Genomic DNA, 263,815 nt, shown 5'->3' with positions numbered 1-263,815 from the left:
GGGGGGGGGGGGAGGGAGGGGTGGTACTCAGTCTCCAGGGGGATGGGAAGGTCTGGAGGGGGCAGGGCACAGCATGTGGAAGGTTCACCATCACTGCTATATAATGAACATGGCCACTCTTCTCAACCCTACTATCTTAAGAGACTTGTTTATAGATAAATAAAAGGCTTTGTCTATATTCTTATTCAACAGAGGGGGTGGGGGTGGGGGCAGAGTAGGATATTTAATTTTAAGATTAATCCTTTCTCCTCTTAAAATCCAAAGGTTGTCTAGGAGTGCCAAGATAAGGAGTACAGGCTAATGTTAAATTTTCCACATGGGAAGCACCTATCTCTTGGGATCAAACCATAGTCCCACCGGAATTTATGAAAAGTCCCCACTTGGGAGATCACTGATCTAGACAACTTTTTAGGTCCTTTGAGGTTACAGTGTTTGTTAACAATGTTGGCATCCTGAATATTTTCTTCTCCTTGGGATTTCTAACTGTATTCTTATTCTTCTCCTTGTCTAACCAACTTTTCTCTATCTCCTTTGCTGGATCACCATTTATGTCCAACTCCTTAACAGTGAGTATTCTCCATTGCTTTGTCCTATACTTTTCTGAGTTTGTGATCTTATCAGCTGCAATAAGTTGAATTTTCATCTCTATGAAGAAGATTCTATAATTTAAAAATCCAATCTTAATCTCTCCTGAGCTCTAGTTCTATATCACTAACATCTCTACCTGGATATCTCATACTTAAGGAAAATTCATTATGTCCAAATTAGAATTTATTATCCAACCCTTTTCCCAATTCTCCTGTTTCTGTACCACTATCCAAAGTTTTACATCCTCAGTATCATCCTCAATTCATTATTCTTAGACATCTACCTTCCAGAGAATAATTCTGTCTAGTCAATTTTATCTCTACAATGTCTCAAACAATTGGCCCTTTTTTCCATTTGCACAGCTACTTCCCCTATTCAATCCCATTGCAATAGTTTCTTGTTTTCCCTTCAAAACTTGACCTGTTTCAATATATCCTTCATATAACTCCCAAACTGATATTCCTCAAGACATAAATCCAACCATATCGCCCTCCTCTCTAGAAGCTTTTACAACTCTCTTTGGCCTCTAGAATCAAATATAAACACTTATTTAAATATTTTTTTCAATTTGGATCCAACTTTTCTTCGACTTGATTTTTTAATTCTGAACTAACGACGACAAAAAAGAAAGAGCATTTTCATACGTACAGCAAAATTCAAAAAATAAAATTCTATATGAATAATGTCTTTTTTAACTACATAATACATTTTCTTTCAAAACTGTCCCATTTATCTGTGTTTTCCTTCCATTCTCTTTAATGCACTTAAAAATGATACAATGGTTTTCTTTTTCTGGAATCACTATTTTTAACTTTCTTCCACTTGACTTCCCCATTCCCCCATTAAAAAAAAAACAACAACTGAAAGAGAAATAAGCAAATCTTGTAACTAAGCTAAGAATAGTTAAGGAAAAAAAAATTCACATAGTGGCCATGTCCAAAAAGATGTTTCTGTCTCTGGAATCACTAGTTCTCTATCACCAGGTTATGTACCGTGCATCATCATAGTTCCCCTGAAACTGTGCTAACTTCTCTCTCTTGACTTATATCACATTAATCCCTCTTATGGTTTCTATGTTCCAGCCAGTTTGTCCTATTTTTTATTTCCTGAATTCAGTTCTCTATCTCCTGCCTGTATACCTTTGTATATACTGTCCCTTATACCTGAAAAGTATTCCTACCTCACCTCTGCCTCTTAAACTCCTAAATTTTCTTCAAGAGTCAACCCACAGGGCAGCTGGGTAGCTCAGTGGAGTGAGAGTCAGGCCTAGAGACAGGAGGTCCTAGGTTCAAACCCGGCCTCAGCCATTTCCCAGCTGTGTGACCCTGGGCAAGTCACTTGACCCCCATTGCCCACCCTTACCAATCTTCCACCTATGAGACAATACACCGAAGTACAAGGGTTTAAAAAAAAAAAAAGAGTCAACCCACAACAAGCCTTTTTTCATCCTTCTAAGTGCTAGGCTTTCTTCCTCTTTATATAATCCTCTATGTCCGTGTTGGCAAACCTATGGCACATGTGCCACATGGGGCAGCTCTTTTCTCCCTGTCCACTGCACCTGAGACCAGGAGCACTTTCTCCCCTCCCCCTGTCTGGGTAAGGGGGAAGCTCGCATGCTGTGTGAGAGTACAGTTTGGGCATTCAGTCTCTAAAAGGTTCATCATCACAGCTCTATGTATTTCTATGTTTGCATGCTATATTCCCCCAGTAAAATGTAAACTATGAAGTGAGAGTGTTTGTTATTTTGCCTTTAGGTCCCCAGGATCTAGCATAGTGCTTGGCAAGATAGGTAAGTGCAGTAGATAGAATGCTGGCCTTAGAATCAGATAGACCTAAGTTCAACTACTGCAGAAGCAGGACCTTACTGGCTTTGTGAACCTAGGCAAATCATTTAACCTTTCTGTGTCAAATTCCTCATCTATAAAATGGAAGGAATGGATTTGATCATGCGAAAGGTACCTCTCACCTTTGAATGCACGATCTTTGTCAATATTAGTAGAGGCTTAGTAAATGCCTGTTGGGTTGAATTGTTTCACTATTTTGTTCTGAAAATTCATGCTTCCTTCAATCTCAGAAATGTTATATTTAAATCTAAACAGTCAGTCAGTCAAAAAACATTTATTAAGCATGGGCTACATGCTAGGAACTGTGCTCAGTGCTGGGTATACAAAAGAAAGACAAAAAGATAAAACTTTCCGACTGCAATATAGATGAGTTTTGAATTTACAATCCTTTTGAATTAATTATCAAAGCTGTTGCTCTGTTCCCTTGGCACAAATAAGTTAAGAACTGACTTTTTTTCTATAATTGAAAAGGAACAATTAAATATAACAAACATTTTATAAGGGACTACTATGTATGAAACATACCATTCAAGAACCTGGGAGTACAAAGACAAAGAAAAGGTCTTTTCCCTTAAAGAGCAGGGAGGGATTCAACATGTACACAGTAAAGTAAATACAAAGTAAGTTGGTGAGGGAATGGTACATCAACAAGGAGGAGGAACAGGGGAAGCTTTCAGAGAAGCTTTGGCCCCTGAATGAAGATTCTGAGAGACTAGACTCAACAAACTAAGTGTTACTAAGTGCCTGCTTTTTGCTAAGCATGGAAGATACAAATACAAAATAAGAATCAATTCCCATCTTCCTGAGCTTATGTTCTACTTGGGGCTATAATACAAATAGATAAGTAAACATAAGCTAATAATTACTGTTTTAATTCATTATTAGGATGCAACTGATGTCATCAGGAATAAAATTTCATTTCTTACAAGGCTCCATTCTGCTATACTGTTTCTCAATCTCAGACCAAGATAGTTGTATGGTATAACAGTGTGGTTTGCTGTAGCCAGAGATCTCGAGTCCAAATCCTAGTTCTGGTACTTAGAACTTCTGTAAACTCAAGCAAGTGCCTTTACTTCTATAGCCCTCAGTTTTCTCATCTGTCAAATAAGGGATTTAAATCTCTAAGGTCCCCCATCTCTTAATTTAGCAGCCTATACAAAGAATTAGCTATAAATAAAACTGAACATATCATACTGATATAGTATATGAATATCTATTTTCCCCTTGTGAAATCCCAGGTAATTTACAATTTCTACAATTCCAACTACATCCAAAGTAATCTATAATCCATAAAGGAGAAATTATAAAGTCAATTTTTCTCTACAGTCTGAAGTTTTCAATTCCTTTATATCATCCCATTTCCCCCTTACCACAAACCCTTTGCAACCCTGTGTATCACACTAAATAATTCTTCCTTCTTGGTATTTATTCCCTCAAATATTTGTAGACTGGGGTTAAAGAAAAGATTCTCTGTTCTTCCTAGAGTAGAGAAATGATTCAACTACAGTTCATACATGGGAAAGTTTGCTTCCCTTAGATTCTGCCAAGATCAAGAAGACCTTGAGTAATCACTTGATGAAGAGCTTTCATAGCATAAGGTAGAATGATGAAGAAAGCTAAACCCAATGGACAAACCAGTAGAAAACCTCTGGCAAAACCCCACTGAGTGTGCTCTGTAAATCTGTATTAAATATTAGCACACTGTAGATGCTTTTGCATACTTTGTTTCTGTTTCTGAGATAAAGCAAACTGCGATTAAATGATTCTCTTGAATCTGAGATTCACCCCTATCTGCATAAATTCATATTCAACCTATAATCCTTAAACACAAATAAGATCTTCCTTTCCAGTTACATTCTAGCTATGATGCCAATTTCTGAACAGTTGTCCAGTATATCTACATAATAGTAGCACAACTGATTAGAAAAGAAAAATTCAGATCAAACTTGCAGTCCTGTCTACATGACAATAAACATTATTATTAAGAGCTATTTTGCCCAATTATATGGCTGAATTTTTCATTGAATGTATGTATTGAAAGTGAAGAATAAATCACGTTGTCAATTATATACCAGACAGTCCTAGAATAAGCATTGACCAAAAGAAATGTAATGCCAATCCAATCCTCAGGAGTTTTTTTTGAGTTAGGAGTAGAATTTAAAGATTTTGTGGACTAAATTAAAGAGACCAGTTCTTTCCATTTTGGAACATCCTAATTTTTTTTCTAACAACCTGTAAAGTTTAAGTTTCATGAAATAATTCTCCAAAATGGGAAACATTAAATGGTCCTGGGCATCAGAGGTAGCTAGGTGGTGCCGTACATAGGATATCTGTCTTGGAGACAGAAAGACCTGAATTCAAATATAGCCTCGTTTTGGAGCTGTATGATCTTGGGAAAGTCACTTAACCTCTATATCGCTCAGTTTCCTCAACTGTAAAATAAGGATAATAACAGAATTACCCACCAGGGTTATTATGAGGACCAAATGAGATAATATTTGAAAAGCACTTAAAATGCCATAGAAATGCCAACTATAAGCAATGTCTAATATGAAGACAAAGACTAGGAAGATCAAGACACAGGGAAAGTGGGGGCAGTTAGGTGGCTCAGTGGATAGAGAGCCAGATGAGAGGTCCTGGGTTCAAGTCTGGCCTCAGACACTTCCTTGCTGTGTAACCCTGGGCAAGTCACTTAACCCCCATTGCCTAGCTCTTACCATTCTGCCTTGGAACCAATACATGGTATTGATTCTAAGGTGGAAGATAAAGGTTTAAAAAAATAATAAGTTAAGTTATGGAAGTTATGGAAGATCACACAGGTAGTGACTGAGGTCAAATTTGAACTCAAGTCTTCCTGACTCCGAACCCAATGTCCTATCCACTGTACCAACTAGTTGCTGTCAAAAAAAAAAAAAAAGTTTAATATATATAGCTCAGAAATTTGGCCTTTACATAACAAATTGGGATCAAGCCTCCTCAGTTTGGCATTGGACCCTGAATACAGGGGGAATCAGGTTTTTAATGCATTAAAAAAAAACAGGCTATAAACTAAGATACAAGATTAGGTAATCTGATTTCTAATTGGAAAAGAGATTAGGGATTTTCCAAATTAGGAGAGGGAAAGTGAACAGGTGTAATTCCCTTAAATCAGAAAAGGAGGTGTCCCACTCTACCCAGAGTATCTGTGTTCAATCAAAGGGACAAAAAAACTGACTGACCAATACGGGACCAGTTTTCAGCTAAGACCCATGGGTTGTTTGAGACATAAAATTGTGAGAAAATTCTTTGTATCAATCTTTGGATCTGACTAGATTTCTCATCATTATAACCTAAGTCCTTAGTTAAGGGTCTCCAAGTAACAGGTAGAGGTGGTCCAGCTCCCCAGTCATGAAGGGCTAGCTTCAAACAATACAATAAAGTTTTCTCACAATTCTTATAACTGAATGAAGCTTTCCCACAAGACAGAAATTTGACTAGACCAGTGATGGCGAACCTTTTAGAGATGGAGTGCTGGGTCCCGCCTCCACCCTACTCACCAGATTGAGTGCCATGCCTCACCCCAAGATAGGGTGCCATGCCCCTCCCTCATCAAGTGCCAGGCATGTCCTGGCCCCCATTACCCCACACAGGGCAGGGAGGGAGCGCTCCCATTGGGCTTCTGGGCAGAGGGGCAGGTGAAGTGAGGAATGTCCCCAGTGAATGTAGAGAGGGGGAGGGGAATGGCTGAGCTCTCTGCTCTCCTCCAGCTCTGCCACCTGTGAGCCACCCGCCTTCCCCACTGTGTGCTCCTATTGGACTGCTGGACAGAGGGGCAAGGGATGTGAAAAAAATGTCATCAGGCATGATGGAGAGAGGGGAGCAGCTCCGTCAGATTCCCTCTGCCTTTCTAGGAACAAACTGGGGAGGGGGGGGGCAAAAGGGGGAGCAGCCACATGCCCACAGAGAGCACTCTGAATACCATCTTTCGCACCCATGCCATAGGTTCACCATCACTTGACCAGACCCATATTGAATAAAGAGAGAACTGAGCTAGATCCAGAATTGAGTCACAAGATGGAGTCAGTGTGATTCACTCAATTTTCACAATTCTCTGTTTGACTATAACTTGGTAAAGTAGATCCCCAGTCCTAGCATGGGACCTTTTTATTAAAAGGACCTCAAAATTTAGCTAATTTGAAAACAGAGGACAGTTAAGGATATGGAAAGTTCTTGCACTAGAATTTCTGGGTCCCTTTTCTATTATAGTCTAAGGTTCAGTCTTGGGCCTGTGACATAAAGGGTAGCTTCTTGAAACTATAATCCTAACAGCAGGTCCCCTATCCCTCTACCCTTTAGTTAGGGACACTGGAGAAAATGAGATGAACTAAATCCACCTGACCCTTGATCCCTCCCACTAGTCCAGTCCAGCCTGACCCTCTACTATCAAAATCTAAGCTGGGAAGTTTGAAAGACAACCAATCTATGCTGAGTGCCAAAAACTCTGGGCCCTGGTTCTATGAAGAGCCAGGCTTGGCAAACTATTTTGTAGGTATAAACTCCCACTGTATCATTTCATTACCTAAAAACAATTATCTCTTCTGGCACATTACATAGTAACTAAAAAGTTTGACTCCACCACCTCACAAAGGTCCTCAGAATAGTTTTATTGTTGAAGAATTATTATAATAATTCAGAGACGCAGTCTTGATATGATAAGAGAGAGAATCAGTCTCACAGTCACAAAGAGAGTCACAGTCTTCAAGTCTCTTCTCTAATATACATTAGCAATGTGACTGCAAAGAAGTCATTACCTTCTCTGTGCCTAAAAGGGAAAATAAGATAAAGAGATTTCTAAAAGAATTAAAGTTCAGTTGATTGATTCCAGGGTTCTGATTAAGTGCAATGGGATCCTCAAATAAAGAAAATAATTTGTTGTTGCAGTACATATAAGTGTGTTTACACACACAATACACACAAACACCTGTTTGTTTTTCCTCATTCTCCATCTAGAACTTCTTTTTCTATTAAGGATGAAACTATAATTATCGTGAATATTACAGCATTTTTTTAAGCTTGGAAATCAGGTTCCCATTGACTGAAAGAATGTTTTCATGCATTTCACCTTGGAATCTTTCAATGAGGTTATTGTGCTGTGTCTGGTCTGGTCCTCAGCAATAGGTAACTCAGGGGCAAATTTTCTGAAACTCCTTCTCTTCCCAGCATCGAAAGGGATTGCTTTAGAAACAATTAATAATGTCATTGAAGAGAACGACAATAATGAGACATCATATAAAAATCTATGGGATGCAGCCAAAGCAGTACTCAGGGGAAAATTTATATCCCTGAGAGCATATATCAACAAATCAGAGAGGGGAGAGGTCAATGAATTGGACCTGTATACTAAAAAACTAGAAAGAGAACAAATTAAAAATCCCCAGATAAAAACTAAATTGGAAATCCTAAAAATCAAAGGAGAAATTAATAAAATTGAAAGTAAAATAAATATTGAATTAATAAATAAGACTATGAGCTGGTACTTTGAAAAAACAAATAAAATAAAGTACTAGTTAATCTATTTTTTAAAAAAGGAAAGAAGAAAATCAAATTAACAGTATCAAAGATGAAAAGGGTGACTCCACCTCCAATGAAAAGGAAATTAAGGTAATTATTAAGAACTATTTTGCCCAATTATATGGCAATAAATATGGCAATCTAGGGGATATGGAGGAAAATTTACAAAAATATAAATTATCTAGATTAACAGAAGAGGAAATAGAATACTTAAATAATCACATATCAGAAAAAGAAATTGAACAAGCCATCAAAGAACTCCCTAAGAAAAATTTCCCCAGAGCCAGATGGATTCATAAGTGAATTCTATCAAACATTTAAAGAAACTAATCCCAATACTATACAAACTATTTGACAAAAAATATGCAAAGAGGAAGTTTTACCAAATTTATTTTATGACACAAATATGGTACTGATTCCAAAGTCAGGCAGACCAAAAACAGAGAAAAAAATTATTTAATGAATATAGATGCAAAAATCTTAAAATGAATACTAGCGGGGGCAGCTAGGTAGCTCAGTGGAGTGAGAGTCAGGCCTAGAGACAGGAGGTCCTAGGTTCAAGTCTGGCCTCAGACACTTCCCAGCTGTGTGACCCTGGGCAAGTCACTTGACCCCCACTGCCCACCCTTACCAATCTTCCACCTATGAGACAATACACCGAAGTACAAGGGTTAAAAAAAAAGAAGATACATTTAAAAAAAATGAATACTAGCAAAAAGTCTCCAGAAAGTGATCACAAGGATTATCCACTATGATCAGGTGGATTTATACCAGGAATGCAAGGATGGTTTAATATTAGGAAAACCATCCACATAATTGACCATGTCAACAACCAAACCAACAGAAATCACATGATTATCTCAATAGATCAGAAAGAGCCTTTGACAAAATACAATACCCATTCTGATTGAAGACATTAGAAAGTATAGGAATAAATGGGTCTTTCCTTAAAATAATAAACAGTATATATCTAAAACCATCAGCAAGTATCATCTGCAATGGGGACAAGTTAGAAGCCTTGCCAATGAGATCAGGAGTGAAGCCAGTTTGCCCACTATCACCTCTATTATTTAACATTGTACTAGAAACACTAGCAGTAGCAATTAGAGAAGAAAAAGAAATTAAAGGGATTAAAATAGGCAATGAGGAGACTAAACTTTCACTCTTTGCAGATGATATGATGGTCTACTTAAAGAATCCTAGAGAATCAACTAAAAAGCTAGTGGAAATAATCAACAACTTTAGCAAAGTTGCAGAATACAAAATAAACCCACATAAATCATCAGCATTTCTATGTTTCCAACACAACTCAGCAGCAAGAGGTTAGAAAGAGAAACTGCATTTAAAATCACTCTAGACAATATAAAATATTTAGGAATCTATTTGCCAAGACAATGTATTAATTAGAAATTTTGTACTTTTAGACTCCATTTCCCAAAATTCTTTCCTTGTCCAAAAATTCCTTTCCCCTTTTCCTTTACCTGCATCTTTACATTATTATTTACCTAGTTTTGTAAACTCCTCCCTCTCTCTCTCTCTTCTTCTCCCACATGTGTGGTCAGGGAAGTGGCTTTTTTCTTTACTGACCTTTGCTATTTTGTCCTTTTGCTTCAAGTTATTATAAATAAACTTTATAAAATTAAAATACTTGGAGTATTTGGACATCAGCGAAAAAAGGAATTATATGAACACAACTACAAAATTAAAATTAGATCTAAATAATTGGAAAAACATTAATGGCTCATGCATAGGACGAGCTAACATAATAAAAATGACAATCCAACAAAACTAATTTACTTATGCAATGCCATACCTATCAAACTACCAAGAAACTTTTTTACTGAATTAGAAAAAATTATAACAAAGTTCATTTGGAAGAACAAAAGATCAAGAATATCAAGGGAAATCATGAAAAAAAAAATGTGAAGGATAGGGGCCTAGCAGTACCAGATCTTAAACTGTAGTATAAAGCAGTGGTCATCAAAACAATATGATACTGCCTAAGAGACAGAAAGGGGGATCAATGGAATAGACTTGGGGTAAATGCCCTCAGCAAGATAGTATACCATAAACCCAAACATCCCACTGTTTGACAAAAACTGCTAGGAAAACTGGAAAATAGTATGGGAGAAATTCGGTATAGTTCAACATCTCATACCCTATACCAAGATAAATTCTGAATGGGTAAATGACTTAAATATAAAGAAGGAAACTATAAGCAAATTAGATGAACATAAAATAGTATACCTGTCAGATCTATGGGAAAGAAAAGAATTTAAGACCAAGCTAGAAATAGAAAATGTCACAAATATAATATGAATAATTTTGATTAAATTAAATTAAAAAGCTTTTGTACAAACAAAACCAATGCAACCAAACTTAGAAAGGAAGCAACAAATTGGGGAAAAATCTTTATAACAAAAACCTCTGACAAAAGTCTAATTTCTCAAATACATGAGGAACTAAATCAATTGTACAAAAAATAAAGGCATTCCCCAATTGATAAATGGGAAAGGGACATGAATAGGTGGTTTTCAGATAAAGAAATCAAAATTATCAATAAGCACATGAAAAAAGTGTTCTAAATCTCTTATAATTAGAGAAATGCAAATCAAAACAATTCTGAAGGTACCACCTTACCAGCAGATTGGCTAACATAACAGCTAAGGAAGTAATTCATGTTGGAGGGGATGTAGCAAAATTGGGACACTAATACACTGCTGGTGGAGTTGTGAATTGGTCCAACCATTCTGGAAGGCAATTTGGAACTATGCCCAAAAGGCTTTAAATGACTGCCTGCCCTTTGACCCATCCATACCACTGCTTGGTTTGTACCCCCAAAGAGATAATAAGAAAAAAGACTTGTAGAAAAATATTTATAGATGCGCTTTTTGTGGTGGCAAAAAATTGGAAAGTGAGGGGATGTCCTTCGATTAGGGAATGGCTGAACAAATTGTGGTATCTGTTGGTGATGGAATACTGTTGTGCTAAACGGAATAATGAAATGGAGGAATTCCATGTGAACTGGAATGACCTCCAGGAATTGATGCAGAGCAGAAGGAGCAGAATCAGGAGAATGTTGTACACAGAGAATGACACACTGTGGCACAATCGAACGTAATGGAATTTTTGTACTAGCAACAATGCAATGATCCAGGTCAATTCTAAGGGACTTATGAGAAAGAATGCTATCCACATCCAGAGAAAGAACTATAGGAGTAGAAACACAGGAGAAAAAAACATTTCCTTGATCACATGGTTTGATGAGGATATGATTGAGGATGTAGACACTAAATGATCACTCTTTTGCAAATATTAATAATATGGAAATGGGTCTTGATCAATGATAAATGTAAAACCAAGTTGAATTGTTCATTGGCTACGGAAGTGGGGAGAGAAGAGGGGAGAGAAAGAATATGAATCATGTAACCATGGAAAAATAGTCTAAATTAATTAAATTAATAAATGAATTTTTAAAATAAACAAAATAAAAAGAAAGGGATTGCTTTGAGAAACTCCTGATCTGACCAAGCTACCCTCAAAAAAAAAAAAAAAAAAGATTTTTCTATAAGGTCATTTTTAAAGCCCCACAGTAGCTAGGAGGGAAGAGTTTACAAACACATTGCAATCTGAACCATTGCCATCACACTGCCTTTGTAAGGAGTCTGAAAGAACCACCAGCCTTTAAAGGGTTCAAAATCGACAAGCCAAGATTCTAGTATAGATTTCTCTATGACCTGTCCCTATAATGAATATGGAGACACAGGTCTACTATTTGGGCACACAGTAAATGAAGCTGAAAAAAGCCATTGGCACCAGTTGTGTTCTATAACCAGTTCTTGGTTCAATGTCAGTAATAACAACTTACATTTTTTCAAACCTTTACCTTGATGAAATCACAAGTTTAGGTCCTATCTCCTTCCTGGCTGCCCCACCAAATTAAAATGACTTATGAACAAGGGTAGAATGGCAGTGAATGTTAACAATGGGCAATGGTAAATGAGAACATTCCCTTCTTAAGAAATCACAATCTAATATACACCCAAAACGCACCTAAGTTGGCTATGGACATAACCTGTGATGTCATTGGTATAGGAAATTTGCAGGTGTGAAAACTGCTCTCAAAGCAGATCAGCACATTCTTTGCAACATAAGTCTTAGAGAACTGACAAATGGCTAGAGCAACTTTATCAAGGGTCACATATCCTGTATGTCAAAGACATGATTTGATTCCAGGTCTTCTTGGCTTCAGGCCAAATCAGTATCTATCATGCCAAAATACTTCTCAAAGATAATAAGATGCAGAACCATGGGGGAGATGGGAAGGAATCATGGGAATTTTTATTGAAGAGTACTTTAGCAGCCAAAGTTTTATAACTACTACCACCAAAAAGCAATATTATATTTCTTTCTTCCCCTGCTTACCTAATATTGGATAAGCAAATATGCTGGAAATTAGGAAAGGACACTGAAGGGGAAAAACTGGTCCATAATTTTTCAAAAAACAATACCCTGATCATTGTGAGTTATTTATAGCTAGTTATATATTTCGGGGAAGAGTATAAGAAAAATAGATTTTTTTTAAGTGAAAATCAAGAAAGAAGAAATCAAATGGGTGCCTTTAGAAATGAAAACAGTTCATCTGAAATGTGAGGGAAAAGTTTTTTTAAAAGGCTCTAAAGCATCATGTCTACTTTTTAAACTGATGATGGATAAAATTAGAATTCTGGGCTACATGGTAGGAGAGAGGAGTTTATCTGGATTCAACAGATCACAGTGAATTTGTTTCATTAGGATATTAGGTCTTCTAGAGAGCACAATTGGAATGAAAAATAATAGGCAAACTGTGATTGGTTCCATTCTGTTTAGAACCACAATGAAGTTTTATGGGCAAGTGTGGACAAGGCAATATAGAAGCAAATAGAGAGTTAAAGGGATTAGGCTGCCTGGAGAGAAAGGGTAAAATGAAAGTATAAAAGGTCAGGCTGCTTGGACAGTGGAGGCAAATGTTGAATGAGGAAGGAATGGTAAGAGTACTAGATAAAGAGAAAGAAGAGTAAGATTAAGAATAGGGTTATTCTTAGTAAGGGCATAAAAGATTTTTAAAAGTTCTTTGCAAATTTTAAAGTGTAAAGTAAAATATCAGTTGTTAATATTACCCAAAAACTTTTCCAAATGACTTTAAAGCATGCATTTTAAAGTTTAGTAATAAGATAGGAGAAAAGTAGAAATTCATTAGTGTTACACAGTAGTTTTTTATAACTATTTCCAGCATGAACTGAAGAACTATTTATCTCAGTGAAGCTAGAGGGGGAATTTAAGGTAAAGACAGATGCCCAAATTAGAATTTGGCCAGTACACTGCAGTTACAATCTATGCATTGTAGCAAGGTTACATAAAAAATGACTGCAAGAGAAAGAGCCCAAAAGTTAAAAAGTGGGTACTTTCTCTCAAAGTGAACTGGCACATTCTTAATAGCTGGGTGCTTGGGAAGTTGCTTGAGGCACACAGAGACGTCCCAACACTACACAGCCAATAAGTATCATGGGTAGATTGGAACCAAGGACCTCCTAACTCCAAACCCATAATGCTATCTAGAAAGCAATGCTACCTAAAGAGGCAGAAAGTGAAAAAGCAAAGTCACCCAGAACACTGGGAAGAAAAAAACTTGTGGAGGGTTAACTTAAGAATGGTTGAGGAAATGTTAAGAGAAAAGCAGCCTAGTCAAAGGAGAAGCTTGTGTTGGTATAGGCAAAGTTAGTTCCTTTGAGTTCATGAGAGGCAGAAAGAGAAGGATTACTTAAATTGTCCATTAGAGATCTAATATGAAAGGAATGGATGGAGTATTAAGGGATTTAAAGATCATATATCATCAGGCAAGGAGCATCAGTTTGGAAGGGTAGTAGTGAGTCAAGATCAGGAGAGATTCTTGCTGGGTAGAGGCATGATTAAGGGTGTGAATGTTAATACTGAAATAGGAGATTAGATCTGAAGGGGAAAGGTAAAGTGAGATGGGTTGAAGGCAAGGAACCAGGACTAGAAGTGGAATGGGATCCAAGAAGGGAAAGGGTGATTTAGGAGGGATAAGGGCAGATGTAGCACTCACCAGCTCCATCAGCGGTGACTATGGCCTCAGGAGAGATGCAGACACCCCTATCATACACAGGCAGTTCTTCACAGGCCAAACTCTCTGGCCACGAGTGGCGGTATTTGATGAGGACCGGCTCACACCCCTGCCGAGCTCTCTCACACACAGACTTGCAAGGCTTGATGGGCTCATGCTGGAAATCAATAGTACAGATAGGTGCATACATCGCACAGAGGAAGAAGAGCAGGTCTGGGCTGCAGCGGGTTCCTAGCAGGCCTTCAAACTGTTCGATGGCCAAGATGGCATTAGCCTGGGTGCTGTGGTGCAGGTGGTTGGGCATCTTAGTCATGTTCCAGGGAAGGGATTTGCACAGGGGGATGCGCACAGGTTCACAGGCTGCACTCTGGGATCCGGGCACCTGGCTGAAGAAGATGCCTGCCACAGCAAACAGGAGCAGCAGCAGCATCTCTGCAGAACTGCAGCCAACCATAATCTCGGTAGAACGGGACAGAAAGACTAGAAAGCTAAAGGAGGCGGAGAAACTCTTTCCCTCTTCTTTTCTCCTCTCTCAGCGATCAGTGAGTTTCTTCCTCGGAGCAGTCGTCCAGCCTTTCTTGGATCAGATTTCTCTACTAAGGTCCTACCGGCTTCTCACAGAAGTCACTGCTGGGATGGCTGCTGCCGCTGCTCTCAGTTCTCACCAGCATCTATTAATTTCCCTTCTCTCAGGCAGAAACATCAGACTTCCCTGATAAATCAGATGTGAGGAAAACAAGAGGGGAAAACAAACAAACACCAAAGCAGAATCCAGTTGTTTGTGGAAAGAGTTGCGGGTCCTCGGGATCCCAGAAAGCAGCTAAAAGAATCATGAAATCCTCCAAAGAGAAGAGGAGGAAAAGGGGGAAAGCAAAAGGGTGGGGGAGGGGGGAGGTTATGGTGGGGGAAGGGAGAAAAGAAAAATGGGGAGAAAATGCCTTATTTCCAGAGAGGAAAGGGGGAAAGCATTGAGTAAGAGTTGGTAAGTCTTGAAGTTTAGTGGTTGAGGGAGAGGGTGCGCAGGCACTGAATTTCTGAGTAGTGTTGTGGCTGCTAGGAGGGACAGGACCAGCTTTGAAATGAGGTCTCTGCTTCCAACCCAGCTCCTTTTCACGTTCGCACCTCATGGCCAAAGAGAGAGCTCCTCCTCCCGTTGGAGTTCCAGCCCTCCCCAGCCTTCTCCTCTGTTCAGAAAAGAGGGGGAGGGAAGAGAAGGTGATGGGGGATGTTAGTGAGTGGGGGATGCAGATGGGCATGGGGGAGGGGAGCTGAGGAGCTTGGGAGATGAGATGACCTGAGGCAGTGTTGCCTCAGTTCCTAAAAGACACCCTCAGTCCCCTTCCTCCTGCTCATTCCTTTGGAAAGCTGCAGACCCACTCTCTCACTATAATCACTGTTTCCGCAGTGTTAAACTTGTGGCCAAAAGAGCGAGCTACTGAAGAGTCATTTTAAAAGTCAAGGGTAGCAGATAACCCCAGCTAGCGATGGTGCCACTGTGTGCCATTTGGACGGAAACCTAGCACTCCAGAGCATCATTTTAAAATGAGTGATTGGGGGTAGGGAGGACAAAAAAAGGGAAGAGTACTTTTATCTAGCAAGAAAATCCTACCCACAAAGATACTAAGGATCCCACTAAATTCAATTTGCCCTATGAAATTATAACTTCTCTTTGCCTTCCAAGCATCAGTGAAAGAAATCAGTCAGTTTCACCAAAACACTTGGGGAATTTTGCTTAATTGTTACTGATTTTACTCTCTCAAATAAAATGGCTGTTTTTATCAAATGCTTCTGCCTACCTCCTTTCCCCTACCCCTTTAAAGAAATCTATGGGAAAATTGCACCATGCTGGAAAAAAAAAAAAAAAAGTCCTTCCCTCCACTACTCCCCCCCACCCCTCCACCCAGATGAATTCAATCTAGAGGAGAAAATAGAAAGCAGATCTCCTCACAGTCTGCTTCTTCCCACTAATGTAACCTCCCTCCCCTCCCCCCCCCACTCCCCTTCCCTTTTCAGGGCATATTGTAATGAAGTGACCTGCCGAGGCAGCCGCACCACCCTCTTTCAATGGGAAATCACTGAGCGAGAGAAGTTTAAATCATCAGAAAAACACAGACCTCATTGAGAAGGGAAGAAAACAAAGCCCAAAACAAAACAGGAAGTCACCTTTGCTCCCCATCATTGAAATATTTCTTTGTTTTCATCCAGCTATTTCTCACAGTTGACGCTATCCAGGGAAAATATGCCCCTCTTTTGAGCAAACAGTGGGATATCTGTTTCAGCACCCCTGGTTTGACTTAGAGACAGTAGTTATAAAAATGTAAGCGATAAATAGAGTTTGTGGAATTTGATTTCCGAAACGACCTTTGAAAAACTTTACAACCCGCATGATTTGTCCAAGGAAAGTTTGTTCAGTTTAGAACAAAGAACACTAGTTAGTACATGGGAATCCATGTAGGGAGTATACGTATTTGTCTGGTGTCTATACAATTATTTATTGCCTTTTAAAAATAAAACTCATCCTGAATTCGAAGAGAGGAAGTCATTTGTAGTAGAAAGAATAGGGATTATTCTTTTCATCTTTTGGATAATCTACAGACTATGTGACTGGGACTCTCCACAGGCTACATTTAAGAAGTATAGTAGAATATTTAATGTTTCCTGCAAATGTTAATCTTTCAATCATTATAAGAAATGAGTCAACCTTTTTTATGGTTCTACTACTGTTTATAATAAAGGTCGTCATTCTGTTTGCTTTCCCAGAGTTAAATTTGCTTCTCCCATCTTTTTGTTTGCATATTCTGCCCCCTTTGTCTGAGGAGACCTCTGTGTATCTCCTCCCCCTCCATCCATATCCTTTTTCTCCTTCAAAATCCAACTCAAAACTCACCTCTTCCAGAATGCCTTCTAAGATGACTTCATATAACACTATTTACTGTCTAGTCAAAATTCCATCCTTTCACCTTGTTGGTAATCCAGTTATTTGACCGTTTTCACATATTTCTCCGTGGAAGTGCTCTTTTGTTATTTCTTCCATATAGATCTGTCTTCCTAACTATACTTTAAAGCAAATATTTATTTGGGGGTAGTGGATAGAGTCTTGGGCCTGAAGACAGGACAGCCCTGAGTTGCAATCTGACTACTACCAAGTACCAGCTGTATGAGCCTGGGTAAATCATTCCACTTCTCCCAGGCTTGGTTTTCTCATCTGTAAAATGCAGATAACCTTTTTAGCATTTATTTGATCAGTGCTGTTATAAGGCAGCAATGAGAAAATATTGGAAATGTTCTTTATAAGCCATAAAATGCTTTGTAAATGTCAGTTATTCCTATTTTATACATCTTGAAGGAGGAAGATCTATACTATATTTCTTTTTAACCTCCCCCTCCTGCCCACCATGCAAAACAGGCACTTGTTAAATGTCTATATCTTATCGGTGACTTTTTTTAGCTTAATATTTTTAAGTTGATAAGTTAATATTTAAGTTGAAAGAATTCTCTGCACAGATCATAGAAACAAATTCCAAAAAGAAGAATAGTTCAGGTTAGAAAATATACTACAGCATCAATAACAGAACATAAATGACAAGATCCTGAATGGAAGAGATGGAGACACTGTGTGCATTTGGGTAGAAACTAAATAGTTAATCTAACTGAACTTTTGGGAAGGGAAGGGAGCAGAGACTGAGAAACCAGGCACTGGGTGAGGAAATTGGTTGTGAGTAGTTTGTTTCTTTTGAAACTGAATTCAACCTACAGAACAGTGATCTTTGTGTTACTGGAAGCACCTGTGCTGAGAGGCTAGCTAGCTGGCTGCTGTATGCATTTCTCCACCTCTGCTAAACAAGTTAAAGAGAGCCCAGCTTGCCAGCATGCACACCAGGTGCTGGAGAGTTGAATTTTTTTCAGTGACTCTATCTGATGAGAAAGAAAATAATTCAAGTCAAGACGAATAGTAACTTTTAAAGTTCTGTTTTTTTTTTTTTCTGAATAGATTTAGTATATTTCAGGAAACTGTCAAATGGATGGACTAACATTGTGTGTGTGTGTGTGTGTGTGTGTGTGTGTGTGTGTGTGTGTACCCTACTCCCCTATGGGAAAAACTCATCCAGATAAAGTATAATCTCACCAGCATTTTTTCAGTAGACTTCTGCAAGTATAGAGAAGGCATAAGAAATAACTTGTGGTCTAGATCTCAGACCCCAGAGCTCAAGACATCTCCAGCTGAATAGCACCCTCTAGCACTCAACTGAGGCAATGGTTTCACACACTAGGTGCCTTAGTTAAGTGTGAAGTAAATACTGGACCAGTTCATGCCACTTAGTATCATTTTGAGCTCATGTACAGGACAACCTATTATTTCAGTGAACAGCAAAGATTCTTCTAGCAACATCATTTTTTCAGAAATCTGATACCCCTATGAAATATCTGTTAAAAAATTCAAAGACTAACCAACTGAATAAGATTTAGCTACCCATCCTTTTTCTCAGAAGTGATAGATGAGAAATTTAAATCAATATTCTTTTTTTCTGCTTGCCTGGGTGAAATGACAACTCCTTAGATCTTTGACAATTTGTGAAACTATAGTCCTTTTATTACCAAAAATCTTCATTCTAAAGAGACTTCCATTAAATAGAAAGGAACTAGGGCATAACAGGTCTTAAACTGTATGTATGTTACTATTTGCAACTAAATAAATGACTAAACTGTTTCACCTTCCTCAAGTATAAATTGCAAAGTACAAGGGAGCCTGAAGTCAAAACTTTCACTTTCTCTAAAACTTTTCTATTTCTGACTGACATCATAGGAGAGGACGTGAAACCTAGTCTTTCATAAAGCTCTAATTTTCTAAGAATCTCTCCTCTGTGATCTCTAAGCAATCCAGCATCAGCCCAATATGCTGTTCTAGGGCTTTGGCCCAAATCCCTGGCCTTTTTAGTCTTTTTTTAGACTAGGAAAAATTCTCAGTATCACCTAGATGAATTTATTTATTAGTGACTATGTACAAATGATAGTTTTTAAATGACCATGGCTTCCCAATTTCCCTCAGGCTAGAAGTGCAGGAGCTACGCCAAGGGCCTGATTCTAATTTGACTGAGATGGCAGATGATCTGCTCCACTTCCAACCCGAGCTCATTCTCCCCTTTCTAGACAATCTGGTAGCCAATAGCCTCTGTTGAACATCATTCTGACACTTGATTAGCCTATTCCAGTGATGGGCAAAATACAGCCCATGGGCCAGATGCGGCCCCCTGAAATGTTCTGTCTGGCTGTGTGACATTATTCCTAATCTGACAAATACAAAGAGTAGGATACAATACAAACCTTAGAAACAGACTGACAAATGAGCATTTCCTTTCATTTGGCCCCCTCTTTAAAAAGTTTGCCCATCAGTGGACTAGACCACTGAGGCTTAGAATTGTTGAGCTCTGAATTTCACCAATATTGGCTTCCCTTTTAGCAGGGATTATCAACATGCATCATTGTGCCTGGCTCACTAATAATAATTTAGTATTGTTAATAATAATGAAAACTAACATTTATATAGAACTTTGTTTTCAAACACTTTATATTACTTCCTTTGATCCTCACAACAATGATGGACATATCATTGTTATCTCCTTTTTATAGGAAAAAAAAAAAAACTCAGAATGACTTGTCCAGGGTCACATAATTAGTAAATTATGTCTGAGACATTATTTCAACTGAGCCATTCCCTATTCCAAGTCCAACACTCTATCCATTACATCATGTAACCTCTATCCAGGAATCAGGCTTAATGTTATTAATTAATTAATGGGTAAATTTAATTTAATTAAAGATTGGGTAACGTCAGATACAGATGGTAAGGACTTGGACTATCAATGTATACATATTTTATCTTAGATTTGAAGTTACTCCTGAGATTTAAAAAAGGAAACTTTGAAGATTTGAGGGAACCAGCATTTGTAGTATAAAGTTCTCTGGACTAAGAGCCAGAAAAATCTGGGTTCTGATTCTAGTTCTGCCACTTCCTATATATGATATTAAAAAATGGTTCTGCCAGAACTTTGACTGCAAGAAATCTGAATTGGGAGTCATCTCTCTAAGGATGTTAAGTCAGATAAGAATGTGTTATATTGATAAATAACAGATACTATTAACAAATGTCAAAAGGTAAGTGGCATGGGCACTGTACCCCTTAGCCCAGGCAAACTGTAAACAGGGAAATTTTCCTCCTCCTTTCTGTTCTTGTGACTCCTAGCCCAAGAACATCTGATAACTTCTATAAGACCCTGAGATTATTATCCTCCCTGGATCGTCCTTTAGGTTGAGATGGATATAGAGATGCACCTCCAGGCTACACCATGATACCGTCAGGCTGTATCTCAGGCATCCATCTGTTCCCTAAACTATGAGGGTCTTCAGGCAGATCCCGGTCAGATGGCCAAACACTCCACCAAATGCCTGAGTGTTTACCACTCTAGAATCACTCCACACCATGGCACAACATCACGTCCTCACTGTTGTAAAGAATATAAAAACCCCAGGACTGAAACATTCTGGGAGCAACCCCCCAGAGTTGTTCCACTCATGCTGTCTTGCTGGCCAATAATTCTATCTTACTAATAAATCTCTTTTTTACTTTTAAGCTAAGTTTTGGAGCCTTGCATTCTTGCAAAAGATATCCTTCCCAAACCCAGAGGCTCACCATTATACCCCACAACATTGGCTGTACCCCACAACAGTAGAGATTATATATCTTGCGACCAATGGGCCCTCGATAAACATAAGGTGTGTTGTATGGATGAATGGATGTAGCACTGGGTAACTGTTTGACCCTGAGAGAAAAACATCTGCTTAAGTTCATCCCAGTATCTTTATAATGTAAAATAATGGTCTCTCTGACAAGTCTAAGGGCATTGCACATGTACTACTAACCAAGGTCCCCCTTCATTGACTTTGATCAGCCTCCATGCCATCACCACCATAGACCGAGTTGAAAATGATCATTTCCTCCTTAAATATATGTTTCTCAGTATTGTTAATGCTCACTCTGACAAGACACACAACGGGGAAAGTTTTGATTTAAAGAATAAGGAAGTCACGGAGATATGAAAATATCTCCAATTTGCTGATTAGTTCAAGGCCTACAGAACTTCATTCACACTTCCTGCCCCTTAATTATGTTAGAATATAGAATTAATAGCTCACATTTACATCATTCATTCCTTCATCTTCAGGCTGAATGGATGGACTTTGCCACCAAGACTCAACAGCCTTTTCTCACCCTGGAACTTCTGTCAGTTCTGGGGGCCTTTTCACCCTCATACACCTGTAACAACACAGCTTCCTCCCCCATTCGGGGTGTCTGTCTATCCCAGGCATATGAAGACTCCTTCCAGAAGAAGGGACCCAGGAGAACAATTTGTTTCAGTGGCCATGAAGGCAGCAGAAGCCCTCACTGCAGTGTACTGAGTCGGGTAGGTCATCAACTGTATCCTGGGCCATCGCCGGGTGTCTTGACTTTTGTCTTGCTATTGGTCTTTGATGACTCTGGAAGAGAGAGCGAGCCTGAAGACTATGCAACTCGGCCTCACCCAAATCCAGTTCAGGCATAAGACAAAAAACGTCACTCCGCCACCCCATCCTGAACATCCCTCCTCCAAGCATGATCCCTCCCCTCATGGCTAAATTTCTTCCAGGACCTAAACCTGGGGTCGGCAACTTATGGCTCTCGAGCCATATCTGGCTCTTTTGAGGGCCAGATATGGCTCTTTCTGCAGGAGCCATAAAGTCATTTTTTTTTTCAGGCGCTGTTACAGGAGCGCGCACTGTGAGCACTGTACGGCTCTCACGAAATTACATTTTTAAAAATGTGGCATTTATGTCTCTCAAGGCCAAAAAGGTTGCCAACCCCTGCCCTAAACCTTGGAGATAATAAGCCAAAGCCAGCCAGATTTCCCCTCTCCCACACTCCCCACTTAGCACAATGCCAGAACACTTAATCATCACTTGTTGCCTTACACAAGATCCATGTTGGCTAAGGCTTGGCATGGGTGCTGGGCTCCGTTCCCTCTCTACAAGCGCCCGAGGGTATTTTTCACATGCCCTGCCCTCTGCCCAGCAGCTGAATGTGAGCACTTCCTCCCTTGACTGTCTGGGGTAATGTGGGGGGAGCTTGAAAGTGCAGTTGGAGCACCCAATCTCAAAAATGTATGCCAACGTTCGGTAAGACTTTCATTGCAGCAACCCTTGAGGTAGTAGTAAGAATTTATTATCTCCCATTTTATAAAATAGAAAATGAATTCACAAAAACTAAGTGACTACATCTATGGGGGTTTGAACTAATCCTTTCTTTTGGAACCAGAGTGTGCAAGATTTTAAATGCCAAACAGATAAGTTGTTGTTTTAATCCTAGAAACAATAAGGAGTCATTGTAGGTTCTTGAGCACCAGCATAAGAATGTCAGACTTATTCTTTAGGAAAATTATTTTTGCTACTATGTGAGGGATGGATTACAAAGAAGAGACAGGAGGTTGGAAGAATATTAGAAATCTTTTAAAACAGCTCTTTTAAAAAAAACTTTTTTAGAATGGCTCAAATTTGCCAAACAAATTTCTTTCTTTTTTTGGCTTTGTTTTTATTTTATTTAATTGATTAAGAAAATTTCAAACAAATTTCTTAATATAGCCTTGGATATGGAAAACCATAGATCAGGTCTTTTAAGCACTTAACATATAACACTGATGTGGGATCAGAAATAGAAGATGTAGACATTGTGTCACCCTGGGCAAGTCACTTATCCCCCATTGCCTTGTCTTTACTTCATTTTTCCCTGGCACCAATACACAGTATTTATACTAGGGTGGAAGATAGGGGTTTAAAAAAAAGTAGAGAATATATAAAATGAAATAAAAATTTTGTAAATGTAAAAGTAGATTGCAAGGGGACAGCTAGGTAGCTCAGTGGATTGAGAGCCAGGCCTAGAGACAGGAGGTCCTGGGTTCAAATTTGACCTCAGATACTTCCCAGCTGTGTGACCCTGGGCAAGTCACTTAACTCCCATTGCCTAGCCCTTACCACTCTTCTGCCTTGGAACCAATACACAGTATTGATTCCAAAACGGAAGATAAGGGTTTTAAAAAAAAATTAGATTGCAAGTTAACATTATACACATGTCAAGGGGAAGAGATTATTTAGGATTTAGTAGCTGTGAGAGTTGGATGTCTCTCAAGGATTACAGGGTTAGTTACTCCATCCTCTGGAAGTTTTAGCAATATACTTTCCAGCACAGTTCAATGAATGATCTGCAAGCAGAGATGCACATCACAGTGTTTGGGCTGACTGGGCACTATGGTGTTTCTTAAGATTTAGCACCTGACCTAGCTTTCCCTCCCATGCTCAGTGTCATTTTATTGTGATATGCTAGTCAAACTCAAAAGAAAAGTGTCTAGTTCTGGTTTTGTGGCTGAATGCTGCTTTATTGGGGTCCTAAAAACTTGGTTCTGTCCTAAACTGCTAAACAATCTGGAAAATAGAATGTAGCATGGTAAACGATTCCTTTGAACCTGGTACTTTCAGGAATTTTCCTGTTAGTATGGTGAAGAACAGAAGGTTATTTGATGCTTTCAGTATCTTTCCAGAGTCTAGGCATCCCTTGCCCATTATATCTGCCCATCTAGGGCTTCCCATGCTTGATTCTGTGGCATTCCCTAAAGGACGTCATTGCAGTAATAATCTTGTTAAATCTCTACATGCGAGAAAAATGGGAGAGGATGGGGGAAAGGCAATGTAGAATACTAAAATAAGCATTGGAATTTAAGATCCACCATGCCACTGCCTAGCCATCCATTCTACCTGTATTTTTGCTTGCCCATCCCTATGATTCCGAGTTTCTGATTTGTGAGCATTCTCCTTATCTTTCCTGGACCTGTCCCCACCATGCCACTTAGCAGCCCTCCACATCATATTGCCACATTGGTAGTTCTCACCCCCTTTTCAAGACTAGCTTTAAACAGAGTAATCAAATTAATATTATTCCATGAAAGAATGTGAATCCTGAAATCATGAAGCACCCTGTGACTCTGATCACCACTTCCTCTGACTTCCAGGTTCAAACCCACAACTGGCCCATGTGTATTGTCTTCCCTTAGTAGAATGTAAGCTCCTTAAATGCAGGGACTTGTCTTGATTGCTTGCATTTGTATCTTCAGTACTTAACTGGCTGCTTGGCATACCATAAGCCCCTAATAAATGCTTTTTCATGGATTCAATCATTCAGAACATTCCCTTTCTCTTACAAGAATTAGGAACCTCTTCATCTCTAAGTCTAGGTCTATAGAATGAGAATAGTATTTGCATTGCCCACCTTGGAGAACTGTTATTTGGAAAGGGCTTTGTAAACCTTAAAGGACTATACAGAGTTGAGGCATCATTCCCATTTGTGTTCCTTCATCCCATAAATAAATAATAAATTCTTACCATGGTCAAAGTACACAATGGAAACCAAGGCAAGCGAGTGATGTGTTCTGAGATTCTCAAATCAAATGATATGTGTTTTCTATGCCATGTAGCCAAAAGAAGAAATCAGGCATTAAATTAAAGAGGAGGAGAAAAAGAAATATAAATAGCATGCTGATCAAATGCTCAAGATACAAAAATGTAATCACCTGATAAATATAACTTCTAATAAAATGGCTTTTTAAAAATCCCAAATACTTCATAAACAGAAACCAGAGACAAATGGCTCCTCCCTTAACCGTGCAATTAACTGTGACAGCTACATGCTTACAATGGACCTACCACATGTATTGATAGAGGTTCCATTTTTCTGTATCTAGTTGAATCCTTTTTCTAAGGAAAGTATTCCTCCAAATGTCTCAGAAAGTTTGGCATGTGCATACTTGTTAGAGTAGCTTAAGGATTCTATGGTTCTCAGTTTGGTTCTTCTCAAATATTTCAGAACAAACTTTAGGCTGTTGCTGACTTGACCACATTCTTTTGAGAAAAACACCCTCTCAAGCAAAATGTATAGCAGATGTATGGCCCCAACAAACTCCCCACCTACCCTCTCACCATAGATGAAATTTTTAACAGTAGGCATTAACCACTGCATTGTTGAGGTGGCACTGAGTGACAGAGTTGCCTAAGGCCCGCAAATGCCTGGCAATTATGGTCGTCAAGATACCTCTAGTTAAACTTTATTTTTTTTTTTTTGCCTACAAGAGAAAATGCAACTTTCTGCAAAGGTATGTCTATGAATGATGGGGGAGAAGAAACTAAAATAAAATTGAAATATAGGCCTGTAATTTAGAGATATAGAACATTAAATATGTCACCTGCAGTCAAAATAACCATTTCAAATATACTCATTTAGGCTTCAATAACATGAAAATCAACTCAATAAATATATACCTCCCTGAAACTGTTAAGTTGAGAAAATGTAAGCAATTTTTCAAAAGTAGCCAGTATGTACCAACAAAATCATGAAATGCTTATCATCATCTTTCCCACCCTGTGCCCAACCCCAACCAAAAGATATTTCAACTCATTCTTGGAAACTTTGGGATTTTAGGAACTCTTCTAGAAATTTATAGCTGCCCTAACTGTGTGGCCTTGGGTAAGTCTTTTAACCTCAATTGCCTAGCTCTTCTGCCTTTGAACCAATACTTAGTATCCTTTCTAAGACAGAAGGTAAGGGTTTATAAAGAAAAAAAAAGAGAAAGAAAAGAAACATACAGTTGGAAATGGCTGTCTGAGAGACTTTTGTTAATCTCTTTTGATAAGGATAAGTTTTACCTAAGACATTCATGACATATGAATGAAGCTCTTGACAATGCCTTCCAAAGTCTGGCAACCTGAACTGTATCACCTGGAAGTTTTTCTTTGTATTTAGCCTAAATGCCTCCTATTTCAACTGAAGCCTTTTGTGCTTTCTCCTTTCCTCAATTATGTTGTCAAAGAGCTGTCTGCCATCATCAATATTGAGAAATCATTTCTTTTCACTAGAACAGAGGTATGAAATGGCCAGTTACTTTTCTCTTCTTCAGAAGAATAGGACTAATTCTTTTTACCTTTCCTTCACAGATTCTTCTTTCAACTTTAAAAGGTTTTGTCTAAACCCTCTTTGGTTTGGTTTTCATACAGAATAGATGAGATTAAGTTGGAAAGGTAGATTAGAGTACACTCCTTTGACTACCAAGATCAGATGTATCAGAGTACAATTTACTGATGGTATTTGAGTGACATGATCAGAGCAAAGTATTCAGGGGATTACTTGACTAATACTATGGAAGATGAGTTGGAGGGTGAATAGATTAGAAACAAAAAGACCAGGAAGGAGGCTATTATAATAAGGTAGGTAAAACAGATAGCATATGTTAAAAAAATTGTTCTGTCTTTAATTAAAAAACATTGAGGCAGAACTCCAAGCCAATGACCATTTATAAAACAGTACTGGCCCCCTCTGATGAACAGAACCTCAGATCTTCCTCACAATCTAAGGAAATAGATACACATTCATAAAATACATATTCTCATTGGGGATTCCAAAATGGGGGAAGGGGGAAGCAAATCACCCAAACCCCTGCAATGGGCAGAAGTTGGGCAATCATCAAGCAGAAACGCCCAACGTTGGGCAATCAAGAGAAATGCAGAGTTGAGTGGCTCCTAAAAAATTCGGGTACTTTCCATGAGTGATCACAAGAGGGGCAATATAAGGGTCATCTCTGCTCACAGGAAGGATAGAATGTATTCCCATAGTTAACAAAGAAATCAGAAGATGGACAATGAAATACTTATCTCCCCAAGTTGGGTGAGGGAAAACTGTCAGAGGGTGAAGGTCTGGATGATCCCTTTCCTCATGCTAACATTTATTCTTCAGGCCACATGGGTAGAAGTCTTATAGCTAAGATATTTTTATAGTTAAAACAAGCTCATTCATGACTCTTAGCATACATTCTTAAACTTGCTTCTTCTAACCTAAAAAAGTCTGAAAGAATCCCTCTCACCTGATGTGAGTAAAATAAGTATCAATATCTATATGGTCAAACTTTATTGACTGCATATGAATGGGTATATTGAATAATCACTTATGTGATCACATGAAACTGAATAATACTGATTGAAAAGAAACTAGTGATCGATGATAAACTATGGATAGATCATGGATCGATCAATGAATCAATCAATTATTTTTTCACAGACAGCTATAACAGCTATATCTATTTGCTGACAACATCGTGGCTTCTGTAGGAGATCTTTAGAGGATCAGCAAAGACATTAAGACAATCTAGCAAAGTAACATGTTACAAAAGAAAGCCATACAAATGAACAGCATTTTATATAGCAATAACAAAATCCTAAAACAAATAATAGAAAAGGGAGTCTCATTTAAAGTAAATATAAAATGCATATAATATCTGGGAGATAATCTACTAAGGAACACTCAAGATGTATAGAAACATTCTTTAAAGTGTTTTTTTGGTGGAGGGATCCAGTCGTTAAGCATTTACCAGAATACCCTATATAATATTGTGCCACAAAACCCACATTAGGCTTTGCCCAGCTATATTTGCATATGAACCATCAGGAATGAATATAGAAAATATAATCAGAATCATAGAATTTGAGATTTGGAATGCAACATTACACAAAAGGAATCCCCATTATGACATGCCCAGTGGTCATCTGAATCCCTGACTCATTAAATTCTTAAAATGAGATTCATAGGAATGCCCTATCAGGTTAGCAAAATAACTATTGGGACATTATGCCATGAAATTGTCTCATAGAAGAAAAGAAGGAATTGGAAGAGGTTTTATTTATGTTATTCCAAGAGGGAAAAAAGTGACTTTCCTAAAGCATAGATCTGCCCATATGGCAGGGCAGCTAAGTGGCACAGTGGATGGAATGCCAAGCAGGGCTGAAATCAGAAAAACTCATCTTCATGATTTCAAATCTGGCCTCAGACACTTACTAGCTATATGATCCTGGGCAAGTCACTTAACCCTGTTGACTTCAGTTCCTCCTCTGTCAAATGAGCTGGAGAAGGAAATAGCAAACCACTCAAAGTCTAAATCTTTAGGTAAGGAAACAGGCTAAATTAAAAAGGTCACGGGATTTGTTCAAGATTACATGGAGCAAGTGGAAGGGTCAGGATTTGAGTATCTTTTGGATTAGATTTAATAAGTAAATACTAGAAATTTATCACATGTATAGTTATTTACAATTTCTTAGTTTTTGTTTTGCTATATTTACTTCTTTTATTTTCTCATTTCTGTATTAATATATAACAATTAATAAAGCATGGATAATAATATGTTTCATATACCTCTACATATGTAATATGTTTATAGGTATATAGATATGTATGTATACATATGATTGAGGAGAATATGTAAGTATGTGTGTGTCACACACATATATACTCACTAATACAATGGAAGTTTACTCAAATGGATCTGCGTTCTCACTGATTTGAAGTTCCTTCTGTAAAAAGAAAAAACTGGGCAAAGATCTGAGAATATTTGACTTTGCCATTATTGTGCAAATGACACAAGCCAGGAGTCTACAGTATACCCAGGATGTTCTGAGACTCGGGGATTTTCAGTTGACAAGTATTTATGCTTAATGCAAAAGAGCTAGATTATATTAATTCACTTTAGACGGGGTTGGGCAACTGCATCTTCCTTCTTCTGGGAGTTGGACAACTATCTCTTTCTTCTTTTAGAGATCAGGCAATATCTCTTCCTCCTCCAGGAAGTCAGACTTCTTGTCCTCTTTGTAGGGTAGATAACCTGTGCCATATACAATGACATAAAGACAACCAAAGTTACTCTGTGGTTTTATCAAAGCTAAATAAGATATCATGAGTCCGCAGCTTTTAAAACACCTGGTCTTAAGTAAGGATGCCCATTATCATCTCTATTGTTTAATATTGTTCTAGAAACACTAGCAATAGCAATTAGAGAAGAAAAAGAAATTGAAGGGATTGAAGTAAGTAAAGAAGAAACTAAACTATCACTCTTTGCAGATGACATGATGGTATACTTAAAGAACCCCCAAAAATCAACTAAAAAGCTAGTGGAAATAATTAACAACTTTAGCAAAGTTGCAGGGTACAAGATAAACTCACACAAATCATCAGCATTTCTATGTATTTCCAACAAAACTCACCAGCAGGAGTTAGAAAGAGAAATTCCATTTAAAATCACTCTAAACAATATAAAATATTTAGGAATCTTATCTGTCAAGACAAACACAGGAATTATATGAACACAACTACAAAACACTTTTCACACAATTGAAACTAAATCTAAATAATTGGAAAAATATTAATTGTTCCTGAGTAAGATAAGCTAATATAATAAAAATGACAATCCTACCCCAATTAATATACTTATTCAGCACCATACCTATCAAACTATAAAAAACTTTTTATAGAATTAGAAAAAATTATAACAAAGTTCATCAGGAAGAATAAAAGATCAAGAATATCAGGGGAAATAATGAAAAAAAATGTGAAGGATGGGAGCCTAGCAGTACCAGATTTTAAACTGTACTATAAAGCAGTGGTCGTCAGAACAATATGGTACTGGCTAAGAGACAGAAGTGTGGATCAATGGAATAAACTAGGGGTAAATGACCACAGCAAACTAGTGTTTGATAATCCCCAAAACACCAGCTTTTGGGAACAAGAACTCACTATTTAACAAAAACTTCTGGGAAAATTGGAAAGCAGCACAGAAAAAATTAGATTTAGATCAATATCTTACACCCTATACCAAGATAAATTCAAAATGAGTAAATGACTTAAATATTAAAAGACGAAATCATAAATAAATTAGATGAACATAGAATAGTATATCTGTCAGATCTGTGGGAAAGGAAGAAAATTAAGACCAAGCAAGAGATAGAAAACACTGCAAAATGTAAAATGAATGATTTTGATTATATCAAATTTAAAAAGTTTTGTACAAACAAAACCAGTGCAATCAAAATTAGAAGGAAAGCAACAAACTGGGAGAACATTATAACAAAATTCTCTGACAAAGGTTTAATTTCCCAAATTTATAAGGAACTAAGTCAAATTTCCAAAAAATCAAGCCATTCCCCAATTGACAAATGGTCAAGGGATATGAATAGGCAGTTTTCACATAAAGAAATCAAAACTATCAATAAGCACATGAAAAAGTGTTCTAAATCCCTTCTGATTAGAGAAATGCAAATTAAAACAACTCTGAGGTCCCACCTTTCAGCTAGCAGACTGACCAGTATGGCAGCAAAGGAAAGTGATAAATGTTGGAGAGGATGTGGCAAAATTGGAACACTAGAACATTGCCCGTGGAGTTGTAAATTGGTCCAACCGTTCTGGAGGGCAATTTGGAACTATGCACAAAGGGCTTTAAATGAATGCTTGCCCTTTGCCCCATCCATATCACTTTTGGGCTTGTACCCCAAAGAGATAATAAGGAAAAAGACTTGCACAAAAATATTTATAGCCATGCTCTTTGTGGTAACAAAATATTGGAAAATGAAGGGGTGTCTATCGATTGGGGAATGGCTGAACAAATTGTGGTATCTGATAGTGGTGGAATATTATTGTGCTGAAAGGAATAATGAACTGGAGGAATTCCATGTGAACTGGAATGACCTCCAGGAACTAATGCAGAGTGAAAGGAGCAGAACCAGAGTATTATACACAGAGACTGATACACTGTGGCACAATCAAACATAATGGACTTTTCTAGTAGCAGCAATGCAATGCTCCAGGACAATTCAGAGGAACTCACAAGAAAGAATGTAGTCCACATCCAGAGAAAGAACAGTGGGAGTAAAAACGCAAAAGAAAAACATATGATCAATCATGTGTTTCAATGGGGATATGATTAGGGTTTTGATGTTAAAGGATCACTCCTTTAAATAACATGGAAATAGGTTTTGAATAATGACACATGTGGAACTGCTTGTCAGCTTCAGGAGGGGTGGAGGAAAGAGCAGGGAGTGGGAGGGATCATGAATCATGTAACCATGGAAAAATATTCTAAATTTTAAAAAAGGGGGAAAAATAACTGGTCTTAAATTCAAGTCCCTGTACCCTGGCATCTGGGGGAGTCATGTCTTCTGACATTCCAAAATGCTGAAGGCATATACCACATGCATAAACAGTCCTTGACAAGGCTATATTGCAAGATGACTCAAAGAGCTGTTTACAAGGTACTATAGGAATTGTTTTGTTGTCTTGTTCACATTATTATTATTATTATTGATTCTCACATGGAATTATTTATTCAGCTAATAACCATAACTATCAATATTAAATCTATAGTTACAACTTATCGTTATAATGTCAAATATCTAATTAGATTACATGTAGGGGACATAAAGCTATAAAAAGGACATAAAACAATTACTATTAACTGATTGCAGCTGCTTAATTAAGTTATTCTTTTCACTTCCAAGGGAATAGATCACAGCCAATTCATACTTGTCCATCTCATGCAATTCTCATCTATGTCCTCCCCAAAGTTCACCACAAGACATCTACCCAATGTGTTCAAGGTTTTGCTAGCCTTCTAATAGTCATCACAAGAGTACCAATGGTTCTTTCTACCTTGCTCTTGCCATGTAACCAACACATATTCTCTACCTTTCATACAACACTTTTCTCTTATTCTTTGGAGCTTTAATCCTGTGTCTTTCGGTGGTCCTCTATATGATAATAATCTTTAGATCTTTAGAGGCGGTAGCATTCCAGGTCTTGCTACCATAAACAACATTGGCAAAATGTTTGTATTGAAAAGATGTGCTTTTGCTGGGCAGCCAGGTAGCTTACTGGATTGAAAGTCAGGTCTAGAAAGGAGAGGTCCTGGGTTCAAAGCTGGCCTCAGACACTTCCTAGCTTGTGATACTGGGTAAGCCATTTAACCACCATTGCATAGCCCTTGAAACCAAAATATAGTATTGAATTTAAGATGGAAGGTAAGGGTTTAAAAAAAAAAAAAGAAAAGAAAAGATGGACTTTTGCTTCCATGGTAAGATTGGACTTATTAAAAAAAAAAAAAAAACTTCAAAAGGCAATGCAGCCTCCTTTTCTTCTTTTTTTCAATTTTGGATCCAGCTCATTGTTCATCTGTGATGTCTGTCCAAAATAACTATACTGATAGCCAAATCCTATAAGACATACATTCAAATGTATGTCGAAATCTAGGCAATAATCATTCTTCATACCTTCAGTTCTCCCTATGAGCACGGACAGGCCAAATTCTTTTGAATGATTAGAGATTTCTTCCATGAAGTTCTGCAGTACTTTGGGTCTTGAGCCAATCAACACATGTCATCCCCTTATCAAAGTATCTCAACCTCACCACCAACAGAAAATCCTTCCTTTACCTGAACTCTGCTATATCTTTTCCATCACAGTGGTAAATCCTTTGGGGGAGCATTTAGTGCCTTGGCTGATATCTGTTATCATAGGGTCATTGAACAAGGTCAGTTCTATTGTTCCAAGGTGCCACTCAAGGGAACCAGTGATCCTAGAAGACTGCCCAAGCTGACCATACTCCCTCCGATTTGAAAGGGAATTTCCCCCCCTGTTGCTTTGCAATATGTGTTTCACAATTGGCAGGAATCCAGAAGAGATCTTTCTGCTCTACAATAATGACCCAGCAATACCACTATTAGATTTATTTCTTAAGGTGACCAGGAAAAAAGGAAAATAGCTTATATATTCTAAAATATTTATAACAGCTCTCTTTTTGTGGCAAAGAACTGGAAATTGAGGGGATGTCCATCACCCTTTGTAGCATATGACTATAATGGAATACTATTGTACCATAAAAAATGATGAGGTTAAATTAAAAAACAACATGGAAAGACTTACATGAAATTATGAAGGGTGAAATGGGCAGAATCAAGAAAACATATAGAGAGCCACAGAATTACTGTTCAAAGAATGACTTGTGTATGTCCACCTGGGGGAAAAGAACTAATAAATAGAAATAAGCAAAGCATACTTTCATATATGCATTAATCTTTTTGTTGGATGATACCTTCTCTAATGGGGGAAAGGGAAGAAAGGAGAGATGGAGTTACCTTGGAATTTTAATGGAATAAATAAGTAAATAAAATTTAAATTAAAAAAATAATTCCTTCAGCCCAGTTGCAGTTATTAATAGTGGCTACTTCCATCTGAGATAGATGCTTTTTTCAAGAGAAGCGATCGATTGTTCTGGGATCCTTTTGGATGAATAAGATGTTATGTAAATACCAGGAGTTATTCTTTGTGAAACAGTAATAAAAATTTAGGGATGGGCTAACTCAAGCATGTGGTTGGTTTGTCAAAAAGCCTCAAACTATTTTTTAAACATCTTGTTTAGCAAAAATTAAAATGCCCTTTTTTGCAAGCATTTTCCCCCTTAATTTTAAGGCTAATACGTTTGTTTTCTAATATTTAATTCATGTTCCTGATTGATTTATGCTTTGATCAATTCTTTTTTTCTGTTTTCAGAGCTTTTCTGACATCTCAGAAATTGATTTCTTTTTTTACAGGCTCTTAAAATGACTATTTTTTTCTCCCAGTAACAAGAAGTTGTCCTGTAGTCGCTCTAACAAGCTAGAGTTTGGTTTAAAACTCCAAACCTCAGAGATTTCTGTGTAGTGTGGCAAAATGAACCCTGCCAGTCTTAACTGAAATAATAATTTGATGAAATGATGGTTAAATGAAAGTCTGGCAGCATACTCAGAGAGGGACACATGACTGGCAAGTCAGCAAACCAGGAGTCTATTTGTGGTCCTCTCTTGGACTAGTCTGAGATTCCTAAGTCATCCAAGTACTGAATGCTAAGCCAGGCACAAAAACATTTTTCACTTCCCTGTCCTACATGGAAGACTTTGTGAGTATTAAGTTGATGGTAATATGGCACTTTGAGTTCTTTAGAGAAAGAGAAAAAGGACCACCTAAAAAGTTATTGCCATGTTGTATTGTTTCTGCATTAATGCACATTCAGTAGGAATTTCGTTCACTAAAGGTAATAACATATAGATTTCATTTATACTGTAAAAAACACAAACCAAGTATCTTTGTTATCTCAAGCCAAATTTTAAACAGCATGTCTTCATTGTTGTTTAGTTGTATCAACTCTTCACGACCTCATTTGAAGTTTTCTTGGCAGAGATACTAGAGTAGTTTGCCATTTCCTCCTCCAGCTCATCTTACACACGAGGAAACTGAGGCCAACAGGGTCACCCAGCTAGTAAGCATCTGAAGCCAGATTTGAAATCAGGACGACGAGCCTGGCACTCTATCCACTTCACCACCTGGCTGCCCCAAACATCCTGACTAAACATGGACATTCATAGACTACCCTGAGAGAGCAGCTCTTTGTTATATTCTTCCTCTACAGCTCAAGTTCTTAACAGACTATCTGTGAACTTTTTGGGTTACATTTCTGAGTACTTATTACCTTCTTGACCTTAACCAAGACACCTAATTTCCCCATTCCTCCATTTTATCATCTATATAATGAAGGGATTGACCTAAATGACCTCTGAGGTTCCTTCTAGGTCTATGGTCCTAGGTTGTGTTGTATCCCTCCCCACACCAAGCAGTCTTTCTCTGGTATAAAAAACAAAAGAGGCCATAACTGACATGTATATTCTCCTAATTAGGATGGCAAGACCCAGGGCAAGATGGGAATGCTGTGTCAATAGGTTTTGCTTATTCCTTTAAGCTTTTTCCCAGGAAGGATTCACAGCAGGCATGAGGGGTTGTAAATCTCCCACATTTTTGAATTCTGGAGTAGTATTATTCAAATCAATACTAATAATGGTAAGAAAAAGATAATGTCAGCCAACTACCAAATACATTCTTCCTTGGACATCTTTCTCTACAAAGGTTGGCGCTGTCAATTAGAATTATAAGTTTCTTGTGGTTAGAAATTGTCTCACTTTGAAATTTCTATTCCTAGTGTCTAGCACCATAGCAAGTGCTTCTAAATTAACTAATAAATTCATTCATTCATTATATTGGGAAATGACTGTGATGTTTGAAAAAGGCATCCTTAAAACTTTAAAATAAGTAAAGAATATCTACATTGAGAGAAAAAACTGTGGGAGTAGAAATGCAGAAGGAAAACATTTGATTTTTCCCTTGTTTATATGGGTATTGGATATGGGTTTTGGGTTTTTTAATTATTACAAAAATTAATAATAAGGAAATAGGTATTGCGTGATAATACATGTATAACCCAGTGGAATTGCTTGTCAGCTCTAGGAGGGAGAGGGAAAAAAAGGAGGGGAAGAACATAAATCATGTAACCATGGAAAAATACTTAAATAAAATAAATAAGATTAAAACATAATAAAATTAGGTTAAAACTTCAGAAGAAAACTCCTCAACTCATTTTACAATTATATGTTTTTATGATATGTAAAATCTATTCAAAGAATAACAATATATAGAACTATAATAACTACTATATTAGTTTCCTCAGAGAACCAAGAAAATTGTTTTGGCCTCCATTACCACCTTGCTTTTCCATCTGGGATGACTTCCTGAGTTTAATAACTAGGAAGGAAATGTGTTAAATTTCACTAGGGAATATCACCTTGGAGATAAATTTTCCTGATATAATAGCCATTCTCTTGGAGAGCAAATTTGAAAATAGAAAGGTTTAGGGAAATAAATATGAAATGTTTCCTTTTTAATAATGCAGTTCAAATTGACATATGACATGGAACTAACATACATAGACACATATATACATGTTAAAGAAATGTAAATATTATAGCTCCTCACATCTGTAAATTCATCTATAATATATACCAAACACATATGTGATATGGGTATATATGAATTATATATATGAGAGATATTTCTTTCCAGGACCTACAAAAAGTCTGTTTCACACATTGGGCATCTATTTCAATTTTTAAAAAATTTGTCTTAGAAGTCAGCTTCTATGGAATAGAGGTTTCTACATATGAACAGACAGGATATTTGTTAAATATTTCCTCTCATTCATTATTTCATGTTTATTTGCATTTGTTTTGCAGACAAAAGGAAGGATTTGTTGTTATTGTTGTTTTTTAAGTTCGTATTCTGTAAGAGATCTTAAAAAAAGGACACTTGACATCATGAATACAGAACTGACCTTTGGTTTAGGAAGAACTGGCCTCAAATTTTGATTGTAATACATTCTAGAATGTAGCTCTTGGCAAGCCTGTTGAAGACTGCATTCTCAGACCAGTACCCTTTTAGTTCTAGACTGGGTCAAAATGAGGCTTACTTTAGGAAATTCTATCAGAGAAACTGAGGCCAATGAGTTTTTAGGCAGTGCAGAAGTAGTGGGGTATTTAAGGGGAAAGTGGAAGATTCACCAAAGTTAGGGAAGTTGGGACCCAAGGAAGGAGTAGTTGAGGGACCCGGTACAAGGGAGAAAGTTGAGTCAGGGTAAAGTAGCTCCAGCAGGAAAATGTTTGGGAGAGACCCACAGAGTTGGAGACAGAGACAAAGACAGAGAAAGAAAGAAAAGCAAAAGATGAGAGACTGAGACAAAGATATGAAGATGTTATAAAAGCCCAGCTTTAATGAAGAGAAAGTGAGACATATTGGGGGGAAAAAATCTATTTTGTATAATAACCAATGCCTTTTTTTCTATTTCCTTTTCCAATTTTTCAGATCTCTTCTTCAGCTTTTTCTTTCCAAAGAATGAAACAAAACTCATAAGAACTAATGTGTTAGGTTCTAGTTTACCCATAGGAATATCAGTAAACACAACCTTTCGACTCTTCTATATTAAATAACTGCATCCCATTCATTTCCATGATATTTTGTTAGATTACATGTTACCTACCCAGCAGACTCCTGCTATTATTAGGAATCAGCCATGGCACTATAAATAATTCTCAAAACATGTTGTTATTCAGCAGAATCTTTTTTTATTGATGTTTGTATTACTTTCAATTTAATTTTTTTATGTTTCCCCCTAAAAGTTAAAATGCTTCTACATGACTATTACTAAACCCATAAAACCACTGATTTACAGAGTCATAAAAAGGGGATTTATGATACATTTCCTGTTCCAGCTCAGGTCTTGTTATAACTCCCATAGGTAAAAAAAATACAGGAGACTCAACTTGCTTAAATAATCACTCATGTTTGAATCAGGTCAGGTTAGGAGTGAATGGGGAAAGGTTTTTACAAAACCATTCAGCCTTGGAAAAATTGTCATGCTTTTTTCATTGACTGCTTTTAACCACCTTTTGCCTCCCCAGTTTGATCATCTCAAGTTAATTCTACTAAAGGTGATATTCAGTCACATAGTTTTTTCATTTCTTTTTGGGATTCTCTTAATTTTTTTTAGTTTTATCTTTATTTTATTTTAATAATAAACTTACAAAGTTTTCCAAATTTATATGATTCAAATTGTCTCCCTCCCCTCTTTCTCTACCTCCTTCTGAAGTTGACCAGCAATTCAGACTGGGTTGTACGTGTCACTCAAAACACATTTCCATATTATTCATTTTTGTGAGTGAATAATCTTATAAAACCAAAACTCCAAATCATATACTCAAATAAACAGGTGATAAATCTTGTTTTCATTTGCATGTCTACTCCAACAGTTCTTTTTCTAAATGTGAATAGCATCCTTTGTCTTAAGTCCCTCAGAATTGTCCAGGATCACCGTATCAGTGTTAGTAGCAAAGTCTTTGGTCATCCCGCAATATTTCAGTTACTGTGTATATGTTCTCCTTGTTCTGCTTATTTCACTCTGCATTAGTTCATGTAGGTCTTTCCAGCTTTTTCTGAAAACATCCTGTTCATCATTCCTTATAGCACAATAGTATTCCATCACCATCATATACCACAATTTGTTGAGCCATTCCCCAATTGATAAACATCCTTTCAATTTCCAATTCTTTGCTACCACAAAAAGAGCAGCTATAAATTTTTGTGCAAACTGTGTTCCCCACGCCCAAACCCATTTTTTTTTATCTCTTTGGGATACATACCTAGTAATAGTATTACTGGATCAAAGGGTATGATTGTTTTATTGCCTTTTGGGCATAATTCCAAATTGCCCTCCAGAATGGTTGGATCATTTCACAACTCCATCAGTAATACATTAGTGTCCCAATTTTGTCATATCTCCACCAACATTTATTATTTTCCTTTACTGTCATATTGACCAATCTGAGAGGTACCTCAGAGTTGTTTTAATTTACATTTCTCTAATCAGGAGGGATTTAGAACATTTTTTCATATGATTATTGATAGCTTTGATTTCTTCATCTGAAAACTACTTATTCATATCCTTTGACCATTTATCAATTGGGAAATGACTTGGACTCATAAATTTTACTTAGTTCTTTATATATTTGAGAAATGAAACCTTTATCAGAAGAATTTGTTATTAAATTTTTTCCAGCTTGTTGCTTCCTTTATGATCTTAATTACACTGGTTTTGTTTGTACAAAACCTTTTTAAGTTAATATAATCAAAATTATTCATTTTACATCTTGTAATATTCTCTATCTCTTGTTTGGTCACAAATTCTTCCCTTCTCCATAGATGTGACAGATAAACTATTCTACATTCCCCTAATTTACTTATAATATCACTTTTTATGTTTAAATCATATAACCATTTGGACCTTATCTTGGTATAGGGTGTAAGATATTGATCTAAATCTAATTTTTGCCATACTATTTTCCAATTTTCCAAACAGTTTCAATAGTGAGTTCTTTTTCCAAAAGATGGGATCTTTGGGTTTATCAAACATTAGATTGCTAAGGTCATTTATCCCTAGTCTGTTCCACTGATCTACCCTTTTATTTCTTAGCCAGTACCAGATTATTTTGATGATTACTGATTTATAGTACAGTTTAAGATCTGGTACTACTAGGCCACGATCCTTCACTTTTTTTTTCATTATTTCTCTTGATATTCTTGACTTTTTTGTTCTACCAGATGAATTATGTTATTATTTTTCTAGTTCTATGAAATAGTTTTTTGGTAGTTTAATAGATATGGCATTGAATAACTAAATTAATTTAGGCAGGATTGTCATTTTTATTATATTAGTTCAACCTACCTGAAGTTCTCTTTAGAAGAAAAAAATGAACTACCCAAATTTTTTTTTGTTCTGTTTGTTTTTTTTTAATTTTTTAAACATTTATTAATATTCATTTTTAACATGGTTACATGATTCATGCTCCTACTTCCCCCTTCACCCCCTGCTCTTCCCCCACCCATGGCCGATGCACATTTCCACTGGTTTTAACATGTGTCATTGATCAAGACCTATTTCCAAATTGTTGATAGTTGCATTGGTGTGGTAGTTTCGAGTCTACATCCCCAATCATGTCCACCTCAACCCATGCATTCAAGCAGTTGTTTTTCTTATGTGTTTCTTCTCCTGCAGTTCTTCCTCTGAATGTGGGTAGCGTTCTTTAACATAAATCCCTCAGAGCTGTCCTGTGTCATTGCTTTCTGCTGGTACAGAAGCCCATTACATTCGATTTTACCATAGTATATCAGTCTCCGTGTACAATGTTCTCCTGGCTCTGCTCCTTTCGCTCTGCATCAGTTCCTGGAGGTCTTTCCAGTTCACCTGGAATTCCTCCAGTTTATTATTCCTTTGAGCACAATAGTATTCCATCACCAGCATATACCACAGTTTGTTCAGCCATTCCCCAATTGAAACGCGTACCCTTGTTTTCCAGTTCTTTGCCACCACAAAAAGCACAGCTATAAATATTTTCATACAAGTCTGTTTATCTATGATCTCTTTGGGGTACAAACCCAACAATGGTATGGCTGGATCAAAGGGCAGGCATTCTTTTATAGCCCTTTGAGCATAGTTCCAAATTGCCAGCCAGAATGGTTGGATCAGTTCACAACTCCATCAGCAATGCATCAATGTCCCAATTTTGCCACATCCCCTCCAGCATTCATTACTCTCCCCTTCTTTCATTTTAGCCAATCTGCTAGGTGTGAGGTGATACCTCAGAGTTGTTTTGATTTGCATTTCTCTAATTATTAGAGATTTAGAGCACTTTCTCATGTGCTTATTGATACTTTTGATTTCTTTGCCTGAGAATTGCCTATTCATGTTTCTTGCCCATTTATCAATTGGGGAAAGTAAAAGAACTATTGAATTAATAAATAAGACTAGAAGTTGGTATTTTGAAAAAACAGATAAAATAGACAAAGTACTCGTCAATCTAATAAAAAAAAGGAAAGAAGAAAACCAAATTGACAGTATCAAAGATGAAAAGGGAGACCTCACCTCTAATGAAGGGGAAATTAAGGCAATCATTAAAAACTATTTCACCCAATTATATGGCAACAAATATAACAATTTAGGAGATATGGATGAATATTTACAAAAATATAAATTGCCTAGATTAACAGCAGAAGAAATAGAATACCTAAATAATCCAATATCAGAAAAAGAAATTGAACAAGCCATCAAAGAACTCCCTAAGAAAAAATCACCAGGACCTGATGGATTCATAAGTGAATTCTATCAGACATTCAAAGAGCAACTAATCCCAATTCTATACAAATTATTTGATATGATAAGCAAAGAAGGAGTCCTACCAAATTCCTTTTACGCCACAAATATGGTACTGATTCCAAAGCCAGGTAGATCAAAAACAAAGAAAGAAAACTATAGACCAATCTTCCTAATGAACATAGATGCAAAAATCTTAAATAGAATATTAACAAAGAGACTCCAGCAAGTAATTAAGAAGATCATCCACCATGATCAGGTGGGATTTATACCAGGAATGCAAGGATGGTTCAACATTAGGAAAACCATCCACATAATTGACCATATCAACAGTCTAACAAACAAAAATCACATGATTATCTCAATAGATGCTGAAAACGCCTTTGACAAAATACAGAATCCATTCCTATTGAAAACACTGAAAAGTATAGGAATAGAAGGACCTTTCCTAAAAATAATAAACAGTATGTACCTAAAACCATCAACAAGCATTATATGTAATGGGGATAAATTAGAAGCCTTCCCAATAAGATCAGGAGTGAAACAAGGATGCCCATTATCACCTCTATTATTCAGCATAGTACTAGAAACACTAGCAGTAGCAATTAGAGAAGAAAAAGAAATTGAAGGTATCAAAATAGGCGATGAGGAGACTAAGCTATCACTCTTTGCAGATGATATGATGGTATACTTAAAAAATCCTAGAGAATCAACTAAGAAGCTTGTAGAAATAATCAACAACTTTAGCAAAGTTGCAGGATACAAAATAAATGCACATAAATCATCAGCATTTCCATATATTTACCCAAATCATCTTTTAAAAAAGATTCTTTTTTTAATATCACTATAAATTCTCCTATTATCTCCCTCAGTTATTTTCTTCCTCCCTAAGATCCATTCTTTAGAACAAATAATATTCTTGAAATCAAAAAAGAAAAATAAGAGGAAGAGAAAAACTCAATGTAACTAATCAGTACATTGAAATTATGTGCAATGTACTACATTTGTGGACCTCCCACCTTTGCAAAGCGGGGTAGTGGGGGTGTCTTCGAATATTTTTTCATTATAACAATGCTTTTTTTTTATAATTTTGCAACATTTACTTTTGATTGGGGGTGGTTCTTTCCATTTACATCTTTGTATTTATGCATGATGTTTTGTTGGCTCTCCTCACTTCACACTATATCAGATCATATAAATCTTTCCATGCTTCTCTGTATTTATCACAGGCATCATTTCTTACAGCATAATAATATTTTATTACATTCATGTGCCACTCCTTGTTTAGCCACTCCCCAACCAAAGTATCTACTTTGCTTCCAAATTCTTTGCCATCACAAAAAGTGGTGCTATAAATATTAGTGCGTACAGGGATTTTCATCATGTCAGTGACTTCTTTGGTATATAAACCTAGTAATGGAACCTTTAAGTTAAAGGGCATGGATATTTTAGTTATTTTATTTACATAATTCAAAATTGATTTTTAGAATGGTTAGATTGGTATACAACTCTACTAATAATGCACTAGTGGGCCTATTTTCTCACAACACCCTCCAACACTGACTAGGTACATCTTCTGCCATCTTTGCCAAGTTGCAGGATGTAAGGTAAAAGCCACAGGCTATTTTGATTTGCATTTCCCTCATTATTAGAGACAGAGAATTCTTCCATGTGGTTTTTAATAGTCTATAATTCTTTTGAGTTTGTTTATCTCCTTTGACCACTTATCTATTAGGGAATTTTTTTATTTTATATATGTGTGTGTGTGTATGCATATATGCATATGCAAGTATCCCTTACACATCATGGGATTTAGGGGTGCAACAGCTCACAATCTGGAAAATCTACGTAAAATTTTTTGGCCCTCCCTTCATAACAGAGAAGATATCTGAATTTTTTATGGGATATTTATAGTACCTTATTGTAAGACTATTTTATGCATTTCTGTGTTTCTAAACTTTTTCTGTATCGTCTGCTCAACTTTGGATGTAGTCTGCATTCTCTGAAAAAAATTGTAATTTAATTTCTTATGACCTCCCATAATATATCTAAATCACAACAGGGAAAGTTATGATGTAGAAGGGATACATGAATAAAAATTTATGATGTGTCTACTATGTTCTAGGCACTATACTATGAACTACAAATAAAAAAAGGCAAAAGATCATCCCTGCCCTCAAGGAACTTACAGTCTAATGGAGGAGACAACATGTAAACAAATATATACAAAATGAGCTATGCATAGGAAAAATTAAAAGAAGGAAGGCACTAGAATTAAGACGGGCTGGGAAAAGATTCTTGAAGAAAATGGGACTTTAGTTGGGATTTACAGGAAACCAGGGAGGTCAATAGTAGGAACAGAGAAGGGAGTGCATTCCAGGGATAGGGGGATAGCCAGAGAGAAAGTCCAGAGCCAACCAGTGGAGTAGGACATTCAGAAGGCCAGTGTCCCTGGATCAAATAATAGGTGTCAGGGAGTAAGGTATAAGAAGACTGAGAAAGGAGGAGGGGGCTGGAGTATAACGGTCTTTGAAAGCCAAACAAAGCATTTTGTCTTTGCTCCTGCAGGCAATAGGAAACCACTGGAGTTTATTGAATAGGAAAGTGGCATAACTGGACCTGATACTTCAGTGGCTAAATGAAGGATGGATTGGAGAGGGGGAGACTTGAGTCAGGTAGACCCAACACCAGACTACTGCAATAATCAAGACATGAAGTGATGAGGACATGCCCTAGAGTTATAGCAGTGTCACAGAAAAGGGAATGTGTTTGAGAGATGTTGCAAAGGTAAAATCAGCAGACCTTGGCAACAGCTTAGATATCGGGGATAAGAGAGAGGGAGGAATCGGGGATGATTTCTAGGTTGCATGTCTAAGGGACTAGGAGGACAAGATTACCAATAGGGCAGCTAGGAGGAGGTGAAGATTTAGGGGGTTAATAAGTATTGTTTTAGAAATGTTGAGTTTAAGATGTCTTCTGAACATTCAGGTCTAAATGTCCATTGCAATTGGAGTTACAAGACTGAAGATCAGCTGAGAGACTGGGGAAGGAAAGGTAGATACGAAAAGGACAATTATCATCACAGACATGATCACTGAATTCATAGGAACTGATGAGATCACCCAGTACAGAGGTACAGGCATACATCATTTTATTGTGCTTTGCTTTTTAGCATTTCACAGACATTTTATTCCCCCACCACCACCCCTTTTACCTCTGTAAACACAGTACTTTGCTTCTTTGGTTATTTTAGTTTAATCTATTTTAGAGCAACTCATCTCTTTTCCTCTCATCCTCAACTGCTCCCTTTACCTTTGTTACTCCTTTCTCTAGTTTTAGAGTTTTATTCAACCTATTAGTTCCTTTTCCTTTCTTCCTTTTATCTTGTTATTGTAATTATTCCTCCCTTTTTTCCTCTCAAGGCATCAAGTAAAATCTTCTCCTCCTTTCAACTTGTTTTTATTTGTTTTCAAATTTTCATTATTTGTGTCTTTCTCATTCTTTTCATTATCTTACTTTTCTGTCTCTTTAGGCTTTTATTGTTCTGTTATTTTTGACTCTGTGACCCCATTTGGAGTTTTCTTGGCAAAGATACTAGAGTGGTTTGTCATTTCTTTCTCCAGTTCATTTTACAGATGAGGAAACTGAGGCAAACAGAATAAGTGATTTGTCTAGAGTGACATAGCTGGATCTCAGATCTTCCTGATTTCAGGCCCAGCACTATCTACTAGGCCAATTAGCTTCCTAGGATTTGGGGATGTATGGTATATTCAGTGAATTGTCCACCTGCCACCCAACTCATACCTGTGGCTCCAAGAAGCTTTAGCACATGCCAATGCACACCAATACCACACAATGCCAATGCCGCATCCCAAGAAACCATCTTCTCAGGTGAACTAAAACAGGTTGAGGTTAACCAACATAAACCCATCAGTGAATAGGAAGGGTGTCTACCCCAGGCAAGTAAAGACTTCCTCTGGCAGAAGGGGCAAATGAGAATGATTTGTTCCAATGACCATTAAGAATATGGAAGCAAGCTCTGTGAAGTACTTAGAGCTTGGTTAGACATGGAAGAAGCCAAGGTCATCCACTGCATCCCAAGCCATTGCCAGGTATCCTGATTTGTGTCTTGCCACTGAACTTCAATGACCCTGAAATAGAGTGGGGCTGATGATTTTGAGCAATTTTGCCTCACTTAAATCTAATTACAGGCAAGTCAAAACGTGTCACCAGTGATGTCATTTTGGTCCTCTTCCAGTATAAAAGACAACACCTTAAGCTTTTATTCTTTTAATTCATGCCATAACTTGTTTAATCCCTCCTTATTCACTATATTCTTCATGAAATTAAAGCTTCTAAGGTACCTATTTTTGGTTCTCTCCTCTGAACAGATTCTATGTTATTGCCTTGTAGATCTTGACTGTGGCCCCATTTTCCTATTGTTATCTCATTCTTGGAAATATCAATTTTTTTCATTTTCTTTAATTAAATTTTATTTCTTTCTTCACTTTTATTTTTAAATTTTTTCCATGGTTACATGATTCTTTTGTCTGCCTCCCCTCTTTACTCCCTCCTCCCAGAGTTGACAAGCAATTTCACTGAGTTATACATATATTATCTCTCAAAACCTATTTCTTTATTATTCATTTTTATAATAGAGTAATCTTTTAAAACCCAAATCCCAAATCATATACCCATATAAACAAGTGATAAATCATAATTTGTTTCTGGATTTCTACTACCACCATTCTTTCTCTGGACATAGATAGCGTTCTTTCTCATAAGTCCCTCAGAATTGTCCTGGATCATTGCATTGCTGCTAGTAGCAGTCTACTACATTTGATTGTCCTACAGTGTTCTCCTGGTTCTACTTATTTCACTGCATCAGTTCATGGAGATCTTTCCAGTTCTTATAGAAATCCATTGATTCATCATTCCTTATAGCACAATAGTATTCTATCACCATCCTATACCACAATTTGTTCAGCCATTCCCCAATCAAGGGACATCCCCTCATGGAAACATCAATTCTTATAAGAGATTAAGGGCAACTAGTTTTTGTAATGGATAGAGTGCCAGCTCCGGTGTCAGGAAGACTTAACTTTCTAACTTCAAATCTGGCCTCATGCCCTTAATAGCTATGTGACCCTATGAAAGTCACTTAATTTTATTTGCTTCAGTTTCCTGATCTGTTAAATGAGCTAGAGAAGGAAATGGCAAACCACTCCAGTATCTTTGCCAAGAAAACTCCAAATAGGCTCATGAAGAGACAAGCACGACTAAAAATGACTGAATGACAACATAAAAGATAGAGAAAAAAAGTATTGTCCACTGCTGGAATTGTCCTATATCTCTGACTATGCAGTTCATTATTAACCTTTGCCCTCTGTAATGTGCAGATGATGGCAGCATGGAATCCCTGTAAAATACAGGGTCAGCCTCACCCAGAATTCCAGGGGACCCCCCCTGGAGAACTGTGGGTGAGGGGACAGTTGAGAGGGTTTGTCAGTTGCTTCTGGGGGTTAATGTGGGCAGATCTCACTGCTTACTGCTCCTGACTTGGGGATTTTCCTGAGAGAGCCATTGTGGCTAAGCCATCGTGGTTTCTACTCAGGAGTTAGCCTGCTTAGTAGGGTTAGTCCTTACCAACATCAATACAACAATTATTTAGTGATATAGAGAGTAGAAATATTCACTATTAACAAGAGAGCCAGTTCAGCCAAGTGCCCATCACCCCCTCCTGAGGGGGGGAAGGGTAGCTTCAACCTAACAGATCAGGGTTACCCTTTCCTTATCCGAAACCTAATTACCCCCTCTAGCTTTTCCCTTTCCTTCTTAATATAAGTTTTACCTTCAATATCTGTGCCTGGGAATTATTTGGGGATACTCACTGCTCCTAGTTATCACCTAGCTTGAATCCTCTCAGCTGCCAGTTTTAAGAGGATCAGATCCATCTCAGTCCTCAACATTTAGATAACTAGCTTCTATTTATTCCTCTATCAGACCTGTGGGGAATATAAGTTAAAGAAAGGGAACATCTTTGGAGTTCAATTTCAACAGAAACTCGCCATAAGTACCTCAGCCTGTCTCCATTTTCCAACTGAAAATCAACTGCTTGTGGGGAAGGGGTTTGAGAACCAGGAGTGTCAAACCCCCTCCCTTCTCATTGAAGCCTGTCAGTCTGTGTCTGTGTTTTGGAGGTTTCTGGTCCTGGCATAATTATCTGCTTCCCCAAACTATCTGTTATTTATCAACATAACACCTCCAATGGTCATTCCTCCCCATTTATTATGAACTCACCTTCCTAGGTCTATGCTTTCACATTCTCCTTAATGTGAATTGTCCCTAAGAGTTCTGATTCTCCTTTTCCTGAGGCAAATAAAAAAGAAAAAAATTTCTCTGAGCACCAAATCTCCATAGATTGTACTCATGAGATTTATTCTCAATATTTTATCATTTTGATTTCTAATATTGTTCTGTAACATTGCATTTATGTTTAAGCTTTTCCTTCATTCCTTTATTCCAATAACCTAGGAATATACCTTACTTTCCTTGACCCAAAGCAGCTTCTAAAATATGGATAATTAAGATTGAAAATGTAAGCTACTTCCAGCCTAAGGGGAAAAAAACCACTAGTTTTAGTCAAAAATATCAGGGTTTTAGGAAGGGCTACATGGCCTTATCCTTGATTCCCACCTTAGGATGAATGTTGGAGAGTCTATCTTGACCAGCCCTAACTTGATTTCTTCATATAGCTCAGCAAAGTTATTGTAATTCTATGATCAGGCATGGGACTTACCCCCATTATTATGAGGGGATCAAGGAGAGAGTAGAATATATAAGCCAACCTCTTCCTTAGGCACCCACCAATTAGAGATGTCTTGGATAATTTAGGAGACTACTGAATAGTGAGATTTCAGAATTGTATTTAAATGATTCAAGACTCTGGATGAATAAATCTTTGATCACTGAAAGAGATCACAAACCAATGAATTTATTGGTCATTGCTAGCCTAGTCAATAAATTTATTTTTCTTAACTGGAACCCAGTCTCTCAGAATTACTTGTTATACCCATTATATAGTTTCAATCTCCTTTTACAGACTATCTCTTTCCCAATGAGAGCATTCAACAGTGATTACCGCCACCCACCATACACATGCATACACACACACACACACACACACACACACACACACACACACTAAAGCAAGATTGTTCCATTTCTTTGTCTTATTTGAATCTCTTGCATTGCTTTCTCACTCATTTTCTGATAGGCTTTCTTTTTCCTGAGAGTCTACAGTAGTTATTTTCTCCTCTTTAATCTTTGACATGATTAAAGTACATCGCATATTTCCCTCTTTTTCCTCCCCTCTCCCTTTCTCTGTATTTTTCTATAATCCTCCCATTCTGTAATTTAGTCCCACAAAAATACTTACTCACTTATATGTGGGTGTTGTGGGGTTTAGTACATATTTCAGGCCTGTTTTTCCAACATCTCTTCTTTTTGACTGTTGTTTTTATTTTTATCAAGGTGTACTTTTGGAAATAATTTTCTTAATGGGCTTGTTATTTTATTGTTGTTGTCTTTGTCATCATCATTGGTTATTGCATTGGTCTTGTATTTTGTCTTGATTTTCTGTTGCCTGAAGTGTTTAAAAAACAAATAATTTGTTTAGATCTGGTTTTCTTTCAAAGAATCCTTTATAGGGGGCAGCTGGGTAGCTCAGTGGAGTGAGAGTCAGGCCTAGAGACAGGAGGTCCTAGGTTCAAACCCGGCCTCAGACACTTCCCAGCTGTGTGACCCTGGGCAAGTCACTTGACCTCCATTGCCCACCCTTACCACTCTTCCACCTATGAGACCGAAGTACAAGGGTTAAAAAAAAAAAAAAGAATCCTTTATACTTCCTTTTATTGAACACCCATCTTTTTCGTTCATGGTTAGACTCAGGTTTTCAGGGTATGTCACTTTGGGTTGCAGCTTCTTCGCTTTTCAAAACACATTATTCTATTTCCTCTTGCAGTTACTGGCAGATGTGTAATGGTCTTGTGTTATTTGAATTTGTTTTCCTTTGTATTTGAAGATCTTTCTCCTAGTCATTTTCAGAACATTTTCAGTAGAACTATTCAGTGTAACTACTATGTCTTGGAAATTTTTGTTTTATTTTGTTTCTAAAAGTAAATGTGAATCTTTTGATTAGCACTTTATTTTCTATGTTAAGAAGTACTAGGTGGTGGTGTTTTTTATTTCTTTTTGTGGTTTTAAGAATTCTTGTCTTGTACTCTTCTTTTATGGTTTTAAAAATTGTTGTCTTGTCCTCTTTTTCATCCTCACTAACCCTTAGGTTTTGTCCCTATATACTTCCTCAAGATCAGTGTTTCATACATATAGAGATCATGTTTTCTTTTATATTACTGTTTTTGCTCTCTTCTTTTAGATTATCCTTCATTTCCAAATATTTGAATTTCCAATCATTTTTTTTTCTTCTTCTTCTTTTTTTGATGTCACTTACCACCATAGATTCAAGACTTTCTATTCTGCCAGTTATTTCTGCTGTATAGAAATTTTTTTTCCTGTGGATGACTCCTCTTTTAATCAGTAGTGTTTAGAACAGGAGAAGGACAAGTGTTTTTTAAAAATGCTACTGGTTCTCTCTGGGGTAGTTCTCCACCTTTTCCAAAACCTTGATTTCAGGGTCTAAGATGCAGTGGTCCAGACTAAGAAGAGTCCGCTCTACTCCCCACCTGTCTTCATTCCCTAAGTACTATTTCTGGGCATTGGAGGCCATGGTCCACTGGTTCATGGGGTTGTCAGAGGACCTCATCCAGTCCTTCTTCAACAGCTATTTCACCTATGATAATCACATGTTGGAAGAATAGAAAGATTTGAATCTATAATGTTGATACAAAAAAAAAAAACAGAAGAAAGAATAACTGACTGGAAATTCAAGTATATGGAAGTAAAGGATAATCTAGAATTCTTCAGTCTTGGGAGGTATTTTTGCTCATTTCAGTTTTTTCTCCTTGTATAGTTCCCTGTTATCTACTTTCTGATGGCGTTTTCCTTAAGGGTTGGAACTCAAAGCCAATTCTTCTTTCATTAGCCTTAGTCTCTACCACAATGGATGTCTAAATGGCAAGACTGTCATTAGCTCGATAATGGACTTTTTGCCTTTGTTTTAAGTGTCACAGAGCCTCAAATACATGGTTCTACCCCAAATTCCTTTTTTTCCCCTCAATTCTCTTGAAGAACTTTGTCACAACCCAGGAGCTCTTTTATGTCACTATCCTAGGCATATCAAGCTTCTGCCTTTTGGTTTTCAGCAACTCTGGGAGATGGACAGAGGAGAGGGAGCTGATTTCTGTCACAAGTTCATGGCTCTACTTGTATATCCCTGCTCAAAGTGAGAAGAAGGGGAGAGAGTACTGAGTGTATCAGGAAAATTCTTAGCGTTCTTGATTACAGAAGTTGTAAACTTTTGTGCAAACTCCCATTTTGGAGAGATGTCCTAAGTCATGATGATCAGAGAGAACAACTAGTCCTCAGTCTTGGGAGTCATGTGACTCAGAAGCTGAGTCTATTCACTTTTATATCTAATCTTGAATTCTTGACATCCGAATTAGATTATGAAGAGTCTGTCTTTTATATTCTTTCATAGTTATGGATGGTCTGGTTCTCAAAAGAAACAAAAAGAGGTTTTTTACTAAGCCTGCTAAATTTTAAGTTACAGTGTATTTGCTTCTCTATTGGAAGGTGAATACCATTCACATTTTCCAAAACCTTATTCTTGCATCTCTTCCAGATATAGAATTCTATTTCAAAGAGAAAAAACAGAGGAGAGGAGAAAAGGGCACTGGGGAAAGTAAAATGCCCTCATTTGACACTTCCCTAAAACAAGTAAGCAAGTCAAAAAATATTTATTAAGCACTTACTATGTGCCAGGCATTGTGCTAAAAGGGGAGGTACAAATAGAAGTGAAAAAGAAAGATAGCCCTTTGACCTGGGAAATTGACATTCTAATGGGGATGGGGGAATGAGATGACATTAACACTTAGCCCAGTACCTGGTACTGAATAGGTATTTAATAAATATTTGTTGACTAATTTCATATATATATATTCAAGTACTCAGATACTCAAATGGATCCATGATCTCATCAGTTCAGGAGTTCTCTCAAAATGCTGGTAGTCGCATATCTACTTGTCTGTCTTGGACAACTTTTATTCTTGTTTCCCCAATAATTCATCATGGAAAGACATAAACTCCAACAATGTGCTAAAAACCTTCCTTAATTTCTCTTTACAACAACATATATTATGTCTTGACCTGTACTTCAAAATCTACTTTCCTGGGACTCTCTTCTTTGGAGGAGATTGTTAATCCAATGTTCCTTAACTGAATGAGGGGCTAGAGTCAGGGAGAGAAGGTCTTTTGGTTTCAAGCTTCAGAGAAGGAAGGTGTGTCTTCAGATTCTCTTCATGTACCTGAAGAGAGGGAAAGATCCTTGGAAGAATCCAATAAGATGGTGATGCTGGCTCTTCTTCATTTCAATTTCTTCATCTGGAGCCACACCTTCATCATTGAAAATGGAAGCCAGAAGACAAGGACATCCTTTCTGTCCCAAGCTCTAGCCAGCTCCATCTCTCATGCAGACATAGAGACCTGGACAATAATATTCCACCAATGAGGAAAGTCCCATGAAAGTGGGTTTTGAGGTTCAGGTTACATTGTGTTTTAAAATAGTATCATTTCAGATCCTTTACAAGTTAGGACTTACTTACACATGCCTCTACCCTACTCTCTATGTACTGTTACCCACAACTTGTTTAGCTACAGTAGTATAGCTACTTTAGAAGAACATCCAGGAGTGGCTAGGTATCAGAGTGAATAAAGGGTCAGGCCTGAATTCAAGAGGATCTGGGTTCAATATGACCTCAGGCACTTCCTAACTGTGTGATCCTAGGCACATCACAACCCTAATTGTCTAGCTCTTGCCACTCTTCCATCTTAGAATATTTTCAAAGACAGAAGGTAAGGGTTTAAAAAAGAGAAGAACATCCAAAATGCTAAGTTCCACACTTGCCTGCCCACAGGGATTGCCATCTGATCATAGAAAAACCAGATAGTTTAGTTCTCTAGTTGCAACAAAGTCCTGACCTTTCATTCTATAAAAGAAAGGCAGAAGGCTCAATGAATAACAACTTAAGAGATGGCCTGGTTTCAGAACATGTGTGCTCCAAGACCAGATTTTAGCCAAGACTCTCCCAGTTGGATTCTGGTTATGTTGGCACATGATTTGCTTAAACACTTCTTTGAGATCCCAGAAAAGGGGAATTGGGAATTCTGAGAAAGGAAGTCATTTAACAAGTGTTTAAACATTTGTTGATGGAATGATTGGCAAGAAGACAGGCTCTTTTGCTTGTTATTTGAGGAAGGCTTTATGAAAGAAGTATAATCAGGACATTTTTCAAGAATGAACAATGTCTAGAAAAATGTAGCAGAGTAATGTTATTTTAAACTATAGAAAAAATACATTTGTTCTGGCAAATGACAGCAACCTAAAGAATGCATTTTGTTGTTCAGTCATTTTTCAGTCATATTCAACTCTTCCTGACTCCATTTGGGGTTTTCTTGGCAGAGATACTGGTGTGGTTTGTCATTTCCTTCTCCAGCTCATTTTACAGATAAGGAAACTGAGGCGAACAGGATTAAATGATTTTCTAGTCATATAGCTAGTAAATATTTGAGGGCAGATTTTAACTCAGGAAATATAAGATATCTCAAAGAGTAAGGGAGAACTGCATGATTAGGCTGTCCAAAAGATAGCCTTATGTTTTTGGTTCTTTTCAAAGAGGAGAAGAAAACAATAACAATTACCCACCCTTTAAAACTGTGGACACAGAGAAAAATACACACAAAAAGGTATATATTTAACTTATTTACAAAATAGAGTGAAAGAATATAGACTATTTTCAGATAATATGCAAATATGAAATGAGGTATGGAACCTAAATTCATAGAGACATAAATTTAGACCTGAAAGGATCATTAGAAGTCATCTAGTTCAGATCTATCATTTTATAGCTAAAGAAACTGAGGCCAAAGGTTAAGTGACTTATCCAAGGTCACACAAGGTCAAATAATTTTAGCACCAGAGGCAAGAAATTTTAACTCTCATTTTAGTTTTGACACTGAATCAAAAAGTTGTCTTTGATCAATGGAAAAACAATAATAAAATAATAAGATCAGAGATTTAGAGTTGAAAGAGACTTCAGAGGCCAAGTCCAATCCCCTTTTCATAGAAAAAGAAAGAGTAATTAGTGGCCTTTTCAGGATCACCCAGCTAATTAAGCTCCGAAACAGAATTAAATTTCTTGTTTTCCTTACTCTCAATCCAACTCTTTATCTACTATGCATAAAGTGCTTTACAGTTTACAAAATATATTTTCTTTTTTTTTTTTTTAAACCCTTACTTTCTGTCTTGGGGTCAATACTGTATATTGGTTCCAAGACAAAAGAGTAGTAAGGGTAGTGGGTCAAGTGACTTGCCCAGGGTCACACAGCTGGGAAGTATCTGAGGCCAGATTTGAACCTACAACCTCCCATCTCTAGGCCTGGCTCTCAATCCACTGAGCTACCCAGCTGCCCCCCAAAATATATTCTTTCTAATTACCCTCTAAGGTAGACAGAGCATTTTCTTATTCTCATTTTATAGATGAGAGGTTCAGATTGAGGTTCAGATAGGTTAACTAAAGTGACCCACCATTACACAGCTAGAAAGTATCAGGATTCAAACCTGTGACTTCAAGCTCCAAAGCCTGTGCCTTTTTGCTCCAGTTCATAGCATTTTAAGGCACTTTCATATATGTGATATAATTTGATCTTGACAAGTTGTGCTATTTAATATTTGGAGCAAGATTCTTTTCCTCTGTGGGCCCATTTCCTCATCTAAAAAATGAAGGAGTCTGATTGTACCATCTTGGGGGTTATTTCCTACTCTGAATCTATGATCTATGAATACTCCTCCAATATAGACAAGACAGACACTATTCATCCCATTTTACAAATAAAGAAAATGGAGCTCAGAGAATGGAGATTTAGCCCTGGTTATTAATAGAGCTGCCACTTCTGAAGAGTCAAACTCTAGACAAGCAGTCTAGCATCCTCCCCACTGTATCATACTTTTAGTCATTCTCTGGGAGGTACTTCGAGACAAAAGCCTCATAATCATTATTTAGGAATTCACTACAATCTTTCCAGCAGTGATAGAAGAAAGAATGAAAACAAGCTTCTTGGAAGAAAGGATCTGCTTATGTTCAAAATGTTATCATGAAAGACAACAGAAAGAACTCTGGGTTGAGTCAAGAGAAATGGGATTTAGTGACGATTTGGCTGTTATACTTTGAAACTTTGGACAAGTCTCTGCATCTTTTGACCTTGAGCACCACTTTGTAAAGGGATATTTTTGTTATCATCATTTCAGTCATGTCTGACTCTTTCAATCCTGTTTGAGGTTTTCTTGGCAAATATATTGGAATGGTTTGCCATTTCCTTTTCTGGCTGATTTTACAGATGTTGGCACTGAGGCAAACAGAATTGTGACTTGCCCATGGTCATAAAGCTAATAAGTGTCTGTGGCCAGATTTGAACTTAGGAAGATGAATCTTTCTGACTCCAGGTCTGACATTCTATCCATTGTATCACTTTGCTGCCCAAAAAGGAGAGTAGACCAGATCATAGATTTAGAAGGAAAGAAAATTTACATGTCAATAAACCAAATCCTCTTCTTTTACAGATGAGACAGTTAAGGCATGAGATATAGTGATTTACAACTTGTAAGTGACTGAGACAGGATTTGAACCTAGGTCTTCCTGACTATGAGCCCAGAACTCTACTTATGCCATTATCTAAATGACCTGTGAGCCCTCTGCCGGTAATTAAATTCTATAAATCTTTGGATATTTCTGATATTTGGAAGAAACCAAATGCTCCCAGGAACACCCAGCACCCACTGAATCCTAAGAAACTAAGTAAACAGGAATTTAAATGGGAATAGGGGCATGTGAGCCATTTTAAGTTGTAGATTTTTCAGTTTTGCAGTTGACCTGTTCTGTACTTGCTTTGAAAATCTTTTCATCTCCTGAAATGCAAAAGTGAATTGAAGAGTGCTATGATTTTGAATGGCACTCAAAGCGCAAGATGATTCAGGAATAAAACAGATGTTGTTGCTGTGAAGTGCCTGAATGCTTCTCATTATCAGCCAAGTAGAGATGTAGCAGCCTATTCTGAAAGCTATTTTAACATGGTGAGATGGGTGAAATCCCATCAGAATTAACCCTTCATGCTTTCCAAATAGTTATTTTTTGTGTGAAATTTAGTTATAAATGAGTATATTTAGGGTAAAGAATTCAGATAATCTGCAGCTGAGAAAATAATTAATATATCAATTAATTGAGGCTCTTATTTACACACTTACTGTCGATCCTAATCATTTTTAACTACTGATCCAAACACTGGATCTTATTAATAAAAGTTAATTGCTTACCTTTCTCATGCATAGATTTCACATGCCAATTAAGAAGATTGTGTAGGGCAAGATAAGTTTGATATTTCCAAGCATCTAGATCTAATCTTAATAACAATTTTGTATGATGGCAATTATAATTGATTATTCTTTATAACAAAACTATGATTAAAAATGTTGTTGCTCTTCAGTCATATCCAACTCTTTTTGACCCAATATGGAGTTTTCTTGGCAATGATACTGTAGTGGTTTACCACTCCTTCTCCAGCTCATTTTTACAGATGAGGAAACTGGGGGAAACAGGGTAAAGTGACTTACCCAGGATCCCATGGCTAATAAATGTCTGAGGCCAGATTTGCACTCAGGAAGATGAAATCTTCTTGACTGCAAGCCTGCTGCTCTAGCCACTGTGCTACCTAGATGCCCTGATGAATGCATACTGTATGTTAATATAGACTAGAATGTCCTGGAGGACAGGAACTATATTGTTCTTTGATCTGTGCAACTCCAAGGCAGAGCATGTTGTTTGTCACAAATCAATGTTTGTCAAATTAAGAAATGTGTCCTAGATATTACACAATTTCTCCTAGGCTTCCTGGGTCAGCATGAGACCCAGGGGTGAGGCAGTGACAGTAGAATCATAGAGGTACCCTATCCAAACCATACCAGAGTATTAATAAAGTCTTTCACTAAAATAAAAATGCCATTTTGACCTGAAAGAGGAAAGGCAGAGAAAAAAAGAAGAGAAAGAGAAAGGAAAAAGGAAGGAAGCAAAGATTATCTCAGCCTTCTAGGATTAAAAGTAACCAAAAGGAAAAAAAAAACCCATGACTGCCCTTTGTTTATCCCTACATAAAATGTAGCTTTTAGGATTAACACACAAGTTTAGCAAGTTAATCAGTAAGAAATAAATTAAATCAAGCAGAGAGGTGGTTCAGTGGACTGAGCACCAAGCCTGGAGTCAGGAGGACCTGGATTCAAATATGGCCCCTAGCTGGGTGACCCTGGGCAATTCACTTAATCCTCATTACTTAGCCTTTACTGCTCTTCTGCCTTAAGTATTAATTCTAAGACAAAAGGTAAGGGTTAAAAAAAAATTTTTAAAGGAAATAAAATCTATTTAGAAATGAAAAAACAAAAGAAGCTAGGTGTATGAAATCAGCCTGAGAAACTCCTTGCCCGTTAAGTCTGTTTTGTCCATATTCTTCAAATTCGACTAACATTTAGAAATCAGTACTTGGAGGATTCGTGTGGGGATGTAGGAAATAGAATACTGGACTTAGGATGATAAGTTCATCAATTATAAATAGAATCCTAGATTTAAAGCTGAAAGAGACCTGAAAATCCATCTAGTCCAGCCCCTTCATTTTGTAGATGAGGACAATGAGGTCCAGGTGACAGAATTTGAACTCAGGGCTTCAGAGTTCAAAAATCAGAAAGTTGGTCATTGATTGGAAGAATTCCCTCCCTTGACACCCACTAGCTGAGTGTGTGGCTGTGAGCATATTCATTTACTTCTGATGACTTCAAGGCAACTCTCTAAAACTAAAATGATAATAGGCAACTAGATGATCTGTGGAGCTGTCTGCAGATGAAATCACAGGTTCCAATCATCTCCCACTTTAAATACCCCATTTGCTCCATTCTTTATTCCTTTAAGAAGTCTGGCAAAGGGAATCTTAGGCTTTTACCAGATTTAGGAAAAGAACTACCACATCCCCTCTCCTAAATGGCATTTATTCATTTTTCTTGCCTCTGCCCCAAGGTTTCAAAAAGGATACATTTTTTAAAAACACACACACACAAAAAAAAAAACAAACACTCTCTTACCTTCCCTCTTAGAATCATACTGAATATTGGTTTCTACACAGAAGAGAGGTAAGGGATAGGCAAAGGTTAAGTGACTTGCCCAGGGTCACCCAGCTAGGAAGTGTCTGCAGCCAGATTTGTCTTTCTTTTTCTTTAAGTGATAGAGCTGTGTCATACTGTTAGCCCTGACAGCAGCATCCTTCTCATCTTCAAAGCAGGTTGTGGGGCAGAGCTCACTAACTAGGCTCACTCCCCCCCTTCCCTCTTTTCTTCTTTCTCCTTCCTTCTTCCCCCTTTCCCTCCTCCTCCCACTGTACTGCTAAATCCTCAGGCACAAAGCAATTTCTTCAAGCCTCCTCTCTGAGTAATTAAAAACAAGGTTCATCTAATGAAGCAAAATAAAGCTCTTAGATCAGACTTCAAATAAGTTTTGCCACCTTCTGACTTTAATTGAATTCCAGGCACAAAAAAGCATTTTAAAAATGCATGCTAAATGTATAAAAAGATGGCAAGTCCTGTCTAGTCACCAGGGTGGGAAAAGACAAAAAAAAAAAAAAAAAAAAAAAAAAAAAAAAAAAAAGGCTGTCGCTTTATCCTTGGCTGGCTATTTTTATTTTTCTCTCTTTTTAAATTATTCTATGGAAAGCTTAACTTGAGCATCAATACAACGAAGGAGGTACGGATTTACATTTAAATGAAAATGAATTCATTTCCACACAGAAAGCATCACAATTTTTCAGCCTCTCCCTCTGGGTGGCTCCTCTTCCAGAAAGAAGCAAAAACTTCATTCAAAGAATCCGCTTCTTTAAAGCCATGATTTCCAGGGAACAAGTTCATTTTCGGGATTTGTCAGCCTGTAGCTGAAAGCTATTCCTGTTTTATGGGGGCCTGTGACCTTCCCTTCCAGCAGATGCCCGAATGTCCTTTGCCTTGGACTGGGCCGTGCTTGCTCCATTCTAGCCTGGGAGCCACTATAAAGTGGCTCAGCTGCTTCTCCCAAATCACCAGAGGCCACGCTGACCGTCCCCTCCATGGGAGCCCATTCCAGGGTTTTGCTGCGTCTTGCAAACCTCCTAAGCCTGACTACTCCGCTATTGTGTGATCCGCTGCCAAAGGGGCGACCTTGGGAAGTCTGGAGAAGAGCAGCTTGGTGACATGGACGAGGACTAATGGTCAAGGCCCATAAATCCTCATACCTCTTCGACATGAGAAGATCATCAGACCAGCTGGAACATGGTAGCGATGCCTGCCCCGAGATAGGATTACAGTGAGCTAGATGCCTCTGGCCTTTGTCCTACCCAGGGAAGTTTTTGCTCATAGTGGACAGTGGGACATCAGAATCAATGGGTCACTCACTCCCATTTCTATGTAGCATCTTGGGGAGCCACTCTTAATTATTTAGCTAAATAATTTCAATTCTCATTTAATTAAATTCTAATTCTTTAACTGCCCTTTGTCACTTCAACAAAAGAGTTTATTTCTAAACTAATTTAATTCTTTTACCACTCCTTTCACTTTAATAAAATAAATGTTAAATGATTTAATATATACTTAACACATATTATTTAATAAATATCTAAATTATTTAAATAGTAAAATTATTAAAATATTTTGATATTTGAATTCTTTAAATATTTACATTATTAAAATATCTAAATCATTGAACCATTTAAGTTATTAAAATATTAAAATGTTCAAATAATTAAAATATTGTGGTATTAAAACATTTGATATTATAATTAAAATACTGACATTATTAAAATATTTAAATCATTGAAACATTTATTAAAATGTTTATTAAATAACATTTATTTAATAAATAAAAATTATTTAATAAAATTTATTAAAATATTTAAATTTAAATTATTAAATATTATGATTACTAAAATATTAAACCATTTAAATAATTAAGCCATTTAAGTCTATATATTAAAATGTTTAAATGATTAAAATTGTGATATTTAACTTATTTAAAAATCATAACTATTAAAATATTGTTATATTTAAATTATTAAAATAACATTTTAAGATATTAAAATCCTTAAACAATTTAAGTTATTAAAATGTTTAAATTATTAAAGTATTGTGATATTTAAATTATTTAAATTATTCAGTTTATTCCAATTATTTTATTTGTATTTCTGGATAGAGAGATGATTCTCATGAAACATAAAGTCTTTTTTATACACTGTTCATGTTCCTACATTTAATAAGAAGAAGAACTAGCACTTATACAGCAGTTAAGGTTTAGAAAAGATTTTACCTTGTTATCTCATTTGAACCATTCATTTACTAAATTTGAAAGTTCAAGGTCTCTCCTCCTTCTCTGTCCTCTTCAAGAAAAAACAAACAAACCTAAATCTTGAGCAAATTAAGTGTAATAGGAAAAGTTCTAGTAAGCATCACTCTGTGCTCTTCAAGAGAATGATTATCTCCCAGCTTCCTTCACCCTATGATTTGGGAAAGTGCAGTAGAATGTAATAAATACTACGTTTGGAGTCAGAGGCCCTGGGTCTAAATCTATGTTCTGTCACTATTACCTGTGTAACTTTGGGTGCACAGCTTAACCTCTCTGAGTCTCCATTTCTTAATGTATAAATCTTAGGTATTAGACTAGATAATCTTTCTAAGATCCCTTCCAAATTTAAATCTATTATCCCATGATCCATGATCCTCTAGGTTTATCTCAGCAGTACCAATTACCCCACTCAGGAGGAAATAAGAGAAATACATTCACCAGATGTGCTGGAGAAGCAATTTAAAGAGTCCTTTTTAGTTCTGCTGAAAAATATTGAGAAATAAATATTTCTCTACTTTAAAGTACTTTCCAGAACTAAAAAAGGTAAATTTTGTCAATATTTAATCAAATTTCTCATGAAATAATGCCCTACACTAATATTCTTTTCCCTTTTTCTCTTAGGCTTTATCCCTTTCTCTTAGGAAAGTGTGTAAAAGGTCAAGAAGGAAAGAGATTAAGGTTGATAACCAGAATTAGAAAGAAAATGTCTCACATTCAGTTAAAATCTTTCTCTTCTCCTTTTCCCTGAAGGAATTAAGGTATTTCTCATAGTGATTATGTGGGATTTTTTTATTAAGAAAATTTTCCAGAGTTATTCCCCAAAATTTTAAGTGGCTGTTATTTTATTTGATGAAGCAAAATGTGAATCCTCATGTATATAAATAAATAAATAAAATACATTTTTCATACTGGGGCATTTTCCCATGTTAAAAATTTTATAAATGGAGCTTTAAAATATCATGAAAGCTGTTTTAGGGCTTGAGAGGAAGACTCTACTGTTCCTACTTCTTCCACCAAATCTAGGGCAGCTCAAGCAAAAACCCAAAAGAAAGCAAGTACAAGCCTACTCCCCTTAAGAGAAATACCAAGCTTTAATCCCCAAAAAGAGCTAGTTCATATAAGACATTAAGGACCATTTACCCCTTCGGGATATTGAGGGATTTAAGCAGAGCACCCCTTCTTTTGAGCAAGAACCTATAACTGTTATCAAAAGTCTGGATGATAGTGATTTAGTGGAGACATTAAGAAAAGAGATAAAAGTATTAAAGGGAAAACTTGAAAAGAGAGATACAAATTATGAGAAGAGATACAAATTACACGGTATCTATGGCTCCTTTGTGAGAATCTATAACTCAAAGACCAATGTCTTATCTATGGGGAAAAAGGGGACACCTAATGTTAAATTACAGAAGCTAGACTTAAGTATTCAATAATTTAGAAATAATGGTGTAAACTTTAGGAACAATTTTTCTAGGAACAACTATTTTAGAAATAATAACAACAGAAACAATTTCAGAAATAACAATTATTGAAATTATGGGAATGATAGAACCAATAATCAAAATGAGGCAATTGACATGTTACAATATATCCGAAATGGGGTTCATCCATGCAATAGCCAAAGTTTGAGAGGGGAGAAAGGACTCTGGAATCAAAGACTGAAACATTTGATTTTCCAGACATCAATGTAATTACACCAGTCATTCCAGGTCATTCTCCCCTAAATAGCAATGAACTACATGTGACACTGAAAGTTGGAAATACATTATACGATTGTCTTCTAGATACTGGAGCATCAAGATCTGTGCTGATGAGTATACCTGATTCTAAATGTAATTCTATTGGCTCTATCAGTATTGTGGTGTTGTCCAGAGCACCTCTGAAAGTTCCAAAGCTTTCACCACAAATGGTGTCTATGGGACCACCTATTTCCATGGAGAATTCATTCCTTCTAATGCCTAATACCCTCATGAATTTATTGGGGAGAGATCTTTTGTGTAATTTAAAAGCCACAATCATATGTATTCAAGATGGTGATATTATATTAGAACTACCTGAATAATCTCTAGATTTGTTCCCTATACTCTTTCTAGATAGTTAGGAGATGGATAAAACTCCTACCTTTGAAATACCAAAAGATATACTCTAATATCTCTGGGCTACATCTTCTCCTGATGTAGGCCTACTTAAATCAGCTGTTCCAGTTCAAATTAGAAAAAAGGTGGTCTACCTCCTTCTATTCCTCAATATCCATTAACAAAAGAAGCAATCAAGGGAATTACCCCAGTGATAAATTCTTTAATTAAACAAAAAATCATAATCCCATGCAAATCAGAATACAATACACCTATCTTGCCTATTAAAAAAAAAACAAATTAGACAAAAATGGAAAATCTGTTTATTGATTTGTTCAAGATTTAAGGGCTATTAATAATCATGTCATCAAAAGACACCCTGTTGTTCCAAGTCCATCAACTATGATTTCCTCTATTCTTAGCACCACTAAATATTTCACAGTAGTAGATTTGTGTTCTGACTTTTTTTTAATACCCATCCATGAAGATTCCGAAAACATTTTTGCATTCACCTGGAGAGGATCAAAATATATGTGGTGTTGAATGCCTCAAGGTTACATAGAAAGTCCAACTTTATTTTCCCAAATTTTGACACAAGATTTGGCAAAAATAAGAGTTTAAGGAGAGCCATTTAATACACTTTGTGGATGATTTGCTCTTGGCCTCACCAAATGCCACAGCATACCAAAAAGATAGCAAACATCTTCTGTTGGAATTATATAAGAGAGGACACAAGATCTCAAAGTCAAAGGTTCAGTGGTATCTACCAAAAGCAGAATATTTAGGATTTATTTTAACTGAAGGTGCCCACTTCATTTCTCCTTAGCGTGTTGAAGATATCCAAAAAATGAGTGCCCCATCCACTAAAATACAATTGAGAGCAATTTGGGGAACAACAGGATTTTTCTGGTAATGGATTCTTTGCTACGGGGATATCACCAAACCCTTTATAACATTGACAAAAGATGCAGTTACTGAACCACTTAGGTTGGACACAGAACTCCTAGTAGCACTTACTAAATTAAAACAGGCTATCCTATCTGTCCCTGCTCTAGGCATCCCAGATTATAAAAAAAAAAAAAAAAAAAATTCACTCTGTATGTACATGAATGGAGAGGAGTAGCTTCAGGTGTTTTAAACCAAGCTTTAGGACCTATTCAACACCCAGTTGCATATTATTCAACTCAACTAGACCCAGTAGCCTCAGGAGCACCACCATGTCTTAGAAGCGTAACTGCAACAGCTTTACTAGTAACAAAATCTGCAGATTTAGTATTCGGATGCCCTCTAATTTCATGTGTCCTCGTGAAGTTGAAGTATTGTTGCTAAGGCATAGAACACAGGCATTCTCTGACCAAAGACTGACAAGATATGAAATAACTTTATTAGGCAATGAAATTATCACTTTAAAACACTGAACAACACTCAACCCTGCTATCTTCTTCCAGATTTACCAGTCACCAGAGAACCATTACATAGCTGTGAATCATTAGTGTTCATGGCAGAAAAACCTCGTGATAATCTCCTGTACACTCTGTGATAATGAGATTAAATCTACCTTGGCCATTCTCAAATCTAATCAACAAAAGTGTAAACAACTCCATTTAACTCACAAGTTGGGAAGTCTGTGACCCACGTGTGCTAGAGTGAGTGACAAATCAGAATTTACTGACTGCCTCCTGGGCAGTCCTAACAAAAGCATCTGCTGTGATTGTAAACATAAACTAGGAGGAAAGCACAGGAAATGATGCAAAAGAAGCCCCTTTAAAAGAGAGTTCAGTGAGTTCAGCTTGTCTCTTCTGGTTTATGTTATGATTAAAAATGAAAAAGCCTGATATAATAAGAGAAATTAGTAGTTTAATTAAAGCCATGGCCATGTTGGTAAAATATATATATGACCAAGCCTGCCTAGCTTTTAGATTTACCGCTGGAGCCCATCCTGTCCCTCTGGTACCCAGCTCCTCAGGAAGATCAAGAGGCATTCTTTTGGTCCTCCTCTCATTTAAACTGCCCCCTGTGTGGGGACCTTTGATGTCCCCACGCCCTAAGACCCATTGGAATCATGGGTAATGTAGTCTCAAAGTCTCCAACATGTCCATAGGGAGTCTGCTAGACACTTCCCTGAATTTAAAACAAACATTTACGTCTTGGATCTGAAGGACCACTTCTTTTCTGTGGCTTGGACATGGAGGAGCATTGGACCTGGGACCCTGAGACCTTGGTGAGACTGCTCTTAAATCTCTCTCTTAGAACTACACGTGGTAAGTGAAGAAGGCTGACTCCTTTAACCTAGAAGATACTAGCCTCCAGGAGTCTCTCTTGATTGGGAGAAGCCCTTGTGGCTAAATTGTTAATTGATTTTTAGGCTCTGGCTGGGCCTCTGGAGCCCTGCTGGAGTAAAGCCCAGACTTGAATACAAATTTCTTCTCATCTTTATACTTCCACTCTCGCCTATATTTTGTAAATAAACTTCCATAAAAGTAATTTTGACTTGAGGTTATTCTTTAATTGGAGATTGATAATTATTCAATTCCCTGGAGACCAAACTTTTTAATATTCACCCAATCTTTAAACCCGCTTTTTGCCCCTTACAACTCCTTTGGAAAATGCAGATTTAGTTTTGTTTGCAGATGGTTCTTCCTTTATGATGGATTGTATACATTACACTAGAGCATCTGTAATCATAGAATTTGCCTTTCTGTGGTCAGCTTCACTACCATCAAATATAAGTGCTCAAGGTACAGAATTAATAGCTCTGAAACATGCCTGTGTAATTACAAGAGACAAGAAAGCAACAATCTACACTGATTTGAAATATGCCTTCAGAATATGTTACAATGTTGAGACACTTTGGCTTCAAAGGGGATTTTTAATAACAGCTGGCAAAACTATCACAAATGCTAAAATCATCAATGAGGTTTTTTCTGCTCTCCAACTACCTGAAACCCTGGCTACTGTACATTGCTCTACTTATAGAGGTGGAACTGACCCTCTCTCTAGAGGAAACCACCAGGCAGATGCTGCTGCAAAACTTGCTGCTATAGAAGCTCCTGAATTAATCTTAAATTTGGCAATTATCCATGACTCAGATTTATCCCTTTCATATAATGAAAAAGAGGTTAAAAATGGAAACAAAACTTCAAGGGAAAGCAGATTAATGGTGGCATCTGAAGGAAAATCCATACTCCCTAGAACTTTTTATCTTCAAATCTGTCAATCCATCCATAAAAATGGTAATTTTGAAACCCAAGGCATTGTAGACTCTGTGAAAAAAATATGGATAGCCTCTGGCATAACTAACATTGCTTCTAAAGTGTATGTAGCCTGCAAAAATTGGCAAGCATATAAACAGCATATCTTTCACGGAAAAGCTTTTGGTGGACATCCTTTGGCTTACACACCTTTTGAACATCTGCAAATAGATTTCATTACAATGCTGGACATTACAAATTTTGCTTAGTTATAGCAGACCAGCTAACCAGATGGCTGGAAGTGTTTCCAACCACTAGAGCAATAGCTGCATTTGTTGCCAAAGTACTTTTAAGAGAAATCATACCTCGTTTTGGCCCGCTGGCACAGATTGATTCAGACAGGGGAAGTCATCTTACTGATTTGGTTTTGTCACAAATTTACTCATGTTCACAGATAATCATGTACATGGTGTGCATGGTTCACAGGTACGTCATGTACCATACCACCCCCAGAGCTCAGGGCAGGTCGAAAGAATTAACAGGGAACTGAAAACTATGATTGGAAAACTATGCACTGAGACTCATTTTTTTTAAAATCCTTACCTTCCATCTTGGAGTCAATGCTGTATATTGTCTCCAAGGCAGAAGAGTGGTAAGGGCTAGGCAATGGGGGTTAAGTGATTTGCCCAGGGTCATTCAGCTAAGAAGTGCCTGAGGTCAGATTCGAACCTAGGACCTCTTGTTTCTAGGCCTGGCTCTCAATCCACTGAGCCACCCAGCTGCCCCCTACTGAGACTCATTTAAAATGGCCTGAAGCTCTACCTCTAGCACTATTCTACATTCAAAGCAGGCCAAGGGGAGATCTATATATCTCACCATTTGAGATGCTTTTTGGTCGTCCACCAATACATGCTAAGCCATTTAACCCTGTATATACATTATTGCTAGGAGGAGATACTACTATTGCCTTATATATACAAGATCTGCAAACCGAAATACGAGAACTTCAGGAATCAGGAGCCATGGTGCAAGATTGACCTATAGACTTTTCTCTACATAATTTAAATCCAGGAGATACAATATATGTAAAGAACTTCCAGCACTCAGGAGCAACTTAGCCAGCCTGGAAAGGTCTATTACAAGTTAACAACCCCAAAAGCAATAAAAATTGGAGAAAAGACAGTGTGGATCCATTGCTCTCATGTGAAAAAAGTACCTTCCATCAGAAATGATTGACTGAATGAATCAATGACATTGAACTCATAAACTTATATATCTTTTTTTCAATAAAAGGTTTGCTTTTCTTGTACTTAAAAGTTTGATCTTATTTTGAAAAGAATGAGTAATAGTCAATAGGTAAGTGTATAGTTTATATTATATTATAGAATTTCTATTTAGAAATTATTATTATTAATATATTTTCATAGGATTATAGAAAAAGTTAAAATAACTGAACGATAGGTAAATGACAAAGTGCTACAAAGTGTTATAAGTGTGGGTCAACACCCACTTTGGGGGGATATTATATTTATATAATGTTATGGTATATTTTTTGTACATAATAATTATAAGTTGAATTTGGATTAATATCTTTAGGTTCCTATTTCTGTAGAGTATAGTCAGTATTATGTTATTTGTAACTAATTATTTATAAGTTTGTAACTGTATTTGTAATTGTTTATAATTTGAGGCTTGCATGTTGCAAGATTTGACTTGCTTTCTTTCTTTCTCTATTTACTTCTCCCAGTTTCTAATATAGAGTATAAGATAGTTTTGTTTGAAAGATTCATGGGGAGACTAGTCTCCCAAAGGATCTCAGGGGGAATATGTTAAAGGGATTTTCTTAATCTCTCCCTCTGTCTCTTTAAGAGGCAGGAGAGTGGTAAGTCTAGGTGGAGCAGAGCTGACAGGGGTCACTGAGTGATAGCTGAAGGTTCTGTTACCAAGGAGATGAGGAGAGAGATAAGGAAGGAATCAGTTGGCAGTTGAGGTCTTTGGCCTTTGGATCTCAAGTGAGCAGGAAGTCTGTCTCTTAGTCAAGGGCTACTGGCAGCTGAACACTGGAAATTGGAGGACAAAACAGATTGAAGGAGGTTGTGGGTGGTGAATATCTGTTTATTAGTGTAAGATAGGTACTTAGTGAATCAAATTTAGAGAGTGTAGGTTAGATAGGTCTGGTTTGGCCAGGCAAGAAGAACCTGCCTTCAGAAGACAGTTAGAAGTAGGGTTTTAGACATTTTAGTTAGTATTAGGAATTTAGGTATAGTCATAGGGTATTAGAATAATAATCTCTCTTTCCTCCTTCCTATTGTCTATCTGACTTCTTCTCAAATTAAACTAAGTGTTTTATTCAACTGCTCTCCTCACTTTTGTCAGACTCCTACCATTTAACCCTTACACATGTAATTGGGAAAAGAAAATATCTTTGAATAAAAAAATACCCCCTCTTCTGCAGGCAAGTACTAAATTTCTAGTCTTAGCTGTTTGTGTAAAACCTTTTACATTATATAATGAAAATTGTCTATTTGTCTTTTGTGATCCTCTTTATGCTTCAGAAAACTTAAGTGGAAAATTGTTATTAGGTGTAGTTGGAAAAATAAAATATATTTACAATTTTTTTTTAATTTTAAAAAGTATATAGCCCTAATCAGCCTGCTCCCTGCTCCCAAGGCCATGAAATTAAAGTTATCTCTCTTGCTATTGAACTGAAGACCTCATCCCTAGTCATTCATTTATTGCTTCTTTTGGAAGGTTTTTTGAGATTCCAGTGTCAGTGTTTACCACACAGCCACTACTTCAAACTACTAACTAGAAAAGGCAGATAAAAACAAATAGCCGGGGCAGAATTCTAGCAGAGGGGGGATACAATTGTATTTGGGTGTACACCTATATGGGGAGGGAAATGCATGATGAGACAGTCAATAAGCATTTAAGAACCTACTATATGCCAAGCACTGTGCTAAGAACTCAGGATACCAAGAAAGAAGGCAATGTTCATGTGTAGATGTTGAGAGGATTGACCACCTATGACCACCTATAGCATCAGTGTATCAAAGGCTCTTTTATTTCAGCTCTTGTGTGAGATAAAAAATGACTCACTCAAATAAACAAAACCTGGATTCAGAAGGTAGTAGTTGTTTATTCCCTTCACAAAAGCTAGCACTTCAGGGGCAGCTGGGTAGCTCAGTGGAGTGAGAGTCAGGCCTAGAGACAGGAGGTCCTAGGTTCAAACCCGGCCTCAGACACTTCCCAGCTGTGTGACCCTGGGCAGGTCACTTGACCCCCATTGCCCACCCTTACCAATCTTCCACCTATGAGACAATACACCGAAGTACAAGGGTTTACAAAAAATCTAAAAAACAAAAAAAGATAGCACTTCAATGACAGCTAAGAAGTACTGACTAACTAGGCAACAAACAGGCATTATATACAAGTTCCCAACACAAGGGTTCTCCCCACCCTCCAGACACCCCTCCCCCCCTATTCCAAAACCCCTGTGCCTGGGTTGTAGCTTCTTCCAACCCAGTTCAGGTGAGGTAAGAGGAGCAACCAAGCTGTTCATTGCCCTTCCTGTTCTTCATCAGTCTCCTGCCCAAGCTTGTCCAGAGTCCTCAGTCAACAAAAGATAACAAACTAGCCTTTGTAGCACACTCAATCCTGTCTCAACATACTCACAAAAATGAGTACTCCTGAGCCATTGTTACAAGTGTTACAGCCAGCAGGTAAGTACAAAGAATGGGAGCCATAGGGCTCCTTCTCTCATGCTGGTCCCTGATGCAAAGATTATCCCTCCCCTCTTTCTCCATTGGCTAGTTACTTAAGAGTTACAGTCTTATCAGAAAGCTAACTAATCTGAATGCGCAATTTACAAAATCAATTATCCTAATCATTCAAATTATTTTAATCCATTAAAACAATGACTATTTCAATCCTATCTGCATATCCTTTAGCCCAGAGGTCTGCAACCTTTTTGGCCTTGAGAGCCATAAACCCACATTTTTTAAAATGTAATTTCGTGAGAGCCATACAGTGCTCACAGTGTGCACTCCTGTAACAGCGCCTGAAAAAAAAAAACTGACTTTATGGCTCCTGCAGAAAGAGTCATATCTGGCCCTCAAAAGAGCCAGATATGGCTCGAGAGCCAAACTGCTGACCCCTGCTCTAGCCTTTTAACCAATCAAAACAAGGACTGTTTCAAATCTTATCTCTCTGAACTGGGGCTTAGGTTGGGAACTTGAAACTTAACTTGTTTTGAAGGAAAGGCTCCCCGACTCATCTTAGTGATTTATTGAGAGAACTTTGCCATCTTACTGAACTCCATCTCTTACAGATCTATATCAGTATAAATCAAGATTGTTGGGAAATAGTGGGAATGAGTATGTTAACTTAGCATGAACAGCTCCATTTTTATTTATCCATTCTGTGACTAAGGTGGCAATGGTCTATTGGAGGGTTAATCAATGAGCAGTTTCCAGGATATCAGGGGATTTATTGGGTGAAGTAGGCTTTGAAAAAGTTGGAAAAAAAGCTGATAGGACAACCAGGAGGTTGGTATTTAATGGCAACAAGAATGAGGGGAAGGTGATATAAGCAAATGGAGTGGACCTCTAAATAAATAATTGTTGTGTAAAGTTTTTTCTTTAATAAGGTAAGGAATGTATTTGGCAATGATGATGTGTATCCTCTAAATCTGAGACAACTCTTAATGGTTTGTGGGTCCCCCCAAACTGATAAATATTTCCCACATATGGTAAACAACTGATTTGTTAATGAAGTTAGGAAACTAAACTTTGGTCATTAGTTTAGTTGCCAATTGAAACTTAGATACTCCTGGATTGTAAACAGGACAGAATCCTGTCTTGATGTAGAAATATAAGCATCTCCTGTTGGGAAACTCTTACTTATTAGAGACTTGCCAGAATGCCACCTTAGAGTTGTGATAATTAGATTAAGTCTACACTGCCCATGTTTAGATTTAATCACCAAAGGTGAGAGCACCTCCAATTTTGGGAGGTCCGTAACCCAAGTGTGCTAGAGTGGGTGATGAATCAGAATCAACTGACTGCCCCTTAGGCAGTACTATAAGAAGCATCTATTGTGATTGGACATACAAACTAGGGAGGAGGCACAGGAAGTGATGCATAAGTGACCCCTTTAAAAAGAGCTCCTCAGTCAGCTTAGGAGTCTTCTGATGAAGAGGGCTGCTGGTTTAGGAGCTTTTAAAAGTCTTCGAGCTTTCCTGGTTCATGGAAGAGTGCTGACTGGAATGCTGAGATTGCTTTCAATATCTTCTTTAGAAGTCCATGTGGTGAGTTTAAAAACTGAATCTTCCTGAACTTCTCTTAAGAAACTTCCCCTTAATAGAGACTCTATGAATGAAGCTTTGCTTCATTCACCTCCAGGCTTCTGGCCCTCTGACTCTTGGCTGAGAGTTAATTAGATCTACCTGGATTAATTAGAGGATCGTAGTAATTTATCTACTGTGTTAGATTCTTATTTCCTTATTTTCTCTCTCTCTTCTCAATTGTAAATAAACTTCCATAAAAGTCAATTTTGACTTGAGATTTTTCTTAATTGAGGATTGATAATCATTCAGTCCTCTGGCAACCATCTTTTAATATATTCGATCAAAAAACCCTTTTCCCCCTTACAGAGTGAGATGCATGAAGTCCAGCTAGAAAGAGAGGGAACCTTGTCAGAAGCACTATTACAATACGTTTACTTTGTGTATTGTCTTTTTGGTTTGTTCCTAGAAGGGCTGATTTTTTAAAATTTTGAATAAATAATAAAGAGTGATTGCATGCACTGATGAATAGAATCTGATTTAGTATTCCTATTATATTAGTAATTACATATAAATTCAAACCAGTTAAGCAAAAGAATCATGCATTATAGGGAATGAAGAGAGACAAGACACAGAAAATTCAAAGCCTTAAAGAAAATAAAAACCTTCCCTCAGAAATGGGGCAGACTAACTATGACAATTATGAAATAAGGATATTTAAATGCAGTCTGGTACAATGGAAGAAAAGCTAAATTATCACTCAGTTCCTCAGCCTACCATTTCCTATGATGTACTTACTCCTCCATCTCATCTCAGGAACAAATGCCCTTGATCTTGCTGTTGCCCACAGATGTACCACCTACATGATCAAGAATTCTGACACCCAGTTATCCAATGATTATCTATTGACTTTCCATCTTTTCCTCTAACTTCCCTAACAAAATCCTAATCGTCTACATGATGACTTCCAATCCCTTGACCTCTCAGTTTTCTCATAGACAATATCCCTCTCATCCACCACTCTCATCTTTTCCTCATCTAATGTAATGCAAATATAGAAAAAATCTTCACTATAACGTGATTATTCAGACTCTGCTTGACACCCTTACTCAGAAATCTTAAATGGTTCCCTAATTGGCTCCAATCTGTCGTTCTAGTCATATACTATCCTTTTGCACACTCCAAAATCTGGAAAAAAATTACTTATGCTTTTCTGGATCTCTTTCTTCCTTTTTCTAATTGGATTTTTACACGTCATATCCTATGTCTAGAATGCATCCTTTTCACATATCTGCTGGTTGAAATTCTCTTCCATCAAGGTCCAGCTCAGGTATTGTCTCCTCCATGAATCCCCATTCCTGCCTGCCCCCAACCTCCAACCATAAAGGATCTTTCTCATATTTATCACAGTTTCTCTAGAAACACATATTTTGCCTTAACCATATTCTACCTCATATAATTCTTATATTTGTATATGTCTTAGCCCTTGCCCTTAGATTTAAAGCTCCATGAGGGTATGAACTATGTCATCATTAATATTTGTCTTCCAAACATCTAATACAGTGCCTTGCTCAAAATTGAGTCTAATACATGTTTGTTGATCTTTTAAAATAACTTCAGCTGAGGCCAGCCACTTTCAGCTTTTGCATCCACCCTCTACAAACATTCCAAAAAAAGAGGTCAAATTCTCCCCTCCCTTTCCATCTCCTTGAGGGGCTTAACAGCTGGGTCTTAACTCAGGCTGCCCACATGACCCTGTATTAAGTTTGGCTGAAGTCAAGAATGTGACACCCAGGCCAGAAACTAGAGCCAGGATTTGGCTACCACCATGCCAACATGCCCATCTTACCCCACTCAGCCTCAATAAAATATTGCCACTCCCCCCCCCAAAAAAAATTGTTGGCCACAGATATTAGGTTTGGCTACATTTCTTTTGGTTCTGGCCAGAATACCTTTGTACCACTGCAATTCATCTGACCACTCAACTTCTAAAAACCAAGGATGAGAAAGCCCAACAACAAATTCCTGGTAAAATGACTGAATAGGTCTGATTTACTTCTAAGGTCCCTTCTGGCTCTGAATCTATAATCCTATTACCTTTATTAGTGATAGTGTTTTAAAAATGCAAACAAAGTACTTTCCTTTGTTGATTTAAATGAGTCTGAAGGACCTTTTAAAAATAGTATGAATTTGATGCAAATGAATTATTATCTAGATTTTTTTTCTACTTTGAAGACTGAAAAGTGAGTTGCCAAGTACAGCTAAATTGGGCATCTGTGCTTACCATTCCAACACTCAGCAATGCCTCATTCTTTCAATTCTTTAGCAGTACCCTATTAATACTGTGAATTCTATTCTTAGCTAACCTTGATGGACTTGGAGACATCCTATACCATTTAAATATCAGTTGATTCATTCAGTTACACAAATGATAGTTATTATTTTTCAATTATACAAACATGGGTTATATTCTGATAGAAATGCTCTGCCTTTAATTCATATCATTAAACTTAAAATTGGAAATGTTTTCAAATGTAATGCTACAGATATCATTTTAATTAGATATGATCAAATAATGTTTTATTTTTGTTTTTGTTTTTTTAAACCCTTACCTTCTGTCTTGGGATCAATACTAAGTATCACTTCCAAGGCAAAAGAGCAGCAAGAACTATCGAAATGTCTGAGACCAGGTTTAAATCCAAGACCTCCATGTCTCTAGACCTGGCTCTCTATCCATTTAGCCTTCTGAGCTGCTCCTCAAATAATACTTTAAATCTCTTTAAGTTTAATCTTTGCTTATAATTTAATAGATCCAGAATCTCACTGGTATGTGTATTCCCTGCAACACAAAATGTTGTAATCCATCCATCCACAGCTTCTTAGTGCAAGCAACTCTTCTTCAGGTTTCCCCATAAATTATTCATTAAGAATATGACCCAATTCTCAGAAGCTCTTCTATGGGGGCTTTTTAATTTAGTGATATCAGTATAGGAACTAGATTGTTCTTCTGTTATTCTTCACTTTCACTGAGGGACTGACTCACCTACTTTTTTAATTATGTATTTCCTGAATGTCTTTTACTTCTTTTTGGTGGATGAGCCATATTTTCTCATGTCACTAAGCCTTCTTATATTCCCATTATATCTCCACCATCATTTCAGATTCTGGCATTCAAAGATTATAATGTTTGACAATTTTTTTACAATATAATATCAGTGGGAAAGAGCGGTGTTTAAAAGATAGGTTTTTGTAAAAGGGAAAAACCTAGCATTGTTGAAAGAGCAGCATAATTTTCTGACTACAATCTAATTCACTGATCTCCTACTGATCTCCATTTGAGACACAGTTCACTGTCCATCTGTAGTGCCTATCTTTAATAGATGTTTTGATAGTCTAACTCAGGGGTCAGCAACCTTTTTGGCTGTGAGAGCCATAAACGCCACATTTTTTAAAATGTAATTTCGTGAGAGCCGTACAGTGCTCACAGTGCGCGTTCCTGTAACAGCGCCTGAAAAAAAAATTGACTTTATGGCTCCTGCAGAAAGAGCCATATCTGGCCCTCAAAAGAGCCATATATGGCTTGAAAGCCATACGTTGCCGACCCCTGGTCTAACTCAATGAGCTACTCATCTAACTGCCTGTCATCCTCTGTACAACAGGCATGCTTTGTTTTTTTCGTGTGTAGATTATTAGCTCGAACTCCTTTAACAGGCTGTGGATCTCATGGGAGGAGACTGTCTAGCACACTGCTGCTTTATTCAGCCCCCACAATATGATCTTCAAATAGGAGCATCTGGAAGATCCTCATCACCTATAGAGAATCTGCCCACCATTTGGGCACTGCACTGAAAGTCCTCCAGGACCAACCTCCTCCTTATTCTCTCACAAGTCAGAAGCACTTAATTCTCCCATACCATCAAACATTAGCAAGGACTCCTCCTGAGCTTTGGCCTGGAGTGAAACTTAGTAAAAAGAGGGCTGGATTTGAATTCAAAAGATGTAGGTTTGAATCCTAGCCCAGATGCTTGCTACTTATATGCCCTTAGACAAGTCATTTAACCCTCTAGGCCTTCTCTTCATGTATAAAATGAGGAATTGAGCCAGATGATGTCTTAAGTTCTCTTCTAGCTCCTAATCCATGGTCTTCCTTATCTTATTACCTTTGGTAAGCTTATTGGCCTCTTACCAAGACACCCCAACCCTGCCACTAGCTCAGGACCACAACAAAGGTCCCACTTAGGGGTGAAAATCAAATCAGCATTGGCATCTGGGTCTTAGAACAGAGCCATTCTTCCTGGACGAGGTGAATGAATCAAACTCTTCACAGACACCCAACTTACACCAGCCAGTCACCCTAACCAGCTATTTTCCATTATCTGTGCCACCCACCAAAGGAGTCCATTCCTCCTGGCCAGGAGACAATAAACCAAATAAACACTCAATCTGGTGCCTAGGATAAGATAAATATTATGTGGTATTGTAGAAAATAGATAAATAAGGGTAATGGAGACACCAAGGATATTATAATAAAACTAAGTGATTTGTGGGTACACACACTGGGGTTTATGAGAGACTAGACCTGGACATGGAGACCAGAACAGCCAAGCTGCTCCTAACTGACAAAGGGACAGTTGATCAACTGTCACCCTGGGCCAGAGGCTTTGAATCCAACATGCAAGGTAACAGGTTATAACTGGTTTTAATTATGAACAACTAAAAGGTGGGATAGGGATGTCTACTCTAAAACCTTAAAACCTAATGACAAAACCCACAGGGAAAAGGGAGGACTTATTCTACTCTTATCTAAGTGATCTAACAGGCAGGGCCCAAGGAGCAGTGGAGTCTCTAGATGAATCAATCCTGGTGCCAGCCAGTCTTGAATCAGCACAGCTATGGATCAGAGGGGTGTCTTTGAGGGTTCTCACAGCTTTCCAAAGTGGCTCACAGGATGCCAAAATCCTAGGTAGTCCAAGATATCCAAGAAGAAAAAGTGTGCTTGAGAAACTGTCCACCAGGTCCCAAACTTCTCCTCTTCTTGGTGCAGCTCTGTTGTTGCTGGAAATCCACCTCCACTCAGGATCCCAAGGAAATCAGGAAGCAGGGTCTAAGATCTCCCTGGGCTGGCAAGTTTGCCCACCACTAATGGAGTCCTCTCTCCCAGGGCACAGGCACCATTTCCTCCTCCTTCATTCTATCCTAGAATGCTCCAGCTCCAGCCTGCTAGATGAACCTTAATTCTTAATCAATAACTAATCTAATCTTCCTCACAACAGTATAGACATGTTGGGAGCATTGAAAGTTCAGAATCAGAGTTTGTTTTTATTATAATGCTATAATGGCCACCAGAGATAAGGCAGAGTTTCTCTTATCCAATTTTCCTTATATTTTCCTGGCAAGGAAATGATCTTTGAACTAGAAAGGACAGAACCAAAATGCCTAATGAGTTATTATGCAAGATAAATAAGGAAATATGGATCCTTGGTGAATTCAGGTGACTTAGCCCATATCCTTCTCATTCCTTATTAGGAGGCCTTACCATGTTGGTAGCAGACAATGTGGAAATCTCATATGCTTTAGCCTTACTGAATCTTAGGACTCCTGAATTCAAGTGATCCAATATCATCAAGCTCTTTAGCATCCTTTAGGATTTTTAGACTCTAATTTTTAAAATTATTTCTTTAGTCACCCTTTATTGAATATTTTTATTGCATTGTGTAAAACAATTTTTTGCATTATTTTGCAAATTTTTTGCAAATTTTGCAATTGTTATTGCATTAAGTAAAAGCAAAAGTGCCATGCATAATTGAGAAATATTTGTACTTCTATTTCCATTAAATAATAACCAGAAGTTTGTCATATATAACTTTTCTAAAATTCTATTCATGTTTCTAACTTCTTGTTTATTTTTAGTTATATTTATTGAAGATCTAAAGAGATGCGAGGTGCTCTACTATAGTTGTACCATTTCTCCCTGTAACTCATTTAACTTTTCCTTTAGGTATTTAGATGCTATGCTATTCAATACATAGTTTAAAAAGAATATTAATTCTTTTTCAATGATAAACTTAAGAAAAATAGTTTCTCTATTTCTTTTTTAATCAAATCTATTTTTATGGTTGCCATTTCTGAGATCACAATTGCTACTGCTACTTGTTTTCACTTCAGGTGAAGAATAAACAGTTTTCTCTATACATATTTTAACTTTGTGAATTTTTTTTATTTCAAGAGAGTTTCTTAAAAAATATTGAGGGGGCAGCTGAGTAGCTCAGTGGAGTGAGAGTCAGGCCTAGAGACAGGAGGTCCTAGGTTCAAACCCGGCCTCAGCCACTTCCCAGCTGTGTGACCCTGGGCAAGTCACTTGACCCCCATTGCCCACCCTTACCAATCTTCCACCTATGAGACAATACACCGAAGTACAAGGGTTTAAAAAAAAACATATTGAATTTTGCATTCTAAATCAATGCTCTTCTCTTCTGTTTTATGGGTGAATTCATCCCATTCACATTCAAAGTTGCAATATTTACTTGACTATTTCCCTCCATTCTATTTGCTTATACTTTTTCTTCTATTTTTAGCCCTTCTTTGTAAAGAAGGTGGTGAATAAGGAGTATACTTGGAACTAATGATCTAGGTTTGATGTAACTTTTGCTTCTCTGCTTTTTCTTCTCTTTCTTTTGTCTAGAGCTCAATCACAAGTTTTCATTTTTATTTTCTTTACTTTTAGCCTTGTTGTTGAGAGCAAATTTATCCCTTAATTTACTCTTCCCCACAGTACCTATTTCCTTTTGTTTTCCTATTAAATGGAATGTATTTCTGCATCCTTATATGTGTTTTCTCCATGAAAGTGTGGTTCAGTGTTGTTTTTTTGCTACCCTTCCCCCTTCCTTTTGTCTCCTGTTTGCACATCTTAATTATATGAAATAATTTCCCCTACCCTATATCACTTTCAGGACCCATCCTGATGTTTTCCTAGATTTTTGTAGAGAAGTTGGGGAGGGGGAACAGCTGATCTAGGCAAGGGCCTGGTAAATGTTTAACAATTGCTCTATAAAAAAACCAACCATACCATAACACACTTACAAGTTTAGTCTTAATATCTTTTCCATCACTTCCTTAAGTCTAGAAAATCAATGAAACAATAACTCTGTGTAAATAGAATTAGCTAGATCCCATTAATAGTCAAAAATCTACTCAACCCAGGCGTGCTAATGATGTCACTCCCACCTCCCTTAGTGGGGAGGGGAGACGAGTTACCCACACGTGACAATAAGTAACAAATCAAGAATAAGGGACTGCCCTTTGGGCAGTCCAAATCAATGTAGAAACTGCCATTTGTCCATTTGAATTAGAGGTGGACCACAGGAAGTGATGAAAGACACGATCTCTTTAAGTAAGTTAGTGAACTTCCTGTGGGGGCAGTTGCCATCTTGAACTGGAAGAAGAAGCATCTCCTGAGACCACAGACAGCTTACACTCAATATTGTCACGTGGGTAAGTTAGGCTGACTTCCTTGGCCTAGCTGGGCCAATTCTAAACTCTGCCTATCTGGCTGTTGGGCCTTGTGGCTTCATTTATTTAGCCTTTTAACCTTCTCTCTCCGTCCAGGCCTTTGGCCTGGACTAGCCTCTCTTTTTCTCTTTATTCCTACTTTTACCTACCAATTGTAAATAAACTCTTCAACCCGATGCTGACTTGGGTCTGATTTAATTACGGAATCAACCTGAATTGTTGATTCCTGGCGGCCACATATTTAATATATATTTATAATACCACTATTTCCTTCTTACAACTCAAACCTTAATTTGTAGCATTTCCTGATTTCTAAGGTATAATTGCTCACACAAAAAAACTTAATAATTGGCTATTTTGATTCAGTTTGAGCTAGCTCCAGCACATTTCTGGCTGTGTTGTCCTATATTGCTTCCCCCTCCTGTGAGAGAAAAATCCCCTACTCCTTTATATGAGGATTAGATTTTAATGTTAGCAGTAATATTAAGTTAATTATATGATTTTAGTAGGCTTTTTTGTAATCATTTTAGTATGTTTTAAAGTAAGATAACTGCTTGAATATAGTTAATCATTGTTAGCATAGGCCTCAGTTTTAGCTATTTTTCAAAATTGCTATATCATGCACCCTCAGCATTCATGGTCTTGAACTTATGTCTTGGCTTTCATTAGTAGACCACCCTACCCTTCACCTTTGTATACACCTCTTATATACCATCAGGCTTTTGCCCCACTTTAAGGCCTGGCAACTCCTCCTTACCCTGGTCATGTTAGTATATATCATCCTTGACATCATCAGGCTTAGAATGTAGGGTTCAGGTTCCCCACTCGCCCTTTGTCTATCCTGTGACTTTCAAGTCAACACAAAGTGATTTCTTTAACAATGAGAAGTATTTCCTGGTTACTTCAAACAAATCCACATCTCTATTTTTATCACTGTCTTGAATTATTTTTGTAATGGTATATAAGTTGTGATATTCTTTGGGGTATATAGGAATGTCTCTCACAGCGCTCAGGGTCTTTAGGTTTTGACCAGACCAAAAGTCTGGCTTTATTGTGGGACTGGTCATATCCCAATGAACCTATTTCTTTGTGGCTTGGAGACTTTATCATTTGTGTTCCTGTAGTTAGAAATCATGTAACATTCCATAATCTCAGGTGATCTCCTAAATATCTAGAGGAGAATGCAATGATTACAAAGAGCTGGCATGGCTTCATAAAAAAAAAAAAAAAAAAAAAAGTCCTGTTCTAGTAACTACATATTTACTTTTGTAAAGATAAGATTAACTCTCCCCTTGCCTATTTTTAAATTAATCAACAAAAACTGAAAACATCCCTACTTAACTCTAAGTAGGGGAGGTCTGCAAGCCACTTGCTAAAAGTGGTATGTCAACTCCAGAAACAACTGACCACCCCCTGGGCAGTACAAAACAAATTTAAAGACTTCAATTGGGTCGTGTAAAGTGGAGAAGGGACAGGAAGTGTCATGGAAAAAGGACTATTAAAGTTCTGACCTTCCTTTCTAAGGGGGTCTTCTACCTGAATTTTCAGGCTTGGAGGATCTTGGACTGGGACTATGGTTTGGTGCTACAACTTGGGACTTTGACTTGTGTTATGAGTAAGATGAGATTAGCTACTTATTAGGAATTAAATTGTACCTAGCAGGAAGGAGCTGGAGCTGGGAATTCCAGGTTGGAATGAAGGAGGAGGAAGTCTGTCTGTGCCCTGAGTGTGGACTCCATTAGTGGTGGGCAAAACTGTTGCCAGCCTGGGAGACCTCAGAGCAAAGGACAACCTGCTTCCTTATTTCCCCTGGGATCCTGTGTGGTGTGGCATCTAGCGAAAGGACAAGATCTACAGAGCCAAGAGAAGAGGTGAAGTTTGAGTATTGGAGGACAGTGCTTCAAGCAAAACCCTTACTACTTGGTTCCTGAGATAACTTTAACTCCTGGCATCCAGAGATCATCAGTGGATAGCAGTGAGAATCCCAAAGCCACAAAGTCCTAGCTGTACTCAAGCCTGGCAGGTTCCAGGTTTGAGGCAGAAACTCAGAGACTCCATTTACAGTTCCTTGGTCCCTGTTAGTTTAGATCACTTAGATAAGAGTAGAATAAGTCCTCCCATTGCCCTGTGGTTTTATCCTTTAGATTTTAAGTATAGAAATCCTTTCCCACCTTTTAGTCTAACATAATTAAAGCTGTTAAGTCCTTTTTACCTTGTTAGCCTGTTACTATACCCTGGTCTAGTGGAAGTTGGGTGACAGTTAAGATCAACTGCCATTCCTGTGGAAATCCAGTAAACTCTGGTCTCTTCACCCTGGTCCAGTCTCTCATAAATCCTGGAGTGTGTTCCCACAAACCACTTAGTTTATTGTAATATCCCTGGTGACCCCATTACCTTACTTATATTTTCCTACACTTGGGACTCTGGCTCTTGGACTGCTTCTGTTAAGACTGCTCCTGGATCTTTTCCTTTGGAGCTTTGGTTTGGGTGAGTGAGAAGCTAACCCTCCTTTTCTGGCTTCTGGAGAGATTCATTCCAGAGAGGCCTTCCCTTCTTGGAGGAGGCCATGTGGATTGGATCCTTGTTTAATTCACCACTGAGTCCTCCAGCTGAGGGGTTAAGAGCCCTGTGTGGATTGAGCCAGGGACCAGAGCAACATTTAGGGCAGTGATGGGCAACCTTTTGAGCTTGGTGTATCAAAATTCACCAAAAAACTCCACATAACTCGGGTGGCGTGTCATTTCAAGAAAAAAAAAAACATAATTTCATGATGTTTATAATTTAAATAATAAAAATGTACAATTGTGATATATAACTGTATTTAGTAAACTAAAAACTAATTCTTTAACTTACCTGCTTAGTGACAGTTGTTTTGACCTACAGACCTCTGGCATAGAGTGTCTACACTACACTACAGCAAATATTTCATCCTCGGCATGCAGCCCCATACTTCTCAGCTGCATGTCATCGAAAATGGCTGTGTGTGTCAATGCTGACACATGTGTCATAGGTTTTGCCATCAGGGATTTAGGGTGATAGGCTAGACTTCTTATTCTACCTTCTTTTACACTTCTCTACTTTCACTTGTTCCATCTCTTTGTAAATAAAGCTACTGAAAGCCAATTTGACTTGAGCTATAATATTTTTAAATCAGGGACCACAATACTATTTTAGAATTCTTATATATTTAGTCAAACCGTTCTAATTTCTTTCAATTTTTTTGACAAGGTTAATTAAACTAATAGTTTTACTTTTTAGAAGTGAAGGTAACAAGCACTGATTAAGTATATACCTTATGCCAGCACTTACTATGTGTCTAACACTGACAATAGGCAACTAGGTAACACAGTAGATACAGTGCCTAAAATCAGGAAGTCTTGAGTTCAAAACTAGCCTTAGATAATAACTTAAATGTTTGCCTGTTTCCTCATCTGTCAAATAAGTATAATAATATTACTTATCCCATAGAGTTATTGTGAGGATAAAAACTGAGTAACATTTATATAGCTTTTCACAAAGCTTAAAGTGATATGTAAATATTAATATTATTATTATTATATAAATTCAACATATATAACCCAGCAGAATTGCTCATCAGCTCAGGGAAGGAAAAAACATCTATCATTTAACCATGGAAAAATATTCTAAATGAATTAATTAAAAAAAAAGAAATTCAAGCAAAAAATTCTTCAAAAGGAACTTGAAGTATAATGGGAGAGATAACATGCAAATAATTTTGTGCGTATGTATACATATATGTTTATACACATATACATGCATAGAATAAACAGGGCATAATCTCATAGGGAAGACACTAAGAGTAGATTAAATAAAACTAGGAAAAGCTTTTTGTAGAAAGTGGAAATTTAGCTAAGACTTGAAGGAAGCTAGGAAAACTAGGAGGTGGAGAGGAGGAAGGAGTTTCAGGCATGAGGGACAGTCAGTGACAATAAATGTCCAAAGTTGGGAGATAGAGTGTACAAGAAATAGCAAGGAGGCCAGTGTCACTACAGAGTGCATGGAAAGTGCATGTAAGAAGACTAGAAAGGTAGGAAAGAGGTAGATTATGAAACGCTTTTGTGATATTGGAAATTTGGGGTCATTTGAGGTTCTTTGAACTGATTTTGAGGTCCCTGGTCTAAACATCCTGTGGACATTTAGTACTCTTTCAAAACTACATTTGCCATAATTCCTCTTGCATAATACAGGTGGGCAGGAAGTATGATTACGTAGAGAGAGGTATAAGACCCGGGACGTGATTGGGACATGCTCTTTTTGCTAGGAAGCAGCCAAGGGAAAGGTATGGTGGCATTTTGAATTAGATCTTAGCAGGCCCGTGGTTCTTTTTAATTATCAATATGGCTCTTAATAAAACCCTAATATCTTTAATATCACCCCACACACACACAACCCTTGCACCATGTGCAATTCCCAACCTATGGGTTTTCCAGTCCTTACCCCAAATTGGCTGCTTTGGGGGAGGGGAATGAGTTAGCATGTGGACCATTTGGGCCTGATGAAGACTTTGAACTATATACCTGTATGGAGTTATCCACACTGTGTTCAGTGCAGAGCTCAAGTAGAAGGAACTTGAATTGGACCGGAGGTGGATTTTTTTTTTTTTAAACCCTTACCTTCCGTCTTGGAGTCAATACTGTGTATTGGCTCCAAGGCAGAAGAATGGTAAGGGTAGGCAATGAGGGTCAAGTGATTTGCCCAGGGTCACACAGCTGAGAAGTGTCTGAGGCCAGATTTGAACCTAGGACCTCCCGTCTCTAGACCTGGCTCTCAATCCACTGAGCTACCCAGCTGCCCCTAGAGGTGGACTTTTAAACCTCAGATTGCATGGGGTTTTTTTTAAGTCTCTGTATCTTATTGTATTTTGCTGATTGTTGTTTCGTGATTTAATTTTGTTGTTTTACACTGATTTTTCTGTTACACTGGACCATTTAAAATAATGAAGTTTTGGCTGCTATATTAATTCTGTTCATGATTTTATTGTAACTCCCAAATAGTAGAACAAATCTATTAGAATTGGTAAAAAGGGTTTGTTTTACTGCATAGCTTGTAATCTGTTCGTTATATTGTATTTCTTGATTTCTTTAAGGTTTCATTTTTTTAAACATTTATTAATATTCATTTTTAACATGTTTACATACTTCATGCCCCTACTTTCCCCTTCACACCCCACTCTCCCCACACACATGGCCAACGCACATTTCCACTGGTTGTAACATGTGTCCTTGTTCAGGGCCTATTTCCAAATTGTTGTTAGTTGCATTGGTGTGGTCATTTCGAGTCTACATCCCCAATCATGTCCACCTCAACCCATGCGTTCCAGCAATTGTTTATCTTCTGTTTCCTCTCCTGCAGTTCTTCCTCTGAATGTGGGTAGCGTTCTTTACCATAAATCCCTCAGAGCTGTCTTGTGTCATTGCATTGCTGCTAGTACAGAAGTCCATTGCATTCGATTTTACCACAGTATATCAGTCTCTGTATACAATGTTCTTCTGGCTCTGCTCCTTTCGCTCTGCATCAGTTCCTGGAGGTATTTCCAGTTCACCTGGAACTCCTCCAGTTTATTATTCCTTTGAGCACAATAGTATTCCATCACCCACATATACCACAATTTGTTCAGCCATTCCCCAATTGAAGGACATCCCCTCATTTTCCAGTTTTTTGCCACTACAAAAAGCGCAGCTATAAATATTTTCGTACAAGTCTGTTTATCTATGATCTGTTTGGAGTACAAACCCAGCAATGGTATGGCTGGATCAAAGGGCAGGCATTCTTTTATAGCCCTTTGAGCATGATTCCAAATTGCCAGCCAGAATGGTTGGATCAGTTCACAACTCCATCAGCAATGCATCAATGTCCCAATTTTGCCACATCCCCTCCAACATTCATTACTCTCCCCTTCTTCCATTTTAGCGTCTGCTAGGTGTGAGGTGATACCTCAGAGTTGTTTTGATTTGCATTTCTCTAATTATTAGAGATTTAGAGCACTTTCTCATGTGCTTATTGATACTTTTGATTTCTTTACCTGAAAATTGCCTATTCATGTCTCTTGCCCATTTATCAATTGGGGAATGGCTTGATTTTTTTATACAATTGATTTAACTCCTTGTATATTTGAGTAATTAGACCCCTGTCAGAGTTTTTTGTTATAAAGATTTTTTCCCAATTTCTTGTTTCCCTTATGATTTTGGCTACATTGTTTTTGTTTGTACAAAAGCTTTTTAGCTTAATATAATCAAAACCATTTAATTTATATTTTGTAATTTTCTCTAACTCTTGCTTGGTTTTAAAATCTTTCCTTTCCCAGAGATCTGACAGGTATACTATTTTGTGTTCACTTAACTTATTTATAGTTTCCCTCTTTATATTCAGGTCATTTACCCATTCTGAATTTATCTTGGTGAGATGTTGATCTAAACCTAATCTCTCCCACATTGTTTTCCAAATTTCCCAGCAGTTTTTGTCAAATAGTGGATTCATGTCCCAAAAGTTGGGCTCTTTGGGTTTATCGTACACTGTCTTGCTGACGTCATTAACCCCAAGTCTATTACACTGATACTCCCTTCTATCTCTTAGCCAGTACCATATTGTTTTGATGACTGCTGCTTTATAGTATAGTTTAATATCTGGTACTGCCAAGCCCCCTTCCTTCACATTTTTTTTTCATTATTTCCCTTCATATTCTTGATCTTTTGTTATTCCAAATGAAATTTGTTATAGTTTTTTCTAATTCAGTAAAGAAGTTTTTTGGTAATTTGATAGGTATGGCACTAAATAGGTAAATTAATTTGGGTAGAATGTTCATTTTTATTATGTTGGCTCATCCTACCCATGAACAATTAATGGCTTTCCAATTGTTGAGATCGTTTTATTTGTTTGGAAAGTGTTTTGTAGTTGTTTTTGTATAATTGCTGTGTTTGTTTTGGTAGATAGATTCCCAAGTATTTTATATTGTCTAGGGTGATTTTAAATGGTGTTTCTCTTTCTACCTCTTGCTGCTCTAATGTGTTGGAAATATATAGAAATGCTGATGATTTATGTGCATTTATTTTGTATCCTGCAACTTTGCTAAAGTTGTTATTTCTACCAGCTTCTTAGTTGATTCTCTAGGATTTTTTAAGTATACCATCATATCATCTGCAAAGAGTGATAGCTTAGTCTCCTCATTGCCTATTTTGATAACTTCAATTTCTTTTTCTTCTCTAATTGCTTGCTATTGCTAGTGTTTCTAGTACTATGTTGAATAATAGAGATGATAATGGGGTCCAAGTTTCTATTAATTTCTGCTTTTTCTGGAAGACCAATGATTCTCAAATTGTCTCTTCTAGACCGGTTTTCTTGGTCTGTCACTTTCTCATTGAGATATTTCATGTTTCCTTCTATTTTATCAGTCTTTTGACTTTATTTTATTTGTTCTTGTTGTCTTGAGAGATCATTGGCTTCTAATTGCTCAATTCTAGCCTTTAGGGACTGGTTTTCGGTTATAATCTTTTGGTTTTCCTTTTCAATCTGGTCATTTCTGGTCTTCAATTGACTTGCCTCACTTTCCAATTGTGAAATTCTGACTTTTAAGCTGTTATTTTCTTGCCAGATCTCTTCCATCTTCCTCAACATCTCATTTTTGAACTCTTCAATAGCTTGTGACCAGTTTTCATTTTTTTGGGAAGGTTTGGATACTTGTTTGTCCTCCTCTGTTGTCTGAATTTTCTCTCTGTAAAAGTTGTCGAGTGTTCCAGAGTTTTTCTTGATAATCTTTTTCCTCTGGGGTTCTTGGCTTGCCATTGTTAGCCCCGCCCCTTTTCAGCTTTGTCTTCACACTCAGTCTGCCTGCGCTTTCTAAGCTCCCGAGGGCTCCAGTCTCCTTGTCCTGGGGGTCTAGCCTCCTGGTAGTCCCCGGTCTGCCCCTCTGCCCGAGGCTCCTTCAGCAGTCTCAGGGGCTACTTCCAGAGCTGCGCTCCCATCTGCACCAGGTCCCCTCTGAAGGTCCAAGCCTGGGCTTGAGATCTTTGTCCACACCTAAGGCATTGCCTTCACCTGCGCAGACAGCTCAGAAAAGTCCCTGCGTTAGAGATCTTTGTCCACGCCTAGGGCAATGCCTTCACACTCGCAGATGCTCAGGAAAGTCCCTGCGTTAGAGATCTTTGTCCACGCCTAGGGCAATGCCTTCGCCGGCTCAGACGCTCAGGAAAGTCCCTGAGTTAGAGATCTTTGTCCATGCCTAGGGCAATCTCTTCACACGCGCAGACCCTCGGGAAAGTACGTGCGCACCCCCCAGCCACCTGGGGTCCCATGTCTTGCAGCTCTCAGGTACAAGCCCTGGGGCTGCTAGTCGCTTACTGGTTGCCCCAATCCTGTTTTCACTCCCATGCGCTGGCCTTGGCGCTGTGCATGGGGTGTGGTTTAGGGGGGTGGATGGGCTTCTTCCTCTCGTGTTTTAGTGAAAGCTGTTTCACCCCTTTATAGAGTGGAATGCCCCAATTCCGCGTACCTTCAATGCTACGCCCTGTTGTGGGGTTCCCTCATTCGTCTGGACTCATTTTTTGTCCCCTTGAGGAGTCTTTATGCTTCGGTTAGGAGAGATCGAGCAGCTGCTCCTTACTCTGCCACCATCTTAACCGGAAGTCCCCCAGAAAGCCTCAAGGTTTCAATTTTTTAAGTTTACCTTTAAGTTTACCTAATTGTTATCTGTACCATTTATGAACAACTTAAACATTTTTTAAGTTGTAAAAAAAAAAAATACTGTAAGCCTTATGTATACTGGATTTGTCATTTCAACTATAGGATCACATGCCTTAAGGTTTATTCGATCTTGATAATTGTATACAACCTTGAAGACTATGATGCCTTGAGAATTTAAATTATAATTTTATAAAGGGTCTTTAGAATTGACTTTAGATGCCTAGTACCCTTCTGTATAAATGATAAGGTTTTATATATTTATTATAAAGAATGTTGTCTTTAAAGGGTAGAAGAAACAAATGGAGTTTCCTGCCCAAGCTTTTGTATATTACACAGGAAGCCAGAAGAGCTCCTGTATGCTTGAAGTTTTGTCTCTGTTTTGACTTGCTTTCCCATCAGAAGGATCTAAAATTCCTGAGGATAACTTAGACCCAGAAGGTTTTTTTTTGTTAAATCAGATTTTTTTAGGCTCTGCCCCACAATTGCCATGGAGGCAGTAATAGTTTGTTAAGAAAATATCTTAGCCAAGGTTGAATGACTTACCAATACCGGTTGAATTTGTGACAAGTATAAAATTTTTAAACATCATAACAAGTGGTTATAATAATGGGTTTGTTTGCTATTGTCTTTAAATGTGTTGTTGGAAATTATGGTACTTTATTTGACTGTGCATTATGAATCTGCTATTTTGTAAAAACCATTTACATTCACAGTTCATGCAAAAGCTTAACAAGAAATGGATCTTATTTTTGGGTGAAAAACCTTTCACTAATTCTAAGCTACATATATATTTTTTTGATTTTTAAAACATTCTTTTATTTTTCCTTATATGTGCAATACAATTTATTGTTGTTTTTATTTTTCTCATTTTTATACTTGAAAACATTGTATTTTTCCCTGAATTTTTAAATTTTCTCATTGCTTTTCCTTTTAATTTTTCATAGAGTAATTGATTCTTCCTTTTTTTCTCATTTTTGTAGTTAAAGTACATATATTCAATGTTAATCCTTTTTTGATTTTACAATAATATAAGTTTAATATAAATATACATTTGCTATATTAATGCATAGCCAAAAAGCCTTAGACTATGGCAACCTGCCAATTATTGGTAAATATTATGGGACTGTGATTAATGTCTCTCTGTCCAATTCCAGGAGAAGGGAGTAAAACAAGATTTTGGTCTAACCATCCATATAATAAAAATTAAGTGGATGAAGAATCTATTGTCTGAATTATGACAGTTCAATGACCTATTGAACTTAACCACATCTGTATATATAAAATTACCATAAACAGACAGTGGTTTGGGCACAAAATTAAACTGAGTAGATAGAATTGTCCTTGGAAATTGCAAATCTCCTTTAAATACCCCCAAACTTTTTCAAGAAACAAAGATATTAATGGCATTATCCTACCATCATTGTTCTACAACTATGTAAAAACTTAACACTAACCTGTATTCTTTTCTTTGGGTGTCCTAAGAATAATTTTGGATCTTAAAAAAGGCTAATATTAAGTTCCACCTGCACCCTCTGAATGAATTAAGAACAAAGCCTGCTGTTTATTTATCAACAAACTATTTAAGATAGGCATTTAAGCCATTCTAAAGATAAAGCCTTTTGCTCAAAGTGTGATTGGGGTCCTCCAATGAGAGGAACTTTGAAAAAGGTATCATTAAGAGTGTAAATTTGAGTTGGAAGGAAGTTGAGAGTGTTTTGGCTAGCAATTGAGTGAGGAGTGCATGGGCCCAATTCCCAGGTTTGGAGTGTAACATGGAAAATGGCAGGGTGGAATTCCTGCAAGATACAGGGTTCAAGCCTCACCCAGAATTCCAAGGGACCCTCCGGAGAACTCTGGGTAAGGGGACAGTTTAAGGCAGTTAGGGGCAGTTAATTCCTGGGGGTTGAAGTGAGCAGGTCACTCTGTTTGCTGAGCCCAGTTCTGGATAGCTTTGGTGGCCTGTGGTAAAAGCCATTTTGGTTCTTCACTGCTCCTAGCCTGTTTAGCTGAACTAGACCTTTCCAGCAACAGCACAATTGTTATTTAGTTATTTAGATATTAGAAGTGATAATTATAAGCTTTGAGGGCAAGCTAGTTATAAAGTCTGCCACTCCCTCCCGAGGGGGGAGGGGCTGTTTCTATCTAACAGTTCAGGGCTTCCCAGATCTTATCCTAATCCCTGAAAAAGCTCCCTACCTTCCCCTTCTTCTCTTATCAGTAAAGCTTCATCTTTAAGGTAGCTGTGCCCGGCTATTATTTTGGGAATACTCACTTCCTCCATAAAGCTTGGTTCCTTTCAGTTGCCAGCCCAACAAGTCAGATCCTCCTTCTGTCCCTGATAGCTACTAGGCATCAAGTTTCTCCTATCTTCCCTAGTCAAACCTGTGGGGAAATAAGTTGAGAAAGTGAACATCTTGAGGGGATTAGCCTTGCTCACCCAAGCCAGCGTATTTGACCATCCTCCATTTTCAACTGATTCTAACTGCTTGGTGGGAGGGGTGAGAGTAAAGGAGTACTTAATCCTCCCTATGCACTGAAGCCTGTGTGTAGTGAAGGATTGAATCCTGCAGGTTCCTGGTTTCTGGCCAACACTTCAGCTTCCCAAATATCTCTGTTAAAATCAACATAACAGGAGGGACCTTGATAAGAGAATTGGCAGCTACATGTGGCTAGAGGCCTTTTCTTTTTCTGATCTGCTTTTTAATTATTCAACAAATAATTATAAATTAAGATGCAATCTCCAGAGAATTTTAACAGCTATAAATTATATAACATTGGACTCCAAAGAATTAAAAAGCAGTATCACTCAAGAGGATAATGGAGATAAATGGTGGCTATGAACAGACTACAGCTATTAACAAATAAAGAGATACAAAGAAACAGAAATAAACCAAACATGGTAAAGATACCTAAACCAGGAAGAGCAAAAACGGAGAAAAAATTATGGACCAATTTCATGTATGAATATGGATACAAAAATCTTAAATAAAACACTAGCTAGGAGACTATAACAATACATCACAAAAAGTATACATTCTGACAAAACAAGATTCATACCAGGAATATAGATGGCTTAATATTGAGAGCCAGGCCTAGAGACAGGAAGCCCTACATTCAAATACGGTCTCAGACATTTCCTGGCTGTGACCCTGAGAAAGTCACTTGACTCTCATTGCATAGCCCTTACCACTTTTCTGCCTTAAAACTAATACACAGTAATGATTCTATTTCATAAGGTAAGGGGTTAGTAAATAAGTAAATAAAAAGATACAAAACCATTTGCAAGTATTATTTGTAACACAAGAAGCCTTCCCAATAAGATCAGGAGTGAAACAAGGATGCCAATTATCACCGGTATTATTTAACATGGTATTAAAAACACTAGTAATAGCAATGAGAAAACAAAAAGAAATTGAAGGAATCAGAAGGGGCAAAGAGGTAATAAAACTATCTATTTTTGTAGATGATATCATGGTATCTGTAGAAAATCCTAGAGATTCCACTAAAAAGTTAGATGAAACTATCAATAATTTTAGCAAAAGTAGCAGGATATAAAATAAACCCATATAAATCATCTGCATTTTTATATATTACTAACAAAGTCCTAAAAGAAGAGATAAGAGATATTCCATTTAAAATAGAATAAACTATCTGGGAGTACACCTGCAAAAAAAAAAAAAAAAAAAAAAAAAAAACCCAAAATCCCAAGAACTACACAAACACAATTATAAAATATTTTTAAACAAATAAAGTCAGATCTAAATAATTGGAGAAATATTCACTGTTCGTGTATGGGCAGGAGCCAGTATAATAAAAATGACAATCCTACCCAATCTACTTTTTTAATATCTTCCCAAAGAAGTTACCAAAAAAGTATCTTGAACTAGAAAAAAAATAACAAAAATTCATTTCGAAGAACAAAAGATGAAGAATATCAAAAGAATTAATGAAAAAATGTAAAGGAAGGTGGTCTACAGGTTTTAAACTGTATTATAAAGCAATAATTATCAAAACTATTTGGAATTGGCCAAGAAAAAGAAAAGTAGATCAGTGGAACAGAACAGACATACAACAAACAGAAGTAAAAGATTATAGTAACCTTGTATTTGGCAAAAGTATAGATGCAGGCTATTGTGATAAGAAATCACTATTTGATAAAAATTGCTGGGACAACTGGAAAATAGTTTGGCAAAAACCAGGCATAAACCAAAATCTTACACCATTGACCAAGATAAGATCACTAAGATGGATAGAAGATCAAGACATAAAAGGAGATATCATAAGCAAATTGGAAGAACAGGGAACACATTACTTAGCAGATATATGGATAGGAGAGGAATTTATGAGTCAACAAAAGATGAAGAGCACTGAAATGTAAAATGGATAATTTTGAGTACATTCAATTGAAGTTTTTCTACAAATAAAACAAATATTGCCAAGATTAGAAAGAAAATAGAAAATGGGGGAGGGGATTTTATAGTCTCTCAGATAGAGGTCTCATATAAAAAATATAGAGAACTTTGTAAAAATTTATGGGAGTAAGAATCATCCTCCAGTTGATAAATGAGCAAAACATATGAACAGATAGTTTTTAGATGAAGAAATCAAAGCCATATACAGATATATTAAAAATACTATAAATCACTCTTGATTAGGAAAATGCAAACCAAAACAATTCTGAGGTGTCACACCCATCAGATTGGCTCAAATAACAAAAGGGCAAAATGACAAATGTTGGAGGGAATGTGGAAAAGTGAGGATACCTCTAATGCACTGTTGGTAGAACTGAACTCTTCCAACCATTCTGAAGAACAATTTAGAACTATACCCAGTGAGCTATAAAACTCTTATCTATACTAGGACCTAGCAATATAATTGCTGGGTGTATTTTCCAAGGAAATCAAAGAGAAAAAGAAATGAACCTATAAGTAGTTCCAAAATATTTCTAGCACCTCTCTTTGTGGTGATACCTGGAAATTGAGGGGATGTCCATCAGTTGGGGAATAGGTAAACAAATTTTGGTATATGTATATTATGTATGTATGTGTGCACACATACATACATATATATATATATATATATTCCAACTGTGATGGAATAATACTGAGCTGTAAGAAACAATGAGTAGAACCAAGAGAACATTATATATAGCTATGGATTTAGTATTTGAAAAATAACTTGTGAATATTCACCTCCAAAGAATGAACTAAAAAATGTAAACACAAAAGTCTTAATACACCACATCTATTTGTTGGATCATACTTTCTATTATGGCATGGATAGGGGAGGGAGAAGCTAAGATACCTGGAAATAAGTTCTAAAGTTTGTAGTGATCTACATTGTCAGAGGGATAATTACAGTTCCATTTGAGTATTTTAGTCTTTTATTTACTTTTGTACATTTTAATTCCTTCTCCCACGACCTGGCATATAAACACCTTAAGAACAAGAATGTTTCATTTAGCACAGTGCTTGGCATACAGAGGACCCTTAATAAATATTTGTTGAAGTATTGAATTGCTTAATGCCTTGCCTCATATTGCAGGTTGTTGAACAAAGTTCCCTTTGTGGTTCCATCAATTAACAGCAGCTCAGTAGTGCAGTAGGGCGCCTGTCCTCAAGTCAGGAGCATGTATCTTCCTGAGTTCAAATATGGCTTCAACCTCTTACTAATTGTGTGACCCTGGGCAAGTCTCTTAATTCTGTTTGCCTCAATTTCCTCATCTGTAAAATGAACTGGCAAACTTCTCCAATATCTTTGCCAAGAAAACTCCAAAAGTCACGAAGAGTCAGATAGGACTGAAAAATGATTGCACACAGCATTTTGTATGACTTAAATACATGTGGGAGACACTCTTTTGAATAAGATCCCTTGATGCTTTCAAAATTATATCCGTAGAATTGGCAAAGGTGATTAATTTGGAACATGACCTACTGGTAAGTTTTATCCTTAAAAAGGTAGAAGCAACAAGGGAAAATGTTATTCTGTACCTTGTCCTCCCCAAGGAGGAAGAAACAGTTTGATGGGAACTTCAGCAAAAAGTAAACATCATGTCATATTATTTGCAATAGAAAAGAGTCTAATATATACCTTAGATTTAAGAAGCACTAATCTCAACGTTTTCATAGAAAAGATAGATTTAACATGGCTCTAGAGTCAGAAGATCTGAATTTAAATCCTGAATCTGATACTTTTACTACTAATATGACCTTGGAAAACCACAACCTCCATAGACCCTAGTTTCCTCATCTGTAGAACAAGGATTATTTGTAAGGATTGGCTTATTGCTAGGCCCTAGCTGGCATATGTAACTACATGTTTGACCACTGACTGACTCACTGATATGCTGGGAAGATCCTATGTACCCAACGGTTTAGTCAGGTTCATTTTCAAGGAATACAAGGCTCTCATGATCAGTCAGTTTAGTAAGCTTCTCTAATTGAGGTTTGCAAAGTTAACACACTTCCTTAATCACAATGTGATCTATAATAAGAGGTCAGAGTCTGCTTGACCTGCGAAATGACTATTCCTAACATCTATCACCTTCCATCCCCACCTCCACTTGGCTCCTATGAATCTGCCCTGTGACAACAATCAGGTATAAGGCAGAAAACCAGAACTCTATGCTCTTCACAACCCTCTGTATGCCTGCACTGCCACCTATGCTTCCCATGGGACTAAAAGCCTAGAGAGCCACCCACTTGCATGCCTGTAATAAATTGCCTGACTTGTGATCCTTGAACACTTGTGTCCTTCTTGATACTTCAACAATGATCTCCTCACCCTATTCATAATCCTAGGTCCACAGATCTGATGACCTAATATTCAGCAGGGAATATCAGCCCAAGAAGAATGAAAAACTCTCAAGAATGAGAATCTGAGGACACAAATACATGATTCAAAAGAGAGGAGAGGCTTCCTTTAGGACATATAGCTGCCCAAAAAACATTTTGAAGAGTCCAATTCAAGGTTAGTTAAACTTGGTTTCTAATTTAAGAAGCTTGTAACTAAAACTATGTCCCTTTTCAAAGGTAATTTGATATGAATCTTTAGGAAACATGTTGATGATTAATTCAAATTGCTCACATGATTAATATTGTAATATAAATGGTAGAAGCCTATTTTCTGGCGTCACAGTGCCTAGAATTTGGTACATTTAATTTATGACAATGGAAAACTATCATTTCCCTATCAAACAAGCTTATAATTAGTAGTTAGCATTTAGATAGCATTTATGTGTGTAAAGTATTTTATATGTTATCTCATTTGATCCTTATAAAAACCCTGAGACAGAGGCTATTATTGTCCCATTATGAGGTGAAGAAACTGAGACTTAAGAGAAATCAAATAATTTGCCCAAGGTCACATTGTCAGAACCTGTCTGAGGTAGGATTTGGACTATAGCCTAGCACCAATCCATTGCACCACTTAGAGTTGCCTTCATTTTATTCCACAAATATTAACCTGACAAAAATAAATAAATAACAGGGTAACAAATAGTTTGCATCGCTTGACTGGTACGTTTCTCCCCCCCCCCCCTTTTAAAACCCTTACCTTCAGTGGTAAGGGCTAGGCAATGGGGGTTAAGTGACTTTTAAGTGACTTGCCCAGGGTCACAAACTGGGAAGTGTCTGAGGCCAAATTTGAACCCAGGACCTCCTGTCTCTAGGCCTGGCTCTCAATCCACTGAGCTGTCCAACTGCCCCCTTGACTGGTAAGTTTCTTAATGAACTCACAAAAACTAAAAATATTAAGACATTTTTACTTTTCAAATAGATTCCAAGGGCATTCTGCATCTTTGACATGAAGAAAGGGCAAGCAATAATTCATGTTGGGTGCAATAGCTTAAAAGGTGCAATAGCTTACTAAAATGAAGCTATTTTGGGTCTAACACAATTTAGGATAACCATGAATAAATACGGAAACTTTTTTTTAACCTTGTAGCACTACAAAATGTATTTTCAAATAGCACATCAACTATTTTCTGCTTAGACAAATCATGAAATAAACAAATATAATGTGATATTCTTATGGTCCAACTAGTGAACTTCTTAACAAAGAGAACTTTTTAAAATTGATGAGGATGCAATACTTTTTTTGATATCTTTACCAATGTGTACATAAGCAACATCTGAGAATAGAGACTATATCTAGATACAAGGCTGTAGAAAAGCAGTTTTTATTAAACTGATCAAAGAGGAAAACATCTGGTCACTTCAAGTTAAATGAGTAAAATCTAAGTTTCATATCTCTTTAATACCAACTTTAATAGATCTTTTTTATTTCTTTCACATATAAAAACAACATTCTTTCTCATTAGTTTCATGTTCATTTATTTTCTAACCTGTTAACATAAGTATTTGGTTACAGGAACAACTAGTAGACTAATGGACACCCATGTTTCTCTTTTAGTGATATATTTCTAAAGCAACAGCATATTATTTCACCATTGGAAGACTTTTTTAAGGGAGTATTTAATAAATAAAAACTTATTCTCTATTTAATACTGAAATTCAATAATTTAAAAAAATTAGCACAAGGTGTTTTGGACTAGATAGGTGATTCCATTAGTATCCAGAGTTCTTGGTGAAGAACTTTCTCTTCCACAATAGGCTGACACTTTTTCTAAAGGAAGATACAAACAACCAGAATGTCTGATGGTTGTCCACATGGCTCCTGTGAACAACATTACCCAATAATAAAATGTCTATATTAAAGAATGAATTTTCAGAAATTTCCAAATTAAATAAGAGATCATTCAAAATGTGATACAGTCTAGTGTTTATTTATGTTATGGAAGGTACACTTGAATTTCAAAAATTTAAAACATATAAAAGTGGTTAAGGGCTAACATTTTATCAACATTTGATAAATGCATAAGAATGTTTATTATACAGCAGGATACAATGGTAGTGCTAATGCCAACAGGGCATCATGGATGTTAGTCTAAAAAATGTCACTATGCTTTATACAAACAACAACATTTGCTGCTGTTTAAGAATATTGGGGATTGGTCTGCTTCTAATTATCAGCAGTCCCATAACATTTTAAATGTTATATCATGTCATATTTAATTTGGCAAATGTTTCAAAATAAAGAAAAAAGTAGAAATGTCATTACTTCACAGAAATGCACATCCAATTCTGGTTTTCAATAAGAACAATGGGTATAGATCAGAACTCTCCCTATATGAAATAATTTACACACAGATGAAAGCTAGAACACTATCTAAAATAATCACTAAATACATTTTTCTCAGAAATAAACAAGCAAGTATGGTTTTGCATTATCAAATATCAAAAATGTGTAGTTGATGTAGTGTCAAACATAAATGGTCTAAAATGAAAAAGGAAAAATTTTGGTGAATGTGCAACCTAAATCAACCAAGTTTATATTGTAGTACAACAATATTAATAAACCACTGATCAGAAATACAACTATATATAAGAAAAAAAGTCCATAATCCACAAAACTGTCAGGCCATAAAAGAAAATAGCTCCATAGTTTACAGATAAAACTGAGGCAACAAAAATTCGTGCTTATCTCCAATATGTAGATATTTATGCAGATGACGTAACACTTTGTTTGTAGACAGCATGGTAGGCATTTCTCAGCAAGACATAAGGAAAACAAGATTCCAAAAGATCCATTGTCAGGAATGGTGATTCCTGCACAATCTGAAAAACATAATAAGTGCATCAGAAATGAAATTCCTCATGAAACTACACAGCATTTGCTTTTGCCTATGAATACTCCCCTTCTATGATCCAATGTCATAAGAAGGCTTGTGTGCTAATTACTTTAATTGAATAGAAAATTGTAATAGTAAATGTTAGTGTATTTAGCATGTTCAAGTACAAAGCTAAACCAGGTTGTTACTTTTCCATCAAGTATTTACTAAGTATCTAAAACTGTACTCAACATTGTGCTTGTCACCATGGAGGTAAAAAAACAAAAAGGCATGGAATAAGGTCTATACCCTATAAGGATGATATTAGAAAGTAAGTATTGTTTTATTAGTTTAGAGATAAGAAGTAGAGAAGCTGGCTTGAGAAAGAATTGAAGTTTCAAAAAGAATTGAGAGACGGTGTTAATTTCAACTGTTGGCAGCTGGAACCGTTATTCTATGACAATTACACACAGTGTGGCATTTTGGGAATTGGCTTCTGGCATTTGACAGAACCACATGCAGGTTCTTTTTCTCTCAGGGCTGGAGAAGGTAACATCTTTGCCTCTCTCTATCTCTGTCTGAGTGAAGGACTTGAAGGAGTGGAGTGTTTTCTTTTCCAACTTAAGAAACACTATTCATTTATCGGTTACTGTATATAGATTAATTAGACTCGGAAAAGACCAAAGAAAACCTGGTCTTTGGTTTGGACTCTGAGTCTGTTAAGGCTCAGAGTCCTGACCTGATTCTTGTAGAGACCCAACCAGCTAGCCTTGGTTATCTTTATAACTTAAAGAAGTTAAGAATTATAGCAGTAGTTTTAGTTAGAATAGTATAAAATTTTGTTAGTTAGATCAAGGAGGATTAGCATAGCCTGTGAACAACAGGATAATTTATTTGGGTGGAGTTAGAATCCTTTAGAATTAGAAATCATATATATATATATATATATATATATGGAGAGAGAGAGAGTGAGTTTGATTTTCTATAACAAGAGTCTCTTTAGCCATCTTTGTGCCTGGCCCTGAAGGGAAGTTCATCTTTGAGCTTCACTTCACTTTACTACTGAAAATACTTTTGTAACATTTATCAGATGTATCAGGAAAATCAATTTTCAACCTTTATTTCATAGGTCTTTGTCCTTATTTTTGTGTTCACCTATTTTATTTATAAAGTTTGGCGAGACATGAAGGAAAAAGAACCTAGAAACTCTGATTTTAAGGGTCCAACTCTCAACTTGAATAAGAATAAGGTCCATACCCTAAGACATAAATATTTACTAAATGGAAGTATCTAGTTGGAGTAAGAAGACTGACACATGAAACCTGCAGCACATAATTAAAAGACTAAATGGTCAGGTCCAGGTTCCAAGCACAACAGAGCTTTAGAGCAGATCAATAAAGGCTCAAGTAATGAGGGGGAAGGTTACTGATGAAAGGATAAGAATAACTAAAGAAAAGCAAAGAGGGAATGGCAAGAAATTCTTGATTAGTAGACAAAGAAAAGAGCAAATGCCTAAAGTATAGAAAGCAAGTTTTAAAGTAATAGGAAAATCCATAAAAGTCAGATAGAAAAATTTTAACTTGCTGTCATAGGAAGCAATAAACCACAAATATTTCCAAACAACTTCAGGTAATATGATATATACACAAGACAAAGAGGACCCAACAGTTGTACTCTGCCTTGAATTTGTCTTAACCCACTGTTTTGATGTTGAAGTAATAAAGACCTAATTATTATTGGGATATCTTCTAAAATGGCAGTAAAACAAAATGTGGAATGGGCATGAAGGTCAAAAGAAGCTTTTAATTCTAAGTTTTGTGCAACTAACAAAATTATAGAGAAAAATCAACATTCTTGAAAACTACTTCTGAGCTGACAAAAACTTAATGAACTGTTAAAAATAACTAAAATGTAGACTTACCATATCTAGCAGTAAATAAACAGATTCCCTATTCCTTGTTGTAGTTTTATCCGTTTCCTGACCAATTTTCAATAGACTAGATGATGCAAGCTGAAAAGAAATTTTCATTTTACTTTTCATGATCTATTTTCTCTTAAAAAAATTTTTATTAGCATCTTGTCTTTCTACTGCTACCCTCATCTCCAAATATACCCCTCCCATCTGCCTTACTGAGTGAACCATCATTTAAAATAATGAAAAATTAAGAAAGAGTCAAGGAGAGGGAGAAGAGAGAATGTTTGGAAAAACTAACCAATGCTTCTAACTGAATATGACAGTATATGCCAGTGATGGGCAAACTACAGCCCACGGGCCAGATGCAGCCCCCTGAAATGTTCTATCTGGCCATGCAACATTATTCCTAATCTGATGAATACAATGAGTAGGATACAATACAATGAAACTTTAAAAGAGTTGCCTTAGAAACAGAATGACAGATGAGCATTTCCTTTCCTTTGGCCCCCTCTTTAAAAAGTTTGCCCATCATTGGTATATACAATGGTCTATATCTGTAGTTCTCCACCTTTGAAACAGAGGTAGAGTTTCTCTTCCCTTCTCTTCTCTAGGGTAAACCTTGTTTGTTATAATTACATAGCATTAAAGTTTCTTGTAATTCTTAATATTTATTATCTTACTGTGTGTGTTATTTTCTTTGTTCTACTTACATTATTCTGAGTCAATACATAAAGTCCTTAAAGCCTTTCTAAGCTTCTTTTAATTTTATGATTTAGTCTCATCAGTATAATTTATTGAACTTACTTTAAAAGGGAGTAGTCATTCAAATAATTTCAAATAAGTTGCATTTTAGGAGAATTTACTTAATATTAATTCATGCATTTGCACAAAAAATATACATAATCAATAACTTTTCACACTTAAGAATTTTATAGAATTTCAGTATTCTTGATTTTTAGCTCTAAAAATATAGAAGAATGAGATTTAATCTTTTTAGAATTATGCAAGTGGTAGATTTGCAAATGGAAAAATTATCTCTTCCCTCATTTTCAGAATTTTTTGGAGTGCCAAAATAAGAAGAGAATTTCAGAGTAACTTATATATCCTTACAAACAACATTAACATTTACTTAATAATCATATCTTAGGTGTTCCCCTCAAACACAGAAACATGGATTCTGAAATAGAAGTTATTTTTCAATGAACTTGCAATGTAATGAACCACCAACCCTGCCTCTGTAACCCAAAATGATGAACTATTCAGGTGTATATTTTTCTTTGGGACATTGTATTTAAAATCATATGTTAGGAGGTGATTTGACACAGCTAAGAACATTTTAGATTAATCTAGCCATTCTTTTTAGGTCTGGGCAAGAGTAATAAAAATTTTCTTTAAACAAAAAAAGATCTCATGAACTTAAAAATAGTAGTAATTTCATTTGCAACTTTTCCACCATTAATTTTCTCTTTATTCCAATAAGGGATAGAAACATGCATAAGAAAAAGATCTTCCTCTAGATAAGAACATGCTGTTGCCTAGTTATTCTATCCCCTCCTTTTTCCACATACTGGGCATCTAGGATGTATAAGCAAAAAGAGAATCTTCAGAATAAGAGAAGTGGGAAGGAGGGGAGGAGGGGGAGAGAACCAAACTATCACAAATAATGTAGATTCCACAAGGAAAAAATGGGCTTTGGAAAATAGGTAAATACTAAATTTTCACACTATAGAAAAATAAGTAATCTATTCATGTGACCTAGCATTCATATTTTCTTTTAAAGCAGGGTGTGGTTTTTTTTAAACTTGGAAACTAGAATCTAGGAATGTTTTTTATAATTATTTTAATAGTTATCTTAATAAAACTGTTTTCCTCTGTAATCCTATTTTTTGTATCTTATTTTTATACATTTAAAACCTTTATTCTAAGATGAGCTCCATACATTTCATTAGATCTCCAAAAGGGTTAATGACATTAAAGAAAGGTTAAGAACCTTACTTTAAAGTAAATTTGTAAATCATGAATTTTAAAAGTTAAAGAATACATACAGCCAAAAATTCTTTAAGGCGATCTTCGATGCTTCCTTTGTGAATAGTAAACAATGCTGCAGCAATCTGGTTGATAGCTTTTGCCAAGCAATGTATGTTGTTGCAATGTCCTAAACCAAAATGCTGACAGGTTATTATGGATTCCATATACTTAATAAAGGTAAGTAATATTTAGAAGACTCTTGTTTAAATATTAATTAATGGCTACAGAACATGTAAAGAGATTATGCAATTATATATATATATATATAAATAAAGCTTGTGTTTAGAAGCAAAATTGTGAGGCTTATAAGATTTTGCTCTTCTTATAATAACCTAGTGAAGTAGGTAATATAAGAACCAGTATCCCCATTTTATGGATAAGGCAACTAATATAAGAAGTTAAGTTACTTGCCTATGATCCCAGAACCAATGCAACTGAGTGCTAGATTCAAAGTGCTCTATCAATGGTGTCAAATTTAAATAGAAAAAAATCTGAGGGTAGAATAATTGATTTAGAAAACCACAAATTAAAATTATCTATGCTGTACTGCATTTTTATTTATTTTATTAAACATCTCTCAATTACAATCTAAACTGATCTGCATATGACGGAGTTTTGCAGCCTATAAATTCCGACACCTTTGCACAACACCATGCTGCTTCTCCACTTTAAATATAGTTATGTATTAAGAAAACCAGGTTTTTATTTAAAAGATTATTAGAAGGAGAGGCAGCTAGATGGTTCAGTAGATTGAGAGCCAGGCCTAGAGACCAGAGGTTTTGGTTTCAAATATGGGTGTGACCCTGAGCAAGTCACTTAACCCTACTGTGCCTAGCTCTTATCACTCTTCTGTCTTGACAAATACACATGATTCTAAGATGGAAGTCGAGGGCTTAAAAAGAACAAAAGATCATTAGGTGAAATAAAAAATTTCAAAACACTTTCACAGAAATTTTGCAAAGTAGTTATAATGGGGCTTGTGGATACAATATAGGAATTACAATATGAGTTGTTTTTTTAAAGGAAACCATTTTTAATAAAGGCCATTTCTCTCCAACAGCCAAACATTCTTAATGGAAATTGGAAAGCTCTATTACCTTCAATAGCAGGGCTGTACTGAGACATAACATTACTGGCCAGTGTTGGTAAAGAAACTGCCACAAAAACCATAAGAAGGCAGGCAATTTTATATTCTTCTTCTGGACTAATGTTTTCTGGGAAAAAACAATTGAGAATAAAAACACAGGAATTTTTAACAAGGACAGCCAGCAGATAGACATTTATGTGAGAAAGAATCCAAATTATAAAATTTTAAAACCACACCTCTGTTAGATCTATACAAACAGAAAAAACAATTTGGTTACTAGTCACATAAGAGGGGATAAAATCAATAAAAAGTTGATTTTTTTTCCTAAATTATATATATATATTATATATGACTCTTACAGAATATATTTTTTTAACTTTTTCCAAAAACTATAGGACAAAAAGAGGAGGCAAGGAGGGAGAGAGGGAAAGGAGTTATTTCAAAAACTTGATTTCTTACAGTTCTTGATTCAGAAATGGAAAGGAATTATCAGCTTCTAAGGAAATCTTACTTTGGACCCTTCAGACATCTATTTCCTTAGCATTTCTCCTGAGAAATACTTAAAAAATTTTGCTGAAATTAAAATACATATGACTCTGTGGTCTAAAATTTAACATAAAGAAAATTGAGTGAGTTTCCAATATTATCTACTGCTCGTAATGTTTATTTAATTCACCAAAACAGACCTAATTATTAATGAACCTGGAACTCTGCTTTGGGGAAACAATAGACTTCTTTTATGTAGGATATTATGTAATGATTATTATTAGAATAGCTCAGAGCTTTCCTCATCTGTGTTGACACCTTGTTTTTTAACCCATAATATGTTAAATACACACTAAAATCTCCACCAAAGGATAAGGAAAAAAATGCTGGAAACAGATGTGGGGGGAGGGAAAAGGCAAAATATGATTGAAATCTGTGAATAATTCATGAAGCTCCAGCTATTCTGGTCTCCAAAATCATGGATAACTGAAAACTGAATATATGGGAAAAGACAATAGTAGATGTAAACAAGTATATCATAAAGAGATGCAACAAGGATAAAGTAATCAGGGCTCTGACTCAAGTCTTTCTCTACTCAATCAATCCTCCACACAGTTGCCAAAGTACTTTTCCTAAAGTCTGACCACAACAGTCTTTCTCTTCACCTTATTCAACAAACACCAGCATTTCTCTACTACCCTAAGGTTGAAATATAAACTCTTCTATTGGGCATTCAAATTTCTTCACAACTTTATCACAAACTACCTTAACAATTTAACTACATTTATTTTTCTCCACAAACACTACCATCCAATTAAAATAGACTTTTTACTGTTTCTCATATCGAACACTTGATAACCTCCATCTCCCATGCATTGTACTTACTGACTGTTCCCCAGGCCTATATTTTTCCCTCCCTTCTCTTGCTCAACATCTTTCCTGTTCACCTCAGCTGCTTATGTCTCCCTACAAGAAGTCATTCTATATGTGTTTTTAAAGTACATTTGCCTCCTATGAGACTCTTGAGGGATGGCACAGTTTCACTTTGTGAAACTTAGTGTGGATATTCAATAAACCTTTGCTGATTTGATGGCCAAATAAAGATGAAAGGAAATTAAAATATTATAGGAAAATATAATAACTTCTTTATACATTAAGAACTAGGAAAGGAATCTATTAGAAAATAAGAAGGTATTCATTCAAAGATAATGTTCGTAAAGAAATAAATTATTAAAAATAACAAGTTTGAAAGTAGAGGTAAAAAATGGCCATTCTAATAATGAATTCTACATTGAGAATATTTTGATTCATAATGTGGATGCTGTCTGTAATAGCTACAGTTTAAACTAAACTTCTGTAGGAACTATGTTTTGTTTAAAATTTACTTTAAAATGAATTTGCTAAAAAGTACAAAGAATATATTTACAAATACACTTTTAGTTTGCCACATCTGATTTGTTACCTGATTTCTGTGAGGAAAGCGCAACAACCAAGGCTGGATCAATCTCGCACGGCAATCCTGCAGCTGAGGACAACTCATAAACATTCATTGCAACCTGAGAGAGTAATGAGCATTGCATATTATTTTCCTCCACTTACTCCCAGCAAATTTCTGACTCCCTCTCCCCCCCATCCATACAGGTTTTAGTGAAAAGATGTTTTGTTCTAAATTAGATTTTGAGAGAACACCAGATAATTTCTGAGACATGCCTTTTATCTATGGAACATCTAACTATATGGAACAGTTATTTCAGTACATGATTATCATTTCTTACTGTCAGATCAAACAAAACCTATTAACTTTCTATAGCAAATTCCAATAGAAGCACGAGTTGTATTTTTAAAATTAGAAACGTCTACAAAATACCAAATCAAAAGGTAAAGAAATAAATTTGTTTCAAAACTTTGTCAATCACACGCACATTACTGGAATTATATTTATCACATATTCATCAACAATTCCAGCAGAACACTCAGCAAGCAAACTGAATTCAATTCAGTACCAGAAATATTTATTAAATTCCTATGTACAAAGTACTAAATTAGGTGCTGGGGATAGAAAGACAAAAAAGAAAAGGTTCTTTAACCTCTAGGAACTGACATTTTGAGGAGGATACTGTACGTATGCAAAGGCGGGACCTAAGTTAAGCCTAAAAAGAAGACAAGCATTTTGAAAGGCACAGATAAAGGACATTCTACTGTAGTATAAACATGTACAAATGGGAGAGGAAGTGGAGAGTTTGACAAATCTTGTATTCCAGTAGTCTAGTTTTCTTGGAATGAAGAGTTTGGGATAAAGAAATAAGGCTGGAGTCAGTCTACACAGCCCCTTAAATACTAGCCTGAAGATTGTGTAAACTATTCCAGAGACCATAGAAGGCACTTGAAAGTTTTTGATTAGGGAAGTAATATAGTCAGAATGTATTTTGGGAAAAATTTAGCAACTATATGGAGGATGTATTAGGAAAGGGAAAGCCTGGAAGTACAGGGAACAATTTAAGAGATGGTCTATTATAGTAGTTCAAAAAAGAGGTGATGAGAAATTGAACTAAGGTCATAGTTGGGAATGCATACAAGATATTGTACAGGTAGAAAACAAGATGTGGCCACTGATATTTAGAAGAGGTTAGTAAGGATAAGGAGAGTCAGGATAGACTATAAGGATACAAACCTGGGAACTAGAAGGATATGAAGCCCTTAATAGAAATAGAAAATTCTGAAAAAGGAATAGGTTGGGAGGGGAGAAAAAAAAAGATAACCAATTGTTTTGGACATTGAGTTTGAAAGGTCTTACAGGGAAACCTAGAAGATGTCCAGTAGGCAGGAGATAATGTGAGACTACAGTTCAGAAAACTGTTTAAGTTGGATATATAGATTTGGAGTTACTTAATCATAGGACTACAACTTTAGAGCTAGAAGGCAACTTGCAGACATTTAGTTAAATTCTGCCAGAGGAGGTTACGATAATATGGTCAGTAGGCAAAGAGAGGTTGTTAAATCCCAATTTACTTGACTATGTCGTACTGAAGAAACAGCAAAAAGATTACTGACTTTGGAAGAGTTTTGAGGATCAGGATTCAACTCTTGCCTCTAACATGCCCATTGCTGTGAGACTCCAAATAAATCTCTTAACTTCCCCAGGCTTCAGTTTAATCATTTGTAAAATGAGAGGGGTGGACTGAATGGGCTCTGAATTCCCTTCTGGCCTAAAATCCTATGATATTAAAATGAAACGATTAAAATCTGAAGAATAGATTGACTTGAGAGTAAAAACAAGAGGTCTGAGAGCAAAGCCAAGAGTTCTCCTGTCTTAAATAGGTTTATGAAGGGTGTTCTGACAGCTGTGTGAATAACAGAATGGAAAGAAGAAAGGAGGCACTGGAATCAATAAAACAATACTACTACAATGGGTCCAAGGAAATGAATTCCTGAATTAGGGTGGTGGCAATTAGTAGAGAAGATGCCATAGATTGAATAAGGACTGCAAAGACATCAAGATTCAGAATTTAATTGGATTTGAAGAATGTAGAAGAAAATAGTTCTAATCAGTATTTGTATATCAAGACTAAAAAACATAGTGAATAATTACAAAAAAAATAAGTACTTTTAGAACTTTCAAATAATATAAACATATCAGAATATCTTTGAGTTGTGTTTATCAGGTTATAACAATGTAGGAGTTAAAAAAAAAGTAATCCATAAGAAAGCCAAGAGTGATATAACAACTTGTTTTAAGGCATGGTTTACAAGTATGCATAGACATTGTGAAATTTATCTTTTTAGGACTTCTTCCAAGTTTATTATATGATACATACCCAGATCCTTTTAAATTCCTATATCTATGAAGAATGGTCTATAATTCAATTCATTTTTAGAAGCAGTGTTATTTGGTTTGCAAGTTGCCAGTGCCTAAAGGTTTCCCTACAACCACTTTCATCTTTTACTCTACATTACTAGTGAGGCTACAAATCCTGAGCCTTTCTGATCTGTTCACATAACTCATAACCTTCCAGTGTCCTTACTGGATAAGACATTCTTACATCTGGATAAAAAAATTGTTATATATGGCCATATCTACTATAATCTGCTCAACTGCATACTTAGTAAAATTAGCTTAGCATATGTACTATAGTGCAAAAGGGTGCATATTAGCCCTGCAAAGCCTAACTAAAGAGTTTCTGTCAGTTGAAAAGGGTTTAGAATCCTGAGGTTAGACAGTTGACCCTGGAGACTCGATGAGAGTAGGATGGTCAACTGAGCTCTATTCTTTGGACTGAAAACATGGCCTACATTCTGCAGCTTTTCTCTTAAAATTTGTTAGCTTAACTATTTCCTTTGGATCTCCCTAACCTCCCTTATTCCCAATCATCATTTTCCCTTCCTAAATTTCTTGGGGTTTTTGAAAGAAGGGTAGATCTAGGGTTAGCTTTCAAACTTGGTAGACATAATTTCCCTGAGGTCAATTAGGGCTTACCCTTGTTACAAATTATCTCTTAAATCATTGTATCCAACTTTCCTAACCCTATAGGCTACAAAACCCTTTGGGGGTGAGTTAGGCAGGTCCTTTCTCAGTCTCACATTCCAGTCTCCCTCTCCCCACCTGAGGCTTTCTCTAGGTGGCTGTAAGAGTTACCTCGTATCCCTCAATCCCTTCCAATCAACCCTAAAAATCAATAAACCCTGTTTGTCACTTACTCAAACCTTTGGCTAGTTCATTAGTTGATTGATAAGAGAGGTAGAAGGGGAGAAAGGAATAATATTGTCTCTGGGTCTTGAAGGGAATTGGAGGTGTTCATTTTGGAGGAAGTGTAATCTCAATACTTCCTCTGAACTCTTCCTTTGTGAACCTGATAAACTGACTAGAAAGCCCTCTAGTCAGTTTCAAGTCATTCTTGGCTGGCCCTAAGCTTTGTAGAAGTTCTCTTCTTACTTGAAGGGCTCAGTTTGTTTCCCTCCAGTGTCTCTGTCTCAAACCTGTATACCCAGTCTGTATAACCAGTCTCTGTCTCCCAGGCTGCAGCTGTCTGCCAAAATACCTCATCCTTTCCTGTGCAACTCTTTATACCTCCACGTTTATATTCCCTAAACTCAGTCATTCCCTTACTTCTCCTACCACCTCAATCTACCACCTTTACCATTGTACCTTCATTACCTACTTACTGCCTTAGGGATCCACAAACCCCTATCCACAGTGCCTTATCCCTATCACCCTACCTTTAGTCCCTTACCTGTCTTATCCCCTATTGCAACCTTAACTTGCCTTAATTTCCCTATTACCTCTAGCCAATTCCCTTATTACAATCACTTTACCACCTTACTAGACAAATCTCATTATAACAGTACATTAGATTTAATTAAGTGATACAGCTTACTTTTCTAGAGAGCCAGGCCTATATTTGTTCAATTACGAAAGTATTACATTCTAACAGAATTTAAAATAGATATGAAGATCTATTTGTATAGATACATGCCTAAAATGGTTCTTGGCATAAACCAAAGAAGAGTTATCTTTAGTCAACTGTATTTGCTGAATAAAATGATCAAAGAACATTGATAACCGGAATGCCCATGCATCATGGAGACAAATTTTGAATTTTTTTTTTAACGCTTAGGGAAGTTGTCTAAAGTTAATTTCAAGAACAGACATATGATATGAGTTCTCTAAAATAGCTAGACTTAAATTTTAGTTTAGGATTATTCACATATTTTTATACAACTTAAAATATTTAATTTTTATGAACTATAAAAATGAAACTTGCAAGTAATAATATTACCTTCATATCAGTTTCCCTTGGAATGTGGTCCTTAAAATCTTCAATTGAACTTACAAGGAAAGGAATATGGTAGGATAAGACCTTCAAAGACAACAAATACATATTTAACCTAGATTATTTCAAATCAGGGATCCGGAAAATGACAAAAATGCAAAATTAGATCTATTCTATCTTCATGAAAGTTATTTTTATTTTATACATTATCAAGTGGTTTCCTAAATATTTAAACACTTTGAACTGGAATGCACTCAATCCTGAAATGATATCATCGAAAAGGGAAAAAATGTTTTAAATATTATTAAAATTGAAAAACACAGAAACTGATATCCAGTCAAACTATAATCAAGGAAGTTAAACTCAAAGCTGAAATTAGTTTGAATAACACCACCCAAAATTTTAAATACAATATACTTTTTTTTTTTTTTTTTTTTTTTTTTTAATTTTAAACCCTTAACTTCTGTGTATTGACTTATAGGTGGAAGAGTGGTAAGGGTAGGCAATGGGGGTCAAGTGACTTGCCCAGGGTCACACAGCTGGGAAGTGTCTGAGACCAGATTTGAACCTAGGACCTCCCGTCTCCTAGGCCTGGCTCTCAATCCACTGAGCTACCCAGCTGCCCCCTACAATATACTTTTATAAGAGAATTAATTCTAGAACTGACTTGATCCTATATAGCCCTGGATCTGTTTGAGATACAAATAAAGTTTCTGGAAAAACAAGTATATAGGAACATGTTTATAGTAAATTCTTACATCTCTAAGTGCTTCTTGTGCCAATGATCGGAATGATAGGATTACACCAATTATAGTCATCCTCTTCAAAACACTGTCAACAGCTATAATTTTTAAAAGGATGAAGAAGATAAATTAGACATAGTTCTTCAAATATATTCATCAGAAACCAAAAAAAGAGGAAATGATAGAAGGGGCAGGCATAAGATAGTTCAAAGTCAATCTATTAATTTGAAATGAGTTTTTTGTTAAAATCTAACATCCTACTCTGTGCTTTAATGTGATTAATTGTTTTGTTTTTCAGTATTCCTGGATCATGCCCATGATAAATGGTTGTTCCATAGATATCCTGAATGCAGCATGTCCAAAAGAGAGCACATTATCTTCCCTTTATCCCTAACTCAAACTATCTTTTCCTAATTACACAATTACTCTTCAGAGCATTACTATCCTCTCAGCCATCCAGGCCTACAATCTTGGTTTCATCTTTTGACTTCTCACCCATATTCATACCACATATCTAATCTACTGTCAAGTGTTACCTTTTCCAATTTCACAAATTCTCTTATCCAACGTGTAGTCATCACCTCATATCTTTATTATTATAATAGTCTTCTTGTTAATCTCCCTGCCTTAAGTCTTTCCTCATCATTCATCCTCTACTTCCTTTACATTCTTCTTTCTCTACTCTCTACCATGCCCACTACAATCTAGTAACACTTATCTTGCTATGCTATTCCTTGCTCATGGTACTAGAGCTCCTGGTTGTCTCTTCACTGGCTGTCCCATATGACTGGAATCTTTACCTCCTGTCTCCTGGCTTCTTGGTCTTCTTTCAAGCCTTAGAACAAATTCTACTTTATTCAAAAGGACTTTACTACTTTACTCTACTGCTAGTATCTTCCCTCTGATATTAATATCTCTGTGTGTATATATGCACATATGCATATACACATAGATATATCAGTAAATGTACATGTATGTATATGCACTTAAATGTTATGCATGTAAATAGACAAATGTGTAAATATAATGCACGTGTATATGTGTATATATATATACACACACATACATACAAATGTGTAACACACAACATATACATATAAACAAAATTTAAATGATTCCTCATAAATTGTCTCCCCCATTAGAATGTGGGCTCCTGAGGACAGGAACTGTGTTTCTGGCTTTCTTTATAACCCAAAAATGCTTAACAAAGTACTATCAAATAGTAAGGACTTAATATAAATGCTTGTTGACTGACTAAACCAGGTGTCGGCAACGTATGGCTCTTGAGCCATATCTGGCTCTTTTGAGGGCCATATATGGCTCTTTCTGCAGGAGCCATAAAGTCAATAGTTTTTCAGGTGCTGTTACAGGAGCGCACACTGTGAACACTGTACAGCTCTCACGAAATTACATTTTAAAAAATGTGGCGTTGATGGCTCTCAAAGCCAAAAAGGTTGCCGACCCCTGGACTATGTTCTAGCGGATTTAACCCTTTTAGCTTAGTAACTCTCATACTGGACCTGCACTATATGGATTGGTGAGTACTACACATACCTCACTACATCAAGTCCAAGTATGCTTCAGTTTACATACTAGCCAATTTCTCTGATTGTTGACCTGTTCTCCCTAAGCCTTTTCTAGTTCCAAAATCATAAACAAATCAAAATAACCATAGTAACAGGACAGAGTATGTTAATTTACTCTCCTATGGCTCTGTTCACCATCTTGTAGTTTTCCTAATCGAAACAGTTCTCTGGAACCAGTGTGACCTTTACGGGCTGCAAGCTCCATTAAAATGTAAAATCCATGAAGGTAGGGGCTATCTTACTTTTCTGAGAGGATAATAATATAATAGGAATTAGTTCTTATGTAAAGCTAAAATAAGGATTTATCTTTGTCAAAGATAATGGCATCTGTATAAATGGAAATTCTGAACTTGGGACTTCATTCCCCATAAGTCCCTTAAATTTCCCAAAATTCCCTTTAATCTCTCCTGCACCTCCACGTTTATGTGGTCATGTTATTGTTTTATAGTTGGCTATAACTCTTCCCTCTTTCTCTTTGGTTCCTGGGAACAAGCTGGTTAGTACCTTTTAGTTAGTTTCTTTTGTTAGTTTATATTAATAAAACATTTATAATTATAATATTTAGTATTTTGCATATTAATTTTAATCTCCACACATCCCAATGTATTGATTTAGAGTGAAAGAAAAATTACTTGTAAGAGAATACCTCAGTACCCAACAACTTTTAGCTGCATGAATGTTTTCTAACTGTAGAGCAATAGTATTTTTTTTTTTATACTTCACTATTTATATATAAATCCAAGGCAAAAGCAAACATCAAGGTACAACCATAAAAAGTTATGTTACCCACAAGATAATCTTTTAAAGAGAGCTGCCATCTGATCTGGTTTGTCAAAGCTGGTCCTCATTTGTGTTAGGACATCAACATTCTCCACCACAAGTTTCTAAAAAGAAACAAGATCTCAGGTCAGGCATAGACCTTTGTATATTAATAAGATAAGAGCATACTTGGGAAATTACAGTCTGGCAAGCAATAATAATACTCATGAAACCAAGATGCTCCATATTATCTTTTCTCTAAAGGATACCACACAGTTATTTGAAGGTAAGCTTTGACTCATGAGCAAATTATGAAGGCTAAACATAACACAACCATAGAACTAAATAAAAATATTTGAAGAGTAGTCAACAAAGAAAGGAATGGATTTAAATATATGAACTGGGAGAATAATTTTCTACTGGAAACACTGTATATTTCATTTACTAAAAAATGCAAAATTCATTTAAGTAGAAGCAATACCATCATAGCAGAGAGATGAACTGAATAACAATAAAATGCGTTCTCAATTCTTTAGTTCTAAAACAATGAGGTTCCTTCATTACTAATTACTTGTGCTATATAAATATACTACTATCCACTAATTTCTACTCTGAAATTTCTACCAGCCCAAGGCCCTAATCACTCACTCTTAGAATAATCTGCCCGTTTAGCAGTTTATCTCTATTAAAATTAAGTCTTCTACACAATATTTTCATGGTATGTCTCACTATTCAGGAACCTATAGTACCTCTCTAATATTCAACAATTAAATTAAGTAACCTAAAAAGATTCTGTATAACCCCATTTTGATAACTTTTCTTTTTATTCTACTACTCATACATTTAAGTAACCACCTACACTAATGGCTCACTGAGTTAACTATTAGATTTGGCAACTAAAAAATAAAGTTTGAACTTAGGCTACATGAAGAGAAATTTAATCTATCAAATGAGGGATTTGATAGTTTCATCAATATATTATGTCCTGACCAGATCATATCTAGAATATTAGAACGGTTTGGTATTGAATTTTAAGAAAGGCATCCATAAGCTGGTATACATCTAAAGAAGGGTGACTAAGATGTTATACGAGATAATGGATAAAGAATCAGAGAAGTTTAACCTAAAGAAGAAAAGACATAGAAATAATGATGCAATTTCTAGATTGAAATATTTAAGGGGGCTTCGTATGGAGGAAAGATTAGCTACTCTACTTGGTTTCAAATGGCAAAATTAGAATCAATGGGTGGAAATTAAAGGGAGGTGTATTTTAGATTAATTTAAGGAAGCACATTCAAATGTTTAAGAGTTGTCCAAAAATGAAACGTAGAATGTCTTTAGAGTCAAGTTTCCCAGATATTCAAATGAAGGCTAAACAACCAACAACTTGTGAGGATGACAATGACAGAATTCATGCTTTTAGAAGGGTTTGGACCAGTGATGGGCAAACTTCAACCAGCAGGCCAGATGCAGCCCCCTGAAATGTTCTATCCAGCTGCGTGACATTATTCCTGATCTGATGACTACAATGAGTAGGATACAATACAATGAAACTTCGAAAGAGTTGCCTTAGAAACAGACTGACAGATGAGCATTTCCTTTCCTTTGGCCCCCTCTTTAAAAGTTTGCCTATAACTGGTTTAGACTATGATTAGACTAGCTCCAAATCTTTAGTTCTATTTTTGTACTTATTGATTTATTGGCTAAAAATGAGTCTTACAAATATGTGTGTGTGTGTGTGTGTGTGTGTGTGTGTGTGTGTGTGTGTGTGTGTGTGTCTATGTTCTGTCTTTTCTTGGAAATCATTACTTATTAGTATGAATCTTTTTGTAACCCATCCACCTCAGGTACAATATTCTAATACCAATGTCAGAAATCCAAACAAGGAATTTTATAATAAAAGATCCTGATTTCTTATTTAATTTGTAAATGTCTTCTAGGTCCCTGTGAGGAAGAAGAAGGAAAAACTGATATGGAAATTGCCAAAACAATTCTTTTGGCTGGGAAAGAAATTGGTTCAATGGACATGACTCCAAATGCAACAACCCAGGAATTTGAGCAGGGAGAGGAGACTGGTTATTTTTCCCCAAGAAAGTAATAAAAACACACTTTCCTGCCAGCACCATGTATGCATAAAGTAATGACTAAGTCTGAAATACAATTTACTCAGAGTCAACAGATATGGAGAAAAAAAGTCTCTGGCTTTTCTTCATTCAAACATTAGTACACTCTATATCAAAAAGGCACTCTGCTTGAGAAAGAACTGAAATCACCTTGAAAATGGAAATGAAAAGCAATTCCTATAAGATATATTAGTCTGTTTAGTTCAAAATAGTGTAAGAAATATATTTTAAAAAACACAACTTTAAGCTCACTTAAGCAATGAACCAATTATTTTGTATTAATTTTATTTTAAAATGGACAGAAAAGGTTTAATCTTATCCTTACAAACAGCACAGCATACTGGGTATGAAGTAAAAACTAGAATTCCAACTATGACAAAGGTTTTTACCACCTGGTCCATTAACAACATCCACAACTGAAATAAGGATCTATGGCAGTGATGGTGTACCTTTTAGAGACTGTGTGCCAAGGGGACAGCTGGGTAGCTCAGTGGATTGAGAGTCAGGCCTAGAGATGGGAGGTACTGGGTTCAAATCTGGCCTCAGACACTCCTAGCTGTGTGACCCTGGGAAAGTCATTTAACCTACATTGCCTAGCTCTTACCACTCTTCTGCCTTGGAACCAATACCCAGTATTGATTCCAAGATGCAAGGTAGGGGCTTAAAAAAGAAACAAGTAAATAAATAGATAAATTAAGAAAAAAAAAGAGACTGAGTGCCAGGCAGGCACCACACACCACCTCTTCCCTTTTCGCACATAGGGGAAGAAGGAAACACTTGCATTGGATGCTGGGCGGAAGTGAGGGTGAAGTGAAGAATGTCCCCAGTGAGTGTGGAGAGGGAAAGGGGAGTTGCCCGAGTGTTCTACTTCCCTTTAGCACTGCCACCTGTGAACAGCTCCCACTGGGCTTATGGGCAGAGGGGCAGGTACTCTGAAAAAAAATGTTCTCAGGCACAGTGGAGGGGGGGAAGCAGCTCTGCCTGAGTCCTTCTGCCTTTCTAGGAATGAACTTGTGTGGACTGGGAGCCACGGCACACATGCCCACAGAAAGCACTTTGCATGTTAGAGATGGCACATATGCCATAGTTTCACCATCACAGGTCTATGGGACAATTCTTATTTAACTAATAGCTTTACTCTGAGGAAAACACTATGTAAACAGTAAAATATACCCAGCAATTAGGTTTATTTCCTAAGGATATCAGGCAAAAAGGAAAACATCCTACTAAAATACTTATAGCAGCTCTCTTTGTGGTATGAAAGAACTGGAAATTGAAGGGATTATCATTAATTGGGGAATGGCTAAACATGTTATGACATATAATTGTAATGGAATACCATTGCACTGAAAGAAATGATGAGATTAATTTAATAACACAACATGGAAAGACCTACGTGAAATTATGAAGAGTAAAATGAGCAGCACCAAGAAAGTATTATATATATTAATGAAATATTATTTGAAAAATGACTTGTGTATGTCTACCTCCAGAGAAAGAACTGATAAATAGAAATAAGCAAGACATAAGTTTTACATATAAATTTATTTATTCATCAAATGATGTCCTCCTTAATGGGGAGAGGGAAGAGTGGGGGGAATTATGTAGAAATTTTAATGTAACAAAGAAATGAAAAAATTTGAAATAAAGCACTATATAAATGAGCCATTATTATTGTAGGAAATTAATGGAAGCTTTAAGAAAAATAATATAGTGCTTAGAAAAGTAGAGATTTTATTTTATCCTTAAAAATTACCATTGATATTCAGAATTGTTTAATAGCATAGATTAGTGTGCAGCATACTAACGTGTAAATAAATCTGTCATCCAAACACCTTATTGAACTCAGGAAGATCTATATTCCTGGCTCCAGGCCCAGCACTCACTACACAGAGCTATCTAGCTGCCCATATGCAGATATAGAATAAAGTAAGGTAAACAATAAGGAAAATATCAGAATGAGAAGGCGGGAAAAAAAAGACACAACAGTATAATGAACACCAGGAAAAACCCTAAAATATTTACTATTACACATATTCATTCAAATATTGTTTTGCTCCTAGAAAATAATATTTCCTTATATATCTGCTAAATTTACTGTTAAAATTCAGATCATCAACTGACTTGCATGTACTTAAGAATTTTAAAATTAACTTCACATTCAATTATACAACCTTTCTCACCAAATATATAATATTTATCACCAAATAAAATACATAAAAATGTTGTCTGGGAGTGAAAAAATATGTTAAAGCCCAGGTCATTCTCTCTCCCCTTTCAAAATGTTCAATATTCGGATCATGGCATTCCCTCTTCTATATAACCTCTTGGCCTTACACAAGAGAACTTCAACATATATGTTGAGCTACTTTCATAGACAAGAAAATTCTAAAATTCCTTTAACTGACTGCAACATTCTATCATTGCCTCTCTCCCTGCACACTAAATTTCACTTCAACCTATTCTCTGCTATCATTTTGACTTTCAGTCCAGTCCCTTGAGTCTGCACTGCTTACCCATTACATTAAACTTTGTATTAATTTCTCTTTCTTCCAAATTTTGACACTGTAAGTTCATATTACACTATCCTTTAGTATTGAATACATTGTGCTTTTGCCTTTCTTGCTAAATGTTGCTGAAAGAAGTGACGCAACTATGCCAGTTGAGTTCACTACAAATGTATGCTATCCAATCTGAATTGGTCCCTCACTGAAGTAAAGCAATCCTTTTATTTTCTCCACTATTCACAGTCTGTGGGGAGCAGACTGTTTGAACCTTTTCTTTTCTTTTGAAGTTTCTTTTATAAGTGCCTTAACTCTATTTTAACAACAGAAAACGTTACATCATAATTTAACTGACAAGCTTCTTTTCCCAAGTCTACATCTTAGAAGCCCTTGCCATCAATCACTCATTCTCTGCTCCTTTACTTTATAAAGTCTCTGTTGAAGAGCTTGGCATTTCGATTAATCAATAAGCTTTTATTAAATGTTTCCACATACCAGGCATTATGTTAGCTATTAGAGATATAAATAAATAAAAAGAATAAAATAATCCTTAGTCAAAAGAGGTTACATTCTATTCTACTGGGGAAGACAATGCATATACACATATGTGTGAACATATCAAATGGAATAAGTATAAAATGTAAACACTAGGTACTAGAAGGGCACTTAGGGAGAGATCACAAAAAGTTTTAGAGTAAAAGATAGAACTTGGGTTGTGCCCTGAAGGAAGTGAGGGATTTGGAGAGGTAGAGATGACTGGGAAGGGCATTTTAGGTATAGGGGAATAACCAGAACAAAGATATGGAGACAGGAGAGGGAATATTCAATGTGGTGGAACAGATACAGCCAATATGTCTATACAGCAGAACACACACAGGGGAGTGATGTAGAATGAAGTTGAACAAGAGGATGGGGCTTTAAAAAACAAATAGGAGTTTATATTTATCTATGAGGGAATCAGGAACCATAGGGATTTGGATGAAGAAATGACATGGTCCTTTCTTCTTAAGGAAAATTATTCCAGAAGCTATCTGGCAGGCAGATTTAGAGTGGGGAGAGATATAAGGTAGGGAGACTAACTAATGGAAATGTCTACTAGGTAGTTAATGATATGGCACCAAAGCTCAGGAGAGAGTCTGCGGATAAATATGTAATATAAATCTGTAAGTCATCCTTTTTTTGTCAGACTACCTACTCTAAATGCAACTCTGATGCCATCCACCTGTCTCATCAATACAGGTTGCCCTTATAATTAAAACCTCTTATTTTCTAATTTTCAGTCCTTATCTTTTGGACCATCCATGTCATCTGCAAGCATTCCTAGATTTCCCCACGTCCTTTAAAAAAAAACCTTCACTTGCAATATCACTACTAGGTCTATACCCCCAACAACATCAAAGATATGTTCTATGAACACAAAAACCTGATAGCAACTTCTCTTTTAAGGGGCAAAGAACTGAAAACTAAAGTAATATCTATGAATTGGGTACTGACTGAATAAATTATGGCATAAAGATGTAATGGAATATTACTGTACTATGGTTTCTGAGAAAACTGGAAAGATTAAAATGAACTGATGAGTACAGTGAATAGGTTAAGGAGAACAGTTTATACTGTATCTACATTGTAAAAACAATTCTGAAAGATTTAAGAACTTTGATAAATGCAAATGATAACCATGATTCCAGGAATGATAATGAAGAATGCTATGTATCTCCTGAGAGAAAGATTATGTACTAAATATGTAAAAAGATATATATTTCTGGATATTGTCAATATGGACATTTTTTAAAAGGGGTTTATTTATTTTTTCTACTGGAGATGAAGAAAAGTAGGAAGGAGAAAAAATCCTTGATAATTGAAAAAATTTTAATAAAAAAGAGAAAAATAAAAAGAAAAAAGTATTTTAAAAAACTTTTATCCTTTCTTACAAATGATGATGAATAGGCATTAAGTGTTGTGTTTTTTGTGTATGTGTACTGTGTGTTAAGGACAAAAATAGAAAAATAAGACAGTTCTTGTTCACAACTTTTTTTTTTTTTTTTAACTCTTACCTTCCATCTTAGAATCAATACTATATATTGGTTCCAAGGAAAAAGGGCGTTAAGGGCTAGACCATGGGGGTTAAATGACTTACCCAGGATCACAAAGCTAGGAAGTGTCTGAGGCCACATTTGAACCTAGCACCTCCTGTTTCTAAGCCTAGCTCTCAATCCACTGAGCTACCCAGCTGCCCCTTGCTCACAACATTCTGAAGGGGAAGATAGCACACACACAAAGTTTCAGTTTCAAGTCAGATGGGTGCAATGGCAAAGCAGATGATAACGTATTATCTTTAATGTCATTTCCTCCTTTCTCACATGTGTACTACTTTTGGAACACTAACTGATTTCTCCAACATGCCCTAAGAAGGTCACTATTGGGATGACCTCATCATCCCATAAGATCTCACAAGCCTTTGTACTCCATCTCATCACTATCCTCTGCCTGTCTGATTGGAGGGTGGGGTCATAAACTTCAAGCTCCAGTTAAGGAGAGATCTCAGTTCAGATACTTCTTCATTTCTTATCTAGCTGAACTACCTTGCCACTTCTCTGACTTCATTATGTTCGCAAATCTGCTCCCTTTTCCCCATCTTTTGCTTCCTTTTGTTTTTTGTTTTCCTCCAATAGATTGTAAGGTCTTTGAGGGCAAAGATGGTCTTTTCCTTCATTTTCTTTTGTGTTCCCAGTGCTTCATAGAGTGCTCTGGCACAAAGCAGGCTCTTAATTTTTAGTGATGACTGAACATTTCCACTGACAAAATCTTATCAATTTCTGGTGTGTTGAACCATTTGACAGTACCAAAGACTTTGGTGGCAAGAATTTTGTCTTCTGGAGATTCAGTACTTGTGCCTGAAGCACCCACAGAAGTTGCTTCCAGGCTATGTTCTATAGAGATTGTTTCCAAGGATGATGGCTGCATGGGTTGAGCAAGAAGTAGGATATGAGAGTGTGATATGGGAGGAGAGGAAGGGTTTCTGCCATTACCCAAATCTTAGGTGTAGAGTTATTGCTTATCTTCCTGGAGATCTATGGGGAGGTGATAATGGTTTGACTTACCTAGCACATGCTACCACTTCTCTCTTGCTCTCTTTTTTACTTAGGTTGGCTTTCCTACACAACGGGTTGGTGGGGATTAATGGCACATTCTCCACATAAGTTGCTTCTCCAGATGATGGCTATGGAAGTAAGACCAGTGGTCTGGGGACTACTATGACTCCCAGGGATTCTGGCTTTACCTACTCCTTGGTGGCAGTTGGCAAGCAATTGGTGATGATGAGGATGAGAATAGGGTCTCTTCTTCATAATAACTGCCTCTCCTCAATGATGGCGGTATGGCCTGTGGCCAGAAGCAAGGCTAGTGATCTAGGTGGAACTGCTATTCCTAAAGTTCTTTTGAGATTCAGGGTCCTGTGTTGTCTCAACTAGCAACTGAGGTAAGGCAGTGGATTGAAGGTCATGGTGGTAGTTTGACCTATCTAGCACATGTGGCCTCTTGTCTCTATGGTGCTTGCTTACCCCAGAGGTGGCAGTAAGAAGGAATGGCTGGTACATTCTCCATAGGAGTTGCTTCCTAGAATCTAAACTCAACTCTCCACTGTGGTGCAAAAGGTGAAAATCAATCCTGCAAAGCCTTACTGCAGAATTTCTGACAGTTGAAAAGGGTTTAGAACCCTGACTAGAGGCAGTTGATCCTGGAGATTGATCCTGCAGTAAGGCTTTGCAGGGTTGATTTGCACCTTTTGCACCATATCACACACATTGCCTCTACTTCTTTTCCCCTTACTCCTCAACCCCTTGGTTTCAGACTCTCATCATTTCACTGAACCTTCAGTCTTCAAAGTTAATTGCTTCTAACTGTCAATCCAATGTCCTTTTTTCAATCTTCATCCTTCTTGCCCTTTCTGTACCATGTGATACTGATTACTCTCTCTCCCTTGGATATTCTTTCTTCTCTGGATTTTCCTGACACAGTTTTCTTGGTTCTCCAAATTCCTGGCTAATTAAGCCTTCTTTTTCTCCTTTGCTGAATAACCCAAATGTCACCCCTTTATCTGCATATGCCCTAAGGCTCTGTCCTAAGCCCTCCAGTCTTCTCTCTTTTTATTCTCTCAGAGAACCCATCAACTTCCATAGGTTTAAATATCACTACCATGCAGAAGATTCTCAGATCGAAGTATCTTGCCCTGGTCCCTCTCCTGAACTCTAGTTCCACATCAAGTTGTCAACAAGCATTTATTAAGGGCCTAAAATGCTAGCACTGTGCTAAGTGTAAGGGATATAAAAGAAAGGGAAAAATGAAATGAAAGAAACTCATTAAAAAAAGATACACACTAAATACAGGATAAATTGGAGGCCATCGAAAGAAGAAAGGCATTAAGTTTAGGAGGTTTCTAACAGAAAATGGGACTTTAGCTGAGAACTGAAAGAAGGCAGGAGACTGAAATGAAGGAGAGTTCCAACTATGGGGGACAGCCAGTGAAAATTCTCAGTTGACACATGAAGTTTCAGATATCAGAAATAGCAAAGAGGCCAGTGAAAATGGATTAAAAAATAGGTGGAGGTAAGTAAGTATATTTAAGAAGACTAATGGTAGAAGAGGTCAGATTACAAAAAGCTATAAAAGCTAAAAAGAGGAATTTATATTGGATTTTACTGAATGGGGAGGATGATATTACCAGACTTTAAGGAAGATCAATTTGAAAGCTGAGTGGAGAATGGACTTGAACAGGTTAAGATCTGATGCAGGGAGACAAATAGTCTTTGACAATAATCTAGGTGGGAAGTGATAAGGGCCTACAATGAAGGTGATGACAATATAGGAGGAAAGAAGGAGAAGTATATAAGAAATGTTACAAAGGTAATATTTATAGGACTTGGCAACATATTGAACATGTTTTATTGGAATCACTAATTCCTTTCAAAGCTCAACTCGATATCATCCTTCCACATAACACGTTTCCTGATTCTAGTTGCTAATGCTAGCCTCTATAAATTTTGTATACACATATGAATATATGTTGTATTCCCCTTTAGAAAGTAAATTCTTTGAGGTTAAGAATTGTTTTCCTTATGTCTTTGTACTGTCTAGCTAATACTGGCACAGAGTTAGTTCTGAATAACTAAATGCTTCTTGATAAATGAGCATCATCATAAAGATTCACATTTTTAAAACTTTAAAGTCTGCAAATCTCTTTATAAATGTTATCTTTGTACCATCACTTATTAGAAATATTCTATAGTTTATTCTTGTATCTCAGAAAAAGTCCCTTCTAATTCTGAAATTCTGATTGTTATTAAAGGTAATGAAATAATCAATATTCTAGAAAACATATTTTGCTTAATCACCTCTACCATGACATTTCAAAATTTATTCCATTTAACTAAAAAAATGAAATAATGAAAACCATTACCTTAAGTTCAGCAACTTGTGATGAAATATGCCACATAAGGCTTTCACTGAGGAACTTCATACCATATGGACCTAGCAATTCTGATAGTGACCTCATTTCTAAGAAAGAAAATAATTTAATTTCATTCACCTGAGATTTAAGTCAAATTATTTTAAAAGTAAATCCTTGAATATCCAAGCATTAAGTGGAAAAGACAATTGTAAATACACAGATCAGAGAAAAAACAATTCTAAATAATATATCCAAAGTTGATTCATGAAAGACAAAGAGGTAATTCTAAAAAGCCAAAACTTTCCTTAAAAATAAATGACTCCCATTTGAGTCTGATTTTCTACAATGTAACTTAAGAGAATTAAAACAAAAAAAATAACAAATGAAATCTTCAAACAAAAGTTTACCTGATATGTCTGAATATTCTTCTGCATTAAAAGTTAGCTCATTTTCTGTGGGCAAATTCACAAATGCTTTCATTGCAGGAAAATAAGCTATGTGGCCATTGCTAACTTGCCTCAACAAAGTCTCCAAATACCTAAATAGAAGCATATGATCATTATGATAAGAGAAAAGTCCAAACAATAATTCAAAACTTACTACTGAATATACTTTTTTAAAAAGATTACAAATATAGTAGAAAAATATCCTTATTTATTTCAACATAAAGAAAATGTACATATAGCATATTAAGGTAATGTCATATGTACACTGATTCAATTTAAGGTCTTACCAATTTGTGTATAAGCTTGTAATGGTTGGCTCTCCATGACTGTCTAAATGTTGTGTTTGCTGAAGAAGAACATTATTAAATACTCTTGTAATGTCAATTTGCACATAATTTTCTATTGACTGTAGTACTGTCATATATGCCCTTACGCTTGTTAAGAGCTCTGAAGGTTTTGCAATTTCTTGTGTGGCTTGATTATACATAGTCATTCCCACGATTGACCTTTAAGGGAAAAAAGCAAACTAAATAAAAGATCTTTCGTACTTCTGTAAATAAGTCATTCATTCAAATCATGCATACAAACTATAAATATAGTTTAATGATATTGTATTTAAATAGAAAACTCAGTTTACATATTATATAAAACCCTGGAACTATATCATTGAGAAGGAATATAAAGAGATAGGATATTCTGGAACCTCAGTTCAGCTCCACTTCCTAACAGACACATCAAGATAATTTTTTCAGCTACCTGCAACTATAAAATATTAATGACAAAGATTGGTACTTCTCACCCAAAGGTCATAGGTCATATCCAACATTTAGTTTAAAAATTTCATCTGAATGGGAAGGACCAATTTGTACAAAAATACTAATAACTGCTTTTTGTTATGGTGGCAAATAATTGGAAACCAAAGGGATGTCCAACAATTGGGAAATGGCTGAACAAATTGTGGTATATGAGGGTGATGGAATACTATTGTGCTGTAAGGAATGATGAACAGGATGATTTCAGAAAGTTCTGGAAAGATCTGTTAACTGATGCAGAGTGAAATAAGCAGAACCAGAAAAACATTATACATGGTAACTGCAATATTGTGGAACAATCAAGTGAGAGAGACTTTGCTACTAACACTAATACTATGAATCCAGGATAATTCTGAGGGACTTTTGAAAAAGAATGTTATCCACTTCCAGAGAAAGAACTGTTGGAGTAGAAACGCAGATGAATACATATGATTTAACACTTGTTTATTTGAATATATGTTTTGAGGTTTTGGTTTTATAAGATTATTCACATACAAAAATGAATAATATGGAAATGTTTTGTATGATAATACATGTATAACCCAGATTAAATTGCTTGTCAGCTCCAGGAGGAGAAGGGAAGAGGATAATACGGATCATATAACTTTGGGAAACATGTGGAAATTTGTTATTAAAATAAAAAAATTAAAAACAAATAAAACAAATTACATCTGACCCGTGGAATATTAATGGATTAATGGCCCTTGGAGCCCAGGCTCAAAGAATAATTTGCCCTCTGGTAAATTACCATGGATCCACCATTCAGAGCAGAAACTTTGAAAAATTGATTGCCAATGACAAGGGAAAGACGGGAATGCTCTTTTGGAGAAATTTTCTTTACAGTTTTGTTGTTAATTCAATATGTTGAGTTGATGCTTTAAAATGTTTTTTTTTTTCATGATTTTTTATGAGGTTTTATAATAAGAATATATTTTGGGATTCAATACAATGTTATACCAAAATGAAATGATTTTGAGAAAAAAGATAATTCATTCATATTTTAAACATTTTGCAGTAAGTTATCCTAAATTGATTATGAACAAATTTTATAAACCCTACTCAAGAGTTGCTAGTTTTCTTATTTTTTATTTTTTTAAAACCCTTAATTTTTTGTCTTAGAATCAATACTATGTATTGGTTCCAAGGCAGAAGAGTGGTAAGGACTAGGCAATGGGGATTAAGTGACTTGCCCATGGTTGCTAAACTACAAAGTATCCGAGGCCAGAACCTTATCTTTGTATTTTAGTTTGGTTATCTTTAGGTTCTATTCTCTTCTCCAAAAAGTAAATATTCACCTTAAAGACAATAACTACATATCTTTGTCTCCTACATAAAGCATGTTTACAATCAGAGGCAAAGACAGTAAGATAGTAAAATTATGTTTGAATACAAAATCAATGTTAAGATATATATCAATTCAGTGGAAGACATTCAAATATACTTATATCAGTGCATGCCACTTAAAGAAATTTGTTCTGAAACAAAGATAAAAGTGGGATAGTAGAAATATAAGAATTGAAGGTTGTGGAAAGTGTGTTGAATCCGGGAGGGCAGCAGCATAGGTGACAAAGTGTATAGCAAAAAGTAAGAGGATCTTGGTTCAAATTCCACCTCTAATGCTTATCTACCTGTATGTCTTTGGGCAAGTCATATAATCCTTTGCTGGGTCACATTTCCCTTATCTGTAAAATGAAGGGATTGGATTATATATCCTCTAAGCTCTAGATCTATGATCTCTGCTTTCTGCAAGATGTCTCCAACACACACACACACACAATCTGATATTATAAATGACTTTATATTCTAGCTGCTTAAAATGAAAAATACTTTAAACTAGGTGGCAAAAAACAAGCAAACAAATGGGTACTATAACAAATTTTAAAAAAGCTCTTTTTCAGATTTTTCTTGCTTAAGTCTTATTTTAGATTTCCTGTCATGTCTTTTACTAATGTGATGCTGAAATTATTTACACAGTACTATTAGGATTATAAGGAAAAATAACTTTTTTTTTAAACCCTTAACTTCTGTGTATTGGCTCCTAGGTGGAAGAGTGGTAAGGGTGGGCAATGGGGGTCAAGTGACTTGCCCAGGGTCACACAGCTGGTAAGTGTCTGAGGCCAGATTTGAACCTAGGAAAGCTGCCCCGGAAAAATAACTTTTGAATAACACTGAATCTCTTTTTTTATTACTTTGGGTACTCTGAAGAAGCTAGTTTTCAGTATTTGATTTCTTTATATTCATTTAAAACATAACTGATTTTCTTATAAGGATCCTTCTCTAAAGGCTTACTCTAATGTGTTGGCATGAAGTATAGGAGACGCTTCTTGAAAACTAGCTGGAGGAATAGAAACTTTCAGATTCCAAGATTAAGAAGGATTTTGATTAAGGAGATCCAGGAAAAGATTATCTCACAAAATTTCAGAGTTGGAACTATGTTGAACTATCTTTGCATTCCTAGTAAAAATCCAACTTGGTCATAATGAATGATTTCTTGGATAAATTGCTATAGTCTATTTAATGGGATTTTTTTTCAAATTTCTGAATTAAGAGTTCAATTAATATTAACTGAGGCAGTTAAGTTGCACAATGATAGTGCTGGGCCTAGAGAAAGATCTGAGTTTAAATCCAGCCTCAGACATTTATTAGTTTTATGATGCTGAGAAAGTTTACAACCTTTGTTAACCTCAGTTTTCTCAACTATAAAATAAAAATAAAAACTGTTCCTGTCTTGAGAGGTTGCTCTGAGGATTAAATGTCATAATAATTGTAAAGTGCCTGGAATGTAGTAGGCCCTATAAAAATGCTTATTCCCTTACCTATTGGTGATGACCTATAGTTTTACTTTTGTGTTTTTAGGTATTAGTAGGATTATATTAGTTTCATAAAAGATTCCAGGTAGAGTGTTTATTTTTCAATTTTTGAGAATATTTTGTATAGCACTGGTACTAACTGTTCTTGAAAATTTGATAGAATTCTCCTATGAATTCTTTTGGACCAGGAATTTTTTTTCTGTGGTATTTCCTTTACACCAAGTTCTGTTTCCTTTCTAAGTTTGGGTTATTAAAATTTCTAGCTCATTTTCTGACAACTTATATATTCTTATATTTCTTTTGTGTTCATTCAATAAACATTTAAGCATCTTATCATGTGCTAGTCATTGTGTTCTCAGCTCTGTTAGCATATCACTGTCGATAAGAGGTTCTGATATTTATAGAAGATGGTGGTATTTGGACTTATTTATTTAAGGTGGCTGGTTATTACTAAGGAGGAAGGAAAGGAAGAAAGTGATGGCAAAGGTAAAGAAATGGGAGATGGAATTTCATTTGTTAGAAATAACATATAGGTGAGTAGAGTTGAGTTGTACAGTGTATGAAGGGGAGAAATATATAAGAAAACTGGAAAGATAGGAAGGGATCAGGTTGTAAAGGATTTTAAATATCAAACTAAGATTTATATTTAATTCTAGAGGTAACAGAAAGGTAATAAAATTTATCAAATGGGGAAGGGAGCAGTAGGGCTAACATAATCACACCTTCGTTTTAGGAAAATCACTTTGGAAGATTAGTGGAAATATAATAAGAAAGAGAGAAACATAGAGCAGGGAGGTAAACTGGAAAGTTATAACAAAAGTTGATATGAGAAGTGATGAATTTCTGAACAAAGGTGGTGGCTAGGTGATTAGTGAAAAGGGAATATATAAGAGGGATTTTGTGAAGACAGAGGAGATTTGGTGGAGGTAGTGGCTTTGTGAATAGAGAAAGGGTCAGGTGAGAGAGATGTGGCAGTGGAATAAACAGCACAATTTAGGAACTGATTGGCTAAGTGGGGTGAGGAGATGAAGATGAAGTCAAGGTTGCAAACCTGTTTTAACTAAGAAGGTTAACTAAGAAGGGAAAATAATGACATCTATTTTAGACATGCTGAATTTGAGATGTTTATGGGGCATCCACCAGTGAGCAGAAATGAGAATAAAATCAGGTTGATCTGGGAAGCAGCTCTTATAGAAATGATAATGGAAAACTCTGAGATTTAAGATAGTATGGAAAACAATGAAAAACTAATAAATACTCTTAGAAACCAGCTATTCAACCACTTTCAAATCCATAAGTATACATATATATATTAAAAATAGGTCTCTCTTTTCATATATATACATAAGTATAAAACATAATATAGCCTATAGCTAAATCTTTTCCATAAGAATAGCACAAGATAATTAAGAAATATTTTCCTAAAATCTATTTAAATGAAATTTATAGCATTCTTCAGATTTACAGTGTAATCAATCTACAAGCCCTTAAGCAATGACTATATGCTATGTTTAGGGCTAAGAAGACAAAATTCACAGGTCATAAACTCAAGGAGCTTATATCATATTGAAGAAAATACTATGAAAAATACAAAAATATCATACAGAAGAATAAAAACAACATAATTTTCAAAGAAGATAAACAGGCAAGATTTCACAAGGAGTTGGAAATTGAATTGAGTTTTGAAGAATACAAAAAATTTTTAGAGGTAGAGAATTTATGCTTGATGAAATTATACCATCTTGTGATTTCTACATCTTTTTCTAGTTATTTGCTTCATTAATATGTTATACAATTTTCCTGGGAGTCACTGACACCCTGGATTCAGGAAGACTCATTTCTTTAGTTAAATATGACCTCAGATACTACATACTCAGATATCATATGACACTAAAAAAGTCACTTAACCCTGCTTGCCTCTCTTTCCTCATCTGTAAAAAGAGAAAGAAATGGCAAGCCACTCTGAGAAAACAACAAAATAGGGTCATGAAGGGTCATGAAGAACTGGAAATGCCTAAAACAACTGAACAACAACAATAAGTTAAGTGTCCAGCACACAGTATTTTTTAAATGTTTATAGACTGAATGTAATGATATTTTCCTGAAAGTATTTACAATCATATTTGTTCTCTAGTTAAGATGTATCCAAAAATAAAAATTCTATTATTTGTGCTCCCAAGTTCTGAAAAGAAAACATAATAGGGATGCTAAGTCAATAAAATAAAATCTCTACTTAGAATAAAAATATATTTCATATCTTACTTGGTAAAGCGAATTTCCAGATGAGAAGTCAAATATTCTCTTGGAGTAAAGGTGTGTTCCCAAACTGCCATGTTTGGAACATAATTTATAGAGAAACAAAGTTCAGAAAGTGCAGTGTGCAATTTATCAAGGCTGAAATAGAGACAGGGAAAAATTGTAAGTAAAACATTAAACAACAAGTGAAGAAATAAATTCATTTTTTAAACCACCAGATTTAAGATATTATCTTTCTATAAGAATCCCAACATTGAAAAATCCCTCATGGTAATTCCCCTAGATCTAAATTAGGTGCATTAAGGCTTTCTGAGAAATCAAGTACAATACAAAATTTATTTCTAAATTTAAGAATATTCCTTTGCCTCTATATACAGTCAAATAATACTACTGAATTGATTCTCTGAAGAAAAAAGTTTGCTAATTCCATTTGTAAGTAAATTACTACCATTTCCACTTGCAGTTACACTTTCTCCACCATTTTTGGTAAATTAAAAAGCTAAAGGTTTTTTCATAATGAATTATCTATAAAATTTTCCATGGTTTGAGTTTTACTTTTAGATCATATAAAATACAAAATGAAACATACCCTTTTGGACGTGGTTAAAGGGGGATTTTATTTTGGATGACTATGAATACAAAAGTTTTGCGTGCATGTGTGCGTGTGTGTGTGTGTTTCCTTTCTGAATGATGGGTAGGAGAAAGGGAGAGAATTAAATGCTTAATTGAAAAAAAATTTTTAATTTAAAATTTTTTTTCCCCAATTTTTCCAAAAAAAAAAAAAAAAATTGGCAGCTTGGTGATTTAGTGGCTAGAGTACTGGTCTTGAGGTCAGAAGACTTGAGTTCAAATTTGACCTCAGACACTTACAGACCTGAGCAAGTCACTAAATGTCTCTCTTTTTGCCTTAATTAACTGGAGAAAGAAATGGCAACCATTCTAGTATCTTTGCCAAGAAAACCCCACAGACAGTACTGGTATACTATAGTCCATGAAGTCATGAAGAGTAGGACACACATGAACAACAGAAACAAAAAAAAAATTTTAATGTTATAGAAAATCATTCACCATTCCTAAACAAAAACCAAAAAAACCTTTGCCATTTACCAAGCTTAAAACCAAAGTTAAGAGAAAATAAAAGTGATGTTTTCATATGATAAAACATGCTGCAGCCACAAATGACTTTTGATTTTTCAATAAAATTGATAGGAAATTATATACCTATGGACCACTTAGTAGTGTTCCTCTAAGTCTAAGTCACTCATTAATATGTAAATATGGTATCATGTATTATTAGATGTTTTATTTAAAATACACAACAAAAGATTAAAAGGAGATAAAGGAGTCACTGTGAGTAGCCAGATTTATAGCAAAAAAATGGCAAGAATTACAATTTAAACAGATTTGACTCCTTATCAATCTGCAAAATGCAATAATAAATTACCCCAACCAAAGAAGAAAAAGAAATAATTAGCAGAAATGAAAAATTCCTAGATGGTGATAATCCTCTAGTACTAGGTCATATATAAACCTATTCATTGTAAAAGATTATGGAATTAAAAGCATATAGCTTACTTGGTTACCACCAGCCTGTTTTTTCTCATGCTCTCAACTCCTGGTTTCTCCCTTTCAGGCTCCCCTTTCTTTCCAGTCTGTTTTTTTGATTTTTTGTTGACTGCCTGACTGATGGTTTTGGCACAATGTTTTGGCAGCAACTATATTAAAAAAATATAGAAAAATTTCTTTTCAATAAATGAAGTTCAGCACATATTTATGATTAAAAGCATATTACAAGAAAACATAAAAAACATTTTTTTCTTTTAATGGTGTTTTAAAAGAATGTCTATACTGAATGGCAGCCTATTTCTGACTAATGTGGTGTTTTCTCTTAAAATGGGCTACCACTTTAAATACTAAATTTGTTGGCTTATTTCCCCCTGCCCCCTCAACCCTGAAATTTTTACTCTACTAGTGTGCTGTCACCTTGATAATTTTCACATTCTGAGATTTTCTATCCTATTCTTAACACAAAGTTGAACAAAAAGAAAACAGTGGAAAAATTAACCAGAATCAATGTATCTCAATTTCATTTCTCTTAATGATCTCTCACTACTTTAACACTTCACATATATTTCAGACAGAGTCAGAGAGAAAGAAAAGATAAATTTTGAAGTCACTTCAAAGTGAGTTGCATATAAGATTACTATCAAAGGTGAGATTTGGGAATTTAAGTCCCAAGAAAAAAAGAAAAGGCAAGTTGACACTATAAACCCCTCTCCCCCAGCTAATTTTTCCAGTTTCTTTTTCTCTCTCTTGAGATTAGAAGTACATCAGGGTTAAGATTAAATCCCTTCTACCCCAATTCTAATACTCTCTTAGGCCAAGCCAGACAAGTCTAATATTTCTTCTATATAACAGCCCTTTAAACCTTGAAGGGAGCTATCACGTTTCTTCCAAGTGTTCCCTTAACCATGATTAACATCACTGATTCCTTTACCCAAATCTCAAAGCCCCTGACCCTCCCAACTGCTCTCCTCTAAAATGCCCTTCCTAATAGATAGTACACAAATCAAACACAAATACACATAGTCCAACTGGGCAAAGATAGAAGCACTACAACCTAACAATGGGTATTATCGTTTTCTTCTTTTTTCCCCAGTGGCACACAAGGGAACAAGCTTTATTAGGGACACAAAATCCTGTTTTAGGCCTGGACTGCCTGCTGAGTCAGGGAGTGGCTGTCTTCTCTAACTATGCTTTAGGCTCAGTCTCTTGAAAAATTTCTTGCCCAGCCCAGCTTAGACTTGCTGGACACAAGGAGGTCAGGTAATCAAAAGAGGAGCTTCAGTGGCTTCTCCTCCTTGCCCAGATAGTAGCTCTCACTTTAGTAGAAAAGTTATGGATTCCCTTGGTTAGAGTCCAGAGCATACCACTTCAGGAGGGCCTGGTTCAGGTCCTTCTCCAGGCTCAGGCAGCCTCCACTGCACCCAGGCTATTGCCCTACTAATTTGAGGCAGGTTTCAGCACAGCCTGGAGGAAGATATGGCCCCCACATTGGTTCTAGAGCTGCATAAGGTATTCAGTATTGATTCTAAAATGGAACGTAAGGGTTAAAAAAAAAATGTCATTGTTATCAAGTAGGTATAATTCTCCAGGTAATTAAAAAGCATTCATCCAGGAGTATCCTCTCAGGATCCTAAAAATTTTCTCTTATTTTCTCTTGAAATGGGCTACCACTTTAAATTCTAAAGGTCCACAGTTAAGTCCTATATCAATTTTCTTGTTCAAAATAGTCTCAGCTGGTAGTGTGGGAGTATAAGAAGTTAACTAATACTTCCCAAATTCCATTACTACCTTGGCCCACAATGCCAGGCTTTTTCTGATTCCTAAGCCTAAGCACTTCTGTTATATCATACTTATTTCTGATATTTAGAAAAGCTAAAGTGACTCTGTAGTGTAATGGCAAATAACCCTACATACCCTCTGAGATCATAGAGTTAAAGTTGGAAAGACTGAAGAAGTCATCTAGCCAAAGCTCCCTCTTCTTATAGATGAAGAAACTGAAATTGCAAAGCATTTAGCATAGTGCTTGCCACACAGTAGCACTGTAAAAATGTTAACTATTATTATTACCTACCTTACAAAGAAGTTATGTGAATCAAAAGAGGTAAAGCAAATCTTAAAATGCTGTACAAATGTCAGCAGTCATTATCTTGCTTCTTTCAATGACATCAGTTTTGGTCAACAGATCTCTTATACCCCTCACTGCTTCTTTGCTTGAAAATCATTTTCTCCCAGATAAGATTCTCATGAACATTTTCACCATTCTTTCTGATATCTTCTCTTCTTTCCCTGACCTTTCTGTATATTTTACTTTTTATGAATGTATAATATAACATATTTTGGTTGAAATACACTGAAATGGATCTATGATCTCCTTGATGTGGAAGGTTTAATTCCACATTCCCTTCTAATATCTTCAGCAGAGATGTACTCCATGCATTGCAGATTAGGCTTATGAAAACTGTATACAGATGGGAAGGCAGACATTTTTTTTCTTGGTTAACAATAAGAACTGAGACTTTTCTCCCATGTTTTTGGTATCTTCCCATCCTTCAGAAACTCTGAGAATCAATTCAATGCTCCCAAAATTCTGTCACTTCTAGATGACTTTCTCTGTATATCCTTATTCTAGTCCAGCTACTTTTCCTTATCTTTGTTCCATTCAGGACTTTGATACTAAGAGTTCTATTGTGGCCTCTTCCACTGTCCTTGATGGTGAGTCTTATAAAATAAATCACTACAGATTTTTTCTATCATTTATTCTTCTCTTTCTAGCTTTATCCCTTCAAAAGACCACTTAGTTTTACAAGCTTTAAGTTGTTTCCCCTCCTCTTCACTGTTTTGTGAAGTGACACTGTTCATAATCTTCCCAACATCTTTCTTTTTAAGATTTTATAACTGAATTAATATTTTAAATTAGCTGCCATTTTTCTCAACATGGTAAGTTGAGTGCTTGCTATTATGTAGGGTATTTCTTAAGTTTTGGGGGACGCCTTATTATGAAAGTTGATTTATATTGTTTAAACTTCTGTAGGAAATTTATTGTAATTGTTAATGTTCTTTCTTCTTTCCTCTTTCCATATTCCAACATCCATAAAACCATATTAATTTGAAAAATAGAAAATTAAACCAGAATCAAAAGTCAAAATGTGACTCAATTTCTGAACAGCAGCCACATTTTTCTACCTTCAAAAACAGTTTCTATTCGTATTATAGGGAAAAATTAAATTCTTACCTGGTCACTAAGGGTACACTGTTCTGTGCAAATATCTGTAATGAGATTTCTAGCTTGCTTAGCCATTTCATCCAAGAACATGTTACATAATGAAAGACTACGATCCCCAATATGATGTCTCTGTCAAAACAAAATATATAAGTGTTTTTAGACATACATTTCCTTTAAGAAATAGTTTGAATGATAGAATTTCTGGGTAAAGAAGGATGGTGAATTTAAAGCTCCCACAGACTACAGAGGACAGACATATTATCTTGTATCTCTTAATATCTAGCACTTAAAAGCTATACCATAATTATCTAATTTCCACTAACATGATTTTATAAAGTACTATTCTCTGAAAAGAGATTTTTAAAGGGTCAAAATGGTTTTCCATAACATAAAAGAATACAAGTAAAAAAAAAAAAAAAAAAGAATACAAGTATTTTCATTTAAGGTGTATTTTGTTCACAATCTTTTCAAAAGACTTCTTGAGCAGGAAGAGATTAGACTACATAGCATTGGAGTTCCTTTTCAATCTGTGATTTTATATCTTAATTATAGCATATATAAATTAAGAGGCCAATCAAGTTAAACACACACAAAAAAATTAAAAATAAATTTTAAAGCCAAAACAAATGTGGTGACATGAACAAGCAATAAGATAACTTCTCTAGAAAGCAATATTTTCCTATTTAATTACCTCAATTTGTGTTTATATTCTTTTCTTGGCTAACCTCTTTTAGGGTTTTTATGACACTGCTTTCTCCTGGTTCTGCTATCTGCCTTCTTAATCACCATTGCCAGATCTTCATACATATTCCATCCCCTTATATGTGGGTGAAATGTGACTGTACCTTAACTCTCTGACTAAGGTTTTATTCTTCCTTCTTTTTCTACACTATCTTTCTGTAACTTCATCAGATATTTAAATGTCATCTCTATACAAATGTCTCTCATATCACTAACTGCCCACTGAACATTCCTATCTATATGTCTAACAGCATATCAAACTTAATATAAAGAAAAACAGAATTCATTACATCCTCCTCAAATCCACCCCTCTGCCCTATTTCTGCTCAGTGTACCATCATCTTTCCAAGAAAAAGCATTTATAACCTCAAACTCTTCCTCTTCTCATTTTCCTTCACCACACAAATACAACAGTTATTAAAATATAGTATAAACATAGCTCCATATCACCTCTCATACCCATCCCATTCTCTCTCCTCACACAGCCCTTATTTCTGAGATAGCACTAGTGGTCTCCCAATTTTAATTCTTTCCCCATTCCAATTCATCCTCTATATAGCTGTTAATTTTACTCTCCTACTCAACTAAAACCAGAGGCTTCCCATTGCTTCTAGAATCATATATGCCTGTATTTAGCATTTAAAGCCCTATATAACTTGTTTCTATCCTACCTTTTCAGTTCTATTATAAATTATTTCCCTTCAAGTGTTCTTTGATTTAGCCAAACCGGTCTACTTTATTTTCTGTATATAAGATACACGTGCCATCTTTGGGCCTTAGCCACTTGTGCAAAGCTGCTCTCCATGCCTCAAATGCACTCTGTATTTTCCTTTGTCTCTTCAAATTCCTAATTTCCTTCAAAGTTCAAGCATCACACTATACTTAGTTTTTCCTAATCCCCACTCCCAGATGTAATGCTACATCTCTGAATTACCTTGTATTTATTTTGTTATATTTAACGCATGTTTCCCTTCATAGAATGTAATCTCCTGAAGAAGCAAGGGGTATTTCATTTATGGCTTTGTAATCCCTGGGCTATGTGGCACAGTGGACAGAACACTGGGCTAGGAGTCAAAAGACATGAATTCAAATACTGCCTCACATAGTTACTAGCTGTGTGACCCTGGGCAGAGGCACTTAACTTTGCTGCCTATCTGTTTCCACAGCTATAAAACTGAAAAAATTATAATAGCACCTGTCTTTTGGGTTGGTATAAGGATTAAATGAAACAATAGCTATAAAGTACTTATATATATATATATATGAAGTACTTACTTATTGACTGTTCACAGGAAAAAAAATTACTAAGACTACTCTGTTTATGCCAGTGGATATTCCATAATGCTCCTGATATACAGGTTTGATTATAATTCTTGTTGAAAGGTTTTCAATGAACACCACCCTCAAAAAAAGGTGTGTGTATATATGGGTATAAGATTTGAGGTTTAGGCTTTTAAAAAATTGCTCTTTGGTAAAAATGAATAATATGGAAATAGGTATCAAGGGATAACATTTTATACAACAGTGGAATTGCTAATCAGCTCTGGGAGGGGGGAGGCAAAGAAAATGAATCATGTAAACATGGAAAAATATTTAAAAATTAAATTTTTTTAAAAAGTTGTGTGTATTATTAGGACAAGGGTAGAAAAAATAAAGGGGAAAAATGTAAAAGAAAAGCAGATGCTAACCCTGATGGCAAAAAATATTAAAAAGAGATACTATGGAAGAAGGGGGAAGGGGGAGATTTATATTTATAATTTAAATTAGATATATAGATATAGATATAGATATAGATATAGATATAGATATAGATATAGACATAGACATAGATATAGACATAGACATAGATATAGATATAGATATAGATATAGATATAGATATAGATATAGAGATAAAAAATTGCTGGGGAGGAACCTGCTTTTGGACCGCAGAAGAGTCAAGAGATGGGAGATAGAGCTGCTCATTCACTCTAGGGGTTCAACATGAACAAGTCTCAATTTTGTGAGTGACTTATTTCACCCACTGGGGCAGCTCAAGGTATTAGTAAGATCTTTATTTTTTTTTTTTAAAATCCCTTACCTTCCATCTTAGAATCAATACTGAGTATTGGTTCTAAGGCAGAAAAGTGATGAGGGCTAGGCAATGGAGATTAAGTGATTTGCCCAGGGTCACACAGCTAGGAAGTGTCTGAGGCCATATTTGAACCCAGGACTTCCCATCTCTGGGCCTGACTCTTAATCCACTGAGCTACCCAGCTGCCCCCGTAAGATCTTGATAAAAGTTTTAACTATGGGTGTATAAAAATACAAACCTGTTCTGCTTGTTATTCTCCTTTCTTCCCTGTTCCTTGGCTGTCTCACTCTTACCCTGCACAATTCTCATTCCCTTAATATTCCATTTCTGGCTTCCTATCCTGGGGATTCCTGTCCTGCCAAAAATCCCCTGGTGAGCGACTATTTCCATTTGTTTCTACTTCTATATAACTGCTTTTATTTGTAGATTTATGTAGTAGGAAGATTCCAGGGGCTCCAATATAAATTTCCCTTCCCCTTGGGAAATTCACCAATACCTAGTTAGCTGTAAGTGGAGCTTGAGCAGTTTTATTTGGTTTTGGAGTAGATGGGAAGTAGAAAGTGGAGGATAGCAATGGAAGTAGAATTTGGGGATTTGCTTTTTTTAAACCCTTACCTTCCATCTTAGAAATCAATACTATGTAGTGGTTCCAAGGCAGAAGAGCAGTAAGGGCTAGGCAATGGGGGTTAAATGACTTTCCCAGGGTCACACAACTAGGAAGTGTCTGAGGCCAGATTTGAACCCTAGAACCCCATCTATAGGCCTTGCTCTCAACCCACTGAGCCACCCAGCTGCCCCCTTGGGGACTTTTTTAAAGTGCTATTTCTGGAATGGAAATAATTTTTTTCTTTAACATGTATAATAAAAAATATTTTGGGCAAAAAAAAAAAAAAAGTGTTCAGACTCTCTAAGCTTCTGAAAGATCCGCTAAAATCTGGCTCTAAACCACCTTCCAGGAGTATTCTCACTGCTTCCCTTTCATGTACTCTATACTCTTGCCAAACTGGATAGTACCGTTTTCTAGTACAGTATAATAGCTAAATCCTGTCTTTGACATTACTTATGTAACCTTGGGCATTTGAAACTATATGTACATATACATATACATGTTCATATACATATACATATACATATATATATATATGCTCTCACTCTCTCTATATATATATTTACATATATATGTATATTACTTTAGTCTTTCTAGACCTCAACTTCCTCACTTTTAAAATTAATACCCTTTCTAGTCCTAACTCTATGAACCTATGAATCTTTTGAATCTTTTCTCCTCTTACTAATAACATTTCCTAAGTTTGGAATATATCCTCACCGAAAAACTATCCAATCTAAAACACTTAGGTCAGTTGTCATGGCCTCTATAAAACCTACCTTTATCCAGTATTAATCTCAAACTGCTCTTACATTTCATGGCATTGAGAAGAGCTGGGTTTGAATGCTAGTTCTTTCACTTAAAACTGAGCCTCTCAGTGGATTGAGAGTCAGACCCAGACATGGGAGGTCCCGAGTTCAAATGTGACCTCAGACACTTCCTAGCTAGCTAGGTGACCCTGGGCAAGTCCCTTAACTCGCACTGCCTAGCCCTTACCACTCTTCTGCCTTAAAACCAATACCAAGTATTGATTCTAAGACAGAAGGTAAGGGTTTTAAAAAATAAAACAACTGAGCCTCAGTTCTCTATCTGAAAAATGAAGATAATAAAATATGTACTGCCTACATAATAAAGTTGCCTTCAGATACAAAGCATTCTACATTCTATTCTGTTCCTACAAATAGTCCCCTATGCTTAGAACGCACTCCTGTACTCCACCTCATCTATCCCAAACCCTGTTGTTTATCTTTACCTGTACTTTCAATCTTTCTATCATTCATTTCTTTCCCAAGCTATCACCTGGGCACTGGGAACATTTTCCTTCCTTCTCTATCTTGATCCCTTCGTAAACAAGTTGATCTCTACCCATCTTTCTTGAGTCCTCTTTATCCACTACTCTATCAAAATCATGTTCTGCCAAACTTCAGACTTGGATTACTTTCTCCATCTACTACCTTTATGCTACTTACTCCTGAGAAGATGAAAGGGAGAAAAATCACAAAACCATACTGATTAAAAATACTACAAATTTATGTGACATAATTTCACCCAAACCCCCTTTTTAAAAAGTCATTTGAAATCTGGTCCTTCCCTAACATTCCTATCATAGTTTTATTCATCATAAAATTCATCTTAGGTAGCACAGTGAAAATCCTGGAGGAGCAATGGGCTGAAGTTCAGACTAATTTACAGTTTAGACTTAAGTTACAGACCTTAAGAATACTCAACTATCAACAACGAGGATTCAGTGATGTGATTTCTACAGTATCTTTCAGCTCTTTCATTTTATGATTCTAACATATATAAAGTATGGAGATGAGGTATATTTGCTGTTTGTTCATCTCCTAAACTGTAAGCTATTCAAATGCAAGGGTTAAAGCTTATTCACTTTTTTATCCCTTAAAAATGTCTATGCCTTGAACATGTGCCAAGGGCCACCAGGTGGCAAATGCCATCTCTAGATATATTCATATAATTCTAGAATTAGAATTAGAATTAGAAGTATCAGGTCAGTACACCTGGATTTTATTCCAAATGGTCACAAATTAGTTGTGAGACCTTTGCTAAGTCATTTAGCCTCTCCTAAGCTCAGTTTTTTCCCATGAGTGGCTGGATTCAATGATCTCTAATGTTCCTTTCAAATGACATTCTACCTTTCTAAATGTCTCTCTTTCAAACAGTTCCCCAAAGTAGGTTAGTGACAACCTTGAGAGTTGAAGTGAGGTTCTGAAGGTTCAGTAGTACTCTCTTATCTGCAGTTTGTTACCCATAGTCTTTCTAGGAGGAGAGACATAGGAAGGGGGCTAATGGATGAGGGTGTAATAAGTTATTGCTTTCCACATATGTAACATCATGGACCTTGATCATTGTAATTTCTTTGTGAATTAGTGAACTGCCCTGGTGGCTTATATTCTCTCACTGTAGCTATGGTCTTTTCCTGTTTTACTGTTTCATTAAGTTTTAACTTCAGGTCTTTTATCTCTTGTCTCACTTCTTCAACTAACTCATTATTTGCCTCATTATGTTTGTCTTTATCAGCGTTTTAAATGTATCATGCTACCCTTCATTTAATTCCATTTCATTCCAGTCAGTACATTGTTGTTGAAAATAATTCCTCACCACTAGGCAGGAATTTTTAATAAACTGTCTTCTGAAATTCTCCATATCCCATTCCCTGGATATATCCAATCCTACGTACTTTTCACCTAAGTCTTTCAGCTTATCCATAAAAGTAGAGGGTGTTTCTCCACTTTCTCAAATTTAGTCCAGGTCCCTAGCCTGTTAAAGCACTCCCTCATTGTTTTCATCACTGTCTGCCTCACATTTACCAACTGTTCATATCCTTCTTCTGAATTAATTTCCATTTAGGATTTACTAGAGGTCATTCATTGGTTTCTGTAACAATTTTGTCCTTATCCCTCTTTGTCAATTCAACAAGCAAAATTTGAAAACCCAGATAATCAGGGTTGAATTGCTTAATTATTTTCTCAAACTTTTTTATCATGGCTACAGGTTCCTCCTCAAATGAAGGAGTACCTTTCTTAAAATTGTATCACCTTGGGTGAATCCCTTATGATGTCTGACCTTTATGAGTTGTTGGTGAGGGGTGAGTACTCTGACTTCACATAAGGGAAAGAAACCTTCCATATTGTTGTTTAATTCTATGGTCTCTTGTTCTAGCTTGGTGCCCTTAAAGTATTGTTCCATTAATTTGCCTGCCTCTTAATATTTTCTAGATATTGGAAACACATATCAACTTCTTGTTCTCTTTGTTGTTTCTTTCTTTGTATAGTTATTAGTTTTAGGATGTAATGCATAGACATCCTAACCATAAGCCCTATCAATATTCCACAATCATTCAGTGGATCCATTGTAATATGTCCAGTGACATGAGGCAAAGAAAATCCAAGATTGGTTTTTGGAAAGGGGATGTCCCTGACATACCCAGGAATCTTCCTTGTAAATACTTTGGTTATATTTCCCAAACTCATATTATTAAACAGCATAGTTGCTTTTAATTTCTTTTTGATTAAAGTTGTATCTCTTTTATGTTGTTGTCCTTATTGGCTTGCCACTTGTTATGGGGAATATAGATCCTGATATTGATTGATATTGATAAATATTGGTAGGCTATTATTTATTAGAAGATTCCATTGTTGTCGGTTGAGGGAATCAACTGGATTAACAGTTGAGGAAATTTCTGAAGACCAGTTATAAACAAATCCTCTTCATTTAACTATAGAGATTCAGGGAAAGGAAAAGGAAAACAGAAAAGTAGTAAATATATTAATTAATCTATGTACCCTAAAAATCTAAAATATCTATCTATAAACCCTGACCCCAATCTTTTCCACAAGGAAATTCTTCTCCCCTGAAAATCGGGGCTAACCTCATTTCCTAACTATCTATAAATAATTTCTATCTTACTAGACTAAGCTAATTTAAATTTATAAATAAATTATTTTCCTTATATTATTCTTCAAATAGTTGATATAACTTCTGTCTCTCCAGCCACAGAGTATCAGCTACTAACAAGTTCCTAGAAGCTGCTCTCTTGTGCCTCCTGCTGGCTCCTGCTGCTCCCCTGTCTTCTCAAAGGAAACAGTTAAGCCAAACTCTCTCACAGAAGATCTTTCTCCCAATCTCTAGGGATTTTCCCAAACCAACTGTCACTAACTCTTCCAACATTTCCATAGGAAACTCCAACCATCCACCCTCTGAGCAACAAACCAAAGAGTGTGCAGTAAATTCCTAACTGTCTCTCCTAGAGGAAGGTGGGAATTCTTTTCCCATGATCTCTTGAGAATTCCTCTGAGTTAAAGGATCCCTATACCACTCACAACCATCTATCCAGCCCTATTTCTTATTCCTAGCTATTCTGAATCTCTAATTATTTAGCTAATTAATTTTTATTACAAGGGAGAGGGCAGCATGCAGTTCAAAGACTCTTGGAGGTGCAGACTAAGCAAAGTCAGATGGAAGACAAGACATGTGGGTGGGCAGCAAGTAAGCAAAGTGAGGCAAATGTCTCTTCACATTAGTTCTGCTTTCACCTGGAGAATTTTTCTTGAATGGGGAATGGAAGTAATGGAGCACCAAGTTGAGGAGCAGGTGTGGAGAAAGAGAACACAGTACTATATAGTAAGTGTGTTAAAGTTAAAGCAAAGGGTAGCTAGTCAGTCCTGGAAAAAGGAGACCTTAGATTCAAATCTGGCCTCAACTACTCCCTACCTGTGTAACCCTGGGTAAGGTGCTTAACCCCAACTGCTGTATTAGGGTGGTCTTGGGGATGAGATGAGATGGATTTAATTGGGTCAATAACAAGATGTTATACTGTGGGTTGAAGACCAACAGTTAACTCTGACCAGGCCAAAGCCTGGTCTGAGATCAACACACAGACCACTCAGTAACTAGGAAAGTATTTATTGTAATAGGGAGTATTTATTGTAAAAGGTTAAAAGGGAAACAGGATAACATTGATGCTAATTTCTACTACCTACAGCCCCCAGGATCTAAGTATCTCCTCAAGGAGAGTCTTCAAAGAGTTGTTGGACTACTCTAAACTCTTTCCTCTCTCATCTAAAAATCCCAGTCCCTGCTCTAACTAACCTGCACTAAACCCTGCTTAGTTAGTATCAGAGGTGATGGTCTGTGGTAAGAATGGTAGGGCCCAAGGAAAGGTCTTAAATCCAAAAAGGACCCAGACATCGTCTTACAATTAGTGAAGACAGATATTTGGGCTCACCAAGTTCTTCTCTGAGGGAAAACAGTAACTGGTTAACCACAAAACAGCAGGTAGGATAGGAGATCAGGATAGGATTAGCCACTTAAGGACAAGCAGCCATTCTCCCCAGTTACCTCTAGAGAGAGAATAGCCAACCCCCTCAGTACCAGTCTAACCCCCTCCTTTTACAACATTCTAGAATCTTTATCCTCTTCAACACCCTCTCTTCCTTATAAGTCTCCTCTTTGCATAAAGCCAAAATAGTGTTGAAAATAATATTTTGGCATTTGTGCACCAACAAATTGAAATCCTACCTAAATTAAAATTCTTATCCAAAATAATGAACAGCCTACACTCACTTATCTTATCCTATCTACTACAACCTTACTCTAGAGATTTTAGCCCTTGTCACTTTTCTGCCTTGGAAATGGTCCTTAGTATTGAATTCTACGACAGAAGGTAAGAGTTTTTAAAAAATGAAAAAGTTAAAATGACTCCACTGATGCATATCAGCAACAGTACTAACTGAAGTGCTAAAAGAATTGCCTGGGGATACTGAGAGGTTACCTCATGGACCCTTTTCTTGATACATATAAGGCAGAATTTGAAATTAGGTCTTCTTGACTTCAAAGCTACAATGCTGCTCATGCTCACTCTCAGTTATAATTGTATCATTAATTATTAGTCATAGGTATTTACGCTATGTTAAAAACTAAGAAATTACCTCTTCTGGACATAGCTCATGTGTGCAACTCATAAAATGAGTACAGAGCAGAGGGAATGCAATTGAGTATCTTGATTGAGATGGGAGTTCCAAACATTGCTGAAACATCTTCTCAAATGCACGACTATAAAAACTATATTGGGAAAAGATTAAAAGTTATTTTAGTAAACAAAGTTTACAATAGCATATTTTATTTTAATCTGATATGTATTATGAAAGTCATGACATTTTATTCCAGATGTGGCATACAATGCAGATGTGACATTTATTTTTTAAAAGAGGAACTCAGGCTAAATTTCAAAATCAAAAAAATACTAATTATATGAAGTTATAGCATACAAAATTTAGGATACTAACAATTTTCATAATAAATAAATCACGTGATACTCTATAAACATTATTAGATGGAGGAATATAACTACAGAAATCCCTCGAATGGATTAAAACACCTATAGGGAGCTGTATGATAAAATTCTCTGTGTTTCCTGTAAATTCTGATCTTACAAATATCTCATAAAGCAGATACAAATACAGGACTTCAAAATCTTTATAATGAAACTTCAAAATTTCACAATTAAGTCTTAGGAAACATGGCTTCATCAGTTCCCTAAGATGAACATTTTATAATTAAATTATCTTTTAGTAGGACACAAATATAATAGTTGATGCATTGTAAACTTTTCAACATATTCTGTTGTCAGTTGTATATAGCTCTATTCAGCAAGTTTTCCATTTTTAAAAGTACAAAAAACAACCTTGGTTTTTACAAATCTTCATTTAGCTCACATTAATGCCAAGAATTTACAGAGTACTTCAAGAATTGACAACAAACCATTTATAAAATCTTGGCAGTCTGTGCAATTTTTCTACTTCATTCTTCTGTAGTGTTTTCATATGGCAATTATCTTTGTGGCAGGCTGTTTATAGGAAAAAGTGGAAGTACGGCACAATGGAAAGAATCCTTAACTTAAGAGCCACAGGACTGAATACTATCTCAGACACTCAGCTGTATAACCATGGGCAAGTCATGTTTTTCTAAGCTCAGTTTCCTCATTTGTAAAATGTGGGAAATAATAATTAGCATTCCTTCTTTAGTCTTCATCAACAATTATAGAACTTAGATGGGGCTTCACCAAAAAAATAAATAAAATCAAACTGACTAATAATATATAAAGTAAATGGCCTTTTATTAAGGTACCTGTCATGCATTTTATATCAGATAAATGGAGATGTTAGGTCAGTGATGAGGAATCTATGGCACAGGTGTTAAAGATGGCATACAAAGCGCTCTCTGTGGGCATTCACCACCTCCACCCCACAAAGTTCACTACCAGTTCTGCTCCTTTCACTCTGCATCAATTCCTGGAGGTCATTCCAGTTCACATGGAATTCCTCCAGTTCTTTATTCCTTTGAGCACAATAGTATTCCATCACCAACAGATACCACAATTTGTTCAGTCAGTCCCCAATTGAAGGACATACCCTCATTTTCCAGTTTTTTTGCCACCACAAAAAGCATGGCTATAAATATTTTTGTACAAGTCTTTTTATCTATGATCTCTTTGGGGTACAAACCCAGCAATGGTTATGGCTGGATCAAATGGCAGGCAATCTTTTAGTGTTCTTTGGGCATAGTTCCAAATTGCCATCCAGAATGGTTGGATCAGTTCATAACTCCACAAGCAGTGCATTAATGTCCCAATTTTGCCATATCCCCTCCAACATTCATTACTCTCCCCTGCTGTCATTTTAGCCAGTCTGCTGTGTGTGACATGATACCTCAAGAGTTGTTTTGATTTGCATTTCTCTAATTATTAGAGATTTAGAACACTTTCTCATGTGCTTTTTGATAGTTTTGATTTCTTTATCTGAAAATTGACTGTTTTTAAGGCAATTATAAGGGTCTTAGAGTGAAGGGATGATCTCTTCCATTAGAGACTCAAATAAAGAATGAGAGAACAAGAAATAATATCAAAGAGATTTGAGAAATAGAAAAAGTAAGTAGAAGAAGCTCATATTGATTTCCCTTCCTCCCAAAACTACTTCATACATTTATAGATTTTCTGTACATATTTATATTTTGTAGACATAAGGACATCCCCTGTGGACAGGGGCTGTTTCATTTTTTGTCTTTGTATCTCCAGTATTTAGCATAGTACCTGATACCTCGTGCAAAGGTTAGTCGGATTAACCTTTGTAACATCTCTTCTCTCTTTTAACATTGTCACCACTCTGGTGCAGACACTCATCACCTCTCACCTTGACTTGCAACAGTCTGCTGGTGGATCTACCTGCTTCAAGACTCTCTACACTCCAATTCATGCTCCATTCAAACACCAAAGTGATTCAAAAAGGGCAGGTCCAACTGTCACCCCATCCAACCCCCCTTAATAAATTCCAGTCACTCTCTAGCATTTAAAGTCTTTCCTAACTAGCCCCCTCCTACTCCTTACCCTCCAACATGTATTCTTTGATCCAATAAGACTGGCTGGAATCCAGTGACATTCCAGTATTCTGGCCATTCCATGAATAAGATACTGCATTTCTTGGCTCCAGGCAATTTCTTTGGCTGTTCTCCAAGTCTAGAACACTCTCCCCTCTTACTGACTTCCCTAGCTTCCTTTCAGTCTCAAGTAAAATCATCTACAGGAAGCCTTTCCCAATCTCCCTTAATCCTAGAGCCTTTCCTTCTGCTAACCATTTCCTATTTTTGCCTGCTGTGTATATATTTGTATCCTAGTACTTAGTACAATATCTGGTACATAGTAGGCACTTAATATTCACTAATTCAAAGTGTGTGTGTCTCTGCAGTATGCTCTTTAAGAAGAGAGATTTTTTCATTTTTATCTGTCATCCAGTACCCAGGCAGTATCTTTTATAAGAAATACTCAATAATATATTAAAATGGAAATGAACTTGCAAATTCCCTAAAGCATATTCTAGTAAGCATGCTATTTTTTTTGGTCAGCTTAAACCTGAATCTTTTCTTTTACCTATATCATATATGCAAGGGCATGATTAACACCAAGTTTCTCAAAGTATGCTTTACCTGAATGTTCCCTTCCCCTCCCCCCCCAAATTCAGAACATGTGCTCCAAAGTAGATTTGTCCCTAGCTCTATTACTAGTTGAGCTAAGGTGAAAGACACACTTGAAGGCCAAAAGAAACTGAACACCTTTTCTTGTCCTCAAACACTTCCTAGCAATAAGCCACTAGCCATTCTTGAGCACTGCCATCCTGAGGTAGATTTTATGAAGCCATATGTTTTTTAAAAATGTTTTAAATATCTGCACAGACATTCAATAGTATCAACATTTTCTCATTTCCTTTTGCAATATGGTCAAAATCACTTGTTTCATTATCATCATCATTATTATTAATTGACTAATTTAATGTATTAAAAAACTAATAGAAAAACAACTGAGAAAATTGTATGTAAATGATACCCCATGTTTTAAAGAGAATTTAAAATAAAATTTAAAACATACCAAAATATGGAGAGATCTGAAGTTTCCACCAACATTTCTACTAAAGAATCTACCATTTTTGTATGGAAAATTATAGTATTCATCATCTTGCCAAGCTCCCTGTGATCAGCAAGGCCTAAAGAAGCCTTCGAGACACTTGTGTATGCCTAAAACAGGACAATGTTTTGGTCAATTATTTTCAAAATCATATTTACATCAACACAACTTACTTTTAAATACTTGCTGAATGCATATAGTATGTCATCACTACAAGAAAAAATCCAAAAACATATCCTGACAGTAGTGTTACCTTTAATACATTATATAATTTTAGTGAAACTGCTAAGTTTACCCAGAATACCAGATTATTCTCCATAGAATATCCTATAAGTTGTTTATCATGGTTCTCCCCCCCCATCCAAGAAGATTGAATAATTTGAATTTTACATAAATCTTTCCATAAAGGAGATTCACTAATACTAAAGCTTCATGGCACAGACAGCATAATACTGAGGTAGTGTATTCTGCATAAAAATTCTTAGCATGCACCAAAATTTTTGCTAACATGTATCAAAACCTAGGACTAATATTAACAGCTTAAATTAGCATATTCTTTTTCAGGTGACTAAGCATTTTATGTATATTTCTTCATTTGAAGCTCACAACAATCTTGGATATTATATTCTATCTAGGTGAATTCATTTTATTAATCTCATTTTCCAAATAAAGAACTTGGAAGTTCAGAGAAGATAATGCCTTGTCCAATGTTACACATATAGTGAATATCAAAGAACTGAAAATCAGGGTTCTGATTAATTCAAATTCAGTATTCTTTTCATCATATCAAGCAGTCTCTCTAAGGGAAGTAATTTGGCAAGCTTACAAAAAGAGGAGCTATCCAGTGTTTGCTTACTAGCTCAACTATACAATACTTAATAGTCAACTTACCCTATTAATAAATAATTTATTAAGCATTTGCTATGTCCCAGGCACTAGGTTAACTATTACATATATAAAGAAAAACAGTTCCTTTATTCAAGGATTTTAAAATATAATGGATAGCAGCCACCATGATTTGGATTAACAAATGTTGCCATATATATATGCATAAATCAACCTAAATTCTGATGGCTGCTATGGCTTGTATCACTCTCCCTTTCCCAAGAAGTTCAAATCCTGGCATACTATCTTCCTTTTCCTCCTTTACCCTTGGTTTCCATTATCAAATGTCAACATTCAGTGATGTTTCTACAAACTCCCAAGTTCCAATTCCTCAGTTTCTTTAAATTCCATTCATTTCCTACTCTGCTTTACTCAGTTACACATAGGGAAGGACAGAGATTCATTCTTAACATTACCCAATCAAGGTTCCTCCTCCTTAACTGGAAACTGAAATTCTTTAATCTGACTATAATCTATCATTCCATTTTCCCCTATTGTCTCACTGCTCCTAACCTATACTTCATTCTCAATGAGATCTCCAATCCTTCTACCTCTCAAGATTTTCTCAAGCATCAGTAATGGTAGGACTTAATTTTCTTTCCTTTCCAGTCTCAAATCTGTAGTTAGTCACTTCAACCCTGTATTATTATCAGCTCTCAATTACCTCTCACTTTACTCCCATCACCACTCATCTACATATTGTTAAACCTTAGCCTTAGATTATCTCTACTGCCCAACTCCTAAGCTTCTATTCACAGTCTGTAGAATAGAGCTGGAGAAAAGTCACCAATGCCAATCAAACCTATCTGAAGAGATGTTTGCTATGAAAAATGTTCACCCTTTCTTAGAAATTTTAATCATTATAATGTAGTTGTCCCAAAAACCACTTTAGTTAGTAAACACTTAATCTCTTTTTTACCCAGTGGAGAAATTTGGAAGCCACTAGCAAACATGTTTGAAGCATCACATTTGCAGAACATATGAAAAATGAATAAGACTACTATGAAGCAGTACTGCCTGTCAAAACAACAAAAAAGAGTAGAGGAATAAGTTCTTTAATAAAAATTTATGTTATTTAACTCTTTTTTTTTTAAACCCTTAACTTCTGTGTATTGGCTCCTTGGTGGAAGAGTGGTGAGCAATGGGGGTCAAGTGACTTGCCCAGGGTCACACAGCTGGGAAGTGTCTGAGGCCGGATTTGAACCTAGGACCTCCCGTCTCTAGGCTTGACTCTCAATCCACTGAGCTACCCAGCTGCCCCTATGTTATTTAACTTAACATGGGTTCTCACTGAAGCAAGGTAGTTTTTATTCCCTCTAACTGATTGCCTATCTCACTCTCACAGAAGATTCATTGTGAAGTCTTTTCAAAATTCATTAAGCCAAGATACTTCAAGTAAATCTTTTATCAAATGGATTATCTTTTTTAAGGCCTATGAAGTGTTTTATCAAGCAATATTTTATATGCATTTCAAATACTATAAGCTCTGCATAAAATGTATTCTGATTTTTGAGAGAAGTTAATACCAGGCCACAGCTTCCTCTAATTATCAGAACTTTTATCAAACTATTTAGGAGAAGGTTTAAAGAATTTAAGAGATTGTTTTAGTCAATAGTAAAAATGTATTTGAGATACTTAGGGCAGAAATTCAAAAGATCGTTACTTTAAAAAGATGGGCATTCAACTAAACAACATATTATTTTTAATTCAAACAACCATTTATGCATAAGTTGGAAACACATTATTTTTTAAATTTTATTTTATTTTTTCATTTTTTTCCCATGGTTACATGATTCTTGTTGTCTCCCTCTCCTCTTCTCTTCCCCCTCCCGGAGTTGATGAGCAATTTTACTGAGTTATACATATATTATCACTCAAAACCTAGGAAATACATTTTTGATAAAATCGTTTGATTAAACATAATCAGAACTATAGTTTTATGATAAACTGAAGATGTTTATTTTACATATTCTTGTAGAATAATGACTTGCAGAATCACAACTCCAAAAGAGACCCCCTCAATGGCCACTCAGACAAATTTGTATGTGAACAAGAATTCACAATATTTATTCGCAATTTGCCTAAACACCTCCAAGGAAGGAGAACCCACTAACCTCCCAAGATAACTCATTTCATTTTTGGATTGTCCTCACTGTTAGGGATGTTTTCCTTACATCAATTCAAAATTTGCCTCTTTGGAATTGCCACACATTATACCTAGGCAAGAAGAGATACTCCAATTTGAAATGAAATCATTAATAAAAATCTGTAAGTTTGGTTATTTGCACAGCTCCAAATTCAGTTGTGCTATATCATCTAATACACATTTCTCTATCTTTTGCATTAGAAATGTGCTATGTTAACATCAGTAGATTCATTCAGTGACCATTTAGGAATACATAATAATTACATTGAAATTGTTCTTAATGGTTTAAGTGAACTTGTCTTAATGTTTTCCATTCATGTAACAAACATAATCTGAGATAATCAATACTGAAAAATGAACTGACAATGAAAACTGAAGTCATTCTTACCTGTAATCTAAACCAGTCTAATCTCATCCCTCGGAAATCAAATACTTCCCCATCTTCAACTGTATTATTAAGAATGGAAAAAAGTACAAAAGTAAATTAACATTTTCAAGCTACATATATTAAAAAGTTCTGTTTCTATTTTTAGGGATCAGATCTGTGTTTTCACAAGTCTCCCAGTGAGGAATCAGGAGGTTTATAGTGACATCAATTTCCTTTATCAAGGTAAATCTGTAAATATTCTATAATCAGTATTCTTAAAAGGTTATCTGGGGCATCAAGAAGTTAAGTGACTTGCCCATAGTCTCTTCCTTATTCCTGATTATTCACCACCCCATGCTACTTTTCTAAAAACTATTTTTGCTGTCAATATCAGGAATGCTTATAAAATTCAACAATAACAATCCTAAATTTTGACAAAGATGGTCTTTTTAGAGAAGTCATAGACTTTCTCATGCACTATTAAAATGATCACACATAATGGAAGTATATTTATTGATATATTATATATATTAGGATGCTTTAAATGATTAAAAGTTCATTCGATTTCTTATTCAAGAAACTAGCTGAATATATAAACATTGTTTTAATACGTAAGACTGGTACCATCCCTTTTCTAGACCTTTCAAAAGTTAAATAAATAATTTGATACAAAAAGGATATATTTAAATACTAGAAGAATCAAATACATTAGGACACACAATTAATTCCCAGAAAGGACTACCTCTAACTTTTTTATGACTTAGTAGTAAAGTCCTAAGGATTGCCTGAAGCATAGAGGTTAAAAGCTCTAGAGCAGTGATTCCCAAAGTGAGTGCTACCGCCCCCTGGTGGGTGCTGCAGCAATCCAGGAAGGTGGTTATGGCCACAGGTGCATTTATCTTTCCTATTAATTGCTATTAAAATTTTTTTTAAATTAATTTCCAAGGGCTAAGTAATATTTTTTTCTGGAAAGAGGGCAGCAGGCCAAAAAAGTTTGGGAACCACTGCTCTAGAGTCACACAACCATTAAATTTTGGAGATCTGAACACTCTGCTGACTTCTACCCCTGCACACAGTCCATTATACCACACTGCTTCCACAAAGCAGGTAGGTTAAGTTCTAAATACCTGATTTATTATAATGTCTAGTAAGTTGTCTTTAGTTTTCTTGCTTTAAAAAAGTGAAAAATACACAATTAATATACAAACAGTAAAATAGGATTTTCTTAAATACGATCATGTAACTATTTTATTCATTTTAATTTCTCATAGAAAAAAAAAAGAGGAAAACAAAGCACAGTAGACCAATCAACTAAAAATGAGAAAAAGATATTGCAAATACTATGCAATATTAAAGAAAGTGAGCTTGAAAATAATTACAAGTTATTAAAGTTTGCTTTATTTCACACTTATTAGACCCATTACCTTGTTTCACACTTAGGGAGGTCATAGTATTAACAAAGGAGGACATGATGATTGATTCATCTTCAGGGCACACTGAAAGATTCTGAAATGAAACAAGAAAAAGTTAGTGTTTGATTTAAATTTTTAAACAACAAATAAAAAATGTTATGGCCAGAAACTGGTACATAAAATAACAAAAAGTTTTTTATCAGACTTATTTTATTTAAATAATTAAAAAACTAAAGTAATGCCAAAAATAAATTTGAAATAATGGGCTAAAGAAAAATAATTTTTGAAACAGTCATATACACATCTACTTCAAAACTTTGTCAACTAGCTTTTTTCCCAAAGTTTTAGCCTGAAAAAAAGACAGTAAAATCTACCCAAAATTTTGTTTCAATCATAAAAAGGTTCTATCAGGTCAAAAACAACAAATAATATGACATAATTTTATATTTATTAACAAAAAATCCAAAACCTTTCCCCCAAGATATTAAGATCAATCCCACTGAAGTTTAAAATATTATCTATCAAGCTATAAAATGTATTTTCAGCTTAGTAATCTAACAAATGACCAATGTGAGTCATGTAATAGGTAAAAAATCAGTTTTGTCAATGTAAAAACTGACATATTGATGAAGGAACAGTAACAAAAACAGAAGTCACTTTAAAGATAATGTTACAGGCTGTAAAATTTAACTATGCTAGGTGGCTCAATGGACTGAGAGCCAGGCCTGGAAATGAGAGGTCCTAGGTTGAAATATGGCCTCAGACACTTCCTAGCTGGGTGACTCTGAACAAGTCACTTAATCTCCATTGCCCAGCTCTTCTGCCCTAGAACCAAAACATACAGTATTGATTCTAAGACTGAAGGTAAGGATTTTTTTTTAATTTTTAAATTAAAAGAAAAATTTAACTATAGCACATAAACAATTAATAATTTATTGGCCCATAGTATAAATCTGATGGCTAAATAATAGATTTTTTAATATGGACAATATAGAAGTCGGTTATTAATATACTCCTTTGGCTTAACTTTTGATTAAAAACAAAACAAAACAAAACACACACACACACACACACACACACACACACAAAACCACGTTATCTCTCTTAATAAGAGTTGTCTATTCAGTTTTAATGAAAACATCTGAGCTCCACCTAGTGGATACGTGAGGAAAGTAACCAGAAACTTGAATAATCTCTAAACATATAGTACAATTAATAAAAAAGATTTAATCTCATATATACTAAAAACAAGTTAAGATACATAACAGCTCAATATTAGAAATTTATTATTACCTGTTTATGAAAGGGAAGAACAGATTAAAAAGTTCTATGGAATAATAAAACAAAGGTACTTGACCATTTTACAATTTTATGGAGCTCTTAATATAACCTCAATTTTTATCATTCTTCCCATATTCTGCTCCTTTTAAATACTTTTGGGAGATAACTGTTGTTATTTTATATCACAGAAAGCAAATAAAAGTAGAGTGGTTTCTCTTTTTGTGAAGACAACTCAATGGGATGGAAATATAAAGAATTTAAATGCTTGCAGAATAGGCTATCTGGTATGGAGAATATATCTTAAAAGGGGGAAAATGCAAAAACATAACTAAAATCATTTAAAATTTCAATATCAACAGCAAAAATGAAAAACCAAAAGAAAACAAGTTTGAAAAAAAGACACCTCCCAAAATGTCCTTACAAGTCCAAAGTGTTTTCTTTTTTTAATACAAGTAAAAAAATAAAATATAACAGATTCTCAGAATCACACAATATTAAAGATGGAAGATTCTATTAGTATGACCCCATTTTAAAAATAAGGAATCTAAAGCCCAAAGCAGTGAAGTGACTTGTCCTAAAGTCACAAGTTAATAACACCAGAGCTCAGACTAGAGCCTACCTCTTCTCAGTAGTCTGACTCCAAGTCTATTGGGTGGACTTTTCAGTTTTATACTCCACTTTAATAAAACGTCTCGAGGTAAATCTGGCACAGCATATAAAGCATCGGACTTGGGAATTAAAAGCCTCAGTTTCAAATATTACCTCTCATACAGTGGGCCAAAGGCAAGTCACATCTTTTAGTGCTTCAAGTTCCTCAACTATAAAATGGGGATGATAATACTTAAAAATACCTCCCTCAGAGGGCTTTTTAAAAAGTTCTTTGCAAATTATAAAGCAATATAATAAATTGATGTAGGTATTATTAATAATAATGATTAGAACTTAGTTGTATCAGGAAGTGACAGAATGGGGAAATTTGAATTTTTTTCACCTGAACAAGTTCATTTAAAACCACAGCATCAAAGCCAGAGAGATACTGCACATAGTATCTCTGCATTACTGGTCCATATTTCCTCACATGCGCCCTGAGCTCTTCCATGTAGAATATCAGTTCAGCAATGTGCCTTTAACAAATAAAAAAAGGTTAAAAAATTATTACCTCCTAAAAACAACCAAAATATCCCCTTTTTGTTGTTGTTGTTGTTGTTGTTGCTTGCTGTTTTTTTTCTTATATTTTTCTAAGGATTGAAATAAAACTTTTATTCCAGGCAAAGAAATCACAACTTAGTGCTTCAGCATTTACATTTAGATTTATGTTTTAATTGTTTACAATGATAAATGAGGCTTTTAAAATATCTTTTTTAAAATTTATTTGATTTATTCTATATAGATCTTTGGCCTTCTTAATTAGGTGAGTAGCATAAACTTGGATCCTACAGGGTACCATCACATCAATATTCTAATTCTAAACTTGGAGATGTCTCATTAGCAATTTACTATTTGGTATTTTTTCCAGTTCCATTATTAGCAGATAGAAATATCTACATCCTCTAATTTCTAAGATTCAGAATCATGAAAATCCCCTTCTATTGCCATTATCATTATCCCTATTCAACACAGCCTTAGGCCTCCTTGATTCTTACCCTCCTGCTGTCTTCCTTCCTGTCTCTCCCCTTTCATCTTCAATTCTTTTATATTACTTCCAACTCTTTTAGTAGCTGGACCTTCTTCAGTGTTAGGTGCTTATATTTTCATTCACATATTACAAGAGGACAAATCTACTTATTATTTGCATCAATATTATTACTTTCAAACACTGTCTGTACAATCACTACTAATTTTGCCTCCCCAGAAAGTGTAGTTAAGTGGCTCAAGTTTATAATTGTAAGCCTGACCTCTCCCTTGAATTTCAGTACTATAATATCTCTATTTACTATATCTCACCTGAAATTTCAAGCAGTCCCTTGAATTTAGTACATATAAAACAACCGATCAATATCTATCCTAAACCTGTTCCTCCTCCCAATTTCTGTCTCATTAGCATTAGCATCCTCTGAGTTGTCATCTTTGAATCTTCCCTCTGCCCTGCAAATGTATTTTTATCAGTAGCTAAGGCCTACTGACATATGTTTCTTGAATTCATCTTTATTTTTTTCATTTATTTTAGCACCACTTTAATTCCAGTCCTAATCACCCCTTACTTACCTGTCTCCAGACCTCTTGGCAATCCATCCTTTATACCTCACAAAATAATTTTCTTAAGACAAATATTGTAAATGTCATATCCTTGTTCAACATGCTATCTCCTACCTCCATAAATTTATGTACATTGCCCTCCATTCCTGGAATAGCTTTCCTTAGTCTTTTCTGTCTGTGAAAAATCACAAAACTTCTGTAGTGACCTCATCTGCACAGTGAATAGAGCCCTAGGCCTAATGGCAGGAGATCCTGGGTTCAAATCTGACCTCAGACACTTCCTAGCTGTAGGACCCTGGGCAAGGCACTTAACCCCATTTGCCTAGCTTTTGCTCTTCTGTCTTAGACAGAAAGTAAAAAAGGTGAATGCAAAGGTTCCCATATGCCATACACCCCTAATACTCTATTTTTAAAAATAAAAATCTATTTTCTCCCCACTAAAACAAAGAGAAAAGAAAAAAAAATTCTTCATAGTAACTATACATAGCCAAGCAAAACAACTCCCCTCTACTACAAAAATATACATCTTATTATCCTGTACCTGAAATCTATCATCTCTGTCAGAAGGGAGCATTACTGGTCTTCTAGAATTATGGATGGTCATTTGATAATAGCTATTACAACTTTCAAAATTATTCATTTTTATAATGTGGTTATTGTTCTCCCCAATTTCATTCCTCATCAGTTTGTTAGTCTTAAAAGTTTTTCATTTTTATAATACTGATAATACTATATAAATTTTACTTATAGTTCTGCTTATTTCATTGTCTTTCCATTACCTTCCATTTTATACCTCACTTCCCATTCTCAGTTAATCTCCTTGAGAAAGCCATCTATTTCCTGCCCTCTCGATTTCTTATTTTACATTAAATTTTATTTTCAGATCCATGTTCTTTCCTTTCCTTATCTGCCCTCTCTATTGAAAACAAGAAAACTATTGCAAACATATATACCCAAACAATACAAAAATCTCTCATTGACTTTGTTTCTGTATATTATTATTCTGTTCTACCAATCAAATTCTATTTTCTAACCAGTACCAAACAGTTTTGATATATCCTGCCTTATAGAATAATCTAAGATCTGGTACTGCTAGATTCCTTCCATTTTCAACTCTCTCTTTCATAAATTCCCTTGATAGTCTTGATTTGATGTTCCTCTAGAAAAATTTTGCAGTTATTTCAAGTGCTATAAAATAATGCTTTGGGCAGTCTAAGTGTTATGGCACTGAAAAAGTAAATTAATACAGGCAATACTGTCATTCTAATTATATTGGCGTGGCCTACCCATGAGCAATGAAAACTTCTCCAATTACTTAGATAGACTTTTATTTGTCAAGAGTGTTTTATAATTGTGTTCATATGGTCCCTGGGTGTGTACTGGCAAGTAGAATGCCAAGTATTTTATATTGTGTGAATTATATCAAATGGAGCTTCTGTATCTCTTCCAGCTGAATTTTATGGATAATATAAAGAAATGCTGATGGTTTGTGTGGATTGATGTCCTTTAACTTTGTTAGAGTTACTTCTATTAGTTTCTTCATTGAGTCTCTATCATTCTCTAAATAAACTATCATATCATCTGCAAAGCGTGTTAGCTTTTTTATTTGCATGTCTATGTTTATTCACTCAATTTCTTTTTCTTATCAAGTTACTATATAGCTAGGACTTTTTGTTACTTTTGTCCTTCATTTTTCAGAGGACATGTCTTGACTTTTGCATGTATTCAATTTAGGTGAGTCAGCGTTGTACATAGTTGTCAGCATCATTGTCTCTTCTAGTCATCAAAGTCCAGTGGCAAGACAAAAGTCAGGACAATTGGCAATGGCATAGGATGCAGTAAATAACTTTGGCATTTTCAGTGTCTGACCAAGTTCTAGGCACTCCATAACACCTGCTTCAGCTGTCTTTGTAGCTATTTGAACAAACTATTCTCATCCACTCACTCCACTGCAAAAGTCTTTACAAGCTTGGGATAGACAGCCCCCTAACTCGACCACAAAGAGTTTGAGCTTGTCAATTACCCTTAATGCCGGCTCTAGGTTTCAGACAGACATTAATTATAATACTAAAGAAAGTTCTATTTATTCAATGCTTTCCACACTATGGGCGGGGGAGGGGGGGGGTGTTGTACCTTCTACCTTTATTTCTTAGTAATTAACAGAAATGGATATTTTATCTGGTAAAAAATGCTTTGTATGCCCTTATTGATATAATCAAAGAAGTTAAAGGACTTGCCCATAATCACATAGCTAATAAATGTTAAAGATTGGATTCATACTTGTAAGGGTTAAAACTAGGAGTTCAATAAAGAGGAGAGCAGTTGAATAAAAACGCTTAGTTTAATTTTAAAGAAGTACAGGTAGAAAATAGAAAAGAAGAGAGATTATTATTCTTATACCCTATAACTATACCTAAAATTCCTAATACTATCTAAAATTTCTAATAACTACCTGTCTTCTGTGTAAATGAAATTAACTCTAGCCCATTCATAGTCAAAAATCTACTTACCCTAGGCATAGAGATGATATCATCCCCACCTCCATCAGTAGAGGAGGGGAGATAATTTAATCACACGTGACAATTCAGATCAAATCAAGAACAAGGGACTACCCTTTGGGTAGTCCAAATCAGTGTAGGGGCTGCCATTGGCCCACTTGAATTAGAGGTGGCCCACAGGAAATGTCGAGAGACGCTATCTCTTTAAATACGTGGGTTACAACCTGGTAAGGGGTTCGGACTTGGGGCTGAAGGTACTTGGCTGAGACCTCAGAATGCTTCTACTCTGAATTGTCACGTGGGTAAGTTAGGCTGACTTCCTTGGCCTACCTTGGCGTTTCCAAACTCTGCCTTAAGTAGGCTTATAGCCTCTCTGATTTCTAAAGTCTTGTGGCTTGTAACCTAGTTTAATTAGCCTTTTAACCTTCTCTCTCCATCCAGGCCTCTCTAGACCTGGACCAGCCTCTCCAGGCCTGGACCAGTCTCTCCCTCTCTCTAATTACTTACATTTACCTTCCTAATTGTAAATAAACTACCTTAAACTGGATGCTGACTTGGGTCTATTTTAATTATGGAATCAATCTGAATTTTTGATTCCTGGCAGCCACACTATAAATATATATTTATAAAATACCTAAAAATCTCCCTCTTACACTTCTGAGGACAGTTTCTTCTTGCTTGGCAAACACCAGGCCTACTCTAACCTACTCTATCTGTCAGCATTGCTTCTTTTTTCTCAGTCCTGGTCTCCCTGGTAATGGAATCTTCAGCTCTGGCTCACTGACTCCTGTCAGTTCTGATCTACTTAGAAACCTTTCTCTCTTGCCTCTTAAGGAGACAGAGGGAGAGATTAAGATAATCTCTTTAACATACTCAAATATTATTGTCTTGAGGTCTAGCACTCTATTCATTTTGTCACTGGACTTGGGCAGATATCTCCTGGAAAGCATCTAAGCTAACCTCCTAATTTTACAGAAAAGGAAACTAAAGCACATTTGCTTCATTTCATTCATTTTACTTAAAAGTTAAATCACTTGACTTCATTCAAATAGCAGTTTAGAGGCACAGTGACTAGAATACTATAGTTTTAGCTGGGAAAACTCAAGTTCAAATGCAGTTTGACACTTACTAAGAAGGTGTTGAACAAGTCTGCCTCTGTTTCATCAACTGCAAAATGTATGTAATAATAACATTTATGAGTATAAAATGATTTAATATTTGTGCAGAGATTTTTAATCAAAACTTAAAATATTAGATAAATTTTAGTTATTTTTAAAAAGTCATAAAAAGAGAATTCAAACACAAAGTTATATGATTCCAAAGTCAGGGCTCTTTCCACCAGACTACACTGCCTCTTTCCTACATAAACAGTGGCCACCTTGTCAAAATCCACCTTAAAATTATCATTTTATTCTTATAACAGCTATAAAAACATTAAAGTATTTTTCTGTAATGTAATGGACTGGTGATGGAAAATTCATATTTTTATGTGATACTATTGCCTATTTCACTTACTACTTTTTATCACCTCACCAATAAATATTTACATTTCTCCTTTTTCTTTTCTTCTAAGGGCTTCATTCAACGCTCTGAAAAAAATGTATGCAATTCATAAAAGATTTTGAGCTGAAAAAAACCTTGGAGGCCACTGAGTTTAGCTCCTTCATTTTATGGATGAGGACAATGGAGCCAAGAGAAAAGTTAAGTGAATTGTCTGAATCACACAGCTAATAAATAAGTGTCTGAGGTGTAATTTAAACCGAGGTCTTCCTGACCCCAAGTCCAGTGTTCTATCTACTATATCAACCAGATGGCAGTCAACAGAGTAGAAACATAACCACACAAAAGTCTAACCTTCCCTAGTTAGGGCCTGCAAAATGCTGATATCTAAATTAAAATCTATCTTATTTGAGCTTTTTCACACCAACTTCACTAAATGTGATGGTCTTGAATTTTGCGAAATATAATTATATGATGTTTTGAAATTTGGGCAATGGGTGGCAAAATGCAAGGTCATTGTCAATAACTTCCCACCAGCTTGTACTCATTAGAATGGACTTCACATGCACCCATGAAACCTTCTCATCAGGAAGAAGACTCACCCTTGGAGACTGCATCAGTTTTAATCCTAACACCTTATCAGTACTTTGGTACTATCTGCCCCTCTGACTGGAGAAGTAGAAGGCAAAGGAAGAACTTCTCACAAGTCTTTTATTTAAAAAAAGGTCCAAGGCCATTTCCCACCATCATGCATTCCATGGATTATATGTAATATATTTCTTCCCACCCCAGCTTTTCAACAACCTTTTGGGTGTTGTCTTCCCGTTATCCCATTGCAGTGATGGGCAAACTTTTTAAAGAGGGGGCCAAAAGAAAGGAAATGCTCATCTGTCAGTCTGTTTCTAAGGCAACTCTTTCAACGTTTCATTGTATTCCTCAGATTATAATTAAAGATAAAAATCATTGTATTGTATCCTACTCACTGTATTTGTCAGATTAGGAATAATGTTGGTGCCCAGATAGAACATTTCAGGGGGCCACATCTGACTGGAAGGCTATAGTTTGCTCATCACTGGATTAGATTATAAGCCAGTTGAGGGCGGGGACTGAATCTCCCACTTAGTAGAGTGCCTGGTACTTAAATATTTTACTGATTAATGACGATATGCTTTGAAAATAACTTACTATAAAACTAATCTTGGAAAGTCCATTAATTATACATTAGTAATTTTTTTAAATGTTAAAAAAAAGTTGCTAACATACTTATCTATAAAGTCATCTGCACTCTTTTTTGGCATATTATCTGCATGACGTAGTAGCCAAATGATTTCATCACGAGCAAAAGATAATGCCATAAATACAAAAAGGGCCTGAAAAACAGAAAGTTAAGAGTTTCTATTTTAACACAAAACTTTAAAAATATTTACTCAACTACACTTTCTATTTCCCTTCACCCCCTTCTTCTGACGTTCTTACCCATGGCTCCTGAGGTAAACAGTTCAAGAAAAAGTACAGAATAACAAGTCCTATTACAGGATAAGGGAAGTCTGATGGGGTTAAATGATAGAGCAGTTCCCACTATTTAGGGAAAGTCTACTTTAAAAGAATTTTTTAAATTATTTTAAAAGAACCTATGTCATATTATCTGCCATCTTGTGGGGGGTAATGAGGAGAAAGGGAAAAAATAAGATATAAGATTTTTGGATATAGCTAATGTGAGAATTTGTTTCTCTTGGATAAGCATATTTATTATAATGTATTACATATTTATAATAAATCATAAGTATCATTGTCATGTTATATATATTATATTATTTTATGTTAAACACCTTTAAAACATAAAAATAAACAGTAACCAAAAAAGGAATGAGACAACTTATAGGAAATAGTTAATAGGAAGAAGTAGTAGTAAGGAGAAGAAAATGCTGAGAGAGAAATTTGGAATCTATGTAAGGAAAAACATTCCAATAAAGCTGTCCAAAAATCCAACAAGCTGCCTGACTAAGGAGGTCACAGGTTTTCCTTTATTAGAAATCTTCAAACAGAGAATTGCAAACCAAACAGTTCTCAGATATATTGCTCAAGTCCCTTCCAAATAACATATTCGGTGATTCTTGTTCAATCTAATTAAAGGAAATCTGATTACAAAGTAAATGTTTAAAACTGATTTTAAATTTATAGTATTCAATGGGTCAGTTGAGAATTTTTCAACATTTCACTTTTTTTTAGTGAAAATAAATGTGAAATTCATTACCTTTGGCCCTAGCAAGCCAGGTTGATCAGACAATACAGTAGCTAATTCTTTCAGTGCAGATCTTAAAAACTTGCGTCTTTCTCTATGCATTGAACCACTATATTAAAAGGAAAAAAAATGTAAATTCACTCAATTAACTAAAACATAAGTTGTTTCACAAGTTAAACAGTTGTTTACAGCATCTTTTAGTTTTCTGGATTTGTTTTTTAGCATAATAATTTGGGGAATATAAGTGAATGATAAAATAGAAACAAAATTATCATTGTTGTATACTGCAGATTACCTAGAAATAAAGAACTGGATAAGTGTTCCAGGAAATAAGTCACAAGACTGGTAGAGGCAGATTTAGTATTGATGAAGGACTTCAACTAACTGGAGATAATGCTAAATTTACCATAATGATAGCTTTATCTTTTTATCCTTGAAAAGGTGTAGGGAACCAATATAAGGAAAACTTATTCTGAATCTCCTTCTTACCAACCCAAAGAGGCTACTATGGGTGGAAAAGATGGAAATGTAGATAGAGACATTACCATTACATCTAAAAATTTGTGAGAGGAGAAAAAAATATTTTGTGAGTGTAGATTTCGAAGGATCTAGGGAAAAGTCCATGAACTTATATTCTGTAGAAGTCAGCATAGAAGGAACTCTCAAAAATGTCACTCTGAGACACAGAAAAAACAATTTTGATGAGGAAAGAGTGTTATGTAGAGCAACCAATGTGTACACAAAGAGAAATTATCTAAGACTTTTTTAAAAAGACATGTAAGAAAGCTGAGGTAAATTAACAGGATGAATTCAAAAGTATGGAACAGTCCTTTAAGAATAATATATCAAAGGTACTAAAGCCTAGGATGAGCTATGGCTTGCAAAGAAAGCTCAGGACAATAGGGTCTTTTAAAGCTATGTTCAGGAAAGAAAAAAGGATGCTGACAGAAAGAACAGTATTGCTTTTCAGAGTGGAAAGGACAATAATGAGTGACACCAGCAGGCAGGCCTGTGAACTTTTGATTCTGTTTTCTCAGTCAAGGAGAATGACTATTTGATTGAAAAGGATATAACAATAAGACTAAGAAGGAGTTGATACCTATAGTAAGTAATGATGTAAGAGAACACTTGGATACCCCTAAATACTTAACTTAAAATAAAGGACAAGAAGACTTAAATCCTAGGAAAATGAAATTGGTATCATTGCTGAAGACAATATCTGTGAAAGATTATGAAAGAGAGGAATCATAAAACTAAAGAGCCAAAGTCCCAATTTTCAAAAAAAGAGGTAAGAATGGAATCTTCAAAGTGTCCAGAGAGTTTGACAGAATATTGGAAAAATTCAATCTATCACTAAAAGGAGCAGTTTTTAGTGGTCATTAGGAAAAAAATACAGTAAGCAAAAAATAGCATTGTATCATCAATAGGTCATGCTTATTCCCTTTTTTGGTAAGAGCTGAATAAACTAACTGACTTCTTAAGTTGTTCAGTCATTCAGTACTGTTCAACTCTTCTCCATGGAGTTTTTTTGCAAAGATTCTGTGTGGTTTGCCATTTCCTTCTCTAGTGGGTTAAGGCAAATAAAGGCTAAGTGACTTGCCCAAGACCACATAGCTAGTAAGTATCTGAGCCTAGATTTAAATTCATATTTTCCTCATTCTAAGCCTAGAATTCTATTCACTGGGCCTAACTACATATATTTAACACAAATTCTTAATTTTATATGCAGTTTTTGTCTCCCCATCATGCTTCAACTTATCAGTATGACTTAACCCTACTAAACAGAACAGTTCTGGCTCAATTAATACTTGATTTAAGTTATTAGTAAATATTTAAAAGCATCTGGAGGCAGGAGAATATAGGGGATAGAATATTAGACTTGAGTCAAGAAGACCTAGATTCAAATTCTGCCTCTGAGATTACCAGCTAAATGACCATGGTCAAATGACTGATCCCTTAGAGCAGGGGTCAGCAATGTATGGCTCTCAAGCCACATCTGGCTCTTTTGAGGGCCATATATGGCTCTTTCTGCAGGAGCCATAAAGTCAATATTTTTTCAGGCGCTGTTACAGGAGTGTGCACAGTGAGCACTATATGGCTCTCACGAAATTACATTTTAAAAAACTGTGGCATTTATGGCTCTCCCGGCCAAAAAGGTTGCCAACCCCTGCCTTAGAGCTTTAGTTTTTCTCATCAATAAAATGTTTATATTTATTGTACCTCATGAGGTTCTTTTGAGAGTCAAATTATAAAATTTATATTAAAATGTTTCAAACTTATAAAGTAATACATAATACATAACCCTATGTCTCAAAATAAAAACTTCGAAGAGCAAGACATCAAAAGTCCTGTTACAAAATAAGGAACTAGGGAAAAGCTATATACGCTTCCTTACATAACTAATTATGAAAACAAAAATGGGATACTGATATTGGCATAGAAGCAGGTAAGGAAATAAAACTATTTTAAGTATTTTTGCTATTAAAATAGCTGTTTCAATATCTTTAATTTTTTTAGTCTAAAGTATGAGAAAATATACAGTAATACTCAATTATTATTATTTCTTAGAGAAAGTATAAATATACATACTATAAATTAGTAAAGATATTTCTTTATCAAAGAACCTCATGAAAAGTAGACTTCTAAAAATCTAACATATACTTTTTACAAGGTTGCACATTACAGTGTATTTCCCCCTCTTCCCAAAGTTACTTTGTATAAGACTACTCTCCAACATGTAAACTATAATCAGTGCTACTTGTCAAATGACTGATGTACTCTGTCATTGTTAATCCTCCCTTTGATGCTCCAAAAGATTAAGAGTAAAGGATACATTCAAATAATGACCAATTTTTGTACCAGCAGTGTTTTTTTGTTTTCCAAAAATAGCTGATCCTATTTAGGTCAAGAATTCAAAAGAATATTTTTTGCATTTTAGAAACATTTAGTGAATTCTACAGTTAAAATCAAAGCATAGAATCAGTTATATTACATCCATTTACAAAACACAAGAAAATTAAATCAAAACGAAAAGAATCCCAAATCTTCCTATATTATTAAACTGTTACATAACTTGCCTTGCAAAGATATTAGCAGTCCAGTAATATTTATAAAGAACTTCAACTGACTGAGAAATACTGTGTAGGAAGCACTAAAACAGGGAAAAGCCATGAGAAAATTAGAACCAAGCAAAATGATTTAGTTTATTGGACACCAGAAAAATGTCCAAAGGAGTTAAGTACATTTAAATTTGCCCTTGTGAGAAAGAGAAAAATAGATATGATATGAAGAAGACTGGTCATATCTATGGACTAAAATTTCAACTGTAAAATCTGCTTACTATGGAATATTACTTGCAATATCACTCATATTTTCTACTAAGAAAAAGATGAACCCACTTAAAAGCAGGAAGTCTGAGGACAAAGAAGAGAGATGTCTGTATGCAATAATTCTTAAAGAAGGGATGCAGAAGTGGGCAGCAGCTTAGAAGAAAACAGAGTTTGCCAATAACTACATGGGAACTACCAAAAAAATCAGTCTTCAGAGAAGGAATATCAGAGACTAAGCCTATGTGGTAACATTTTAACATTTAATTTCTAAGTTCTGTTTACTCTAAATTCAGAGTAATTTAACATATGTAGGTATCAATATTATGAACCATGAAGTAATTTTCCTCTCTCTAGCACTGCATACCATACACAATACAGTGTATAACTTAAAAAAAGAAGTTTTCTTTAAAGAAAGCACTGAATAACCCTTGATGAAAAACACTACACAAAAATACTTACGCATGTGACACAGCTGCTTCTTTGCACTCTCTTATGTCATTAATACGTTTGTTGTAGCTATGTTAAAAATTTAACAAAGTTAGTGTTAGCAATAACATCAAGGACAACCTAAACTCAGTAAAATCTGATGCTAAGAAATATTTTCAGTTTCAGAGCCCAGTGGAAATGTCTTTGATAATTAATTTATTAATTAATTGATAGTAGAGTCAAAAGTGTATTAACTAGTTTATATCTCTATCCTCAACCAATATAATTTATTTACTCCTTCATCTTCACCTTCACTAGGGTCATGATTTCAACTGTGGAACATTTCCAATCCCTTTTACAATAGCCCCTAAAATCAAGTTTTTTTTTTAAATGGTCAATATTAGAAATTCTAAAATAATTCACTCAAGAATTGAATTAAACAGTTCTGTAACTAAAATATTTAATGATTATTAGAGGGGATTCTAGCATACACAATATTCAGTTAATAGTTCTAGTTCACACTGACAATGTGGAATCAGGCTTAGCTTTTATCTAAATAGCTAAATTATGATATATTCTAAGTATATTTCCATGTACTCTAAGTATATTTTGAATGTCTTGATTTCAATATGTTGTCTTTCCCCTTTAGATTGTAAACTCTACCACAGAGAATGTTTTTGCTTTTTCTTTGTTTCCCTAGCACTTAGAAAAATACCTACAAAATAATGAGCACTTAATAAATGTTTGTTGATATATAAAGCATATCTATCTTGGTGTGCTACCTGTCCATGAATAACCAAATCATATTACTACTTGCATTTTTAAAAAGTGGTTTATAAATTGGGAAATTATTTTTGCATATGTGAATTAAATCACCTATTCATTTTTTTAAACCTTTACTTTCCATCTTAGAATCAATGCTAAATATTGGTTGTAAGGCAAAAGAGTGGTAAGGGCTAAGCAATGGGGGTTAAGTGACTTGCCCAGGGTCACATAGCTAGGAAGTGTCTGAGGCTAGACCTAAACCTAGGCCCTCCCATCTCTAAGCCTGGCTCTTGATCCACTGAGACACCCAGTTGCCCCTCACCTATCCATTTTAAAAATATATAGATGCCTGTTATTCTAAAATCTCACACATCATTTCAGCAACAGCCAGATCTTATTTCTTATCAATTCACTATAGATTCACTATTTTCTTACAGTTGCCAAATTATAGGATTATAACTCAGCTATTTTAATTTAAAAATATTCTGTTATCTTATGCTGTTCTCTGCCAACTTCTTCTATAATTAAATTTTACTATAAACAAATTTGAACAAAAAAAGGAATTTTATGGAGAATTTCTATTCTGAAAAGCCTACTTTTCCTGCCCAATATACCAATTATTGTAGTTATCCCTTTGATTTAATGCAGGAATGAGGGACTTTTAGAATCTAAATATGCCAACAAAACTACCATTAACAAGTAGTAGATTGTCATAAATATGATTTTTTAAAATATTAGAGTTCAAAATTTTAAATAGGACAAAATGATTTAGAAATCATCCTTATAAGAAAAACCTTATTAGCTGACATAATTATGGTATCAAATTAAGCTAATAGCATTAGCATTAAAATATTAACTATACTAATCTCTATAAGTATAACTGCTAAAATTCAAAGAAAATGTAAATGGCAATAGAATGTGTAGTCACTTCACAGAACTTAGGGAAGCTTAGCATTTACAGAAACCATAAATAACACAAAAATTACTCTTGTCAAACTAACCAAAAAGGCTCAGAAAAACAAGCCCAATTTCTAAGTAACATCATCTAAAACTTATAATTTGTCCAAGTCTCTGCCAAAAAATATTTATTCAATAATTACCTAAAAATTTAATTGGTATTTTAAAGTAACTCAACCACAAAAAAATTTAAGGGTACAACTTCAAAAATAAATATAAAGTCCTAAATAACAAGTAGTTTGAAATTTCTATTAAAACTAGAAGACTGTTGGGTTTTTTTTTTATTAGATGCAGTATTCTTTGTCAGAGGTTAATGGTATTATTCATTATAAACCATTAATCACATGAATTAACAAACTAATTTCAAGCCTTTATCAAAATGTTAAATGTGATTGCCCATGCAAGTAACATAAGCACTGATGTTGGCAATTTCAAGATTCTCAATTTTTCATGAACAGGGATTTGCAAACTTATTTTCTTAAAAAAACATTTTGATAACTATATTTCATTATCCCTTTTTTTCCTTTATAATCTTTTACATTTTGCATTTAAAACATTATGCATTTTAAAACAAATTCTCATGATACAACAAAATGTTTAAAAGACCTTTTCGAGAAGAATAATGGAAAAATGTTCAGGAACTGATTTCAAATATCACTTAAACTTTTCATGACTAATACAGAGTTGTTGCCTCCCCCACCATTCCCCAATTCCCCCCATCTTGTTAGATCAAATGTAGAAGAACTATGGATACCATTAATTTTATATTTAATTGTTAATACATAAATGAATAAAATATTTAGGTATTTATAATTTTAAAATTAATGATCTTATATGAAATTTTTGAATAAGTCCCAATTAGGAAGGTCCTAATTTCAAGTACGATTTCCCCTCAACTCCACAAGATAACATAAGAAGAGTTTCCTGGGGAAAGAAAACCTAAGTGTAAAAAATGAAAACAAAACATTAATTTAAAGAAGACATAAAATCAATTATTTTAAACAGCTGACATTTGATTCATAAACTCATAGACCGGAAATAATGCCTAACATGGAACATGTTTTCTTCAATGACTTCTAATTTTTTCAAACTGCTTACCTAAATCTTGAAAACACACCTAAAGATTTTAAGACCACGAATACCATAGTAAATAAAAGAGTAAACTCTAATCATAAAAATATAGAAAAAATACTCTCTCCTTTAAAAATCACAATGATTAGAGATCTTCATTAGGTTTTATATAAACTACATTTAGGGAAATAGAACTGAGACTGGTTTTATTTCAATTTACACTTTCTCTATGACTCCACAATTGGTGAATTTTCCTATCTGATCTATTTTAGAATATATGCATATCAAACACTACAACAGCAAAGACTTATGAAAGAGACAAGAAAAAATACCAGACCATACCCTCTTATGTTTACAAATAAGTCTTCAGCAGCCTTATGAATGTGAAAAACTTCATCCCGAAAGAGAGAGAGGCAAGAACTACTTTGAAGAGCTAGCTTCCAAAGGTTCAGTGCTGTAGTATCAGTATTCAAGATTCCATGGCACAAAATAAAGCCAACTTTAAGTAAAAAGAAAGCAAATACAAGTATAAAAATATGGGACAGTGACATCCTTCACTTATCATATAGCAATTAGGAAAAATAGACAAACAGAATTTCAAAAATTCCATAGATTTAAATTATGTTATATTACTTTATAATACTAATGTTGTAATATTAGGATACTAACAGAATTCTTTGTATTTACTATATAATATTTAAAAGTCAAGAGTCTATTTTACCATGTTTATGTGGACAGGAAAAAGCATTTTAGTTCAGAATTGAATGTAAAGTGATCTATACCAGTGGATCAAACATCCTGTGACATTTTATACTCACATATAGCATCTGACAACCTGCTAGATGGCGCTGACTTCCAACTTCACTATTCAACTGAAACAAACCTTTCCCAATTTAGTAATAATCTTTCTTTTTAAAAAAATGATTTCATAATTACTAAATGTAATGACTCATTGTCAATCCTCACCTCTGACCTTTTTGCAATATCTCACACTGTCGATTATCCTCTTCTTCTCTTTAGGTATTCACGACACTTTCCTCCTCCTCCTACCTAATTGCTCCTTCATAGACTCCTTTGATCTTCATCCAGAGCACACCCACTGACCTTAGTATCCCACAGGACTATTTCGGGTCCTCTTTTCTTCTCTTCCTGTACTATTTCACTTGGTGATCTCATTAGTTCCCATAGTTTCAAATATCCTCTTTATACAAATGACTCTCACAGATAAACTTATCCAGCCCTAACCTTTGCTTTGACCTCCAACCTTGTATCTTCAACTACTTATTAAACATCTCAAGCTGTATGCTCAATAGACATCTTAAACTCAACATGTTCAAAACTGCATTTCTTTTCTTTTCTTTTCTTCCAAATCCTTTCCTCTTCCTAAATTTGTCAAGGGCGCCACTCTCCCAGACATGCAGGCTTATAACTTAGGAGTCATCCTCAATTACCCACTCTCTCTCATCTACTATCTATCAATGAGCTAATAATTCCCATTGCTTTTACCTTAGCAACATAACTTGTATATACCCTACTTCTCTCCTGATACTGAATCTACCTTGGTATAGGATCTCATCACTTCACACCTAAAGTATTACAATAGCTTAGTGGTTGGTCGCTCTGCCTCAAATCTATTTCTATTTAAATCCATTCTCCACTTTGCTATCAAAATGGCTTTTAAAGCGCAAGTTTGACCATGTTTCCCAACTCCCTAATTCAATCAATTCTAATTGCTCCCTATTGCCCTCAGGATCAATATAAAATTCTATTTGACTTTATAACCCAGCTCCCTTCTACTTTCCTAGTCTTACACTTTATTCCCTTCCACATAAGCTATGACCCAATAGCCTCCTTCCTGTTTCCTTCCCCAGGAGATACCATGACCCAAATCTGGACATTTTCACTGACTATCTTTCACGCCTATAATTTTCCCTCCTCATCTCTAACTCCCTGTTTCCATCAAGTCTCAGCTGAAGTTTCATCTTCTATAAGTAGCCTGCCTCAGGTTTCCCTTAATCTTAGTGTCTTTCCTTTGAGACTACCCTTCATTTTTCATGTACATACCTGGTTTGTCTCCCCCATTAAATTGTTAATGTCTTGGCTTGGAGTAAAGATTGTTTTTTGCCTTTCTTTGCATCCCAGGGCTTAGAACAATGTAGAACAAATAGCAAGCATTTAATAAAGGCTAGATGACTGAACACAAGATTAAGTTATTAACCTAGAATGGTATGGCCAATATGTGTCGTGGCAGGATTTGAACTCTAGTATTTTTAGCTCTGAAACCTTTGGCTATCTGCTACACCATCATGTCTCTCCACATGTATTTCACATGATATGCATATGTATATGAATGGGTAAATTTTTACTCAAAAGAGCATGCTGAAGGACTTTTATCTGCCCCAAGAAGCTGATAGTTAAACTTAGAAAAAAACAAAACATTTTCAAGCAAGTATATTTTTGGTTACAATCTTGTATGATTCTATAAAGGATACAAGGTAAACTAAAAATCCTCAAGAAAATAATAAAATTTTGAGAGATTACTTACAGATTATCCATTTTTCCATGGCATCCAAAGAGAGGTATTCACATGGCATCTTTAAAAATAGGAATGTTAAATTTGTGTAAGAAAGGCAACCGAAATATCATCATATTCCTGACTTTTCTTCTCTTGCCATTGGTTTACTTAAAATATTGTAAATCCACTTGTTTTGATCTTTAACAACTACCCAAAAAAAGGAATTCTGTTCCATGATTTAAGTATATATAATGCTTCTAGGTAAATATGAAGGCTATTATAACACATATACAAATACCCTGAGAGGCCAGGTCTCATGTGTTTTCTAAGTTTAAAAAAATAGGGCAGACATTTCAAGATTCACGAAACAATTCTGGAGTTTATGGCATCTAAAGATATAAAATAATCACCTTACAACATGCAAGGGAAATTTCTCATCCTATTTTGACTTTAAAGTAAATAAAAATGTAATAACCTTTAAATGAAACCTAGAAATAAGAACTATAGCAATATAATGACCTGATAAGCTAAATTTTAATGACTTTAATGATTAATAATATTCAAATGGTACTTGGAAAAGAAATTAATTTAAAGAACACATCAATTTTCTACAAGCTAAAATGTATAACCAAACATATTACTTAATGATTTAACTAGCTAATCATTCTATTAATATTACTTAAGGGAGAAAAGAGAATCATACCGTGTCAGATTGTGCAGGATTAAGCATTGTACTGGGTGCACTAATAAGGCTCAGTAACTGTGCATTTCTCCATTGGTCAGCTGAGAGATTCCTTCGAGGATATACCATCTGAAGTGAAATTAGCGCATCTGAAAGAGACTTTTTAAAAAAGAAAAGTACGGTTAGATATTTCAAAACAATGTTTAACTTAAAAGGAAACTAAATATAGCTTTATGTTTGACATTTTACAGCAAAATATTAGGATAGTCTCTTAAACTAAAAAGAAAGCAAAAATTTGCAGTCACACAATTATGTCCTTTCAAAATCTAATATGCCCTTCTCTCTGCTCTCATTTCCCTAGGGCAGTGATGGGCAAACTTTTTAAAGAGGGGGCCAAAGGAAAGGAAATGCTCATCTGTCAGTCTGTTTCTAAGGCAACTCTTTCAAAGTTTCATTGTATTGTATCCTACTCATTGTATTCCTCAGATTAGGAATAATGTCGCACAGCCAGATAGAACATTTCAGGGGGGCCACATCAGGCCCACATCTGGCCCCTGGGCCATAGTTTGCTCATCACTGCCCTAGGAAAAAGATCTGCAATGTCACTTCTTTTCTTAAAAAAGATTTTTTTTCAAAGTATGGAAATAACTAATAAATTATGGGTTGGAATCTTCCACTCTAGAAATGAGGGTCCAAAGATATCCCACCTCTGTAGTTTAAGGCTTTCTATGCCCTATCTCACCCAAAGAGAGCTTCATAGTTTGTACTGTCCAAGCTTTCTGATAGTACTATTTTTCAGAGTATCCTGGTAAATAGCTTTTAGGAAACATCAATAATGTATTATTTTCTTATTTGACTGTCTAATATAAAATGAACCATGTCCAAATTATGCAAACACTGTGATTCTCAACCTTGTTGAAATAACCTACTGCTTTTTTAGTTTGCTTTCATAAAATCATTTTTCCCTCCACTAATTCTACCAAAAGAGAAACTTCAAAAAATTAAGTTTTTAAAATTTTGTGGATTTTTTAAAAGCAAAAGTCAGTTATTATCCTAAAATGACTAGACACCACAGAATGTCAAAAAAGTAAGATTTATAATTTATTTTCAAACACAAATTAAAACTTTACCAGCAGTATCATTAAGCACTCTGGGTGGGAGAAGGCCTCATCCCAAGGTAGCGCTTACAACCATCACATACAGATGAGACATAGTAACTAAACAGTTGAGCTTAAGTGAGGTGGAACAGTCAGTCAAGAAGTGAGGGTGAATATCATTTTGAATGTTGGTGATACTTCCGTGAATACAGAACACTACAACTTTTTATTTTAGGACCAATGAGATCAACCAATCGTTCGAGAGATTTTTTTTTTTTTTTTTTTTTTGCTTAACGCCTCAGAAATGAAATCCATTGCTGGCAAGGTTGTAATAGATACACTCATTTACTGTTCATATAACTACAAACTTATATAATATTTATGATAAGTAATCTAGAAGCATACACAGAAATGACAAAATATCACATCCCTAAACATATTATTAAAAACAAACAAGAGGGGCAGCTGAGTAGCTCAGTGGATTGAGAGCCAGGCCTAGAGACAGGAGATCCTAGGTTCAAATACGGCCTCAGACACTTCCCAGCTGTGTGACCCTGAGCAAGTCACTTGACCCCCATTGCCTACCCTTACCACTCTTCCACCTATAAGTCAATACACAGAAGTTAAGGGTTTAAAAAAAAAAACAAAAAAAAAAACAACAAGAAAGGGCTATCTGTTCAAAGACTTCCATAGCAGTAAAACCTGGAAACCATCTACATAACCATTAATTGAGACTTGATTAAATAAATTTTACTGTTGTTATGTAATGGAATACACAACAACAACAAAAAAAGACACAAAAAAATTTTGAACCACATTTATGAAATAAGATTAAATAAAAGAAAATACGACTAGAATAACAGAGCATACATTAACTCAGATACATTAAGGGAAAAAAAGAAAGAGAATGAACAAAGAATACAGAAGGAAATTTAAAGGGAGCAATTGAAAAAAAAAGTTAGGCTTCATACATTTGACATTAGCCAATTTAAATATAATAAATACATTTGTTATCTATATTGCTATAATAAATTTTTTTCTTTCATTTTTTTTTAAACATTTTTAAACCCTTAACTTCTGTGTATTGGCTCCTAGGTGGAAGAGTGGTAAGGGTGGGCAATGAAGGTCAAGTGACTTTCCCAGGGTCACACAGCTGGGAAGTGTCTGAGGCCGGATTTGAGCCTAGGACCTCCCGTCTCTAGGCCTGACTCTCAATCCACTGAGCTACCCAGCTGCCCCCCTATAATAAATTTCTAATAAACATTTATATATGATTTTGATAAGGCTAGAGGAAGTGTCAGAAGAAGAAATATGTGACAGCATTTGGAGACTCTACTGCATAAAGGAGCTAAAGTACCTAGTTGTTGGTATGGCATTAGCAACAGAGATATCATCTTTCAAAGGCATATACTCAGGACCAGACAGAGAAACTCTCAAAACCTGTTAAACCTGATGACTGCAATTCATATCTATGATGAAGCTGGAAGGAATCTAAGAAACAACAATAAGGATTATGAAATCCTAGACAAGAATCTTAAGACCAAATATGTATAAGTAGTATTTTCATCATTAAGGCCTAAGGAAATAAGGGCTTCAGAAGAGAAAGGGAAAGATGGGAAGTACCTGTTAAGATGATGGTGTCTGAAAACAGGATTTGATTTTTGGAACATGGTTTAAAATGTAGGAATGATGGACTCTTGGTTAAGATACATTTAATGAAGACTATATATATTTGAAGTGGAATTAGAGCATCTAAGAGAGACTATAAAAGCAAAAAAAAAAATTAGATTCTTTCAAAAAATTTTTAGCTGGAAAGTAAACTAAAAGTAGGTTTATATAAGAATAATGTAACTCTAATCAAATGGGCTTTAGACTAGGAAACCAGACAGATGACTTAAGTCATCTACTGAACTTGATATCAAAGATAAATAGCTACAAAGTGTGCAAAAGAAAAACAAGAGATGTTCTATAATTCAAAGCAGCAAAATCCAAGAAATAGTTATTGATAAAAACCTACGGATAGGCTCAGGTGTCTATACATAGACATATAAAGTATGAGAAACGAAAGTAAGATAAAATACATATTCATAAATAGTATTGTCAGACCTGGCGAGGAGAACACTGGTAAAAATATCATCTGTAACAATACAAATAGGTAAGAAGAGAGGATGCTAAGTTAATACTGCATATAGAAAATATATTCATGTAAAAAAAATTTGGGTAATGATCAGTGGAAAGAAACATAGTATCATAAAGTCACTGGAATATGGGTATACTACAGACCATCTAAACAAAGGAAGAAATTATTGAGGGAAAAATAGATCAGAAGCCTGACACAGAGCTACAATACAGTAATGATAAGAAACTTCAATTATCCAGAGAGTAGTTCTCTCTCTCTTTCTCTCTCAATCTCTCTCTCTTTTCTCTCTCTCTCTCATTCATTCACACACACAAGTACCCCCACCTACGCATCCCAGACATACATACATTACATACACTACACTACACAACACACACACACACACCCCACACACAAAAAATTTCTGGCCTTCCTTTCATGTTAGTTTTCTGATATTCTGAACCAAAAATGAAAAACTGGCTACTCAAGTGGAAATAATGAGATGAATTGAGGGAAATGATCACTCATTCCAGGATCTGTGACAGATAAAAATGTCAGGAACAGTATGACCTTCTACCCCTGGATTTGGAGAAAGATTCCAAAAGGTTTAAAGAAAAGGATTACATTAAGGATTAATTAAAAGTACATTAAGGATTCATTCAGAGACTAAAATTCTATAAAAGTAGCCCAAGGAGGAAAAGTTCTCAAAAATTAGATTCTGAAGACAAAAGATGAGTAATCCTGATAAAAAAGAAAGAAGAAAACTGTCTAAAAGAAATTGATGTGGATAAGCAGAAAACTCATCAACTAACAGGTTAGTTGATCTCCTGGACTTAGGAGAGATGTTGTAGGAAAGATGCTAGTTCAGTTATAAGTCAGAATTAGTGACTTCAACGGTTCCTTTCAATTTAGATAGTAGGAAAAAATTGAAGATGGGGAATCATGTAGAATTATTTGCATCAATTAGTACAACGTCAAGAAAACAAAGTGGATTTAAGATAGTGCTACTGAATATTTCAACACTAAAAAAACCTATGTAATTAGAATGCCTCTATTCCTCACCTGTAAAATGAGGAGGCTGGGTTGAACGTTCATTAAGGTAATCAAACAATTTGGATTCCATAATTTTTAAACAATACCTAGCAAAACCTTTGTAATTGGCCTAATTTTTAGAGTATTATACAAGGTGAAAGAACCATTATAGAATTTAAAAACTAAAGAAATCACAAAGATTACTAGTCAATCCCCCAGATATTTTACAACAAATTACTTCACCAAATGAAAATTTATGCCCTAAGAAATTATTTTTTGACTCTCCTCTAGATGAGATTTAAATAGACAAACACACATCAACTATCTCCAGAAAAAAAATTTAACTACTCTTTAGGCTGACTTCTAGAGATTTAAAGGCAGAAATGAAACAATTCTTGCCCTCAAGAATATTATTATGTATACATATATATGTATATACATACATATTCCATTGGAGGAGACAACAAATACATATATAAACATACTCAAAACAAAAGCTAATTTTTTGGAAAGGAAATCACTAATAGCTTAAGAGATGATCAAGAAAGATTTCCTATAGAAAATAGGACTGAAGCTGAATATTAAAGAAAACTAGGGCTCTAAGAAAAGAGGAAGCACATTTCAGGCAAGAGGATTGAGAGAAATAAATAGATTTTTCTGCTACAACTGGAGTCCGGTTGAGATTAGACATAAATCAAGCAATAGTAGATACAGTCAACCTGATTGTCTGACTTCCTCCAGCTTCATTCAGTACCACCTAAGTAGGAATGAAGAAGGGTAAAGGTAAGAGCAATCCAAGGGTTACAATTAGAGAAGATGGGATCGCAATTATACTATCATATCTCACAACATCATGTTTTGATACTAAAATATATATAATATAAGCAGTCTAGAAATATATCAAAATGTACCTTAAAATATCTACAAAAATCAATACATATACCTTGCTATGGGGTACAAATTCTTCCATCATTTTCTTTAAAGGATTTTCATAATCTACAATCATCTGGCCAAGTCGTGGATATTCCCGATCGCTTAAAAGACAAAATTGAAAAACCAAGTTTTCACTGAGGTTAAAGTCAACAAATTAGAATTTTCAAATTTTTCTGAACCAAGTTGTACCTTGCTCCATGGGTCATTTCATGAGCATAATTGTATAATCCAATGATTGCTTTCCTTTCTTCAATTCGTGACAGCAGTATCATTAATGTTGTGTAAGTTATGATCAAATCTAAGTAGTTCTTTGTTAAATCAAAGTTTACAGTCTGGAAAAAAATGATCATGCTTACCCTCCATTTTGCAATCACAAAACTTCATACATATATAGCAAATACAAATTCAGACATATATTTCAAATAACTTTTAAATGAAATATTTCTACCTCACAATGTTAATAACTTTCATAGAAAAAAATGACTAAATTTTACAAAAACTAGTGACATAAAATATGTTAATAAATTAAGAACTTTCAAGGTGGAATATTTGAAAAGGACAATTACAAAAGAATCAAACATTTTACCATCAAATCTCAAATGGGAGTGTGGGGGAAGGGGTAATTACCAATATTTTGATATACCAGAAAATTATATCTTTTAACTTTTACCTTCTCTAGTACACATAATTTGTTATTTAAAAAATTTACATGGGGCAGCTGGGTGACTCAGTGGATTAAAAACCAGGCCTAGAGATGGGAAGTCCTAGGCTCAAATTTGGCCTGACACTTCTGAGCTGTGTGATCTTCAGCAGGTCATTTAACCCCTCTGCCTACCCCTTGCCACTCTTCTGCCTTGGAACAAATACACAGTATTGATTCCAAGATGAAAGGTAAGGATTTTTCAAAAAAAGTATAAACTTCACCTTGCATTTGGTATTATAGTAACTTATCAATTAAGAATTGCTCATTTACTTCTTAAAATTGGGGCCATAAAATTAAAACAGACTGCTAATTACAATAAGTGTAACGCAGAAATGAATTAATTTTGGAAAGCATCAATTCTTTCAAACTAAATCACTTGATGCCAACGACATTAAAATGTCAGAAGTTTGTATAATCCTTAACAGCCCCCCAAAAAAACCCCAAACAAAACAACCACTAAAACTCTACTCCTCGCTTGAATATTTCCATTAATAGTTTAATTATAAAAATTTTTAAAGTTAAAAAGCAACTGAATTTAAGTTCTTAAAAAATTAAGATACTTACAATATCAAAGAAGACTTGGCAAACATCAATAGTATTCAGCAATTCACAAACATGATCCTGAAAATAAATCCTTCATGTTAATCAATGACATTTAAAAATAACTAATTTTAGAACCTTATAATCTATCATACAATTTAATGTTCTATTTGGAGAGTCTTTCAGAAAGAGTTCACATCTAAAATTCACTATATAGGATGGATAAAGCATCATGTACTATTTAAATGTGAATGTTAATTTCAAACAATTAGGCTTCATACTTAATTCCATACCTTAAATTCCATAACATCTACAAATGTGAAGTAATATAATGCCAAGTTCTTTAAAATCTCAGATTTTTCTTTCTGCAGCTGAGCAAGCTGTTGCTGTAAAATAATCACAAGTATACATGTTATTATTTATATAGTTCAGAGACGTTTTAAAAATCAACAGTAGAAATCTTCTTTGGGCTACGCAGGTAAAACCAACATGATTGCTAATATGCAAGCAGAAGCTTTTGAAACTGTAGTCTTAGATAATTCAGTCTTTTTAAAACAAACCAAAAATATTCAAGATAATAATTGCTAAAAGCAATCTGCAACTGATAGTGTAAGGCTATAAAACAAAATGGATTAGTACCTGAACTGAACTGTTATTAGCAGAGCTAGACAGAACTGGAGAAAGTTAGAAAAATAGGATTTTAAGATGAGCAAGTCAAAAAAATAAACTAAAAATGTCTGAGCACAAATCAATATGATGAAAATGATATTATTTGAGTTGGAAGAAAAGGCGAAGTAGTTTACAAGTAACACTACAAAAAACAATAGGCTTTGTAAATTTGAACTTACCAAAAAGAACATCCAGGCAAAGCCACGTTACGCATGCAAAATAAAATGTAGATACAAACATAAAATACAGTAACGGTTCTTTGACCAGTTCCACAAACACAATAATACATTAAACAAAAGAAAAATAGAAAGAAATGAGAAAGAAGCAAACACTGGTGTTAAGACACTGGTGAACATATGGAAGAGGTATATGTGAATACGACAAAAATAATGGCGTTAACTTTTAGTAAAAGGTCAAATATCCAAATAACTTTATCTCACTTAGTTGACTTTTTTACCATCTAATATTAATATAAATTCTTACAAAGAAAAATTGCTCAAAGTACATTAATAGCCTACTCAAAGATACAATTTATAGTGACTTCAATGATCCAAAGCATATAAATAAACTTAACTGCACCAAATATTGCCAAGAAAGAAGTCAAAACTCAAAATAAATCTTTTTAAGTCATTTCTTGGAGTCCATTTCCTCTTAATTTCTATACAGTTCTAATAAAAGCCTATATAGTTGATATTTCAACCCACAGTCAATTAGAATCCACAACTTTGGAAATGGAATATTAGAGCCTGGCTTACTGATAGAATCTATAAATTTTTCATTTGTGCCTTCAGAAACTTTATGGGTTCCTAGAATTTAGGACCTTGGAAATCACCTAGTCCAAAATCTAAAATCCTCATTTCACAGCTGAAGAAATTGAGGACCAAGGAAATTAAATAACTCCAAGGTCACAAAGGTAGTAAGCAGCAGAGTGAAAATTTGAACCCAAGTCCTCTGATAGCAAATCTATCTAATTCCTTCATCCAATACAATGATAACTAACTGTAAGAAAGAAATATAAAAACCCATAAAGTAAAATTTAAAAACCCTTCAACAAAGAATAATAGGGAGATATTAAGTGAAAGGTAAAGATCCCTATATAAAACACCTAAATGAAATTAAAACAATGTCACATAATTTAATAATATTCATTACTTCCATGACATCAAAAAAAAAATCAAGATACTCTTTTAAAGATAAAACATGTATATTTATCTTAAAACAATCTCCATCACAAAACATATATGCAGGATTTAAATGGGTTTACTGATTATATAGAAAATAATGTACCACGTAACACACTGATGGGCATATACTAGCAATGAAGTCAAAGATGTACAAAATATTCAAAGTAGCATTTTTTGTGGTAACAAAGTGAGTTTCTATGAATTAGCCAATGAATAAATAATGTAATGAAATATTATTAGGAAATGACAAAGTTGAGGAAGTCAGAAATACTGGAAAACTTGTATGAACTCATAAAAGTAAAGCAGAAGGAAGAAACAATGACTATTAAAATGCGAAGGAAAGGAATTCTAAATTGAAATTATATACTATAATGATAATGACTAATTTTGGTCCCAAAGGAGAACTAAGATTGTTTGTGTCCCTCACTTTTCTTGGAGAGAGGCTAGTTATGAGTATAAATTTTTGGAAAAGCTAACAGACAGTCACTGTGTCTATTGGTTCTGCTTAACTTTTTTTCTCTCTCTTTTTTTTTTGGGGGGGGGTCATAAAGGAAGACTGCAGAGAAGTATAAAAGTAGAAGTGTAGCTGGCCAAAAAAAAAAAAAAAAAAAAGACCTAAAAACAAAAGATCAAAAAATTTTTAAATAAAAAAATTATAGTACAATAGTATTACACCACATTTGGATTCCAAAATATCCTTGTGCTTATTCGACTATTCTTCAACTGATGGACATTGCTTTTATTTCTAGTTTTCTGTCACTATGAAGAGGGTTGTGTGCATAGAAGATCGTTTCCTATTTCTTTGATCTTCTCTAATCACAGGTCTTGTAGTGATATAGATTAGTCAATATTTATAAAAAAGAAAAATTTTGAGGGTTTTTGAAAACTGATTAAGAACGAAATGAGCAGAGCTAGAAGAACAATTTGTACAATGACAACAAATAGCATTGTAAAGACAAATAGCTTCAAAAGCTGCTGGAACAACAATCATTACAATTGACCATCCGTGGTTTCAAAGGACTAGTGATGAAATGTTCTAAGCATCTACTGACAGACAAATGATAGATTTAGGGTGCAGAATGAGACATATATATGTCATATATATATTTGTAGACAAAGAATGAGGTAATTTGTCTTTCTTAGATATATTTATCACAAGCAATCTTATTTTATTTTCTCTTTGTTTTAATAGGATGGAAAGAGAAATTTTATTTCTATTGAGTAAAAACTAAAAATAAAAGGCTACATATGTCCAATGTTGCATGTGCTTTCAGGTGAGATCATTATATCATAATTTTGCTTAACTGCTCTACTTTTTTACAAGAGACCTCATAGAGAGGGGAATCTCTGAATGTTTGCAATGTAAAAACAAATCATCATTAAAATTTTTTTAAATAAAAAATAAAATTAATGAATGTGGAATCCCTCATTAATTGCACATAGTACAAGAAATGAATACTGTTTTATTTTAGAACAAGAAAAAATTTAGATTCGATCTAGTTCAATGATAGCAAACCTATGGCACAGGTTCCAAAGATGGCACACAGAGCACTCTCACCTCCCAAACCCCAGTTCATTATTAGGAAGGCAGAGGGACTAAGGCACAGCCATTCCCTTCCCTTCCCCTTCTCCACACCTGATGACATTTTTTCACATCCCCACCCCTCTGCCCAGCAGCCAATGGGAGCACACTGAGGGTAAGGTGGGCGGCTCACAGGTGGCAGAGCTGGAGGGAAGCAGAGCACTCAAGCCACTCCTGTCCCCCTCCCTACACTCTCTGAGGACATTCCTCACTTCACCCAACCCTCTGTCCAGCAGCCCAAATAGAATGCTTTCTCCCTACCTAGTGTGAGATAAAGGGTGGGGCAGGTACATCCAGCTCCCGTTAGGAGGTGTGCAGCACATGGTTTGGGGAGCACAGCATTCATTCTGGGGGTTGGAGGTGGGGCCCTGCACTCTGTCTCTAAAAGGTTCATCATCATTGATCTAGTTTAGTTCCCTTATTTCACAGATGAAGAAGTAGAAGCCCCAAGTTAGTAATTTAAACAATTTTTCAAAGTCAAACAGCTGGCAGATATAAAACTGGACCCCAGATACCCTAGGTCTTTATTCAGTCATGATTCATTCAATTATGTTGAAGAAGTAGTATTATAGTTTGCTCAAGTATGATATTATGACTTCATCCACTGAGGTAAATGATTCAAATTGAATGCAAGCAACTTGAGGGCAGAAACTTCTAATTTTGTTTTTGTATCCCTCAGCAATTAGATGGTATCCAATACGTAACAGAAGAACAAGGACAAGAACAAGAAAGCATTTATATAGCACTTTATAAGATTCACAAAGCGCTCTACAGATATTATAGCATCTTCACTAATAACCTTAGAAGTCAGGTACAATGATTACTTTCTTTATTTTACAGTTGAGAAAACTGAAGTACTCAGAGGTTAAGTGACTTGCTCAATGTAACAAAACTAGTTAGAACCTAAAGGTGGATTTGAACGGACTCCCTGACTCCATGCTGATTACTCTATCCACCATACCACCTATCTGCCTCTAATAAATTTCCCTTCAATTACTGAACTAATTTAATTCCATTCTGTATACATTAAGGTTCCAAAAAGAGAGTCCCACTTACAAATATTCCCTTAATCTTGAACAGAGTCCAATATTCAAGGATATTTAATATGGTAATAAACCTGATTTGGTCACCCTCTCATCTCCCTACTCCCCCAAAAATCACCAGCTCAAATTCAACGATACATATTCAATATGAATACTGATTAAGTGCTGGGTTTGTTTGTTTTTGTTTTTTTTTGAGAGGGGGTACAGAAGGGAAGTAGAGAGATTATTATGCTGATTTATAACACAATGAATATACACTGACAGAAAGGGTCAGGTACTATGTTCTGATGGCTCTATTTGATCAGGATAGGCTATTATGCCTCTGGTTCTCTCAAATCCTTAAAAGAAAAAAAGCATAGGCTTTTGTAAGCCATTATTTTGTTTAACATAAAATGAAGGAAAGCATAATAATGTAAGAGATTCACCATTCATTCCTCCAAGAAACACAAAAGAAAACAATTTAATCACTATTTATTAATAGTCTTACTATGTGTGATGGTAGGCGTTAGAAATTCAAGATAATAATATAATCTCTACCTTCTAACCTAAAAATTTTACAAAATATGGTCACATAAATAACCATAAGTCAAAATGTTTTTTGTTAAATAACCATAAGTCAAAATGTTTCAAAAAGAAGTTTTTGAATTTAAGGTTTTTTTAATGTTTTTTTTTTTTTAATTTGAGGGAGAGATCAAGCTAGGAAGGGGGGAAAGTATTAAGGGGAGCAACAGGAAGAAGTCAAACCTTGAAAGGGAAGGATTTCAACAGGAACAAGGTGATAGGGAAGAAGCATATTAGGAAGGCAAATAAGTTTTTCCAGTCATAGAGAATGGAAGGGGAAAAAAATGAAAATAAGAAAGGGCAGAATGAGTGGTTCATCCATAGAATGAATGAAATGAAAACTGACTGAAAAAATGGGGTGGGGGTGGGGAAGACATTTAAGTCCTTCCTACATGCAAAGCACTGTGCAAAACACGGTACATACAAATAGAAAAGACAGTTGTAATCTTGAAGAGCTAACATTCTAATGGAGAGTTAGATGGGAGCACATATGGAAAATTTCAACAGCAAGTAATGTGAAAAGATCCAATGATCCTTAGGGTATAGCAACAAAGAAGATGGGAATGTCTCATCTATAATATTATTAACTCTAATAAAATTCTATCAGATTCTGATATTAAATAATTTGACAATGCCAAGGACTTTGGTGACAATAACTTTTTTTTCCTGGGTCTTCAATAGATGTGGCTACAACAGCTGTAAGAGCAGTTGAGAGGCTATAATCTCCACAGGGACTGCTTCTCAGAATGAAGGCTGTGGGTACTAGGCTAAAAGCATTGCTTTTCCAAAGGCTTGTGGACCCAGGATCCTTTCTCCATTAGGATCTGATGGAAGATGATGATCAAGGTATTTTGACTTGCCTTCAAAGTGCCTTGTAGCCTCAACTAGGTTGGTCTGACAGTCCTGTGAATGGCATTTGGTAGGGATGGCTGGCCTCTTCTCCATACGAGTTGACTCCCTCGAATAACAGATGTGAGGGCTAGGCAGGAAGCACAACTGGTGGTCTAGAGCAATGATGGTGAACCTTTGAGAGACTGCAAGCCATGTCCTGTCCCCCCCAGAATGTGTGCTATGCCCTACCCCCCACCAAGACCAAGTGCTGAGCCCCACTCCCTTACCCCAGACAGGGGAGGGAGAGAGGAGAGTGGCCTGAGGGCTCCACTCAGGGGAGGGAATAAGCACAGAAGGGCAGGGAAGCACAGTGGAGAGGGGAAAGAGAGCAGCTCTGCCTGAGTCCCTCTGACTTTCTAGTAACTAACTTTGGAGGGTGATGGCACACATAGTGATGGCACACATACCCAGAGAGGTCTCTGTTTGCTATCTTTGGTACACGTGCCATACATAGGTTCACCGTCATGAGTCTAGGGAGTTCTATTATTCCCAGGGCTCTTGTATTTATCTCACTGTTGGTAGTTCTTTAGCAACTGTTGCTGGTAGCAGTGAAGAAGATGGACTCCATATCCATAATGATCTGGAATGATGGCTCAAAAGTGGATTCAAATAAGGCTCAGTAGTTAGGGGGATACTATGATTCCCAATGCTCTTGAATTCAGGGTCCTGAGCCATTTCCATTGGAGTGTAAGGGGAGATGGTGGTCAAGGTAGTGGTGGTAACTTGAAATGCCTAGTGCTAGTGTAAGTCAAGAGAATGAAGAGATGAATTTATTCAAGTAGTTATATTCATATAGATAAGGACACATAAAGATCAAATTATAGAAAATCAATTAGTAGGATATTAGAGTAGTGGTGATGACAGTAAATTGTGTAAAACTAGAAATGAAGTTGTAGATACAAGAAATGCTGCAGTTAAGAAATGACAGCATATAGCAAATTACTGGATGAAAAAATGCTTGGGATAATGGTGTCATAAAACGAAAATCTGAATGTTGTGAGATTATTTTTAAAAATACAACTTGGTTATGAAGAAATATAGGGAAAAACATTCTCCTCCTTCCAGTTTAGCAAAGGTCAAGATCTATGGACATGGAACATAAAATATTCATTGGCATGCTAATCAGTTTTGCTCATCTCCACCCCCCTTCTTTAAAAAAAGTGAGGGAAATTAAAATATATCAAAATGTATTTTAAAAAAGATAGGGACCACACCAATAGTATCAATGGCAGAGATTAAGTACGCTACACTTTAAGCTTTTAACAAGGTTGGTTAAATCAAAGATTATCAGGAGTTTTAATTTTTGAACAGAGAAAAATCATAATTACACAAAAAACTGGCAAAACTTATTTGAAATTTTAAAATCTAGCTTAACTTCTGAGAGACAATGAAAAGAAATAAATACGATACAACTTCTGAAAAAATTCAACCACAGAAAGGAAAGCCCACAATATCCTTGGCTCAGTAACTTTTAAAACTACTCTGCTTCTGAAAACAATGAGTCTTAACTAGTCCTTAAAACGGGATATATTAAAAATTATCAAAATGTCTTAAGAAAAAAATTTTTTACTATCAGAAGTCTGTGTTTCAGGTTTTAGCTACCTTCTCTTTCCATTCCTGCAGCTCGTTTTTCTCTCATTGGTGAGTTCTCTTGGAAATCTCTATTTTGATCAAGGGCCCAGACCAGCCATACTTCTTCTTCTAGACTCTGAGCCCACTCCACTGTGGAAAATACCTCCCCACTTCAGCTCTCTTTTATGTTCTTCCCCCTGACTCCTGTTAGACTGTAAGGTACTTGAGAGAAGGAACCATCTTTTTGCTTGTATTTGTATCTTTTAGGACTCAGTAGAGTGTCTAACATAAAAATAAAGACATGACTTTGAAATGTGTTCATTTGAGCATTCATCCAATAAATAAATTTAACCTTAGTGTTCAGAGACTAACAATTTTTGTTTTAAGGTAGCACAGAAATAAATTAAAAATTCATCTTAAGGACCTGAAATTTATATTCGTTTGTATAGGCAAAAAGCTTTAAGTAAAGCACATTTTATTTGAAATTATTAACAAATCTTTGGGTTATAGCAAACATTTGAAAACAAAGATATTCACCAAATGAGGAACAGCTAAACAAACTATGGTACATGGAATCTAATGGAATATCACTATGCTATAAGAAACAATTGTGATAAATAACAGAGAAGCATGAAATTATTTATATAAACTGATGCTGAGTAAAGTAAGCAGGGCCAAGAAAATAATATATCATTCCTGTAAGATGTATCCTTGATTCCATTCCATTACATCTACTCAAGCAGAATGCCCCTTCTACTCCTTCTATAATTTTTAGTCTTTCCCTATAAACTGGTTTCTTGCCTACTACCTATAAAATAACTCCATTCTTTAAAAGATCTTCATTTGAGCCTACTATACAAACTAGCTATCATGCTTTATCTTTCCTCCTCTTCTTCTCTTCTAAACTCCTAAAAAAGGTGGTCTACATAAAGTGGCTCCATTTCCTCAATTCAAAACCCTCTGCATCTGGCTTATGAAATACTCAACTGAAACTGCTCTCTCCAAAGTCAGGAAAGATCAAGTGCCAAATCTAACAGCTTTTTCTCAATCCTATACTTTTTTTTTTGACATCTCTGCAGCTATAAGAGGTCGTTACATTGTTAATTGTCCTCATCTCCTCAATACTCTTAGATCTATGTGACAATCCTCCCTCTTGGTTCTTCTCCTAACTATTCAGACTCCAGAATCCAAAGTCCAAGAGCTCTGGGAATTAAGTGCCACCTAGATAATAAATAGTTCTTTCCACCCAGTCCTCATAATCACCATCAAGGGGAACAACCTTGAGGATGGCATTCTGTCATCTCCACCCAAATTCTCAGACACACAGCAAACAACTGCTGAACAAAAGTCATTGTCAGGTAGATGTTGCAGACATAACCAATAAAAGACCTGGAAAATATAGTTATGAACATCAAAATCCTCAGAATTGCCTAACAGTTCACTTTTATCAATGGAAATGGCATTAAAGATGTTTTGTTTTGTTTTGTTTTGTTTTGTTTTGTTTTGTTTTGTTTTGTTTTTATCATCTACNTTGTTTTGTTTTGTTTTGTTTTGTTTTGTTTTGTTTTGTTTTGTTTTTATCATCTACTTCACCATTGCACCTTCAGGGCATTTCTATCTGACTTGAAAGTAAATAAATGTATATGTATTGGTCTCTCCCAATTAGAATGAGAGCTCTTTAACAGGCAGGAGTATTTGCTTTTCTATTTATAGCTCCAGTTCTTGGTTCACTGCTTTGCACATAGTAAGCATTTAATGATTTTATTTTGATTTCTTTATTATAATCACAATATTGGCTATTACAAAATTATATCAACATCAAATTGTGTTGATATTTCTGTCAGACTATATTTTGTCAGTCAGACTATATATGCCAGTCTTTATTTTGGAGGAAGAGTGGAGTATATAGGCTGTTTATATCTCACTCTCAATAATACTTAATAATACAACAATACTCTCAATCAATAATGATTGATCAACCTTTTTCCATCTCTTTGGTAATATCACAGATTTTAAGAATCAGAAGGGACTTCAGTGGCCATGTAGACCACCTCATACACAAAAAGAATCTCCACTATAAGATCCCTCAGGAGATTTTGTTTGAAAGCCTTTAAGGAGCAGGAAATCATCAATTCTCAAGTATTTCACTTTTTAAAATTATTTTAATGCCATTTGTAGTACATAAATATTGGTAATTGGTAAGCATATTACAGCATATTTAATCCCAACATAATCATGTGGACAGTGACTACAATTTTAATTCTTTGAAAACTGTGGCCTTTCATGATGAAAGTCATATAGCAACACTGGAAAACTATGTTAGTACATCTACTATTTAAATGATATGGATACTCTACCAACAATGGAAATTACAACTTATCTATATCTACAGATTCTGTGTAATTCTGGTCCATTTCCTCTATCAAATATGCTAGATATTTCCTTTAGATCTCTTAGCATTTTATAAATACCAATGGAGCACAAGAGCTGTCCATCATGGGCTCAACTCATTTTCCAATGGTACATTTTCTCTGATAGTCTATATGCCACTTTTTATATGCTGCTGCCTGCTTATGCTAGTCATTGCTCTAAAAGTGATGTTAATATTCAGAAACTGTGGCATTTCAATGAACTGCAGCCATATATCACCAGCAAAAGAATATTGGTGCTCAAAAGATGGACTTTTTTATCAGGAAAAAGTTTGGAACCATTAAAAAAAACCACATAATTTGCCAAAATATATTTTAGCCTCTACTCTTCCTTGTGTTAAATTTTTGGCTCACTTGCCACCCAAAGTCTACTTGCTATAGAAAATTTTTTGTAAGGATCAGCCTACTTCTTCCTATTTTCTTCAAAAAACAAACCTCAATCTACATATGTGTATTTCATTCTCACAGAAATATTATAGAGATGAGAAAAATTAAGCATATGGACAGGTAGTTAATGATAATTCTTCAATCACTTTTCATCAATAATAATCTCCTAAATTATATTTCCACATACTAGCCTCTTTCAGTTAGCCTAAAAATAAATTCCTCAATACCTTCAAAATGCTATATGTATATTTTGCCTGATGCAGTTTACTACCCCATATCATCTTCTAAAATTTCTTTCCTCTTATCCATCAAGGTCTGTGTTCTTATTGTGGAGGTTCTACCATTAATGCTGAAAACAGTTCACAAGACAACATTTCTGGTCTATTTTTATCTGTTTGTTGTTTTTTCTGTTTTATCTTCAACTATTCTGGAGATGATCTGAGTTAATTATGTCTCATGCCTAGATTTCCCATCTCTAATCTTTGTTATTTTATGAGGTGATAGTACTTGAGTTTTTAATCCTGAACCCCCTTCTTTCATCTATTTTCACTCTTCTATAGCATTCCATTTTGAAAAATTAAGTTGCATATGTGTGTATAGTTATTTAAAGACTAAGTATCCCTATTATGCCAAGCCTGGAAGTGCAGCGATCCCTCTTTAAGCCTGGTCTTACTTTGATTCAGAACTGAAGCTTTGACCTGTGATCAGCTTTATCCCAACTGCAACTTGGGCTTGTGAGCATCAGCCTCCCTAGTAGCAGAAATTACAGATATGTACCATTACAACCAGCCATAATTAAGGCATATGTTGACATAGTTCATTTTTCAACCTTTCCAACAACAGTTGTGCACAAGCTATCATTATCTTTATGGTTATCTTTTTTGCTTATGATCATAAGCCAGTATAAACTATGGTCTATAATTTTGCCCATTTGAGTGTTTCCTTAGATAGCCTTTACTTTTTTTAAGTCGCATTTTAGTATATCCTATGTCCAGAACTAGGTAATCCAAATAGCTATTAATATCATTTTTTACTAAGATTATTAGGGGGAGGGTGGGAAAAGAGGACTGTAAGTTAAGTTTTGCAAGGATTTGCAAGAAGCCATGCCTGTGGGCAAGGTTTGCAGTTGGACACTTGGAATCTTGGGAGATTCCTGATGCCATAATGGGGCATGAGACCAATTGTCGATTGGGCTGTGCCCTATATAAGGGAGGCAGAGACTGGACCCAGGGACTCATTTTGGAGCCAGGGATCCAGGGTGGAGGGAGGAGAACGTGGGTTTAGATTACTTAGATAAGTAGGTTTATCTATCTTGGCTGACCAATAGCAACATCTCATTGACAAACCCAACAATCTCTTGTTGAACAAAAATATATTTCAACCAACTAAACTTCACCATCTGGCCCAGGGCTTATCAGCCGTGGGACAGCAGCCAAGCATCTATTCATCTATTTATCTTCAATCAAGCTACCATATAGTTTGTCTAAAGGCAAGCAGTATTCATTCACTAAAGCAGGCCAGATTGACCAGTGGCCTGCCTGGGCCAGTGGGCCTGGTTAGTTCAGGACACAAAAACTAGTAAATGACTCAGTTTTCCTTTTCTAGACTACTCAACTTTTAAAAAGCAACTATCTGAGGAAAACATGTTTCATTTCAGATGAGAACCATAGCCAGGTCAGGATGTTAGATTTTCTTTACAGTCCTCCTGACTTTGCTCCCAGATCTTTTGTTCTCTTCTCAATCTAATATCAACTTTAACTGAGTTGAAATTCTAGCAATTTTCACTAGTTCCTTTGATGATCTGGAAATCAGATTAAAACAAAACATCAAGAAAATAGACAGCAGAGAGTAGCAAACAGCACTGAAGCATTTCTCTTTTCCCTTGTGTGACTGGCTTATTTATACACCTAGACTTCTGTGGATATAAGTTACATAGTTCTTAGCCCTACAAGATACAACAGCTACATGGTCCTTTCCCTAAAAAAAGCAATCCTACGCCTCTTTCCTGAGTAAACTCATTGAGGCCAGTGCCTATTTTTATCTTCTACTGTATATTATATATAAAACAGACACAATAGGCATATTATAAATAGGATGCACACATACATATGGATATCCACATGCATACTGTATATACGACAGGCAGAAGGTATCTAATAAATGTTTACCAAATCAGAAAACCAAGAGCCCCATGAAATGTGTTTTGAACAACTTCTTTGTCTTCTGGTCTCATTTATAGAATTCTGAGTTTTACATAATGAATATTGTTTTAGCTCATTTGATAACCTGTTTAATAGTTGCTTTGAATTTTGTACTTAAAAATATAAGCTCAATGAGGAAATTATTTCATTCTTTGTACTTTTATCCCTAACACTGTTAAGTACCTAGTGCACACAGTAGGTATTTCATGAATACCTGTTGGTTGATTATTACTTCATAATTTCTTTAACCAAGTTTCTTTAAGTTCCAAATCACCTAAATGGCTTCTCATAACACCTCCCATTCCCACCTACTCTATCATCTCCCTGTCAATAAAATCTCTTGACCACTTTACAAATTACTCTATCAAGCAGTAAAAATCCCCACAAGAAGGGATTTATTCACTCTGGGAAGCTGGCACAGAAATGGGCAATGAAGGATAAAAAAAAAAAAAAAACCTCAGTAAAGAGTTAGAAACCTTCAGATTTCCTTGAGATAATCTGAGAAGAGTCATCTTCAGAAAATAGTCATCCTGATAACAAAAGCTATCCCCCATGTACTCTACATAAGTAGGAGAAAAAAAAAACAGAAAATCCATAGCTCTTTTTCTTCCTTTTTAATGTTTTAGTCAATCTTTTCCAGCATCACTAAAGCTAAATGATCATAATTATAACAACTAGCATTTATATGGCACTTTAAAGTTTGCAATGTGTTTTACACATATTATTTAATTTGATCCTCCCAATAATCCTATAAAGTAGATTTAATTATTATCCCTGTTTTATAGATGGAGGAAATGAGGTTGAGAGAGGATAACTGACTTGCCCAGGGTTGTAAAGTAGTAAATGTCTGAGACAGGATTTGAACTCAGGTACTCCTGGTTTCAAGTCTAGAGCTTATATCCATCATATTCATTCATTTAATGTCTTAAAAACACAACTTGTGGCAATATACGTAATTTCATGAGTTTTAACTTGCAAAACAAGGATTTCAATAATGTTATCAATTTTATTAAAGCACTATTATATTTAATAGGACTCTCAAAACTTTGGCACTGGTCCCCCCATCCTCATCCCCTTCATTCTTCATTAGTAATAATGCCTTGAATAATATGATCTTTACCAGAAACATCATTTACTCTTAACTATATTCAGGAAGTTCTCAATTTACAAAAAGGCTTTGTTCTAAAAGTTCATTTTAAGTCGTGTTTTAAAAAAAAAATTTTAATTGCATATCCTGGTTTTTTTAAACCCTTACCTTCCATCTTGGAATTAATACTAAGTATTGGTTCTAAGGCAGAAGAGTGGTAAAGGCTATGTAATTGGAGTTAAGTGACTTGTCTAGGGTCACACAGCTAGGATGTATATGAGGTCAAATTTGAACCCAGGACTCCCACCTCCAGGTCTGACTCTATCCACTGAACCACCTAGCTCTAAATGCACATCACATTCTCTTAAAAACAATGTTGTTAGTGCCAATTAGGTTCCTGAGCTAGTTTTCAAAACCTAACCCCATCCCACCAAAGTATTGGTAAAAACATTGCTATTTAAATTGTTGTTAAGGGAGATGGGATTTTTATTAACTCCAGTAATCCAAAGGCTTCTGGATAATATGTTCGTTACAAGGAATAAACCTTCTATGAATCCATGGACTATTTTAATGATGTAACAACATACTGATTAAAGGGGGATATTCAAGGAATTGTCTATGGCACAATTCTCTGCTTCTTGTTTACAGTTCTTAAAAAAGATGGGTTGACCTGAGTATATACTCTTTTTCTAGGTTATTTTCTTCATCTGTTCCTCTCTTCTTCTCTGGTCTTGATTCCATTTGTTCTTTATTACATGTCAATAGTTTGATTCCTTCCTTTTATCTTAAAATAAGTTAGGTATGTGTTAAATTTGCTCAACTCAAAAAGAATCCTAGAATGATTCTAGTATTTTATAATCTTGTTATTCTAATTATGTAATAATCTTTTCACCTTTTTATTGACATTTTTATGATCTTGGACTCTTGGTTTTAATACTGTACAATTCCAATCCTATTAAGTCTATGTAGCTAAACCTACATGTAATTTTGGGAGGCATACCACCAAATAGATGGTTAATTATAAAACAAACTTTGTTAAAAATGCACTTTCTGATCAGCAATTTAAAGAACAGAAAGCCTCTGCTTTTGCAAGACGCCTACCAAACGACGTCATAATCTTATTTTATAAGATGTATTTGGGGAAGATGGAGGAAGAGCTATTTGGCCTGAAATATCAGTTCATTCAACTCACTTCTTTCAGGTACAAAGCTGACAACAGATTCCTGAATATACTGTTTACAAAAGTGTGGCATAAATACTATTTATAAGGAAAGACCATTTAAAAAATTACTGCTGTAGATCAATGACACGTTAAAACCAGTGGAAATGCTCATCAGCTATGGGGGAGGGGAGGTGGGGGGGTGAAGGGAAAAGTAAGAGCATGAATCATGTAACCATGTTAACTTTTCTAAAAAATAAAAATTATTAAATGAAAAAAATTAAATAAATAGATGGATGAATGAATAAATGAAAATTACTGCTGTAATCTTAACACATAAGATTAAATAATTAAAAAATGGTGACATATGCCATGGGCTATCATCAGTTTTTTTTTTTCCCCAGCAAGCTCAAGAGTTGGCTTGTTGGTGGGGCACCTACCCTTTCCTACCTTTGACTTCCCCTCTTTAAAAAAATTGTTTTATGAAGCCCAATACCCTAAAGAAAAGAACACCAGACCTTTCCCTTCTCCATGAACCCTTAAAACAACATACCAATCTTTTGGTGTATATTTTAAAAGGAATACTATAGGAACTACAATATAACATAGGAAAAATAATCAGGAGGCTAAAATTACAAATAAAAGACAAAGGCTATAGAATTATATACATAGATATCTTTCAGGCACTCTTCCATAACTATTATAGCAAACTAAAACTAGATCTTCTTTACCTTTATATTCTCCTCTTATTAGTCGAACAGATTTTTCTATGAGCTATTCCTCTCCCAGATTATCTCCCTATATATCCCAGATATCTCCTCTCAGCCCATTAGATATTATTTTAGAGTTCTGCTGCATGACAAATAATTTATTAGGGCTACAAGTATTTTAATCCTAAAATCCACTTCTTCAACCTTTAATCCCGAATGTGATAACCTGAGGCCAATTTTGGCTAATTTTAATACCACACTCTATTACAACAGGCAATTTTGATGGGCCAAAGGACTTCTTTTTTTATTTTAAGTTTATTTAATTAATTAATTTAGGGTATTTTCCCATGGTTACATGAATCATGTTCTTTCCCTCCTCCTCCTCTCCTACCCCTCCTAACAAGCAATTCCACTAGGTTTTTTTTTGTTTTGTTTTTTTAAAACCCTTGTACTTCGGTGTATTGTCTCATAGGTGGAAGAGTGGTAAGGGTGGGCAATGGGGGTCAAGTGACTTGCCCAGGGTCACACAGCTGGGAAGTGTCTGAGGCCAGGTTTGAACCTAGGACCTCCCGTCTCTAGGCCTGGCTCTCACTCCACTGAGCTACCCAGCTGCCCCTCCATTAGGTTTTACATGTGTCACTGATCAAAACCTATTTCCACATTATTAATATTTGCGCTAGGGTGATCATTTAAACTAAGTCTACATTCCCACTCATATCCTCATTGAATCATGTGATCAAGTAGTTGTTTTTCTTCTGTGTTTCTACTCCCACAATTCTTTCTCTGGATAGGGATAGCATTCTTTCTCATAAATCCCTCAGAGTTGTTCTGGATCACTGCATTGCTACAAATAGAGAAGTCTATTATATTCGATTGTGCCACAGTGTATCAGTCTTTGTGTACAAGATTCTCCTGGTTCTGCTCTTTTCACTCTACATCAATTCCTGGAAGTCATTCCAGTTCACATAGAATTTCTCCAGTTCATTATTCCTTTGAGAAAAATAGTATTCCATCCCCAACAGATATCATAATTTGTTCAGCCCTTCCCCAATCAAAGGGCATCCCCTCATTTTCCAATTTTTTGCCACCACAAAGAGCACAGCTATAAATATTTTTGTACAAGTCTTTTCCCTTATTATCTATAAGAACCAAGATTTAAACATGGGTCTTTTGCCAATAGCCAGTGTCCTTTCCATTTACTAATCTTATCAGCGACTTAGCCTTTGTGGGATCAATCCATATTTCTGAGAAGGGTTCAAGCTGTATCACAGAATTCCATAGTGCCCCCCAGAACTCTAAGAGAGGGGGCAGTTGGAGTCCTGGTATAAAAGCTGGGTCATCCTTCTTGCAGGGTCTGGACTCTACTCTTGGATCTGAGTAGAGGGGCAATCTGTGTAGCTCTGAGCTGGGTCATTCAGTCAATGACAGCCAAAGCTGCTTTACTTTATTAGACCTTCAAGCAAGATTAGTTTCCCTAATCCTACACCTTTAACTCAAAAAGCCCTGGTTTCAAGTCCTGCACTTAATATGCTAGCTCTATGACCTTGAATAATTCAATTTACTGCTCAATATTCTAGGCAACTCTCACAATCCCTAACCTTGCATATATTGCAGATCTAAAGAATGAAATCTGAGAAACAAAGGTCTTGATAATTTGAACTAAGAGAGTAATTACTGAATTAGGTTTTAAAAATCATTAATTTTTTTAAAAAACAAATATGTTGGGTTTGATTCCCATTATAGACGGACCAAAAAAGATCTTTGTTCAAATTGCAACTCAATCAAATATCTCACTAAAATATAAATTTGGTCATACACTGATCAAGCACTAAATATGAATGGCCAAGACCAGTATGAACAGCTGAGCCGTCCATCACCATTATTAAAAAAATAGCATAAAAAGGCCTTCCTACTGATATAGGATTTGTAATGTCACCTCTGATACAAACAGAGATATTTATGTAAGTCTTATTGGGATGAAGCTGGTCACTTTCTACAATAAAATTAAACAACTAAGAACATTTTTACTTGAAATTTAACTTCCTTTCTGTTCTTAAAGAAACAGCAAGTTTTTCAGAACTATTCCATGAAATACCTACCATCTCTCTAAGCAAAATATAATCCTCCAATGAACAAGTAAGATTTGAATAAATAATAAGAGGTGACTTAACCCCTTTAAATGAGACTTTGTTCTAAGAGAAAATTAGAGACAGAAGATAGGTAATCAAATTTACCCTTACTAGCTACATGACCTTACTTTACTAGCTATATAATCTTAGGAAACAACCTCGAGAAGAATGAAGACTGTTCCAATAATGGGAAATAAGACTGCATTAATTTCAAGTTTCTATTTCAGAGATTACTAGCACCATTCTTGTGATTGTTCCTTTCTTCTGGTAGCCTTTAGCAGCTACAAGGAAATGGCAAAGAGATTCAAAATAGGTCAGAAATAGATCAACTATAACACATCAGCATATCTGGCATTTGATCCAACAAGCACAATGTATATGGCATATGGTTGAAAACTAGCAGGTGCTTGGATCCAAATAAACTAAGTTAATTAACAGGGATGATTCCATAGTGTGGCACCAGACAGGCCCTTCTAGGCCAATTCTCATCAGCAAATGAAACCCCATACCTTAATCCTCCTATTCCTTTAATTTATTTGGTATTGGGTCACTGGTGATGATAACAGAATCTTAAATTCCAAATATAAGCTATTTCTTATAAATCATTAATATTGCCCTAAGTTTAGTATAAACAAACACAATTTTGAGTCATTTTTTTAGTCTTATCTAACTCTTCATAATCCTGTTTGGGGTTTTCTTGGCAAATATACTGGAATGATTTGTCAATTCCTTCTCCATCTCATTTTAAAGATGAGGAAAATGAGACAAACAGGGTTAAATGGTTTGTCCAGGGTCACACTGCTAGGAAATGTCTTGAGGTCTCTGAACTGCCAAGTATACATAGGTTTTAAATGTATTCACATTTATTCTCTCTCTCTCTCTCTCTCTCTCTATCTCCTCCCCTAGACACAGATACAAAGCAGTATTCAACTTAAAATACTAAAGACTATCTTAAATAAATTACTGTACTATAATGATATTTCATTTGACTTTGGGGTTATATGATGTTTTACAAGGATTTGCAGATAAAAAGCCAGTATTCCCTCCTCAAAAGAATTAAGGACCTGTTGTTTTCAACAACTTGTGGTATGGAAGTACAAGTGTGTTCAACAAGTGTTTGCTGATTATTAAAAATATCTTAAAGGCAAAACTCTAAGCATTTCAAAGCAATAAGCACTATTAACAATGGCTAAGCCACCAGAGATAGGAAAAAAATTAAAATGAAAAATAATGTTTCTAGAAAGCTTCAATATTAATAATATGTACCAAGACAATACAAAACTAAGTATTGAGATAAAATAAAATCTCTTTATTTTGGAGTTTATCATCATCTACACAAGAAACTCCACTGAATATTACTTTTTGTGAAAAAAAAATGACTTCTAAGTAAATTATGAGTTAAGATAAGCACTTTCAAAACACCTGCTTATAATCAGAGATCAGCAAGGCTTAAGACTGATGCTTTTAGTTAATAAATTTAAATAATATTTATCTATTAAAGCAAGACTTCGACTTTAAGGAAGCACATTGTGATGATTACTATATGAAAACAATAAAATTATTTTAGCATCCTATAATTCATACTTTTCACTAATTCTGACAATCATCTTCCATATCATCCTCAAATTATTGAAATTTTACTGCAAAATGTGAAGTATCATGCAGCTAGTTAATATAGGAGTATAAACATTTTGTGAACAAATCAGATTGCATAAAAAAAATATTATATAATATATATTAAAAGTAAACCTATCGGGGCAGCTGGGTAGCTCAGTGGATTGAGAGCCAGGCCTAGAGACAGGAGGTCCTAGGTTCAAACCCGGCCTCAGCCACTTCCCAGCTGTGTGACCCTGGGCAAGTCACTTGACCCCCATTGCCTACTCTTACCACTCTTCCACCTATAAGTCAATACACAGAAGTTAAGAGTTTAAAATAAAATAAAAAAATAAAAAAAATAAAAAATAAAAAAGTAAACCTATCATAAGAGATCAAATTAGAGAAAGAAGAAATGAGTTCAATACCCCAGTGATGACACATAGTAGGTATGTGATCTTAGAAAAATACGCAGCCTGTCATTGTTATAATTTCCTCTTTATAAAAAGGAGATAATTATACTTGGACTATTTACCCCACAAAATTTCTATGAAGGTTAAATTAGATAATGCGTACAAAATATTTTGTAATTGTAAAGTGAAATTAAAATTAAAGTAAAATTGAACTTACTGGGGAACAAAATTCAAGAAGAGATGCATAAATTTAAAAGTAAAGAAAAACTAAAAAAAAAGAGGAAATAAAAAAGTCTAAGGAATCTAAAGTAAAATAAAAATATTTTAAAGGCAAAACTTAATGTAGAAAACATGGAAAGAAGGAAAATCATTGAAAGTAATAACACTGTTAATTTTTCACTAATTACATATTTCTCATTTGTTCCTAAATGTAACCATATAATGGTGCTATAAATTATTATTTTTAAATTCCCTACTATTTTTTTTTTGGTCTAGATCTATGGTTTTATAAGCACAAGGAACTAAGTCCCAGGGAGGTAACATCAATGCAGATGGGCAACTGCTCTGCAACTTAAAACTGTAAAACAATGGCCTGGAACAGTGAAAGCTGAAGTAACACAGCAGGTCACTCAATCAAATATATCAAGAGATTAGACATGTAACCAAGTCTTGCAGAGGCCAGTTTTAATTTTTTTATACATTATGTCACATTACTGCTCATTCATTAATTTTAAAAACCTGCACATTTTATACAGAACAAAAGTAACTATCATAGACACTATTCTAGATAGGAATACACTTCAAAGTATTAAGAGTCTCTTCTAACAAGATGGAAAAAAAAGATTCTAACTCAATATTTTTCCCCATAAAACTTTAAAGTTTTTAAATTTTAAACTTGATGAATTCTAAAACTACTAGAGAAAGAAATATATCTTTCAATTATACAGATAATATCTAGCAAAAATAAAAGTTATTAAGTATGAATGAATTCAAAAGCATTTTGGCTAAAATGAAAAATTTCCAGGTAGGTATTTAAGATGCTAGAGGAGGATGAGTCCATTTTTATTCCCTGATCTAATTTTGTAAAAAAAAATAGGGGCAGAATTTATTTGATTTTCTGTCAGAAAGATACAACAGTATGTCATTTTTTTTCTGTCTAATAAAATTATTTCTAAAAGTCTACAAAAGTATAAGATTTACACATGAAAAAGAAATAATGAACTTGATAAAGATTTTTTCATGGACAACTGGTCTTGTTTTTTTCTCCTGAGAAGGGATAAAATAAAATATTATTAAAATAGCATTAGGATACTTACATTGTTGTTGCGAGTCTCTACAGCAGGAAATTTTCTGACTATGAATTTCACAGCAGATTCCAAGTTTTTGTCAATTAAATATGATGGTTTTGCTTTTGGGTCTCCACATGCCTACAAAAAAAACAGTAATGAGATAAAATGTGAAATATATCTACCATCCAAAAAACAAATAATTGTAGTAAATCTGCAAACAAAAACTAGAAAGATATATATTTTTTTAGTGAGCAGGTGATAAAATGAATAGGCAAAGTGCAGGGATTGTCACAGCTGAAATATGCAATGGGAGACAGTACAGAGATGTTCTTCTACTGAAAAAAATGCATGGGAAGTTTCAAAGCAGTTAGCGCAGAACAGCAGTGAGGGGAAAAAGCTCAGTCCTAAAAAAAGAAAAAGATATTTTACTTCTATTTGAGGTAGAATTGTATTCATCTGAAGCTAATAAACTGTTAGAAAATTAAATGTCATCTGTAGAGTACTAAACATATTAATGTACCCTATGTGATTAAAAATAAAAGCAATCAATGTTTAAATTTCTCTCTTTTCAGAATATTTCTCCCTCATACAATCAGTTCTATACCAGTAATAGCTAGTTTTGGAAGCTGGGAACACTAAGGATAGTCATTATTTTTTAAATCCTTACTTTCTGTCTTAAAATCAATGAGCTTGGTACTTGATTCTAAGTATAGATTCTAAGGCAGAAGCAAGGTAAGGAATAGGCAATTTGGGTTAAGTGACTTGCCCAGGGTCACACAGCTAGGAAGTGTCTGAGGTCAAATTTGAACTCAGGTCCTCCTGACTCCAAACCTGGCTCTCTATCCACTGCACTACCTAGCTGCCCCTGGACAGTCTTTATAATGATGAAATGTTGTTGACTGTTCTCCTGAACATGTAAATAGGTGATAGCTATTATCTATTCTATCTCAGACAGCACAAACAAAACGGAAATGTTTATAATTCATTTGACCACATAGCACTTTAGCATTCTCTGTGGTCAAAAACCTATATATGTGTCAGAACTGTAAACACAAATATGAATTAGAGACAACTTCTTGCATAATACTTGCTAGTTTCAATTTCTCCAAAAAGCATTTAAATGTTTGCTAATTAGATGTGGAAAACTATCTTCTTAGAAAGATAAAATTTGACAAATTGAATTTATATTTAATATCTAACATTATATTCCTACTGCATATAAAAGTAGGCATAGACTGAAAAGTTTTATCAGTATACTGCACATGATAAAATGCATTATTTGACTTTCCCTTTCTTCACTTATTTCTATGACTGTGTTGTGGATTACAGAGATAGAAGTTATGAAACATGAAACTGATCTGAAAGCGGGCAAGCGGGCAGAGGGAAGGTGAAAAGCTTTGCAAACCTTCCAAACTTGTCCTTGCTGGGGAAGCATTGTAATAAAAAGAGAGAAAATTACATATAAACAAAGATTGTCAAACTATGACATGCGTTATGTTTCAGTAGAGAACTAATGCAGTGCAGACCATGGATAGTAAAACAATAGTAAAATTATATTATGTTACAATTACCAACATTTTAGGATAAATATTTATATTACTGGTGCTATATATTTCATGTAAATAAATACTGGTAATTTTCTCAGAAATTATACTAGTTTATATAAATCCTCTGTAACCAAAAAAGTGAGAGTAAAGGGAAAATTAACATACTACATGCAACTATGAAAATAGGAAACTTATCAGTGAAATTTTACATACCTTAAAAAGAACGGTAGCCAAGAACAAAAATAAACAGTTATGGGTATTTCTTAAACTCCCATCAAACTGAAGAGATTCTGTTCAAGCATCACCTAATTTTCCTTTCAAAACCAATTCCAAAAGCATAAAATTAAAGGCAAACATTTCTATTTCCTCCAAATGGAAGCTGGGGTGCAGATAAAAAATTACTGATTAACTAGTATAGTTATAAAAACAAAGTTCCAAGAAATCTCTTACTTGGAAATTTCTAACAATGCATATAAGATTACAAAGTTTCCTAGCATTTAATCTTAATTATTAAAATGCAACTTATTTTCATTTAAAATGTTCTGAAATGTCTTTTAAAAGTCTTTATTTTACCTAGTTTCCTTTATACACACTTGCTTACAACAGATACCTATCTACTCTCAAAAAAATATATATATTTATAGTAATCTAGAATGGTCGGAATGCTATCATGGGAAAATCACTATTGATTCAATTTAACAAATATTTAATGAATGCCCACTATGTGTCCAAATGTCTGACACTAACATATAGATACACATATAGGTATGGATAAATAGATAAAATAGTCTCTCCCTGTAAAGGAACTTCCTTCTCAATACCTATGGTTCAAAAATTCTCATTTATATATTTTAAGGTTCACAGAGTACTTTTTTCCATAACAACTCTGAAGTAGGTAGTACAAGTATTAATATTACTTTTTTAATGATATAGAAACCAAGATTCTAAAAGATCAAGTGACTTACTGAGATAGTAAGCAACTGAGGAACAATTTGAACCTAAGACTAATTAAGTACATCACTTTCTACTATGTCATACTGCCCCATTTACTTATGCTCATAATGACAACTCTGAGATATAGCAAGATTTTGAAATGCCTTCCCAAAAGTTAAAAATTATATTTATATAACAGTAAATATACTATCACAATATTTTTAAATGAGTGATTCATGTCATCATATAATGACATAGTACAGAAATTGCTCCATTTGGAATAAAAGGAAAACCATTTATTAAGAACCTACTTAGTGTTAAGGAATGAGAATAAAAAGATATAAATGGAACAGTCCCTGCCATCAAGGAGCTTACGTTCTACTAAGGTGAAGTAATAAGTGTAGAGATGAGTAAGGTCATCCTCAAGGCATCTCGAATACATGTTCTCCAAGGTCAATTTCATATTCCCAAACTCTCACCTCTTCCAAACTCCCTATTTACTGGTGAAGGTACTATGTCAACTTAATCACTCAACCTTAGCATCAACTTAATTCTTCATTCAATCCACATATCCAATCTGTTGCTGAGTTTTACTTTGATCTTCACATCTTCTGTACACAATTTTTACTCACATAGCTATCATCATAGTTCAGGCCCTCTTTCCTAAGTTATTTTTTATAGTCTTCTAACTGGTTTTCCTGCCTCTTCCCACTCCAATCCTCCATTCAAAGGGTCAAAGTGATTTTTCTAAAGCATAGTTCTGTCCATTCCTCCTCCCTAATAACTCTAGTAAGCTCCTTTTTATCTTTAGAAATAAATACAAAGCATTCTGTTTGACATTCTAAACACCTGACCCTATCCTACTTTTCAAATTCACTTCAATTTTCCTCCCTTCCACAAGTTCTATAATCTTGGCCTATTTGCTATTCCTTATACATGACATTTCATACCATTTCTCCTTGCCTTTGCACTGGGTGCCCATCTCCTCCCTTACTTGGAATGTACTCCCTGGCTTACTTCAAGACTAAGCTCAATTCTAATCTTTTGAAGGAAACCTTTTTTAATTACCATTTCCTCACTTTGTCCCATCCCAACCCACTAGTGCCTTTCCTCTTAAGATTACTTTCCAACTACTCAGTATATATCTTACATAAAACGAATTATTTATGTGTTGTCTCCCTCATTAGAATGTGAGGTACTTAAAAGTGCAGGGCCTGTTTTTGCCTTTATTTGTATTCCCAACACTTTGTAAAAAGTATTTAACAAATGTCTGAATGACAAATATATACAAGTAGTTTTACTTACTAACACCCGGATGAGTCATTAGAGTGCATAATGTATAAATTAGCTTGGAAAGATAGGCTATAAGGCCAGAGTTAAACTATAAACAGCTTCAAATGCCAGGGGTTGGTATTTTATCTTAGAGACAACGGGGAGTCACTGACACTTCTTTGAGCATTAGTTGTTCAGTCCTTTTAATTGTGTCCAACTCTTGGGGACCCCATTTGGGGTTTTCTTTGCAAAGATAATGGAGTGGTTTGCCATTTTGCATTGCTCCTACTTATTTTACATAAAGAAATTTAGGCAAACTGGGTTAAGTGACTTGCCCAGGGTCACACAGATAGGAAGTGTCTGAGGCCAAATTTAAACACAGGAAGACATCTTCCTGATCCAGCTCCAGCATTCTATCCACCTAGCTGCTATCTAGCTGCCAAGCAATTGTATAAAGTTAAAAAAAAGTATTGATGAACTTGTCTCACACTGAATATAGATTAGGCAAGAACAAAATTTGAACATCAACATAAAAATTTGCTTAAAGTCAGTAGTTTTCTTTTCTTAATATTTTATAAATCTGGCATAGCTAAACATACTACACTAAGAAATCTTTTTTCAAAAAATTATCCTGAATTTAAACAAAAAACCTAAAACATTTCCATATGCAAATAAAAAAATTGCCTAAGAAACCATGAATTTCCATTTCGTGCTACTTTTCTACATTACAATGCCAGCATTCTTTGTTACCATAATATAGTTTCTTCCAATTACTTAAATAAATGTATCTTTCTAAGTTTCTCTGGATTTTTGTGTTTGAATTTAAAGTTCCTCCTCAACTCTGGTAAACTCTAGAAATGCTTGCAATCCTCTATTTCATTAAAATTCTCCTGCTATTCCTATAATGATTATCCCTCAGCTTTTCAGGATAAAATATTTTTGGTTGTAAATCTATAATTCCCTTTTTCACCTAAGACAGCTAGAAAGATCTGAGTTTTCAGATCTCATCTCAGACACTTCCTAGCTAAGTGACCATAAGCAAATCACTTAACCTCTGCCTCAATTTCTACAACTGTAAATTGAGTATAATAATAGTACCTAACCCACTCATTGTGAGGATAGAGATAATACCTATGAAACTCTTAGTATAATGCCTGGCACACAGTAGGGCCTGCTTTTGGTTTCTTGGTATATGAATTCCTTTTTTCCTGGATGTTTTTATTTGAAGTTGAAGATCTGTATTTTGGCTACAACATTCCCGGGACTTTAATTTTGGGGAGTTTCTTTTAGGAAGTGATTGGCAGAATCCTTCTACCTTCATTTTGCCCTCCAGTTGTATGAGATCTAGTCAATTTTTTTTTTCCATTTCCATTTATTATTTTTTTTTTCAAACATAGTGTCTGTGTCCTGGGTTGGTTTTTTTCCCCCTAATTATGGTTTTCAGGGAGTTCCAGGATTCTAAAATTCCTGTTTTCAGTCTTTTGATTTTGTTCTAATATTTCTTATTCTCTCACTGAATAACTGTTTTGTTTGATCTATTCTAGTTTTCAAGGAGTCGATTTCTTGGGCAAGTTTTGCCACCTTCTCTTCTATTTATCTCCTTCCAGTTCTTTTCTAAAGAGCTTTTATTTGATTTCATCTCTTGCTTTCTTTTTTTCTATGTATTCTTTGTAGAAAAAATATTTTTCCCTTTCAAACACTGCATACAGATGGTGCTATGGAGTTACTTTTTCTTGCTAGCCTGGACTGGGGGAGGTCTCTAGAGTCATTTTTTTATAATGGTTAATGTCTTTAGGTTACTCATCTCTTCAGCTTTAATTCCTGAATTGGAACTTTGTGCAAGGGCCAGGCTCCAGTCCTTGCTGGCCTTTTAAGTAGGATGGAACAGACCTGCTTGATCTCATCCTGGGTCACCCAAGTTTCTGTACTGATCTCCATCTCCTGGTATTTGACCTGTCCCTCTACCCCTCTCTCTAACCTTCAAGGTTCAGTGATGGATGTTCAGGGCACACATATTCCTCTGAGGACATATTGCCAGTGACCAAAGATCTTCTGTGTCTGAACTGCCCTAATCTGAGCACTACTGTGTCATACTGGTCACTGATACTTCTGAGAGATTCTGAGATCCTTGCTGTGTGTCTCCATCCACCTTAGTTTCAAGAAGTGAGGAAAAAGTGTCTATCCTTGAACATCATAGACTTTATATGATAATACTGGGATGCTACAGGCTTGTTTACCTTTCCTGGTGCTGGCAGCCGCCTTTTCTCATTGTCCCTAGACTTATGACTTACTTTTTTATGCAATTCTGAGAAAGAAGTCATTTACTGCAGTTTCTTATTCGATTTCTTGATCTTTACTTGGTCTGGTGTGAATTTCAGGTTTCTGCTAGAGTAGGTATGTGGGAACTACGCAGTACCTCTATTCATCTTAAAGGGAAGTCCTTAAAAGACCTCTGAAGATGATTATCCATGCATGACATTCATGTATATCTGCATAACCAAAAGCAAAGCTTCTGAAGATGACAATTTCATTTACTCTACAAGTACACAATACTCAAAACTCTATGTTCCAAGGAAATAACTTTGTGCTATTTTTTGTAAAACAACCCACGCAACTAATTTGTTTCCCTCTGTATCATATAAATCAGAAGTTTTTAATCTTTTTGCATTTCATGGACCTCTTTTTGACTAATGAAACCTATGGGCCCCTTATCAGGATGTTTTTTTAAATAATAAAATACATATGATCACAAATTAAAACAATTATATTAGTTATCATTTTTTTAAAGTTCACAGGTTAAGAACCCCATATCAAAAAGGGTTTTGTGAGAGAAATACTTTCCATGGCTGAAAACAAAAGCTGGTGTGTGCTGCATTATAATAAAATTAACCTAATTAGAAAGATGCATTCTGGCTATATAACTACCTTACAATGAGGGAAGAAGGCAAAAGAATTAGTTGAGTTTTTTAAACTAAACTAATCAGAATACTAAATTAAACAAAGTTTAAAATGAAAGGAATCCATTCTTTCTCAAATCTATACTTTACATTCTCAGTAGAGCTTCAACTCACAGCACTTTATCAGACAGGATTATAGAATACAGACATAAACCCTACACTGAAGTTTGAAGTATAAAAAGACTAAAATAAGCCATTAAATAATCGAAAGAAAAAAAATCATTTTAAAGAGAAAGTGTATTTCTTCTCAATAGGATTATGAGATTATATTATGTTCAAGGTTCACTGAGAAAAGCTCCCAGGTAAAGGCTATGATATAAATAAAAACTACCAGTTATTAACAGCTTTTTAAAGTTTACAAAGCAATGACTGCCTCATTTGACCTTTACTATAAACCTGGGACAGATAGGTAGTAGAGGCATTATTAGCTCAATTTAATAGATGAAAAAACTGAGGCTCATAGAAGTTGTCTTACCCATGGTCGCCCAACCTAATAAATGCCATAAATGAAATTCAAACCCACATGTCTTCCAAATACAATCAACACTCCTTCTATTTTATGTAGTTGCTTTCTATGGGAATTCAAATTTGAAGGAGATACACAGGGTAATAAGGTCAGCTAGGTCACAAAACATACCTAATCTGGAGTGGACTTTGCTAAGAAAAAAATTTAGGATGGCCATTCATTTATCCAAAAGATTTTTATTGGATAGTGAGGAAAAATAGCTCTACCCCTGCAATGGCAGCCTGAGTGGCCCCTGACATCCGCTAGTGTCAGCCTGAGCATCAACACTGCTATGGAGGGAGGAACTAGTGGAATTTAGGGGAGATCATTGGGAAGGCACATGGTTTTAGGAATTCCACTCTTGAAGAAAGGGACTGCTGGCACTGCTGAGGAAGAGTATAGGCCTTAAACCAGCTAGACTCTAGAATTAGGCTAATCCATAAGAAAAATCTACCTCCATCTCCTCTGTCTCTCATCATTGCAATTTTATTAAAAAACCATTAAAACTCTAGCCAGGTGCCCATTTTGATCATAAAAGTTAGTTATTAATACATGTGCATTCAATAACAAACATTATCAGGTTCTTATTTACATAGATCCATTTTTAGCAAATACTCTGCCGGCAAAAGCATAGATCAATATCTCACATCCTATACCAAGATAAGGTCAAAATGGGTATATGATGCAGATATAAAGGTTGATATTATAAGTAAATTAAGGGAACGTGGAATAATTTACCTGTCAGATCGATAGAGAAGAAAGAACTTATGACCAAACAAGAAATAGATAACATTACAAAATGTAAAATGAATCATTTTGATTATATTAAATTTAAAAGATTTTGTACAAACAAAACCAATGCAACCAAGATTAGAAGGAAACAACAAACTTGGTAAAAATGTTAATAAGAAATTTCTCTGATAAATGTCTCATTTCTCAAATACATAGAACTATATCAAATTTCTAAGAATACAAGTCATTCCCTAACTGACAACTGGTCAAAGGATATATGAACAAGCAGTTTGCTAAGAAATTAAAAGTTTTCAATAATCACATGAAAAAATGCTCTAAATCACTCTTGATTAGAGAAATGAAAATTAAAAAAACTTTGAGGTACCACCTCATACCTATCATATTGACTAATATGGCAATAAAGGAAAGTGGTAAATGTTGGAGATGTGGCAAAATTGGGACACTATTGCATTGTAGTGTTGTGAACTGATCCAACCAGGGCTATAAAAAACTGTGCATACCCTTTGACCCTGTAATATCACTACTGGGATTATATCCCAAGGAGATAATAAAAAAGAGGACAGGATCTACTTGTACAAAAATATTTATAGCAGCTCCTTTTGTAGTGGCAAAGAACTGGAAATTGAGGGGCTGTTCATCAATTGGGGAATGGCTGAACAAATTGAGGTGCATTTTGGTAATGGAATACTATTGAGCTATAAGAAATGATAAGCAAGATGATTTAGAAAAAGCTGGAAAGATCTGCAGGAACTGATGCAGAGCAAAATAAGCAGAACTGGGAGAACACTGTATACAGTAAAAGCAATATTGGATGATGATTATCTATGAAAGCTTGACTACTTTCAGCAATGCAATAATCTGGGACAATCCTGAAAGATTTACTTCAGGGAATGCTATCCACCTCCTCAGAAAGAACTGTTGGAGTCATCTTTCACCTCAGTGTATCTTTGGTTTTATTTTGGGGTTTTGGTTATGTATGAGGTGTGCTCTTACAACAATGACCAGTATGGAAATGTGTTTTGTATGATAATAAAAAAGAAGACAAGGTTTTAAATCCCTCCAGATTAGAGAAATACAAATTAAAATAACTCTGAGGTACCACCTCACACTATCAGATTGGCCACTATAACAGTAAAGGAAAATGATAAATGTTGGAGGGGATATGGCAAAATTGGGAAATTAATGCATTACTGGTAGGCTTGGGAACTGATCCTAACCATTCTGGAGGGCAATTTGGAATTATGCCAAAAGGGCAATAAAAACAATGTATATCCTTTGATCCAGAAATACCACTACTAGGTGGGTATCCTAAAGAGACAAAAAAAAAAAAATGGGAAAGGACTTACTTGTATAAAAATATTTCTAGTTGCTCCTTTCATTGTGGCAAAGAATTGGAAAATAAAGGAATGTCCACCAATTGGGGAATGACTGAACAAACTGTGCTAAGTGAAGATGATTAAATACTACAGTGCTATAAGGAATGATGAACAGGATGATTTCAGAAAAAGCTAGAAAGATCTATATGAACTGATGTAGAGTGAAATAAGCAGAACCAGGACAATATTGTGCACAATAACAACAATACTTTGGAAGGATCAAATGAGATACTAAGCTACTCCCAGCAATACAATGATCCAGCACTATTCTAAAGAACTTATGACAAAGAATGCTCCAGAGAAAGAACTGTTGGAATAGGAATACAGATGAAAACATGCAATTTTTCACTTATTTGGTTATATATTTTGGGATTTTGGTTTTGTAAGATGTCACCTACAAAAATGAAAAATATGGAAGTATGTTTTGTGTGATGATACATATATAACCCAAAATTAATTGCCTGCCAGCTCCAAAAAGGGGGAGGAAGACAATTTGGATCTGATAACTTCAGAAAACTTATGTGGAAATTTGTTATTACGTGTAATTGGCAAAAAAAATTAAAACAAACAAACAGAATGTATTTCTCAGAAGCAGCTAAGTGGCTCAATGGAGAGAGAGCCAGGCCTAGAGATGGGAGGTCCTAGGTTCAAATCTGATCTCAGATACTTCCTAGGGGCAAGTCACTTAACCTCCTCCCTCACTCCCCTCTTTGTCTAGCCCTTACCACTCTTCTGCCTTAGAACTAACACACAATATTGATTCTAAGATGGAAAGTAAGGGTTGGGTATTTTTTAATCTATTTCTCTTTAAGTCCACCACTTCTCTCTCAGGAGGTTGGTAGCATGCTTCATCACTGCATTGATCAAAGTCCTTATATCTCTCCAAGTTGTTTCTCTTATCAGTGTTATCATAAATTATTTTCCTAGTTCTGTTTACTTCATCCTTAATCTCATCATATATATCTTGGGTTTCTTTGAAACTGTCTCTTTCATTTTTTTTTTTTTGTGACATGGCGGTGTTTCATTATCTTCTTATACCAAAATTGGCTTATCCATTTTCTAGTTGATAGGCTCCCCCTTAGTTTCTGGTTCCCTGACTCCACGAGAGAACTGCCATAAATATTTTAATATACATAGCCCCTTTCCCTATTTCTTTGGATTTGGGGGAATATATGCCCAGTGCTGGATCAAAGGGTATCATGATAGCATCCTCTTGGAAAACCGGGAAAGTCTGTCAGGAATATTTCAGGTTATGAAGCATTTGCTCAGGCAGAGATGGTCAGCTACATACAGGGGCTCTCCTTTTCTTGCTTCATATTCTATTTGCAGAGACCATCGAGAAAAGTGAGGACACTTACAGAAGCTGATTCATTAGTGGAAAACAGTGGGAAGAACACTAGCACTTAAGATCTGGGTTAATTTCCCACCTCTGACACACTTATTAATACTGTGACTCTGGATTAAGTCCCATAATATGCCTGGTGGCCTAAGCTTCCTCATTCCTAAAATGAAAGGGTTAGAATTGATAGCCTCTGAAGTTCTTTCTGGCTTTCAATCCATTATCCATAAGCCAGTGTACTCAGAATCTTGAGGCAGTACTGACAACAAATTAACAGTTTTAGTCAAAATTAATCTGTCCAATGACCAGATATCTGATGTTCCAGGGGTAATGAGTAGAGAAGTTACACACTATCACCAAGTGGTTCCCAGTGGTGATATGTGTATATGTTTTTTGTTTTTGATTTAAACTTTTCTGCCTTAGTATTAGTTCTAAGATAGAAGAATGGCATGGGCTAGGCAATTGAGGTTGGGTGACTTGTTCAGGGTCACACAACTAGGAAGTGTCTGGGGCCAGATTTGATCCCAGGTCCTCCCAACTTTAGGCCTGGCACTCTATCTACTACCTAGCTGTCCCCTGTAATGTGTTTTTGTAGGTAATTTTGATACGTTATATAAATCCAGAAGAAGGCAATCAGGAAGGCAAAAGGGCCTTGAAATTAGGCCATAAGAATAAAGGTTGAAGGAAATGGGGTGTTTATGATACAGAAGAGAAAACTTGGGGCACATATCATTTGTGCTCAGGAACTTGAAGGGCTATCATACAGAATTGAAAACTAGACACCCCTGCCCCAATGTGGCATATGGTTGTTGTAATGGGAAAACTATTGTACCATAAGAAATGATGACATCAGAAAACCCTGGACTTATATGAACAGATAAAAAGTGAAGTGAACAGAACCAGGAGAACAGTGTATAGAGTAACAGAAATATTATACAATAATCAGCCTTGAAGGAACTATTATCAGTAAAACAAAGTTTCTCATGATAAAAAATGCCATCCACAACCAAAGAAAGAATGGTTGGAAGCTGAATGCAGATCAAGGCACTCCAGCCTTCACTTTATTTCCTTCATGAGTTTTTATTTATAGGATATGTGTCTCTTATCATGGCATAAGGAATATGGAAATAGTACTGTATGAAAATACTGGTATAACCTGTATCAGGCTATTTACTGCCTTGAAAAGTGGTGGAGGGAAGGAAGGAGAGAATTTGAGTCTCATAATATCAGAAAACAATTGTCAAAAATTGTTTCCACATGTAATTTGAAAAAAATAAAATTTCATTTAAAAATAATTCAAAAGAGAAAAAATAAAAAATAATAATACACCTTTAAAAAAAAGAGTTCTATGATCAATCCTCCTTCAGTGCAGTTTAATCTTTGTACTACTGAATTGTTTGGAATGGGAACACAGCAAGAAGTTGCTTGTATTTTTCAGATAGATATCATTGAGAACAAATTAGAAGATTTGAAATATTCACATTTATATACTGTAAAACTTCACTGTAAAGGTAATATGATGTACTTATAGCACTTGAAGATGACAATTTTAACATATTATAAAGTATAAGCAGCAATATACCACAGAGGATAAGAAGGAAGCTTCAGACTTGGAGCTCAGACTTATAGAAAACCTACACTCCAATCTATCATGTCACTAGTACTAAAAGTCTGGGTAAGTCTTTTAAATTCTACATTCCCACAGGCAAAAAAACTCTTAATACAAAAATTATCAGAGTAGTTGTCAAACTGCTTTGATAAAGAAAGTTTCCAAATTAAGTTTCCTATATCAAGAAAATATAGGCAATCCATTCTTCCCCAAACCCTCACAAAATCAACTCACTAAACTATAATAAAAAAGTTCCTATGAATTATACAATTTTAAAAGAAATTTAACTTCCTTGCAATTGTAAACAGAATGTTTTTAAATACCCACAAACCAGCCTACTGATTAACACAAAATAAAAGGAAAGCTCATCTGAATTATACGGTTTTTAAATAAAAGGCAACTTTCTTGAAATTGTAAGCAGAATGTACTTTCAGGAAAAAAATGCTTATAACATGTTGCTGAAGCCACATATTATTATTCCCATTTTATGGATAAGGAAATTGAAGCACAGAAACTTTAAGTAACTTGTCCAGGGTCACGCAATATCTGAGGCCAAATTTGAATAATGAATCTTCTTGACTCCCAATATGGTATCTAAATGTATCATTCTGCAAAGCACTTTATATAGGTTAATTCATTTGATTTCTTAAAACTACTCTGAGAGGTAGGTACTATTATTACCATTTAACATATGAGGACATTAAGCTATTAGAACAATATTATATACTATTTAAAGGTTTAAAAAGTGTTTTATAGAAAAGTCCCAATGCTGCTGTTCTGGGTGGCTTTCCAGATTATAATTCCAATGCTACAGCTCTGTGTGGTTTTCTCAATTATTTCCTTTCTCCAATTAAAGATGTTATAAAAATAAAATAAGTGTTTTATAAACAGTATCTCTGTGAAGAAGTATTCCAAGTTATTAATTCCATTTCATAGCTCATAAGCTATTAAGTGCCAAATGTAGAATGTGAACCCAGGTCTTCCTGATTTTAAGACCATCACTCTATCCATGAGGTCAGAGCAAATGAGTACATTCATAAAATTAAAAAAGCAAGCAGTTCAAGGCCTTTAAAATAGTTTACTATCTTCAAAATTTTAAATGCCTTCCCTTAAAGGAATCAGTGTTGAAGGAAGAAGTCATGGAAATATGGACATACTAATAATGTATGGATGATGAAGCTATGAATTGTTTCAACTATTCAGGAAAGTAATTCAAAATTCTGCAAAGAAAGTGACTATGACATCTCTACCCTTTGACTCAGAAATTCTGTTACTAGACATACCCCAAGGAGGTTAATGACAAAAATAAAGGCTTCATTTATACCCAAATATTTGCTGCTATACATTTTTAATCTAAGTAAACAATTAGAAATAAAGGAGATGCCTGTTGATTTGAGATGGCTAAACAAATTGTAGTGCATCAGAATAATAAAATATTACTTGCTATTAAAAAAAACCTGAATGTGAAACAATCCATATGAACTGAAGCCATGTGAAATAAGCAAGACCTGGAAAACAATTACACAATGGTCATATCAATGTAAATAAAAGAACAAAAACCACTGAGACTGAATACTGTGAAATTATAAAGCTAAGGTGGGTCTCAAAGAAACAAATATGAAACAACTTCCTTCCCTGTTTGCAGAACAGACTTTTTTCATATTGTGATGGGGGGGGGGGGGGGGGAGTTCCTTCTTTCTTTTTAATTCTTTATTGTAAATAAGAAATGTCTCATGGGGAGCAGAGATATATTAGGAAATGGAAATAATTTCAAAACAAAAGATAGCAATTTAAAATATTTTTTAAAATAAATATCTCCTCTTATAGTACCTTAGCTGCCTAACAAATCTTTATCATGAATAAGTTTAAATTGACCAGAAATTTCTACATGTTATTGGTAAGGATTACACAGTAAAACTTGGTAATCATCATTTTTGATATTCAGTGTTATTCCATATTTCTATTGAATTCCTTTCCAAATTGATTTAAAATACAAAAATATGAAATATTCCATTTCAAAATTAAGGACAAAACATTCCAGGTAGGTGGCAATTTTATATACAACTCAGCAACTAAAGTCTTCCATTGAAATTCTATCCTTATGTCTCATCAGGATGCTAAAATGACTTTGGGCTCCTGAAATTTATTATGCCCAAACTCTGGTTAACGGCTACATTCAACAAAATAACCATTGAGTTTGGGTCTTGGTTGAAAGGCTGATTGATTAAGTTTGGAAAGACTCACCATCAGAACAGGGACCAAATGACTTCATGCAATCTTTCAAAAAGTGTCATTAATCTGAATTGGTAGAATAAGTACACAAACTCTAGGAATCACAGGCCCATCATATATTGAAATAAATTCTAGAACTAATAAAATGAATAATAGTTAAAGAAATTGTATTTTCTTTTCCTTAACAAAAAAACATCTCTATTTTCTACAGGTTGGATATAATGATTTTGCATTTCATCCATTTCTTCTCAAAATATCTTTTTAATAAAGATATTATATTAACTTTCTTTCTATTACTTGACCCAACTTATAAAGGCAGTCTTTCAAAATTTTGCAGGTTTTGGGGGAGCTAGGTGACTCAGTGGATAGAGAAAAGGCCTGGTCACAGGAAGTTCTGGGTTCAAAACTGACCTCTTAAGGCATGTCCTAGCAGGGTAAACTTTGACAAGTCACTTACTAGCCCTTATCACTCTTCGGACTTGGATCCAATACATAGTACTGATTCTAAGCCAGATAGTAAGATTTTTTTTTGTTTTGTTTTGTTTTGAATAAAATTAAAATAAAAAATAAAATTTTAATTGCAGGTTTTTAAAACTCAATTATACTCCAAAAAAAACATACTAAAAGTAAAAAAGGAAACAACAGTTTAAGGAAACATTTAATAGTTTAAAATGAATAATTTTTCAAGATTTCAATGAATTTATACATATTCTAAAATCCCTTTGTTGATTCTCATTTTATTAAATTCCCATGACTAAACAGAAGTTTCTTCTATTAATACTCTTATTCATTGAAATGTGTCTATTAATTGCTCTTGCCCATTGAAATGTGATAAATAGGCTCTCTATACAGATACTCCACAAATCACAAAGAAAAAAAGGCAATAGTAAATGGGAAAGCTATTCCTACAAAATAATTAAATATTTCTTTGGATTTGTATATCTAAAAAGTTCAAATTCACTTTTCTTCCTGAAAGCACAGAGAATTATGTAAAAGAAGATTTTTACTCATTGATTTTAATTACACAGGCTAATAATAATTAAAATGTTTCTTTGAGGAACCTGGACTTGATAACAGAAAGACCCAACTTCAAATTCTGTTTCAGACACTCACTACCTCTAACCCTGACAACTAACTTAATCTCTCCATGCCTTAGATTCTTAGTTGGATTTGATGTAGTTTAACATTTCTTCCCTTTTAAAATCTATGATCTTTTAAACAGTAAGGCACTAAAAGTATAATGCTGAAAACAAAGTTCAAATGCAGCTCAAGATTTGCACTTAAAGAGAAAGGATACTGTTGGAGACTGGTGATTAACCTCTTTAATCTCTGCTCCTAGGAAAGCTAAATCTAACAGATCACTTGAGTTTAGGAGTTCTAAGAAGCTACTGGGGTATCTATACTTAAGTCTGACATCAATAATATAATGAGTCTTGGCCACCAGACTATCTAAGGAAGTATAAACCACTACAGGTAGCAGGTAAATACTCTCTCTCCCTCTCCAGTGATTGGCTCCTGTTTCCAGCACTATGAAGATCTAGCATTTGAAAAGGGAAAATAAAAAAAAGGGTAAAATTTCAAGTATTTTAAGCGAAAAAGGTAGGCATGTTGATATATACATGTTATATATCAATAATACTGAATTGAGTTTAGTCCTCCTTAGTTCTACAAGCACACACCCCAAAAAAAGGTCATTCTAGAAAACAGTATTCACAAGGCAATTAGGTGACTCTGGATTGAGAACCAGGCCTAAAGACAGGAAGTCCTGGATTCAAATTTGACCTCTGACACTTCCTATATGTGTGACCCTGGGCAAGTCACCCTAATTGCCAAGCCTTTACTGTTCTTCTGCTTTGGAACCACCACACAAGCATGGATTCTAAGATGGAAATTATGGGTTATAAAAAATTATAATAAAGAAAAAAAGAAAATAGCATTCACTTGTCACTAAAAATAATTGCTATAATTGAATCTACTATGATTGCTATCAAAAGTAGCAAAAGAAAAGGGAGGAAACCCTGTAAATTTTAATTAGATCTAAATAATGCAAACACTGTAAGAAATATTATATAAATTATGTCAGTTAAGTCCAAAGACCCTCAACATTATATATTCCTTTTTTGATATCCTTGTGTTTTTTTTTGAACAACCTAAAGTGGTAGAAAATGTTTTCCTATTCATCTACTTTTTAAAGATGCACCAAAAAAAGCAAATTTAAGCATATTAACTTCTCTATTTCTATAAATTAAACCATACTTCCTCATCAATTTCCTCTATGCTAATCATCTAATTCATAGTTATCTCAGAACCACAATATATAAAATATCAAACTAGCCAATAATTTTAAACAATAAGATAATGGATGCTCATTGTAGCCTATAGATGACCCTAAGTTCTTGAAAATGATGCCAGTAGAGAACAAGTTTTGGCAGATTCTACTCTGTGCTGGAAATATTTCCAAAACAGTAGTCCTGGCAATTATCAGATTCTGTTTACTTCCTGAGAATCAGTCTAGCTAAGCACTGAGGGGCTTATCATCAGTAGGCTTGTCACTTAGTAATGAATCCTTTGGCTATAGCAACTCATCAAACAAAGCAAAATACAAAATGGTCTTTAAGCTCCCTTTTCTTTTCTATGTTGGCAATGTCAAACCGACAGAACACAGGATGGGGGAAAGCTTCTAATAATCATGCAAATTTTAGACTAAGTATTATTAATATTACCCTACCTAAAAGTAATGCTTCTAAATAGAACTTCCTTATAAAGTGATTGTGCTCCTAGAGAAAAAAAGCTTATTTTGATCCATTTGCTATAAATAAAACTAGACATCAAATAGAAGCTGAAAATAAATGCAACTACTTTGGCAAAACAAAGGGGTTGGTGGAAATGATTTTATCATTTCTTCAAACTCCATAAGAAACATGACTTCATGGGTTATTTAAAACTGTTGTGTTTATGATAAGCATCTGCAAAACAATTGTTATAACAACTGTAGATTATATAAAATTATCATATACGAGGTAAGGAAATAAAGGAATGTTACTTTAATATAGGGCAATTTTAATGCAAAGGTAGACATCAGGAAAGGTGGCAAAAAGCATATTGCTCAAGAGTTAAAGACGGAAAGTAACCTTAGAGACTTAAAGATGGAAAGTAACCTTAGAGGGGATGGTGCTAGTGGCTATGAGAGGCATAAAAGACATTAGCACTTGAGTTATCTCAAATAAGCCTGAGATTCGTGGTTTCGGAAGAAAAGCATTCTAGGAAAAAGGAAAAAGTCAGTACAAAGGTTCAGAGCCAAGAGATAAGGTCATGTGCAAGTAACTAGTAGGTCACTATGAAAGGAAGTAGAATGTAATTAGACTGGACAGGTAGAAAAGTGATAGGTTGTAAAGAGATTCAAAAGCCAAACAAAGGGGTTTATATTTTATCTTAAAGGTGTTAGGGAGATCCTAGAGTTTATTTAGTAGGGAGACAGTGTGGCCAAATCAGTACTTTAGGAAAGTTAGCAGCAATGTAGAGGGTAGACTACAATAAAGCAAGACCAGGCTCAGGTTTCCAGGGACTTTTATAGTCTCAGCCCAACTGCCAGCCGGCACTTGGCCCATGGCGCATGCCATCGTCAACATTCCATCCAGGGCAACTGACAGGTTTGCCTAAGCTAATATTGCAATGCAAAAACCTTGCATTACAAGCAGAGAGAATGTACTTGAGAGAATCTATAAAGAAATTATAAAAGTTAACAGAGAAGAGTCAAGAATGACATCAATATCATAAACATGCTGATTCTGGAATGATAGTTGTCCAAACTACGACATGCAACTGAATGGACAACCCACAGAATTGGTCCATAAGTATATAATATCTTCATCAAACCCTAAGAATGAATAATAAAATGAAAAGGAGGCAAATAATCTGTACTTCCTCTGGGAAGTTTTTGGTATTTTTAATATCCCCAAGCATCTACTCTAAAACAAAGTTCCATCCCTTAAGTGTCAATATTCTTCTTGAAAAGTTGTATTAGCTGGCTGTAAATTCTGGAAGGCCCATCTCCAAAGAATTAAAGGTGTTGATCACCTATAGAGAAATGGAAGGTGTAGGGAAGACAAAGTGTATTACAAAGCAGAATAAATAGTACAGGTGTAGTGGTGTAAGACTATCATCAGAGAAAAGTTTGATCCAGAAAAGAAAGCAACCAATCACATAATTAGAGCAAAGAATAACAGAAAGACTGTGCTCCAGTGGTAACCACTAAATGACAAGAGATCTAGAGAAAGGCCCTCAGAATATCAGCTGCATCAGGATCATTTACAGAACATAAAAAAGAATTACACTGAATAACAAGAAATAGCTAGGTTGTGATCTACAAAATTCATTCAATCAATAGTATTAAGTGCCTACTATGTGTCAGATACTAGGCACTGGGGGGATACAGAAACAAAAAAGTAACAGTCTCTATCTTACATAGACTGAGAGATAATAGATACACATGTAAAAGAGATACATGATAACTTGGAAAGGAAAGAAAATGCACTGGCAGCTGGGCCTGTTAGGAAACTAGGGATTACTAAACACAAGTGATGAGGCAATATACTCCAGGCCAACAGAGAGCCAGTCCAAAAATAGGCATGGAAATAAGAGATTAAAAAACGTGTGAGGGGCAGCTAGGTGGCAGGCCTTACAACTGGGAAGTCCTGGATTCAAATCCAGTCCCAGAACCTCCTAGGTGTGTGACTTATCAACTCTTAATTAACTCCAATTAACTAGCCCTGGAACTAAAACTTTATATCAATTCTAAGATAAAAAGTAAGGGTTTAAAAGAAAAAAAACCATGTATAGAGAACAATAAAGCTAGTCTTGCTGCACTGCAGTATGCATGAAGGGGAATTATGTGGATTTGATTGGAATAGGGAAGACTTGAGGCAAATGAAATCAAGTAGGATGTAGCAATGGGGGATGAGAGCCTTGGATGGCAACTTTGAGTAGAGAGGTGATGAATGCAAGAGATGATGTAGAGGCAGAAATAACAAGATGGAAACTGAGTGGATCAAGTCAAAAGAACTGACACCCAGTTGTGAATCTAGAAGGATGGTGGTTCCCTCAGGAAATCTGAAAAAGTGTTTTGGGGAGGAAGAGGATGAATTTAGTTTTAGACTGAGGTTTTAGATATCAAGCCAAGTAATCAGAAATTTTATTTTATTTTATTTTTTTCATTTTTATTTAATTATTTAATTTGAAGTATTTTCCCATGGTTACATGATTCATGTTCTTTCCCTGCCCCCTTCCTGGAGCCGATGAGCAATTCCACTGAGTTTTACAGGTATCATTTCTCAAAACCTATTTCCGTGATCATTTAAAGTCAACATTCCCAATCATAGCCCCATTGAACCATGTAATCAATCATATGTTTTTCTTCTGTGTTTCTACTCCCACAGTTCTTTCTCTGGATGTGGATAGCATTCTTTCTCATAAATCCCTCAGGATTGTCCTGGGTCATTGCATTGTTGCTAATAGAAAAGTCTATTACATTCAATTGTGCCATGTGTAATTGGAATCTGAAACAAAAAACCACAATTCTCAGCACCCCACTTTCCTTCTCACTTTATGTGCTGACATAGGCAGGATATAAATTTTGTGTAGTCCCACCTCTTGTTCTCTCTTCTTGTGATCGCAGGCAGCTGTGGACTGGGCTTTTTGAGTGCCTTAAACCATTTAGCATATTGGGGCACATGGGTAAGAGCTAAGGTTAGAGCCAAGAAAATCTGAATTCAAATCCTACCTTAAGACACTAGCTGTATGACCCTGAACAAGTCATGACCTCTGCTACCTCAGTTTCCTCATCAATAAAATGAGGATAACTAATACCCAGAATTGTTATGAAGATCAAATGAGAATATCTGTAAAGTGCTTTTTATGGTGCCTAGAGAATAGTAGGCATTACACAAATGCCTATTATGAAGATGATGATTTTATTATAATCAGAGGAAAAGGATTCAAAGGCAGAGTATATTTCTTATCTAAGAAAGTCAGGGATAGAGAGAACTTCCAAAGTGATCAGTGGCCTGGTGGAAAAAGTCTAGAGAATCAGAAGTGAAATTCAGAAAGGATTAAAGCAGAGATTTCAGGTAAGCATCACCAGATCCAACTATTTTTCTTTTCCTTAAGACTTATTCTCACTTCCGGGGTAAGAACTTGTCATTTGACAAAAATTTCTGGGGAAACTAGAAAGTAATTTGGAAGAAATGAGGGATAGACCAACATCTCATATTGTATATAAGGGAAAAATTATTTGGAAATAAGAGTTGGCATATGCTGACTGACACCATTAAGTCCTTTTGCTCTAGTGCTTTTGCTCATGTTTCTGCCTTGGCTAGCTCCTGCCCACAAGGGTCACCAATGTCATAATTTTTCATGGGAAAACTCTGATGATGAGCACAATACAGTAATGATCAACAGTATGACAATAGAACCATTCCCTATCAGAACTCCTATAAATGTAATCCCTAGTTCAGAGATCTACTTATAACAAAAGTCCAACTCCAGCCATGTGAAATAGGCCTCCTAGCTTTCTTCATTCCTGGCTACTTCTCTGTTCTTTTGTTTTTTTTATACAGATCAGGCCTCTCTCTCTTCTTCCCAAGTCTACAGTCTACAGCTGCTAAGTGGGAGCAGATTCCAGGATTCTTCTCCCATGGGGAGAGAAACCCATTCAAAGGATAAATCTATTTTTTAGTGTCCAGAAGCACTTTCATGATTGTATTATTTCTCAGTTTAACGCAGGATCTTTTAAAGTATATAACAATATTTTAAAATAATAACCAATATTTACATAGCTAGCAAAGGGTTTTATATATTTTTTCTCATTTCAATGGTGGAGTTTTCTTCACTCTCCTTTCAAAGCATTTTGACTGAGTGAATCTATTTCCATGTTTTCTGGAAAAGCAGCAGCCAACCCCAAGTACATAAAGTGGATCCTCAGATCCCTTTGGGGAGAGGATCCCCAGGGCCCGTCTTTCTGGACAGCTACCCTAGATCATTTTGAAAGTGTCTGAGACAATAATTCAGCTGGAAGACCCTAGTAGTCATGACTATCCAAGCATCTTTCTTTTCCAACTACTGAGCCAGTGGCCTAGGAGTCTACAACTAAGCTCTCTGCATGGACAAAACTATCATTGTCCAGGTTGCCCTAAGGAATATATTAGTCTTTTGAGAACATATGCCAAATTACCTCAGCTAAAGAAGCCATATTCCCCCAGCCTACCATATCACCTCCTATACACACTTTAAGGTTTAGGGTATGAGTCAGGGTTGGGTGAAGCTAGAACCTGAGGAGGATCAGTCCTACTATCCTACTTCTATGCAGATAACCCTAAGGTTAGGGATTGGATTCACTATAAATTGAAGCCAAACTGGGAAACAAATTTATATTCACTCTTCTTCAAAAAAAAGAGATATAAAAGGCAATATTCTAAGTAAATTAGGAGAATGTAGAAAATATGCCTGTCAGGTCTGTGGATAAAGGAAGCATTTCTGACCGAGAGAGAGAGAGAGAGAGAGAGAGAGAGAGAGAGAGAGAGAGAGAGACACAGGAAGTNAGAGAGAGAGAGAGAGAGAGAGAGAGAGAGAGAGAGAGAGAGAGAGAATCACAGGAAGTAAAATGGATAATTTTGATTACATGAAATTTAAAAAGCTTTTGTACCAAAAAAAAAAAAGCCCTAATGCAATAAAAAATAGAAGAAAAATAATAAACTGGGGGAAATTTTACAGCAAATTTCTCTAATAAAGGCCTCATTTCTTACATATACAGGGAACTTAGCCAAATTTATGAAAATACAAGCCATTCTCTAACTCAGGGGTCAGCAACCTTTTTGGCTGTGAGAGTCATAAACGCCACATTTTTTTAAAATGTAATTTCATGAGAGCCATACAGTGCTCACAGTGTGCACTCCTGTAACAGCGCCTGAAAAAAATTTGACTTTATGCCTCCTGCAGAAAGAGCCATATCTGACCCTCAAAAGAGCCTACATATAAACTCTACATACCCTTTGACTCATCATTACCTCTACTAAGTCTATATCCCAAAAAGATCAAAGAAAAGGAAAAAGGACTTATTTGTACAAAAAATATTTATAGCAGTTCTTTTTGTGGTGGCAAAGAATTGGAAAATGAGAAAATGCCCATCATTTGGGGAATGGATATACAAGTTGTAGTATATGATTGTGATGGAATACTACTGTGCCATAAGAAACAATGAGCAGGATGATCTCAGAAAAACCCGGAAAGACTTAATATGAACTGATGCAAAAGGAAGTAAACAGAATCAGAACACTATACACAATAATAGCACTACTGTAAGGGTAATCCTTTGTAAAAGACTTAGCTACTCTGATCAAGACACTGATTCAAGCTAATTGCAAAAGACCCATGATGGAAAATGTTCTCTATCTCCAGAAAGAGAACTGATGAAGTCTGAGTAAAGATTGAGGCATACTTTTTTTACTTTACTTACTCTCAATTCACTGAGCCAGCTAGCTTCCCCTCATCTTTTTTCTATACTTATTAAGAAATGAAGGGGCAGCTGGGTAGCTCAGTGGATTGAGAGCCAGGCCTAGAGACAGGAGGTCCTAGGTTCAAATCCGGCCTCAGACACTTCCCAGCTGTGTGACCCTGGGCAAGTCACTTGACCCCCATTGCCTACCCTTACCACTCTTCCACCTATAAGTCAATACACAGAAGTTAAGGGTTTAAAAAAAAAAAAAAAAAAAGAAATGAAGATTCTATTTTATGTTGCTGCTGCTCTTCACTTTTATCTCCAGAGTACTCAAAAAACAGGTAACAAGTATTTTTTTTTGACATATTATAGTGGAGATAGAAGAAAATAACAAATGACGAAGCCTCGATTATAGTTAAATAAACCTAGTTAAAGAGCCTTGAAGAACACCAATGCTTGAGATTTTAAGCCTTTTCCACTATTCCTTAATATAACTGAAGCAACATATGAAATCTTAAGGGAAAACATGTAGCTGTTTAGCAAAACCAGCTATTTGGCACTGGGAGTATTGCAATGATTATAATATTAATGGTATAGTAAAATAGGAAAGAAAACTATGAGACTGGAAATTTAAAAAAAGAAAGTCTTTTTAGCTGCTTTAGAGAATATATTGCATTTTTCTCTTTCTTAACAAATAGACAAAGCTCTGGTTGAAATAGGTTGAATTTCAACAATTTCCAGGCATTGACAGTTACTTCAAACTTGATGAAACTTCTAAACAGCAAAACAACTGCTTTATATTTTTAAGTGTTTTACAATATTAGTGCTTTCACATATAACAGAGGCAGTAAGATATAGTGGACATAAAGCTGGCCAGGAAAACTTGGGTTCAAGCTCCTCCTCTAACACATACTAACAATGTGTGAGATCCTGAGCAACTAAGTAACTTAATTTCACAGTACTCTAAGCAACTTTCTAAGACTAAGTTGCCCATTTTCTAAATTGCAGAGAGTCTGGCCTACTCTGGTAGAAATTTGTCATATGGGAGTTTGCTATACCATTGAAACAATGGTCCACTCTAGTCTTTCTCTTTCACATATAATATCTCATTTGATCTTTACACAGCAACTTTATGAAGAGAGGAGAGCTGGTTATTTTCCTGATTTCATAGATAAGGAAGCAGAAGAATGAGAATGAGCTTATGAGCAATGAGAAAACATGCCAGTTAATTCTGTGAGCCTCAGTTTAACTTTAAGAATGAAATAAGATGAGAATTTTAGAGCTAGAAAGGATCTTACAGATATTTATATTTCCTTTTAATATGAAGGAATGATTTAAAATATTAAATCTTTTGTTTTCCTGTTTTATATATGCTAGTATTGGGGGAAGGGAAGGGTTCTCCTGGTTTTTTTATTAAATATAAAACTTAAATAATACATGATTTCATCATTTTCCTTCCACCAAAGCAAACTGCAAGTCTTATTTGCCTTAATAAGTCACAGTGGCTTAAATAAAGACAACATCCAGCTGCCATCTCTCTGGTGATAAACCTCTACAAACTTAGTAAAGTTAAATCATCAGATAACCAGACATAGCCCACTGGCAGGCCTATATATGAAGTCTTTCTAGCTGGTGAGGTAGGACTGCCAGAGTTTATATGCTACTGGCAATTTTGCAAGTGTCATGGGTCACATTTTCACACCAAAAAGCAACACATCAGGACTTCAGTGGAAGAATTCTCACACTTGAAAATGATGAATTTTTTTTTTTAGAAATCAAATTTCATCCATGGTTAATGTTGCATACAGTAAAGCATTCTTTTACTGTCTAAGACAATTTATAAAGAAAGTCTATCTTACTACAGATGCTATTTTTCTAATTTAATATCCTTGCTGAAATGATATTCCAGAACAGACTTCAAGTTGTAATGTGTTATCAACTCTACTTTTCAGTTCAATACATCAAATTTATCAATAGTTAAGTATGTGGCAGCAATTTATTTGCAAATGTACATTACAAATCTTATTTGATAAGTTTAAACTATGAGACCAAAAAGGCTAAGTAATTGGTGAGCAAATTATTTTCTTCATATTTTGGAAGGATTTTTCAGCATTTCAATCACTAGTTTGCAGAGAATTGCAAACAATTCTAGAGATTAAAAGACCAAAATTCCATAATAATATTAATCAATGATGACAAACCAAAATTCAATCACTGTACTATCCAAAACAATAATTTGAACAAAAGACAATGAAATAAAAACAAAACAAAAATAAAGCTATTTCCTTTGATAATAATTCAAAATAACAAAAACACATCAAATCCTTATATTATCATAGTCTGAATTTTACCACTTCAAGAGTAGATAGATTCTCAATGGTAATGGTACTTTTTAACTATGCAATGACTTATAAAATCTGTACTAAAATATAGGCACTTAAAACACCATAATTTAGTTTACTAATGTTTAATTTGTAAAAGAAAATGTTATAAAGTCTGAGCTTTAATGTAAAGTATTTATAGAACATTTTGAATTTCTATTAGCCAAGTCACTTTTAATGCTAGTTACTTTTACTTCCTCTTTTAGAAACCAACAAGACCCATTTCCTTTAACCACAATACCACATATCTAGTACCTTCTAGTAATATATGACTTGCTATTTCTTCTGACTTCTAAAATCAATATCCAAGTTTCTTATGAACACCTGTAAGATTTCAGAGTAAATTCAGTTCCATATAGACGAATACCATGGACCCTAATATTTTAATTATTAAACCTACATAAATTTACTTCTAAGAATTTGTAACAAATCATCATTTTTAAGTCAGTGTGCTACTTTGTAAAAGAATAACCTTACGATAAATTTTATCACAATTCATGAACAAATATTAATACTGTTTACTTATAGTCAATAAGAATTAACTTTTTCCTGAATTGTGGATTACTTTAGCTTCCTGTAGAAGCCCATGAGCTTCTCAGAACAATTTTTTTAATGTGTAAACAAGTAGGATTAGAAAGTTTATTAGCTGAAAGATGTAATTTTTTTCAATCAAGTTCAGATTTGAAATCTATTGGTACACCTATAATCCTAACCCTAGTTAAGACTCTGACCCATCAGATTTCACAAAATCTGCCAATTCTTTTACACGTTGAAGAATGCTTTTTAGACACAAGTGGACATTCCAAAATGAATAATTCTCACCAAAATACTGTTTTAAACGTTTTAAAACACTCCATTATGAAATGAATTATAAAAACATATCTTTTTCATTAAAATTTAAACCAGATTTAAATGTTTATAATGTTATTCTTAAAAAATGACTCAGGCAGTTACATAACTAAAACTTAAAGGCTGAATTTAAAATTAACAAATAATCCTGAGGCAAACTAGTAAAAGTCTGAAACCAAATATGTATATAATCAAATAGTACGATCTTAAATGGCTAATCCTCACATAGATTATTCTTCAATCTATCTAAATCGGCAAATTTGACTAAAGTTTCCCAAATGGGGGAATCGTTTTGGTTTGTTTCTCCTGGAATATAAGCATAATATTGTGGGTTTGCTTTAAAATTATGTTTATTAAACTACAGGTCAAAATGACTTTCCTGGGCCTTTTTGATGACAACTAAAGCAAAGGGTAGCAAATAGCTACTCAAAATATCAAAGAATAAATAGTAGTGTAGTGGGTAACACAGTTACAGATTTTGTTTCAGAGACAGTGAACTTTTAAAAAACACATACCCATAAACCTAGGATTCCCCAAATGTGTCTTAATTGGAAGGGAAAGAAAGGTGGCAGGAAAAGCAAGGTTAAGGTTGTTATTCCTGTTCTAGTGAGTCACAACTCTTAAGTACTAAGAGAAAATTAGTACCACCCTCACTTCTACACCTCCTCCCTGCCTTCAAAAATGAAATCTTCCTAAGATGTTAACACCCTCTCAAAAGGCCATTACTTAGCAGCCTAGGAAAAACTGGCCGAATGAGGATGGGTGAGGGTCATCCGGTGAGCCATTTCCTTTTCCATCCTTCTCTCCCACCCTCTTTCCGAATCCCAGGAGCAACTGGAACACTGGGGAGTGTTAAGTGGATTCCCCACTGGCCTTTCTGCCTCCCACCCCTTCCATTTCTAGTATTGCTGCCGCAGTTCCAGAACAAGCAAGTTTCCCGATCTTCCCCCAGCATCCCCACCCTCCGGCCCTTTCCTGTCGAGCTCAGTTCCCAGTCCAGATCACCCCGCCCCCACCGCAGCGCTGGGGAAGAGAAGCGGCTTGGGTGGGAGGGGGGGTTGCCTCTTCCCACAGCCCGATCCCGGCTCCCCGGGGCGAACCGGGAAATGGCTTCTGACTGCTTCCTTCCCCAAGCGGCCGTGGACCGTGGCCGGGGCGGAGGTGAGGCGCTCGGGACTCAGCAGTTAGGCCGCAGCGGGGCCCAACCCCGGCTCTAGGCTACCGGGGGGGGGGGGGGGGGAGTTTCTCCCCTTGGAATCGTCCTTCAGGCTTCCCTCCGCCGAGCAGCCTCCACCCTATACCCTCCAGGTTCTCCGGCCCAACCCAGTCCCAACTCAGCCCTCCCAGAGCAGAGGCTGCGGCGGCTGCGGCCGTGGCTGGGACTGCTGCTCTCAGCCGGCCTCCGCCGCCGCCGCTGCCGCCGCCCGCAATAGCCCCCGGGCCTCGGCCGACCGTACCTTCTTGATGTTGTAGAGGCGGGTGAGCATGCCGATGCCGCGATCGTTGAGGATGGTGAGCTTCTCCGCCAGCTTCTGCTGACTGGGCTGCAGCACCGAGCGCGACATGGTGGTGCCGCCGGCGCCGACCCCGCTCCCCAGACAGCGGCCCGCGGCCTCCGCACTCCCTCCCTCGTTCCGTGTCCTCCCGTTCGCCCGCCCTCGACCTCCGCCTCAGGAGAGTGCTCCCATGGCCCGCCCGCCCCAACCCTGCCGGCCGGTGAACACAGGAGCCGCGGCCGATGCGGTTGCTGCTGCTGCAGTTGCTACTGGGGGAGCTGATGTTATCGCCGCCACTGCTCCTGCCGTTGCAGCCGCCGCCGCTGCCTCAGGGTCTCTTCCCCCGGCGGCTGTTCGCCGGTTCCCCAAGCCTGCCCGCCTACCTTCCTGTCCGCCCGTCCTTCCGTCCCCACCCCCGGCTCTCCTCTCCACCCCACCCCCCCCAGCTCGAGCCGCCTTCCCCGGCTCCTCCACTAGGTGTGGCGGCGGCAGCAGCAGCAGCGGCAGCGGCTCCGGCGTCTCCGGCCGGCCCAAAACGAGGCAGCTTCTAGCAAGCCCCCCCCTCACCCCCCAGGCGCGCACCCGGGTCACCTGATCTACATCCCCAGCGCCTCCCGGCGGCCGCAGAAGAAACTGTAAGAGCAGCAACATGTCTCTCACCCTCTACCCCGCCCCTCCTAACTGGATTGGGGCGGAGAGAGGAGGAGAATCCAGCCCACCCTCCCGGGTTGACCCCGTTCCTGCCCTATATTGCCTACCATTGGGTCTCCAGGATCCTAGGGAAAGGAGGGGGGTTGCAAGGAATAAGGGTGGTTCTATGGTCAAGTTCATTTTTCCTTCCCTCGTCTCCCTAGAGGGGCAGAGAAAACTGGACTCCCATGCCACCTTCTGCAAATCACCCAGGCAGAAGCTCGGGGGCGGGAGGTTGTTCTCAGGGAGTGGGTTGGTTGCTCTCGGCACCTTCCCCCCACCCCTCTCACGCCCCCACTATCACTCCCACTCCTCTGACAGCAGCTCCTGGCAGAACTTAGCAGATGGTTCCCTCCCCAAGAGGCTGGGATCTCCTCCTGTTCGACTGTTTCCATCTACCCTTGCCTTCGAAGTCCTAGCCCCCACCACACCGCCTCCTCTTCCAATCCCCCCACCCTACCCCAGGTCTGGTTGAGAGAAGGGGTCAGGATCCCAAATCGAGAACCCAGAGGCAGAACAAGGGTGCAGAGCAAGCATTCCCTCGGTCTTCCTACCCCCATCGTCATCCCGAGCCCCTTTCTTGGAAACAGGTTGGATTTGGACTTTTTTTTTTTTTCAAACTCCACCCCACCCCACCCCCCCGCTAGGTCAATTTCAGCTCAGCTTATTCTGGTAGCTGTTCTCTCTGGTCAACAACCTTAAATTCCTGCTCCAAGAATGAGCAGTAAGCAGAGAAAGTGTATGTAATCATTTGGGGAGAGGAGTGGTAGGGAGGGGCTGACATTCCAGCCTTGCAGAACCCAACTGCCTTCATATTTTTAGGCTTACAGTAGTCTTCCTGTTGTTTTAGTTCTAATTTAATTTGTCTTAAAGACAACATAAGTCCAGAACTTTCAACAAAATACACTTCTAACAGATTATTTTATTTATTATCCCTAGGTAACCTGGGAAGGCAGAGCCTTCATTTCTTCAACATAATTTTATAAAAAAGGGATATTCCCTCCATAGGCCTTCTATACCTTCGTACCAGTCCCTATGAGCTGCCATGGTTAGAAAAATTCATAACCTGGTGGCCGAATCTCAGGAAGATATGTTTCTCCAAACAGCTGATCTTCAAATAACAAAAATGTCTTTAGAGTTTTAGAAACTTGGGCTCACACTGGAATGGCCCTTGAGAAATCCAAAGGAAACCCCAAGCCAGGAAGAATAGGAATAGGATTTCAGTGGAATAGGATTTCAGTGGATGGGGAAGAAAGATAATTTTATTTAAAAAACAGCTTTTCTTTTTTCCCCCTAAGGCAAATATAAGTATTTGTCCCCATTTGAAGCACAATTTTACTTTCCCACATTATATCAGATTGTTCCTAAATTCTCCAAGATTAATTCAGTTTGGTTGAAAAATGAAAAGAAAAATGAGCCAAACTCAAAGTGAATAAAACAATCATCTTTGCCTACAATCCCATCTCTCCTCCAAACTTCTCTATTTCTTTTGAAGGCACAGAAAACTTTACTGTTGCATACATTTGCATCCTGTGTCATCCTCTTCTCTACCTCACCTTGAAAGTCCAATTAGTTGTCAAGTCTTCTTGAATTTACCTACACAAATCTCCAATACATTCTATCACCTCTCTGAAACTCACACAGGCCACCCTACACTTGTAGTAGCCTTCTAATTGGTCTCTCTGATTGTAGACCCTCCTTTCTCCCATTCATGTTCCACACAACTACTGTTGTACCAAATGAATATACCTAAAACACAGTTTTGTCTATAACAGTTCTGACTCTTCTACTAAAAAATCTTCAGCTTCTCTCTATTGGATTATGGATTTAGAAATGTAAGGGATTTTAGAAGTCAAGTAATCCAACATATTAATTTTAAAGAGGAAGAAATCGAGAGGATAGCTGGGTGGCTCAGTGGATTGAGAGCCAGACCTAGAGATGGGAAGTCCTTGGTTCAATTTGGCCTCTCTTATGCCTTGGAACCAACACACAGGACTGATTCTAAAACAAAAGGTAAGGGTTTAAATTTTTTTTTAAAAAGATGAAGAGGGCAGCTGGGTAGCTCAGTGGATTGAGAGTCAGGCCTAGAGACAGGAGGTCCTAGGTTCAAATCCGGCCTCAGACACTTCCCAGCTGTGTGACCCTGGGCGAGTCACTTGACCCCCATTGCCCACCCTTACCACTCTTCCACCTAGGAGCCAATACATAGAAGTTAAGGGTTTAAAACAAACAAACAATAAAAAGATGAAGAAACTGAGGCCTGAAGAGGTTGAGTGATTTGTCCAGGTAATATAATGCAATAAAGGTAACTGGCAAAGCCAAAATTCAAGCTCAGGGCCTTAGACTCCAGATCCTACATGCTTTTCACTGTATCCTGCTACCTTTATTGCCTCTAGGACAAAAGACAAACTTCTGTTTTCTTTGCCCCAGTAGAATGCAAGATCCTTAAAGGTAAGGATTGTTTTTTAGGGTTCTTTGGTCTTTGTATCTCCAGTGCTTTGCATATAGTTGAAGTTGAATAAATATTTACTCAAATGAATTGAAAAGAAAATTCCTCTTTCTGCTCTACAATCAGAACAGGAGTAATTGTACCCATAGGAAGAGAAAGTAAGAGACTAACCCATTTGGTATGATTTGAAAAGCTTGGAAAAGACTACCCTGTTCCCAAATGTTACCCCAACCTTTTTGCCACTGTGCCTACAAGTCTGTAATTAAAGACTCATTCCTTTGATTAAGACTTTGTATCTCCAAGAATCTTGTTCAAATGCATACACTCCTGGTGAGGTAACATATTAAACAGTTACTAAGTCATTAACATATTGGAGTTATTAGTTTATCAAATTGCTTTCTAACCCAATAGTTAGCCAAAAGAAAATGGAACAAAATTCAGTTTTGATAAGAAGCCCAGGAGTTTGAAGTACCTTCCAGAGATTTTGGAGATGATTGGGGCATTAGAGTGAGGGGGTGCAGAAAAGGTAACAAGAAAAGATCACTGAAGACAGTTGGGAAGAGGCAAGAATGAATTTCCCATACTTCACAATTTTGCTTAGGGCCAGCATTACTGAGCACCACCAAAAGGGAACTAACTATATGTCACTTTCTATTTTTTTAAAGGGCCCTTACTAGTTATGGGAAAAGACAAAAAAAAAAAAAAAAAAAAGACAAGGTGTACAAATTTGAATACTACAGTTGTCTTCATAAAAAGTCACTGATAGAACACTGGCATATTCCCATATAGACTTATGCCCTTGTAATTGCTTATTTGTGTTTAGAGGGCCTAAAACAGAGATATTAGGATCATGAATAATAGAGCTAGAAGTTCAGACCCAGCAACCATCTAGTTCAACCCTCTCATTTTAAAAAAGAAACTGAAACACAAGAAAGTTATAAGACTTGCTTAAGGTCACATAAATAATGTCAATGGTAAAATTTTAACTCAGAGTGAATAGTCTAATTACCAGGTTTTTATTGTAACCTATTAGCCTTGTAAAGGAATCATGTACTAGAATAAAACATATCAGACCTAGATGAAATATTTGCAGCTCTTATACTTGTTTACATTTTTCCTCAGAAGGTAATGTCATTAAAGTACAAGCCTTTGAAGCTCACCCACAGGTATAATGCAAAGTCCACTGTTAGCACTGAACTAATAACATATTTAACCATGAACTTATGATTATAAGGCAATCTTAGCAATTATATGTCTTTTTATGTTTTCCCTTTGATTCAAGATTTTTTGATACTATGTGAACTGACTTATAAAGTTTTTATAACAATCTGCTTGTGTTGTGATGATTTTGCTGTTCGGCTTGAACATTTGTATATGATAGTTTTCTGGGAAAAACAAAAACACAAAAGGTCCCTTAGGCCCATAGGAAACTAATTTTTTTCCAAGAGCATTATAGGAATCCCTAGTTTCCTTTATCATAGCATGAATATTCCTGACAGCTCATGTGGTGTTAAAGATTTTAAAATATCTCACTTCAGATAAAAGAGTTCTGCTAATGTGTCCCAAGAATATGTAGAGATAATTAAAATTATTATATGTCTTTAGAGAAAATGTGGGAAGTAGATGATAGCTCCATATTTACAGTAGTCTTGGCAAGAGTTATCTGATTTAGATATTTTATGTTTGGAATATGATTTTATTTATTTATTTTTGGTCTAGGTCTGTGATTTCATTGGCATCAGGAGTTCCTGCAAGGGAACTAATGAGCATTGTGCTAAGTTCTAAGGAAGACAGTCCTTCCTGTCAAAGAGTTCATATTCCAGGGAGAACTCTTCAAGGAAATTTCAGCTGCAAATGAGACAAGAAGGTTCTATGTCCTTGGGAGTAAAGTAGCATAGCATATCAGATGATAATGCTACTTCTTTAATATTATTACTATTTATAAAACTTTATCCATTTCTTATGTTAAACTTTTGACAAAGTCAAGGATTTTAGTATTGAGAATTTTGTTTTCTAGGTCTTCAGTAGTTGTAGCTGCTAACCAAGTAGGGACTACAGCACCTGCAGAAGCAGTAGACAAATCACATTTACTTAAGAGTTATTTCTAAAAAATGGATGTGGGAGCAGGGCTGGAAAAAGGGGAGGTATTGCTTTTCTCAGGGTCTAGGAAACTGAAAGTTCAAGTAATTTTCCTAAGGCATGTATGTTTTTCAGAAGTAAGACTTGAAGCCAGGCCTTTAAGGTTTGGAGGCCAGCTCTCTAGAGATCCACTACCCCAGACTATCCCAATTGTTAATAGGAGAACAGTTCTTATGTAACATATTGCCCCTTTCATATATGGATATTTTATCTGCTAAAAAGGTTATAAAAAAGCATCAGCACAAGAAACATAGAAAAATAACTCGAGTTCTTTTTAGGGCCTGAAAAATAGCAGCACCTCAGATAAAACTACTGAGAATCTGGAAAGAAAGCATGCCCCTCAAAAGTAAATAACTAATTATAGAGATGGCTATAGGGCATTGTTTCCCAACAGCTAATGTCTATCTTTTTCAGGAAATTTTCCTATGCCCTCCTATTATTAATTCCCCTTCTAAAGCTACTGACTATTGACTTTGTATTCATCTTTTTTTGTACCTTTAGTTACTTACATTTCATTTCCCCCATTATACTATAAGTTCTCTGAGGACAAGAACTTATATGTATGCCTTTCTTAGTATCCCCAGTCCTTGTCATACTTTGTATCACATAGTGAAAATTTAGTAAGTGCATGTTTATTGACTGAATAACTAATTCTTCATTAAATAATTAAATTCATTAAAAAAACTGTTGTATAATAACTACTGTATTTGAAATATAGATTTAGGGTTTCTTTAGCTAAGTTAGAGATGGGTCATTTACATGCAAGAAAGACCTGATTTAAGACATTAAAGGCCAAATTCTAAGATTGTAAGCAATTTTTTGAGAAGCCACCTTGAAAAGAGAAGTTGACAAAAGAAGTTGTAACATCAGAAAATAGAACACAAAAGCTGAGAAACTAACAGATAAGTACAGTATTGATACTGGGAACTGATCTGATTGAAAGAGCTGATTAGTTTAGATAAAGAAGGAATCTTCTGCTGTGGGTGAAGATATGGTTTAGGAGTAGAGAAAGGCTGCCTTGCTTTCTAGCACCATCTATATATATATTCAAAGGGAGTATATGTCTCAAAAGATTTATTTATCTTGTCCTTTATAGACCCCAAGTTTAAAGGAAACTGCTTTTCACTGAAAAAGTGTCAATCTGACAGGTCCTAACTAAGAAAATCTGGGACACTGCAGACCCTAGGCTTAAGGCTGTTTTTAGCTAAAAGCTCAATACTGCTACAAACTTGAGTGGCAAAAAAATTCCTTTATCTAGCCAGAGAGTAGAATGAACTTGATGAGTAAGTGCTGACTATTCCCTAAAGAGACTATAGACACCCTAGCCAGGAGTCTGCCTTGTCCATGTGTCACACTGCTTAGGTTTGTGTATGCATTCACTCCTCCCATGAACACCGTGTGCACTGATGTGAGAGTGTGACCCAGGTTTATGGGCAGACTATTATGTTTTAATTGTCATTACTTTTGCCTCCCTGACAGCTTGAGTGAATCCAGGGTCACCTCTATGCAAAGATGAGATATCAGAGTAACACTTTGGTGAAGAATACTCATATTATAATAATGAAATCACATAATAAAAATCTTGAAATCATTTAAAGGACATTTTCAGATTATTTTAATGTTAATCTACTCTGTCACTGAGCAGGTAGCTGATAATAGAAGCCTCTCCCAAAGTGGGAATGAAGGACAATATCCCCCTGTTTATTATGGCCTAGGGTGGCTCTGTGTATTTATTGAAGCCAAATTCTAGTGTTTAAAGCCCATAAATCAAGGGAGTTTCCCAACTCCAAAACCAGTGTTATATGATAGCACCTTCCTTGAAGGGTAATTGTGAGAATCAAATAAGAAAGTATATGTAATATATGTGTCAAAACTTAAAGCACTATAAAAAATGTCAACTATTATAATTATGATGGGGTGAAAGAAACACATAGGAATTATGGTAATCAGATAATATTCGATTTTATTCACTTAGACAAAATAAGTAAGTTTACATGAAGATCTAATCTACTAAGAATAGCCAACATACATACACACACACATTTACTGGGGGGAAAAATAGAGCAATAGAGAAGGAAATAAATATTTTTCAACATAATAGCTTAAATAGAGGTAAGTAGTGGCCAGAGATTACAACATGATATAGTTGAAATTAAGATGAGCCTGAATGAAATTCAGGAAGCCTCTGATAGTCAAAGGGATAGATGCCATAAATGAAACTGATCTGGAAAGTCCAAAAAGAAAGCAATGAAAAATTAATTACAATCTTGATCTTGAACATTCCCAAACGCATCTAGCTAGAATTCTTTTATGAGCTGTTAGCATTTTGGTTATACAGTTTACATTTTATTTGTTTTTGCTCTGTACCAACTAGAGGCAAATTTGTCTTTCCCCTGTAAAGCTCTTTTTAAAATAAACTCAGTTTTCTCTGTGGGAAAATTCTAACTTAATGAAGAATTTAATTTTATGATTAGTTTTAATTTTCTCAGTTCCCTTCATGCTGCTAGGAATGCATATGCTATGTGTTGTGTTGTATTTTTTGTAATTCAATCTTGTGCTTATTTTTTCCTACTTAAATAGTATTGATGAAATAAATACTGCTGAATGCAAACATTGGTTTGATCTTTAAAATGGTTTTGATCTTAATTTCTTTATATATATAGGGTATCCCCAAAGTCTTTGTGTAGTCATGTTTTAATCTATTTATGGAATAGAAACAGAATAATTAATAAGATAAATAATGGATTAGAATATACATTAGCAGGGCAGCTAGGTGGCTCAGTGAATAGGGTGCCAAACCTGGATATGGGAGGTCCTGGGTTCAAATTTGACCTCAGATACTTCCTAGCTGTGTGATCTTGGGCAAGTCACTTAATATCCCAATTACCTAGCCCTTACTTCTCTTCTGCCTTGGAACCAATAATTCTAAGACAAAAGATAAGGGTTTTAAATATATATATATATATATGTATATATATATATAAACTAGCTATATCAGCAATACATAGCTGCTAAAAAAATATAACCTCTAACCTCTGAACCCCCATTCAAGGACAGGTAATAAACAAAATTAAGTATATTTGACAGAAAATACACTTTATATACAAGGATACTTCCTGTGGTGATTATTAAACATACCAAGAGAGTATAAACTGGCAAGGATGCAGAAAGAGCAGTCGCTAGAAGCAAATTCGGTAATAAATTGCTTCATTTGATTCCTTCCCCTACCCACTGAAGACAATTACCCCATGTGAACCAGCCACAAGCATGTTGGACAGCAGGGAAAGAGACACAACTCACATATACAGGGAATTTTTGTGGGGGGGAGAAAAGGAAAGGAAGTGGACCATAATTTCATTGGTATAGATAAGGAACTCCTAGTGCAGAAGCTCCCTCTACCAATATGGAAAAACTACTGTTTTGCTAGCTACAGTCCTAGAGATGCTTCAGAGTACTGAGAGCATGAAGGATTCCTCAGGGTTACAGTTAGTATTTTATCAGTCTGAACTTGAAACCAGGTCCTTCCTGATTCTCAGACTAGGTGCCCATCCACTCTACCAGTAGTTCTTAAAGTATGGTTGGAGGATCACTGCTGTACTCCTAGACCCTTTTGGGGCAGAGGGTCCCCTAGATCAAAGCTACTTTAATATAATAATACAAAAATATTTTAATTTCTAATATAATAAATATCAATAGCTACATTCCCACACATATCAAAGTTCTAGTAGGCATCCTTAATAATTTTTTAGAGTATATAGAGGTACTGAGACCAAAAAGTTTGAGAACTGTTGCTCTATGCCATTCTAACTCTAACAGGAGCTTAGTTAGTTATCACACACACATACATAGTGAGGATGTGTACCATCTTATAACCTAATCACGTTGGGACCCATCGATTCTGATATTTGCCACAAGAGAAGTAAAGACCAACTAGGACCAGATCAATTCTGCAGGATCTACAACCTGATCCTTTTATACTCAAGAATAAACAAACTTCTGTGCTATACTTCTACTACTGTTCCATTCCTGAGTTAAAAAAAACAAACTCATACACTTCTGAATGAACTGGCAAGGAAAAAGTAAGCCATATAAGAATGTACATTGAGTGTTAAATATCTTTTTTGTCACTTAGAAATGTATACTTATTGGGGGAACATAGGTGGCTCAGTAGATAGAAAGCCAGACCTGGAGAAAAGAAGTCCTGGATTCAAATTTGACCTCAGATGCTTCCTAACTGTGCAACCCTGGGCAAGTCATTTAACCCTCATTGTTTAGCCTTTCCACTCTTCTGCCTTAGAATCAATTTTGATTAAGATGGAAGATAAGGGTTTTAAAAAAAAGTTATACTAATGGAATTACTGTCACTATGGCTATTTCTGTTATTTCCCTTGCTCCATATCCCTATTCAAAAACGTTTTTTGTCTTCTATGGGGGATGGCAACTTTTCAAATATGGAGTACTTCTGGTTTTTTATGCTTTGAGTTAAGGGGAAGGAATAAACACGACAGCTCTCACAAGGTAAGTGTGGTACCAGTTATTGATTTGAGAAACTTTTAGGGAGGAAGATGATGGTGGTGATAGAAATTTGCCCTTATGTCAATAAAAAACTGGTTTGTTTGCCATCTTCCACAATCATGTTATTAGCATACATGCTAACCTTATAATATAAAATGAAATATCCAGATGTCTGAAAAGATTAATTTCATTTTATTATGTTCTGTCCACATGTGATAGGTGAAACTGAAACCCCAAATATTGTTGATTTTCCATGAACATTGCCAGGAGTCTTATTTTTTGGTATTTGTAATATAACAAAACATCAGTCCTGGGTAAAAATTAAATCTGTATAGGCAGAAGCAACTGCCTGAATCGAATTAGAGCTACCTGTTTTGAGTTGGTTATTTCTTCTCAACTAATTGTGTCAAATTCAAATAGAAATGGACGCCTAAAACGTATGTCAAGATCCATGAGGGCCAAGTATTGACTTATAAAATTACTTATTAATATTATCTTTGTTCTATCATATTTTTATTTATTTTGTCAAATCTCAATTCCATTTTAATTTAGTTCAGACAGCACTGAGGAATGTTGTGATGAGCTTCCAGTAAGCTGCATTTCAACACTTCTGTAATAGACTGCTTTATATCTCCTCCACTTAACCATTAGGACTAGCAAATGCCAGCATATCCTGCCATGAGTTAAAGCCTTTGTCCTCCTCCCCACTCCCAACCTTGCTATGAGAACAGTGAACAAAACACTCCTAACCATTGCTCCTGGAAGAGGTATTATGGATAATCTACTGTCCTTTATCTTCACTCACAATCCATCTCACTGTTGACCAAAACACCCTTTCTTGATCAGTAATCCCTATATGTGTTTTATACCCCTAGTCCTTTGAAGGCAGAAACTGTCTCATTTTCTATTTGTATTCCCAGCACCTACCATAATGTCTGACACCTAGCAGACACTTAATACTTGTTTATTGACTGATTGACTGATCGATTCTAGACTCAGCCTGAATTTTTCTTTTATCTTCTGTATGCATGCCAGGACTTAGTATTGTTTGGAGGAAATAGCATTGATCTAGGAGTTTGTAGACCTATATTCTAATCCTATCTCTGCCATTAACTAGCTCTAGGTTGCTAGAAAAATTAATTAACCTATTTGTGCCTCTATTTGTGAAGTAAAGGATTTGGACTATATATTTAAGATTCCTTCTAGCTCTAAGATTCTTTGTAGATTTGAGCTGAAAGTGAATCTGCTTTTTAATTGTATTATTGTTTCTGAGATCCTAGGGTAAGTTTATCTCTTTTTTTGGTGTGATTTAATGCCTTCTTCTCCAGCAGGATAACTTTTTTTGTTGTTGCTCAGTCCTGTCTGACTCTTTGTGACCCCATTTGAAGTTTTCTTGGCAAAGATACTGAGATTTCCTTCTCGAGTTCATTTTATAGATGAGGAACAGAGATATATAGAATTAAGTGACTTGTCCAAGATCACAGAGCAAGTAAGTGTTTGAAGCCAGATTTGAACTCAGGACTCCAGACCTGGCCCATTAACCATTCTCCCACCCAGATCCTAACATGCTAAATAGATTTAAAGATGCTCAACTGAGAAACCTCAGCAGCAGAAGCTAGATCTACTTGGAAGTGACTCTGAAAGATTAAACTGTTTGGCCTATGATAAAGCCATCATGGCCCAGCAGGACCAAATTAACCCTGAGATTACTATTCAAAATCCACTGGTCTCCAGGACCCTGAAATTCTCTGTATTTTACAAGGAATATAGGCATACTTCATTTTATTACACTTTGCAGATAATTGTGCTTTTTGACAAATTGAAGGTTTATGGCAGTAATGGTGAATCATTTACAGACTATTGCTTCCTGCCTCCCCCAGCCCTAGAACGGAGCCCTGTGCCTTTACCCCAGAGAGGCGAGGGAGGAAGTGCTCCCATTGACTGTTGGGCAGAGAGGTGGGGGAACTAAAGAATGTCTTCAGATGCATGGAGAGGGGGGAGGCAAACAGCTCCACCCCAAGTCCCTCTGACTTTCTAGTAACAAACTCTGGCAGGTGACACAGCTGCATGCCCTTTTTGGCACATGTGCTACAGGTTTATAGCAATTCTGCACTGAGGAAATTTATCAGTGCCATTTTTCCAACAGCTTGTGCTCACACTGTGTCTCTGTGTCACATTTTGGTAATTCTCCCAATATTCTAAACTTTTTCATTATTATTATATCTGTTATGATGATCTATGATGTTATTATTGTAATTTTTTTAGGGTACCACAAATTGTATCTATGTAAGAGAGTGAACTTAATCAACAGATGTCCTGAGTGTGTGTGTTCTAACTTTTCTATCAATCTGTCATTCTCTGTCTACCCCCCTCTCCTCAGGCCTCCCTATTCCCTGAGACTAAACAGTTTTGAAATTATTTCAATTAATAAACCTGTGACAGTCTCTTAAGCGATTAGGTGAAAGAATCAGTCAGTCGATGGGACAAACTTCATTGGTGCCTTATTTTAAGAAATTGCCACAGCCACCCCAGCCCTCAGCAACTATCATGGTGATCAGACAGCAGCTATCAAGATGGAGGCAAGGCACTCCACTAGGAAAAAGATGAAGACTCCCTGAAGGATCAGATGATGGTTAGCATTTTTTAGCAATAAAGTATTTTTAACTAAAGTTTGTACATTTTTAAAGACACAATACTGTTGCATACTCAATAGACTACAGTATAGCATAAATATAATTTGTATGTATTGGAAAACAAAAAAAAATTAGTGTGCCTCATTTTATTGCAGTGATCTGAAATTGAATCCACAATATCTCTGGGATATGCTTGAATTTAAGAGGCAACATAATCAATAGAACCAGGATCTATACACACAAAAAATAAAATCATTTTCCCACAAGACCAGGTATAATGGCAACTTCTACTATGCCCTAAATTCTTCCACCTGGAGGCCTTTCTGGAGGCTAGCAAATAGCTGAAGAGGTTCAAAGTCATCTCTGCTAAAAGTAAATGCAATTCAATGAACATTTATTAAGTACCTATTATGTTCTAAGCCTAGTGCTTAGCACTGAGGATATAAATAAGATAGTTCCTGACCTCAAAGAGCCTATGATCTAACAGGAAGATAATACACAGAAGGAAGCTGAAAGCTAACGGGCTAACAGGAGCTGTGATGTTTGCTGAAGTAAAAGCAGAGAAGCTGGTGGAAAGTAGTTAGTTGGAAAATTCTGATCTGAACCCTTTACAAAGGAAGGACTGAAGCAGTGATCATCAAAACAACATGGTACAGGGGCAGCTGGGTAGCTCAGTGGATTGAGAGCCAGGCCTGGAGTCAGGAGGTCGTAGGTTCAAATCCGGCCTCAGACACTTCCCAGCTGTGTGACCCTGGGCAAGTCACTTGACCCCCATTGCCCACCCTTACCAATCTTCCACCTATAAGTCAATACACAGAAGTTAAAGCATTTAAAATAATAAAAAAAATATATATATATGTATATATATATAAAACAATATGGTACTGACTAAGAGACAGAAGGGAGGATCAGTGGAATAGACGGTGTAAATGACCTCAGCAAGACAGTGTATGATAAGCCCAAAGATCTCACCTTTTGGAACAAAAACCCACTATTTGACAAAAACTGCTGGGAAAATTGGAAAACAGTATGGGAGAAATTAGGTTTAGATCAACATCTCACACCCTACACCAAGATAAATTCAGAATGAGTGAATGGCTTAAATATAAAGAAGGAAACTATAAGTAAACTAGATGAGCATACCTGTCAGATCTATGGGAAAGGAAAGATTTTAAGACCAAGCACAAGATAGAAAATGTTAACTTTGAAAAACACAGAACTATTAAATACTCATAAAGCCACTCTTTAATCAAGGGAAAAGGGGAACAGGGTTGATTAGGCCTCTGATGCAGAGCTGTGCCTTATGCAGAGTGAACTCTGCCTCACTCTGCATCCTGACCCCCTGGGAGTGACACTGCCCTAGATGATAACTCCAAGGAACAAAGGAAATTGGGGAACTTATATACCATTTGGGAAGATCCAGAGGCTAGGAAAGAAGATTGACAGGTAAGGATGGGATTTACAATCAAGCTTGAGGAAAGGAATCCTAGCCAGTGGCTAGGGTGTAAGGGAAAGGGGCTGCTTACAATGGAAACTAAAGGATGGTCCCTGCCCAGGTGTGTCTTCCTGGGAAAGGGTCTTAGATACAATGGGGAAGACTACCTAAGACAAAAAGATATTTAGCATTTACCCTAGTCTTGGATTCCATTCCGGTGGATTCTCATGGGAACAGGGAACTGGGAACTGGGAAAAAGCACAAACTTTGGGGGTCTCCAACCTACAAGCTATTTCTAAAACTTGGGGTTCATCAGATCTCACTAAGCCACAAGTTTGGGGTCTCTAGATTCCACTTCGACAAGAATATTACAAAATGTAAAATTAATAATTTTGATTACATTAAATTAAGAAGTTTTTGCACAAACAAAACCAATGCAACCAAAATTAGAAAGGAAGCAACAAATTGGGAAAAAATATTTGTAACAAAAATCTCTGACAAAGGTCTAGTTACTCAAATTTGTACAAAAAAATCAAGCCATTCCCCAATTGATAAATGGGCAACAGACATGAATAGGCAATTTTCAGATGAAGAAATCAAAGCTATCAATAAGCACATAAAAAAGTGTTCTAAATCTCTTATAATTAAAGAAATGCAAACAAAACAACTCTGAGGTACCACCTCACACCTAGCAGATTGGCTCATATGACAGAAAAGGAAAGTAATAAATGTTGAAGGGGATGTGGCAAAATTGGGACACTAATGCATTGCTGGTGGAGTTGTGAATTGATCCAACCATTGTGGAAGGCAATTTGGAACTCTGCCCAAAGGACTTTAAAAGACTGCCTGCTCTTTGATCCAGCCATACCACTGCTGGGTTTATACCCCAAAGAGATAATAAGGAAAAAGACTTGTACAAAAATATTTATAGCCACACTCTTTGTGGTGGCAAAAAATTAGAAAATGAGGAGATGCCCTTTGTTTGGGGAATGGCTGAACAAATTGTTGTATGGGAGGGTGATGGAATACTATTGTGCTAAAAGGAATAATGACCTGGAGGAATTCTATGTGAACTGGACTGACCTCCAGGAATTGAGGTAGAGTGAAAAGAGTAGAACCAGGAGAACATTGTACACAGAGGCACAATCTAATGTAACAGACTTCTCTACTAGCAGCAATTCAATGATCCAGGACAATTCTGAGAGACCTATGAGAAAGAACACTATTCACATCCAAAGAAAGAACTGCGGGAGTAGAAACAAAGAAGGAAAACAACTGATTGATCACATGGGTGCATGGGGATATGATTGGGGATGTGGACTCTAAACAATCACTCTAGTGCAAATATTAATAATATGGAAATAGGTCTTGATCAATGACACATGTAACAACCACCACCACCCAAAAAAAACTACTATGAAAATGGGGAAAAAAAAAAAAACAAAGGAAAGACTGGAAAGGTGTGATTGCTCTATTTCTATCTAGCCCTCCAGAGAGGAGAGTCAATTGTGGGAGTTGAGAAGGTGCTGAGTCAGTCTGCATGGTGAAGGGAGGGTCTGGTATTTCAGGCTTTATTGAGTTCTCAATGATAGATTTCTGCCACATGTTCATAGACTAGAGGTAATAGGGAAATTAAGGAAAGATAAGGTTGTAATAGAGGATAAAAGCTAGTAAGGAACTAAAGGTAGTGTGAATAGGGGATAAGGCCTTGTGGATAGGGTTTGTGGATGCCTAAGGCAGTAAAATGGATAAGGAAGGTACAATGGTGAAGGTGGTAAATTGAGGTGGTAGGAGAAGTAAGGGGATGACTGCGTTTAGGGAATATAAACACGGAGGTATAAAGAGTTGCAAGGGAGAGGATGAGGTATTTGGGGCAAGCAGCTACAGCCTGGGAGACACAGACTGGGGCACAGGTTTGAGACAGAGACACTAAAGGGAAACAGACTGAGCCCTTCAAGTAGGAAGGGCACTTCTATAGACAAAGGTTAGGGCCAGCCAAGAATGGCTTGAAACTGACTAGAGGACTTTCTAGTCAGTTTCTCAGGTTCACAAAGGAAGAGTTCAGAGGAAGTATTGAGATTACACTTCCTCCAAAATGGGCACCTCCAATTCCCTTCAGGACCCAGAGACAATATTATTCTTTTCTCCCCTTCTCCCTCTCTTATCAATCAACTAATGAACTAGCCAAAGGTTTGATTATGTGACCAACAGGGTTTATTGAGGTTTAGGGTTGATTGGAAAGGATGGAGGGATGGATACAAGGTAACTCTAACAGCCACCTAGAGAAAGCTTCAGGTGGGGGAGGGAGACAGGAATGTGAGACTGAGAAAGGACCTGCCTAACTCAGCTCAAGAGGTTTTGTAGCCTATAGGGTTAGGGAAGTTGGATACAATGATTCAAGAGATAATTTGTAACAAGGGTAAGCCCTACTCCACTATAGGAAAACTAAATCTACCATGTTTGAAAGCTAAAACCCAGATCCACCCTCCTTTCAGAAATCCACAGAAATTTAGGAGGGAAAATGATGATTGGGAATAGTGAAGGTTAGGGAGATCCAAAGGAAATAGTTAAGCTAACAAATTTTAAGAGAAAAGCTGCAGAACATAGGCCAGGTTTTCAGTCCAAAGACAGAACTCAGTTGACCATCCTACTCTCATCAAGTCTCCAGGGTCAACTATCTAACCTCAGGATTCTAAACCCTTTTCAACTGTCAGAAACTCTGCAGTAAGGCTTTGTAGGGTTGATATGCATCCTTTTGCACTACAACCTCCAGCTAATTATGGCATGAAAGCCAATTCTTCCACACTTCACTGAGGAGGAAGGAGTTTTATCAGTAGGAGGTGGAGCCTCATCCCTTCCAGTGCTAGAGCTAATTCCCCTCCCCTCCCATCTTCTGCTGAGGGGAAGTACATGGGTATATGTACAAAGAAGGTTTTTTTGGTTGTAAATGGTAATATTTAACTCTTCTTTTTTTTTTCTTTTTTCCTGCCACCCATGACCTTGAATGTTTTATTAAAGGGGATATTATTTTAAGTAGGTAACCAAGTAACTGAGAGAGGTAATGTGGCACAGTGAACACTGAATTGATTCAAAGGACCTGGGTTCAAATCCTCTTTCTCTTCTGAACAATCTTTATGAATCTGAACAAGTCAAAGTTTCCAAGGACCTCATTTTCATCATCTGTAATGTCAATTTGAATTAAAAAAGACTATCAAAGTAACAATAATAAAGGTCTTTAACTGAGGTGAGGGAACTACCATCACAGATCATCAAAGTATAGGAGTGGAGTGCCTACTAAGGGCAAAAGAGGCAGAGTTTAAATACATGGCAGAAGGGAAAATGGTAGGGAGTGGGATGGGCAATATTTACTTTTACTGGGAGGAGTGCTGGGAAGGATTAAGTTGTTTTACAAAATAGCCAAAGACTGGGGAAGCAGGGAAATGTGACATCTGATCAGAACAGTTGCACCATCCTCAGGCAGTTCATAGCTCTAGGATCAGGATAAGGTTAGCTCATAGTCAGTGGCATTCAACTGTAAAATGATAGAATTAGACTTGGTTGCCTGCCTCTGAGGTCTCTTCCAGCTGTAAATCTATGATCCTATCTATTGTGTGTGTGTGTGTGTGTGTGTGTGTGTGTGTGTGTGTGTGTGTGTGTTTCAATTCCAACATCTTAATTCAGTATAAATTACTTTAAGTAAATAACCAAATAATTGATAGAGACAGAGGAAAGAATGCTGGCTATATATTCAGAAGGTTTAGGTTCAGATCTTAAGATTCTGCCTCAGTTTCTTGACCTGTAAAACAAAGGGGTTGGACTATGTAATCTCTAAGAGAGATTGAACTCCAAACCTATGATCTCATGATCCTAATTGAACTTTATCTAAGCCAAGATGCTTAGCTGTTTGGCATTAATTTCAAAAATGGAGAGGACTAAAATTATATTGTGTTTGACATTGCCAATAATTACTATAAATATACACATATGAGAAAAAAGCTATTGGTAGTGGTAAAGTTGGAGTCAAAATGACCTGGGTTCAAATACTGCCTCTGATACTGATTAGCTCTTCCACTGGGAAAATGATCATACTTCTCAGTGCCTCAGAAAAAAATTTGGCATTTAATCAATTAAATTCTATTCAGATTGTATCTACATTGATGAAAGGAGTTCTTCCTACTGATGAAATTATAGACATTTCTAAAACAGTATGTACCAGAGATGACACTGTTTAGGACACACCCAATTTCTAAAGCAAAAAATAATTTTTAAGACTCTAGTATTCTTCATCATGTATTATGTTGATTTCCAATTAGAATGTAGTCTTTTTTAGGTTGTTTTTCTCATAGTAAATTCTAAATTTTAAAAATAGAATATATGAAACAATTTTGGACAAATGTATGCACACTATATATCACATATATATATATATATACACATATATACATACACTTTCTTGTGATAGAGCTTAATTATAAAATAGTTTTACTTAAGGTGAATAGTGGGCAGCTAGAAGGCTCAATAGATAAGAGGGCAGGCTTGAGTCAGTGGGACCTGAGTTCAAATCTATCCTCAGATACTGCCTAGCTATATGATCCTGGGCAAGTCATTTAACCCTGTTTGCCTAGCCCTTGCCCTTCTGTCTTCTTAAAATTGTTACTAAGACAGAAAGTAAGATTTTATTTTAATTTTTAAAATACATAAAGTGAATAGAGAAATTTATTTTTTAAGTCCATTACTTTGAAATGGCAAAGAGTTCAAATCAACACAGCAATTAGTGTTCATATATAAAGTTTCATTTTAGCACAGAATGATATAGACAATTAATCTGGTAGTTTTAATGCTTTGTTGAGAATCTTGGTTAGAAATTCAATATTTCACTACATTTTGATAACCTGAAAACCCTCAGGTGAGGTGGAAGAATATTTTTGTGCCAACACAAAAAAGAAAATTTGTGAAAAGAACAAGTAGATAGTGAAGAAGTAGAAGAATTAGCGGTAGACATCTTTTCAATAAATCTAGAAGGAAAAGGGAAAAGGGAAATGGAACAGTAGATAAATGGACTAAACAGATCAAATAGCTGTGGTTAAAAAAAAACCTGGAGAAAGATGAAACTAGTAGTTAAAATGAGGACTTTGGATTATCTGCAACTTTGTACATTTCCCTTCTCTCATATTTCTACAGATAATATTGTTGTTCCATTGTTTCAATTGTCTGACTCTTTGTGACCAACTCTTCATGATCCCATTTCAGTTTTTTTTTGGTCAAAGATACTGGAGTGGTTCTCCATTTCCCTCTCAACAGATAATAGAGAGTTGACTAAATCCTAAGTACAATGGAAGGTCTCATGTGGTGATATTGCAGCTTCCCCACATCACAAGAACCATAGTCATTCTACCAGAGAACCATTCCAGAATATGAATTCTCTCAGAGAAACCTGCTTCTAAAGTAGCTCCAGCCAGCTTTTTTAGCTTTCAAAGCTGTTATCCATAAAACAGCATATTTGAAAATCTGCTGCTAGTACATGCTGTTCATGCAAAGCAAACCTCAACACAAGAGAGAGAAGTAGAATATTTGAGGTGCTCACTAAAATGGAGAAGCTCTATATACAGATTCTCAAGAAATCAAATGTGTTACTTTACAGGCAGACTGGTGTAGTGCAAAAACTCCACTGGACTTGTATTTAACATTGGTTTGAATGCTGTCTGATCCTTGCTAGAGGATCATAGGTAAAGCTCTCATCCTTTCTGATCCTGTTTCCTCATTTTTAACATAAGGGTAATAATACTCTGTAGTAACTTCTGTGATATTAAATGAATTTCTGTATGTTAACCATGAAGAACTATAGAAATGCTATCCATGTTATGATTATTATTACAGAGGCAACAAAGTGGTGACATGAACTCTAGAACACTAGATCTGGAGTCAGGAAGCCCTGAATTCAAATCCAGTCTTAGACTTCTAATAGTTGTGTGACCCTGGATAAGCCATTTAAACATTCTCAGGCTCAGTTTCTTCACCTCTAAAATGGGAATAATAATAGCATCTTCATCCCAGGGTTATTGTGAAAATAAAATAACATTTGCAAAGCATTTTGCAAATTGTGAAATGCTATATAGCTAACTAGTATTGTCTAGCATTGTAAATGCCTAGGCATTCACATCTTTGGGTATGGACATCTACCTCTATTAACCAAGGACTTTGACTTCTTTGCCACTGGCACATTACATTGCTGCTGAAGAACAGGCAGGGGCACAGACACAATCTATGTCATCATTATCATTTAACAATTAAAAGCAATATAGCTTTGTCATACTTACTGGAGGATATATACACAAAGGAGAGAGAGAAAGAGAAAAGAAAGGAAAAAGAATAAGGAGGAAAGAGAAGGAGGGTAAGAGAAAGAAAAAGGAGAGAGTGAGGCACAGAGGAGATGGGAGATTGAATAGAAATTCTTACTCCAATCTAAATAAAGTTTCTAGGGAAGTATAAAAAGGAATGTTTTGTGTTCTACTGTTCTATCTAATATTCTGTTTTTGTTGTTGTTGAGACAAGGACTGAAATACACTTTAATGGAAGCTGATACATGCCCAGTGGTAAACAAGGCATTCTGGGATGCTCCATTTGTCAGATGGGCACTTGACAAGAAGCAGCTCCCAAGATACCAGGGTTCTGCTTTTCAGACTGTGGTTTGGCTCCCTTGGTCCCCCCTCTGGCCCCAGGCTCAATAGCAGAGCACAACCTGACCTTCAACCAGGGCCTCATGCTCCTCAAGAAGAGCAGATTTCTGTATTCTTGTCTGTGGTCACTGCACAGAGTTCTTGATCTTTTTTAACGTGCCCTGGATCCCTTTGACATTCTAGTGAAGCCTATGGAACCCTATTCAGAAAAATGTTTTTAAATACATAAAATGCATAAGATTACAATGAAAATCAAATATATTGAAATATAGTTTTAAAAAATATTATAAAAAACAAATTCACAAATTCCAGACTAAGAACCTTTATGATAGAGAAAAACAAATGTTTGTGTTATTCTTGTTTCAAATGATTAAAATTTCCACAGTTACCTGTCATTATATTCTTAACATAATAACATGTATTTCTTATTCTTTAATAACAAATATATGGCAACCTAGCTCATTACACAGGGAAAGAGGAAGAAATATTTGGAAATCAAGATGGTACGAAAATAAAAGATATCAATTCATTTTTTAAAAAATGAGCCAACCTTTAAAAAGAATGGCATATTACCGGTATTCCCCAGCATTTAAGCAGATCTCCCATAATCGTCAAAAACAGTAATGACATTTGTTAAGTCCCAGATATATAGCTATGTATTTATTAAACAGAGGTGTTTCCATCCCGTAAGTGAACAGCATCAATAACATCATTCATGTGTGAGTAATGTGGTCTCCCTGGATCTTGGTTTCTTCTGAGAAAACTTACTGCCTTCACTGTGCTGAGGCACTGGATAGAGGGAGAAAAGAAACACATATTGAATGATCATACTTCTTCCATTTGAGTAATTAACTGCCTTTGAAAGACTGAAATTCATGAATTTATCAGGCTCTACCCTACTTGGCCAATCCAAGCTGATATTACTCACAGATGCTAGTTCAGTATGCTATGCTCTCAGGCAACTGTGTGGTGAACTAGAAATCTGATTATATAAAAAGCTGTTGGCTTCGGTCCTCCAGGAGGTATATGCAAAACAAATTTAGAAAATCAGATCTCATTCAAGGTCAGAGTGAAATGTTTTGTTGACTAAAATTTATTTTCAGTGAGTTTCAAATGACTGTTTGCTAGCTATTTGCATTATTTGATGTGGAAAATTAAAAGAAAATCCTGGCACACTAAGTCTGTTATATGGTTTCTGACTTTTTTTGTCCCCTTTTGCTTGGTGAGAATCGTAGGTGGGTACTTTTTCTTGTCACTATGAAGTATTGCCTTGGGAAATCCAACTCATTTAACTGCAGAGCAGAGGAAATCGAACTTCTTATTTAAAGGCTGGTTTGGGTACTGCTTTGGCAATTTTATGGAATCTCCTATACAAGACTGAACCACTAGGTCTCTAGTTTGTGTTTCTGTCCTTTGGTGGCTTTCTCTCTGGTGCTTTTCACAGGGCAGAGGGTGAGAATATGAGAAATAGAGCACTCTCTTATGCTCTTGTTCCCCATAGTCCCTCCCCTTCTTGCCCTATACACTAGTTCTTCTACATCTTTCCATCAGTCTTCTACAGAGAATTCACCTAACAGGCTGGAGGTTTTCCTTCCTTTTATTCTTTCAGGATCTTTAGAGCACCAATGTACTCTTCAGGCTGTCGACTTGCCACCTTCAATTCTGACTGTGTGATCAGCCCACTTCCTGTACCAATCACAGTCATTCTTAATAATGACCTTTCAGCAGCTTCTCACTCATTCAGAGGAGGAGGAGATGTGATTAGCAAGCTACAGATTTGAAAAGAAAGGGGCCTTGTTCAAGACAGTGGCTTTAAAATTAGTCATTACTTTACCTCCCCTGCATCTTACTTTCACTTTAACCTATTTCATATTGACTCTCCTGGCTCATTGAATGGTTTTCTTTTCCATCTTCCGCCTCATGTCTCACCTGGAAGATTTGGTTCTCTTTTGGATTTTTGACTTGACCCAGCTCTCTCTGTTTTTCTCTCTTGTATCAATGGCTTTCCTTTGGAAAGGAAGTCTTTACCATTTACTTTTTCTTTCCCTTTTTTTGTGTATCAGAGACTACTTTGGCAGCCTGATGAAACCAATGCACCCCTTTTTAGAATAATGTTTTTAAACACATAAAATGCATAAGATTACAAAGGAAACCAATTACATTGAAATACACCATTCCTAAAGACCAGAGATCGAATGATGTTGTTCTCAAATGAACTCCTTTCCCCTACTTGTGGAAAATGAGAGCAGAGCCATTTGCAAATTTTCCAGTGGGAGGTCCTATATGTGGTGCTATAGCATCAGTGGAGGTAGATATCAGTAGGCCAGGATGTCCTTTAGGGAGTGGAGTTAAAAAGTCTTACAGCAGGCAAATAGGAAGGCAGCATAAAGAAGCATTGGATTTGGATTGGAGTTCTGGATCTGCCACATATTGTGTGACCTTGGACAAGTCATCAAACTTTTCAGCATCTTAATTTTCTCATCTGTAAAATGGAATACTCAGACTAGCAGACTTATGAGATCCTTTTTCAGTTCTGATTCGATGGTTAGCTTTGGTTCATTGAAAGTGGCTTCATAAATAATTGAGAACAATTGTCCTGGCAATTATTTATGGAACCTTGGGAACTCATTATATCTTGGGCCTATGTCTCCCAGTAAGTATCCCAGAACCTTTAAAGTAAAGGATCCTCCAGGGTTTCTTGTCCTCACAATTATTTATGGAGCCTTGGGAACTCATTACATCTTGGTCCTATGTCTGATATACATTGTTACCTTGAATATTTATATGGTACTTGAGGAGAATTTAAAGGAACTATATTCATATAAATGAATTATATTCTAAGATGTCCTGCAAAGGTGTTAAACTCTTGACTGCCTGACCACAAGCAATCATAAAACTCTTGTGAGCTAGAACCAAATTAATATATAATTGAGAAATTTTTAACAGATACTTTTAAAAATATGTAACATTTATTGTTCAGTTGTTTCCAACTCTCAGTGACCCTATTTGGGGTTTTCTTAGCAAAGTGATTTGCCATTTCCTTTTCCAGCTCATTTGACAGATGAGCAACTGAGGCAAGTAGGGTTAAGTAATTTTGCCCAGAGTTACACAGCTAGTGTCTGAGGTTATATTTGAACACAGGTCTTCTTGATGCCAGGCCTGGTGCTGTATCCATTGTACCATCTAGCTGCCTCCAATATAGATAATGTACATTTGTGGTTCTTTAAGATAATAATGACCCATAAGGATCCATTCCTATTTTAGTCCTAGAGGAAACTCTGGGTAGGGATAAAAAGAACCAAAGAGGAAGGATTTGGGGGTAGCATGCCAAGATCAAATGAAGTCCAGACAAGGCCTAATCTTAGGGTTCTAGGCTACAAGTTACATTAAGAGAGAATTCAAATTTTACTATAACTATTAAGTCCTGAATGTAGTTATCATCCAGAACTAGTATCTCTGATGCTTATATACAACCCAGATCCAACTGGGTTTCAAAGGGCCAAGGTGAGCAGACCTCAGAGAAGCCTTGCCCTACCCAATGTTGTCCTCTGCCCACATACTATTAGGTATCAGATGACAGAACAGATCAGGCTTCAGGGAGTCCTTACCCAACCTACACCTTGCTTAGATCCCACCAGGATGTTCTCTTTTCCCTAACATTCCTGCCAACCTTTTTGCATCACTTCCAATTCAAAGTGCAAAGTTTAAAGCCTGAGCCCTTAAACTGTGTATGTGCACAGAGTTGATATGAGAATCCATTGTCAATTATATGAGTTCCTAAATCAACCTGATGATATCATAGGCCAATGAAATGTGTCTGGAGACATCCAAAGGGTACTTCCCCATGGAAGTGGACATGCCTGTGGAGTACACAAAGACAACTCTTGGGACCAGAAATGCCTTTAAAATTCTGATTCATAGTAAGGAGTATGGCTTCTTGTCAAAGAAATTTCTTTTTTTAAAAATCTGGAATATTTAATTTAATTAATTAAGAATATTTTTTACATGGTTACATGATTCATGTTCTTTCCCTCCCCCACTTCCTCCTATAGCTGATGCGCAATTCCACTGGGTTTTACATGTGTTATTGATTTCCATATTATTGATATTTGCACTGGGGTGATCATTTAGAGTCTATATTCCCAATCATATCCCCATCAACCCATGTGATCAAGCAATTGTTTTTCTTCTATGTTTCTACTCCTACAGTTCTTTCTCTGAATGTCGATAACATTCTTTCTCATAAGTCCCCCATAATTGTCCTGGATCATTGCATTGCTGCTAATAGAGAAGTCCATTACATTCTATTGTATTACAGTGTACTCTGTGTATAATGTTCTCCTGGTTCTGCTCCTTTCACTCTGCATCAATTCCTGAAGGTTGTTCCAGTTCACATGGAATTCCTCTAATTCATTATTCCTTTGAGCACAATAGTATTCCATCACCAACAGATACCACAATTTGTTCAGCCATTCCCTAATTGAAGGGCATACCCTCAGTCTCCAATTTTTTTCCGCCACAAAGAGAGCAGCTATAAATATTTTTGTACAAGTCTTTTTCCTTATGATCTCTTTGAGTTATAAACCCAGCAGTGGTATGGCTGGATCAAAGGGCAGGCAATCTTTTAGCACCCTTTGGGCATAGTTCCAAATCTTGTCAAAGAAATTTCACCAGTCTTTGGACTATAAAAATGAACTATGAGACAAGAACTCATTTTAATGTATGTTCTCTCTTGGGTTTTTAAAGATAAACTAATATATGTCAGAGTAAATGTGTTCTAGAATGACAAGGAAGATCAGAACTTGTGCTCATATGTAGCTTTTCTTCCTAGGAACAGTTGATAGCAATTTGTGGTAGAAGTACATGGCAGAAGTAAGTATGTGTTTGCACAGATCCTGAGAGGAGAAATTCTGAGAGTGGATTTTCCTGGCATAATAGATGTAGGAATTATAGCACTGATAGATTTTCAGCAGAAGCACAAAGCAAAGGCAAACATGCACACCTACTCAGTCCACAAGAGTAATTCATGGAAAATGTTCCTGAACTCTATCCTGCTGAGCCAAGAAAGGAGAACTTTAAGTTCCTTAAGGAATATAATTATAGAACCTATGTTTCTGCCAAAATAAGGTAGATTTTTCTGGACGTGATCTCACTGGAAATTCTAAATTCTAGCATTTGGAGTTTGGAACTTTTGGAGAAAAAGTAGAATTTCAGAATGTCTTTCCTTGGTGAAAGAAGATAGTCCACATAGCTCTTGCAGAGCATCCTATTTGGAGAAGAAAGCAGCAAGGTATTCGGACTACATGGGTCTGATGGGAAGACTATCATTCAGTAGGCCACAAACTTTCTTTCCCTTTTGGGATCAGCCTAAGCTATAGGATATACTGTGAGTTTTGGTGAAATTCTATTGGACCTTGTAGGAAAGAAGATAGAATTCTGAAGTGACTCAATATAATGGCAACTCCAAGTTAATTTTCTTTTGGGGGAAACTGATGGTCTGAGTCCTTTATACGTCTTCTGATTCTTTTCAAGGGTTCCTAAAAGTTCGTTGCATTTTCTGAATTTTCTATGAAACACACATTCAGAATTTTGAGTGATCCCTTTTATCTACATTTCAGCAAATCTAGGCATAAGTTATGCCCTGAATATATTAAGAGATTTTTAAAAAAGCAACTTTAGGAAAAGGCAATGAGTCAAAGAGGGATATTAATTCTCATGGGACTCAGTATTAGGATTGCTATGTCTATGTAAACCCAGAGTATTTGAGGGTGATACCTGGACTCTCATGATCCTAGTTCAATCCTGGGGGCTTCTCCTCCCTTCATTTCCTTCTTTGATTTATTGCCTTTATCTGGAGTTGCTTTAAAATTTTTTTCTAATATATTTAGATTTTCTGATGCCAGTATCTTCTGAATACCAGAATCTGTAGGGCAATTAAATTGTCTCCAATTTCCTGAATTCGTTTAAAGGCAAAAGAAGTATCAGCCATCTTGGAGAATTAGAAATTGATCTGTATATAGTGAAGATATGTGGAAAGAAAACTAAAATTTGATGGAAAAAGCTTGAAGAGTTTGAGTGTCTGAGAGAGCATTTGAGTCGAGTGGGAGGAGTGAATCAGGGAAAGTGAGTAGGTGTGAAGCTTGGAAAGAATGATTGAGTGGAGGAGAAAATTCAGTTTGAGATGGAGAAAGAGAGAGAGGAAGAGAGAGATACAGACAAGCAAAGATAGAGATAGAGACACATTTAGAGACAGAGGGAGAAGAGAGAGGAGTCAGAGAGAAATTAGTTGAGATTGAGTCCTAGAATTCTGTGGTCTAGCCCTCCTGCCCCTTCAACACACATGGCATAATTAACAATAAAAAAGACCAGTGATGAGAGCTGTTGGTTAGAATTTCTCTCTACCACTTATCTAAATCAGATATTTTCTGGGCTTTTCTCATTCTGGTTTTGTTTTTTTTTTTAAATATCTATGGGAATGAGTACATGGGAAGAAAATCTAAAGTACATGTCTTGTGTATATATGACAAGATTATGATATGTGCTCTATATAATAAATCAAGAAGTCTAGGTCATCCTTCCTTCTACCAGAAAATAATGTTATGACAAATAAGTTCATTTGTCTACCAAAACAAATGAATTATGACTTCTATTCCTCAGGTTTCCCTTTATTTGCCCAATGTATTTCAGTCATTATAGTTAATAGCTCCCTGAGTATGTCAGAAGATGCCCATGCTTCTCATTGATGGCCAGTGTATGAATTAATGAAAAAGCACTTATTAAGTACTTAATTTGTGCAAATTCCCAAGTGCCAATAATACACATAGAAAAGCAGAATAGTCTCTGCTTTTGAGGAGCTCACATTCTATTAGAGAGAGACAACATACGTAGGATGTTTCATCTGCCAGTTATATGGAAAGGCCTCATGGTCTTTAGGGTATAGTGGCAAAGCAGACAATAATGAATTTTCTTTAGTGTTTTTTTCCCCACTAGTAAAGCTATATCCATTTTAGTTGTTGAACATTTGATGGTGCTAAGAACTTTTGTGTGGAGAATTTTCTTTTCTGTATTTTCAGTAGCAATGGCTACCAAAGAGACAGAGGCTATTGCAGCTATAAGAGCAGTTGTTATGGATTGATTCCCTGAATGATGGCTATAGGAGTTGTATGCAAGGCCAGTGATCTGAGGTTGTGCTGCAATTCCAAGGGTTTTGGGGTTCAGGGTGGTGAATTTTCTTCATTATGGTATGAGTGGAAGTGGTAGCCAAGGTGGTGGTCTGATTCACCTGGCACATGTCTCCTCTTTATGCCTCATGGTGCCCAGTTGCTTCAGCTTAGTTGGCTTGCCTGTCTCTTGGATGGTAATTGATGGGGATGGCTGATCCTTTTTTCACAGGGATTGCTCCCCTGGATGAAGGTGGTTGGGGCTAGGCCTGAAACACAGTTTTGAGGGTCCAGAAGACACTACTTTTCTACTGTAGCAGAATAACAGAAGACACTGCTATAACAACACTGCGGTTGTTCAGAGATTGTTGTTATTGGTGAGTCACCTAGATGGATGAAGAGGCTTAAGCACTGGACCCAGAGTTAGAAAAACATGATTTCAAATATGACCTCAGATACTTAATAGTTATTAGAACCTGGACAAGTCACTTACCTTCTGTCTGCCTCAGTTTCCTCATCTGTAAAATAGAGTTAATAATGGTACCTATTTCCCAGGGTTGTTGTGAGGATAAAATGAGGAAATATTGCAAATCTTAAAGTTCTATATAAATGTTAGCTAGTAGAAGTAGTGGTAGTGGTAGTGGTAGTGGTGGTGGTGGTGGTGGTGGTGGTAGTAGTAGTAGTAGTAGTAGTAGTAGTAGTAGTAGTAGTAGTAGTAGTAGTAGTAGTAGTAGTAGTTCTTATTGTTATTTGTCCTTTGTTTTTGAAGAGGCCCAATGACATCATGGGGTGATGTCTTGACTTGCTCATGAATTGAATTTAAGTAATGTAGAGTTGAACAAAGTTGCCATCTTCACTCTTTCTTCCAGAATCATCACGTCTAGTGGCAAGATAAAAGTCAGGATGACTGATGATGGCTCATGATATAGTGCTTCAAAGAACTTTGCATTTTTAATGTTTGTCCAAGATCTAAGGGCTCCACATTGCCTGCTTTCAGCCACTTTCAGCCACTTTCATGCCCATTGGAACAAATCGTTTTCATTTTCCCAATCCATTGTAAAAGTCTTCCCATACTTGGGGTAGACACCCCCCTAACTCACCAATGGGTTTGAAGCCCATCAGTTACCCTCATCTTGGTTTAGTTCATCTGCTGAGATGGTTTACCAAAGTGCTTGCAATAGCTTTTTGGAGTTATAGGTGAGAGTTGAATCCTAGGTAGACACTAAAAGTAGATAAGCAGCCCTAAAAAGTTAGGAAAGGGGGTATATGGGTATTAAAAGAAGACTAGCACTTCTGGAGTAGGTAATAATAGTGGTAGTGGTTGTGGAGGTAAAATAAAGATTTAGGCTAACAGCCATAGCACAAGATGAAAAGAAAGAAGACTTTAGTCTTAATTTTAATTTTTTCTATTTTTAAATTTATATTATGCATTGTTATTTCTTTAATGATTGAGAATACATATCCTCTGTGCTGAGAAAAATGTGGAGTCCTTTCTGTCCCTTTTCCAATTACAGAGCTGGGAGAACACAGGACGTATCTACTGTAGCCAAAGAATGACATCTTGATTCTCTAATATTTTTCTATCTCTTGATGCGGCATACTCCTTGGAGAAAGAAGAAGATAGTCTACATAACCTTTATTCCTTTAAGCTTATGCATTTACTGCTCAGGAGAAGTATTGTTGCCCCATTTTACAAATCAGGAACCTGAAACTTGCAGAGATTAAATGATTTGCCCAAGTATACTCAGCTGGCAAATGACACATAAATCATCTTCTGTCTTGCCCTTATACTACTAAATGCACAGGAACTATATCCATAATATTTAGATGACACCTTGACTAGGAAGTCCTCTTGTGTCAAGCCAAATGGTGAGGCATGATATTTAGTGGTTTGGAGGAATGAGACTCTTTTCATTTTGTTTTGTTCAGGAGTTATAAGGACATGTGTTCTCTACTACTGTGTAAACTTAAATCCATGGCTTTATATGCTGATGGTCTGAAATCTACAAGCAGGATCTAAAAACTTACATCATTTTTAGAGTCAGCCTGCATATCCTTTCCTGCTCTTCATGCTTTATTCCTATTAAGAGTTTCCAGAACTTACAGTCTTGGCCTATCTTAGCTATCATGTGATCCAAGTACTTTTAGGAATCCATGTCCCAGGACCTGATGCAGTCATTATTATGCCATACTGAAAGAGGAGAGTCTGGAGGACCTCACCATCCATACAGTATCATTCTTCTTCCATCTGGACTCTGCACTGCCTCAATGACACTGGCAAACAACTTGGTGAATCTAGTTCTCTCCATTTTCTTTGCTTGGCATAAAAAACAAAGGATTGTTGTTACTGTTATCTCTGTTATTAATTCTCTCAAGAAATACCATATCACTTAAATAGATGCTTGGGAGTTGCACTGGGGTACTCATTTAGAGTCTACATCCCCAATCATATCCCCATCAACCCATGTGATCAAGCAAATGTTTTTCTTCTGTGTTTCTATTCCCACAGTTCTTCTTCTGAATGTGAATAGAGTTCTTTCTCATAAGTCCCTCAGAATTGTCCTGGGTCATTGCATTGTTGCTAGTACAGAAGTCCATTACATTCTATCATGCTACAGTGTATCAGTCTCTGTGTACAATGTTCTCCTGGTTCTGTTCTTTTCACTCTGCATCAAGTCCTGGAGGTTGTTCCAGTTCACTTGGCATTCCTCTAGTTCATTATTCCCTTGAGCACAATAGTATTCCATCACCAACAGATACCACAATTTGTTCAGCCATTCCCCAGTTGAAGGGCATCCCCTCATTTTCCAATTTTTTTGCCACCACAAAGAGCACGGCTATAAATATTTTTGTACAAGTCTTTTTCCCCTATGATCTCTTTGGGATATAAACCCAACAGTGGTATGGCTGGATCAAAGGGCAGACAATCTTTTAAACCCTTTGAAGCCCAATCCAGTGTATCCTGTATTCTTTTCACCTTTCAATCCATTGAGAGACTCTAATGATGTGGTAAGAGATATGTGAGTCCTATTGATGTTTTCTTACTTCTACTTTTTGGGGGCAATAATAATGTATGTGATTTTCTTTTCCCAAACAATTGGAATCCCTCCTTCCTTTATGTATCTTCAAATTTCCTTAATGTCTTAAAAATTGTGCTTCCTTTAACATGTGTATTACTGGTCTAATCCAGTTGCTTTCTACATCTTTGTTTTCCTTAGTTCCATTTTTGCTTCCTCGTTTGGCATATCAGGCTGTTTATAAATAAATCAGAAATAAAGTTTCAACAGACATTGCAGATACAGTGAGCTGGGCCCTGAATTGAATAGCCAGAAGAGAGCTGGCTGTTTTGTAGCTGGAATGTGTAATATTTCTAATGAATCCAAATTTCTCCTTGAAACAAAGATCCATTTTTTAAAAACCATATTCTTCCAGCAATGGTATCTAGCTTGCCAAACATGGAATACCCTTCTCCAAAGAATTCAAGATTCTAGTCATGAAAAGGGCAATGGTGAGATGAATAATAGGTATGGATAGACCATAGTTTATTAAGTAAGGAATTGTATTGTAGAAGCAACATATGAAATATTATCAAATATATGATGGCCAGGAAAGGAAGTGGACTGGCCAGGTGGCAACCCTGAGTGGTAAACATTATGTGTTTCATGATACCTGTGAAATGAGAAGAGACGGAGAGGAAGGTCCCTATTGTGTCCGATGGACTCCTTGTGTAAGATTTATAGGATAATTTAGACAAAAGCCTGCACAGGATGAGAAGATGTTGATGGATTAGGTTTTGAATTGTTAGAGGGAGTGCTCCATCAATGAGGCCATAGATCTACAGGAATACAGAAGTATTAAAGTGACCTCTCAGCATATATAGTTAAAATTGCACATCATCTTATACCAAAAAAAACCCTATCCCAAAACAAACAAACCAACCCAAAAAAATACTCTAGAGTAGTTTAAAGAATAACCTACATCTGAAAAACAGTTAAAATTCCCTTACTCCTTTGTTGACCTTAGAACTTTATAAAGCAAATCCCTCATTATATTTTCTCAATTACCATTTCCATGAAAATACTCAATGTCACAGGACTTCTACTTGAAAAAGATCTTAAAGACCATCTAGTCTAACACTCTCATTTTTCAGGTAAAGAAATAAAGTCCCAAAAGAATTAAGTGACTTTCCCAAAATCATATAAATTTGTTATTAGCCAGGGGAATTTGAACCCCAGGTCTCTGACTTTACAGCTTGAACTTTTTCTACACTCTCATTATGACTGCTATTCAACCACACAACCTTCTTTAATGATAACTATTCATTTTACTACAAGACTAACAATAACTTCACATTCTTGATGCACTCTTGGTTGAATTTTTGTCCAATTTTCCCCCTGATCAGAGATCTTTACTACATTGCTACTACATTGCTATAAGCAAATTTAATGATATAGATTTTCACTCACTAGGCATTATGAAATCATCATCTTTGTTCTGATTTATCCTACATCTGAATCTCCACTTCAAATGTTCCTAAAAGAGATGGAGTTTAATAAGATTACAATGAGAATAATCAGTGCTACAGTATTACCTACATGTCTAAACATTTTTCCTAATTCTTTAACAAAGAAAAATAAAGTTGATAATTTTTATAGTGCAACTAGCAGACAAAATTACTACAATATGACCATTTTATATTTAACACTTTCTCTTCATTTAAACTCACCCAGATTATTTAGCAATTTTTAGATCTTCATAACAGTATACCAGCTTTTTTTTGTGAGTTTAGGGTTGAAAGTGGGGAAAGTTCTTGACTATAGTTTCTCTGATATAGGGACATCTTGGTAAGATGAAGACAAGTAATGTTCTGTAGCTTTTTACAGCATTACTAGAGGCAACCATAAGGCTAAGTGATTTGTTCAGGGTGACCTCGACTGTATGTGTCAGAGTAGGGACTTATATCAAGAACACCTTGACTCTAAGATTACTCCTAAACCTCTATGTTGTCTATCTAGCTATTAAGATCTATTAAATTTAAAACTCCTTAATGGCCTTGAATGTTTTTTCTAACTAAATTAATTTCTAATGACTTAAAAAATTAACAATAGTTAACAAATGCAATATTCTTAATTATATGCCTTCAGGCCTATGGAGTGGGGAGCTAAATTTTGAAAAATTGGAAAAATAAGATTTAAGAAAGACCACTGAATTTATGATTGGCTGATGTGAGTTGGAACCTAGGACATAGCTTATTTAATGTGCTATATATGATTTAATCAGAAGAACAGTATGCTGTGTTCCCATATGTGTTAATATTTACTAAGTTCTGACTAAATTTAACATGGTATTAATAGATTACAAATCATAAATACAAGTTTATATAATTTTTCTGAAAATATTATTTGTGTTTTACATTTTTTAAAGGTTTGCCTTGATCTACTCCTTACACATATAGGGCAAACTAGAAACTGGCACTTCACTCCTCACTCAATTAACAGTTTGTTACACACAAGTATTTCTTCAGAATTCTAAATACATTTTCCAGTGTTTCATGCCTTAAGGAGTAATCCAGGTTGATTCCATTCCAAATGTCAACACTGTTTATTCCAAATTAACTTGCTACAAAGGAAACAGAGCAATCAATGAAACTTCAGAGGCTACTAGGGAGTTTTCCTTCAGATTTTTGATCAGTTTAACAGAAGTCATATAAACATAAGTAAAAAAGCACAAATTAACAGAACAACTAAAAAAACACAAAAATTAGTTTGGAATTCTTACTTTTAATGTCCCCTGAATAAAGATGTCAAAAAAAAATGATCATGGCAGGGCAGAGCCAAGATGGTGACTTATTAGCAGCAAAAGCTGAAGCTACTCTGACAGTCTTTCCAAACCAATCTTTAAGAAGCACCTCAAAATGACAAGAGTCAAAAACCAACCATAAGACAGAGTGAGGGGGGGTCTCCTGCTGAATACAACTTGAAATTAGGCAGAGAGAGTCAATTTTCATGGGATAAGGGGGAATCAGAAATAAAACTGCACATGGAAGAGTGCTGGCTGACCACTCCCAGCACCCCCTACTGCACCAGGTTCCTAGCTTGGGCATAGGCCAAATTCAGGATCCTGGAATCCTGCCTAAACCACCACCACCAGAACACCCCTGCCCCCAGCCCCACCCTTTGAAGTCCTAGGCCCTGGCACTAACCCACAGTGAGCCTCAGAAGTCTATAGCTCTTGGCCCTTTCAAATCTGTGTTGTGGCACAGCCTTCAGCCCCAGGGCAAAATATCTCCCAGTGCTGAGACTTGCAATACATTAGCAAAGGAGACAGAATCAGCAGCTTTCAAAACTCCCAGTCCACAGGCAAAAAAGTCTGGGAAAATGAGCAAATAGCAAAAGAAACACCAAACTTAGAAAATTTCTGTGTGGATAAAGAGCAAAACACAGAATCAACAAGGGATGATGAGATCCAAATAACCACATGTAAAACTTCAGAGAAAAAGGGGAAGTGGTCTTAGGAGACAAAAGAACTCAAAAAGGAATTTAAAAAATCAAATAAGACAGGTTGAATAAAAATGGGAAAAATAAATAAAAGCAATGCAAAAACAAAATAACAGCTTAAAAAGCAAAATTGGTCAACAGGAAAGAGAGGTTCAAAAATCCAGTGAAGAAAAGAGTTTCATGAAAAAGTAGAATAAACAAAATGGAAAAAGAGGATGAAAAAGCAATGGAAGAAACTTATTCTTTAAAAATTAGAACTGGGCAAAAAAAAAGGTCATGATAAAATTATTCTAAATATTTTCTATAAAGGGCTTCTGCTTATAGCTAAATAGATAGAGATGTACTAGGATTTGGGAAGTGTTTAGCTCAGAACCTCTTCTCTATTATACTAACAAACTGTGTGATCTTGGGAAAATTATTTAACTGCTCCTTGCCTCAATTTCCTTATCTGTCAAATGGAGATAATAATAACTGTTGTTCCTATCTTACAGGACTTTTGTGAGGCTTAAATGAAATGAGGCATGTAAAGTGCTTTACAAATTGCAAAGTGTCATATGAATGCCATGCTGATGACAATGTTCTAACCTACAAATTTCAGGATAAAATGTCAAAGACTCTACAAATTCAGCCCATATTTTTCAAGTGAAAGTGTGTGTATATATGTGTGTGTGTGTGTATAATGCATAATATATGTATATATTATGTAATATTACATTATATATGTTAGTATAGCAAAGAAAGCAATCTTGAAAGGAAAAGCGAACTGGTTTTGTGAAGAGCTGAAGATACTACACTAGTAAATGGCAATTGGCCCAGTGTGACGTTGGGATTAACCCATTGGATTGAAGCAAATAAACTCAATTAAAGAACAATTGCTAAGCTTATATTATGCCAGTGAAGAGCAAGGGAAAGAATTTGACATTTACTGTTAAATGTTTTAAATTTGTATAGAGTCTCCAGTTGTTTATTTTCCCTCCCTAATAACTGAAACCACTGCTTAAATATCTTCAAATACCATGAGATTCCCTTGAGTTTTATGTCCAACATCAAAGAAAAGAAAGTATAACTTATTTTATTTTGGGTAGCTAAGGATATATTTTTATACACAAAGTTTTTTGTAAGTTGCACTTTTATATAAGAACCCCCAAAGTTTCTCTAATATTGTAGACATGGACAGAGACATCCAGATCTTTCAAAAAATTGCCACTAACTCTTCCATTAGTTGGGGACAGTTTTTAGAAGTATTCTACTTTCCTATCAACTGCTGAGAAATGGAGAGGTATCCTTAGAACAGCCAACTATCATAAGAGCTTGGGTTTTCCTTTTAAGAAAAACTTGAGTTTCCCCTAACCATTAGAATAGCACCATGTCAATATTTTATGGTCATAGTGAAAGGACAACCATAGGTTTTTTGTCTCCCAGTGGCCTGGCTTTAGTTGCTTGTTGCTCTTCCAGTTTTAGGGGCTTTGTGTGTGATCTTCTCAGGTCACACACACACACACACACACACACACACACACACACACACAACTTTAATAAAACAATTGGGACCTTGTTAAATTGAATTATGATGGTGGAAGAAACTTGGTCCATTGAGCTCTTGTTGCTTTCTTACCAGTCTCAGGAGAACCATTACACAATTGGGAAACATTATTGTCCATGGCTGAAAAGCCTCAAGACAATCTCCTGGACATGCCTTTAGACAATCCAGATATAGTCTTATTTATTGATGGTTCCTCTTTTATGAGGGATGGCATACTCTACACTGGAGCTGCTATAGTCACAGAATTTGCCACTTTGTGGTCAGCTTCACTGCCCTCAAATCTAAGGGCTCAAGGTGCAGAACTCTTAGCCCTAAAACACGCCTGTATAATTGCCAAAGATAAAAAGGCAACAATTTATACAGATTCCAGATATGCATTTGGAATTTGCCATTCAGTGGTTATGCTACGGCTTCAGAGAGGATTTTTTAACTTCAGTTGGAAAATCTATTGCTAATGCAAAAATTATTAATGAAGTTCTTTCTACTCTCCAGCTACCCGAAGCCCTAGCTGTAGTTTACTACTCTGCCCATACACATGGCACTGACCCTGTCTCTAGGAGAAATAATCGGGCAGATACTGCTGCAAAGCTAGCAGCCATAGAAGGGCCAGAATTAATTTTAACAGTAACAAGCACTGATGACTTATATTTATCACTTTCCTATAATGAAAAGGAAGTCCAAAAATGGAAGCAAAAATTTAAAGCAAAACTGATTAATGGGGTATGGGTGTCTTCTGAAGGATAACCCCTGCTCCCTAGAAGTTTTTATCACCAAATTTGCCAATCTATTCATAAAAATGGTCATTTTGGTACCCAGGCATCGTGGACTCTGTTAAAAGAGTATGGATACTTCCAGTTAAAATGGCAGCAGAGTAAGGAGCAGCTGCTCGATCTCTCCTAACCGAAGCATACAGGACTCCTCAAGGGGACATAAAAATCCAGACGAACAAAGGGACCCCACAACAGGGCGCAGCATTGAAGGTACATGGAATCGGGGCATTTCCACACTATATAGGGATGAAACAGCTCTCACTAAAACGTGAGAGGAAGAAGCCCCTTCCCCACCCCCCACACCATGTAAAGCCCAGAGGCCAGTGCACAAGAGTGAAAGCAGGATTGGGGCACCCAGGAAGTCACTGGCAGCTCCAGAACAAGGAGACCTGAGTCCTTGGGAGCCTAGAAACCGCAGTCAGACCCTGAGTGTGAAGACAAAGCTGAGAAGGGGCGGGGCTAACAATGGCTAACAATGGCAAGCCATCGGGAAACCCAGAAGAGAAAGATTATCAAAAAGAACTCTGGAACACTCAACAACTTTTACACAGAGAAAATCCAGACAACAGAGGAGGACAAATAAGAAAACATATCCAAACCTTCCCAAAATAATGAAAACTGGTCACAAGCTATTGAAGAGTTCAAAACTGAGATGTTGAGGAAGATGGAAGAGATATGGCAAGAAAATAACAGTTTAAAAGGCAGAATTTCGCAATTGGAAAGTGAGGTAAGTCAATTGAAGACCAGAAATGACCAGATTGAAAAGGAAAACCAGTCCCTAAAGGCTAGAATTGAGCAATTAGAAGCCAATGATCTCTCAAGACAACAAGAACAAATAAAACAAAGTCAAAAGACTGAAAAAATAGAAGGAAACATGAAATATCTCAATAAGAAAGTGAAAGATCAAGAAAACCAGTCTAGAAGAGACAATTTGAGAATCATTAGTCTTCCAGAAAAACGAGAAATTAATAGAACTTGGACTCCATACTTAAAGAAATTATTCAGCAAAATTGCCCTGAAGTCCTACAACAAGAGGGCAATATAGACATTGAAAGGATCCATAGATCACCCTCGACACTGGCCCCAGAAAAGTCAACACCCAGGAATATAACAGCCAAATTCAAGAGCTTTCAAATAAAAGAAAAAAATCTTACAAGAAGCCAGAAAGAGACAATTCAAATATCAAGGAGCACCAATGAGGATCACACAGGATCTGGCAGCCTCCATGCTAAAAGACCGCAAGGCTTGGAATACAATATTCAGAAAGTCAAGAGAGCTGGGCCTTCAGCCACGGATCAACTACATATCGAAACTATATACTTCCGGGGAAAGTATGGGTATTCAACAAAATTGAAGATTTCCAAGTATTTGCACAAAAGAAACCAGGACTAAATGGAAAGTTTGATATCCAACCACAAAAATCAAGAGAAACATGAAAAGGTAAATAAGAAACAGGGGGGAAAGAAAGAAAACTCATAATTTTTTAAATTGACTCTTTAAGGGCTTAAATAAGATCTAATTATCTGTATTCCTATGTGGAGAAATGCTATGTATAATTCTCTGTAGTAAACTCTATTCACTATTATAATATTCACTATTATAGCAATCAGAAGAATAATTTATAGAGAGAGGACATAATACTAAATGGTCTAAGATGATATGGGGGGTGGGAAAGATAGGGGGGAATAGTAGGGGACAGTAAGAGAAATTTGAGTGAATAAGAAAAATAGGATATTCTATTACACACAAAGAGGGCATGGGAAGGGGAGGGGATAAGATAAATACTATTATAAGAAGGAGAGGAAGAGAGCATTAAGAGGTAGTATTTATACCTTACTCTCAGTGTAATCAACCCGGAGAGGGAAGAGTAGCTATATTATCCACTGGGATAAAAAACTCTATCTAACCCTACTGAGAAAGTCAGAAGGGATAAACCAAAGGGAGCAGGGGAGTGGGGAGGTCAAAAAAGGGAGGGGAGAAGAAGGGGGAGGGAATTCATTAGGCCTTTAAAAATAAAAAGAGGGGAACAACAAGGGAGGGGACAGAAAGGGAAGTTAATCAAGGGAGGGGATAAGGGATACTGGCTCAAAGCAAACCACTGGTTTAAAAGAAAATAGTGTAAGAAGAAGGAATGGGTCTAGGTGAGGATACAAAAATGTCAGTGAATGCACAACCGATAATTGTAACTCTGAATGTGAATCGGATGAACTCACTCATAAAACAGAAGCAAATAGCAGAGTGGATCAGAAACCAAAATCCTACCATTTGTTGACTACAAGAAACACATATGAGGCAGGTAGACACACACAAGTTTAAGGTTAAGGGCTTGAGCAAAATCTTTTGGGCGTCAAATGAGAAAAAGAAGGCAGGAGTGGCTATTATGATCTCTGACGAAGCCAAAGGAAAAATAGATATGATTAAAAAAGACAGGGAAGGTCATTATATCCTGATTAAAGGCACTATAAACAATGAGGAAATAACACTGCTCAATATATATGCACCAAGGGGTATAGCATCCAAATTCATAAAGGAGAAACTGGCAGAGCTCAAGAAGGAAATAGATAGTAAAACCATACTAGTGGGAGATCTAAATATTCTTCTTTCAGATCTAGATAAATCAAACCAAAAAATAAATAAGAAAGAGGTAAGAGGGGTGAATGAAGTCCTAGAAAAATTAGATTTAATTGAAATGAGGAGAAAAATAAATAGGGACAAAAAGGAATACACCTTCTTTTCAGCTGCACATGGTACATTCACAAAGATTGACGATATAATAGGGCATAGAATCATTGCAAACAAATGCAAAAGAGCAGATATAATAAATGTAACCTTCTCAGATCATAATGCAATAAAAATAATAATGAGTAAAGGATCCTGTACAGGCAAATCAAAATCTAATTGGAAATTAAATAATATGATTCTCCAAAACCAGCTAGACAAAGAAGAAATCATAGAAACAATCAACAATTTCATTGAAGAGAATGACAATGATGAGACATCCTACCAAACTCTGTGGGATGCAGCCAAGGCAATACCCAGGGGGAAATTTATATCCTTGAGTGCATATATTAACAAATTAAGGAGGGCAGAGATTAACGAATTGGGCATGCAACTCAAAAAATTAGAAAGCGAACAAATAAAAAACCCCCAGATGAAAACTAAATTAGAAATACTAAAAATTAAGGGAGAAATTAATAAAATCGAAAGTAAAAGAACTATTGAATTAATAAATAAGACTAGAAGCTGGTATTTTGAAAAAACAGATAAAATAGACAAAGTACTGGTCAATCTAATAAAAAAAAGGAAAGAAGAAAACCAAATTGACAGTATTAAGGATGAAAAGGGAGACCTCACCTCTAATGAAAGGGAAATTAAGGCAATCATTAAAAACTATTTCACCCAATTGTATGGCAACAAATATAACAATTTAGGAGATATGGATGAATATTTACAAAAATATAAATTGCCTAGATTAACAGCAGAAGAAATAGAATACCTAAATAACCCCATATCAGAAACATCAAAGAACTTCCTAAGAAAAAATCACCAGGACCTGATGGATTCACAAGTGAATTCTATCAGACATTCAAAGAGCAACTAATCCCAATACTATACAAATTATTTGATATGATAAGCAAAGAAGGAGTCCTACCAAATTCCTTTTATGACACAAATATGGTACTGATTCCAAAGCCAGGTAGACCAAAAACAGAGAAAGAAAACTATAGACCAATCTCCCTAATGAACATAGATGCAAAAATCTTAAATAGAATATTAGCAAAGAGACTCCAGCAAGTAATTAAGAAGATCATCCACCATGATCAGGTGGGATTTATACCAGGAATGCAAGGTTGGT

The 263,815-nt window shown here is 35.8% G+C and overlaps 2 protein-coding genes across 5 annotated transcripts in view; both read right to left on the bottom strand.

The window, feature by feature from the left end:
- Positions 1-14,617, bottom strand: part of FRZB (frizzled related protein) — a 57,694-nt gene extending 43,077 nt beyond the window's left edge. The window contains exon 1 of the mRNA XM_044666471.1: positions 14,089-14,617. Coding sequence (XP_044522406.1) covers positions 14,089-14,560 — 472 coding nt within the window. The 5' untranslated portion in view covers positions 14,561-14,617. The remainder of the gene's footprint in view (positions 1-14,088) is intronic.
- An 80,142-nt stretch (positions 14,618-94,759) lies between these two features.
- On the bottom strand, positions 94,760-223,835 carry NCKAP1 (NCK associated protein 1). Of its 4 annotated transcripts, none has more exons than XM_044669728.1 (32): positions 223,413-223,835; positions 197,117-197,134; positions 195,739-195,849; positions 175,106-175,198; positions 174,837-174,893; positions 173,759-173,901; positions 173,580-173,670; positions 168,410-168,547; positions 167,737-167,785; positions 165,534-165,690; positions 162,432-162,488; positions 158,656-158,752; positions 157,665-157,771; positions 151,199-151,331; positions 148,939-149,020; positions 147,536-147,594; positions 144,081-144,226; positions 140,593-140,725; positions 131,233-131,352; positions 128,010-128,149; positions 126,441-126,572; positions 120,844-121,062; positions 120,518-120,648; positions 120,120-120,217; positions 110,069-110,162; positions 107,708-107,790; positions 106,956-107,036; positions 102,644-102,737; positions 100,706-100,822; positions 99,626-99,735; positions 97,587-97,676; positions 94,760-95,672 (listed from the first exon to the last, which is right to left on the bottom strand). In XM_044669728.1, exons 1-32 carry the CDS (start codon positions 223,518-223,520, stop codon positions 95,556-95,558), a joined length of 3,405 nt encoding a protein of 1,134 aa, XP_044525663.1. In that variant the 5' UTR covers positions 223,521-223,835; the 3' UTR covers positions 94,760-95,555. The 4 variants fall into 4 exon arrangements, with proteins under 4 accessions (XP_044525663.1, XP_044525665.1, XP_044525662.1 ...); XM_044669730.1 differs by having other exon boundaries at positions 175,106-175,192; XM_044669727.1 differs by lacking the exon at positions 197,117-197,134.
- Between the last annotated feature and the right edge of the window lie 39,980 nt (positions 223,836-263,815).

Source organism: Gracilinanus agilis, chromosome 3 (genome assembly GCF_016433145.1).
Source record: "Gracilinanus agilis isolate LMUSP501 chromosome 3, AgileGrace, whole genome shotgun sequence".
Taxonomy (NCBI): domain Eukaryota; kingdom Metazoa; phylum Chordata; class Mammalia; order Didelphimorphia; family Didelphidae; genus Gracilinanus; species Gracilinanus agilis.
Note: the sequence above shows the minus strand (reverse complement) of the source record. Positions and strands in the feature narration are given on the sequence as shown.

Coding starts and splice junctions, on each gene's coding strand:
- NCKAP1 (XM_044669728.1), bottom strand. CDS start 223,520: ATGTCGCGCTCGGTGCTGCAGCCCAGTCAGCAGAAGCTGGCGGAGAAG. Junction 149,021..151,198: donor TTTTAAATGAACTTGTTCAG/GTGAAAAAAATT, acceptor GTTTCATTTCAG/AATCTTTCAGTGTGCCCTGA. Junction 147,595..148,938: donor CTCCCTAAGTGTGAAACAAG/GTAATGGGTCTA, acceptor TTAATAATACAG/TTGAAGATGGGGAAGTATTT.